The sequence below is a fragment of the Lepus europaeus genome, chromosome 20, assembly GCF_033115175.1.
Source record: "Lepus europaeus isolate LE1 chromosome 20, mLepTim1.pri, whole genome shotgun sequence".
Classification (NCBI taxonomy): domain Eukaryota; kingdom Metazoa; phylum Chordata; class Mammalia; order Lagomorpha; family Leporidae; genus Lepus; species Lepus europaeus.
The window spans coordinates 66,837,279-67,122,200 of NC_084846.1; the positions used below are offsets into that span (position 1 = coordinate 66,837,279).

At 57.9% G+C, this 284,922-nt stretch overlaps 1 protein-coding gene and 1 non-coding gene across 3 annotated transcripts; one reads left to right on the plus strand and one right to left on the minus strand.

Moving 5' to 3' along the window:
* Positions 1 to 15,286: 15,286 nt before the first annotated feature.
* COBL (cordon-bleu WH2 repeat protein) lies at positions 15,287 to 218,556 on the minus strand. 2 transcript variants are annotated; one of them, XM_062178958.1, is made up of 15 exons: positions 218,347 to 218,556; positions 150,707 to 150,907; positions 142,009 to 142,219; positions 137,772 to 137,997; positions 130,946 to 131,043; positions 123,088 to 123,162; positions 107,895 to 108,068; positions 68,078 to 68,222; positions 65,894 to 66,064; positions 40,432 to 40,732; positions 31,958 to 32,058; positions 29,195 to 31,083; positions 27,622 to 27,741; positions 26,599 to 26,862; positions 15,287 to 16,459 (listed from the first exon to the last, which is right to left on the minus strand). In XM_062178958.1, the coding sequence occupies exons 1-15, from the start codon at positions 218,385 to 218,387 to the stop codon at positions 16,442 to 16,444; spliced, it is 4,035 nt and encodes a 1,344-aa protein (XP_062034942.1). In that variant the 5' UTR covers positions 218,388 to 218,556; the 3' UTR covers positions 15,287 to 16,441. The 2 variants fall into 2 exon arrangements, with proteins under 2 accessions (XP_062034942.1, XP_062034941.1); XM_062178957.1 differs by lacking the exons at positions 15,287 to 16,459; positions 26,599 to 26,862; positions 27,622 to 27,741; ... (3 more) ...; positions 65,894 to 66,064; positions 123,088 to 123,162 and adding an exon at positions 59,349 to 59,810.
* On the plus strand, positions 39,177 to 39,297 carry LOC133750132 (small nucleolar RNA ACA64). Its single transcript, XR_009864652.1, has one exon. It is a non-coding gene; the product is annotated as a small nucleolar RNA ACA64 (small nucleolar RNA).
* Positions 218,557 to 284,922: the final 66,366 nt, after the last annotated feature.

Below are 284,922 nucleotides of genomic sequence, written 5' to 3' on the forward strand. Positions count from 1 at the left end.
GATTCGGGGTATTGACCACCTGTACTTAGTGTCACCAATGTTCCTTGTGCAACCCACTCTTTGTCAGAGCTAACACCAGGTACAGGCAATAATGACCCAGGCACCTGGGATCAAACCCTGTGTTGTTCCTGGGAATCTGGCTTGGCTGTTGTCACACTGACCTTTGGTTGACATTACACACAGACTGCTAGCCTGAGTGTCATCTATACACCTCACTATCCCACTGGAGCCCTAAAAGTCTAGCAGGAGGTGCTACTGCTATATTTAGCCATTGTTCATTGGTTCAATTACCAAGGAAAGCATTTTGCTCGGACAGACTGGACTGTAAAATAGTATGTAAGGTTTCCTAATTTCCTTTTTTCGCTTAATATTTTAATATCATAATGTCTACAATTCACCAGCACCACTTGTAATGGTTACAGGGTTGTGTTTTGTGTAGCCAAACCATACTTTATTGTGCCAATTCTATTGTTGGACATTTTCTTGCACACACATGCCAATGTCTGTATCTCTTCACTCATACTGAATCCTGAGGGTAGGAAGTACTGAATTAAGGACACACCCATGTTAAGGTGTTGTCAGGGTGTCTGATGGGAGCATTTTCCACATGTCATGTCCCTTATCCAAAATGCCTGGGACTGGAAATGTTTCAGAGTCAGATTTTTTTTTATCTTAGAATGTTTGTACATACATAATGAGATACCTTGGGGATGGAATCCAAGTCTAAGCATAAAATTCATTTACATTTCATACCCACATATACATACTGTGCAGGTGATTTCTACAGTATTTTTGTGCACTTGATTGTCACTGACACCTGTCCCCTGAGAATAGGTGTGGAAGCTTCCACTTATGGAGTTGTGTTGGCACTGAGGACGTTTCAGATTGGGGAAACTTTCGGGTTTTGGCTTCCTGGAATAGACCGTCAGCCTATGGTAGTGGATGTGTGACTAGCAGTTCATCTCCCCACATTCTCAATTTGTTTGCCTTGGGTCATTTTAAAGGGACACTATTGCCTCACTGATGTTTTAATTCATGCTTTCCATGAACTGTCGAGAACCCATTATTGTCTACTAAAACCTGCAGTACTGGGCCAAGATCCAGCAGGCTTTGGCCTGCTTCCTGCAGCTGTGGCTGTCCTGTGCTCCTGTGCTGCCCGGCTCCCCAGGTGGCCTTGATGGAATGGTGGTACACCACCACTGACCCGAGCTTGCAGATGTGTGCTTCCTGCAGCTTCTCTCATGAACTCTCCACAATCCTGATGCAGAGTCCCAGCTCAGAGAGCATTGCTGCATCTCATCACAGCTGCAGCATCCAAGCACGGCCTGAGAACCATCTTTATCCTCTGCCTGATGGACAGTGTTACTTCACAGTGAACAACAGCTCCCCATCACTCTGCAGATTCTGGGAGATTCAATCCTAATATGGCCAGACTTGAGCATCACTGTTCCCCGTTCTCCCTCAGGCATCTGAGCATGGCCTGGACCTTGCGTTTCTCACGACTTGTATGAGTCCAGGTACCTCTTAGGGGGTTGGGCTCCAGAGCCTGACACGGGTTCTGCCTCCACCACTTGCAGCTGCATCACTGGTCTCCTCTCTGCCTCAAGTTCCTCATCTGTAGGGGGCAGGCAATGACATCACTGCTCTGGGATCTGTGAGTGTCAAACACTGGCACTGTGTGTCAACGCCCTGTTGGCTCCCATGTGTAACAGCAGATATGGGAGGGGTCGTCTGCTGCATGCTTTGCCTCCCATTATCACGGCCAAAGGCTCTATGAACAGAGTAGGGGATGGACTGAAGTCTGAACAGACCATTCCCCGGCTCATTCCCCAAAGCTGACACTGTACAGGACCCCCTGCTCATTCCCCAAAGCTGACACTGGCACCAGCACTCCTTCCAGTGGTCATGGGCTCCTTTGGGACACATACAGGAGCACCAAGGTGTGACCACCTTACAGAGTCCACAGGTACAGTGGAAGACTGTGCCACCTCAGCCCAGGGCAGAGGACCCTGTCTTCCCACAGTCCCGCCCACTGCAGCTGCACCTGGCTCTGTGCAGCCTACATTCCACCACAGGGGTGCCAGCAGGGAGGGGGGAGGCCTGCCAGTGTCTCTGCCCCCTGCTGCTGGGTAACAAAGGCCCTGTCTATTGAGCAAGGGGTTAGCATAGGTGTCGGCCTGACTGGGCCACTGGCCAGATGTTCTCTTCCAGGGTACTGGCCAGGATGAACCCGGACACCAGTGTATGGATTCGTCAACTGGATAAAGTGGCCCCTGTGTGGTGTGAGTGACCCCATCTTACCACTGCAGCTCTGGACAGAATACAATGCTGAGGAGGGCAGCACTTATCTTCCAGCTGGGGCTTAAGTATTCTGCCTGTGGGTGCAGACACAAGCTGCTGTGCCACTGGGTCTGTACTTCTCAGCATCAGTCACCCCTCAAGCCATTTCCTTAGCACGACTCTGCTTGTGTCTGCACAGACTCCTTTGCCAGTGTGTGTACAGACACCAGCATGTCTCTGCTTACAGCAGCTTGTGTCCAGGAAGGAGAAAATATTCATTCAAAGTTGAAGATGCACCTAACATGAGTCCACCTACCCTCCCGGACATCTCAGCTTAGCCTTGCCTGCAGCTTGGCAAAGTCATCTCACACCAAGCCTATTTTATAACAGAGCTGCTTGTCTCATGCAACCTACTGACTACCCATGGATAGTGAAAGCAGACTGGCTCATTGTATGATCTCTGTCCAGCCTGTGAGTTAGGAGCCCTATGTTGAGCCATCACACTGCCCATACCCATGTCCTGTTGGCTCTAGGAGCCTTGAGAAAGGAGGATTTCCTGAGCAATAGAAACTCTAGGGGACTCCGAGAGAGGCTCTCATGAAGTCTGCTCCTTGGTTCAAGGTGGGGTCACTTCCATGTTAAGGTCCACTTGCTGCTTTGTGTTGTGTTCCTGGAGAGAGCCCAACACCCATGGCCCCAAGGGAGGTCTCTGCCCAGCACATCGGTCACCCAGTGCCTTTCCCACAGGGAATCCACGCCCCTGCCAGGCTGACCCAGGCCAGCTGCAGCTCAATGGTGGGTCCTTGCACCTTCGTGGTCCACCCCTCTTGTTATCAGCCTGGTACTGCTCAAAGTGCTACCCTCACACAGGCCCAGCAGCACCGCCTGTGCACCTGCAGGAAGCATACAGGTCCCGGTCCACTGAGCCGCAGTCCTCGGCAAGGAGCCAGGGAATCTGCATTTTCAACATGCTCCCTGGGTGATTCTAATGCAATTAAAGTTTGAGAGCCTCTGTGCCCTGCTGAGACCCTCACTCCACAGACGTCATGAAGCCTCTTCACTAGACTTTTTGCCAAGAATTAACAAAGTCTTAATTACCTGAGAACACTGATTGGCAATCAGAAGCTTGAGACAGTTGGGTTTTTATTCAACACAGAGTCAAGGTCTGCATCTCAATGATGATGGCATCGCCAGGTGACACCACAGGCCCCAGTGAGAAGATGCAGGCAGGCTGGACGACACTGGCAGAGCCACGATGCTGTCCAAGTCAGCGAAGTGGGCTGGGTGGTGGCGACCCTGCCCACCTCTGCCACCTCCCAGACAGGCGCTTGTGAAGCTGGCCCTGAAATGCTGCTTGTTTGGGTCCTCAAATCAGGATCCAAGAATCCCGTTATCATCTAAGGTTCCTGTTCGCAGGCCAGTCTGAGGACGTCAGCCATGACCACTGCCCCCCACCCCAAACCCCAGCAAGTGGGTTTGCTGAACCCACCGTTCACGCAGCCCACACCCGCCTGGCTAACTGCTGTCTCATTTCCTGGTGTCTGGGAAGGAGACTCGAGGGCAGTCGAGGCTGAGATCCTGGGCTTGTGGTTCTGATGCAGGGCCAGCAGCACTTCCTGCCTCCCCTTAATCTCCGTGCTTGTCAAGGATCTGCCCCTCTTTTCTGCGGTCTGTGAGGCCTGGCTGGGCATGGGCAGGAGGCTGGGCTCCTTGGGTCTTGCTCTAAAATGCTTCCTGCAGAGGAGATCACCTGTGGACTCACATGTCCAGCCAGCCCCCAAGACTGTCCCTCCACAATGTCCTGCTGTGGGCTGTGGCAGTGTCCTGGGGCCATGAGCTCTCGGGCAGAAGCACCTGCCACATATGCCTCAGTCCATCCTTTCTGCTGAGCGAATTCATGGCCATGCAAGCCACAGGGGAGATGAGAGCTAGGGAGAGTGAGGCATGGTTGCTGGCAGGCACGGGCTGTGAAACAGATGGGAGCAGAGAGCAAGCACAAGGACAGGCACGGCGCAAGCTGACTCAGGCTCCCCTGACAGCTGCCTCTGTTCTTGCAGCTTCTCCCCATTCTCCCTCTCAGGAGAGTTGACCATTGCGCACAACTAAAGCCAGGAAGGATCCAGTGCTGCTGATGGGGCCAGGCGCGTGCTCAGCCTTGGGCTAGGGAGTTTCTCACTCTGGCTTCAGGTACTTTCCTCCAGTGTGTGCCCTGACTGGCGCTCAGCGGAACAGACTTTCTACCAAACACAGATGGAACTGTCTTGTTTTAAAACACACGGGCAATCTGCAGTAGCTCCAAAAAGTGCAATATTTATGGCGATAGCATGATAAAATAAATAGCATGTTTTCAAAAATATTTACTTCTTTTCATCCACTTGAAAGGCAGAATGGTGGACAGAGAAAGCTTCCTTCAGTTACTCCATTGCCCCAATGCCTACAACAAGCAGGGCTTGGCCAGGCCAAAGCCAGGACCCAGGAATTCCATGGGTCTCCTACGTGGATAGCAGAAGCGCAAGCACTTGAGCCATCATCTGTTGTCTCCCAGGATGCATTAGTAGGAAGCTGGTCAGAAGCAGAGCAGCCAGGACTCCAACCAGCCCTCTGATAGAGGATGTGGGTGTCCCACGCAGCAGCTTAACCTGCTGTGTCTCAACACTTCCTAAGACCAACTTTTAAAGGCTCCCCAACAGTTTAGAAACAAGCTCAAATTCCTGCAGAGCAATAAGCCAGGGCCACTATGAGAATTGCCTCATTTACCTTCTTTTTGCGAGGAATCATTTCATTTAATTTTTTTTTATTTTATTATTTTTTGACAGGCAGAGTGGACAGTGAGAGAGAGACACAGAGAGAAAGGTCTTCCTTTTGCCATTGGTTCACCCTCCAATGGCCGCTGTGGCCGGCGCACCGCGCTGATCTGAAGCCCGGAGCCAGGTGCTTTTTCCTGGTCTCCATGTGGATGCAGGGCCCAAGCACCTGGGCCATCTTCCACTGCACTCCCGGGCCACAGCAGAGAGCTGGCCTGGAAGAGGGGCAACCAGAACAGAATCTGGCGCCCCGACCAGGACTAGAACCCGGTGTGCCGGTGCCGCAGGTGAAAGATTAGCCTATTGAGCCATAGCACCGGCTGAGAGGAATCATTTCATTAAGCAACTACTGGCAATGGAGTAACTCTTGGCTCTGAGGCGCAATACAAAACCAAATTTCAGAATATCTCAGAAACAGCAACCACAGAAACACATCAGAATCTAAAATTCAGGGCAGCAAACACTCACTAAGATAAACATAAAAACACATTAATTATTGACATGCAAGAAGCAGGGGGAAATGACCAAGGAAGCAAACAGGGAAAAAAAACCAATAACAATAAAAAGAGATTAAAGATTTAGGGAGAGACCCCAGAGCATAATTAATGAGAAAACATAAAGCTTGTTCTCTGAGAACAACAGCGAGAATGCTGGCCAGCCCTTGGCCAATGTCATCAGGTCGTGAAAGGGAAGTGCAAGTCTGAGGAATGAGATGATGGCAGGAGGACATCCAGGGCCAGACAAGGCCAGGGGAAGTCACCCATCTAGATAGCGCTCTGCAGTGAACTCTGACAACTTAAACAGAATGGCTCACTTCTTGGAAAAGCACAGTTCAGCAAAGCTAACCCCAAGAGACACGGACATTTCATCAGAACCAATCCCGACAGAGAAAGTTGTGAGAAGGCTTCTTTACAAACCAGCACCATGACTGTGTGGTTTCCTAGGACAATTCTACCAGTTAAAACCCAGCTATCTGTAGTGCTATCTAAAATTCTCCAGAGATGTCGAAACAAAGGACATGCAGTGAGCATGATACTAAAACTTGACAAATGGAATACGAAAAAGTAAATGTAGACCAATCTCACATATTAATCTCAATGCAAAAATGTTAAAATAATGGTAAACAGGAACCAATATCTTATTTAAATATTAATGTACTGTGAACCAATAGTACTTATTCCAAAAATGAAAAGGAGATTCAATACTAGAGATTCTATTAATAAAATTATGCATATTAAAAGTCTATGGAGGGCCGGCACAGCGGTTCACTAGGCTAATCCTCCGCCTGCGGTGCCGGCACACAGGGTTCTAGTCCTGGTCGGGGCGCCGGATTCTGTCCCGTTGCCCCTCTTCCAGGCCAGCTCTCTGCTGTGGCCCGGGAGTGCAGTGGAGGATGGCCCAAGTGCTTGGGCCCTGCACCTGCGTGGGAGACCAGGAGAAGCACCTGGCTCCTGCCATCGGATCAGCGTGGTGCTCCTGCCGCAGCGCGCTAGCCATAGCGGCCATTGGAGGGTGAACCCACGGCAAAGGAAGACTTTTCTCTCTGTCTCTCTCACTGTCCACTCCGCCTGTCAAAAAAATTTTTTAAAAAATATTTAAAAAAAAGTCTACGGAGAAAAATCCTACTATCTTGATAGATGTCAAAAAAAAAAACATTTAACAAGATTCAATGCTCATTCATGACTTTAAAAATGTAATGACAGAGAATGGACAGAGTCTGTAAAAACTGTATAAATCATATCAGGAAAGCAAGCAAAACCAAGAAGGCGAGGGTGTCTCTGATCCCCTCCGTTTAACTCGGCATTAGCGCACAGGCGTCGAGGCAGAAGGGAACCACCTTTATTTACAAGCGACATCAGTTTATCTTCAAAACCCGAGTCCGTGGGAAACACGGAATACTACTACCAACAGCAGAACAGTAATCCCCATTTAGACAAGCACCACTGTAGCAGGTGTAACGGGCTAGCAGACAAGCCTAACAGCAAGACGAGCGCCCCCAAACCCGCAGGAAGTCTCGGCGCCACCCCAGACTCCGCAGAGGGACGCCCGAGAGCTCCCACGCGTCAGCACGGACGTACCTCACGCCACTGTCCCCGGTGTGCTCTGCGTCAGTGCCAACACCGCGCCTCGGAGCAGAGCAAGCCGGTCATCACAACGACGCCCCGGCCCAGGCAGGAAGTCCTGCAACGGCAGGTCGGAGGGGCAGCGTTTCCGGCGCTGAGAGATGACGTAGTCAGTGCGCCAGGCCCCGCGGCGCTCGGTTGTCACGTGAGGACGCACGCAGCCTCTGGAGCGCCCCCACGAGGGGCCGAGGTGTTAACACATGTCTATGTGAGGAACTGGTGGTAGTCGCACGCACACAGGAAGCTCAGCTGAGGCGGAAGGCGGGAGACAGGAACATGGGGACGCGTGGGGCGTGGTCAGCAGAGCAGCAGAAATGGACAGCATGCAGCTTGGCCTCTGTGACGCAAAGTGGCGCATGTGGGCGGCCGTGTGGCTGCGGTGGAGGGGAAGGCTGCTCGGGTGCTGTCCGCGCCTGTTCTTAGTTGTCTTTGGAATATCGGGGTGCAGAGCAGCTCTCTTTCGTGCCTACAACAGACTTTGCTCAGCGAGAGCACAGGGTGATCCGTAATGGGGCTACCTGTGCTGACTGCATGTAGACTACGGGGATCGTGTGCAGCTTGTTGTATTATAGTCCCTCATCTGTGGTCCCTGGCGCTGCGCTCCTTTCCTGCTCACGGGTGGGCCATCTCTGTGAACTTGTGTCTGTCTTCAGCCTCGAACCCTGTCCAGCACTCCATTGCCCGAGCCAGAACATCCTCGTACCAGCACCCCAAGCTGCCCACCCTGCCGCTCCCTTCTCTTGCTTGGGTGGCCGGCGACCACTTCCCTGGGGTTTGACTGGGCCTGCTGGTCTCCAGTTCAATGGCCACTCCCCAGCCAGGGTCAGGTTTCTGAATCACTCTTGTTATTCCTCCTTCCTGGCCTCGGGGTGGAGTCCAGTCTGTGGCTGAGGATGCTCGGGAGCCTCCGGTTGCCCCTGCCGGGGGCTCCTTATGTTCACATCTGTACCTTGCTGGGCTCAGTCTGTACGGACAGGCCAGCCCCTCCTCGCTCAGCGGTCGTCGGCTCAGCTGTCACTCCTGCAGGGACTTTCTGGGCACCCACATTCTGCACTGTGTGCCCTCGCCCCAGCGTCCACCTTCACTCATCTGCCCTCTGCAGCTCCTCACGAGGAGAGTCTGTGGCTCACTTATCAAGTATTAGGAACACGGCTCGGGCCTGGCCCACACAAGTCTTCAGCGTTGGATGACTTTAAGAAGGAGAAAAAGTGCAGCCCTATTTATATATCATCATAGTCTGGCTTTGCTAAAAACCTGTGTTCCTCTCCTGTCATCATCAACATCTAAGAGTGCCAAAGCTGGTGGGCCGCATGGCCATGCACTTGTGGACTGCAGTTCTTGATGCCTAATTCACACACTGGCGTCTTCCAGGTGGTTCTGCTCTGGCCCCTGGAATGTCCGCATTCCCAGTGTACCGCTTTAGTTGGCAATGGATTCGTTCTGATTTGATTTTTAAACATTTCGTTTTTCCCTGGAGTGGGGGCTTTTCAAGCTTAGGAGACAAGACTGAAGTAGCTTGCTGAACAGTCATTGAAATATGCAGCTGTATCTCTCCGTCTTCACATTCACGTCCCTGCTGCAAAGGGAAGCTGGAGCAGCTTTGGACTTCTTGGGAAGGGAAACGAGTGGATACTCAACTTGAGCTCTCGGTAGATGGGAAGTGGGCACACTTCTTCTCCTGTGGTGATGAGAGAGGAGGAAGTGGACATGATTTCTCTCTGGTGAATTTCTAAGATGATAACCAGGCACATTTCCCGTCCTGTGGTGATGTCACAAGGAGGAGCCGGCGTGTTTCCCATCCTGTTGGTGATGTCACAGGAAGGGGTGGGCGTGTTTCCTGTCCTGTGGTGATGTCACAGGGAGGAGTGGGCGTGTTTCCTGTCCTGTGGTGATGTCACAGGAAGGGGTGGGCGTGTTTCCTGTCCTGTGGTGATGTCACAGGGAGGAGTGGGCGTGTTTCCTGTCCTGTGGTGATGTCACAGGAAGGGGTGGGCGTGTTTCCTGTCCTGTGGTGTTGTGACAGTTGGAGCGGGCTTGTTTCCCATCCTGTGGTGACGTTAGAGTGAGGAGCAGGTGTGTCACCCGTCCTGTGGTGATGTCACAGGAAGGGGTGGGCGTGTTTCCCGTCCTGTGGTGATGTCACAGGAAGGGGTGGGCGTGTTTCCTGTCCTGTGGTGATGTCACAGGAAGGGGTGGGCGTGTTTCCTGTCCTGTGGTGTTTTGACAGTTGGAGCGGGCTTGTTTCCCATCCTGTGGTGACGTTAGAGTGAGGAGCAGGCGTGTCACCCGTCCTGTGGTGATGTCACAGGAAGGGGTGGGCGTGTTTCCCGTCCTGTGGTGATGTCACAGGAAGGGGTGGGCGTGTTTCCCGTCCTGTGGTGATGTCACAGGAAGGGGTGGGCGTGTTTCCTGTCCTGTGGTGATGTCACAGGAAGGGGTGGGCGTGTTTCCTGTCCTGTGGTGTTTTGACAGTTGGAGCGGGCTTGTTTCCCATCCTGTGTTGACGTTAGAGTGAGGAGCAGGCAGGTTACCCGTCCTGTGGTGATGTCACAGGGAGGAGTGGGCGTGTTTCCTGTCCTGTGGTGATGTCACAGGGAGGAGTGGGCGTGTTTCCTGTCCTGTGGTGATGTCACAGGAAGGGGTGGGCGTGTTTCCCGTCCTGTGGTGATGTCACAGGGAGGAGTGGGCGTGTTTCCCATCCTGTGGTGATGTCACAGGAAGGGTAGGTGTGTTTCCCATCCTGTGGTGATGTCACAGGAAGGGTAGGTGTGTTTCCCGTCCTGTGGTGATGTCCCAGGGAGGAGTGGGTGTGTTTCCCATCCTGTGGTGATGTCACAGGAAGGGTAGGTGTGTTTCCCGTCCTGTGGTGATGTCCCAGGGAGGAGTGGGTGTGTTTCCCATCCTGTGGTGATGTCACAGGGAGGAGTGGGCGTGTTTCCCGTCCTGTGGTGATGTCACAGGAAGGGGTGGGCGTGTTTCCCGTCCTGTGGTGATGTCACAGGGAGGAGTGGGCATGTTTCCCATCCTTTGGTGATGTCACAGGGAGGGGCGGGCATGTTTCCTGTCCTGTGGTGTTGTGACAGTTGGAGGGGGCTTGTTTCCCATCCTGTGGTGATGTCACAGGGAGGAGTGGGCGTGTTTCCCGTCCTGTGGTGATGTCACAGGGAGAAGCGGGCATGTTTCCTGTCGGAGTTCATGGCTTTTCCCGGTGAGGCTTCCTGTGTGGACCTCCGGCACCAGCTGTAGGCTGGAATTTGTGTCAGAGCAGGTGGCTGCTCACCGGGAGACTGCTGTCTTGACTGTCTCTCTAACCTGTGTGGTTCATGGCCCCAAAGCTACCAGAACGACACCATTTCCTCTGAGCCCAGAGGTCCTCACTGGGGCCCATGTGGTCTCCAGAGGCCTCCGGATGTGGGCTGCAGCTGTGCCTCAAGCTCCTCGTGGTGTCTGCTTCCATCTGGAACTCCAGCAGCAGAGACTCTGCCCCCCCCCCATACCTGCCATCGACACGCAGCCCTGTGCCACACCCAGAAAGACAGAGCCCGATGCCTTCCTGACTGCAGGAGAAGAAGGCAGACAGGAAGCCGGCAGGTGCTGCCCTTCCACCACAGCCGAGAACTGCCCGCGCCTCCTTCTCCTGAGCACAATGGCCCGAGTGCCAGACTTGGGGTACTGTTGATGGAAGGCTGGACCCAGCTGAGTGACTGCAGACAAATCAGTGGATGTCTCTGGGCCTCTGCTGCTGTGCCGTGAAGTGGGAGAGCAGGTGTCACGGGTCTTGGATTTGATCCCCAGGTGCAGCACGCTGGCCTCTGGGAGGCACTCGGCAGTGCTGTGAGCTCCATTTAGCTGAATCCACTCCCAGGAATCCCTGAGCCACATGACCTGATGAGATCAGCTGCTCATGTGGCTCTGGCCACATGGGGAAGAGAACGTGACAAAGCTAATGAGGGTCCTTGGGAAAGACGGCCCTGCCAGCTGCCCGTTTGAGCTTGTATGGACAAGGGGCCCCATGGGCATGGCAGATCCCCAGGGCAGCAGAGGCCCTGGAAACCCCGCCTCCTGGGAGCAGCCACTCTGCTTCCAACACTGCTTGGCCCCAAGGTCCACAGCCTCCCCCACTCTGGGCAGATTTTGGAGAGTGATGACATCACCCAGTGCAGGGACAGCTCTGTGAGCAGCTGCCTGTGCTATGGGCGCACGCTCTGGGTGGACACTTCCATCTGACTTCCAGGCCAGAGCCTTCGCTGTGGCTGACCCAGCATGCCGTGTGTTCCCAGAGGTCCCGGCGGGAGAGGTGCACAGGAACAGCAGCCTCAGCCTCGCCGAGCAGACCTACCCTGGGCTGCCTGTCCACCCCTCTTTCCTGCTCCCACCCCTCTTCCCCCAAGCCTGGGCTTGGCCCTGATCTGGCACCCTGGGTGGGAATCCTGCCAATAATCCTGTCCTCCTCCCTGCCCCCTCCTCCCATGATGCCACTTGGAGTCTGACCAGGAACTCTGAGCTGCCTTGCAGGGAAGCCCTGGGCATCTGCTGTGAGCCACGAGCGTAGCAGGTCCTCTTGGAGCTGCCACTCAGGGCGAACAAAGTATGGCTGGGCAGACTCCAAGCTCACCATGGACTTTGGTCAGACGGCTGAGCTGTGTCCAGGGCACAGGGTACACCCTGGGGTACCCCACAGAGGCCCCGGCCCAGCCTGTGCTGGTCGGCACCTTTCAGTGCAGATGTCTCTGCCCTCCAGGTGGGGTGGGGATGGGAAGGATGCCTGGGGCAGTAGTGGGGGATGGTAAGGATGCCTTCGGCAGTAGGAAGATTTTGTTCTTCGTTGAGTGTTGGTTCCCAGTGTGATCAGAAGACCAGAAGCTCATTTACCTGTACACTGAGGGCATTTCTTGATCTGTAGACTGTACTTCAATAGAATGTTAAAGACAAACACACTTGGGACACAGCTGCCCCTTCCTGGGCGGTGGGGCCTGCTGCAGGATTAGGAAAGAGGCCATGGTTAGGGTCAGTCATGGCTGCAGCGTCAGGTAAGAGGCCGGAGGCAGACCCTGGGACCCTTCACACAGCTCCTCCTGCAACCCTCCTTGTCCTGCTGTCCCCTGCCCTAGGTTCTGCCAGGCTCCCACAGCCCAGAGTTGTCTTCTCTGCCTCACCTCCCTCCCCAGGCCTGGTGTCACAAACCCACCTTCCCCTCAGCCCTTTCCAGTAGCCCCCTTGGCCTGGGCCCGTCTGTACCCTCTCTCAGGATTGGCTGTCAGTCATGTTGGGGCAGACGTACTCCCAGCTGACAGTGCACCTGTTGCACTGGGCTGCATCCCCAGGCCTGAAGCTCCTACATGGCAAGATGTGGCCTGTGGAGTTCCCTGCCACAGGACCCAGCAGATGCCAGTGGAAAGTGGCCAATGCAACAGGAGGAGACATGTCCCATAGGGCAGGGGTGGCTGGGTTTTGCAGGATGACATGAAAGAGTGAGCCTGTGTGGAGTATCAGGGAAAGCACAGGCGGTTCCCATTTTTGGAGTAGCTGGCATGGTGGGCTCCGGAGCCGAGCAGCAGCAGTGGCCTCAACATTGTAGGCTTTGGGGTGGAAGGCAGCAGCCAGAGCCAGTGATGTGTGCCTCAGTCAGGCCTCTGGCCTCTCCGAGGTGGTCTTTGCACAGGGCTGGTTCCACCACAGTCTCCCCAGATGTCAGGGGAGATCCCAGGAGGCCTGGCCCTGCTCTTGCAGGACCTGGGTGGGAGGGCGAGGTGTCTCTGTCAGCCTCGGAACCTCATGTTTCCACCTCGCCTCAGGCTCCTCAAAGGGAATGGGAGTTGAGTCCAGCAGCAAAAGCACATTTTGTCCACTTGGAGAAAGTGGGCCCTGTCGGCCCCAGGGAGCCCTTGGCATCAGCTCCGCCCCACTCATCGGGGACCCTGGTTGGGCTCATGGCCAAGTCAGTATGAGCAGGTGATGGGGCCATGGCTTCTGGACCTGTCAGTTTTGACACCTGTGTGCTCCCCATGAAACACGTAGACCCCTGGTCAGTCTACATTTCAGTCCTGGGCCTGTTGCCAGGGTGGAAAGCACCATGTAGGATCTTTACCCTGGGTCTCCCAGGGCACATCTGGAGGGACCCCGCGGAGGTCCCAGGTGCTGTTCCTCGCCTGGTCCATCCACTAAGCACAGCTTCCCTCTGTGCACAGCTAGCTGGCTCCCCCAGCCCCTCCTCTGGGAAGGTTCACAGACTGTCCCAGGACCACATCCACTATGAATGGTCACGTCCACGTGGCCCCTCCACTCAGCTTACTGGAAGGCAAGGGTTTTATTTCATTCTAACTTCCCTGTCGTACCCACCATGGGTTCTGGCTTGAAGAAGCAATCACAGTGGGGAGGGAGGAGAAGGGGAGGGGACAGGGAGGGGGCCTTGGGTGCATTCCAAGAGGAGGGGCTGCTGCAGCACTGAGTTCTCACCCATCTCGGTGGGTCCTTCCATGGGGACACACCCAGCAGGCACCTGGATCCTGCCCCTACCCCTGGTGCTGGGCTCCAGAGAAGGGGGTGGTCCCACCGTCAGACCTGGTGTCCTTCCCATGCACAGAGCGCTCCATGGCACCTGCCAGGAGAGGGGACTTGACTGTGCTCGAGCCTCACCCTTGGGTGCTGTTCCAACAACTGTCACTCATAGCACATGGGAACCCAGATGTCTCTGGGCAGCTAGACTTGGCCACACCCTGGCGCAGCCGGAGGCACAGTCTGGTGCCTTGGGTGCTGGCCATCTCCTTCCCTGCCTCTCTTCACAATAGAGTAGACACCAGGTCCCGCCAACCTCGCTCATCTCCCTCATTGCTGCTGCTGCCCCATGCTGCCTGCCATCCCTCCCTGCTAAGAAACATCAAACTGTGGGATGCGGGCACCGTGCACTTCCTGCCTCACCCATGGGTCCAAGAGCAGAGGAGCGAGCCTCTGACCCGGGAGCACGGGGGAGGCAGCCCTGTTGCGCACTGGGTTTGCTGCTGGTCTCAGTCCCTTTCCTTCCTGTTTTGTTTCTGTGATGGATTTCATAGTCGCACACCATTTTCATCTTCCTTAACTTTCAACGCACATCCCTGTGGCCTCCCCACAGAGCAGGCAGGGTTGCCCTCCCTGTTATCAGCCACCTCTGGGACCAGCATCGGGGGTGTCACAAAGTGAGAGCTAAATGTTGGGGAAGCCGGTGGTCACAACTCCAGCGCCTGAAAGCCACAGCAGGCGAAAAGACGACTTGGAGCTGTTTGATAGTCTCCAGGAAGGAAGCACTAAGCAGGTGGGCTGCCCAGCACGTGTGCCCAGCAGGTCCGGGGAGCAGGGAGGGGGCAGGCAGCGGCCGCTGGGCCAGGGTCACACAGGAACACAGGGAGAGGCTCTGTAAGACACTCAAATCTCAGGTCAGGAGCAGCGGTGAGAGGCCACCGGGGGCCCAGTTGGGAATTTCAAAAAGGTTCATGGAAAAACAGAATTGAAAGGTGAAAGTTCACTGTGGTGTGAAAACTTTGCAGTCCACACAGAGGTTTCTGGTAACACACATTTTCCGTGAAACTTTTTGAAGACCTTGTGCATGCACAGATTTCATATTTTTTGCACCCAAGTAAAGGCAGTTCCACCATCAGTGAGCTTTTTGCAGTGCAGTGGAATCTGGGGCCACCAGCACCCAGGAGGCAACAGATGGCATCAGGCAGGTGGCCGCGGCCCCCACTCCCCAGGCCAAGGCATGAGCTGAGAACCAGCTCCTGTTTCCTGGCCATTGGCGGGTCCACAAGCTGCATTTACCTGGAAACAGCCCCCGCCCCCCCCCCCCCCCCCGGGGCTATGCTCCAAACCCCACCTTTCTTCCTGCATCACAAAGGGGACCCGGTTCCTGCACAGGGAGCCTTGGGGACTGAACCACATCCAAACTGCTGCAGGCAAGGGCTGTTTTGTCCGTGGGATGCCAGAGACCCAGGGAGCGGGCAGCCACACATGCTTGTTGATCCAATAAGTGAACTCCTCCTCCCCATGCTGGAGGTGGGGCACCCAAGCAGACTGAGGCAGGAGAATCACACACAGCTCTGATTTGATTTCATTTATTTGTGGCACTAAAGGCAAACCCTAGACAGCTGTGACTTGGAGCAACTGGATGGCAGCTCTTGGCTCACAGAGAAAGTCCAGCCACGATGTAAAGCTCCCAGGCCCCGATGCCTGCATCCCAGTGGCAAGACCACCGCTTCACCCGTGCTTTCCTGTTAATGGTGAGCTCTTCTATTTCATGAACGCCCCACGATCTCTACGACTCTCCCAAAGAGATTTTTTCCAATATAATAAAACACTTGAGAGAGATGGATGAGAACTGGCAGGAGTGAAACGTTCCCGTAAACACCGGTGGCATTAGCACCGTGCGCCATGACAAGATCACCAGGGAGCACCAGGGAGCCACCCAGCCGTGGGAAAGGTGCCCAGACAGGCACGGGTTTTGCTGCATTCCTTGCGACCCTCAGCACCCAGCGCCCTGCTCCTTGGCAGGGTTTCCGAGGCTCCGTGCACAGCCCCCGCCCTGGGGGAGGCCTCTGCACCTCACAGCCTGCCGGGCAAGAGCTGGGGGCTCAGGAATGCCCTGTGCACACGATCGTGTGTGACTGTGGCTCTGGGCACTGACAGTCGATTTTCAGCTTTGTTGGCCAAATCACGACCCCCCGTGAGGCGTGTTACCCTGATGTTGGAGGAAAAGAACCCAACAGCTCTGCCACCCAGTGCAGTCACCTTGGAAAAAGCCTCACAGCTCCCTGACACGTGGGCAGACCACCCAGAGAGAAAGATTATTCAGCAGAGGCTGAATAACCGGGCTGCCCTTGTGTCTTACCCGCAGGTGCCCTTGCGGTGGTGGACGGTGGTGAAGCTTCGACGGCCCCAGTCGGCATCTCACCACCGCCACTGTAGCCAAGTGCAAGGGCTGGGCTGGCGGCTACATCCCCTGCAGCCTGCCAACAAGGATCGTTGTTGGCAACTGTAAATATTCAGAGGCAAAACACATTTCCTTGGCACACAGCTGCAGTGCGAGGCAGCCTTTCCCCTCCCTTGGAATCTATGCAAGAATAGACTGAGAATCAACTGCCCGCGTTTGGCCTGAGGACAAGGAAGCAGTGCCAGGTCTGGATGCTCCTGCCACGAGGAATCCTCTGGTGATGACGGGGGTGTCTGGCGGGCGGGTTCTGCGGTGTCCTGACCTCCAGCAGTGACTCACACAAGCAAGGGCACCTGCGGGTAAGACACAAGGGCAGCCTGGTTATTCAGCCTCTGCTGAGGCAGAGCCGGCCTCAAGGGTGGGGATTCCTGACACCGGTGTCTGTCCTCCTCACAGCCACGAGAAAGTCGCACTGACATACGATGGCCTTCTGAGCTTCCGTGGCTCGCTCCATTCAGGAGAAAAGCACGTGCCCACTCGAGAGTGGACGGACAGGGCGGCAGGTCCCGTCGCTGCCCTGCTGCCCCTGCCTGCCACGGTGTACCATGCTTGGCTCTCACTGCCGCAAGGGACTCTGGGGGTGGCAATTGTGACTCCCCACCGCACCCCAGCACACAGAACTTCCTGTGTGCCAAGCAAGCATGTGGGGTGCAAATGAAAGAAGTGACATCTGTGCCCAGAGGGAACTCACAAAGTTCATGGGAACTGTGAACCATGACACAGCCAGGTGCCGACTTCAAACAGTGGTCTGCACTAAGATAAACTGAGGTGTTCACTCCATTTTCCACGGACTCTTTGGAGAATTCTCATATATACCTGTGTGTGTGCAGGCATACAGACACATCTATCCTGATAGCCGGACATTCCACATAACTCTTTGTTGTTTGTTCCATTCTTCCCCTAATAAAATCCAAAACAAAGCTCAAGCCACCAGGGTGAGGACAGGGAATGCGGGTCCTCAGGACAACTGTGTTTTGTTGCATGCCCGTTTTATATCAGGAACAGCCATAAAAATCCTGAGCTCCAACAGCGTGTCCTAAATGACTAAGGAGTTAGATGTTCTGATGTTTGCAGGGTGCCTGCCTCACTTGCTTCTAGAGTAAAACTCCACGTGGTGGGTGGACCTGAGTGCAAACACATGCAGCCGCTGCACAACTCTTCCAACTTCTCAATGCCTGACAGTTGTCACGGCAAAACCGTGGGGAAAAACCCATTATAAAGTCATCACAGACAACTGGATGCATGGCTGAAGCGGAGACATCAAAAGTCAGGAAGAGGTCGCTGTGAGGCCCAGGTGGGCTTCACAGCAAACCCTTTTACAAAAGAGAAACAAACCACATCCGGATGTAAAGCAGGTACACACGTGTGCGAAAAAGTCAGGAGCACAGTCTACATGCTGCTGTGTGCACACCGGGAACTGGCGCTCCCTTCCTCACGACCTCCTTGGGTAAATCCGAAGGTTGCTGCCCACAGCAGGGTGCCCAGGGGGCTCAGCACATCACTCAGTGAGCCTGGCCTGCACCAGGGCTGAGGGTGGGGGCAGCGTTCTAAGGTGCAAGGGCATCACCGGCACCCCTAAAACCCAGCCTCTCTCAGGGAGGCCGTGCACCCTGCCAAGGCAAATCTCTTGGCATCCACGGAGAAGTGGGCACAAGAGCCAGCGAACGAAGCTACAGAGAAAACCTGGGGGGGAGGAGGGGCCGTAGCTCTGCTCTCTCAGGGAGGGCCTGGCACAGATCTGGAGGCTGGCTGCCCACCGGCAGCAGCCAGACGAGAGCTCGAGAGATCCAAGAACCCTCCGCAAGTTAAGAACTTGGTTAGGAGGGGAGAAAACACCCTGGGCATGAAGACAAAAAGTACAGGTGGGCAGCCGTGAAGAGACCTGTGTTGGCACAGTGAGCTGACCACGGGGCAGCAACCTACACCTTCACCCTGGCTTAGCCCGTGCCAGGAACCGCTCTGCCGTCTGGCCCTCAGCCACCAGGGGACCAGCACTGGGGCTGTGTCACCAGTGAGCGCCTGTGAGGACAGCAGCAGGTGCTGCTGGTGGGTGGGAGGCACAGCCTGGCAGCGCCCATCGGGGGGTCTAGGATCTTCCTCCACAATTCTCTTTATCTTGATCGGACCAGAAGGAAATCACTGATGGGACAAGGCTGGCAGAAAGCTACAGAACAATCCCAACCTCACACGCTTTGCTGCCTGGCAGGGGGAATGGCCTTCACGTGATGACAGGGAGCGAGGGGACCAGAGGGCAGCCTCAGGCTCCTGTCTCCAGTCAGACGGGCTCCCTGCAGCCAGCGACACAGCTGCTGCCCAGCACCGGGGGTGGGGAACAGGCCTGGGGTGAGAGCCTGGGGCTCACAAAGCCCCAGGGAAGGAGAAGGTGGGTGCCTCTGGCATGACGTGGGTTCCGGGCAGATTCTGTGATGACCGTGAAACACAGCGGGACGAGCACATAGACCCACCGCTGCACTCAGAGGGCAGGAAGTGGTGCGCACGGAGTGGGCTCCCTCACTCCCCCCAGGCTGGGCACTGCTCGACCCCACACTGCGCCGGGACCCAGGCCAGATGCCGGCTGTCGAAGGCAGGACTGGCAGAGGGCTCCTGTGTGGAAGCGATTTGTAAACGAAGGCAGCAGGTTACAGAGGGGGGCCTTGAGGACTGCGATGGAGACGTGGAGCTCAGGGGAAAGAACTGGGAGTGCAGGGAACAGCTTCGAGGGTGGAACAGTGGCTGTGCAGGCCCTGAGGCTGGACACTGCTTTGGCTGCCTCATGACGACGCCCACACAGTGCCTGCAGAGTGGACAGGACTCAGTGCAGCCAAGAATGACCACCAGCAGCAAACACAGGACAGGCCCTGCTCCTCGGAGCTCTCCCCAGCTAACTGACATGCAGGGCTTACAGCAAGAGCCAGCAGAACCCTTGCCAGCCTCCCGGGTCTGCCGTAAGCTGGGAGCATGGAGCACAGGGGAATAGCTGGGGGCGGGGGGGTGGGGGGAGCGCGGTCGCTGACTTCCGACTCCGGGGCCAAGACCTCCCAAAGTGCCACGTGTTCAGTCGTTTCCCACAGGGTCCACAGTCAAGGCCGCTGGCCACGACTCCCATGCACCTGCAGCAGAAAAGCGGGCACCCGAGGGCCTGGCCACGAGGCCACGGCGCTGTGCGGCTCAGCAGGCGGCAGCTGACAAGGCACCCGGGCTGACAGCAGTGCTGGCCCAGGGAGGGCCAGGGCCAACCACCACTGGCTTCTGTGTGGCACCTGCCCATCGGCAAGCAGCAGCCGCGGCCTGAGTGCCAGGCAGGCTCTGAGTCGGCGCTGGCCCTGCTGCTCTCCCGAGGCAGGCGGGGCACCGAGGGAAGCTGTGTGAGCAGCGACACGTCCCTGACAAACACCACCCCCTCCCACACGGCCTCCGTGAGGGCTCTGGGGAGACAGACGGTGCCTCGTGCCAGCCCTGCCTGCCGGCTCCTCCAGCTGTGCTTGCAGAGTGAAGACCTGGGCACCGGAGCCCCCATGAGCATTTTGGGCCCTCTGAAAGCAGGCGCCGAAGCGAGGCTGACAAGGCAGCCGGGGGCCCGCAGCTCACCCGCAACAAGGATGCAGGGCTGGGCGGTTGTGGGCGCAGAGCCTTGCCTTCAGGGAGGACAGCGCCCCCTGCAGGAGCGGCAGGGGAGCAGCAAGGATGCCAGGGCTCCTGCATGGAGCCCAGTGAAAACCACAGAGAACCGGAAACTCCTCTGACAGCTGCACACACAGTGGCAGAGGCACAGCCTGGTGCCGACCGTGGAAGGGAATGTGGCCGAGTCGCTGTCCAGGTGACAATGCCTCTCCCTCCCACCTGCCCTCTGTTGGTCCTCACAGCCCGCACGGCTGCCTGCCTCACCTGGGCCCCGCCCACCATTTGGCTGTGAGGTACCTGCAGGCTTTGGGTCTGGCTCAAGCGTCCCCACCAGGGCCACGTGCTGCAGGCTGTCCCCACGGTGGGGCCTGGCGACTGCTCCCTGAGGGCGTGAGTGGCATGCAGGGCCGGCTCCTGTTACACAGCCTGAGCTCTTCTGCCTCCCAGCAGGCTGTGGATTCCGAGCCTCCAAATCTTTCCTTCATCAGGGAGCTTCTCTACAGCCTGAACACTGACCAACACGGGCGCCCTGGGGACAGAGGGGAAGGCCGTGCTGCTCCGGGCACGGTCCCACCACACACTGCAGCCACCGGCCCCAGGAGACCTGGCCATCCTGCAGCCCCCACAGCACGGCCCAGAGAGGACAAGGTCCCCGTCTGAGCACAGCCCAGGCCATACTGGTCCCCGAGCTCCGGGAGTTACTGCACCACCTAGAGATGAGCACAGAGCGGAAAGGAGCTAAACACATGAGGCCAAGTCCAAACATAGGGGACAACACACAGGGGTATACACACATAGGGGTATAACACACACCAGGTATAGTACAGGCCAGGTATAGCACACACCAGGTATAGTACAGGCCAGGGTATAACACACGCCAGGTACAGTACACGCTGGGTATAGTACACACCAGGGTATAACACACACCAGGTATAGCACACACTGGGGTATAACACACGCCAGGTATAGCACATGCCAGGTATAGTACATGCCGGGTATAGCACACGCTAGGTATAGTACACACCAGGTATAGCACACACTGGGGTATAACACACGCCAGGTATAGCACACACTGGGGTATAACACATGCCAGGTATAACACACGCCGGGTATAGTACATGCCAGGTATAGTACACACCAGGTATAGCACACACTGGGGTATAACACATGCCAGGTATAACACACGCCGGGTATAGTACATGCCAGGTATAGTACACGCCGGGGTACAGTACACACCAGGTATAGTACACGCCGGGGTACAGTACACACCAGGTATAGCACACACTGGGGTATAACACACACCAGGTATAGCACATGCCAGGTATAGTACATGCCGGGTATAGCACACGCTAGGTATAGTACACACCAGGTATAGTACACTCTGGGTATAGTACACGCTGGGGTATAACACACACCAGGTATAGTACATGCCGGGTATAGCACACGCTAGGTATAGTACACACCAGGTATAGTACACGCTGGGTATAGCACACACCGGGGTATAACACATGCCAGGTATAGTACACGCCAGGGTATAACACATGCCAGGTATAGTACACGCCGGGGTACAGTACACACCAGGTATAGTACACGCCGGGGTACAGTACACACCAGGTATAGCACACACTGGGGTATAACACACACCAGGTATAGCACACACTGGGGTATAACACACGCCAGGTATAGCACACACCGGGGTATAACACATGCCAGGTATAGTACATGCCAGGTATAGTACACACCAGGTATAGTACACGCCGGGGTATAACACACCCCAGGGTATAGCACACAGCAGGGTATAGCACACAGCAGGGTATAGCACACACCAGGGTACAGCACACCCAAGGGTACATCACGCCCCATGGTATAGCACATGCCAGGGTACAGCACACAGCAGGGTACAGCACACAGCAGGGTATAGCACATGCCAGGGTGACCTGCCACACACAAACCTCTGGGTGCGTGCCAGGCAGACAGCTGCCCTTGTCTGGAGAGTTAGGGTTCACGGCCAGGAATGCAGACATGCCTGGGGACCCTGCTGCACCTGAGTGGCAGGGAAGCTGCCAGAGATGGAGGCAGGGGACCCCCGCCCAGCGAATCCACCACGGGTTCCTGGAGAGGTCGGTTCAGTCCTGACAGCAGTGGTGGCCAGTGGCCCACCTGCCTCTGACCCGTGAGCCACATCTTCAGCAGGAGTAGGTTCCCTCACTGGGGTGACAGAGAGACTGACAGCCTGATTTCCAGGGCAGACTCCTCACCACCCAGAGACCCAGCTTCAGCCGAGTGTCATGTCACCTCCTTGGGGCACTGCACACTCCCTGTCACCTGCTCAGGGCACCCTGGTCTCTGAAGTGCCTTGTCAGTATTTATGGTCTGGAACTCTGGGGTGGACAGAGCAAGTCACAGTACTGAGATAAATCAAAGAGAAACCAAACTTGGGCTTGTGGGTGTAGCAGGCAAAAAGCACCCAGGGCTTCTGGGGTCAGCGAGCTCTAAGCTGAGCAGGCACAGGGCCTGGACCACCAGCCTCATCCTCATCCCAAAAGTCCACTTGGCTGGTCTGGCCCTTCCACCCATGTCCGTCCAACCCTCTCATGTTCCTGTCACAGCAGAACTTCCCCAGCTTTGAGATCACTGCTAAACATACTTGCTGACTTTTCTGAAAGACAGAGGAAGTGATTCTCAGAGAGAAAGAGCCCCGAGGCGGAAGCTGGTGGCCCTGCCCTTTCCCACTGCTTGACCTGAGGCTTCAGCCTACGCCGGCCTCAGCTGCTCGTGACACCTGCAAGGTGGACACAGCAGTGCCTGTTCTGAGAAGACCCCCAGATCAGCCAATGAGACGAGAAGTCCCCTCAGTGCTGGCCTGATCCTGGCCACACACAGCACAGCACCGTGACAGCGCAGGAGGTGCTGGGCACACAGTGCGGCCTGTGGTGGTGGCACAGTGATGAGCCTGCCCAAAGCACATCTCAGAGAACGAGTTTCCACTGTCACGCACGACAGGACTGCATGTCAAGGGTCAAATGAGACAAGGATGGCAGCCATTAATGCAGTTACAAGGTGAACATTCAACTGCACAGCACACGGCCGAGTCCGCCTCAGAGGGAGCTGTCCCCACTGCCCAGTGCTGAACCCCTCTTCCCCGTGGTGATTGGCCTGGACTTTGGCCCCTTCTCTGCTGCACCTGCAGAGCTAGCGTCACCCGACTTTGGTGTCTGGTTCTGTGATGCTTACTTAGCTGTGTACTCCTGATTCTTCACTTCCTCTCACTTGGAAGTATATATTTGTCACTAAGTAAATGCCACAGAAACAGAATGAAGGCCACCAAGAGGCCACGGAGAATTCTCAACGTCCTCTCCTGGAGAGGTGGTGCTGCGTTCACACATGTTCTCCCCAGGTGTGGTGGTGGTGCTGCCATCCTTACTTGGTCCCTTCTGGGACCTACATGCACCGGCTGCCTGGCTGGCCGTGCCAGAGGGGCTGACCCCAGAGCAGGGAGAAATGGTCTCTGGGCTCCAAAAAAGTCAGAGTCGGTGTGTTCTGGTGGCTCTTATGGGCAACCGAGCCGAGGATGTCTGGGGCCCACAGCCTGGGAAATTCCCTCCATTCCCCACAACACCACCAGGCTCCCTCGGGGGCAGCAGGGGAAGCTGCCTGCCTTTTCCATAGTGCCAGCATCTTCACCCGAGAGCAGCCAGCCACCACTTCATGAGGCACCTGCTCTCCACAGAGCACACAGCTTGTTAATGTGAGAGGGCTTTCTGGACCCAGACTGATCCCTGTAGGAATCCAGTCCCCGTGGGACCAAGGCCAAGTGACCCAACTTCTTTGAGCCTCATTCACTTTACACACAACCTGAGAATAACCTTTAGTACTGACTCCTCAGGTGCACGTGAAAACACAGCCTCAGATTTCAGAAAAGAAAACTTCCCCCAATTCTCTACTACCAGGTAATTTCAAAAACCCACCAGGGACAGGGTTACTCCATGCCCAGGGTCCCTGTGGACGTGAAACAAATCTCAGGAGCCACTGGGCCCAAGTGTTCCTGTGACTTGGAAATCCTGTTGCACAGTCACTATTTCCACGGTCTTTACAGAACAGGTGGTGACAGATATGCGGGCTAGCATCAGACCTTACGGAAAGAGAAACTGGGAGAACAGCAGAGTGCATGCTCCACCAAGGGACTTCAACTCCAGGAACAGTAAAATAATGCTGGCAAATAGAGTGGGTGGATGGGTGGATAGACAGATGGACTGAGGGATGGGTGGGCGGATGGATGGAAGGATGGATACACATGAACTGGATGTATAGATGGATGGGTGGATAGACAGATGGACTGAGGGATGGGTGGGCGGATGGATGGAAGGATGGATACACATGAACTGGATGTATAGATGGATGGGTGGATAGACAGATGGACTGAGGGATGGGTGGGCGGATGGATGGAAGGATGGATACACATGAACTGGATGTATAGATGGATGGGTGGATAGACAGATGGACTGAGGGATGGGTGGGCGGATGGATGGAAGGATGGATACACATGAACTGGATGTGTAGATGGATGGGTGGATGGATGGATACATGCATGAACTGGATGTATAAATGGATGTACAGATGGATAGATGGATAGAACGATGGATACACACACGAACTGGATGTATTGATGGGTGGATGGATGGGTGGATAGATGGATGGAAGGATGGATACACATGAACTGGATGTATAGATGGATGGGTGGATGGATGGGTGGATAGACAGATGGGCTGAGGGATGGACAGACAGATGGGTGGATGGGTGGATGGATGGAAGGATGGATACACACACGAACTGGATGTGTAGATGGATGGGTGGATGGATGGATACATGCATGAACTGGATGTATAAATGGGTGCACAGATGGATAGATGGATAGAAGGATGGATACACACACGAACTGGATGTATTGATGGGTGGATGGATGGGTGGATGGATGGATACATGCATGAACTGGATGTATGGATGGGTGGATGGATGGATGGATGGGTGGAAGGATGGATACACACACGAACTGGATGTGTAGATGGATGTACAGATGGATAGATGGATAGAACGATGGATACACACACGAACTGGATGTATTGATGGGTGGATGGATGGGTGGATAGATGGATGGAAGGATGGATACACATGAACTGGATGTATAGATGGATGGGTGGATAGACAGATGGGCTGAGGGATGGACAGACGGATGGGTGGATGGGTGGATGGATGGAAGGATGGATACACACACGAACTGGATGTGTAGATGGATGGGTGGATGGATGGATACATGCATGAACTGGATGTATAAATGGGTGCACAGATGGATAGATGGATAGAAGGATGGATACACACACGAACTGGATGTATTGATGGGTGGATGGATGGGTGGATGGATGGATACATGCATGAACTGGATGTATGGATGGGTGGATGGGTGGATGGATGAGTGGAAGGATGGATACACACACGAACTGGATGTGTAGATGGATGTACAGATGGATAGATGGATAGAACGATGGATACACACACGAACTGGATGTATTGATGGGTGGATGGATGGGTGGATAGATGGATGGAAGGATGGATACACATGAACTGGATGTATAGATGGATGGGTGGATGGATGGGTGGATAGACAGATGGGCTGAGGGATGGACAGACGGATGGGTGGATGGGTGGATGGATGGAAGGATGGATACACACACGAACTGGATGTGTAGATGGATGGGTGGATGGATGGATACATGCATGAACTGGATGTATAAATGGGTGCACAGATGGATAGATGGATAGAAGGATGGATACACACACGAACTGGATGTATTGATGGGTGGATGGATGGGTGGATGGATGGATACATGCATGAACTGGATGTATGGATGGGTGGATGGGTGGATGGATGAGTGGAAGGATGGATACACATGAACTGGATGTATAGATGGATGGGTGGATGGATGGGTGGATAGACAGATGGGCTGAGGGATGGACAGACGGATGGGTGGATGGGTGGATGGATGGAAGGATGGATACACACACGAACTGGATGTGTAGATGGATGTACAGATGGATAGATGGATAGAAGGATGGATACATGCATGAACTGGATGTATGGATGGGTGGATGGATGGGTGGAAGGATAGATACACATGAACTGGATGTATAGCTGGATGGATGGGTGGATACGTGGATGGCTGGAAAGATGGCTGGCTGGCTGGATAGATGAGTCGATGATGGATGGATAGACAGAGGGACAGATGGGTGGCTGGATAGAGGGATACATGGATGAATGGATGGTGAATGGATGGGTGAAAGGAAAAGCTAGAGTAGATGGAACCACACACAGACAAATGAACAGGCAGGTAACAGGTGGAAGGAAGGGAGGGGAGGGAGGGAGAGACGGAGGGAGGCAGCAGTCTCACTGTAGGCTGGTAACTATGGGTTTGTGTCCTGAGCACTAAGGGACTCACCCTGGATTATCCTCAGCCTGTCCAGGACCAGTCCCAAGAATGGGTTAGAGCAGGAGCACACGGGGGATAGGAGTGCAATTTGGTACCCACCTCTGTCTGAGGAGGACTGTGGCAGGCATCTGGTGTGCAGGAGGCGGGCTTTCTCCCAGTCTCCCCTGTGCATGGAAGCCTGCACCTACCTCTCTCACCCTCAGGTGTGAGGGACGCACGACCTCAGCGCTCTCCTGCCCTACCTGTGACTACCCTGCGGCTCCTCCCACAGACAGGTGTGTTCCAATCGAGGGCACCTCTGCTTCTCTCATCCCCCCACACATGCTCACCTTTTTCAACCTCGCAGCCCCTGTGCCGGAGCGGATGGCGTCCATCAGGGCCTGCCTGGCGTCCACCGGGTTGTCGAGAGTGCCTGTGCTGGACCTGGAGGCTGCCCCTGATGCAGAGAGAGCTCGGGAGGCTGGCAGGGCAGGGGGTGGCAGGGCTGGTGGGGGTGGAGGGGCCGGGTCTTCCTGCCAAGGGTCCCCTGGGCCTGCTGCAGAGCGCGCGGCATCTCGGAAGATCTGGAGTTCCTCAGAGGCCGAGGATGACACCTGGTAGGGAGAAGTCGAATGACTGCCCCTAGATTCCTAAGAGTGACAGGCTCACAGCTGGCATAAGTGCAAGTGTGAGAGACCCCAGGTTGCCCCCCAGTGCTTTCCACCACACTTGGATGCCTAGGGAGAAAGTGGCCCTCACCAGACGCTGCACCTGCCAGCACCGTGCTCTTGGCTCCAGGCTGTGCTGTTCCATCTGTCACAGCTGGGATGGGCTGGGTCAGTGGCACCCGCCCCAAGGTCCTTCCTCAGAGGGCAGCGCAGTCAGCCCAGTCTTGGTTCTGGAAGAACTCACCTGCGGCAGGCCCAGGATGTTCAGTCTGCCCGATGGCTGAGCTGCGGCCAGGCCCCAGGTCACAGAGGCCAGGATTTGGCAGTCATGCCTGAGAACCCCGACCTCACAGAGCAGAAGCTGCGCACACACATCTGGCGCCTTGTTGAGGCAGCAGCCTGAGACCCAGCCTTAGCGTCCAGTCGCCCTGCTCTGAAAATTGGTGCCTGGAAGCCGCCCCTAACTCAGTCTGCATGGACTCCCGAGGTCATGAAAAACCTGGGGCTCCAGGCAGACAGCGGCCGTCCTGCATGTGCACCCAGCGCCTCGGTGTTGAAGGGACTGGGAAAGTGCTGGTTCTCCACAGACAGTGTGCAAGTGTGCAGGAGCCCTATCTCCTGCAGTGGGCGCCCATCCCGATGCCGGCGTCTCCCTGGACAGGGCCAGAGGGTGGGTTACTCGTGACGGCAGAGCCCCGTCCTTACCTTCCTCAGGCTTCGGGAGCCGCTGTGCCCTCGGATGGCCGCGAGCAGCGCTGACCGCTCACTCTCTGCCTCTGTGTAGGATGGCTTCTTGGGCCCTCGCTCCACGTTGAGCTCTGCGGTCTGAAGCAGTCACAGCGTCAGCACACGGTAGTCAGGACATGCGGGGACGGGACTGAGGGCGGCGCCAAGGGAAGCAATGTGTGGCCGTTATCACCAGGACGGGCACACAGATGGCCCCTGGCTTCCCATGGTTCGACTGGGCCACTGTGCTAGCTTTCACCTTCAGTGCAGGGTCGATAAGCTTTAGGGGCTCATGAACGTCTCTTTGGAAGCAGGTGTTCCATGTGACAGTCTGCCCCTCCACAGGCTGCTCTCAGGGTTTTGGGCACATTTAAGGCAGGCTGGGCTCAGCCTTGGTAGGGTAGGAGCAGTCAGTCTTTGTTTGACTGACATTTCCCACATAGGAGTAGGTTCCTGGGACACGGCTGGAGCATAAGTCATGGGGCATCTGAGTCGGAATCAAACGCTGCGTACTTGGGTTTGCACCAAATCACGGCCTCTGAGCATCCCATCACCCCTGTCACTAGACCCAGCCTCCCACGGCTGAGCAGCGCACACAGCCCCGGGTGGGAGCCCCGGGCCCAGCCAGGCTGGGGCCTCGGCCAGGTCCCTTGGCTGCACCCCGGCTCCTCACTTGCCAGACTGAGGAAATGGCTCCTGGTGAGGGGGTTGGCTCCGTGCCAGAATGCCAGCGCATCTGTGATGCACCGAGTGCCCAGGCCTGGGGGGCAGGTCCTGACAGCTCCTGCTGCTTCTGAATGACACTCCAGCTGAGCCCGGGGGTGGGCACGTGCGCCTGTGGGCCTGGCACACTCCAGCTACCGCCCAGGTCGCTCACGCTCTCCGTGCCACCCTCCCCCTGCAGCGTGGGGCATGGTGCCTGTGTTCTCGACTGCTTGCTTCTCCAGGCTCATCTTACAGTGCCTGTTCTGCTTAGAGAAAACCCAGCTTCCCCTCCCATGGTCACCGTGGCTCTGGACTGCCTAGCGTGGCCACGCTGTACCACATCAGCGACTGATCCTACCCAGGCCAGGCAGGCACAGCCTCGGAGGCTCACCGGAGAAACAAGCCCCAGAACACAGCCCCCTGTGGCCGCTTGGGAAGCCGACCCTGCGTTTCTCGCTCACTTGCTCCCAGGGACGCTGGGCCCCAGGGACTCAGAGATTCAGGAACACTCGGCCCAGGGACTCTGAGACACAAGGACACTTGGCCCAGAGACTCAAAAATGCTCAGTCCCCCCCCCGCCCCAACGCCTCCCTGCCATCCTCGGACTCCTTGGCCCAGCCTGCACCGCAACTGACACATCTTTGTCTCAAGGCCTCGGGGGGCCCGGAGAGGATGTGGGTGCAGTAAAACCCCTGATTCCAGCCTCTCGAGGGTCTACTCAATCATGCTGGAGGGAGGGAGCTGGGCAGGAATTCTGGGTGAAATGAGACCCATGCCTTAAACCCCAAGGCTATCTGTCCCGTCCGAGTCCCCACCCTGCGCACCCCTGGGCCAGCCTGAGCATCACCTTGCGCAGCGTGTGTGTCCCCCCGGCAGAGACGATGGCCTGCATCAGGGCGCTGTGCAGGGACGTGTCCTCCGGAACCGGCCTCTGGACCACAGGTCTGAACTTCTTCTTCGGCCCAAAGATGCTGAGGGGCGGGGCCCCGTCTGTGTCGTGCACATTGCTGGGTAAGGGCTGCGGTGTGTCCTTGCTTCCTGGGCTCACACACTGACCCACTGAGAGCTGACTGACAGCCCTTCCATGCTCAGTGCCGGAGCCCGAGGGCGGGCCTGGAAGCCCACGGCTGCCTAGAGCCCAGGCGGAGCCGTTCAGCAGCACCGTGCCCGAGGGGGCCTGGGTGTCTGCCACCTGCTGGGTCAGAGGGCGTGCCCCGTTCCGTGGGCACACGGGGTCGGACGCTGTGCCAGGCTTCTGGTTCCTGGTGCTTTGCTTCCCAGTGAAACCACAAGCCTGCTCCACAGAAACATGATCCCTCCGGGAAGATCCGCCTCGCGGGAAGCCGGACCCTATGGGGACGCTGGGGAGACTGTCCCCAGGAGACGACGGCTTTCCTTGCGGGCTGCAGATGTCCCCTCGAGGGTGGGCTCCCGCGGCTGATCCCACCACACAGGTCTGCTCAGCACTGCCTTTGTGTCCCTGCGTCTCTGAGGACAGGCAGGGGGCAAGCAGAGGCTGTGCAGCCGGCGCTGGTGCTCGGCCTGCGTGGCTCTTCTCAGAACTGCCGTGCTGCTGGGCCTTCGGGGGCCCTATCCGCCTGGCTATGGCGGAGGCCACATACTGGCTGGACGTTCTCCTCTGGGGCCTGGGGAACATAACCTCCGTGCTGCCAGTGGCTGGCACCTGCGTGTGACAAGTGACCACGGAGAGCGATAGCGGCCGGCTCCTCCCCTCCTCCAGGTGCGTGCCAGCTTCCTGGGCAGCAGACTGTGGCCGCGGTGCTGTGGGCGTGTTCACTGCTCTCGGCCGGCCGTCGGGGTGCAGCGGCTGGGCCAGCACGACAGAGGCCGAGGTGGGGGCGGAGGTGCAGGTGGAGGGGGGGACGGAGGTGGAGGCAGGGAGGGGTCTCTTGGTCGGGCCCGAGGGCTTGTCCATGGAGTTGCACCTCCAGAACTCTCTGACCTTTTCGACGGGCTGAGGGTCTGCGTCTGGAGGGGATGGGGCCGAGGAGATGGTCCTGGTGTTTGTGTGGGGACTCACCAGGTCCCCGAGCTCGTCGATCATGATGGCACCCAAGGACAGGGACCCTGCTCTGTTGTAGCGCCTCGTCTCCGACTTGGCTGGGACGATTTTGTAGGTGGTGAGGCCGTGGCGGAGGCCATAGCTTCCCCCGGGGGTTTGGCCTTGTTGGTACCAGGCCAGCGGGGCTGAGATGGCACTGCTGGCCCTGCTGTCCTTCCCGGTCAGGGCCGGGGGCCTCGTGTTCTCTGTGGCCTGCGTCTTCTCACCACAGGCAGGGCCACGTGCCGGGTCTTTCTCCATGTTGCGCTCATCAGCATGAAGCCTGGAAGCAAAAGCTGTCCCCAGGGGCCCCGCTGCAGCTGAGTGCCCGTTTCTGTGGGTGGCAGATGTGGCTGATGCGTCGCGGGAAGGAGCCTGTGGGTCAGGCCCCGCTGTGCTCACCCTGGCATGGGGCTGGCTGTGCCCAGCCTGGAACGGGGACAGGTGTGCCCTCCTGCTGGCGGCATCCTCTGTGTCGAAGGAGCCGGCATTGTTGTTTCTGTTGCAAAACACGCCCAGGTCCAAGGGATCGTCAGGAACCTCCCCTATGAAGGTCACCGGGATTGCATCCGCGTCACCATCAGAGGCCGGGGCCTCCCGCGCACTGTGGTGGGATTCGCCAGTGCTGGAGCTGGTCAGCGAGTTGCTGTCTGTCCCGTAGCTCTCCTCCATGTCTGCCAGGAAGGACAAGTGCAGGTCACTGCCAGCAACGCATGTAGTCCCCAGCCCAGTCCCATCACGGCTGCAGCTACCCATGGCCCTCTGAGGCTACTTCTCAGCCCGAAAACCTGCTGCAGACGCAGGGGTTTCAAGCTCAGGGACACGGCTGTGACACAGGTCAACTTAGGGACCAGCTTGTGCACTGCGATCCCTGGAGAAACTGCCAGCACACAGGGAAGGAGAGAGGGTTCTGGGTTGGCCCCGTCTTGCTCGGGTCCCCAGGACACACACTTCTGAGTGAGCCAGGTGGCCAGGCCTCTGGGCCTCCTCCAGCTGAGCCTGAGCCTGCAAACTCACAGCAGCCAGGGGGTGGGGCTGGGACTCAGCGCGACAACCCCATCCCCAGGGCAGTTTTCTACTTCCCTTCCTTCCTTTGGGTTGGTTTGGAGCCTTGGCCAAGACATGATTTCTCATTCCCTTGGAGAGAAGGGTGTGGCTCATCTGGGAGAGCCTGGAGCTGTCCAGGGAGACAGCATGCACCTGCTGCGGCCTCACAGGTCTGTGTCCCATGGAGGCACCCACGGACAGTGTGCTACGAGAGGCCCAGACAGGCAGAAGTCTCTGCTCTGTGCCACTCTGCATCTCGCTAACTCATCTCGTGTTCTAGACCTTTCTGTCCAAACACAGAACATGCAAAGCACACCACCTGCAGGGAGGTCCACGAGGCTGCCCAGGGCCCAGAACAGCCGTCCATCAGGAACCCACGCCCACTCCAGGGCTGTCCCCTGCAGCTGTCAGCTGGGGTTCTTCTGATGACTTCCGCCCACCCTGCCGTGGGCTCCACCAGGGCAGCTGTCCCCTCTGTGCTCCAAGGCTGCTGGTTCTCACCTTCCGTGTCTCCCTCAAACTCCACCAGTGCTCTCTGGAACTGGCCCACAAGGAGGAAGTCGCTGTCGCCGTCGCCTGTGGCGGTGGCCACTCTTCCTGCTCTAGGGAGACAGAAAGGCAGGGAGCTCAGTGCTCTGAGGGTGGATGCAACGTGCTCCTCTCCGGAAAGATCTGAGCACAGGCCCATGCCCACTGCACCCCGGACACGCTGTGCATGTGTACGTTCTGTGCGGTGTGCCGGTGTGATGTGTGTACATGCACGTATGTACATAATGCATTGTAGATGTTGTGAGTACAAGAGGGACGTGACATACACGGCATGGTGTGTGGTGTCTGTGTGCTGTGTGGTGTATGCATGTGCACAGTGCATGTGCTGTGTGTGTGCTGTGTGGTGTGTATGTACACCCATGCTCAATTAGCTGTGTGTTATGTGAGGTGTACCTGTGTGCATATGTGTTTGATGGGGTCCACGTATGTGTGCTGTTTGAACATGCATGCTGGTGATTATGTGTGATGTGTGGTCTGTGACATATGTGGGCACACATGTGCTGCACATGTGTGATATGCAGTATGTGTGTGTACACCAATGTTGGATGTGGTTTGTGTGGTTGTGGTGTGTGTGTGTGCATGGGTGTGTGTGATGCATAGTGTGCAGTGTATGGCTGTGCATATACCTGTGCTGTGTGTGTGTGTGTGCTCTGTGGTGTATGTACATGCACTCTGGTTGTGATGTGTGGTCTGTGACGTATGTGGGCACACATGTGCTGCACATTTGTGATATGAAGTATGTGTACACCCATGTTGGACGTGGTCTGTGTGATTGTGGTGTGTGTGTGCGTGGGTGTGTGTGGCATAGTGTGCAGTGTATGGCTGTGCATACACCTGTGCTGTGTGTGTTGTGTGTGTGTGTGCTCTGTGGTGTATGTACATGCACTCTGGTTGTGATGTGTGTGATGTGTGGTCTGTGATGTATGTGGGCACACATGTGCTGCACATGTGTGATATGCAGTATGTGTGTGTACACCAATGTTGGATGTGGTTTGTGTGGTTGTGGTATGTGTGTGCATGGGTGTGTGTGATGCATAGTGTGCAGTGTATGGCTGTGCATACACCTGTGCTGTGTGTGTGTGTGTGCTCTGTGGTGTATGTACATGCACTCTGGTTGTGATGTGTGGTCTGTGACGTATGTGGGCACACATGTGCTGCACGTGTGTGATATGCAGTATATGTGTGTACACCCTGTTGGATGTGGTCTGTGTGATGTGTAGCACATGTGTGTACAAGTGTGCTGGATGAGGTGTGTGTGTGCATGTGTGAGATGCGTAGAGTGTGGTGCTCCAGTGAGGTAGATCACCCACCCCCCAGGCCCACTCCCTCTGAAGTCTGTTTGAGTTGACTGCCCAAAGACCAGGCCCTGTGCCGCGAGGGCAGGTTTGCACACCTGTGCTGCACGAGCACGGGCAGGAAAGAGGCCGCGGCTGCTGAGCTTGCACACTCAGGTGGTGGCCAGGGGCTGGTCCACGTCCCACTTCGCCCCAGAGCACTCCTGTTTTTCCTGGTGTCCTGAGGCCCTGGTCAAAGGCAGCAGCGGGGGGTGCTTGCTGTCAGGAGGCCCCGGGAGAGGCAGGCAGGTGCCCGGAGCCCCTGCCAGCACTACGAACTCGTGCCCCTCCTCCACAGCAGAGCCTGGGGCAGGTGGTGGAGGGGACAGGTGTGGGGCGCTGACCGAGCCACCCGCAGAGCTGAGCTGCATGGGCTCCTTCAAGGGGGACACAAGGTCCATGACGACGGTGACAGCTTCTACTCTTTTCCTGCAGCCCTTTGCAGAGGCTTCCTGGGAAGGTCCTGGTGGCCCAGCCTGGCCCGTGTGCCTTCACCAAAGTGTGCAGCCACCACGTGCCAGGCCTGAACGCGGCTCCTCTCTGCGAATCATCTTATTACAACCCCCAGGAGCAATGCGTCGGGCAACGAGTGCAGTTGTCACCATCGTGCGGGCAGGAAGCTGCCCCGGTCGCCCTGGCATCCACCCCAGGTGTGCCTGTTCCAGAGCCTGGTGGTGGCCCAGCCACGTCTGGGGAGCTGGGGCTCCCCACAGCACAGGGTGTCCGGGCGATGGCCGCCCGCCTGCCCAGCCGCCAGGTCTGGCCCGATGTGCGTCACAGGGACAGGGGCATCGGCGAGACACTGCTGCCGGAACAATTGGAGAGCTGTCCTCGCAGGGCTCCTGCTGCCCTCCTCCCATTGTGCGTGGACACAGAGCTCATCTGCGATTGTGCACCCGCGGCGGAAGCGGAGGACTCTGCCGCCGACTGTTAACACGAGGGCCCACTTCCGTCGCTGCTCATCAGGCCCAGATAATGAAGCCGGAACAGCTCCGCACAGCCCTCGCTTCCGCAGCACGGGTCTCGTTCCGATCAACAAGTCTTTCTTACTCGGTGACGAGGTCCATTCGGGAGCCAAGACGTGGCTTCCAGATCCGCCTCGGCTAATGGCCTGTGACAGGCTGGACAAAGGGGCCGGCTGGAGCTGTGTGCCTGCAGACCAATTAGCAGGGGCCACGGAGGTGCGTGTCGGCCCCTCCAACTGCCTGTCCTTGGCCTTTAATTACCAAGTGCATTTTGCTCAAGTCATGTTTTTCGCTTTCATGGCGTGTGAGGGCTTCAAAAATCCACATCAGAGTATTTGCATTTAAAAATGTAACGAACTGTACGGTAAAGGAAGAAAGGGGGATTGCTATATAAAGCAGCTTTGGAAGTGGAAAAAAGGCACTTTTAGCTGAGGGCTCTGTCCATTGTCTCTTGATAGCTCCCTGTAAGGACGTGATCCCATAGAAGGCAAAATCTGCACACAGCCAAGTTCATGGCATCCACGTGGCGAGCTCTAACACGTGCAGCCTGCACGAGGACCATGGAGTCTACGCAGAAATGCAGAGCAAGGCTTGGGGGCACCACACAGCAAGGAATCCAGACATGCAAATATCGCAGGCTGAGGGTGAAGCCAGCAGCACAGCACTGGTCTGTGGGCAGGGGAGGCAGCCACCTGGGCACAAACCCACCCAGCAGCAGGACTCACGGCAAAGCGTGAAGTACAGCGAGGAGCAAGCCTTTCCCTGGAGTTGTACTCGCTTCAGTGCAGAGCAGCTGGAGTGGCGGGCCAGCTTGTTGGCGAGCAGAGGGTAATCACAGTTCTAAAAGGCTCCTTGCATCCCCCAATGCTCAGTAGTTCCTTTCTACAAAGGAACTTAGGTATTTCTTCCATCACAAGTGGGTGTGTGACGCTCTCTGTGGTGCTGCTGAGAGCCTGGGGACCCCAGCTGTGGGGATCAGCCTGGCAGCCACCGGGGGTCCCTGCAGCCAGGCCTGAGCCCAGCTTCCTCCCGCCCAGCTCAGCTCGGGCTCCGCTGCCCTGTAAGAGGCCTGGGCAGGCCGGTGTCCTGCTGGTTTCCCACTCAGACTCCCGAGGCTTGGCGACCTGGTGCTCGGTCAGATGCCCAGTGCCTGTGCTCCTCTTTCCTGCCTCGCCCCTCCCCTGCGTCTGCCTCCTCTGACCCCTACAGGCTGCCCCGATGCCTTTGCTCCGTGCCAGGCTCTCCTGGCCACGTCCCTTCCCCTTCGCAGTCTGGCCTTGCGCCCTGGTACTGCCACGTGGGTCTGGGCTCTGGGGCCCTGCTTGCCAGACAGAGAGAGGGCACATGGGAGGAGCTGCCAGCTGCAGTGCACTGTGGTCCCTGGTTGGTGTCTCCTGAGCCTGCCACGCCCCCACACCGGAGGGAGGAAGCAGTGGGCCTGTCAACCCTCTGCAGCTTCTCCTGGAGCCACGTGGCCCGGGGACTGCTGCCTGGGTGGCTCCTGTGGCAAAGCTGAAGACCCATGGCAATGCCTCTACCTCGCTTTCCTTTCAGATTTCAGGATACCACCTTTTCCTCCTCGCTCACACCATTTACTCCCTGCCAAGGGCTACAAAGGGGCAGCCCCTCCTCCTGCTTCCATAAGGCACAGGATGTGTGCCTGCCATCACCGGGCTTGGAGAGCGCTTCCCGGGCGTGCACTCCGGAGTCCCTGCGGCAGGAAGCAGTGCCTGGGTGCAGGCAGCAAGTGTGCACAGGTGTTTCTCTCCCGGGCTTCCTTCCCCTCCTCCCGCCCCAACTCCCAAACAGCCAAGCTTCAGACAACGCTTCTCAACTGACAGTCTGTTGTAGGAAAACAAAGAGCAAACATAGCACAGACTCTTTACCATCAGGCTGAATGTGCGGAATAAGCTCTATCCCACGGTGCCAGCTGCTGTGGAGGACGCGGAGATGCGGGGGCCACTGCTGCATGAAACAGGACAGACGGGGACAGCACTGGGCACTTTCCTGCTGCACAGAGCCCAGGGGGTGGGCACCTCTGTGGGTCCAGCTCAGAGGGTGCTGCCCCCACCAAGGTGGGCACGCACGGCCCCTTAGCATGGGCTCACCCCACTCCCAGCCAGACAGGAAGTGGGAGCAGCCATACCCAACCAGCGTCAGGGAAGCAGAGGCTTGGGGAGTTTCTTGGTTTTCATTTGTGAAGAGCGAGACGCAGAGAACAGCCTGAGTGGGAAGCACCTGAGCCACGAGACGAGCGCACAGCCTGCCCAGAGCCCCTGTCTGACGTGGCTGAGCTTCCTCTAGGGGATCTGCACAGGGCAGCTCAATAAAAAAAATCCGAGCAGAGAGAGATGTCGCTCCCAGGTAGCAACTTCACCTGCGGAGGGTTTTGAATGGAGCCTTGGACAGCGCACAATGGGTGCAGCCACACAGGTTAGCTCCCCACATGCCTGCTTCCTGTGTCCACAAAGCCTCAGGGCGCTGGAGCAACAGTGTCTAACTCAATGCACTCACACATGAGTGCGATGCAAAATCCTGCACTTACATTTAAAGAACAAAGAAATAGATGGAACTCATATGATTATCGAATTAGTTCCAAATGTAAGAAATTAATGTTTAAGGATTTATGTATTTAATTATTCAAAAGCATGACAAGGGAGGAGGAGATAGTGCGAGAGCGAGCAGGTGTGCACAGACATCCACTGGTTGACTCTGCAGACGGTGCAGCACTGATGTTCGGGCCAGGCCAAAGCCAGGGGCCAGGGACTCCATCCTGGTCTCCCATATGGATAGAGGGCCGGGGCCCAGGCACTGTAGCCATCTTCCTCTGACTTCCCAGGTGCACTAGCAGAACTGGAAGCAGAGTAGCTGGGACTCAAGTACTCTGATACAGGAGGCTGGTGTCACAAGAGGCAGTTTAACCAACGAAAGGGCTGCTTTTCGTTCTAGACGTGGTACACATCTCATACTTCAAACACATCTCAATTCAGACCCAGAACTTGCCAAGGGCTCAGCAGACAGACCTTGCAAGTGGCCACAGTAGTGGGCAGTGCAAGTTCTTGCATGTGTCTTAAACAGTCCCAAAGTTCAAAGGCACCGGACAGGGTCTATAATGTATAAAATGTTTCTAAAATTTCCCACAGTCTCAGAGTTCCAGACCTAGAATATGCCAACTGTGTCTAAGTGAGTTGCAGGAAGCACAGAACCCAGAGAGTAATGAGGCTTCACGGTCTAGAACACAAAAACTATGTCGAAAGTGACCAAGTCTCAGGACGCAGAGGTTGGTGGGATTTGCTAGGACGCCAGGGCCTGGTTCCCTTCTGAACCCCTCCACGAGAGCTCAGTCCCTAAGGCCCTGCAGGCAGCAGCACAGGGTCCCACAGACACTGTTATCACCACCGTGCCCACCATATACGGACAGGCAGGGGCTGAGAAGGGACTTTAAGGCTGCCAGGAAGAGGGTGGGGGCCTCACAGGGGCTCCCTGCACCTGCAGACGCTACACTCTGTCTTTGGGAGCGCTGTGGTTTCATTTTGGCTCCACTGTCCAAGGAAATGCCTCCATCCCACTTAGTCACTCGCTCCTTTTACCCCAAAAGGAAGGTCAGAACTCAGTACCACAACATCTACTCTCAGCTGGATAGACGGCCTCATGCAGCAAGGCTGGCTTTGGGTTTCGGGCTTGGAAACCGTGCCAGTTCCACTGTGACCTCGCCTGGGGGAGGGGGATGCGGTATCTTGCCTGTCTGTCCGTCCATCCTACCTCCACCATCCATCGACCATCTCTCTCTCCTCCATCTCTCCATCTGTCATCCGTCTATCCTCTGGGTATTTTTCCAGCGAAAGTGTTCTACGTAAAGGGGAAGGTGACCTGGGTCAGACACAGGACACAAGACCCCCGCAAGTCAGCTGTGAACAGTGTCGCACAGTGAAAGGTCGGCTGCGCTGGTGAGGCCCCGCAACCTGCTGGGCGCTGGTCTCACGGGGCAGTGCTGCGTAGCTCAGCTTCCCCCCGAGGAAGCTGAGCCGAGGGGAGTCGCTGGCCCAAAGGCACACCGTGGACACCCGGGGGCAGGTCTGACCCGGGGCAGCCCCACGAGCCACATCTTCACCCTCGTGCCGCTGCTCTCCAGGTGTCAGGGGCACTGGTCTGGGTCCCCCTGAAGGCAGCTGCGTCTGGGGCGAGCTGTGCACAGCCTCTCTGCCTGTCACCCCCAGGGCCTCCATCGGGACGGCAACAGCCCTTGCACACCTCTTGGTCCAGGTCTGGCTCAGGCTGCGTGCTTCCTCGAGCAGAATCTCCGTACTGACGACTGCGCCAAGTCTCCCCTGCTCCAAGGCTGCCCAAGCAGCCTCTTCCACTCGGGCAGGCACACATGAGGGCAGGTGACACGTCCTGCTCCTGCTGGGATGATCCAGAGACTCAGGGAGCATCCTGCCTGTGGCCCCACAGAACACCTCTCTCATATCTGGGTAGAAATCAGCAAGATTCCCTGACCATGGACAGCGTCAGCCGAGCCAATGCCAACTCCCGCAGTGGGTCCCCAGGGGCCACAGACAGGAGCGCAGACCTGGAGGTCACTGAGCAAAGCCATGTTTCTGCACGACAAGTGACTAAAGGGAGTGTCACCGTGTTCTCTGCTGCCACAGACATAGGCAGCGTGGGGTCATCCTGACCACATGCAGCCCGTGGGAGCCGGAGGGAGGCCGGGGCCAGCAGCTGTGGCCTGATGTCCTTTGTGAGGACATACAAACTCAGCCTTAGGGTCATGCTCCAGATGCAAGGGCGAGGCTGCCCATGCGGGGTGTGTAAAACACGAGACAAAAGTCAACACAAACAAAATGCGACCTTGGTGTTGGCTGAAAATCACCCAGGTTTTGACCATGGCCATGGCTGTGGCCGTGGCTGTGGCCAAGATTCCGTGCCTAGAACCACCAGGCACTCACCTCCCATTGCTCTGGTTTGGGAAGGTGAAACCCAGGCCCTGACAGGTGGACAAGAAGAAATAAATAAAACAAAAGGTGACTGACAACACAATTGATGAGTGGTTTATAAGGAAACAGTTGCAACAAAATGTGCAAAATACGGAAGCCTTTGCTCATTTTCATGATTGACTTACAAACTTTCTTTAGAACCCAGCTTACCTTCTATTTATGTTTGCACAGCAGTCTTTATTTGACCAGTTCTTAAAGTTATGTAAAAGGTGCAAAAATTGAAGGCTGAAGAGGATCAGCATGGAAGCAGGGCCATGCGCTGTGGGTGCAGAGCTGGACAAAGGCACGGGAGTGATGGAAGGGGCTGGAGATGGGGCGAGGCACACGGATCCCCAGGAAAAGGGGTGCAGGGGCGGGGCGTGGAGACAAGAGGGCTCCCCAGGCTGTCTCTCAATCATGCAAACACCATGGAGGTTTGGGAGGAAAATGACGCATTCCGTGCCATTCATGTTAAAGGTAATTACTGAACAGCAAGGTAGAATGAGAGTCAGGTCAGGCTGCAGGCACGGAGTCAGTCCACGCGCAGTAACCAATGAAACAAGGCGGGGACAAGCTCTGCTGGCCAAGCTTTCCACAAGGGCAAAGGCTGCAGAAAGGCTAAACGCTCACAGCCATAGGACAGCCAGGGTGTCACGTGACACCCTGCATGCCCGCAAGGCCCGGGAAGCTAGACAATCATACCCTGGTGTGGGCTGGACTGACAGCCGCCAGTGCGTCACAGGCCCAGGAGGGCAGTGCTGGGCAGCGGTGTGGGGAGCAGTGCGTCACGTTCCCTAAAGTGAAGACGAATCTTTCTGATGGTCTAATAATTTCTCTTCTAGAATATTCTGTATGTATACACAGAAATCCTACAGTCTGGGAAAGAGAATGACATGCTGGCTACCAGGACAGTGGATAAGGAAATGAATGAGGGATGCCCGGCTCATCGTGGGTGACGCCTAGACACAGGGTGCTTGTGGGAGGGTGGTGGGTGCTCGGTGTTACATGTGACGGCAACACCCACGCCACAAACAGCGGAAGCCCCCGCTGAGGGGGACAGCCCCTACCCTTCCCAGGAGGGTCACCATGACAACTGGGTGTGGCCCGCTCCTCCCAGGATCACCATGGCGACATCCCCACATCTCGTCACTCACCTTGGGTTCGTGCTCCCTGGGCTGTTCCTGTCCCACGGAGGGCTCTTTGGGGGACCTAGCTCCGGGGTCCCAGCAAAGTCTTGGTCGCTGCTGTCCTCTTGGTCAGTGGCCCACTTGTCTTTGGACTTCACGCTGTCGTGCTGCGAGTCCAGGGAGACGATGTCGGAGGGGGAGCTCATCACCCCCGAGTCCTCGGTCGTGTCCTCCGAGGCGAAGCAGCTGCCCACCGACGCCGTCTCCTCCGCCTCCACGGGCACCGGCGCAACTCCGTCCACACCGGTTGGCCCTAGGGGCAGGCTCACTGGGCAAGAAACACAAGGCAAGGTCAGCAAGGCCACACCAGGCCCATGGAGCCATGCAGAGGGGCACCCACGGCCTGGCCCCTCTGGGATCAGGGACTGGGGTGCTCGAATTGGGGGGCAAAGCCTCTTTCAAACATCATGGCTTCCTCACAAAGCATCTAAGTCAGGAGGAACCACGTGTGGCTGAGGCAAAAGTCTCCCTCAAAAAAAATCAGCGTTTGCTGAGTCTGCCCTTTCGACCTGGGTTCTCCGTGCAAATACTGCAAAGCCATTCAGAAACTCAAGAGATGTGGCCGATGCAACTGTGTCCAGGCCACCCTGGGTTTGACCCAACTGTGCTGAAGTCGGTTCTTTCTAATGACATCAGGAACCACCGGACCACCTGGACCTCTAGGCAAACCAGGGAACTGTGGGACCATCTGAGAGAATGTCACAGCTCCACTCGAGGCTCGGCCTGAAAGTCCAGCGGTGCCCTCCCTGGCATCACGGCCGTGCTTAGTGCACACGGGTGGGACAGCACATTTCTGCTTAAGTCCGAGGTGATCTTGGGAGACAGCTTCCAGGAGCACTTCAGAGGCAGAACAAAGCATCCTTGGCCTAGGCTCGCCGGCCCCTGGGAACTGACACGATGAGATGCTCGGGTGGCGTTGTCAGAGCCGAGCGCCGTCCAACACGGTCTGTCCTCTGCAGACACATTACGTGCACGTGGTGTGAGTTGCCACGTTTCCCTTACTGGGCCAGGTTCTCTCAGCTCCCCAAAGCTGCAGGCCCGGAGCTGGAGCCCGACGGGCAGGCACGCATGTCTCTGGCCCAGCTGCAGGCCAGGGTGCTACTGTCGGCGCAGAGAGAGATTTTAAACAGCAAGACAGTTCCAGACATGCTGGCTATGCACTGTTTATGACAGTCAGAGAACAAGGCGTAGTGCCAGTGCCTTTTGTGTGAACATCATCCCTCCCGTGAACACTGGATGCTTGGACACGAGAGCGTGTGGCGACAGCAGGTGACGTCACACACAGCATCACCCACATTTAACCAGACAGCAGCGCAACAACATGCAACAGACACAACCAAACAAAACCCCTCCAGCTTTTCCCACCCCAAACAGTGAACTTGAGAACAAGACTTGGAGAGCAAACACGTTTCACGGAAGAGTCGGAAGGAAGGAACGGAGAGGGAAGCAGGAGCCGTGAGGGCGTCAGTCACACAGGGCACCGTCAGCTGAATGCAGTGCATGGCTCGGGCACAGCCGCTCTCTCCCAGCATCCCCAGCCCTTGTCACAAGAAACACTGCCTGTGCTGACCACACCCCTGGGGCCTGCCGCTGCTGCTCAGCCTTCACCCTGCAGCCTGCTGCCCGCGCTGGCCGTGAGCACCGAGGTGCCGCCACAGGGCAAACCATGCAAAAACCTGCTCCGTGCAGCCGTCGGAGGTGGACGGGACTGCGTTTCCTGCTCTCCCTCCCTGGCCTTTGCCACCGTCACTGGACAACGGGGTTCACTGGAACCAGCACCTTTTCTCCCGTCTCTGCTGTACATGGACCACACAGCTGGTAGGTCACAGAGACCCAGCTTCGGACCCCAGCAGAGCCGGTTACGGCCGGGAGCTAAGGGGGCTGGAGGAGGGTGACGATGCCGGGGACTGAGCGTCACGGGCAGCTCTTTACTGCCAAGGGCCTCACAGGAAGGGCCTGCGACTGCATCTGGGGACAGGGACTTCCAACCCAGGGGTGTGTGCGCCTCACACGCCAGGGATGGCTGCCGGCTCCAGGCATGTGTCCAGGGCTGGGGGGCCCAGTGGGCAACCCCCAAATGCTGGGGCTAGCCCCCTCCCTTCCCAGTAGTCAGCACACGAGTGTGAAGCCATCCGAGGAAGCTGCCGCCATAGCCACCTTCTCAGCCGGCCCCTGGGCCGGGGAGGCCTTTCTCCCCCAACTCCCATCCATCTTGTCCAGCTCACCCCTTCTTTGCAGGGGGAAGGCCGTGAACGCTGGGCGGGGCTTGTTTCAGACACCTCAGGAGCTCTGAGGCCAAAATGAGGAGGGACAAGACCCAGTGGCATGAAGCGAGCTGACCGCAGACCCTCAGTGGACGCGGCGAGAGCTGTGGCCGAGCCACCTGACACCGAGCCTCATGCCCAAGCGCCACGGGTTTGCCTGGCTCAGCAACAAGGCCTCAAGAGGTGGCTGAGGGGGGTCTGGGGGCCAAGCACATGTGCTCCCCGCCTCTGCCACAGGCTACTGCCTCGAGCCAGAAGCTAGCACCAGAGGAAACGTTTGTCTGCAATGTCTCCAGCCCATGGCACCGTGCTACCAGCAACAGAAAATGGTCAGTGGTTGTCCATTTCCCACGTCGCCTTCCCTCAGGGCCCATGGCCCAGCCACAGTCACATCATGAACTGGGGCCTGCCCTGGGGCTGGGCAGACAGTGCTGAGCCCACCCGGCAGGGAGCTCCTGCTCATGGGGTCCATGTGCGTCGTGAGGGGGGAGTCCCACATCCATGAGGGGGCAGTCACCTGAGGGCCTGAGGAGAGGGCCTGTGGGCACCAGGCCCCTACAGCAGGGCCCGGGACCCACCTGAGGAGGATGGGGACGGACTTCTGGGCAGGGAGTGAGATCCCACAGAGCGCAGAATCCGGTGGGGGTGCTGCAGCTGGTAGAGCTGCACGTGCGGGCCGTGCAGGCGTGGGGCCATGTGAGCCGCTGTCGGCGCTGGGTCTGGGCACCTCTGGCAGCAGCCCTGACTCACACAGGAGACCGTGTCCCACATGGCGCTAGTCTGCACCTGGGTGGGCGTCAGTCTCCAGGGGTTCCTGACCACGAGTTGGCAGCAGCACCCGGGAGGACCTTTGCTTGGGACCAGATGTGCCCAGACCCCCATGCTGCGCCCACCCCCATGCTCTTTGCCTGACTGACCCTGTGAACTTCACACGTTCTGACAATTTCCAAATGAGATAAGGGCTCAGGAGACTTCTTCCTTCATCGGTCCTAACTGGAAACCCGGAACATAACAGGAGAACAGGAGCTGCTTAGGCTGCGACAAGGCAGGGGCTCATCCATTGTGGCCTGTTTCCCACCCTCACCACAGGCCCAAGGTGGCCAATGAGCCCAAGGGGCCAGGACCCCAGCACGAAATCAGGGGCCCAGCAGGGAGCGCAGGTCTGAGGGAGGCCCTGAACCCCACATTCTATACTGAGTTGCAGACAACCCTTTCCCCTTTCTATAAAAGAAGCAAGTTCTTCCAGAAACAATCAAAATCCCTTCTAGATCTAGAATGTTCTATCATGGAACGCACAGAACAGAATGTCGGAGGCAGCACTCTTGCTACAACTGGCTGGTGGCCAAGCAGAAGTCTGAGAAGGAGTCAACATCGCCATCACCTTCCTGCCACCGTCAGGCGGCCCTGAGGGGCCAGGTCTTCCAGGTGATCAACGGCAAATCTGCTCTTTCCTTTGTGGACTAGAACGTTATCATTGCAGGTTTTTTTTCTTTTTTTTTTTTGTTTTTTGTTTTTTGTTTTTTGTTTTTGACAGGCAGAGTGGACAGTGAGAGAGAGAGAGACAGAGAGAAAGGTCTTCCTTTTTCCGTTGGTTCACACCCCAATGGCCGCTGCGGCCAGTGCACTGCGGCTGGCGCACCGCGCTGATCCGAAGGCAGGAGCCAGGTGCTTATCCTGGTTTCCCATGGGGTGCAGGGCCCAAGCACTTGGGCCATCCTCCACTGCACTCCCTGGCCACAGCAGAGAGCTGGCCTGGAAGAGGGGCAACTGGGACAGAATCTGGCGCCCCAACTGGGACTAGAACCCGGTGTACCAGCGCCGCAGGCAGAGGATTAGCCTAGTGAGCCGCGGCGCCAGCCCATTGCAGGGTTTTACAAATGTGAGTAAATGCATTTACTTCATCTTCAGTGGAAACCTAATATAAATTCATCATTAGATTCTTCTTTCCAATGAATAGCCACAGAGCCTATGTAGAAATATAACTCCACCCCTGTCCACCCAAACGATGCAACCCCATGCTTCAGGGGCCATTGTAACTACAGACGGCCACAGAGCCTATGTAGAAATATAACTCCACCCCTGCCCACCCAAACGATGCAACCCCGTGCTTCAGGGGCCATTGTAACTACAGATGGCCACAGAGCCTATGTAGAAATATAACTCCACCCCTGTCCACCCAAATGATGCAACCCCATGCTTCAGGGGCCATTGTAACTACAGACGGCCACAGAGCCTATGTAGAAATGTAACTCCACCCCTGTCCACCCAAACGATGCAACCCCGTGCTTCAGGTGCCATTGTAACTACAGACGGCTACAGAGCCTATGTAGAAATGTAACTCCACCCCCTATCCACCCAAACGATGCAACCCCATGCTTCAGGTGCCATTGTAACTACAGACGGCTTGACAGATTCTCCAGCTCAGGTGTGAAGAATAATTTCAACATGATCGAAAATTTTTAAATTTAATTAAATTTTTAAATTGAATTTAAAAATTTTATTTTTTCCTCTTACCATAGGTTGTAGCATTAAATTACTTTGATGTATACTTAACTGTCATTGTAGTAATTAGCAGCTAACAAAAACCACATAAATATTCTAGAAATTTAGACAGTGGCTAAACGAAGTAAAATGTCATAGGAAATGTATTCTATAATGAGCTAATTGTTTTTTTTTCCCCAACTAGTCCCTTCCAAATGACTAGATTACTTGTTATTGCTAGGATGAGGCGGGCTTGGCACAAACCCAATTCATACTGTTCACTTTGAGAAGATACAAGCATGGGAAAAACACCAGTGAGCAGAGGGGCAAGAGGGGCTCTGTCACGGCTGCACCCTCAGGTTTTCAAATTCACCCTCTGCTCCACGCCAACAGCAACTTCGTGGGTCCGCCCCCAAGTTGTGGTTACTGATCTGTAACCTGACAAGGTCTTTTGTCCATTTGGTGAAAGAAAACCTGGAAAACCCACCTGAGGCTCCGCAGGATTTGCCGCTCTGACACCAGGGCTGTTTACCCTCCCACCTCAGGCCAGTGTCCCCATTTGTCCTTGGTGCTGTGTGCCTCAGGGAAGTGCGCCCAAGGCTTTCCTGCTGGGGAGGTGCCTGGGACCAAGCTGGCCACAGGAGGTTTGCAAGCACTTCTGTTAGAGGAGAGGCAGACCACTGGAAACTCCTGGTGTTCTCCTGGGGCGTGCACACCCTGGCTGGACCCCGCCAACATACGCAGAGCATCTCAGTCCATCTAAGAGCTGGGTGGTGGGTTCCGCCCAGCCTGTGCCAGGGATACCTGGTGGGGCTGTTCGTTCTAAGCAGGGGAGACAGGCAGGTGACCACGGAGCTGGATCTTGCAACAGACATGGCTTTGGCAGGTGGCAGGATATTGGGTCAAAGGCTGGCGATGACAGGCACACGAGGCAGCGCAGGAACTAGGGACAGCTGCAGACAAGGTGCTGGCGCCTGATCTGGTGCACGCGAGTGCGTGCACACACACGTGCAAAGGTGCAGGAGGAAAGGCATGGAGGGCAGTGTGGGTTTAGGGTGAGCCTTTGAGAGATGCGGCCAGCAGCATGGCAACCCCAGGCTTTGCTACCACTCCCTCTAAATGAGCCCTCGTGCACGGCTTCCTCAATGCGGGGTCACTTGCGCAATCCTTCGGAGCAGCCTCTTGTGCTTGCAGAGCACTGGTTAGCTTTCATGTGAACATGCGCCCCCAACCCCTGGACTTAGGCCCCTCATTGCACAGTGGAGCCAACAGGGCAACCAGCTGGTGACCCAGCACTGCCACGCTCTGGGGCTGGAGATGAAGGCTGGCCGGCTTCCTGGGCCTGAACACAGAGCTGGGTTCCCTAAGTACTCCTGGTGCCTCTGCATCTGCACTGTAACTCTAGGCCTGAATCTTTATGCCTGGACAGGAAACTCTGCTACCCCATTGGCCCTGGGTCATCAATTTCTCCTATCTGGGTGAGCCACAGGGGATGTGCTCCAGATGGAGCAAAGCCTTGTCAATCTGAATGTATTTACATGGTGATTGGTCCAATGACGGGCAGGAATCCTAGGCTGGGCCAATCAACATCTTCTCCATACTTCTCCTCCACAGCTATGGGGAAGATGGTCTCATTGGCTGGAATAAGTTTGAATAATGGCAGCTGTTTGTACCGGCACAGCATCACAGCTCATGGCTCCAGTCATGCCCATAACAGAGATTCACGTCTTGGAATTCCCAATTGCAAGGGTATTTCAAAAAATCAGTGGAAAGACAGAATTAAAAGGACCTTATGCAAGTGAGCTAAAGACACCACAGAAACTCATCTCGCTTGATTAATTTAAGGCATCTTTTGATTTCTTAGGACTAAAGAGTCCTGTCTAATCAATTTCCCTCATTTTTCACATTTATTTTTCTCTGTGGTGTTTCTGTTGTAGGAAGCATGGTTTGAAAACTATGAGGAGGTCTATAAAAATCAGTGGAAAATGTTTATTATGAAAATAGGCATGGATTTAAAAAATGTTTCCATCAAAATAAACTTGTATTTAAAAGTAATTAGTTAATTAATTAATTTGAGAGGCAGAGAGATAGAGGCAAACAGAGAGCTTCCATCTGCTGGTTCACTCCCCAAATGCCCACAGTGGTCAGGGCTGGGCAGGGGCTGAAGCCACGAGCCAGCAAAGCCATCCAGGTCCCCCAGATGGGTGGCAGGGACCCAACAATATAAGCCATCATCTCTGCCTACCAGAAAGTGCATCAGCAGGCCGCAGAGTCAGGAGCCAGAGCTGGGAAAGGAACCAGCTCCCACGTGGGGTGAGGCGTCTACACGGCCAGTTACACCTGCAACCCTGAATTCACCTTTTGGTTCCATCTTCCATAGCCCTCAGAGTAAAGGGGACCCTGCTGGATGCACTGCCTTGGCCTGTGCAGTTGCACATGTTGTAACCTTGGGACAGTCTCAGTCCTCCCAGCTGAAGGCTGGCTCCACTTCCTCCTCCTCCTCCTCCTCGGCCACGGGTGGGGACAAATCCAAGTCAGATTCTGATGGGGATGCTTCTGCCTCAGCACTGTTCTCAGCTGCTCACAGGGAAGAATCCGAATGCCATTGTGCTTTGTTTTCCTACCACAGCGTGCACTGTGCACCATTTCAGCTGGTAACAGAGCAGGTGCACGAGGGCTCCGTGAGAATGGTGGGGAGGTGAAAAGACTTACAGTGCAGCGCCGTCATAGCCTTCGCAAAGCACAGAGCGATGCAGCACACATGTGTGTGCGTGACTCCCGTGTGGAAGCACAGAGCGATGCAGCACGCATGTGTGGGCGTGACTCCGGTGTGGAAGCACAGAGCAATGCAGCACGCATGTGTGTGCGTGACTCTGGTGTGGGCAGACCTGCCAGCTGCCTGTCATATGAACGAACAGCACCTGTCATTAGGCACACTGGTATTCCTGGCCAAGATGCTCAGCCACCGAGGTGCCGGATGAGGTGTTTGCTGTACCCCAGGGGATGCTTCCTAGGCTCTCCAGCGCCCACACACTTGGCTTCCTGCATCTCCAGGCACCACAGGCTGCGATGAGTGACCGGTCCTCTCCGCCCACCTTGTGTGTGTGGCTCCAGGGTGTCTGTGTGGTGACTGAAGGAGCCGTTTCTCAGATGTACCCCAACAGTAAGGGTGGGGCGAGGGTGTCGCTTATCCCTAGGACCAGTGAGACCTCCCCCCCACCTGTGGATATCAGAACTTCTACCAAAACGTGTCTCCACGTGTGTGTTCCTAAGCACGAGTGTTGCCTCTGAGAGTGTTCTGATGTCGATTTCCTTCTCAACAGTGGCCGTTCTTGCTTTATGCGCTTCTCCACCAAAACTGTCCGAGGCACAGACTACCAGCGCTCACTTCACGGTGGGGATCGAGATCCTAACCCCACCTCGGTAGAGCTAACCCCTCCAACGGGCACGTGTCCTCTCCCACGTGCTGGCACACTGCCCGCTGGTTTGCGTGTCAGCAGGGGTGGCCTTCTCGGGCTCACCTGAGTGTTACCCTTCAGGGAACAGCATCCCTGGGGGAGCCCACAGGCCCACGCACAGACAGCGAGTCCGTGGGGGCAGGGACAGGACCCATTTGGACCCAGTGGTCAGTTTTCCTCATAGCCACAACAGCAACTCGGGTGGATGGTGCACTTAGCCTCTCAGAACTGAGGCTACACTTTGTTTCCAGGGCATCTAAAATTCCTCCTCAGCACCAACCATGTGGCCCCGCCTCCGCTGACCTCATAGCTCCTCCTCTGTGCTGATGTCATAGCCCCGCCTCCACTGACCTCACAGCTCCTATGTGATGTCATAGCCCCGCCTCCACTGTCCTCACAGCTCCTCCTCTGTGCTGATGTCATAGCCCCGCCTCTGCTGGCCTCACAGCTCCTCTGTGCTGACATCACAGCCCCGCCTCCGCTGACCTCACAGCTCCTATGTGATGTCATAGCCCCGCCTCTGCTGGCCTCACAGCTCCTCTGTGCTGACGTCATAGCCCCGCCTCTGCTGTCCTCACAGCTCCTCTGCGCAGTCATAGCCCCGCCTCTGCTGTCCTCACAGCTCCTCCTCTGTGCTGACATAGCCCCGCCTCTGTTGTCTTCACAGCTCCTCCTCTGTGATGTCATAGCCCTGCCTCCGCTGACCTCACAGCTCCTCTGTGATGTCATAGCCCTGTCACTGATGACCTCACAGCTCCTCCGTGCTGACATAGCCCCGCCTCTGCTGTCCTCACAGCTCCTCTGTGATGTCATAGCCCCGCCTCCGCTGACCTCACAGCTCCTCCTCTGCGCTGACGTCATGGGGTCAAGTGAGACTTGAGACTGCGGGCCAGCTCAGCTCAGCACTGACTCGTGCAAGCTACAGCATGGAAGCCGAATCTGGACAGCGGCAGTGGCTGCTCAGAAGGGCAGCACCGGCCTTCCTCATCTGGTCCACGTGCCCCTGGAGGCGTGTGCGTGGTTCTTCCTACTTGGCAAAGTACAAAAGCATCGCAGCCAGTGAATCATTTCACCTACGCCTGAGGCTACATGGCATAGAAACGAACCGCCGGGTTCATGGAAGAGGCAAGCCCATTCAGAATCACAAAAGCCCCGTCAGCCGAGATCACCAGGAAAATGTTCCATGACCCGGACTAGAACACCTGCATTTAAGTCTGCCTCCGTGTCCCGCGGCTCCACTCGTCCAAGGATCTCGATCCACGTGGAGCCGTCCTTCAAGGAGAGGCACCGGGCCTCTGCTATTCCAGGGGCTTCACTTCTTGGTGGGAACAGACAAGGGGGCGGCGGACGGCAGCCCTCCTGGCCAGATGGAGGCCACTGCCGCTGTTTCTCTCCCCAGCGCATTAAAGCTCATGGATTTCATTTAGCCCAGGACTTGGATGGCAACTGGATGTTCTGGGACATGCCCAGTCGCCAAGGGATGTGACCTGGTTGGCACTGACTCAGGTCTGCCACGAGCAAAGGTGTCCTGGGCCACTGAGGGCGGCCGACTAAGGGACGCTGCCCCTTTCCTGGGCTGTTTCCTTCGGATTCTCCCTTTTTATCATTAGCACCTTGAGGACAGGCACGTGGCCCACGCACACTGGGCTTCCGTGTGCAGCTCCTCATTTCAGTCTGACAGAACCTGAGCAGACGGAGGACTGCTGTGTCTCCGTAGAGCCTGTCGGGTGACAGCTGTCTGCCGCACTTCTCGGTGTCTCTCTATAAAAGGTCCCCTTTCATTCGGGCACTCTTTACCCCACCTTCCTACCCAGGGTCCTCCCTGACCCCTCCCTGCATGCTGGGCAGGTCCACTGGGGTCAGCATTTCTGCTTCCCCAAACTCCCCCCCCCACCACCATACGGATTTCCCAGCCCACCTCGTGTTTGTTTTCAGCCCTTTTAGGAACTTGAGTTTTTAAAATACCACTAGCATTTCCAAGCATTTAAAATAAAAGTTGGTGCAAGTTTTCTAGCTGTGAATAATTTAAATTGCATTCAACACGCTGCCTAAAACCCTCTCTGAAATCACTGGGCAGGGGGTACTTCCTGTCTCCTAAGCAGCAGCTCCCACTTCCCATCCAGCTCCCCACCTTTCCTGGGAACTGGCTTCCAGAGCCTTCCACAGGCTCCAGACACGAGGGACTACGTTAGAGTCCTCTGAGTGGGAAAGTGACACCTAAGAACACGCCAACCAGGTCCCCAGCCCGCGAAATACGCCCAAAACAAGAAGTCAGCTGGGACAAACCCGCGACGAGACCTGTGTGTGCAGGGGACCCCGGCCGCTGCTCCGTGGCTCACAGACCTGTGTGTACTCAGCAGACCCAGTCATGACCCCCACCCTGCGGCCTTCGTTTCCACGCAAAGGACCACGGGTCACTGACCATGTGCTCTGCTCCTTCCCAGAGCAGGTGTGCTCCGCACAGTGCGGGCGTGGGCAGCGCCAGGGTGGGGGTGCGGGCAGTGCGGGCTTGGGTAGCATGGTGCGCCAGAGGTGCGGGTCAGGCGCTGGGGGCGCGGGCGGGGAGGGCCGTGACCAGGCCTGGCGAGGCACTGGAGTAGGCGGAAGGGTGGCGTTGACTTCTGCCTCTGCCCTAGCTCTGCCCCGGCCTCTTCCCTGGCCCTGCGGGCAGTGGCGCCCCATCCGGAAGCGCTTGGGAGGCGCCGCAGTCCGGAGTGGTCTGGGGCTGTCCCCGCTCTGCCTCCCAGTGCCCAAACGGCCAGGCCTCGCCTCACTAACTGCACGGGATGGGACCAGGCATCTGGGGCAGCCGCTGAAGCCTCACCATGGGGTGGGCTCTGTGACGCCCCCGCCCCTGCCTCAAGCTGGCGTTGCTCTCAGTGGCCTCAGCGAACATGGGCCCTCGTCCTGTGCAGAAAGCCACACCTCCCAGGCCCTGGCGCATGGGGCCACCCCCAGGCCGCGGAGCACATGAGCACCTGGGCAGCCCACGTGTCTGCAGCCAGCCCAGTGCCTCCGCGGAGCACACCTGCAGAGCATCTCCGTGTGAGGGCGGCACTTCTGGGGAAGGTGAGGTCCCCACAGGTGGAGCGGGCCACCCTCGATGCCTGCAAGGGTCGGTAAACCCCACAGGCTGTTTGGGCAGGGGCGGCGGCGCACTCACCTCCCTCCTCTTCACCATTTCCTGTCTCTCCCTCTCATCTCCTTTGCACCTGAGCGGTGGAAGTGAGCTGGGTGTGCCAACTCTCCAAACCCTCCGGACCTGGGCCTCACTTGGACCCCGACTTCTGGGCGAGCGTGGAGGCTTCTCCAGCCCCTTGGTGTGCCCTGAGCTGAGACCGGGGAGCACTCGCCATTGGTGCTGGTGGCTTCTCTGCAGTGGCCAACACGGCTCGATGGCTCACACATGACACTGTGGAATATTTACCTTTGTGCTGGCACAGGGAAGCATGGGCATTCGCTGCTCAGTGGGGCTGGGGGGAGAGGGGACCACAGGGGCACAGTTCAGCACATGCAAGACGTAGCCCTGGGCCCCCAGCCTCCACCATCACACCAGACGGGCACTGGGTCCCCATCTGGGCCATGGCACCTGGCATCATGGCAGCCCTGGACGGTTCCAGGGTGCAGATGGTCAGCAAAGTGGCCTCGGGACTGCCTGACTTGCCCCATGGAGGGACCACAGCTCAGAGGCCACTGAGATGGGGGGAGGTGCAGGGCACTCCACTCAGGAGACCTCAAAGGCACCAGGCTGTTCTTCAATGCCCTGAGAAATGGAACTGTGAACGGAGATCCTCACGGGCTCAAACACAGGCACCGGGATGGGGAGCAAACACACAGCCCATCAGGAACAGGCTCCAGAGTCTGGCAGGCCAGAGGAGCTGAGCGGGTGTGTGGGTGTGCACAAGTATGCGTAAGTGTGCACACGTGCTCACAGATGCTCAGATCCAAGCCAGGTGGAGAGGTATGCAGGAAATGAGGGGGCAGAGAAACGTGTGCATGAGTTCAGGATGGTGCCGAAAGCTGCAGCCCACACTCGTCCCCAGTGGACGTGGGGGCCATGGGTTGTCAGCCAGGCCCTGCCTGGGAGGGGGCGCTCAGGGATAAGTGCAGGGGTCAGAGCAGAGCGGCAGCTCCTGTGTGAACTGGGCAAGGGTGGAATTCAGGGTTCTGGCAGACAGAGGATGCACACTGGCAAGAGGGCCACACACACCTGGGGCAAGGCCACCATGGCTGTGGCCGCTGGCTACAGAGCTGGGGGCTCAGGCATGAAGTCAGAGCCTGGCTGTGCTCTGTGCCTCTGCTTGGCACAGCAGGAACCACCCCATCTCGGCTGTCGCATCAGCCAGGTGCAGCCAGGGAGACCCCGGTTGTCACACACAGGGCTGTTTCCTGACACTGGCGTGTGAGTCCAAACCTACGGCAAGTCAGAGGGAGAAGCCAGCGTCCAGGACAGCCTGGCAAGGGTGGAGCCTGGCTGAAGTGTTGACCTCCTTTGTCCTAAGACGAGTTTCCTATCATCTGTGCTGCACAGAGACCTTATTTGTAACACAAGGCCAGAGACAACACCGACCTACAGCTGTGGTAAAGACGAAAGGGTTAATCCATGGCTTGGGGGAATTTTAGCCATTGTCATCGCCTGCTTTCGCTCTCTCCACACCAAGGGGAGCCATGCAGACCGAGGACCTGCCCCTCTGGCAGGAGACTTTGTGCGACCCCACCGTGCAGCTGGTGTGCAGCCAAGCCTGGCCACCTCTGCACAGGTCGTTTCTGGCCTGAAGGGTGGGCAGCAGGCTTACGTTCAAGGACAAGTACTGGTGATGGGACTGGAGCTCACCAGGACAGTGGAGGCGCATCTCTGCCCTTCCAGACAGGGAGGACAACTGCTTCCATGGTAAATCCCTTTCCAGTGGCACATTAGTAACTAACCTCATGTCTGCACGCAGCAGCAAATCAATGCAATGACAGCGTGTACCCATGCATGTTTGCAATGTGCACATACATGTTGGCAGGTTGCATGTGTGCACACATGTGTATACGTGTGTGTGGTGGAACTTCTACATGTGAAAGTGTACATACACGTGTGTGCCATGGGAGTATGAGCATTTCTGCACCACAGGCACACACATGCATATGCGTTTGTACGTGTGCACATGAGTGCGGCAGTGGAGCTAACATATGTATCTACTCCTCCCCTTGCACCTACCAGTCATGTCTGTACACACATGTGCTGGTGTGAGTGCGCACACATATCCCGTTTTAGGCCCATTGTTCACACCAACGGCAAGGGGTGGGATGCCTGCCGGTTGGGGCACAGCCCCCTCCCTGTAACGTCAGGCAAATCCCTCCATGCTTCCGACCTCCCTTTCCCGTCTGTAAGCAGTGGACCCAGCCCTGGGGGTGCAGGCACTGGAGGCTGCTCTTTCTCTGTGGCCGTCATGGGGGAATGCAGGCATACACACACAGCCCAAGGCTCACTTCTCCCATCCATGTTTCCACGCTCCACAGCCGCTCTATCGGCCAGGTCGCCAGGGCTCCCCCTGCTGGTTGACAGTGGAGAGGAAAGATTGGCGCCTGTGATCTGCGGCAGGGATGCTCACAGGTGCGCACACAGGCGCTGAGCCATCACGCCACACCCCGTGGATACCTGCAGTGACTGTGAGTGAGGCGGGCTGCCTGCTGCTGCAGAGGCCCCACTTCCTTAAAGAAGCCATCCCTTTAGCCACCTGCTGGCCTGGGAGTCTCCAGCCTGCTGCTTGCGCCTGCCACTCCCGACGTGGGCAGCTGGAGCCAGGCCAGGGCAGCAGGGGAGGGGTGGGCCTGCTCTCCCCTACTTAGAGCCGGCCAAGCCTGTGCCCGCTCATCGGGGGAAACTGACGCAGCCTTCAGGGGCACCTGCGTGTTCAGCCCCAAACAAGTCTCTGTGGCCGGGCCTCCCCCCCACCAGTGCACTCTCTGCTTCACCAGGGCATGGATTTAAGCATGTAACGCTCTTGCTTTCAAAAATCTTCTGATTAGCTTTTTGAACTCTTACTTCTCGTTCTGTTAGAATTGTTCTTAAACCCAGTTTGGAATTTTCCCCACTAGACTTGCAGTGTTGGGGCTGGCGCTGTGGTGCAGCAGGTTAAGCTGCCGCCTGTGACTCTGACATCCCATATGGGCACTGGTTCCAGTCCCTGCTGCTCCACTTCTGATCCAGCTCCCTGCTAATGGACTGGGAAAGCAGAAGATGGCCCTAGTGATTGGGTCCCTGCACCCAGGTGGGAGACCCAGAAGAAGCTCCTGGCTTCAGCCATCTTGGGAGTGACCAGTGGATGGAAGATCTCTCTTTCTCTTTCTGCTTCTCTAATAAACAAGTCAAACTAAAATGAAAGAGTAACAGTGCTGTCACAAGGTCACACACAGTTGTGGGTGTGAGGTCTTGTGTGCACACACATGGAGATGAAGGTGATGGCACGGGGTCGGGAGTGACAGGAGTGGTCATCGTCTTGCCGTAGGTGCTGGCATCATCAGTATTTGCAATGTCAAAACTTATCACGTGGGCCAGACCGCAGCTCACTAGGCTGATCCTCCACCTGCGGCACCAGCACACCAGGCTCTAGTCCCAGTCGGGGCGCCGGATTCTGTCCCGGTTGCCCCTCTTCCAGTCCAGCTCTCTGCTGTGGCCCGGGAAGGCAGTGGAGGATGGCTCAGGTCCTTGGGCCCTGCACCCGCACGGGAGACCAGGAGGAAGCACCTGGCTCCTGGCTGCAGATCGGCGCAGCACGCCGGCTGCAATGCACCAGCCGTAGCGGCCACTTGGGGGTGAACCAAGGGAAAAAGGAAGACCTTTCTCCCTGTCTCTCTCTCTCTCACTGTCTAAACTCTGCCTGTCAAAAAAAATAATAATAATAAATAAAAATAAAAATAAAGTATCAAGTTCGGGGACTTCTCTGTGCACGTGAAGTTTTTTGGCGTGTAACACATTCTTTTGTAAAGCTGTTAAAGTTGACAAACAGAATCTACAACGTGGTAATCCCATCAATGTTCCCCCTACACTGCAGCTTGCAATATTAAATGGAGACTTATTCTGCAATTAGGGACAAAAAGTTCAGTTTAAGATTAGTCACCGGGCGAGGATCCGGCCTAGCAGCTGAGGTGCTGGCTGGGAAGCCCACGTCCTGCAGGTCAAGCGTGGCTGTGCACCTTGGGAGGCAGCAGGGCAAGGCCGCAGTAGCTGAGTCCCTGCCACCCACTGGGAGACTGGATCGGGCACCTGCCTTCCAGCTTCAACCTGGCCCAGCCCTGCTTGTTGTAGGCATCTGGGGAGTGAACCAGCAAAGGGCGCTCACTTTCTCTCCAAGTTATTATTTTTAAAAATTCACTATTGTTTTACATTCCCTGAACCTGAGTCTTCGTACTTCATATTTCTGTCATTGAACCCAAAGACTCCCCCTATAGGCCATTTGTGAAGACAGTACCAGTTCAGGCTTCTTGAACTTGACCCTCAACCTTACCAGTGCTCTGTGCTGTTCCAGGGTCTTGCAGCCGCCTGTCCAGCTCTGCCTTTTTGAGTGAGGCCTGAGTGGCAGAATACAGGGGCTGCCAATCAAGCTGCAGGGCTTAGGCAGAGCCCACCAGCAGTGAGAGAGGAGGCCAGAGGGGCGGGACAACCCACGGGTGCACAGAGCTGCGTCCCCGCTTGTTGAACCCGCAGCCCTCCAGGTGTGCACTCGTTTGGGCATCTACCCAGAGCCATAACTATCTCCCTGCAGTTCCCTTCCCAGACACACAGTGGCTCCAGGAAAATGGGCTCTGGGCCTGCGTGCAGGGAGCGGGCCGCCCAGTACAAGCTTGGAGGGAGGGGAGCCAGCACCTGTTCAGGGAGGCACCTGAGTGTCAGGTGTGGCCTAACTTCCAACGCTGGCAGTGGCCTGGTGGAGGGGCTGTGTCTGTGGGCATGGAGGCCGAGCCAGCAGCTGCAGTCTCTCCTGGGTTCAGGACTCGGAAGTCTGTGTTCCGATTCTCAGCAGCTCTGTGGTTCACACTCAAGAGCTGGGGCAGAATCACTGTCGACCCCGCTCCTGTTCACACGCAGCAGGAGAGCGCAGCGTCCTGGCCAGTTCACCGGGCGGGGCCGAGCATCTCGGGCACTCGCCCCTCACACCCTAGCCGACTCCCCCACCCCGGGCATGGCTCCCCATCCCAATATGCTCGGCGGCTCTCATGCACTTTTCTGCTTCTCCACAGAAGAGCACGGGCAGGTGCAGCCCCTAACTCCCACAGCCTCACTGCTGGTGACGAGAAGGCGCTCTTACTAAGAAGAGGGGAGAAGGAGAGCTTCCACGCACGTAGGGGTGAAAACACAAGGCCATAACAAGCAGCTGGGATCGCACAAGTTCCAGCGCAGAGTCGCTGGGGGGGGAGGGTGGGGGAGTGTCGCAGTTATGTGCTGCCGTTCGTGACAAACGAGACACAAAACTGGAAAACACAGAGAACGCTGAGCCTCCTTTCACAGAGGCCGGAACCCTGTCTGCAGGTGGCCTGTCGCTGTGACAGCAAGGGGCGGGGGAGGAGGGGACCGGTTCTGAGTTTTTCTTCTGCTTCACATTCCGTGACAGCACACAAACTATGGGAGTCGTGAACAAACAGTCCCGCGTTCCGGGGCCTCATTAACGCGAAAACACGGATGTGGTGTGGCTACCACAAGCTAAAGCGATCACCAGGGAGCAGACAGTCCTAAGAAAGTTCCCGAGTGTCTCAGGTCTAGAACCAGGAGCACTTCCTTACAGGTAAGCGGCTTCAGACTCTTCCTAGGGAAAAGCCCAAAGTGCTGGTGGAGTGAGAAGGCGAAGATGACCACGCGCACCTGGCTGCAGTGTGGTCCAGCCTGGTCCACTGTCCGTGGCCGGCACAGTAACCAGGGTGAAAGGAACTTCAGCCAAGCAGGGCTTGCTCTTCTACCTGAGTGTTTAATATAAAACCTGGACCCCCAAGGAGGCCCCTTGTTCTGTGACCTTGTGTAGGGACAGGCCTGTCCCAGGCCTGCCTGATTGGTGCCCATCTTTTGTGGGCAGCCTGGGCGACAGCACGGGGTAACGGAACAGAGTTGGCTCCTAACGAGATGCAGCCGGCTCGGCAGCAAGGGCCGGGGTCCGAGTTGAGCCAGAAATGAGAACCTAAAAGCGCTTTGGGAAAAAATGTCTCATCTCATGACTGCATGTTATTCTTAGAAGGTTCTAGGGCTGGTGAGCCCAGGGCCATAGCATACACACGTCTGCAGAAATCTACATCGACCAATGGGGTGACCCCACACAGAGATCAGAAAGGTGCTGCCGTGTGTCCTGGGAACACGGGCAGGGAGACCGGAGACCCTGAAGACTGCGTTTCCCGTGTAGGCTGAGCCAGCTCTGTCGAGTGTGGGTTTTCCCTACTTCCATAGCTACGCCCTCCATTGTGTCTTGGCGGCGCACTTGCTGGCTCTCTGATCACGAAGTGGAGGTGCAGCATCACTTCCTGTGCGGAGCTTTGCCCAGGAGTGAGGCTGCAGCTCCCGCAGAGTGCTGACCGCTGTAGTCACACACGGGCCTTCCCGACGTCCAGGTAAACATTCCCTTTTCTCGTCCAGACTTCTCCACTGAACGATTCGAGGTCAAATGGCTGCTACTTATTAGGCAAAAGCTCTTTATTGCAACGCAAAAGAGGCGCTTTCTAACCGGTTCTGTTTCCTTGTGAGTAGTTTCTGTAACTGTGTTCTCACGGACACGTGGCCCTAAGTGGGTTCTGTAAGGCTCTGGCTTGCATTTCTTTATGATTAGCACCTACATCAGCTGAGACAGTTGCCATATTAGGCACAGCTAATGTTTTCATGGAGATTAATGAGACAGCAGTCTTATTAGTAAGGCATATTTTTCTTTCTTTGAGCAATAATATTTAAAAAAAAAAATCTTTCAGTGAGAACCCTGATGGGCCTTGATGGGTCACACGTATCTCGGCACAAGGAGAGAGAGAAGAGCTACCTTTCTCCCCTCGACCCTCTCGCCGTGATTAGGGGCTGCTGGGCTCTCATTCACTGGGTCGCTTTCCTTGAGACCAGAGGGTCCTGTGCTCAAGGAAGGCTGGCCATGTACACGGACGTGGCTATCACTCACCATTGGCAGCCTTACCACAGCACGCACCCATCACAAGCCAGGGTCCTCGGGATGGAACTGCACACACCCAGCACGAGCCGGGCCCTCTAGACAGAACTGCGTGCACCCAGCACGAGCCAGCCCTCGAGACAGAACTGTGCACACCCATCACAAGCCAGGGCCCTCGGGACAGAACTGCGCACACCCATCACGAGCCAGGCCCTCGGGATGGAACTGCACACACCCATCACGAGCCAGGGCCCTCGGGACGGAACTGCACACACCCAGCACGAGCCAGGGCCCTCGGGACGGAACTGCGTGCACCCAGCACGAGCCGGGCCCTCAGGATGGAACTGTGTGCACCATCATGAGCCGGGCCCTCGGGACGGAACCACGCACTGCAGGCAGCGGGGCTGCGGGAGGGGTTCGGGGACACACAGTTCCAGGCATGGAGTCAGGACTCGGTGGCTGCTGAGACACCTCCCGGCTCCCTGCCTTCCGTCCTGTGAACTGGTGGAGGACACAGTCACAGGAGGACCAGAGAAGCACGGACACACAGGGTCGCACCCACCCCGACTGCACGGTCTCTCCCGGGTGGCGACTCCCCACAGTGGCCCTGCACTTAGCTTCACCAGGTGGATGGAACATTTCAGTTCTGTGCAAAATGGCCACACAGTCAACGTGTAGAAGGAAAGTGGGGAACAGAACAGGATATGAAGAAGAAAGCGACTTCCCGGTGGGCTAACAGGAAGCAGGACTCCCCACAGAGCCAGGGCATCAGTGCAGGTGGGCGGAGACTGAAACCCAGCTTAGCCCCGAATCTTCACCTCCCGCACGCAAACAGGAACCTCAGCCAAGGGTCTCCGGTCACTTATGCATTTATATGTAAATTCCGAGGAAAGTGAACCGCAGGTGTACAGGGGCCCCTCTGCCCCAAAAGGTGGAAGGAAGACAGCAGAGACACCGGGCAGGTCGGAGGTCGGAGGTCATCCGTCAGACGCGCTTGGCATGAGTGGGGAATGATGCACAGCAATACACTGTGGGGAAAAGATGGCACAGTGTGAACGCGGCCCCGTGTGGCCGCCTGTCTGCCCCAGCCTCCTTCACCCCTGGAGATGTAAGGCTGCACGCAGAGCCACGTTCTGGCCAAACGGCAGGATTTCTGCCTTGTTTCCTTTTACTCTCTGCCTGTGTCTGCTGTTTCAGGGGTCTGCTGACCCAGCATGCTGAATTCTGACTCCCACGAGCGTCACGTCACTCACTGCCGGCCTGTCGTCTGGGTTTGCTGTGAACGCTGAGGTGCGGCAGGCTGAAGCCATCTCCTGCCCCTTGCAGAGACGTCCCAGGCACTCGCAGAATTCCAGGAAAAGCACAGCCCTGTCCCGGGGTGCCCTCAGCGTCACCTGGGTGGGCCTGGGAGGCCACCACTGCAGCTGGGTGCTGTCGAGCCCCCGGGACCCGCTGTCTTACCCAGCGACAGACCGAGCCGGGTGTACAGGGCCACCACAGGGCAGTGGCTGAATGTTCCAGAAGGCCTTGGGGGACAGCAGTGAGAACAGGAGGGCTGGTGGGGGTCTGCACCGTCATACACCAGCCTCTAAGACGCAGTTCAGAGGAATACCCTAACCTCTAGTCTATCTTAGCTGGAGGGGCCGGCGCTGTGGTGTAGTAGGTTAAGCTTCTGCCTGCAGTGCCAGCATCCCATATGGGCACTGGTTCTAGTCCTGGCTGCTCCACTGCCAATCCAGCTCTCTGCTATGGCCTGGGAATGCAGTAGAAGATGGCCCAAGTCCTTGGGCCCCTGCATCCATGTGGGAGACCCTGAGGAGGCTCCTGGCTCCTAGCTTCATCTCCAGCTGTTGTGGCCAACTGGGGAGTGAACCACTGGATGGAAGACCTCTCTCTCTCTCTCTCTCTGCCTCTCTTCTCTCTGTGTAACTCTGACTTTCAAATAAATAAATAAATCTTTTTTTAAAAAAAGTAACTTTACCCTCCGTTTCCTGAACTAAACAATTTGACTCTTTCTTGGCACTGCCGCTAATACTCACAGTGCTCTGCTGGTAACGGGGAATGCCCAGCCCTGTGGGACCCGAAGGCATACACAGACACAGATCTGCGGTCAGCCTACCATGCGGTTGACAAGTATGTGTCGCTTGCATGTCACTGTCGCGTGACAGGAGTAAAACGGGGATGAGCGTGAGACCAGGAGGCCGCGCGCTGGAACTCACCCATCCATCACAGGAATGGCTCCACAGAGACGGTGCTTTGCTCTGTCACTTACGCTGGACTGGCTACAGAGGGGCTACACTTCCACGTGCACCTGACTTCCCAGTCATCCTCGCCCGTCTGGCCGCCTGACAACGTGGTGCAAGCCCACACCTGTGCCTCTGCCTGCTGCCCTGGTGTATGTGCCCTCTCCCATCCCATATTCAGATTTTGTAAAAGGGGTTTAAAATGAGACACTTGTGTGCACACTGAAAATCCGTCTGCTGGGAGATGGCTGTCACTGGTGCCGAGGCAGGAGAAAATGACCTCTCCTTCCTTCCTGGGTGGCTTCCCAGAGCTTCGCCAACTGCCTGGGGGAATGCGTAGGAAAATGACCTTCACCGGGTCATTTAAATAACTCAAAGCCAATTAAGGAGTTGTAATTTGAGCTCCACGTGCATTGATCTTTAAATCTCCAGGGTCTTCTAATTTTAGTAATTAATTGATAACTTGTTAATAGTATAATTATAGTCAGTAGGGCAAACCTTGCAAACACACACTTCAAGGCATAACGGGACAGGCTGCGTTACTGTACTCACAAGGAAGGCCCGTGTCAGCACAGAGCAAGCTCATTAGAAAGTCACAGGGCGGAACTTGGAGGCACCCACGTCTTCTGGTTTAGACATGCACACGAACACCCACGTACATGTTAGACATCCAAAGGCCAATGCAAAGCTTAATATGCAGAAATAAGAGGATTAAAGAACAAGGACCAAAACGCATCACTCCATCGTCCTAGCAGTTATGGGAGGAAATCCCACAGCACCAAGTCCCCGAGACGGTGACCTTGGTGCCTCCCCGACACACACCCAGTCTGCCACCTCACACTCCACACGTCACCCTGAACAGGTCACCAGGAAAGCAGGCAGCACGGTGACAGCCGGGAGCAGGTGCTTGCTCCTCACGACACAGACCCACACGCCTGCCCCACCGTGCCCTTACAAGTTGACTGTCTACCGTCAATGCACCTCGGGAGAGACGAGACGACGCTTTTATAGCAGGAAGAACTTCCAGATGAGATCGGGATTCACGGGACTGCCTTATCCTCTTACTACTGGGATTCTGTGGACACCAAGAGGGCATACAGCGGCACCCGTGCTGGGGGACAGACTCCGGGTCCCCCAGTGGATTCCAGACCACGCCCTCGATGTGCTATGCTGTGCTACTGCTCCAGGCCCTCACAGCTGCAGCTTACGCTCTTTTTCTTTCCGTGTTAACTAGAACTTTTTCACCACTTCACGTAAAGGAAGAATATCCACATTTCCAGCATCACCACTCTTGCCGTGAGGGCCATCGTTATGTAAAATAAAGGTTCTTGAAGACGGCCGGTGAGACGTGAGAGTCGATGTGACCAGAGACAGCTGGTAAGCGACAAAAGGCAGGTGGCTACCCAGCGCAGGGACACGGCACAAAGCGATGCTGCACCTCTTGGGTGGTATGAGACGAGCTCGGTAAACACATTCCCTAAAGCCAGTCCCTGCGTAAGGGAGAGGGACGCGCCTGGGGCTGGGAGGGGAGATGGGGTCGTGGGGAGCCACGGCACAGGAGCCCCACACCACTGCAGGTGTCCCCCAATGGGCCACACCGGGAAGGCTCTATGGAAGGAAGAAAGGCTGGAACGTGACTCCCGCTGAGATTTTCCCATCTCCTCGGGCATGGGTGAGGCCGCTCGCTGGTGTGGTGCCAGCTCCAGCCGGGCACGCTGTGCACAGACCTCAAATGCCTTGTAGATTGCACAGAGCTGAGTGGAACAGCACACACTACCGCACTTCAACCTCACGCAGAGACACAGCCTGCCCTTGTCCTTTATTGGGTCTGTGCTGCATCGGTGCCCATCTGCAGGGTGAATACAAATACATAGAAAACTTCTAATGCTGCCACATAGCTTAAACTAGTGGGGCAGGCCCAGGACAGGGGCACACAACACAGTTTAGACCGTCAAGGGCGAAAGCCTGGGGCACTGTGGGAGAGAATGCACACTGGACAGGGGAGGCTTGTGAGAGATGAGCTCCCGGGCCCAGTGATGGAACAGCTGGGTGGACACAGCGCATCAGTCTGCACCCAGGCTGGGGGCCCTCTGGGGGCGGGAGACCTCATAGAGCCACACTGCCTCCACCGGGACTCCTGACTGCACGCCGTGCACGTGGCCAGACACCTGCGGCACTGAACGTGGAACACCTGGCCCTGGTTCAGGTAGGTATGTTTTTCGTGACCATGCATCCGCGCTGACAACAGCGAAAGCATTAACATGGGAGTGAGTGGCTTGTCCTTGGACTCGGCTCCCAGGCCCCTGGCCAATGGCCAGCCTGGGAAGAAGAGAAAGGTGGCAGCACTGAAGGCGACTCCCATCTGCCGTGAAGGCTGCCAGGAAGAGGCAAGGGAGCAGTTGGACCAGAAAGATCCAGGGAGCAGCTCAGAGGACCCAGACGCGTGTGCGGCCCCTCTCCAGTGGCCCCCACCCTCCGTGGACAGATGGGCTGCCTAAGAGCACTTGAGTCTTTCTAGTCTTTCTGTCTCAGGTTAGCTGTGCCTACTCGTTCTGAGTGGGACTGACCCCATGTTGTACAAATCCCCATGGACACGTGGACCTGGGGTGGGGGCGAGAGAACAGAGCAAGGACGGAGGGTCCCAGGTCCCAGGTCCCCGGGGAAGTCCGCTGGCTGCCTCTGGGGTTTCGGCGGATGCCAGGGCCAACCCCTGAGCAGTGTGTGGGGCCCTTGGCCCTTGGAGGCCAGGGTCCACTCCCAGCAGGAGCAGCGCGGTTCCTTGGCAGGGAGCACGGTTCTGAAGCTGGCCTCAGCAGGAGATGTGCAAGAACTTGCCGCTGGCACACAGCCGTGTCTCCCGAGTGTGAGGCAGGTGCGGGCGAGCAGCGCGTGCCCTCCGGCTGGCCGGCACCCCTGTGCCAGCTGCCAGCCATCAGCAGCACCTCCCTCGGGTGGGGGGAGGAGCGCCTGATGCCAGTATTATGCAGGCAGAGCAAGTGACAATAAAGGGCCTGGCCCGTCTCCCTGAGCCCTCCCCCTCCCCCATCGGGGCAGGCAAGCTGTGTGCTCCCTGCTGGCAAAGGGGAACCAGGTTTTTAAGGTAGTTGGCAGCCGGCAGTCGGCTTCTGCTAAGGAGGAACTCCAATCCCCAGCGGGATGCGCAAGTTTCCAGTGCACACGTGGCCAGGAGAGGGGCACAGTAGAACGGCGGTGGGTGGTGGTGAAGTGAGACAGATCCCCTCCCTTGACCTCCCAGGGAGGAGAAGGGCAACGTGACAGGGACCTGGGGAGGTGCTGGCAGTGGGCACAGGAGGGGAAGCAGGGCCACAGAGGCCGGGAAAGAGGGCGGCTGGCTGCTCCCTCCGAGCCCCTTCACCAGCTCTGCACTCGGAGCTCCTAGGAGGCGTCAGGCCCAGGAGCAAACCTCTTCACCACCCCTGAGAGAAGCAGAGGGAAACTCTGCCTCCCTGTGCCTGGTGCTGCCTCCACAGGGACCCTCCCCAGGGCTGTCTGCAGCCCCTCCCACACTGCGCCTGGGCCAGGAGGAAGCCAGGGTGGGTCCGGCTCTCTCTCCTGCTCTGCACGCGGCTGCCGAGCTCGGCATCTCGTGGCCGCCTCCACTGGCAATGGGGCTGCGCAGCTTCGTTTCTGTGCACTGTTCTGTCACTTGTTCCCAGGGCATCAGGCCGAGTGTGCAGCGCAGGAGTGGCATCGACTGTGCGGTGCTGTGGGGCGTGGGTCCCCGGAACCACCTACACCGCAGCTGCCTCACTCCTTCACGTCTGAGTCCCTGGAACAACCGCTTCACACTCGGACCACGGCTGGTGCCACGATGGCCCCGGGTACAGAGGGGTGCACAGGAAGTATTGGGGGAGAAAGAAACGGGCTGGGACTGCTTCCCCGACAGAAGGCTAGCAGTCCTGTTCCCATCTTCTCAACCTGGAAGCATGCAGGTGGCTCTCACAGAGGTGACGGGGCCCGTGGTGCAGCGCCAGTCCCCAGGGGAGGGCGTGCCACGCTGTGGGCACTGCTGGGTGCCATGGTGACGTCACGCGGAGAGGGACAGGGACACGCAGCTCGGGAGGTGCTGCTTTACACAGCTGACATGCCCATGTGCCCGTGAGACCATCCGAACCCGCTCTGCCAGGCGTGTACAAGGATTACCGTCTGGAGGCAGCAATGCCGCATCCCAGGCAGGTCAGGAAGTTTGTGGGAAAGTGAACTAAAACATAAATTCATTTTGCTGCAAGATTTTTTTTGAAATTCATACACAGTGTTTTTATAGCACACACTTTCCACATTGGGCGTTTACTGGAATCTGAAGGGAAGCCCAGGGAACCGGGGAAAGGTCCATCTCGGACAGGGCAGGCTGAGAAACAGGCAAAAGCAGGCCGTAATTCCGCGGCTGCCGGATCCCAACCCTAGCCCAAAGCTGTCTCCCTCGCTGCTCTCTCAGCACCAAGGCTTGGCCACTGGCCACGCAGCGCAGACACTGACTGACAGGTGGAGAGCTCCAGGCTCGTGAGCACAGCCCGCACAGGCCTGTGTGAGCGAGCCTGCCTGGAGATCACAGCGCAGCGGGGCCGAGCAGCTGCCGCTCTCCGGACACACCGAGGGCGAGACTGATGGGAGGAGGAGCCCCCTCTCCACAGGGTCCCCACCTCCACCCCTCGTATGGTGCACCTGCGGCTGAGGCCTGACAGCCCACCAGCGGCATCATTCAGATGCCTGCTCTGTGCCCAGGCACTGCATTGAGCATCGAGAGAGCAGCACAGAAGGAAGGCACAGACATAGGAGAGAACAGAAAAGTGTGGAAACCCGGCTCACGGCAGAGAGACGGCCAACACACAGCTGGGACAGACACGTACGTTTGGGTCTCAGGTCCGAGGCCTCGGAACCAGCGCCTTCCCCAGGAAAGCCGAGAGGCTCTGCCGCATCTGTGTCGGGAGGCGGGTAGGGTGGGGGTGGGGGCAGCACTAACTGGGGTGGGCCTCGAGCAGTGCCTCTGGGAGGCTTTTGTGGCACCTGCCGTCCGACACCTACGTGGAATCAACAGGAAGTGGTTTCAGAAGTCAAGCCACAAGATTCCAAGATTCCCTATGCTGCAACGCACAGAGTACAGTGTCACTCACCTCGCAGCAGGTGCAACCACGTCCAGCACCAAATCCAGCAGCATCCAACACGAACTTCAACCTCACTCCCCAGGAAACCCCCGCGCTGCATGCCCTGCCCAGCCTCAGTCTGCACCCAGCCCCACCGCATCCAACACGAAGTCCAACGGGAGCCAGCACCTGGCCCAAGCACACTGGGGCTTCCACTCTCACATCCACTGTGTCCAGTCTGGGAACCCTGCCTGGTGGCCATTTGCTTCTGCAGGCACAGCCACACGAAGGCTCACGGCTCCCTCCGCAGCTCCGCCCAGTTAACACAAAAGGAGCTCCTGCTGCCCACACTGGTCGTCCCAGGCTCACGGGGCTGCTCTTAGCCTCCGCCTTCTGCCTTCCCTAACGCACTGACAGCTGCGGACAGGGGAACCAGCCAGGAAGCCTCTCTCTCCCCAGCCCATTCGCTCCGTGCACCTCCCTCACTGCCCCGGGCAAGTTTTCAGAGGGACCGGAGCTGGGTTCCGGGCCGCTGAGTACCTGCCTGGAGCAGCCCCCGCCCCTCTGTGCCGTCCCTGGAAACACGCTGCCGTTGTAGTTGCGAAGGGCTTTCTGGTGCTGACGAGATCTTGGAAAGGCAGTGGCTCAGTGTAACTAGTGACAGGGATTACCAGGGCCGCACGCTACGCTGACTGAGCTATTTCTTTTAAAAAACCCTGTCTTCGGGCTTTGCAGCATAGAAACTTCTGGTAGCTAACAGGGCCCATGCTCCATGTCCTTTACCAGGTTATTAATAAAGATAAAAGACCAGAATCTCTTCCTCAGCAGCTGTAGCCATGTATCCCTTCTCTTGGCGACGGCTCTCTGTACGTGGGAACACGCTGACTTCCCCAGACGAGAGCATCCTGTCCTCCCTTGGAGCGCAGACGAGGTAGGATGCGCCCAGAGGTACTGCTGGCGAGCCTGGGCGAGCGCCATCACATGGCAGAGACTCTCCGTGGACAGGAGGAGCGCGCCCTGGGACAACTGAAGCCTTAGGTGCGGACGATGCACCCACTTGCCCTGGCACTATTCCCTTCTGGGGTTGCAGACATTAAGTCAAAGGGCAAACTCGGGCGCCTGAGTGCACGAAAGGGCCTGGCGGGAAGGAGCTCCGTGTGCACTCGGAACCAGGAGCCTGCGGCTGCCAGGCTGCCCCACCCCAGCCCCTCCCCTGCAGACGTGTTTGCTCCCACGTAAGTGAAATAATAAAGGTGAATGACTGAAACATAACTAAACACCCTGCTCCTGAGCCCGGGGCCTCTTTCCCTTTTCTCAGAATGTCGGGATCCTGGCCACACAGATGGAGGCGTCTGAACCAAGGGTGTGGGGCGGTGCAACACCCAGCTCATGCCGGCTTCTTTGCAGGCTGAGTGTCCCTTAGCCAAAATGCTTAGGACCACAAGTGTCTTAGATTTCAGATTTTTTCCTGGATTTTGGAATATCTGCATATACACAATGAGCCAAATCTCAATACAGCTTTCATTTTCGTTTCTTGAGCACTTATATACATAGCCTGAAGGCGATTTTACACAACAGTTTACATAAATTTCTGCACGAATCCAAGCTCGGTGGTGTGGAATTGTCTACTTGGGAGTTTGGAGTTTGGGGCGCTTCTGATTGGAGGTTTGGGGCTGCGTGTGCTCCACGCGCATCAGCCCCATGGGGGCCGCGCGCTCTCAGGACCGTGGGCACCACCTCCAGCTGCGCCTTCTCACACCCAAACGTCTGCGCTTTCCTCGCCCTCCCCGCTCCAGGAGCAGACACATCACCCACCAACAGCTGAGTATTTGCAGCCTCTCTCTCTCCCCGGGTTAGTGTCGTTAGGAAGGTTAAGAGCAGGTGCACCCCTGGCATTGCAAGCACAAACTGCAGGTGCGCGCTCTCCCTGCGCATGCGCGCCCCACTCACCCACTGCGCTCTTCCTTTTCTCCTCCGAGTCCTCGGTGCGCGAAGGGACCAGGGGGCTGGGCGGCGGCGGCGGTGGCTGGGGCGGAGGGGGAGCTGGCGCCCGCCGCTTCTTCTTCTGCAAGTCCATCTGCGACCCCAGAGACACCTACGAAGCAAGGAGAAACAGGAGGCAGCGCCTTGAGCGTGGTTCAGGGAGGGGTGCCGGCTCCCCGGGGGTGCACCTGGCGGGATAGAGGGGTCTCCAGTTCCAGGGGCGCCCTGGGCAGGCCGGCCTCTGACGGGGCTGGCTTCCCGGGGGCTGTGGTCAGCTTCCTGGAGCACACTCGTGAGGAATCCCCTCACTTTTAAGGAAAGGGGACATGGAAATTCCTCCTGGAACTCCAAGAGGGGCACCGAGGAGAAGGGATTGGGAGGCCCGGGCGTGGCCAGCGTACATGGCCCTGGGAAGGCGGCCTTCCAGCCAGAGGTCTGCCACCCTGCTCGGGGTCCACGGCAGAGGAGATCCCCAGCCCCGAGGGCCAGCGGCTGGGCGAAATGGGGGGCCCAGGCACCCTCTCCCTGCCTCAGGTCAGCCAGAGTTCTCGGCCGTTGGATGGCTCTGGTTAAGGCTCAGCCAGGCGTCATTGTCCCTGCTGGTTCAAGTCACTGAAAGCACCTCACCTGGTGCAGGCACCGACCGGCGCCGACAGGTGGCCAGCAGCCTTGCACCCCAGGACCAGGGTTCCCTGGTGCAGGCACTGACTGGCGCCGACAGGTGGCCAGCAGCCTTGCACTCCAGGACCAGGGTTCCCTGACCTTTCCAGGCCCAGCCTGCAGGGGAGGACGACCAACACCGCCCACCTCCATTCTGATCCAGGTGCTCTTTGGTTACTGACACTGGCTGCGCCAGGCCTGGACAAAACCTCATGATCCCAGGAGGAAAACATCCCTTCCTGGGCAGGGCCTGGGACTTGATGCGTGCATGCAGGCGCGTGTGGGTGCTTCAGTAATGCGCTCGACGCAGAAACCGCAACGCTAACCACACTAATAGCTGTTCATGCTTTTCTCTCCTTCTGCTGAAGCATATGATAATTGTGCCCCGCGTGTTTAAAGTTCCATAGCATTGTACATTCAACATACACAGAAAACGGCCAGCTGCCCCCACAGAGCCTGGAGTCAGAACAGAGCTGGCCCAGCACCTGCACTGCAGCAGCGACCACTTCCAACCCTCATTTCTTTTAGCATCGACTCGGTTTTTCTAAATCATAAGCTTATTGTGCTATTTGATTTTTCCATGTTAGATGCTGGGTTTCTACTCCAGGAGATGGGGATCTAATCTCAGTCTCTCTCTCTCTCTCTCTCTCTCTCTCTCTCCCTCTCCCTCTCTCTCTCTCTCTCTCACACACACACACATACACACACACAGTTACTCTTCATTTTCCCCAAAACCACAGCACAGAGTTAGTTGCATTCGTATTAACTCACTGTTCAGGTCTTCGGAAGTTCACCCCTTCCCAGTGCTCTTGCTTTCTACCGTTTCAGTAGCCTGTGGTCATTGTGATCCAAAAATACGAGGTGGGAAGTTCCGTAAACGATTCACACAGGTGGTAAACTGTGTTCCATTCCTTGTAGTGTGATGGAATCCCACACCGTCCTGGGACAGCAGTCACCCCTTGTCCTGCCCCCTCCCGCTGGTCACTCCGATCAGCTCCCTGTCAGCTTCCCAGAGCTGTGCTCAAGCCCTTACTTTATTGATGACGGCCGCCAAGTTCAACTGCAAGCAGTGACGCTGGCTATCTGTCAGTACGTCGTTATAACGGCACTATTCTCAGTTATCAGTAACTTCTTGTTTATCATAGATGGTTTGTATTGGACAGCATAGGTTATGCCAGCTCCCCTGGGGGGCTTGGAACGGACTCCCCAGGACAAAGGCTACAGCAGACACTGCAGTGCGTCAGACGGAAGCGTTCTTCAAGAATTCCACTGCTCAGCTGAACGCCGAGTGTGCGTACGCGTGGTCTCCAGCTGATCTGTCTTCCCTGAGCCCTTTCTCCTGATCCTCCCGTGTTTCCAGGGCCGTCCACCTTTCCTCCGTTTGCAAAGTCTGACTCATTCCAGCAGCTTTCTGGTGCAGGCTGTGACCGGGAGGACTTCTGAGGACCTGAGAACCTGAGTGTCTATCCTGTCGCAGGCGCAGCCAGTCAGGCTCCTCTGGTTCCCTGCTTCTGGGCTGGGCGCCTGGCCCCTGACTGCTGGGCAGGGTGCCGCTGAAGGCCCCCTGGTGGGCACGTTCCTGGGCCTTGAGGGGTTTTGCTGCCTCCTGCTGGCCTCTCCCACAGCAGTCAGGTGTCAGGGACTTCTCTCTTGGGGCTTCCAAGGTGTCTACTGGCAATCGCCATTGCTGTGTCTCCCCTCCTCTTCCTCACGGTGGATTAATATAAACGCCTTACTCGTTTTCATGGCACGCTGGAAGGGGAGATTTTTTAGGTATTTCCTTTCATATTTTTTTCTGCTTCACTGAGGTATAATTGGCAAACACCAGGGTATCATTAATTCACACACACACACACACACACATTGTAGAGATGTGGCTGTACAACCTGACAATGTGATGTATTGTGCACTGGGAAGTCGTCACCACCAGCAAACTATTTACACACCTATACATCAAGCTGCCGTTCGCTTTTCTTATTTTTGGTAAGAACACATAATACCTACTCTCTTAGCAAAATGTAAACTTTCTTAAATATTTATTTATTTATTTGAAAGGCAGTTACAGAGTGAGAGAAGGACACAGATGGAGAGGGAGGGAGAGGGGGTGAGGGAGGGAGAGAGAGAGAGAGTTTTTTAAATATCTGCCTGTTGTTCCATCAGAGTGATGAGCCATGATTAGCTAAATTAATCCCTCTGCCTTCAGACGAGTACAAAGGTTGGTTCTGGCTATTTAAAAATTAAACTTCTTAAAACACTCTTGTAATTTTCTTTTTCATGCATTTTTTTTCTCATCCTTTGAGTTTTTAATACATTTACTGTAATTTCTGAAGAGCGCGTTAAATTCAGAGCAAGACGCTGGATTCTAAAATTGCTATCCTGATTTTAAGAATCCTTGCACAAGAGGAGTGAGCAAGACGGGAACAGAGGGACCCCAGACGCACTCCCCAGAGACCCTGAGCTAGCAACAATTCACAATGCAGAACGCGTCTATGAGAACCCTAGAAACCAGTGAGGCCACAGCACCCCAGGCAGGCTCGGAGCCAAGAACAGGCACAATGAGAGGTAAGGGAAGCCACTTCACCTCGCCCGTGAAAGTGATGCCCCTGCACCACCTCAGCTCAGCCAATGGGAAGAGCCCCAGCCCAGCCTTCTCTCTTGGGAGGGAGACAAGAGCAAGGAGCAAGGAGCTACTGGGCCCGCACTGCATGGGTAGGACCTCAGGGGATCCAGCGAGGAAGACCGTCACTTACCTCCTCTGTCCACAGTCCAGCAGAGGACAGAGAATCCACAGCACTTACCCAATCTACAAGTCAGTGTCCTGGGGCCTGTCTGGGGACTTTGTGTTTCCGGGGGCACCAGCAGTGCCCTGGGCTCACTGGGGTGCACGATGTACCAATGCAATGGGTTCAACTGTGCACGTCTGCACCACAACCCAGGGCTCACAACTGTGCACGTCTGAACCACAGCCCGGGGCTCACTCCTGTGCACGTCTGTACCACAGCCCAGGGCTCACAACTGTGCACGTCTGCACCACAGCCCAGGGCTCAAAACTGTGCACGTCTGCACCACAGCCCGGGGCTCACAACTGTGCACGTCTGTACCACAGCCCAGGGCTCACTCCTGTGCACGTCTGTACACAGCCCGGGGCTCACTCCTGTGCACGTCTGTACCACAGCCCAGGGCTCACAACTGCGCACTTCTGTACCACATCCCGGGGCTCACTCCTGCACACGTCTGCACCACAGCCCGGGGCTCACTCCTGTGCACGTCTTTACCACAGCCCAGGGCTCACAACTGTATACGTCTGCACCACAGCCTGGGGCTCACAACTGTGCACGTCTGCACCACAGCCCAGGGCTCACAAGTGTGCACGTCTGTACCACATCCCGGGGCTCACAACTGTGAATGTCTGTACCACAGCTCGGGGCTCACTCCTGTGCACGTCTGAACCACAGCCCGGGGCTCACAACTGTACACGTCTGTACCACAGCCCGCGGCTCACTCCTGTGCACGTCTGCACCACACCCCGGGGCTCACTCCTGTGCACGTCTGTACCACAGCCCGGGGCTCACTCCTGTGCACGTCTGTACCACAGCCCGGGGCTCACAACTGTGCACGTCTGCACCACACCCCGGGGCTCACAACTGTGCACGTCTGTACCACAGCCCGGGGCTCACTCCTGTGCACGTCTGTACCACAGCCCGGGGCTCACTCCTGTGCACATCTGTACCACAGCCCGGGGCTCACTCCTGTACACGTCTGTACCACAGCCCGGGGCTCACAACTGTACACGTCTGTACACAGCCCGGGGCTCACTCCTGTGCACGTCTGCACCACAGCCCAGGGCTCACAACTGTACACGACTGCACCACAGCCCGGGGCTCACTCCTGTGCATGTCTGAACCACAGCCCGGGGCTCACAACCGTGCACGTCTGCACCACAGCCCAGGCTCACTCCTGTGCACATCTGAACCACAGCCCAGGCTCACTCCTGTGCACGTCTGAACCACAGCCCAGGGCTCACAACTGTGCACGTCTGTACCACAGCCCGGGGCTCACTCCTGTGCACGTCTGTACCACACCCCTGGGCTCACAACTGCATGTCTGCACCACAGCCCGGGGCTCACAACTGTACACGTCTATACCACAGCCCAGGGCTCACAACTGTGCACGTCTGTACCACAGCCCGGGGCTCACAACTGTGCACGTCTGTACCACAGCCCGGGGCTCACAACTGTGCACGTCTGTACCACAGCCCGGGGCTCACAACTGTACACGTCTGTACCACAGCCCGGGGCTCACAACTGTGCACGTCTGTACCACAGCCCGGGGCTCACAACTGTGCACGTCTGTACCACAGCCCGGGGCTCACTCCTGTGCACGTCTGCACCACAGCCCAGGGCTCACAACTGTACACGACTGCACCACAGCCCGGGGCTCACTCCTGTGCATGTCTGAACCACAGCCCGGGGCTCACTCTTGTGCACGTCTGTACCACACCCCTGGGCTCACTCCTGTGCACGTCTGAACCACAGCCCGGGGCTCACAACTGTGCACGTCTGTACCACAGCCCGGGGCTCACAACTGTACACGTCTGTACCACAGCCCGGGGCTCACAACTGTGCACGTCTGTACCACAGCCCAGGGCTCACAACTGTGCACGTCTGTACCACAGCCCGGGGCTCACTCCTGTGCACGTCTGCACCACAGCCCAGGGCTCACAACTGTACACGACTGCACCACAGCCCGGGGCTCACTCCTGTGCATGTCTGAACCACAGCCCGGGGCTCACTCTTGTGCACGTCTGTACCACACCCCTGGGCTCACTCCTGTGCACGTCTGAACCACAGCCCGGGGCTCACAACTGTGCACGTCTGTACCACAGCCCGGGGCTCACTCCTGTGCACGTCTGAACCACAGCCCGGGGCTCACAACCGTGCACGTCTGCACCACAGCCCGGGGCTCACTCCTGTGCACGTCTGCACCACAGCCCGGGGCTCACAACTGTGCACGTCTGTACCACAGCCCGGGGCTCACTCCTGTGCACGTCTGCACCACACCCCAGGGCTCACAACTGTGCACGTCTGTACACAGCCCGGGGCTCACAACTGCGCACGTCTGTACCACAGCCCGGGGCTCACTCCTGCACACGTCTCTATCACGGCCCTGGGCTCACCCCTCTGCACTTCTGTACCACAGCAGTGCCATTCAGAATTCTGGCATGCTTCTAAGTAAAGTCAGAGATAATTAGAGGAGGGCATAGGAGAATGTTTGTTTCACCTGGTTTGGAAAAGCTGTTTTGCTCACTGAAAGGCAGCTTGGCTCGCTCCCTGGTACAAGATCTGCAGAAGCATGGAAGTCTGGGAGACATTGCCAGGACGGCCCCACCTGGCCACCCTACCACGTTTAACAAACACCACTCAGCTCTCAGCCACGGCTCCACCTCCAGTCGGTTAATTAAGACGACAGGCTTCACAGGGGCTTGGCTGGGTCTGTCTGAGACCACACAGCACAGACGAGGTCCAGCAGGAGGAGCGTGGTTAGGAAGCTCGTTACTCTCCGGCTCTGAAGCACAAAGGTTCCCGCATATGGATTTGCAGACTCCGAGAGAGCATCGTGAAGACCGAGAGTGCAAAGACTGAAACCTGGGCCGAGGAGCCGCCGGTCTCGCAGCTGCCCCCAAGAGGCGACTTCAGTCTCTTATCTGCCAAGAGACTGAGGCACGGAAGACACCCTCTCGGGCCATATGGCCAGGCAGCGGCAGAAACCGCTGACCCGGTCAGGTGCCTGACCTCCCGCTGCGGCTGGCTCCGAGTCCGGGCCTTTCAACGCCACGCAGGCCGAAGGAGGAGCAGCTCTGCAGTTCCCAGCGGAAGCGTCTACGGAATCGTCTACGGAATCGTCAGCGACCAAAGCCCCGACCAAAGCCCCCAGCAAAGCCCCTGAGGGCCCAGCGCAAACCACTGTGTGCCGGAAGCGGCGCTGGGAAAACGGCTCTAGCTGAGGCCGGCCATGCGTGAACTGCTCGGGGAGCACTGAACACCGGTCTTGTGGGCTCCCACATCTGCTTCTGTCCCCTCTGCCTCCCAGAACCAGGAAACACAGTGACATCCGTTGGAAAGTGAGGCCTTGGGAGGTGATGAGGGCACGAGGGAAGCACCCCAATAAAGGCCACCCCAAGCCACCCCCCAGCTTCCTCTCTGCCCTGTGAGGACGCAGCCTGCACACGGAGATCCATTGCCAGACCAAGGCTGCCGACTCCTCGGTCCTGGACGTCCCAGCCCCAGAACGGCGCGACGCAGGTGCGTGTTGTTGAAGCAGCCAGGCTGTTCAGCTCCCGGGGACCACGGAGCCCCTTCCTGCTGGTCACTGCTGATCTCCCCAGGTTAGATCTCCTGGTCTTCTGAGACAGCACCTGTGCCCGTGTGCTCATCCTGCCAGCCACACACAGGCCAGCACGGAGGTCTGGAAGTGTGGCAGTGGGAGGGGCTGCCCAGCCGGGCAAGGAGCCAGCCGCAGCGGGAGCTCAGGCACCTGCCCTCTTGATGCGGGGTGGGGGGTGCACATGGCAGTAGCAGGCAGGGATTCCCCTCCTGCTTTGTCCACACAGGACGCAATGCTGGAGTGGGGTTTGCTTTGCGCAAGGGGACCTCGGAGGCCACCCGCTGCCATGGAGCAGGACTGACGGAGAGGAGGCTGGCAGGAAGCAGGGTTGGGACCTGGGGCGGCCGCAGTCCTGTGGGTCAGTGAGGCTGTGACCCAGCAGCTCACCTGGCCATGGGGCACGGCCACACATCAGGGCTGCCATGCTCTGGTCCTCCGGGCACAGGCAGAGCTGATGCAAGACCTGGACCGACGGCAATGACGCAGACCAGAGTGCAGATGGCAGGGACAGGAGAGGTGGGGAGCTAAGGGGAGGAGCCAAGTGCATGGTTCTGAGCTGGGCAGAAGGAAAACCCCAAGGCCAGCACGCTGCTGTTTGTGCATTGCTCCCGAGGCCACATGGAGACCAAGGTTTTCTGGGGATGGATGCCGTCCCCAGCGGCTGCCCGCCCAGCCTGGGGAGTCACGGCTCAGGTATTAACATGGATCCCTGGGTTGAAGGCGGGGGTGGCATCTCACCCTAATTCTGGCTGTTGTAATTGGGGAGCACCCAGCACCTTGCAGGGGTCCCCGAGTTACCCACACAGGATCTATCAGCCATGGCCCAGGGAAATACAGAGAGTGGGGTCTCAGCCCCCGTGCCCTCTGTAGTCTATCTCAACCGTGAGTCTTGCTCTCAGAGGGTCTCCTGCCGTATCGTTCTGGTCACACGGGACACGAGCAGGCCCTGTGACCGTCGTCTGGGCCGATGGACGGGATGCCTGCTGACTTCACTGATCACAGCCATTTCAGGCCTAAGCAAACCAATCGACAGACCCACTTCTTTCCGTGTGTAGCAGAGGCCTCCCAGGAACTGCACATGCTGACGCCCACGGCAGAGTCCTTCTACCAGTGTGCTCCCTTCAGGTCCTTATCAAACCCCATTTTCTGTCCTGCAAGTTCCAGAACCCATGGGACATCTGGGATTCTGCTTGGCCATCAGGCTCCTGAGGAAGGGGGAAGGATGCTGGCCACCTGCCTGGCCCCACGCAGCTGACCCCACTCAGAAAAAAGCACCACAGAAAAACATCCTTCTTTTAAATTTCACACTGAAACATGTTAAAAAAAAGTTACCCATCACTGGTGTCAAAGCCCTACAGGCAAAGCCCTCATCCTGGATACTGACGGGCAAGGGATCCAGGGGTGCTGGCATGGGCAGGAGGCCAGCAACCACCACACATAGAACGTAACCGAGCAAAAGCAGCCACAGCGACACTGGACACAGAACCAGCAGGTGGGGTTACAAGGAGAATCCTGTGCACAAGGCACAGAGTGGGGGTGAGTGTGGGTGTGGTTAGGAGGTGAGTGCTGTGTGGGGTTAGGTGGTAAGTGGTGGGTGTGGGGTTAGGAGGTGAGTGTGGGTTCTGGGAGGGGTTAGGAGGTGAGTGTGGGTGTGGGGTTAGGTGGTAAGTGGTGGGTGTGGGGTTAGGAGGTGAGTGTGGGTGTGGGGTGAGGAGGTGAGTGTGGGTGTGGTTAGGAGGTGAGTGTGGGCGTGGTTAGGAGGTGAGTGTGGGTGTGGGGTTAGGTGGTAAGTGGTGGGTGTGGTTAGGAGGTGAGTGTGGGTGTGGGGTTAGGTGGTAAGTGGTGGGTGTGGGGTTAGGAGGGGAGTGTGGGTGTGGGGTTAGGAGGTGAGTGCTGTGTGGGGTTAGGTGGTAAGTGGTGGGTGTGGGGTTAGGAGGGGAGTGTGGGTGTGGGGTTAGGAGGTGAGTGGTGGGTGTGGGGTTAGGAGGTGAGTGCTGTGTGGGGTTAGGAGGGGAGTGTGGGTGTGGGGTTAGGAGGGGAGTGTGGGTGTGGGGTTAGGAGGTGAGTGGTGGGTGTGGGGTTAGGAGGGGAGTGTGGGTGTGGGGTTAGGAGGTGAGTGTGGGTATGGTTAGGAGGTGAGTGTGGGTGTGGTTAGGAGGTGAGTGCTGTGTGGGGTTAGGTGGTAAGTGGTGGGTGTGGGGTGAGGAGGTGAGTGTGGGCATGGTTAGGAGGTGAGTGTGGGTGTGGGGTTAGGAGGTGAGTGTGGGTATGGTTAGGAGGTGAGTGTGGGCGTGGTTAGGAGGTGAGTGCTGTGTGGGGTTAGGTGGTAAGTGGTGGGTGTGGGGTTAGGAGGTGAGTGTGGGTGCTGGGAGGGGTTAGGAGGTGAGTGCTGCACACGGCACTCTTGCCTCCATTTCTCGGCTTGGGACCTGCGTGGTTTCCTGACGTTCGGTGATCTGTTTCGTTCTTTCTCAACTTTACGGAGAAGCTGGAAGCAGGGAGGACCTCTCAGTGCGCCTCATTTACACCCACGGTTCATGCCCCAGTGGCACCTGGGAACTGCGCGGTGAGAGGACACCACGCGCCGGCCGCAGAGGCAGGCCAGTGCCCTCCCTGCTCAGCGAACACCGTTCCGCCCTGAACTCCCCTCTTCCTGGGTTTCCTGGGGACCTGTGCGCCAGCAGGCACACAGCCCTCGCAGGGGGTTGGTCCCTGCTGCTGCCTGAGCCGCTGGGCCGGAGGAGGATGGGGGCCCCTCCCGCACCGGGGCCTGGACAGGGACCGCCTTGCTGCGTGCCTCTGGGGTCCTCTCACTCAGGTCCCTGACTGTGCAGCTCAGCCGCGGAGCCCTTGCCTAAGACGGTCAGTGCCCAGGCCCGGGAAGGCCACGGCCGTCAGGGCCCACGCAGGCTGCCCTTAGCGAGTTCTGTTCCAAACACAGACACAGCATGCGTGTTCTGGATGCCAGTGGATTCTGCCACTCCTTAGCCCTCTGCCACAACCACCATCAACACAGGAAAGCGAGATGTGGGAGACCCTGGCACCCTCACCGTCTGGCTGGGGTCAGGACCCCCCACAGGTGCAGTGTGTGAGGGCCACGCAGGGTCCTTCCGGGGGTGCACTGTTCCCCCACCTGGAGGGTCCACCCCCCCAAGTTCTCCTGTAAGAGCTGGATTCCGGCAGAAGAGACAAGCAGGTGCGTGAAGACAGGTCAGCAGAGGAGGGAAGCAAAGGCGAGGCCGCAGGCCGCGCAGACTGGCTGCGCTCTGAAGCTCCCCGTGTTGTAACCACGCAAAGCAAAGCAGAGCCCCAGGAGCCAGCACCGCTGCCGTTGATACAGCTCCTGTTAGGACAGCAGGCCGTTAACATCATCTAGTCTCCAACACTCCGTCCCCTCTCGCACAACATTCTCTGCCGGGAGCTTCCTTAGTGACTGGAGCTCTCAACGTCACCTGAGTCCAAGGAGTAAAATCGCCCAAGTGGCTCCTTGACCATGGGGCTCCTTGGCCAACACAGGTGGCGTGAGGGAAAAGCACAAAGGATGCTGGGATTCCATCAAACAGTGGATTTTGAAAAACGCGGTTTTGATGGCTGGCAGAGTCCTTTATAAGGAAATCAGCCCTTTTCGATATTATCCGAAGCCACTTCTGCACCGGCCCTTAAAGGTTTGGTTTACGAGAAGTGCAAAACAAAGCTGAACCAGAGAGAATGTTACAGCCACTAATATAACCAATACTTATCTACAGCAATGCAGCCCGAGACGGGGCCGGGGCACCTCCGTCTGACCTAAGTGTAGCTCAGCGGCTCGCAGCCCTCCTCGGCTGCAGCCCAGGTGAGACATCAGGGCAGCTCTGGCAGGCATGCGAGTCTTCCACGGTCACTCCCTCTGGTGCCCAAGCACGGCCTGTCACGGTGGCCAACAACGACCGGCCAGGAAGACCTGAAACCCAGACCCTGGGTCTGCAGTCTGCATGAGACGGACACCTCTCTGTCCATGGGGAGGAGCTGGAAGGAGGTCCGGCAGGCCCTGTATTTGCTCTGAGGCTGGGTCGGGAGCACCTGTCAGACAAGGCCAGGAGAGGGCAGGGCCCTCCCTTCCCTCAGCTCCACCCCCCAAAGCTGGGCGGGTGCTCTGCTCCCTGTCTGCACAGCTAACATCTGAGGGCTGCAGCTTGAGGATTTCAGATCCAGAAGAAACACACATTATGCGTTCAGTTGTGCATTTAACATCTTCCAAAACAACAACTTCAAATAACCAAAGACATCTCAGCCAGAAAACCCACACTCACACGGCCCCTACATCCCTGGGGCACTCGGCTCCTATGTCCCCGGGGTACTCAGCTCCTACATCCCCGGGGCACACAGCCCCCTATATCCCCAGGGCACTCAGCTCCTACATCCCTGGAGCACTCCTACACCCCCGGGGCACGCGGCTCCTACACCCCCGGGGCACGCGGCTCCTACACCCCCGAGGCACACGGCTCCTACACCCCCGGGGCGTCTTACACTACTATCCACTGAGGAATGAAAGAGATCCACATCCCACTGCATTAATGTGGTGCCAGCTGTTCACAGGTTTTGCTGCAGGGGCCGAGAGGGCCACAGCAAGGCTCTGGTTCGGCGAGACCCTGAGTTTTCCTATGTGAAGAAATGATCAGGACGGGATTCCAGGGACGGCTCGAGCCACCCGCAGAGCCACCGTCTCCAGGCCCAGTCTGCGTCGGGAGCAGGACGTCACTGCAGACGGCAGACGGGTGCACAGGTGCACTGGTCCTCGCGCCACAGAAGGACGTCCATGGCGTCTGCCTTCTGAGAGATGGGGAGGACAGAACACCAACAGGACACTGCACTCCTGTTGTCCATCTAACACGGGACAAAAGGATCAGGCTAAGAAGAAACCCAACCTGGAGTCTCTCTCAAATGATTATCCCCAGCCTCTGTCCCTGAAAACCCATTTTTCCTGACTCCAGGCTTCAGAGGTGGCAACTGTGTGCTTGGCATGGGCGTCCCCCGGCTGCCACACGGCCAGTTCTTCTGATGGCATCAGACATTTGCCACCTTGTTTGTCACTCTCCGTCATGTGCTAAGTGTATTTTCCTCGTTGTACTTACGTCTATCTGAAAATACTTCACACCTTTGTATACATACAGGTTGCCTCTTGAAACCCAGCAGCAGAGCCACTGCAGCATTTCAACTGCCTTTGTAGACACAGCAGGCTCTCGAAATGCTCACCGGAACAAACGTCTACACCACGGGCACCGCCCACTGCATCTCCATCACCACAACCCCAGTGTCTGTCTACACCATGGGCACCACCCACTGCATCTCCATCACCACAACCCCAGTGTCTGAGTGTCTACATCATGGCCACCACCCACTGCATCTCCATCACCACAACCCCAGTGTCTGTCTACACCATGGGCACCGCCCACTGCATCTCCATCACCACAACCCCAGTGTCTGTCTACATCATGGCCACCACCCACTGCTGTTTCCAACACCAACAACCCCAGTGTCTGAGTGTCTACATCATGGCCACCACCCACTGCATCTCCATCACCACAACCCCAGTGTCTGTCTACACCACGGCCACCGCCCACTGCATCTCCATCACCACAACCCCAGTGTCTCTCTACACCATGGCCACCACCCACTGCTGTTTCCAACACCACAACCCCAGTGTCTGAGTGTCTACATCATGGCCACCACCCACTGCATCTCCATCACCACAACCCCAGTGTCTGTCTACACCATGGGCACCGCCCACTGCATCTCCATCACCACAACCCCAGTGTCTGTCTACACCATGGGCACCGCCCACTGCATCTCCATCACCACAACCCCAGTGTCTGTCTACACCATGGGCACCGCCCACTGCATCTCCATCACCACAACCCCAGTGTCTGTCTACATCATGGCCACCACCCACTGCTATTTCCAACGCCACAACCCCAGTGTCTGAGTGTCTACACCATGGGCACCGCCCACTGCATCTCCATCACCACAACCCCAGTGTCTGTCTACACCACGGCCACCGCCCACTGCATCTCCATCACCACAACCCCAGTGTCTGTCTACATCATGGCCACCACCCACTGCTGTTTCCAACGCCACAACCCCAGTGTCTGAGTTTCTACACCATGGCCACCACCCACTGCATCTCCATCACCACAACCCCAGTGTCTGTCTACATCATGGCCACCACCCACTGCTGTTTCCAACACCACAACCCCAGTATCTGAGTGTCTACATCATGGCCACCACCCACTGCATCTCCATCACCACAACCCCAGTGTCTGTCTACACCATGGCCACCACCCACTGCATCTCCATCACCACAACCCCAGTGTCTGTCTACACCATGGGCACCGCCCACTGCATCTCCATCACCACAACCCCAGTGTCTGTCTACATCATGGCCACCACCCACTGCTGTTTCCAACACCACAACCCCAGTGTCTGAGTGTCTACATCATGGCCACCACCCACTGCATCTCCATCACCACAACCCCAGTGTCTGTCTACATCATGGCCACCACCCACTGCTGTTTCCAACGCCACAACCCCAGTGTCTGAGTGTCTACACCATGGGCACCGCCCACTGCATCTCCATCACCACAACCCCAGTGTCTGAGTGTCTACACCATGGCCACCACCCACTGCTGTTTCCAACGCCACAACCCCAGTGTCTGAGTGTCTACACCATGGCCACCACCCACTGGAGTCTCCTCTACAACGCTCAGCGTGGTTCTGAGCTGTTTAAGCCTGTGTCAGTACTGGTAAGTTGTCTTTTTAAGGGATGTGTCCATTTTAGCTAAGCATTCAAGTCTGTATAACATGCACATTTCCTTAATGTCTATGCAATCCTATTCGCAAGCCTTCTCTCATTCCCAACGCTGGAATCGAGGTCTCTCTTTCCCAGTCTGGTTTCAGAGAAGCGCTTTGACGTTCTCACTGAGCCTGCACTTCTGTTTTTGGTTTCTTCATTCCAGTTCTTATCGTTATTGTAGCTCTCCTTGTTTGGGTTTGTTCTGTTATTTTACTAGTAGCTGTTTCTCTGATGACACATTTTAACTTTCTCTGGAAGCACTGGTGTAGCTGCATCCCCAAATCTTGTTCTATTTTGATTTTCATTCAGTTTTTTTTCTTTTAATTTGACAGGCAGAGTTAGACAATGAGAGAGAGAGAGAGAGAGAGACAAAGAGAAAGGTCTTCCTTCCGTTGGTTCACCCCCCAAATGGCTGCTACAGCCGGCACTGCGCCGATCCGAAGCCAGGAGCCAAGTGCTTCTCCTGGTCTCCCATGCGGGTGCAGGGCCTAAGCACCTGGGCCATCCTCCACTGCCTTCCCAGGACACAGCAGAGAGCTGGCCTGGAAGAGGAGCAGCCAGCAGAACCTGGCACCCATATGGGATACCAGCACTGCAGGCAGAGGATTAACCAAGTGAGCCACGGCGCCAGCCCCTTCATTCAGTTTCAAACAGCTTCTAATTTCCTTTGTAATTCCAACTTTAGTTACTTAGAAATATGCTATTTACTAAATGTTTGAGGTTTCTCTAAACACATAATTGTTCTCTAATTTAATGCTGCACGTGATATGAATCCTATCAAACGTTCGAAGACTGGCGAATTCGCCGCGCTGTACTAGAAGAGTGCTGTGTGCGCTCTGTGGATGCACACTGCAGGCTGGCGGTGCTGCTCAGCTCCTCTTCCATTTGTATTTTCTGCCTCGTTGTCCTGAGGGACGTTTCCATCCTGACTCTGACTCTCGCCAGCATGGCTGCTGGCTTGCCTGCTTCTTTCTCTAATGTTGCCAATTTTTTCTTCCTAGGCATACAGGATTGCTACACTGACTGCTTGGTGGTTGTGAGACACCAGTCCATTTCTCTGGAGTAGGAGCCGCTGGCGCTGCACTGTCATTCTGTAGGATCAGGAGCACAGACACCAGACCCCCCACCGTGCAATGCACACCGGGCAGGCTCTGGCCCCTGCAGGAGCAGCCCCAGCTGGTGACGCCCCAGCCATCCTCACTGCCCTCACATTTGCTTTTACTTTGTGGGGCGTGTAAGCAAGAGGGGCAGGTTGCCATCACACATTTTTCTGTAGATGCCGCGGAGACAGGCTCCTCAAGCGGGAGAATGACAGCTGGTGGGACCCAAGAACGTGGTCTGCACCTGCCAATCACACCGTCTGCCAGCGCTTCCTAAGCCCTGGCTTCAGGAAGTAACATCCCAAGCCCCAGCTGAACGATACCCTGATGGCTTCTCCTACGGCCTGGAACAGATGCTCTCTCTCAGCCTGCATGGTGAAGATGTGCTAGAGTTGCAGAAGCTGGGGACACGGCAGAGAGGGGCTGCCCCGTGGGCTATGCGTGCTGGAGCTGGGCCTCCTTTCCTTTCAACAAGCCCTGGCTGTGCGTCCTTGCCTCTGGCAGAGCAGGAAACATTTGGAAGTCTCTGGGAGTCAGCAGAGCTCACGCACCACAAGCAGCTTTCCGGAAGTGCAGGGGACCACCCTCCCTCGCTGAGACTCAGAAGTGTCTCCTATTCAGTGTCCGCACAGTTTCACGGGCCAGCCCGGTCCTGCGGGGGCCGTGTCAGGTGCACCTATAAGCCAGGAGCAAGTCAAGTGTCCGAAGGTCGGCAGCACTGCATGGCGGATGGAGCCTGTGCCCCTCCTGGCCCAGGCACGTGCACTTGTCACACTGCAACTCTCTTAGGATCTCGTGTGTCAGCCTCAAACCCAGGGGAGCATTCGGGAAGAGCTGCTTCGCTGCTTGCCTCTGAAAAACGCAGGATTTCGCGAGTCGCCAGGGCTGGGCTTCGGGGTGGAACTGGCGCTGCCGGGGCCTTGTCCGTCCTCACCCGGGAACCTCGTCCTCCCCTGTTTCTCTTGCCATCTCGTCGCCTTGCAGCCTCCTGCGGTTCATCTGGTGTCTTCCCCGGTCGTTCACTGCTGACTCAACGTCCTTTTGGTTTAAAACAGGTTTCCTAAAAGAGCCTTTTACTGATTCTGATGGTCCCAACGACTCCAGCGATAAATGCGGTGACGGGACGCGTGACAGTTTACAGCAGAAAGGTGGACGGGAACATGGCCTCCTTCCGCCCACAGCTGTGACGGCGTCATTCGAAGAAAGCCAGGTTCGTTCGTTAGCAGCGGCTCCCTCGTGGCTGGGGCGTGCAGGCAAGTCCCCCGCCCAGGCTCGCACTCACGAAGGAGAGGCCTGAGGTGCTCCAAGCAGGAAAGGTCTTCTTACACCTGGTGCGGGCTGCCCACGACAGCGTGGAACCTACAAAGCAGTCAAGTTTCTACAGGAAAAGGAAGGTTTGGTGTCACAACTGCGGCCTGGGGTGGGCTGAGCTCCGGTCTTCAGGCAATGGTGACCCTCGGCCGTGACTCAGTGTGTATGCACTCACTCCCAGGGTAAGACCGCTCACTTACAAACAACTCCTCTCCACGTGCTCTCAGCGCTTGGGAAGCCTTGCTGGCTTTGTAAGCGCTGCTTCCAGCTGTGTGCGCACAACAGCGCCTCGCAACAGCCCTGGCTAAGTGGGCACAGGCGTGTGGGCTCAGTCCGGGGAGAGCAGAACTCAGAAAAGCTGACGGGCACGTCCTTTGGGGTGGCTTGCCCGGGACTGTACAGATCAGAGGAGGAGAAAGGCCACATCGACGTGTCATGCACTGCGGTCCTGGGTCACATGATGAGTCTGACCAACAGTAGTGTGCCACACGACTAAACGGAACTGAAAAACCCGCTGCACCTGTGCCGTCAAAGCCACCACGACACCACAGAGAAATGCACTATTCAGGCGCTGGTGGTGACGCTGGTGTGCACACACCTGTCCTGCTGCTGGTCGCACCGATTTCAGCACACACAGTTACATACACTACACAAACTCGATCCTGATCCCAAATGACAGTTACTGGTTTATGGATTCAACTGCACTAAAGGTTTTACCATTGTTCTAAAGTGCACTGCTTCCACTAACGATAAAAGGACGTCTACTGTGACACAGCCGGCCACGCTGCCCCGGCATGGGCCCCACACCTGGCACGTTTACCACGTGTCTCGACTGAGCTGCACCATCTAGCATTCCGTAAGTACACCCTGCGATGTGTGCACAATGTAAAACCTCTGACAGCTTTCTCAGAGCGCGTCCTGGGCACTGAGCAACACGTGACCGCGGAGAGCAGGACCGCACGAAGTTTCCTACAAGTCCTGGCTCCAGCAGTCCAGACCTGCTCGGTGCTTTCAAAGCTGCTGAACTCCCGTGCCAGGGGCTTTTCCGTACAAGGGATGAACAACTCGGACCACAGCAAGCAGCTGCAGCCCCTCAGGAGCCCAGAGGGGCTGAAAACGCATGGGGTAAAGGATCTAAAATGTGTTATTTGCTGTCAGACAAATCTACCCATTAAAAATGTGTCAAGTAACAGTGAATCTTCTTAGGTTCGCTGAAAACATGCTACCTAAAAACAGTACACAGAGGCTGGCACCGTGGTGTAGCGGGCTAAGCCTCCGCCTGTGGTGCCCGCATCCCATATGAGCGCTGGTTCACGTCCCAGCTGCTCCTCTTCCGATCCAGCTCTCTGCTGTGGCCTGGGAAAGCAGGGGAAGATGGCCTAAGTGCTTGGGCCCCTGCACCCACGTGGGAGACCCAGAAAAGCTCCTGGTTCCTAATCGGCTCAGCTCCTGCTGCTGCAGCCATTTGGGGAGTGAACCAGTGGATGAAGACCTTCCTCTCTGTCTTTCCTCTGTCTGTAGCTCTACCTCTTGAATAAAGTCTTTAAAAAACACTACACACAAGGCATCTGGGGAGAGCATGTGCCATATCCAAGTAAAAGCTTTTACTGAAGAGTGTACCCTGTGACAGAAATGTGGAATGACTTACTTTGTATCTAACTGCTGGTTGTGGTTAACCTAACCTTTCTCCATGCACAGTGCCGGAGCACTCACGCTGTGGCAACACCGCTCCCCACGGCTCTCCTCTCACAAGCCTGAGGCTCCGAGCCCATTGAACAGCTCCCCTCCCTCCCTCCCTCCCTCCCTCGCCCCTGGCCACCACCACCCCACTCTCTGTCCTGAGTATCTGACCACTCCAGGGCCTGATGAAGGGGACTCATGCGGCTTTCGTCTTCGTGACGGGCTTGCGGCAGCTGGCACTGATGTCCTCAAGGCTTGCCCTTCCGCGGCTGTCAGAGCCAACTTCCTCTGCACCTGCTGTGCGACATGCGCTTCCCTCTCCAGTGTCTTCCAGCGATGGACACTGGGGCTGCCCAGCTGCTGTGCATAACGCTGTCGACATAAATGTCTCCGGATCTCTCAGCCCCCGCTTTTGGTTCTTTTACTTCCAGAAGTGGGATTTCTGAGTCAGGTGACGATTAAATCTCTAGCTCTCTGTTCAGCTGCCGTAGTGTTTGCCAGAGACTGCAGCATTCTGCATCCATCAGCAGTCGCAGGGCTCCGCCCGCTCTCCAGCCTTGCCGAGGTCTCTGTTCCCACTGTGGCGACCTCACCAGTGTCTCACCAGCACGGCCCTGACCACCGGCGACGGCGAGCATCCTTCCTGCTGGCCCTTCATGTGTCTGCTCTGGAGAAGGTCTATTCTAGTCCTTTCCTCCTGTTTTTTGGTTTGTTTGTTTTTGTTTTTTTTTTTATTGTTGCTGAGTTGTAGAAGTTCTCCATATATCCTCTGTATTAATCCCTTATCAGATATATTATTTGCACTACTTTCTCTACTTCTATAGGTTGCTTCTTTTACCTAATTGTGTGGGTTTTCTTTAAAGATTCATTTATTTACTCAAAAGGCAGAGTTAGAGAGAGAGGAGAGACAGAAAGAGAGGGAAAGGGATCTTCCATCTGCTGATTCACTCCCCAAATGACTGTAAAAGCTGGGCCAGGCCAGGCAAAAGCCCAGGAGCCTGGAACTCCACCCAGGTCTCCGACATGGGCGGCAGGGGCGCAAGCACGTGGGCCATCTTCCTCTGCTTTCCCAGCTTATTAGCAGGGAGCCGCGTTGGAAGTGGAGCAGCCAGGACGTGAGCCAGCATTCCTACGGGATACAGGCATCACAGGCAGAGGTTTAACCTGCACTACAACGTAGGCCCCTATTTGTGTTTCTGACGCAGAGGTAAAGGCCTCACAGAGATGAGAGTCATGTGATGGTGGTGGTGGAACTGAACAACCGTCACTAAACACGGAGGTCAAAGAACCAGACGGAACAGAACCCACAAAGCTCAGTCCACGGTGCACGCGCTGCCCTCGGCCTCAGCTTCCAAGGCTGACCTGTGCCCCTAAGGAACAGGTGGGGAACTTTTACAACCTAAGCTCGAAAAGCCGATTCCGCTCCTACCTGCTGCTCATCAGGCTGACTGCAAAGACTGAAGATGCTCACACAGGAAGGTGCAACACGCAGAGCTAAGAGGAGCGGGCAGGTCACAAACCTGTCACTTCTGTGCATGATGGGAAACGTGCGGACAGCAGGCAGGGGGGACAGGGACAGGCACAGCCACAGCGAGGAAGCGGCAGCACAGGCGCGAGTGGTGACTGAAACAGCGGTCGCTCTGGCTGGGCTGCTAGACGTCAGCATGCAGGGCAGCAGCGAGGCCCTCTGCACTCAGTTTTTTTTTTTTTTTTTTGACAGGCGGAATGGACAGTGAGAGAGAGAGACAGAGAGAAAGGTCTTCCATTGCCATTGGTTCACCCTCCAATGGCTGCCGTGGCACGTGCGCTGTGGCCAGCGTATCACGCTGATCCGAAGCCAGGAGCCAGGTGCTTCTCCTGGTCTCCCATGCGGGTGCAGGGCCCAAGGACCTGGGCCATCCTCCACTGCACTCCCGGGCCACAGCAGAGAGCTGGCCTAGAAGAGGGGCAACCAGGACAGAATCCGGCACCCCGACGGGACTAGAACCCGGTGTAACAGCACCGCAGGCGAAGGATTAGCCCATTGAGCCGCGGCGCCGGCCTCCACTCAGATTTGACCCAGCAGCCTCCCGAGCTGCCGCACTGTCACTGCAGCTGTCACGCACCAGGCTCTGATCCCCTCAGATGCTTGTGAAGGACCCTTATGGGGGAGAGGGACAAGAAACTAGGCCTGGGCAAATATCAGGGGCTTCTTAAGAGGTTAGATGTTCCCCAGAGTCCAGCGGGCAGGACGTTCTCTGGGAAGGAAAAGTCAATCCCCTTCAGAGAACCTCTAGGCGCCCAGAGCAGAACTGCCCCTCCCCTCCGGGAAACCTCTGGGCGCGCCCAGAGCAGAGCTGCCCCTCCCCTCCGGGAAACCTCTGGGCGCGCCCAGATCAGAGCTGCCCCTCCCCTTCGGAGAGTCTCTAGGCGCACACTTATGATGTCACTGCGACCAGCCAATCCTGTAACACCTCAGCACTCTCCCTCAGCACTCTCCCTCAGCATTCTCCGGTATGCTAATTGTCCCTCCGAACCAGCCAATCCCGTGCCACCTCTGCATTTTACACAAGCACTCTCCACCAGCATTCTTCGCCAGCATTCTCCCATATGCTAATGGTCCCTCTGAACTGACCAATCCTATGCATGCATTAGGAATATGCTAATTCGTTGCCTATATAACCTGTGTGAAACTGCCGCTCAGGGCTCCTCACTGCCTGAGGTGGGGGCCCGTTTGCGCAAACGTTCAATAAAAACCTCGTGCTTTTTGCATCAACTGGTCTGGAGTCTGGATCTTTGGGCATCCTCCCGAGCAAGTGGGCATCTCTGCAACTGAGAGGTCCAATATTTTGGTGGCCCGTACGGGGATATTAGGTCGCCCTCAGACCCATTCCCTGTGGACCAGTTGGAGGTAACGATTAAGTGTTTTCTGTTTGTTGTTCTTCGTCTTGAGTGTTCTGACTGGCCAGTACCTGACTCTGTGAGACCAGTGGGGGAGGCAGGCGTGCCCAGCAACCCCTGGTCCGTTCCCCGGAGGACGCTCCGGTCTGTGAGACCAGTGGGGGAGGCAGGCGTGCCCAGCAACCCCTGGTCCGTTCCCCGGAGGACGCTCCGGTTTGTGAGACCAGTAGGGGAAACCCTCGGTCCGTTCCCCCGGAAGACGCTCCCGGGGTGGTCTGGAGGTGGGTCGGAGACCAAGTCTCCCTCCTTCCTGGGGAGGGCTGGTCAGGCAGCCGCTCCCAAAAATAGTGCAATAGCGTTCGATTTGTCCTAGATCTTGTGCCATGTGGTTTGTCTTGTTTACTGTATGTGTCTGTGCATTGGCTGTTCTTTTTGTTTGGGCTGAAATCCTTGCACCCATGGGTCAACAAATAACCACCCCTTTAAGTCTCACTCTAGATCACTGGAAGGACGTTCGAGAACGCACGCGCCACCTCTCAGTGGAGGTTAAAAGGAAATGATGGGCAAAATTCTGTTCCTCAGAGTGGCCGGCCTTCGAGGTCGGCTGGCCAAGGAACGGCACTTTTAGCCTCGATATTATTTTACAGATTAAGGCGCGAGTCTTTCAGCCAGGATCCAGTGGACACCCTGATCAGGTGCCCTACATTACCACATGGGAGGATCTTTCACGTAACCCCCCTCCCTGGATAAAACCCTTCTCCTTTCCGACGGAGCCCATACGGACCCTGTTACCCCTTCCTCGGCCATCCTCAACTCCTTTAATACCTTCCCCCTTGGGACCTTCCTCCCCGATACCCCCTCCTCCCATCCCGGTTGCGCCAACCTCCTCCCTATACCCTCTGAAGGAGATTCGAGATCCAAAACCTGACAAGCCACCGGTTCTTCCGGCTGATCAGGACCTTCTGCTCTTTGACTCTCCCCCACCCTATCTTCCCGGCCAGCCTGCTCCCCCGCAGGAACCCCCACAACAACCAGAGCGGGATGTGCAACCTTCTGCACCATCCCCTGATTCCACGAGGGCAGGGGAAGAAGTCTCAGCGCCTTCCCCGCCCTCCAGCCGCCTACGCCTCCGTCGGGGGCAGGCAGGGGGCTCGGGAAGCATCTGGACTTCACAGACCTTTCCTCTTCGTTCGGTGGCTGGCCAGATGCAGTACTGGCCATTTTCTGCTTCCGATCTTTACAATTGGAAAACCCATAACCCCTCTTTCTCTCAGGACCCCCAGGCTCTGACTGGGCTGATTGAGTCAGTTTTATTGACTCATCAGCCCACCTGGGATGATTGTCAGCAGCTTCTGCAGACCCTCCTCACTACTGAGGAAAAGCAGCGTGTCTACCTTGAGGCACAGAAAAACGTCCCTGGAGCAGATGGCCGACCGACCCTACTGCCAAACGAAATCGAAGAGGCGTTTCCCTTAACCCGTCCTGATTGGGACTACACCACCGTTGCTGGTAGGGAGCGACTTCGTCTTTACCGCCAGATTCTCCTTGTGGGTCTCAGAGGGGCTGGAAAGCGCCCCACCAATTTGGCCAAGGTACGTGCAGTAGTACAGGGGGCTGAGGAAACGCCGGCAGGCTTCCTAGAAAGATTAATGGAAGCCTACCGTATGTACACCCCGTTTGACCCCCTGGCAGAGGACCGGCAGGGAGATGTAATCATGTCCTTTATAGGACAGTCAGCGTCGGACATCCGCAATAAATTGCAGCGGCTAGAGGGGCTTCAGGGGTATACTATACAAGATTTAATGAAGGAGGCAGAAAAGATTTACAACAAAAGGGAGACCCGAGAGGAGAAGGAGGAAAGGATCCGCAAGGAGCAGGAGGAAAGGGAAGACAAAAGAGACAAAAGACATAATCGAGAGCTTATTAGAATTTTGGCCACCGTAGTGCAGGATACAGAAAGGAGTAGACCAGGACAGAATAGGGACTTGGGAGACAAGCGAAAGCCTCGGGTGGAAAGAGATCAATGTGCCTATTGTAAAGAAAGAGGACACTGGGTCAAAGACTGCCCGAAGAAACCACAGGGACCAAAGAAGAGACCAGTTCCAATCCTGTCCCTGGAAGAAGACGATTAGGTGAGTCAGGGCCAGGACCCCCCCCTGAGCCCAGGATAACCCTTGAAGTGGGGGGCAGACCGGTAACCTTCCTGATTGACACGGGAGCCCAGCACTCGGTACTGACTTCAGAAAAAGGGCCTTTAAGCTCCAAGACTTCCTGGGTTCAGGGGGCAACTGGAGGGAAGTTATATCGCTGGACAACCAATCGAGAGGTCCAGTTGAGTACAGGACTTGTGACACACTCGTTCTTAGTAGTGCCAGTCTGCCCCTACCCCCTCCTGGGCAGGGACCTACTCTCGAAGGTAGGAGCCCAAATTCACTTCCATGAGAAAGGAGCTACCATCACAGACTCAGGGGGGCGGCCCCTCCAGGTATTAACACTACGCTTGGAGGACGAACACCGATTATTCGAGAGGCCCTCGTCCACCATGGCTCCCCTGGACCCCAAGTGGCTCGCAGATTTTCCTCAGGCCTGGGCAGAGACTGCGGGAATAGGGCTGGCCGTCAACCGGCCTCCCTTGATCATAGATCTGAAGCCCTCGGCCATTCCCGTGTCAGTTCGTCAATATCCGATGGGCAAGGAAGCTAAGGAAGGTATCCGGCCACATATCCAGACTGTTACACCTAGGCATTTTAAAACCTTGTCGTTCACCTTGGAACACCCCCCTACTACCAGTAAAGAAGCCCAGTACGGGTGATTACCGCCCAGTACAGGACTTGCGGGAGGTTAACAGGAGAACGGAGGATATGCATCCCACAGTGCCCAACCCCTACAATCTGCTAAGTACCTTGCCTCCGACCCACGTATGGTACACTGTGTTAGATCTAAAAGATGCATTCTTTTGTTTAAGACTGAGCCCTCAGAGCCAATCCATCTTTGCTTTTGAGTGGAAAGACCCAGAGACCGGGTTTTCAGGACAACTCACCTGGACAAGGTTGCCCCAAGGATTTAAAAACTCACCTACCTTGTTTGACGAAGCTCTGCACCTAGATTTGGCTGACTTCCGAGTCAACCATCCGGACCTGGTCCTCCTGCAATATGTGGACGACCTCCTCCTTGCCGCTGAAACTGAGCAGGACTGCCTAAAAGGTACCGGGGCCCTGCTACAGAGACTGGGGGAATTGGGCTATCGAGCCTCCGCGAAAAAGGCCCAAATATGTCAGAAACAGGTGGCCTACCTAGGCTACCTCCTAGAAGGAGGGCAACGGTGGCTGATGGAGAGCCAAAAAAGGGTGGTTGCTCTAATTCCACCCCCCAGCGATGCCAGAAAGATGCGGGAATTCCTCGGGAGTGCGGGATTCTGCCGCCTTTGGATTCCTGGGTTTGCGGAGCTGGCAGCCCCATTGTACCCCCTCACGAAGTCCAATGCTCCCTTTCAATGGAGAGAAGAGCAACAGCGGGCGTTTGACAACATAAAAAAGGCCCTATTGTCAGCCCCAGCCCTGAGCCTCCCTGATATGACCAAGCCCTTCACATTATACGTGGATGAGAACAAGGGAGTGGCGAAGGGAGTGCTAACACAAATGCTTGGACCCTGGAAAAAGCCGGTGGCATACTTTCCAAAAAAGCTAGACAATGTAGCGGCCGGCTGGCCTCCATGCCTCCGCATGATAGCGGCGTGGCAGTTCTGGTGAAAGACTCGGACAAATTGACTCTAGGCCAACCTCTCACCGTAGTGGCACCTCATGCTGTGGAGACAGTTATCCGACAGCCACCAGATCGGTGGCTCTCAAATGCTCGGATAACTCATTACCAGACTATGTTATTAAGCTCAGAGCGGGTCTGGTTTGGGACTGCCACCTCTTTAAACCCGGCCACCCTGCTCCCGGAACTGGGGCCCCAGGCCCAGGTAATCCATAACTGTCACCAAATCCTGGCTGAGGCCCACGGCACCCGAAAAGACCTAACCGACCAGCCTCTGCCGGATGCCGAAATGACCTGGTTCACGGATGGGAGCAGCTTTCTACAGAACGGTGAGCGGAGGGCTGGGGCAGCAGTGGTGGATGGAAAAACCGTCATCTGGTCAAGTGCCTTAAAGCCTGGAACTTCTGCTCAAAAAGCCGAGCTCATAGCCTTAACTCAAGCTTTAAAACTGGCATAAGACAAAAAGGTCAACATTTACACAGACAGTCGGTATGCTTTCGCCACTGCCCATGTACATGGGGAGATATACCGGCTAAGGGGCCTCTTAACCTCGGCAGGCAAGGACATTAAAAATAAGCAGGAAATCCTAGATCTTCTACAGGCCCTGTTCCTGCCCAAAAGGTTGAGTATAATCCATTGCCCCGGGCACCAACGAGGAGACGACCCCATAGCAAGGGGAAACAGGATGGCAGACGAGGCCGCTAGGGCGGCAGCCCTGAGCCAACAGGTGCTCCCGTTAAAGACAACTGAGCCCACCCAAGTATCGAGGGAACCACCTTTCCTCTATTCGGACCAAGACTTAGATACGATCCAGCGGCTCGGTGCGGAGTATGACGAACAAATAAGGGTTTGGAGGCTCGGAGAGAAAATAGTCCTGCCACACCAATTGGCTAAAGAAATAATTACCAACCTCCATCAATGGACTCATTTGGGACACAAAAAGCTAAAAGCAGCCTTACAGGAAGATAGGCAGTCTTATTACATCCCCGGACTTGACTCTTTAGTCCAGCAGGTGACTGAATCCTGTGTTCCACGTGCCAAGGTAAATGCCAGACACCTCAAGCTCCCCGAGGGAGCTAGGGTAAGAGGAGACCGACCAGGAATCAACTGGGAGGTCGATTTCACTGAGATAAGGCCGGGCAGTTATGGGAATAAGTATCTTCTAGTTTTTGTAGACACCTTCTCCGGATGGACTGAGGCATTCCCCACAAAACGGGAAACCGCCCGGGTGGTCATCGAGAAGATCATAGAGGAGATCTTCCCCCGGTTCGGCTTGCCTAAGGTAATCGGGTCCGACAACGGCCCAGCGTTTGTCTCCCAGGTAAGTCAGTTGGTGGCCAAAGCATTAGGCATAAATTGGAAATTGCACTGTGCCTATAGACCCCAAAGTTCAGGACAGGTAGAAAGAATGAACAGAACAATTAAAGAGACCTTGACCAAATTAGCGTTGGAGACTGGCGTTAAAGACTGGGTCCAACTCCTCCCTATGGTGTTGTTCCGGGTCCGAAACACGCCCTCTCATTGCAGGCTGACGCCATACGAAATCCTTTATGGAGGGCCCCCACCAGTAGCAGGCTTGCTTGACCTTGCCAGTGACTCCGTTGCCGATGCCCCTAAATTACAGGCCTGGTTGAGAGCGCTCCAGATCATCCAGAACCAGGTCTGGAAACCTCTTGCAGCAGCCTACCAACCCAAGACGACAACCATCCCACATCCTTTCCAAATCGGAGACGCTGTGTATGTCCGAAGGCACCAATCTAAGACTAGAGCCCCGGTGGAAAGGCCCCTTCACTGTGCTGTTGACAACTCCCACCGCTCTCAAGGTCGACGGAATCGCTGCTTGGGTCCACGCCTCACACGTGAAGCGAGCACCACCCCCCCAGGGCCCCGAGGATCCGGATAGACCAGCCAAATGGAAGCTCCAGCGCACTCAGAACCCACTCAAGCTAAGACTTTCAAAAACTGTTTAATATTTGTGATGTTCCTGGCCTTTCCCCATTGTTTTTCCAATCCCCATGCTCCACAATTGTTAACGTGGGAAGTAATTTCCTCCACAGGACGGGTGGCCTGGTCTGTTAGTGGGTTACATACCCCCGGGGCGTGGTGGCCCACCTTATACCCGGACGTATGTCAACTGGTTACTGGGTTAGATACCTGGGATGTACCTGACCAGGATAATTTGACAAAAATCCCTGGAAACAGTCTTAACTATTGGGGCGTGTATGGCTCCCATTTCAATGTCGGATGCCGGAACGCCATAAGGAGATGTTTCTTTCCTCCGTCAGACGGAATTTTATGTGTGCCCCAAGGATGACAGGAACAACCAACAAAAGTGGCAGTGTGGTGGACCCGAGTCCCTATATTGTAAAGCCTGGGGGTGTGAGACCACGGATCCGCCTGGTGGAAGCCATCCTCTAGTCGGGATTGGGTTACAGTACTCCAAAACTTTACCCCCGAAGGGAAAAACTGCCGCTATGCCCTGGGGCCCTGTGATGAAACCCATTACTGCATCCCGCTGAAGATTTCCTTCACTACTAGAGGGAGGGATAGTTCTGATGTTTCTACACTCTCCAGCTGGATAAAAGGAAGAACATGGGGATTAAGATATTATGTCGCAGGGTATGATTTTGGGTTTTGGTTCACCGTAAGGTTAAAGGTTCAGGCTCCCAGTCCCCAGTCAGTGGGACCCAACCCAGTCCAGCAAGAACAGAGTTCCCTCCCTCCAGTGAGGCAGGCTCTCCCCAGGCCACCCCTCCCGCCAGCCACCCTTTCGCCTAGCTTGGCAAGTTTAACTCCAAACGCTTCAAGCCCCCGTACAACCGGACAGCGGCTGTTTAACCTTTTGACAGGGGCCTTTCTGGCCCTCAACCAGACCAATCCGGAGCTGACCGAGTCCTGCTGGCTATGCCTAGCCCCAGGTCCACCTTATTACGAGGGCCTCGCAGTCCCCAGGACCTGGAATGGCACTACAGAAGCAAATAATTGCCTCTTGCCCCTTCGGCCGCGTCTCACTCTTACAGAGGTGTCGGGACAAGGTACTTGTGTAGGAAATCCTCCCTTGTCCCACCGACACTTGTGCAATGTCACCCACAATGTTACTATACGAGACGGCCCATGTGTTCTTAACAGGTTGCTCCAGTTTATCCGCGAGAGGCTTTTCCTTGTCCAAACCCTGGTGCTGACCCAACAGTACCAGTGTCAAGCTTCAAAGACCTCCGAGGTCCAATAGATTTTAGGATTAAAAACTGTGCAAAAAAGAAAAGGAGGGAATGAAGGACCCTTATGGGGGAGAGGGACAAGAAACTAGGCCTGGGCAAATATCAGGGGCTTCTTAAGAGGTTAGATGTTCCCCAGAGTCCAGCGGGCAGGACGTTCTCTGGGAAGGAAAAGTCAATCCCCTTCAGAGAACCTCTAGGCATGCCCAGAGCAGAACTGCCCCTCCCCTCCGGGAAACCTCTGGGCGCGCCCAGAGCAGAGCTGCCCCTCCCCTCCGGGAAACCTCTGGGCGCGCCCAGAGCAGAGCTGCCCCTCCCCTTCGGAGAGTCTCTAGACGCACGCTTATGATGTCACTGTGACCGGCCAATCCTGTAACACCTCAGCACTCTCCCTCAGCACTCTCCGGTATGCTAATTGTCCCTCTGAACCAGCCAATCCCGTGCCACCTCTGCATTTTACACAAGCACTCTCCACCAGCATTCTTCGCCAGCATTCTCCCATATGCTAATGGTCCCTCTGAACTGACCAATCCTACGCATGCGCATTAGGAATATGCTAATTCGTTGCCTATATAACCTGTGTGAAACTGCCGCTCAGGGCTCCTCACTACCTGAGGTGGGGGCCCGTTTGCGCAAACGTTCAATAAAAACCTCGTGCTTTTTGCATCAACTGGTCTGGAGTCTGGATCTTTGGGCATCCTCCCGAGCAAGTGGGCACCTCTGCAACTGAGAGGTCCAACACTTGCTGCCTTAGCCGCAGGTGTCAGAGGGAAGTGCCGAGGGCTGTGCCTCCTGTCCCTGCACACGGAATGCGAGCTGCCCAGTTTCCACCATGGAAGGCCCTTAGCAGCCACACTGCTTGCAAAGGCTCTGCAGGGTCAGGCACCGCCGGTGCTGGCCGATGCCTGTGCCAAACAGGAACCCGCTTCCCCAAGCACCACGCCCTCCTGCTCCCATCCCTGCTCGGCCAGAAGGAAATAGCCTGCTTGCTGGTGACCTCAGCAACCCCATCTCCAGTGTTTCACAAAGAATGTTCCAGAATGTCATAAAGGCTGTTTGTGTTTCCACATTCTAGGTGATAAACAAAACCAATAACTGTCTGTTACAAAAAGAATGAGTACAACTCCAGTTACACTGTTTTACACTAGTTTTTAAATGCTACATACTTAATAAAAATAGAAATATTTTCTATCTGGAACGTTTAAAATAAGATAGTTTTATTTTTTATACACTGTAGACTCAAAGGTCACTGAGCTAGGCTCAGAAGAACCTGACTTGCTTTCTTCTTCATTTCTGCCACGGCTTCTGGGGTCACCTAAGATACTGCAGGAGCACACAAGTGGGTTTCTGAAAATCAGGTGCAGTCAATAAAGAAAGACGCTCTCCCAGGAAATGGGCAGAAATCCACACCTGAGCTACAGATGCACTGCAGTGAGTGGACAAACGCCGCACCTGAGCTGCAGGTGCACTGGGATGGTGAACAGACGTCCACATCCAAGCTGCAGGAGCACTTCAGTGACGAGCAGACATCCACTCCAGAACTACAAGTGGCAGGGTAGCAAATGGGCAGATACCACACCTGAGCTGCAGAGGGCAGGACAGTGAATGAGAAGGCAGCCCTCCTGAGCTGCAGGTGCACTGTGCTACATGGGCACCGCCCACCTGAGCTTGCAGGTGCACTGCGCTACATGGGCACCGCCCACCTGAGCTGCAGGTGCACTGCCACGCATCTGACTCTGCCTACAGTGATGGCTTACTGTCCCATGCCTTTTAGTAGGAGTTTAATGCAGGTTTCAAAGTCCCAAGTTTATACCCTGCAGGGAGCAAGGCAGACAAGGTGAGCCCCATTTACTGAGAAGTTCCACCAACATAACAGTGTTATCCTAAGAGCCTAGCACCCCTCATCACCATGTCAGCAGTGCTGTTTTACAAAAGGGTACTTTGGAGGTGAGCCACTCTTCGCGGATGCTGCCCATGTTCCACTGTGGTGTTGTTTCCAAGGAGCCAGCAGGCTGAGAGAGCGCCCCCTGGTGGTCTGGCTGAGGAACCTCTGTACTGAGAAAGCTGGGGACGCTGCACAAGGCAGAGCGTGGCTGCGTTCTTCCCAGCTTCATCTTCGCTCCCCGGGCAGCAAATACATGACTTCCCCGTCCCTGGTAAGTAAGCAAGTGAGCTTGCAGACTTCAGACACTCGCTCTGTTCCAGGATCACCACGTCCAACAAGATCCCGGGAGAAGTCACCGTGATGCCAGCTCTGGCCACCCCCCTGCCCCTGCGCAATCTCCACCCTGCCTGCCAACGGCATCAGGGCCTGCAATGTGTGAAGTCCCCACACAGGAATGGCGAGGTGAGCCCGTGCTGTCCCTGGGAGCTCCCTTCACCTGCGCCACCCTCGGGGCACTTGCTGTTAACACGAAGATAAAAATGGTCTAGTCTAGTTTACATGGAGACTGCAGATTAACCTACACAAGGGATGTGCACAAAGGCCTGTGAGGAGTGCCTGGAACACAGCAAGCACCGAGCTGTCGTCAGGTTGCTGTAACTGTGCTGATGGGACCTCGGGGCTACTTGCCGTGACTGGGTGGCGGGGCCTGCTCTGCCCGGCAGCCTGGAATGGTCCACCAGCCATTGGTCTGGCACAACGGCCCCTCCCTGATCCAGCTCCTGACGGATGTCCTAACCACACCAGCCAGATGCACAGGCCGCCTGCTGGGACTCTCCACTCTCCATGTTGCCTGCTGGGAGAGACTTGGGAAGTGTCACCTTCCCCCAGGGCAGTCCCTGGCCCCTAGGTGAAGATGGACTCTGACTTTGACCACTTCCCTGGGGTGGCGATGAGGTAGAATCTGAAGCACCAGTGCCGCAGGTGGGATTGGCAGTTGCTGGGGGACCAGACGTACAGGTGGGATTGGCAGCTGCCATGGGACCAGACATGAAGGTGGGATTGGCCACTGCTGCGGGACCAGGTGTACAGGTGGGATTGGCAGCTGCCACGGGACCAGGCGTACAGGTGGGATTGGCAGCTGCCGCGGGACCAGGCGTACAGGTGGGATTGGCAGCTGCCGCGGGACCAGATGTATAGGTGGGATTGGCCACTCTACGGAACCAGACATACAGGTGGGATTGGCCACTGCTGTGGGACCAGGCGTACAGGTGGGATTGCCCACTCTACGGGACCAGGCATACAGGTGGGATTGGCAGCTGCTGTAGGACCAGATGTACAAGCCCACCTCCCCCGGGAGGGGCCCTCTCTGCATGTTGCTCCAACATGACACCAGCAGCTTTGAAGGGGCTAAATCTTCTACCCCTTGGGGTCCTTACACCCTAGACGGTGGCTCTGTATGTAGGCGGGCACCCAATTCCCCCTCTCCTGGCCTGAATCCTATCCCCTGAGTATGTGGAAATCCCAACCTCCAGTGTGGCTGGGCTCCGGGACACGACCTTTAGTGTAACTGAATTTGAATGGCTCATTAAGGCTCCAATCCACTAGACTGGCAACCTCATAAAAAGGGACCCTGTGGGGCTGCGTCGTGGCAGAGCAGGTCAAGCTGCTGCCTGCGATGCTGGAATCACACATGGAGCTGTGATTCGAGTCCCGGCTGCTCCACTTCCGATCCAGCTGCCTGCTAGTGGCCTGAGAACATCAGCGGAAGATGGCCCAGGTGTCGAGGCTGCTGTCACCCACATGGAGACCTGGATGAAGCTCCGGGCTTTGGCCTGGCCCAGTCCTGGCTGTTGCAGCCATCTGGGGAGTGAACCAGTGGGTGGAGGACCTCTCTGTCTCCACGTCTCTCCCTCTCTCTATGTAACTCTTTCAAATAAACAAGCAATGTTTCTAATAAAACCAAAACTACAAAGGAACCCAAGGATGTGCATGCATAGAAAAAGCCAGGACTCAAAGCTCAGAAGAGGCTGCAGGGAAACCAAGCTGCCCACTCCCTGACCTTGGACTTCTGGCCTCCAGAACTGGGGGACACCATGGCTGCTGCAGTCGTCCAGTCTGGGGTCAGGGCAGCACCCAGGGCTAGGCACGGCACCGCCTGCACTGCCGTTGCCTCCCCAGCACAGCCGGCACTCGGTGTGGCTGGGAGTCAGGCTGTGACCCGTCCATAGGGGCTTCCTGAAGACTGTGCCTTGGCCTCGCCCTCTGGGGCAGGCAGAGTGGGCGGGACAGGACGCTGGCCTGGGTGCTCACTGAGCTATGTCTGCCCCACAAAGCAGAGGCCAGCTGTGTCTCAGGAGAGGATTCTGTCGTCTTAAAGGAGACTAGATTCTCTCTGTCTCTCTCTCTAACTGTCCACTCTGCCTGTCAAAAAAAAAAAAAAAAAAGGGAGACTAGAACCACAGCGAACCCATCAGGGAGATGCTGCATTCACACGGCCACGCTCGGCCAGAGGCCGGGCCACTGCACTCACATGGCCACGCTCCGCCAAAGGCCAGGCCGCAGCCAGGCCGCTGCACTCACACGGCCACGCTCCGCTAAAGGCCGGGCCGCAGCACTCACACGGCCACGCTCCGCCAGAGGCCGGGCCGCTGCACTCACACGGCCACGCTCCGCCAGAGGCCGGGCCGCTGCACTCACACGGCTCTCGCTGCACTCTCGGGACACAGAGTCCCTTGCTGAGTTTTGTTTCAGACAAAAGGACAGGGGTGGGGAGGGGAGGGCACTGCCATGGGGAACAGTGCTTGATGTGGCTTCTGTCCGAGGCAGACTTCTGAATTCTCCATAAAGAGAAACATCACAACAGCCGCCCCAAATTACAAAACAAACACAAAAGCAGCCGAAGGTCTGCCAGGCAAGACTCCAGGGGAGTCCCCCTTCCTGTCCGGGGCGCATGCAGGGGTGGGGATGTGTCAGGTGCCTCGGTGGGACCGCGGGCATGAAGGCATGGCCAGGTTCCCTTCCAGGGAACCATGAGCTGCCGAGTTACCCAGCCCTGCAAAGCACAGGTGGCCAATGCACATGACGCCCCTGACCTTCGCAGGGACGAACCCTGCGAAAGAGGAGGAAACACAGCGCTGCCAGGCTTCCCAGAACACACCGTGTGCCATGCAGGTGATGCACAGGGGACCCCGTGGCAGCAGCCGCGCGTGCGATGTGAGCGGATTCAAGCCCTGGACAGCCGTGTGGACACAGAAGCCAGCCTGAGTCCCGCCTGCAGCTCCTTGGCAGGGCCAGACCAAGCGACTTCACAGGCCTTGTACGTCCTGTAGGCTGGACGTCCTCACCCTGGGAGGCCTCAGCAGGTGGAGGGGGGCAGGTCCTGGGTCCTGGAGATCAGGCCCCTGTGGTGAGAGCTGCAGGCCACAGCCTAATCTGCTCACACTCAGCCCCTCACAGTCAAAGCCAGAGGCAAGGCCATGATCAGCAAACCTGCTGACGGTGCGAGGGCCAAGCCAAATGATTTACGAGAAGCATTTCACAGGCGGCAAATAAGCGGGACACACACACACATACACACACGCACATATGTGTATGTGGAGCACACACTCACCCATGCATGTACATGTATGAGGAACACACACATTCACCCACCTACATATGCATATGCATGTTACGTAGAAGAAACATGGTGAGGAGGCCTTGGGAGACCAAACTGAGGGAGGAGCATCAACAGGATACTCAGATGGGGCCGGGGGGACCCTGGCTGCAGGAAAGCATGGAACGGACAGAGAGGAGGAGAAGCAGTGGGGAGGGCCAGGCAGCACGAAGCCCTGACCTCTGAGGGCACCTGTGCCCCCTCGCTGTAACTGTGCCCAGCTCAAGACGAGAGAGCAGAAGCACGGCTGATCCCCGAGCGAAGTGACAGCATCCAGCCAGCCCCAAGCAGCTGCGCTGTCGGACTGCGCCTGGCCATCAGGACCCTGTGCCCTCATGGAGGGGAGAGAGGCCCCTTCTCTGCTCGCCTTCCTGAGCAGACCTGGAGAAGGGACGTTCAGGACCGGGCTACTCCTGCAGCCGCATCCCCAGGGTGGCAGCCGTGGTCTCCACGCAGCATCATGTGCAGGCCCTGCACACGATCCCAAGTGGCTTGGCCTGGCCTCTGGCATCCCTGCCTGCCCGGGACTACCCCTCCTGTGGTCCCTTTACAGCTCTCCTCCTCAGTGAGGAGCAAGTGCCCAAGTGCTGGCCAGCATGGCCTCCATCTACTGCTTACATGTGAAGTTGGCTGCCTGAGCAAAGCCACCCTCAGCTACTTGTACACAAATTCTGAAATCTGTGTCCTCCCCCCGCACTGTCTGGGCTTGCCCAGGCCACTCTAACAAAGACTACGCCCTGGGGGCCGGCACTGTGGCTCACTAGGTTAATCCTCTGCCTGCAGTGCCAGCAACCCATATGGCACCGGTTCTGGTCCCGGCTGCTCCTCTTCCAGTCCAGCTCTCTGTTGTGGCCTGGGAAAGCAGTGGAAGATGGCCCAAGTGCTTGGGAACCCTGCACCCATGTGGGAGACCAGAAGCTCCTGGCTCCCGGCTTCGGACTGGTGCAGCCCCTGCTGTTTCAGCCATTTAGGAAGTGAAAGAGCAGACAGAAGACCTTTCTCTCTGTCTCTAACTCTACCTCTCAAATAAATAAAATCTTAAAAAATAAAAAAGACCACACCCTGGAGATTTAAGAATAGCAAGGATGGTTTCTCATGGGCCACGGGAAGCAGGTGCCAGTTCCAGTCCCAGCTACTCCACTTCCAGTCCAGCTCTCTGCTATGGCCTGGGAAAGCAGTGGAAGATGGCCCAAGTGCTTGGGAACCCTGCACCCATGTGGGAGACCTGGAGGAGGCTCCTGGCTCCTGGCTTCAGATCGGCACAGCTCTGGCTGTTGCAGCCAATTGGGGAGTGAACCAGTGGATGGAAAACCTTTCTCTTTCTCTCTCTCTCTCTCTCTCTCTCTCTCTCTGCCTTTCCTTATCACTATGTAACTCTGACTTTCAAAAAATCTTTAAAAAAAGATCCCTGTGACATCACCCTGGCAATGATCACAACACAAACCTCCATCCTCCCTCATCTGACGTCAGCGTCTGTCACGGCAGCCCCAGGATATCACCCTGAGGTCACGGAGGCCACAGCAGTCAGGTCAGAATTGTAGGTACTGAACACGCTAAGGCACATTTCAAATACTCTAGTCCAAAAGAAAGCCTAAATAACCTTACAATGTTTCTTAATTACTTTTAAGTTGGAATAGCCATGGACCTGTGATTGGTATGGGCACAAAAGTGGGTGCATCGAAGCCCTAGCACACAGCTGAATTACAGTAAAAGATACATTTGTGGACAACGACAACCACGTTAGACGCCACACTGCGCTGTAACTTGTCTCTAATTAGCTGGGAGACGAGGAGCCGACAAGCTGCCCTGACACGTGCGGGGGTTGTACCACTCAGGTGTCGGCAGCCTGGTGTCGGGCGTCGCTCGGTATTTCCAGGTGACCTGAGACCCAGGTGGCCCCCCCCTCCTCCGTGTTCCCTCAATTCTCTGCGGTGTGCTCACCATTTGTGGATGAGAACAGAGAATGCCACTGAGGGAGGCACGGGTGCAGCACTGCTGAGCAGAAGGAGCCTGTTCCAGGGCTTGTGGACGTAGAGACCTTGATCTCTAAGCACTCGCTCCCTCGTGGTTAGGGCAGGACCCTGGCCAGGCCTGGAGTCTCCCCTCCCACTGCTCAGTCCTCATGGCCCCAGGCAAGCGGGCTGCCCTGGCCCCTGAAGGAAGGTGGCCCGCCCTCACCATGCCCCTTTGTGCAGACTGACACCTGCGGAAGACATGAGACACAGCTGGGATCTGAACCCAGGCGAGCTGAGCCAGAGCCCACGCTCCGTGCAGGCCCACAAGGACCTGTGCATGCAGGTTTGCTCTCCTCATCCTACGGGAAAGGAGCCGGAGAGCCAGCGGGTGAGTGGAGAGAAGCTCACCAAGGCATCCGCGTGCACAGCCCCTTCTCGCACTATTTTTTTTTTCAGAGAGAGAGGGAACAAAAGAGAGACCTTCCATCTGCTAGTTCAGTGCCAGGGCTGAGCCAGACCAAAGCCAAGAGCTACGAGCTTCTTCCAGGTCTCCCACAGTAGTAGCAAGGGTCCAAGTGCTTGGGCCATCTTCCGCTGCTTTCCCAGACCACTCGCAGAGAGCGGGATCGGAAGTGAAGCAGCTGGGACATGAACCAGCACCCATATGAGATGCCGGCAGGCCAGGCAGTGGCTTTACCAGCTACACCACGATGCTGGCCCCTCTACTCATACTCTCAACAACGTCCACATGTAGCCCAAGTGCAGCCCACGTGGTTAAACCATGAGCAAACAGGGAGAGAAAGTTGCCATGGCAATGGGTTGCTTGGACACAGAACGAGCTCCAGCTTGAACACAGGCAACAGGCAGCAGGGGTTCCACTGCTGCTCAGGGCCAAGGGCCGGGGGACAGGTCATCATGAGGAGAGCAAGGCGGGGAGAGCACACTGGGGCCCTCAGATGAAAACAGAAAGCAAGCCCAGCCCTGGACACACCATTCCCTTGCCTCCGCTCCTCCTCCGTGCCCAGGTGAGCACCGCCTGCCTCCCAGTGGGAAGAGGGCTGCTGGTGTCTTCACAGAGCCCCAGGTCAGCTTGCTCTACAGGACCCCGTCCAGCTGTCCCCCAGCCTTCAGGGGGCAGTGGTTCCAGGACCTCCAGTGATGCCCAAACCAGGGATACTCAAGTCCTCACACAAAACGGGCGTAGCATCTGCACGGAGCCCACCACAGCCTTCTGTGCACGTGACACATCATCTCCTGAGGACACACAGGGGCCAATGCCACGTGAACACCACGTAAGTGGTAGCTGGGCCGCACTGTGCAGGGGCAACGAGAGGAGGATGTGTGCGCGTTTATGAGAATCCTCCCCCTGCCTGGCTGGAGGAACGTGGGGCCCACAGCAGGGCTGCCTGTGTGCAGTCGCCGTGGCCAGGCGCTGCAGCATCCACTCACTCACCCTGAAGCGGTGCTCCAGACCTGCTACGTCTGATCTGTGCAGCTGCTGAGTGGGCAGCCTGGTGGGGAGGGGAGCGTCCTGGGGAATGATGGCTCTCAAAGTGGGGTTCTGCAGAGCACGGGCCGGGGCACCTGCTGGGGACTGGCTGAGGCAGGAGACCACATGAGAGGGAGGAGCCCAGTGAGCCTTGAGCTGAGGGCCCCCCAGGGTGGGGGGAGGGTGGGGGGCATCTGATGGCTGCTCCAGTGAGAAATGTGGACTCAGCAAGGGCACCATCTCGCAGGTGATGCGTCACCCCCGTCTGCTGCTCCATGCAACAGAACCGCACCCAGGAGCTCCAGCTCCCAGGGCAGTGCCCACCCCTCCACTGCCGCCAGGCTTGCCCAGGGCACCTCCACATGCCACCGCTCCATCACCTCTGGGGAAACCTCCTGGAAAGATGCCTGCAAAAGAGCAAAGCCACACTAGCAATCGATTAGAGCACACAACAGGGCGCCAACGCTGGCAGAGGGATTCAGAAGCTCTGGGCCATGGCTCTAACTGTTGCACCTTTCAGATCTGGGTAAGTAAATGCTGGGTTCTGAAAAGCAACTGTAAGGAAAATCCTTTACAATCTGAAAGCCTCCAGACTCACTGTCCTAGGCGGTCAGTCCCCGCCCTGCTGGGGCCCCTGGGGGTGGTAACCGCGTGGGTAAACATCTCCCAGAGCCCTTGATCTCCAGCCAACGGGGAACTCACGCACTTCCCCAGCAACCATGGCGACAATGCATTGGGTTCCTTTCCCAGAAATTGGTAAACAACAAAACACCTTCCATTAAAAAGATAAAAAGCAGGTTTACAGCAAACGCTAAAGTCCAACCCACAGCCACAGCACGCTTGGACAGGGCGCCGAGTCCCCCGAGCCAGCGTCCGCTTGTTCTGTGCCAAACACAGACTTTAGTGAAAAGCACCCTCTGCCCCAGAGAGCTCCGTCCACGACACAGGGTGTGCAGAATTATTTATTTTTATCAGGATTCCCAATTCTCTATCTGTACCTTTTCCCACTCAAGCCAGCCTTACCCACATTAGCTAAACACATTAAAAACAAAAAATACACTTCTCTGGACGGAAGAAACCTAAAAAATGCTGACAAAGTTGAGCATTTACATTCTGCTGCGTTGAGAAAATGCAGTTTTTACTTGGAATAAACGATCCCACAGTTCATGCTCTTCCCTGCCAAAGAAACATCCCTTCCAGCCAAAAGCCAAAACAAACCCTCGTGTTGTGCAGGTGAAAATGGCTAATGGTGCCGGGCAGTCGTGTGGTGGGGCAGTGTTCAGGACCTGGACCCGAGCAGATCACAGAGCTGTACACAGAGCTGGGTGTTCTTTATGTATCACCAAAGCACACAGGTGCACAAGATGTGCCAGCGAAACACAGATAAAGCATCACGCAGAACTCCCAGCGAGTGGCATTACAAAACTTTGCAAAATATTTTCTTCCACAACGTGCTGCCCCATGGGTCTTGCAGGCTGATTTCCAGGGACAGGAGTGCAAAGGCCCATAGATGGGACCAGGTGATGCCCAGGAGCCCCCTGGAGGGACAGAGGGAGAGGTATGGACAGACACACACACAGACGGCCTGGCTCATCAGGAGAGGAAGGGCGATGGCCTGAGCCTGCCCTGGTGATCTGCTGCTGCAACTCCCAGCCAGGTCCAGGGGCCTGGCCCGGGAACCAGGAGCCACAGACTCCTTCCCAGTGCACTTCAAGGAGCGACCCCTGAGCGCCGGAAGCTATGGAGCCGCAGGGATGCGATGCTCTCAGGCGACAGGAAGCAGGGATGCCGCAGGAGACACAGGGTGGCAGGTGGGAGACGCAGCCTTCAGAGGGAGCAAGCAGGCGTGGATGGGCCTTCCAGGACACGTGGGTGCTCACGGGTGGGGTCTCCCCAGGGGTTCATGGAGATGGAGGCGCCCTCATCCTGACAGCAGCGGCAACAGAGCTGCTGGGCACAGCCTGACTGCCTGGGCGACACAGCTCCTCTGAGAGCCCAAGGCCAGAGCCCACCCGCGCCCCCGGGTGCATTCCTGCCAGACTGCACCCAGTGAGACTGGGACTGGAAAAACCACAGGTGCCAAGCCGGGCAATGAGGACTGCCAGCGCCTCCTCCCTCATCTACAAGGGACAACGGCCGCATCTGAACTCAGCACAGACAGCTTTTCCTGTGCACGCCCGCCCACCATAGCCTCCGGCCTTTTCACTTAAAGGAAACACACCCTGGCTTCTCTTGGGTATCTCTGAACTGCCGGCATCATTGTCCCTGGGTCACCAGCCCCGAGACCCCGCGACAGAGACGGCAAAGACGCTGCCAGCGGCTTTCATCCCACCCTCGGCAGGCCGTGCAATGTAAACCTCGAGAATTCTCCATTTCTGGGACTTTCCATGGAAGATGTTCGGCCCAGGCAGCTCAATCTGCAGACAGAGGAACCCTGGAGTGGGGTTGGGGGTGTCCTGTGTGCTGAAGAGGGGCTGCATTTCAAATGAAGCCTCCAGCTTCCAGCCACCGGCGGAGCCGAGGGAGACAGAGGCCTTTCCCAGTCCCCAGGCAGGGACTCCGTCACTGTCCAAGGCTTTGGGACTGCCCTGCAGAGAAGTGTAAACCAAGGGGCTTCTCACACGCCCAAGTCAAAGGTTCCCCATGGAAGGCGAGCGAGCACTCCCGCGTATCTGAGCTGTGCGGGCGCCTGCGTCACACCTGGCACCACCCTGTGCCAGACAGCTCCCTGAGGGGGCCTCGACCCAGACACGCATATCACTGAGTGATCACAGTCACAATCGAAACTGCGCTAATAAAACAAGCGTGGAGTGTAGGGCTCCAAGTGGCAGCTGCCCCCAAACTGCACCCTGCCTTCAGTAACCACAGGAAAACAGCAGCGCCTTTACTGCTAAAGGAACCCCAGCTACTCATCCCGGCGCGTGGGCCGCCAGCACCACGGGTGTGCGGGTTTATGCTTCCACGAGAGCACGGCTCCCTTACCTTCTCCGACACCTTGTCCTGCACGGGTGGTCCTGCACTCGGAGGGGGAGGGGCCCGGCGCTTCTTCATCTCCGACCTCAAGGACACCCCCGAGACGTTGCCCAGCGAGAGGGATGGACCCAGCGTCAGGGATCGGGAGGGCATGGATGGCGAGTTGGGCGTTGTGGAGCAGCCCTGTGGGGAGAGAACAACGGGAGAGGCCGTCAGTGGGAGATGCCTTCCGTGTGGCCCCCCGGCACGGGAGCACAGAGCCAGGCACCTGCCCGGGCCACGGCGGCGCCCACTGCGGCTGGCAGCTCGGAGGGCTCCGAAAGGCTCACAGAGGAAGGTGTCTGCTTAACCAGGAAGAGAACGACTGAGCGTTTCCGCTGCCAAGGAGAGCACTGGCGGCTGGGCTGATTCCATGCCCCGTCCGGCCTGCAGGTCGGGCCAGCCTCCCTGGCCACACGCTGGTCAGACACGAGGCACAGATCAGGAGCACCAGGGGTTTGTCGTCATCAGGGGACTCTACAGCTGCTCAAGGGGCTCAGGGTTCCAGTGCCCGGAAGTTACGGAACCATGGTGGAGCGGCATGAAGAGCAGGCCGGGGGGACCTGAGTGTGGGCACGGCCGCCTCAGCAGCTGGGAGCAGGCTGGGGGACCCCGAGAGTGGGCATGGCCACCTCAGCAGCTGGGAGCAGGCTGGGGGACCCCGAGAGTGGGCACAGGCAGCTGGGAGCAGAATGGGGGGACACCAAGCGTGGGCAAGGCCACCTCAGCAGCTGGGAGCAGGCCGGGGGGACCTGAGTGTGGGCACGGCCACCTCAGCAGCTGGGAGCAGACTGGGGGGACACCAAGCATGGGCGCAGCCACCTCAGCAGCTGGGAGAAGAATGGGGGACACCAAGCGTGGGCAAGGCCGCCTCAGCAGCTGGGAGCAGAATGGGGGGACACCAAGCGTGGGCAAGGCCACCTCAGCAGCTGGGAGCAGAATGGGGGGACACCAAGCGTGGGCGCAGCCACCTCAGCAGCTGGGAGCAGAATGGGGGGACCCGAGAGTGGGCACAGGCAGCTGGGAGCAGAATGGGGGGACCCCAAGCGTGGGCAAGGCCACCTCAGCAGCTGGGAGCAGGCTGGGGGACCCCGAGCATGGGCACAGGCAGCTGGGAGCAGAATGGGGGGACACCAAGCGTGGGCAAGGCCAGCTCAGCAGCTGGGAGCAGAATGGGGGGACCCGAGAGTGGGCACAGGCAGCTGGGAGCAGAATGGGGGGACCCCAAGCGTGGGCAAGGCCACCTCAGCAGCTGGGAGCAGGCTGGGGGACCCCGAGCGTGGGCACAGGCAGCTGGGAGCAGAATGGGGGGACACCAAGCGTGGGCAAGGCCAGCTCAGCAGCTGGGAGCCTAGCCACCTAGCACCCCAGGCAGTGGCTCCACACCGGGGTGGGGAGGGGGCGCCAATGGCCGCACGAGCATCTCTGAGCTTCTGTGCTGCGGGCTCTGCCAACAGAAAACCACGTCAATGGGAAAGCACGTCTAGAGAACAAGTGCTGAGGACTTGAAATTAAAAACACGACGGCGCCTGCTGCCTGCCTTGGAGACCCTCGGGACCAGGCATGGCCCCTATGCATGTGTAGCTTTGGGGGAGGTCACGCAGGACGGGTGCAGAGGTGGCCTGAGCCCACACACCTTGGAGACCCGGCTAGGCTGACCCCGGGCTTTGCTGCTTACAAGTCGCATGACCTCGGCAAGCTCTGCAGCTTCTGCCTGCCTCAGTTTATTGGGGGAACAAATGGGCGCACGTGAGTGCCCACGTCACGCAGTGAGTGCCTTCCCAGCCCACGCTGGTGCCTGTCTTCCTCCCACATTCGACTGTGAGCTCCCTAGGGCAGGGTCGTCACTCATTGTCACCCGCTGCTCCTGGAACACAGAGGACCCCTGAGGACGAGTCCCTGAGTCTGTGGGCAGGAATGGGTGCAGCCAGGAGCCTCAGGCCGGCTCTGGAGTTTGGGTTTTACACAATGAACTTTGGGCCAGAGTTACTTCCACAGCTGGATTTCCAGACTTCAAACAAACAGGACACCCGTGCTAGTTGCATCATCCCAGGATTACTCATGCCCACAGCAAATGCTGGGATGTGCCCCCAGTTATTGTATCAGTCGTTCTGAGAAAACCCTGAGACCCGGGATTTCCTGTGCTTAAGCGTGGAGGCGAGGATCGCGGAACGAGAACCTGCCGTCAGAGCGGAGCGGCCTGGCCGCGCTCTCGAGGGCACGCTCTGCACCAAGCCTCGCGGACACTCAGGGCGTCTAAGAGAAGCGCGCAGCCTGGTGCTGTGGACGCCACTGTGTGCACACGTCCTCGTGGCGTCTGTCAGTGACATCCAAGGCCAGCGCCAACACACACGCGGGCCTGACACCCAGCAAACTCGCCCACACCTGCTGAGGCTTCCACGGGCAGAGCCGCCACGCCCGCTCCTGGAGCTTGGTAGCACGGCACTCCACCGGGCATCTAACCCTGCCCTGTGTCAGCCCCGCTGGACCGGCCGGACTCAAGAGACAGATCAGTTACTCAGCAATGTCGAGCCAGGTGACTGAAGGAGGCACAAGCAGCAAACCGGCTGGAGCCGAGCCAGCACTGGCTGGAGCCGAGGCGTCTCACTGGGCGGCGGTTTCACTCAAGGAGCCCCACCCCGGGGGAACACAAATCCCAGCTCAGGGTCAGCAAGTCCATGGCTGGACACAGAGACGCTGAGGCTGTCCATATTGCTCAACTTCCTAATCCCCAGTGCCTGCCGACAGTGAGTGTACACACCCACACACACGTACAAATGCTCCCCCACACATGCACAAGCTAACACACACGCTCACTCATATGCAAACGCACACACACATATGCTCTCATACACGCACAGACACTAACACACATGCACACACATCCATATACACATGCTCACACTGATGCTCTCATACACACAGACACACACATGCACACACACGCTCACATCCATATACACATGCTCACATCCATATACACATGCTCACACACATATGCTCTCATACACAGACACTAACACTCACACTAGATCACGTGTAATCTATGACGGCACCCAGCACGCTGATCAGCACACTAGATCACATGTGATCTATGACAGCATCAGGAAAGCAGTCAGCACACCAGATCACGTATAACCTATGATGGCATCAGGAAGCTGATCAGCACAGACCCCTGCTCACTAGTTCACGAGTCCAGGCTGCCTGGTGTCCAGAGGCCCCAGGGGAATGACATTCAGGAGGGCGCAGCCCCCAGTGACCAAATCAAAGTTGAAATTCACTGCAGGACTGGGCGTCAGCTGCCATCTCCTTACATCACGCTGCCTCCTTCTGAAGGTCTTTAATATTATTCTTTTTTAAAAAAGATTTATTCATTTACTTATTTAAATGGCAAAATGAGAGAGAGAGAGGGAGAGATCTTCCATCTGCTGGTTTACTTCCCAAAATGTCTACCACAGACAGGGCTGGGCCAAGCCGAAGCCAGGAGCCAGGAACTCCATCCAGGTCTCCCATGTGGGTGGCAGGGGCTCAAGTACTTCAACCATCACCTGCTGCTTTCCCAGGGGCATTAGCGGGAAGCTGGATTAGAGGCCGAACAGCTGGGATCTGAACCTGCGCTCTGAGCCGGGACAATGGGTGTCACAGTGGTTGTTTGATCAGCTCTGCCACAACACCTGCCCCAGCCCACGACTTCACTTGTGTGGGTCACACGCAGGACGCCGGCTCCATGAGCAGTGAATGCACAAAACCTTTGCCTTCACCCTCCACCTCCCAACAGAACAGCAGAGCTCGCGTGAGCTGCGGTGTTTCTCCTGCACCCATGGTACCTTCCAGCTGTTTTAAATAAATGCTCATGCACTTGGGCATTTACTACTAATTCACAAGTTACTAGTGGACTCCCTCAGGCCCTCCGGGGCTTCCCCACCACCTCTGGAGGCAACTGCAGGGCACAAGCTGATCCAGTGCAGGTCCCCAGCTGCAGGGAGCAGCTGCCATTTGGGGCGTGTCAAGGTCGCCCACTAAGGTCACCCTCCGAGCTCCTGCCAGGCTCCTTCAGGGAGCCCTGGAGTTCCTGTCTTCTAGCCCCAGCCCTTTCCAGCTCCCTGGCCTGCCCTCTGGGGCTCGGATCTTGTAGCTGCCCTGACACTCACCACACACGCTCCCACTAAGACAGGATCTCACGCTGGAAGTGCAAAGAGGGGCAGAGAGCACGGTGCCCGCAGTGGAGCTGCAGTGCCAGTGCAAAGGAGGTGGCGACTGCCCTGAGCCTGGCGGGCCCAGGGACAGTGAAGGAAGAGGCCCAGGCCCGCGCGCCTTCCCTGAAGGGAGGGAAGAAGGCAAGGGGACAAGTGGAATTCCACTAAATCTCACCGGGCCACTGGCAGCAGCAGAGGAACCAAAAGGCCCCGAGGGCACGCAGAGCCCGCGACAGCCCTCACGAGACTGCGGAGAATGGTGAACACATCCAGCGGGGCAGCACTCAGCCACAGAACAGGTGAAATTCTGACATCGGCAGCCACGCAGGCCGACGTGGAGGCCGCCGTGCTGAGAGGCAGGGGCCAGGCAGCAGACACAGCAAGCATGCAGCGTCCACACCGGCTCGCCAAAGCCACCCGGACACACCCGTCCACGGTCTGCTCAGCCAGCAGGGAGGCAGACAGCCATGGCGACCCCGGAGCCCCATGTTGCCAAAGCCTCTGCCTCGGAAGCGCTAGGAGAGGAACCGGAGCTTCTGACCCACACATGTCTGCACCTCGGGTCTGAGCCCTGCCTTGCAACGCGGTGGCCAGGAGCAGGAGCTGGGCACATGGACGTCAGCTAGCAGAGAAGGGTGACGTCGGAGGCCCGTGACTGTGGTTTTAGCTACAGCTCTAGTGGACGGTGGGAGGCCGGGTGCAGGGCCCGGCGAGAGGATGCCGATGGTGTGTTACAAACCCACGCTGGAGACGACCGCCTGGGCAGCCTTGAGGGGGCGTGAAGGGGCTGGCGAGCCTCAGGGAAAGAAGCCACAGGAGAGGCGTCACTCTGGGCTCCATGGAGAGGACGGCGTCGTGGAGGAGGCTGGAGATGGTTGCACGCGGAGAAGACAATCGCTATGTCTGTGACTCGACAAAGCTTCTCCAGGCGATGCAGCTCCTTGGCAGGAGGCGGGGCTGACACCACGGCGGTCACTAGCATCAGCATCACCATACGAGGGCCAGCAGCCCAGCGCAGCCCAGCTGTGTCTCTACAGATCGCAACCCCCTCACCCCAGCGGAAGGAAGATGCAGGAGGCAGGTGCCGAGGGTCGGCGAGGCAGCTGGAGCCGCGTCGACATCAGCGAGCACTGATACAAAAGGCACAGCGCTCAGCTCTCCGGAACTGACCGCTCTTCTCTAAAGGTCCCCGCGGGATGGCGGACAGGGAGGCGGGCGGGCACTGGAGCTCAGGAAAGCAGCCACACCCACCCTGCCCGTCAAGGGAGACACGGAAGGTGCCCGGATCGACCGCGGCTGGGTTCTGTCTGGTGTCTTAGGCCACTCGGCCACTTGGACACTGTGGCTGTGCTCTGTGAGCCACTGCATTTGCAAGGGGACAAACAACCTTCGCGGTCCCCTGCGCCTGCAACTTGTGGGCGTTTTCTGTAATGAAGCCGGAAGTCACCCGAGGACACAGGAGGGAACTCCGCTGTGCTCAGTGAGCACCAAAGACCACGCAGGCAGGAAACATCACTAAAGGGGAACCTGCATTTCACCCAGAACACTGGCCGAGCGCGCACACACGTGTGTATGAGATTCCTGTATGCTCCCATGAATGGCCTGTTGTGTCAGCTACACACAGGTTTGCTCCCAAGCGTGAAGGCATCGTTTTCTAGTCAGGGAGGCACAACCGTTCCTGCTGCCTCTCACAACGTCCAGGCCACTCACTGCTGGACTTCATCAAGTTACCTCTGCACGAGGCTCAGAGCCGGCGCTTCCCAAAATCCCTCCCGGCTTCTCCTCTGCAAGGAGGCAGGGGGTCCCCCGGCACCTGGCAGGAAGCAGCACACAGGGTGCCCGGCTTCCCTGGAGGCTGTCCTTCAGAGGGGTTCTGCTCGCCGGGCAACCACAGGGGCATGCCACACGGTGGGGCAGCAGACAACCTTGGCCAGGCCAATACCGGGCCATCCAACCCTGAGACGGAAATGACCTCTGACCTGTGTCCCCCACTCATGCCCGAGGGGCATGCAGTGGGAAGACGTAAGAGGTACACTGAGTCTGTCTGGGGATCAACACGCTTCTAATGCAGTCACTGAAAACGGCCCCCTTGCACACATGCACACATACACACACACGCATCCAGGGCAGCAGGGTACACCTCCACAACACCCCACAGGCTGCTGAAACATGCCCACACACGCATGCATACGCACACACACATGTATCAACACGTGCACACGCAGGCACCACGGACAAGAATCCAGGGCAGCAGGGTACACCTCTGAGACACCACACAGGCTGCTGAAGTCTTGAGATGTTCACTTCTTCACCTCCCACCTTCCTCCCCCCGTAATCCGTCTCGCACGTAATGAGGAGCTCAGGTGCCCTAACACCGCAGCCCCCTCTCCGAGACAACCCGTTTGGAGTCGAGTCCAGCACAGCCTGACCTTCCCTGTGCTCCTGTCCTCATCTCCACACACAGGGCACTGCCCACTCCTCCACTGCACCCAGGCTTTGCCTCTCAGTGGCTTCCTCGAGCCAGAGCTTCCAAGAGGCCTGGCGGATGCCTGTGTTTGGAGAACCTGAGCCCCACCTGCGAGAGACTCCCGAGGGCCGGCACTGGGCTGGCCACGGCCTCCCGCGGGTTAGGCTCCACGTGTCCACACGTGGCACTGGGCTGGCCACGGCCTCCCACGGGTTAGGCTCCACGTGTCCACACGTGGCACTGGGCGTGGATGGGGTGGTGGCTCCCTAGGTTGTTTTAGACACACTCTGTCCTCCTTTTTTCTTTCCTTTTCAGTTTTTCCTTGTCTATTTATTCAACATAAATTTCTTCTTCAGGAGCCACAATTCAGACGTGAAGATACCATTGTGACTCCAGTGAACGGCACAGGCTGCTGCCCACACTCAGGGCTCACTGATAACCCGCCTCCGGATCAAGCAGCTCCATCCCGCCACTGTGCAGACACCACGATGGACGTGCGCAGGAAGACAGAGTGACCGAGATGGCTGTGTGAAAGCGCCGTCTGTGTCGAGACTGCCTCTCACTCTCCCCCAGACTTCACCAACCAAAGGCGTCTCAGTGGAGAGAGCCACAGGTATTTACTCTCTCCGTGCAGACAGACAGAAGGTGCGGACTCCAGAGCCCAGGTCTCCACTTCAGGAGACGGGGTCATCGCACGCCGCTCGGCGTGAGCATCTGTCAGGTCGCCACGGGCAGGGAGCAGGCACCGGGCAGAGCAGGTCAGCACCCAGAGGTGTCCACGCCCATCCTGAAGCGCCTGGGCTTGAGTCTGGCTCTGCTCCCCAGGCCAGCTTCTTGTAATGCGCACCCTGGGGAGGGAGCCGAGGCGGGGGGCGGGGGTGGCGGTTAGCAGGTGGTGGGTTCCTGGCAGCCACTTAGGAGATGCACAGACCCCAGGGAGGGTTTTTCTAAACGACTCCTGGAGGTCCCTCAGGCCAGGCCCGGGGTCGCCCGGGGAAGCCGCTGGCTTTCGTGTGCTGTCTCGGCGGTCAGAACGCCGTGTGGTGTGGCGACGCGGCGTGAGAGGACCTGAAACCCTCTGATTTGCTGACACCTCTGCAGGTCTCATCAGGACAACTTCCACGGCCCTCGTGTTTACAAACCAGAGAGAGACGCAGCGCGCAACAGGGCCGAGACGCCCTCCCAGCTCCTCCTGGCCTAAGAACCCCCAGGAGAGGTGAGGCTCCAAGGGGCCAGCTGGAGGTGCTGGGGCCAGAATCCAGATCAAACAAACGCCACGCTTTGCCCCCCTGTGGAAGACCAGAGCCTGAAAAACCACCACGGGGGCAGGCACCTGTGCCGTTGGGGATGCCCACATCCTACAGTGGCCGCCTGGGTCTGAGTCCCAGTCCTGCGTCCGGCTCCAGCTTCCAGCTAACGCACTCCCTGGAAACAGCAGGTGATGGCTCAAGAGCGTGGGCCCTGCCACCCACAGGGGTGACCTGGATGGAGCCCCCAGCCCCTGGCTCCAGCCTGGCCCAGCCCTGGCAGCTGCAGACATCTGAGGAGTGAACCAGCAGATGGAGGATCTCTCTCTGTGCTCCAAATAAATAACGTGATTTTTAAAAGATCAATGACCAGGGGCTGGTGCTGTGCCACAGTGGAGGAAGTCGCTGCTGGCGATGCTGCATCCCGTACTGGAGTGCAGGCTCACGTCCTGGCTGCTCCACTTCTGATCCACCTCCCTGCCAATGACGGCCCAAGAGCTAGAGGCCCCATCACTCACGTGGGAGACCTGATGGAGCTCCGCCCAGCCCGGGCTTCTGGGGGCATCTGGGGAGTGAACAGTGGATACAAGATCTCTCCCCTTCACTATGGCAGCTCTGCCTTTCAAATAAGTAAATCTTTTTAAAAGATCAGTGAAGAGATGAGGTTGACACTCAACAGAAAAAAAGCACAAGTCAACATCCCGGGGGTAAATGTTGCAACAGAAAAACAGAAATAAAAGATACATCTATTCTGGGACAAAACATTCTTGAAACCTAGGCACACGGTTTTCATGTGTGTTTTCCATGAACTCCCATAAGCAGCCTCCCAGGTCGTGGCTGGCCAGGTGCACATGCTGAGAAGGGTTCGAGAGAACCACAGCGACCCGGACCCGTGACAGGCTGCAGGCACTCAACACGAGTCCCTCTCCCCCCTTACAGCTTTCTGTAGCCGTTTCTTCTATAACCCTAAGTACGCAACGCTCTCTGAGGGTACGAGCTGCACTTCTGCAGTTACCTCTGATTTGTAAGGGTGTAGCTCTGCATCACAGCACCCTGGGGACCTCTTTCCAGTTCCCACCATGTGAACCTTCCAAAACCACAGCGGATCTGAGCTTTCCCAAACCAGAACAAGCCAGTGCCACTAGATCTGAGGTGCTTGCGCCAACACTGCCACCCTGTGGCGGCCCTGGGGAGCGCTCTGCAACTCTGAGACCCAGGCAGCAGGGTCATGTTCTGGCACCGGGGCACAGGAGATGGAATTTCCCTCACGGTGTGATTTTCAGTAACTTTTCCCAAAAGCATTGCTGTACTGATGGGCATCCTTGGAACTTTCAGGCCTTCAACACGCCCGGCCCCCCGGGAGCCAGGGTCCCTGCCCTGGGGAGCGGTCCCACGGAGAGCCCAGGAGCTTCAGCAGAGCTGTTGCTATGGCAACTGCTCCCAACACAGCCAGGGGCTTGCAGGAGAAGCAAAGGAGGTCCCCCCGTCACCACGGGAACAGGCCCGTCAACAAGATGGCTCCCGTTCATCTCTGTATCCACAGTGCTTTTGTTGCTTAAGAGCCTGCATGCAAAGACTCCGGTGTTAAGGCGGCCGACCCTGCTGTGGTCTGATGCGGTGTGTGCTGGCAAACTCCAGATGGCTCATGTTCACGTCAACGGCTGCTCCTTCTTATCACCACGGGACGGGGCTGCCAGAGGCCAGGGACTTATGGCAGGCACTCTGCAGAGACAGCCTGCTGCAGCTTGCCAGCGCCCACATGGACACGGGACCCTGCGTGGGTGCAGGGGGGGGGCATTTCTCAGAAAAGGCGAAGTTCCTGGGATGTCACAGATGTCCTGGGAGCTGAGGGACGTCCCCGGGGACCCTGGCCCGGGCGTAGCATGGGGTAAACTTGCTTCAGTGAGATCACCTCTATCAGCGACCTGTGGGCACTGTGGCCGCTGACGCAGGATGTACCGGGGCGTCCATCAGATAACTGTCTGCATTTTCTCAGGAGATGAAAGAGAACAACTTGCACACTGTCGAATGCAGCAGGCATCGGGCCAGCTCTCCAGGCAGAATCCTCCCCGCGGGGCGGGACGGGGGTGCCCCCTCACTGACCCTGCCCCAGCTCCTGCAGTCCAGGCAGGGTGCAGGTGAGGAGGGAAGACACAGGCACCTGTTCCCCTGGCACAGCTCGCCCGCCCTGCCATGGATGCTGTGGGCACAGAGCTGCATGCCGAGCAGCTGCCAGCAGGGGGAGCAGTGAACAGTCATCACCTTCACCGCTTCCAGCCAAAGGCACCAGGGCTGCAGGAGAGCCAAGGGACCAAGAAAGGTGCGAGGGGTGGAGCTGGTTCCATTTGATCACAGGATGTGCTCCAGAGGAAGCCCCCAGCCCATGCAGCGCCAGCTGCTGAAGCCTCACCACTGGGCGTTCCTGGGGCCTATGGACCCCCAGCTCCCACCTCCCCAGAACACCAAGGATGCTCCGGCATCAAAGTCTGCAGATGTCAACAGCTGGGGGCAAGCTAGCAAAATAGCAAGGGGAGGGTAAGAAACAGGATGCCACGCTTGCTGGGAGGGTTGCGTCCAGCCTGAGAGAGGATGCCAGCTGCCGGGGTGCTCACTAGACCTCCACACATGTGCATGTGCGGACGTGAGTGGCACCAGGCCCAGCACAGAGCGGGGGCCTCACACCCAGCACTCTGCTGCTCCTGGGCCAGTCATTCACCTAGGCCATCACCGCTCCAGGGGCTGACTGTGACTTAACAGTAGCAGTCTCGCTAAAGCAGAAAAGCTCACGTAGAAGGTTCTGGCAAGCAGGTAAGGGTGCTGGTCCCTCCCCTCCAGAGTCCAGTCGCAGCCTCCCCGGCCACACCCACAACGGGCGTGCAGCTGCCTCCACGTGCTGCTCTCGCAGAGAACGCTGCCATGAACAGCCCTGTACATGAGCTGTCTAGATTTCCACACGCTGGACTTCTGGCCCAGAGAGTGAGTGGATGCAGGACTTCAAAATGTACGCATTGCCACGTACCCACCACAAAGGCCACAGCACCTTGCATGGACTCGGCAGCTACCTCAGGGCTGATGGCTGCCAAGAACGGACAGTAACAGATGCTGGGGTCCGCCGGGATAAATGGGCGGTCACCGTAGGTGTCAATCACACTTCCCATCAGGACCAAGTCTGCATCTTCTCTTGTTTTTGTGCCGTTTGCACATCTCGTCTCCAGCACCCCTCGTTCACGCCTGTCGGGGGCAGGTCTTCCCTCCTCTGAGCCCCGGGTTCTCTGACTTTTACTTTGCCTGTCACATCCCTCCATCTCCTCCTCCCTCCCTCCTGATCCGAGAGGGTCCCACTTGTTTTCCCTGAGGTCCGATCTACCTGCTCCGGTCTCACACTGGATTCTGAGTCATGGGAAACCAGCGCCCTTGCTCCCGGCTGACGGGGAGTCGCCAGGTTTTCCATTGGTGCTCATGTGGCTTCCACTGGTGCACCTGGGCTTCGGGTCCACTCAGCTTTTCCCAGTGCACACGGTCACAATCAGCACGATTCAGTCTCCCCTGAGGGATACCCAAGGGCCCCGGCTCCTCTTACTCATGCTTATCTCCTTCCGGACTGCAGGCGCTGACAACGTGCAATTGGCCCTGGATTCCCTATTCTGCTTAATGTCAAGTGCAAAGGCTTCGAAACCCATTTCATAAACCAGCAGGCTTATCCCCTTCTCGTGTGTTTCAGGATTTCCTGGCTTTTCTTATCTGTTTATTTTTCTAAGTAAACTTTATCTTAACTCTAGAACATAACGTGATGCAAACAACGGCGTTGAGTCTTCTTATCTAGGAATGTGGTGTCTTTCTGTTTGTGCAATTCTACTTCCGTGTGTATCTACAGAATTTCCTCATTTCCCTCATAAATGCTTTGGGTGCTTCCTATGAAGGCTTTTTGTTGCCTAAGATCTGTTTTTCTATCATCCATGAATTTATGACGTGAATGTGTTCTGTTACATCAGCAGGGAAAAGCAATCTCCCACAAGTTAGCATTGCTCCCAGCAAAATTTATACTACCATTTGCGGCTGTAGAGAAAGCTATAATACCCAGTTGTACATTGTAATAGCCAAAAAGGTACCGGCTGTCAACATGTAATTAAACAGACCCCCTGCTCAAACACTAGTGTAGCCTGTCGAGTACAAGAAACACAGAGCCACTTCCCGGGGCCTGGGCCAGAGAAGGCTGACGACAAACTTCACAGAGGAAAGGGTCAGTGGACACTCCGGTCACCCTCGGGGGGTCCAGTCTGCTTCTCGCCAGAAAACAGGGCTGCTCGTGTGACTAGGGCAGGCACTTGGACTTTATTCAGGCTGCTCTGTGTACAGGACGGGCTCAGCACACGGGCACAGGGCACCCCAGTCCCGCTCGCGCCTCAAATCCTTCAACTCAGAAACGTTCTTATTTTCCTCCAAGATTTGAGTGTGACGGAGGCTGGGATCTGATTATCACAGAGCTTTAAAACATGGGCACCAACGGGGGAAATGCATTAAGTCGGAGGCACCAAGTTCACGTTCTCAAAGTGCTGGAGCTGGCGACGGCTCAGGGGTTCCTGCTTGGCTCGAGAGCCCGGCCATTGCCATGGGCACGCAGTATTGATTTAAACTGAAACAAACAACTAGGCTGTCTTGAAACCAAAGTAAGTTTGATTTGAATTTCTTAGTCAAACAACAGGGCTCATTCTGCCCATGGTTTATGTGTCAGATACTTTTCCATAAATGGAATGAGCTCAATCTCATTAACCCAAGCTCTTAACACGAAGTCACAAGATGCTATCGAAAACAGATTTAAAGTTTGGGGTAAGATGAAAACAGCTGGGGTAAACAACTGCACCACGTGGCAGGAGGTTGGCACAGGAGCCGGGCCCACATCCCACACCCACCTTCCTGCGTGGGAGCTCCCTGGGAGGCAGCAGGCCATGGCTCACGTACTTGAGTCCCTGACAAAGCCCGGGGGCATGGATGGAGTTCCAGGCTCCTGGCTTGGGCCTGGTCCAGCAGTGACTGCCGTGGGCATTCGAGGAGTGAACCAGCAGATGGAACATCTCTGTCTGCCTCTATTTCTTTCACTGCCTCTTCCTTTCAAATAAATAGAAAATAAACAAAAATTTAAAGAAACTATTGGCAAAAGTTAGTGAAAACTAACAATATCACAATTCCCTGGAGCTTTAAGGATGATACATAAGGATTTTAAAGTGGCAGTGACCAAAAGAGCAGTGGGTATGACAACCATGATGGAACATCCCAGAAGGCTTCCGAACCCTGCTGCAGGAAGGGATAAAGCAAACGTGGTACCCGTAGGCAATGGAGCATCCCTCAGCCATAAACAGACGGAATCTCTCCATCTGCAACAACACGACGGAACTGGCAGTCACCGTGTTCAGAGAGAGACAAACAACACATGAGCTCACTCACAGGAGGACTCAAAGAAACAGGTGATCTCACAGAAGCCGAAAATGCAATGCTGGCTACCAGAGCGGAGAGGGGAGTGTGGGGTGGGGCAAGGTTGACTGGCAGGTGCTAGGTTGCAGCCCAGTACGCTGGTAGGAAGCTCTGGGGTTGCATTGCACAGAGGGTAGCTGCAGATAATGTTACTGTACTGTGCACTGCTCTATTCTGAAAACCTGGAAGACAGAACACTGGATGCTTTCAGTATAGAGAAATGCTAAATGCTTGAAAGGATAAACATGTTTACCCTAAGTGAACATTATAGAATGCATACAAGTAACAAAACATCATATGGTACCCAGAAATACGCATAATTTTACATCTTATTTTTAAATAAAAAATTAGAAATTCAAAAAATCTTACTAGTGACAAATCTGAAAAATAACCTAATCACTCACAGATAAAAGATCACTCAAGATAACTGGTTGAATCACAGGTCACTGGGATTTTTGGTTTGTCATCTGGACGGACGTCAATCAGCTGAAACCTCTCCGTGCTCACAAGCCACTTCCGTCAGGATGCCCCTGGCGCTTACAGGAGTAAAAATGGCCAGAGCACAGAGCTAGGGCTGAACTTGCTCTGGTTTTATCAGCCAATTATGGTGATCAATGGATACAAGGAATAAACAAAAAATAAGCGACTTTCATTTTATCAAGAAATGTCTTTTCGGGGCTGGTGCCGTGACACAGCAGGTGAAGCTATTGCTCGCAATGCTGGCATCCCTACTGGAGCACCAATTCCAGTCCCGGCTGCTTTCTTCTGATCCAGCTCCCTGCTCATGGGCGGGGAAAGCAGTGGGGGATGGCTCAAGCGCTTGGGCTCCTGCTGCCCATGTGGGAGACCTGGATAAAGTTCCAGGTTCCTGGTTTCAGCCTGGCCCAGCCCTGGCTGTCAGAGCCATTTAGGAGTGAATCAAAAGGTGGAAGATTCATTCTCTCTCTCTCTCTCTCTCAAACACACAAACCTTTTATTTTATTTTTTTAAAGAAAATGTCTTTTCGAGGAAAAAGTAACTTCTCTCTGTTTAACAAAGAATATACTAACACTGTCTATATTTACAGTCTTCCTTTATATTGTAATTGCAATGAGAACATAGCCTAGAATATTTTCCTTCTGACAGCTTTGGGATCACATTAAATTTAAAAAATCTAACTCAGAAAGATTTTGTAATTTTATACCACATTTCAAGACTTCATGAAAGACTCTCGGGCTGAGTAGAAATAAACTGTTCCCGGGGGCTGGTGTGGAAACGTGCAACAAGGAAGGAGATAACTAAGTAACGCGAAGTTCCTTCTGCTGTGAAAGGCTCTGTGCAGGCGACCCCGGGGCCCGACTTCCACAAGACTCGCTTCAGACGCCACTGCTAACAAGGCGCCGGCTACAACGCCCTCTCCAGGATTGAAGGCCACGTGAGGGCCAGGGCTGTCTCACAGCATCCTCTTGGAGTTCCCCAAGCAAAGCGCAGTCACACAGCTCAGCGCCTGGGGGCCCAGGGCTGGACACCAGGGCTGTGCGGCGCCAACCACCAGGCCCCCCTGCACCCTGCGGCAGAAACTGCAGGAGTGCAAATCCAAGCAACCCAGCGAGGAGTCCCCGGCCCCTCACACCGAGTGGCACGGAGAGGAGAGAAAACGAAGCATTCCGCACCGTCAAGGTGGCCTGGCCACGGAAACGCACGGCCGAAAGCAGCTCGGCGTCCCGACCCCTGTGTGGACGGCGGCGCAAGACGGTGAGAAGCCCGCTTGTTAGCAGAAGCGGCCACAGGCTGTTAGTACTCACATTCAAGCCCCTTCCTGGCGCTGGTTTCAAGGTGTCCTCCTCACTGTCCACACCTGACAGCCCGGGCTGCTCGGCCTGGAACACAAGCACACACCCGCTCGTCAACCCCACTGAAAATGACTTCCCGGGAGAATGCCACCCAGGCACCAGTCCAGGCTGAGCAGGCCAGGGGGGCCCCCAGTACAGGCCCTGGCTCAGAGGTGCTGCCCGGCCGCTCCAGGCGGAGGATCTGGCTCAGCAGTGCACCAAGGCCCCTCCAGGCAGAGGACCTGGCTCAGGGGTGCACCCAGGCCCCTCCAGGCGGAGGACCTGGCTCAGCGGTGCACCCAGGCCCCTCCAGGCAGCAGGGCCTGGCTCAAGGGTGCACCCAGGCCCATCCAGGCGGAGGACCTGGCTCAGGGGATTAGCCTGGCCCCTCCAGGCAGCAGGGCCTGGCTCAGGGGTGCACCCAGGCCCCTCCAGGCAGCAGGGCCTGGCTCAGGGGTGCACCCAGGCCCCTCCAGGCGGAGGACCTGGCTCAGGGGTGCAGCCCGGCCCCTCCAGGCAGCAGGGCCTGGCTCAGAGGTGCACCCAGGCCCCTCCAGGCAGCAGGGCCTGGCTCAGGGGATTAGCCTGGCCCCTCCAGGTGGAGGACCTGGCTCAGGGGTGCACCCAGGCCCCTCCAGGCGGAGGACCTGGCTCAGGGGTGCACCCAGGCCCCTCCAGGCGGAGGACCTGGCTCAGGGAATTAGCCTGGCCCCTCCAGGCAGCAGGGCCTGGCTCAGGGGTACACCCAGGCCCCTCCAGGCAGCAGGGCCTGGCTCAGGGGTGCACCCAGGCCCCTCCAGGCGGAGGACCTGGCTCAGGGGTGCAGCCCGGCCCCTCCAGGCAGCAGGGCCTGGCTCAGAGGTGCACCCAGGCCCCTCCAGGCAGCAGGGCCTGGCTCAGGGGATTAGCCTGGCCCCTCCAGGTGGAGGACCTGGCTCAGTGGTGCACCCAGGCCCCTCCAGGCAGCAGGGCCTGGCTCAGGGGTGCACCCAGGCCCCTCCAGGCGGAGGACCTGGCTCAGGGGTGCACCCAGGCCCCTCCAGGCAGCAGGGCCTGGCTCAGGGGTACACCCAGGCCCCTCCAGGCAGCAGGGCCTGGCTCAGGGGTGCACCCAGGCCCCTCCAGGCGGAGGACCTGGCTCAGGGGTGCAGCCCGGCCCCTCCAGGCAGCAGGGCCTGGCTCAGAGGTGCACCCAGGCCCCTCCAGGCAGCAGGGCCTGGCTCAGGGGATTAGCCTGGCCCCTCCAGGTGGAGGACCTGGCTCAGTGGTGCACCCAGGCCCCTCCAGGCAGCAGGGCCTGGCTCAGGGGTGCACCCAGGCCCCTCCAGGCGGAGGACCTGGCTCAGGGGTGCAGCCCGGCCCCTCCAGGCAGCAGGGCCTGGCTCAGAGGTGCACCCAGGCCCCTCCAGGCAGCAGGGCCTGGCTCAGGGGATTAGCCTGGCCCCTCCAGGTGGAGGACCTGGCTCAGTGGTGCACCCAGGCCCCTCCAGGCAGCAGGGCCTGGCTCAGGGGTGCACCCAGGCCCCTCCAGGCGGAGGACCTGGCTCAGGGGTGCAGCCCGGCCCCTCCAGACAGCAGGGCCTGGCTCAGAGGTGCACCCAGGCCCCTCCAGGCAGCAGGGCCTGGCTCAGGGGTGCACCCAGGCCCCTCCAGGCAGAGGACCTGGCTCAGGGGTGCACCCAGGCCCCTCCAGGCAGAGGACCTGGCTCAGGGGTGCACCCAGGCCCCTCCAGGCAGAGGACCTGGCTCAGAGGTGCACCCAGGCCCCTCCAGGCAGAGGACCTGGCTCAGGGGTGCAGCCCGGCCCCTCCAGACAGCAGGGCCTGGCTCAGAGGTGCACCCAGGCCCCTCCAGGCAGCAGGGCCTGGCTCAGGGGTGCACCCAGGCCCCTCCAGGCAGAGGACCTGGCTCAGGGGTGCACCCAGGCCCCTCCAGGCAGAGGACCTGGCTCAGGGGATTAGCCTGGCCCCTCCAGGTGGAGGACCTGGCTCAGGGGTGCACCCAGGCCCCTCCAGGCGGAGGACCTGGCTCAGGGGATTAGCCTGGCCCCTCCAGGCAGCAGGGCCTGGCTCAGGGGTACACCCAGGCCCCTCCAGGCAGCAGGGCCTGGCTCAGGGGTGCACCCAGGCCCCTCCAGGCGGAGGACCTGGCTCAGGGGTGCACCCAGGCCCCTCCAGGCAGCAGGGCCTGGCTCAGAGGTGCACCCAGGCCCCTCCAGGCAGCAGGGCCTGGCTCAGGGGATTAGCCTGGCCCCTCCAGGTGGAGGACCTGGCTCAGGGGTGCACCCAGGCCCCTCCAGGCAGCAGGGCCTGGCTCAGGGGTGCACCCAGGCCCCTCCAGGCGGAGGACCTGGCTCAGGGGTGCAGCCCGGCCCCTCCAGGCGGAGGACCTGGCTCAGGGGATTAGCCCGGCCCCTCCAGGCGGAGGACCTGGCTCAGGGGTGCACCCAGGCCCCTCCAGGCGGAGGACCTGGCTCAGGGGTGCAGCCCGGCCCCTCCAGGCGGAGGAACTGGCTCAGGGGTGCAGCCCGGCCCCTCCAGGCGGAGGACCTGGCTCAGGGGTGCAGCCCGGCCCCTCCAGGCGGAGGACCTGGCTCAGGGGTGCAGCCCGGCCCCTCCAGGCGGAGGACCTGGCTCAGGGGTGCAGCCCGGCCCCTCCAGGCAGCAGGGCCTGGCTCAGGGGTGCACCCAGGCCCCTCCAGGCGGAGGACCTGGCTCAGGGGTGCACCCAGGCCCCTCCAGGCAGCAGGGCCTGGCTCAGGGGATTAGCCTGGCCCCTCCAGGCGGAGGACCTGGCTCAGGGGTGCAGCCCGGCCCCTCCAGGCAGCAGGGCCTGGCTCAGGGGTGCACCCAGGCCCCTCCAGGCAGCAGGACCTGGCTCAGGGGTGCACCCAGGCCCCTCCAGGCAGCAGGGCCTGGCTCAGGGGTGCACCCAGGCCCCTCCAGGCGGAGGACCTGGCTCAGCGGTGCACCCAGGCCCCTCCAGGCGGAGGACCTGGCTCAGGGGTGCAGCCCGGCCCCTCCAGGCGGAGGACCTGGCTCAGGGGTGCAGCCCGGCCCCTCCAGGCGGAGGACCTGGCTCAGGGGTGCACCCAGGCCCCTCCAGGCGGAGGACCTGGCTCAGGGGTGCACCCAGGCCCCTCCAGGCGGAGGACCTGGCTCAGGGGTGCACCCAGGCCCCTCCAGGCGGAGGACCTGGCTCAGGGGTGCACCCAGGCCCCTCCAGGCGGAGGACCTGGCTCAGGAGTGCACCCAGGCCCCTCCAGGCGGAGGACCTGGCTCAGAGGTGCACCCAGGCCCCTCCAGGCAGCAGGGCCTGGCTCAGTGGTGCACCCAGGCCCCTCCAGGCAGCAGGGCCTGGCTCAGGGGTGCACCCAGGCCCCTCCAGGCAGCAGGGCCTGGCTCAGGGGTGCACCCAGGCCCCTCCAGGCAGCAGGGCCTGGCTCAGGGGTGCACCCAGGCCCCTCCAGGCGGAGGACCTGGCTCAGGGGTGCAGCCCGGCCCCTCCAGGCGGAGGACCTGGCTCAGGGGTGCAGCCCGGCCCCTCCAGGCGGAGGACCTGGCTCAGGGGTGCAGCCCGGCCCCTCCAGGTGGAGGACCTGGCTCAGGGGTGCACCCAGGCCCCTCCAGGCGGAGGACCTGGCTCAGGGGTGCACCCAGGTCCCTCCAGGCGGAGGACCTGGCTCAGGGGTGCACCCAGGCCCTTCCAGGTGGAGGACCTGGCTCAGGGGTGCACCCAGGCCCCTCCAGGCGGAGGACCTGGCTCAGGGGTGCACCCAGGCCCCTCCAGGCGGAGGACCTGGCTCAGGGGTGCACCCAGGCCCCTCCAGGCAGCAGGGCCTGGCTCAGGGGTGCACCCAGGCCCCTCCAGGCAGCAGGGCCTGGCTCAGGGGTGCACCCAGGCCCCTCCAGGCGGAGGACCTGGCTCAGGGGTGCACCCAGGCCCCTCCAGGCGGAGGACCTGGCTCAGGGGTGCACCCAGGCCCCTCCAGGCGGAGGACCTGGCTCAGCGGTGCACCCAGGCCCCTCCAGTGCTCTCCGATTTGAAGAGTCCTGTTGAAATCCACACTCATGGAAAGGAGTTTTCTTTCTTCTGCTCAAAAGCAGCTCCTCAGCTTAGAACGCACCCGACTGTCACAGTCATGGGCCTTAGCTCGGCAAACCAGTTAACAGGTTGTAAAGATTTCCATGGCTTCACCTCGGCACAGCTGCAGGACTGGGCTACACAGAAATGACTCACCCACCATCTCACACCAGATCCCAAAACTGAAAACGGTAATACACCAACAACTGGAGAATGACCTGGTGCGACTCGGGGTCAATTCCCAGGCCCCAGCCTAGCCCCAGAGATGAGAATCACGGAGGACCCAGGAGTCTGGCAGCAAACACAGACACATGCCTGCACACACTCGCTCACACACACACATGCACACAGGCTCACATACATGCACAGGCTCCCACCCTCACACATGCATGCACACTCTCACAGACACATGCATACTCACACGCCCAAACACACGCACACACACACACACAGCTTTTTCTTCTGTGGCAATGCAGTAGAGCCGTGCTGCTTCAAGACACCACGAGAATTCTCCATGCGCACTCTGTTCACGGGCCTCTGTGGGTGCCAGCACTCCAGGATTTTAGAAATCACCTGAAGAACCCTCTACTCCAAAGTCCTTTGTTCAGGAAGAGACTGAAGCTCACACTTGCCAGACACTGTGCCGTGTAAATGAGTGACTGACAGCAGGGACTTGGGAGAGCCTGGCCTGGCTGGGGACCTGGCGTCTCCCAGCACAGAAGTTGGCAAGGAGCTGCCACGCTGGCCCTGGGACACGAGCCGGGAGCACCACCCCCACCAGGTCTCAGTAGCCGCCAAGGCGCCTGACACTGCCGTGGCAGGGAGAGAGGTATGGAGCCAGTGCCGGACAGCTACCGAGAACCAGCGGGGATGGGATGGGGCAGGGCGCCCAGAGCAGAGTAAGATACACCAACAGGGGAGTTACAGGCAGCTAGCTCTGCGAGCTCCAGACAGGGAAAGGACAGGCAAGGACAGGCGGGCAGGCCACACCTCGCAGGCGGGAAGTCAGGCGGAGCAGCCCTCCCTGCCATGCTATCCCACATGCCCGGGGTGCACCTGTGTCTCATCTGGGGCAGGGAGGAGGAGACACCATGATGAACACACAGAGGAGCCATGGAACTGCCTGGAAACCTGATGCAAGGTTCTCTGACCCAGCACCACCTGGCTCACACGTGTGGCCGGGCCCCAGCACCACCTGGCTCACATGTGCGGCTGGGCCCCAGCCCCACCTATGAGGGGGACTGCGCACACAGGGGCTGCTTTTGTCCTGCGGCCTTCGCTCTCTGGCCTCCTCCCACACTCTGTCCCCTCGCAGAACCTATTCTCTCTCTCTCAATCCTGCTCCCCTCCCTACTTGTGCCTGTCAGGAAAGAAGAGACCGAGCATGCAGCTGCAGCCAGGCCAGGTCTACTCAGAAGGGTGAAGCCTGGGAGGGGCTCATCCCAGGTGCAGGTGCAGCAGAGAGCGAGCCCCTCCCTCACAGACTAACGGTTCTTATAGTACTACGTGGTGGGAAGGGGCCTGGGGGTTTGAGCTAAAGCTGGGCTGCCGAGATGGAGGGGGAGCTTGGGCTGGATTGCAAGGTCTTGGGAGGTCACAGGGTGAGCTGGGAGGGGCTGGGCTGGGGCTGGACGCTGGGGCTGGACCCTGGGGCCGAGCTGCTGAACTGGGAAGGGGGAGAGAGCTTGGGAGGAGCTGACGGCTGGACTCCTCCGCCAGTGGCGTGTCCAGAAGTGCAGGCAGGGGGGGCTGTGTTAGCAGGCGGAGAAACGGGGGCCTGCTTGCTGGGTGCAGGGGAGAAGTCAGTGTGGACCTAAAGTTTTGTCCTTGCTCCATCAGGGCCTCTGCTTTGAATTCTCATCTCTGTGGGGGCAAGAACTCGGAAGGTGAAAACCCCGGAAACACATTCCCGTAACGAGGTGTTCCCACCAACTGGGCGGCTGATGTCCCCCGACCCGGGCCCCTGCACCAGTGCAGCCAAGACCCAGAGCCTTCACATTCCGGCCCTTGAGGCCACCTTAATTTGTTTAAAATGCAGGCACGAGTCGGTCTGCGACAGCTCTGCTGACTGCACCCTCTGTGCCACAAGCCGGCGTGAGCTGCGAGGACGGAGCTCACCGTGCCTGTGCCGGGTGGGGAGGCCGGCAGGAGCGCAGCTCCAGTGGAGTCTGCTCAGAAAGCCCAGCGACAGCAAGGACCCTTCACCGAGAGGAAGAGCCGGACACAGTTCTGGTCCCACCATTCCTCCTGGCAGGAGGGGGAGGGGGTGGGCAGGGGGCAGAGGGGGCGGCACCGACTCAGAAGCCAGCGCCGAGAGGCCCGCGTCCCTCCCAAGCACACAGAGTAAGTGCAGAGGCGGGGAGATCACAGCCCATCCCCAAAGCTCCGGAGCAGTGGACGAGAAACAAGCTGAGGTTTGTGCCGATCTCCCAAGGCAGGGAGCCTCTGCTGGCCCCGCTCAAGCCGCACTGGACCCCAGGGCACCAGCATCCCGGGGGCCCTGGTACTGATCCCAGAACGCCAGGCAAGTGACTCATTTCTCTGAGTGCCAGTGTGTCCATCTGCAAGCCTGGGCTGACTCCAGGTCCAGGAAATAAGATCACAACAGGTGCCCATGTGAGCCGGGAGCCTCAAGCCTTGAGACCACGCCCACAACCATGTGAGCCAGGAGCCTCAAGCCTTGAGACCACGCCCACAACCATGTGAGCCAGGGGCCTCAAGCCTGACATCGTGGGACGGCTTTGTCACTTTGGGTCTCGTTTACCAAGAAGGAAAAAATACTAATTACAACAGAATCCACCTGCTCACCAGGCTCGGAGGGGAGAGGCACTGTCTGGTCTTGGTGGTTAGAAGGTGCTTACAGTTCTGAGGGTCTCATGTCTAAGTACTAAGATATTCATTCCTACTCTTTGTACTAAACTTTAAGTTACTGCAGTGCATCCAAAACAAGCGTTTAAAGAATTATTTCATAAAGACTAAGAAGATCAATCAACTCAAGACAGTCCGATCCTGGATGCCATTGGGGCAACAAAGCATCTGAAGGGCAGTGGCGAGGGGCTGGGTCCTCGCTGGCCGCGCGTCTCCCTGGGCTCTGGCCGTGAAACACACTCTGACGCTGCCGTGTGTGTCCCGGGCACTGGCCCCTGCACTGCAACTCAAGTGCGACACATACTGGGTCGCCATCACCCTTGGGTTTGCACCCCTGGCCAGGCCTGGGCATGTCCCTGGCAGAAGGCGGCCCTGGATCTTGGTTTGCAGGCTGCCGCAGGCTCTGTGCCCCACTGATGAGACAGCTCTGTCCCCGGCCTGGGGACATGGCAGTGGCCATGTGTGGAAGCCACCATCAGTCTCCCTCACCGCAGGGGACACTGCCAAGACCACCAGGGGATGCCTGGAACAGCGGACACCACCACAGCAAGCCCTACACACCAACACCTCCGATGGGACTTACTCTACAGTTAGGTACAGTCACACAAACCACAGCAACGAAACAGGGCCACTGTGACAGCAGCCAGGGAGATGTGACCGCGGCCTCTGTCTCTCAGACGTCTCCCTGCAGTGCACCTGCCCTCCCTGTGGACGCCGCCTCCCTGAAACCTCAGGACAGAGGCCATGGACAAGGGGACTGCTGCAGTGGCCCACTCCCTCGCACCAGGGGAGCCGGGACCCCGGACCCTCGTCATCCAGAAACATCCGAGACAGGTGCGGCACGGGCATCACACGAGGCAGGGTGTATTCAATCCATTACCTTGCTGCTGCTGCTTTTGCTAGCCTTGAAAAATCCCAGAAACGTTTTCTTCTCTTTATTAGCCTCTTCATTGCCAAGTGATGATTTCCTAAAAGTTTCTGGGGGAAAAAAGAAGGACAGAGTTATTCCCCCGCACTGGAGACCAGATGAAATGCTGCACGTAGAAAACCTCCGTGAATGGCCGGCGCCGCGGCTCACTAGGCTAATCCTCCGCCTTGCGGCGCCGGCACACCGGGTTCTAGTCCCGGTCGGGGCACCGATCCTGTCCCGGTTGCCCCTCTTCCAGGCCAGCTCTCTGCTGTGGCTAGGGAGTGCAGTGGAGGATGGCCCAAGTCCTTGGGTCCTGCACCCCATGGGAGACCAGGAGAAGCACCTGGCTCCTGCCATCGGAACAGTGCGGTGCGCTGGCCGCAGCGCGCTACCGCGGCGGCCATTGGAGGGTGAACCAACGGCAAAAGGAAGACCTTTCTCTCTCTCTCTCTCTCTCACTGTCCACTCTGCCTGTCAAAAAAAAAAAAAAAAAAAAAAAGAAAACCTCCGTGAATGAAAGAGGTGTCTGCAGTGGCCCTTCCAGGGCTTTCTGGGTCCTCTCAAAGCCTCCAGCTCGCTTAGGGCATCGCTGAAAGGTCGGACGGCCCCTCAGGGGTCACGCAGTGCTTCCCCTACATGGTCTGTGACTGACCAAGCCAATGGACCAGAGGCAGCCCGGGGACAACGCTCTCTAACAGAGACCAGCGTGGCGCACACACGCAGCTCCGCACCCTCCTGTAGGAGAAACAGCCAGGCACCACGTCCTAATCAAACGTCGCTCTTCCGGTGCAGTGGCCGAATCCTCGTCCCTGGCTCTGATCCCTGTGAAAGTTACTGACGAGGACACTGCCATTCACTGTGGGGCTGAGGCTTCAAGGTCCAGGCCGCACCTCCGGCTGCCAGCACGGCTCCGCCAGGACTGGACTCAGGACAGGCCGGCAGCCACGTGCGGCCCTGGGGCCAGATCAGACAGCACAGCTGTGAGGACAGCGACAGCAGGTAAGACGTCTGCCTTCAGACTCCCGAGTGAGGTAAAAACGCCCAGCGGTGGCCCAAATCCACAGCCTCCCGCTCCCATTCAGCACAGCGGGGCACCACCCAGGTGGGAGCTGGGACGGCCCCTGGGTCTCCCTGGCCCTCAGGGTCTCCCCGGGCCCTCAGGGTCTCAGCTCCGCCTGTCCTCCCCCTGCCTGACCTCGGCCTGAAAGCTTTCCCTTTGACTACAATCCCTCCTGGGCCAGTTGCTTTCCTTCTCTCCCTCCCAAGTGGGGTCACCAACCTCCCCTCTGGGTGCTCCGGTCACCAGGATTTCAGACGAGGGAAGGCCCTCTTGTGCGCCAGACTTACATGCAGCCGAGGGCCACGGCACCTATGGAAGAGTGGGACCAGGGGCTGTGGTGTCACCAGGAACCCACCATCCTCAGCTTGCCCCCATCCCGGGGAGTGGCCAGCGTGAGCGGCACAGCAAACCCGGGGAAGTCTGGCTCAGGTCCAGGGAGCACACCCGAGAAAACATGGGGCCTGCCTGGGACGCGCGTGGGCAGACTGCCGGCCTCGGCCTGCTGCCCTGCAGACTGCGGTGCAGGTGCTAACTGCGGCAGGCGGCCCCGGCACACGCAGCTCTGGCGTCACCACTGTCGTCCACGGATTTGCTCACAGAAGCCACCCTAGGTTCCTGGCACTGACTCATTCAATCCTTCTCTGCCGGGGCGCCCAGGGACGACAGGAGGGGCAGATTTCAGCATCACTGGCTTCGCCACAGGCATGTGACCTGCTGGAGAGCCAGGGCAGCAGGCCATCTGTGGAAAACCCACGACCCAGGGCGTGGCACACTCAGCTGTGGCAGGGGACTCAACACAGACAAGCCAAGCATGGCTGACCTCTTCACCTGCTACTACGCCTCTTTGGAGTTAGAGAACACACACAGGTCAGCGCGTTAGCATCATGGCCTGGACACTACGGCCAGGAGCAAGCTCGCACGACCTCAAACCATTCCGCCGGGAGCAAAGGCGCGCACTGCTGGCAAACACGAGCAAGGGCTCCGTGGCACACGGCATCTCAGACTAGAAGATGGCTCGGCGTGCCACAGGCCTGGAGACACGTGTGCACACACATCTCCCGTCAGCTTCTAGGTGCAGGGCTACACGGTGACACAGTGACATGGCCTGCATCGGAGCAAACCTGGCCCTCGGGCATCAACACGCCGACTTCTAGGCCACAGTGTTCATGGAAACGAGTGCTGGTGCCTGGACACGTGAAGTCACGGATGTGCCAAGGTGGCGGACATGAGAGTGCCCTATGGATGAACAAGGCAGAGAACATGCCATCCACACATGGGTGACGTCACAGCAGCCCGAAGGGGACTGACGGGACCAGAACGCTGCAGCAGACCCACGTCTGTCGTCTCTCTAGCCAAGCGGGGACAGGGACATGGCTGCCCGCGCACCACACAGGTCTGCCTCAGCCCAGCGTGGGCGGCGCAGAGGTGGCCTGGGCGCCAGTGTGCAGCTGTGTGGAGGCGGCAGGGCCCCAGGCTCACCGCCCTGGGCTGGGGCCTGGGGCAGACAGGCTGTTTTTAGAAGCGAGGCTTGGCTGATGGTCCATCAGGGCCTCCTGGCAGACCCTGCAGAAGGCTTGGTTGGAGAGCAGAGTAAGGGGACTCCGCGCTGGCGTCAGCCAGAACCTCCAGGTGCCAGCTGTGCCATCACAGTGCTGGGACAGGGACGCAGAGCTGGGCAGGAGGGCGGGCCAAGTGCCAAAGGCACAGCTGTTTGAATGTAGTCTGACTGACAAGTCCCTTGCAGTGCCCAGCCGTGTGATTTCCAACTGCACCACCAGGGGGCAGAGCAGCAGCGAGAAACCACAGGAGGCCGCCTGGGTCTCCCACACCTGTCACTCACAGCCCCAGGCTCCAGAACTTCATTAAATGGTTTTTCCCTAGAAAGAGTATCTACTGTGAAATACTTCAACAGACATGCACAGAGCTTTCTGCAAAATCAAAGAGTCACGGCGACTTCAATGAGTCGTTTGGGGTGTGTGTGTGTGTGTGTGTGTACTCCAAGAAGTTAAAATCCCAGTATACACAGAACACGCGTGCATGTCAGCACCTGTGTGGACGTGCACGTCTCTGCACACACGCTCTCTCTCCTGGTACACATCTCCACCCATACATGGAGAAAACCGGCAAACTGATCAGACTAGAGGCCACGCCTGGACTAACCATTCGCATGCTTGGCTGTGAAAAGCTTAAATTCCAAAATCAAAGACTGCAGCATGCAAGATGGGCCCCACGGCCGGTGAGCCCGGGCCAGCAAGGCAAGCCCAGGTACGGAGAGCCTGGCGCCTCTGCCCCGTCAACGGCCTGTTTGCGGCCAGTTCCCCCCGACTGGAGCTGCACGGCAAATTCTCACGCATGGGGACTTTCTCCTCTGAACCCAGCACACCAGCAAACCGCAGCAGCACCTCGGTTCCACACCACGGTTCCACTCCTGCAGGCCCGGTGCTCCAGCCTCCCCGCCATGCACCCTCCCGGCCCAGAGCCAGCACTCGGGCTCACGGTACCTCGGGAGCTCAGGGAAGGCTCAGACTGCGTTTTGGTCAGAAGAACTGGAAGAGGCGGCAGGTACGGAGAACGTGAGGACCCAGCTTTGAGATCCACGGCAGCCCCACCCAAGGCCCTGGCCTCTCTTCACGCCACAGGCATGTATGTGGCCGTGAGGAGGTCACGTGCAGCGTGCCCCCGCCTCGGGCCTGACCTCCCAGAGCCCCTGGAGCTGCTCCACGCGGGGGCTGGTGGCAGCCAAGCCATGGGCTTTTTGGAGCGGCCCCGGCCCTCTGTCAGTGGCGCCTCTTCCTCTCCTGATTCTCCTGAGCTGCCCCCCAGCTCTCGGATCTCCTACAGCTGCAGGGCTGCAGAGGGGACGGCTGTCCACCCCCAGGGGTCACTTGGAAGGTCAAAGGAGAAGCTGCTGGAGCTGGCCGCAGACAAGAAGGGCCCCAGGGACACCTTCCAGAGGCTTCTCTGCCTGTCCAGGTGCTGCTGGGTGGTGGGCTAGCTGAGGCCTCTGGCAGGGACGGGGGTCAAGTGCATCCCGCTGGCCCGCCATGGCTGTGGTCCGGATGCGGGAGGAGGCTGAGGAAATCAGGAGAAGCTGTGTACACCCACGGTGTGGAGGGGCTGCTTCCGCCCCAGGCAGCAGTGCTGCACACTCTGGCAGGCGTCCTGGCCGCACCAGGGGGCTGCGAAGCTCTGCTCCCCGTGACAGCGGACGGCAGGCTTCACGTGACTCCCCCCCCCCCCCCGGGGCAGGCTCAACCCTGCCTTTCCAGAAACGTCCAGTGCTGCCATACCCCAGAAATGCCTTTCCCTTCTGCCTGCTAAGGGTGGGACGGTGCTCTCCCGCTTTGCGTCTGACTCAGCAAACGAATGCTCTGTTTCCAAAGTGTGACCTGAGCCTGACTCGGCCAGAGCCGACGGGAGCAGACGGAAGCATCTGGACAGCCGAGCCAGAGCTGCGGACGCCCGGGCTGCACTCTGCCCTGGACACGAGGCCGGTGCAGGACTCGCCCAGGCCGTCACACTGCCCCCTGGAGGAGCAGAGTCCACACAGCTCACAGTGCCCTGAGCTGCAGCTCTTCTCCAAGTCATGGGAGGCGCCGGACCCAGAGTCCCAGGAGCAGGGGGCTCCCTGGGGGTGGCCAGGGATTGCTCTATGGCCACTGATTGCACAGGAAATTTAGCAATACAAAAGATATATATTTTAACTGGGAGAAATCAGAAAAAAAAGTTTAAAAATTTGCATACTTTAGAACTGAACCTATTCAATATTTGTAGAAAATGCAACACGAGGTGCATTATTCTGGAAACTTCTAAGGGCAGGGAACACAACATTTCTCGTCTGGCCCTGTGGATTTATCTGCACGGTCAGCCCCAGAGTGGCCTGCTCGTGCTGTGCCAAGCAGCCATGGCTCTGAGCACCAAACCCCCAAGGCGGTGCCAGGACCCCAGCAAGGGCGGCGAGGGAGCCTCAGGACACAGGGACGCTGTCTCGAGGAACTGCCTGGGTGGACAGGAATTCGGTGAGTGCGAGAGGTCAGCTGCAGGCATTTCTGCTGGGCCCCCAGGGGCAGACGTGGGGAGAGAGAAGGCAAATCAGGAGACAGGCGTGGGGCTGGCTGTTAACAGTCATGTTCGAGCACGGGCGCTGGTTGTTTCCCTCTGACTTAGCAAAGCTCAGAGGAGGACAGGGGTGGAGGGGAGAGGCGTGCCTGGGACTGCGGAGGAGGTCTCTTGCAGTGGGGGTGCTGAGCACAGCCAGTCGGCTGCTCCTGGCCTCCACACGGCTATGGTCCCACCTCTCCCCTGTGCTACAGAGCTATGAGGAATTGTGGTGTGTGTGTGTGTGTGTGTTTCAGATCTGGGGGCCAGGCAGGGCGTGGGGCACAGGGGCCTCACCTCCCCTGCTGTCCCCATCTGTGTGGCTGGGTAGGGCATGGGGGGCACCTCACTTCCCCTACTATCCCCATCCGTGTGGCCGGGCAGGGTGTGGGGATGGGTGTCTCACCTCCTCTGCTGTCCCCATCTCTGTGACTGGGGAGGGTGTGGGAACAAGGACCTCAGCTCCCCTGCTGTCCCTGTGTGGCCAGCCTGTGTGGCCAGCCTGTGTGGCCAGCTGGGCAGGGCATGGGGCACAGGGGCCTCACCTCCCCTGCTATCCCCATCTGTGTGGCCGGGTAGGGCGTGGTGGATGGGGATCTCACCCCTCATGCTGTCCCCATCTGTGTGGCTGGGTAGGGCATGGGGGACAGGGGCCTCACTTCCCCTGCTATCCCCATCCGTGTGGCCGGGCAGGGCGTGTGGCCAGGCAGGGCTCGGAGATGGGGGTCTCACCCTCCCTGCTGTCCCTGTCTCTGTGGCCAGGCAGGACGTGGAGGATGGGGTCTCACCCCCCACACTGTCCCCACCTGTGTGGCAGGGCATGGGGGGCACCTCACTTCCCCTGCTATCCCCATCCGTGTGGCTGGGTAGGGCATGGGGGACAGGGGCCTCACTTCCCCTGCTATCCCCATCCGTGTGGCCGGGCAGGGCGTGGGGATGGGTGTCTCACCTCCTCTGCTGTCCCCATCTCTGTGGCTGGGGAGGGTGTGGGAACAAGGACCTCAGCTCCCCTGCTGTCCCTGTGTGGCCAGCCTGTGTGGCCAGCTGGGCAGGGCGTGGGGACGGGGCCTCACCTCCTCTGCTGTCCCCATCCGTGTGGCTGGGTAGGGCATGGGGGACAGGGGCCTCACTTCCCCTGCTATCCCCATCCGTGTGGCCGAGCAGGGCGTGGGGATGGGTGTCTCACCTCCTCTGCTGTCCCCATCTCTGTGGCTGGGAAGGGTGTGGGAACAAGGACCTCACCTCCCCTGCTGTCCCTGTGTGGCCAGCCTGTGTGGCCAGCTGACAGGGCATGGGGCACAGGGGCCTCACCTCCCCTGCTATCCCCATCCGTGTGGCCGGGCAGGGCGTGGGGATGGGTGTCTCACCTCCTCTGCTGTCCCCGTCTCTGTGGCTGGGGAGGGTGTGGGAACGAGGACCTCACCTCCCCTGCTGTCCCTGTCTGTGTGGCCAGCCTGTGTGGCCAGCCGGGCAGGGCGTGGGGATGGGGCCTCACCTCCTCTGCTGTCCCTGTCTGTGTGGCCAGCCTGTGTGGCCAGCTGGGCAGGGCGTGGGGGTGGGGCCTCACCTCCTCTGTGTCCCTGTCTGTGTGGCCAGCCTGTGTGGCCAGCCAGGCAGGGCATGGGGACGGGGCCTCACCTCCTCTGTTGTCCCAGGCGTACAGCTCCTTCACGCCCAGCTCCCGCAAGGACTTGGACAGCTCCAGCTCCTCACCGCCGATGTCCCTGAGCAGAACCACGTGGTCCGGGCTCACGTCACACTTTGCACAGATGATGGGCAGAATGTTCTGGAGCGGGACCTCGGGGCTCACGCGCACGACGGCCTTCTGTGTCCGCAGGTAATTCACCACCAGACGCACAGATGTCTGGAAGAGCAGAGCAGACGCCAGGGGCTCGGTGAGCGCAGCCTCCCAGCAGCCCCAGGCTCCGTGCAGGTGCACAGCTCCTGGGAGGGTGGCGGCGCTTGTCCCCTGGTGTCATTCTCCCCCAGGTGCAGCGGGGCGCGGGGGAAAGCGGCTTAAGGAGCAGGGAAGATAAACGCCCAGGAAAGTAAATCCGCCTCCGAGCCTCTCTAACGACCCAGCTGCTGACCACAAGGAGAACGGACAGGAGGGCGGCCGCGGAGATCCCGACTCTCCAGGGTCCCGGCCAGCCGGGCGCGCGGGCTGTTGTCCTCCTTTTCTGAGCAATGGGCTTGGAAGCCTTGGGAGTAACGTAATTTAAACCCAAATGCTCACAGAACAAGATGTCACATTTCTGCTTAGAATCAAAATATCCAGCCAGCCACATGAGTGTTCACACACACGTGTGTATCATGTATCTATATATACACACAGTGTGAGTATCCAGACAGCCACATGGGTATTCACACACGTGTGTATCATGTATCTATATATACACACAGTGTGAGTATCCAGACAGCCACATGGGTGTTCACACACACGCATGTATATGTATCTATACATACATAAAGTGTGAGTATCCAGACAGCCACATGGGTGTTCACACACGTGTGTATCATGTATCTATATATACACACAGTGTGAGTATCCAGACAGCCACATGGGTGCTCACACACACGTGTATCCATGTAGCTACACATACACACAGTGTGAGTATCCAGACAGCCACATGGGTGCTCACACACACGTGTGTATCATGTATCTATATATACACACAGTGTGAGTATCCAGACAGCCACATTGGTGCTCACACACACGTGTATCCATGTAGCTACACATACACACAGTGTGAGTATCCAGACAGCCACATGGGTGTTCACACACACGCGTGTATCATGTATCTATACATACATACAGTGTGAGTATCCAGACAGCCACATGGGTGCTCACACACACGTGTGTATCCATGCAGCTACACATACATACAGTGTGAGTATCCAGACAGCCACATGGGTGCTCACACACATGTGTGTATCCATGCAGCTACACATACACACAGTGTGAGTATCCAGACAGCCACATGGGTGTTCACACACGTGTGTATCCATGTAGCTACACATACACACAGTGTGAGTATCCAGACAGCCACATGGGTGTTCACACACGTGTGTATCCATGTAGCTACACATACATAGTGTGAGTATCCAGACAGCCACATGGGTGCTCACACACACGTGTGTATCCATGCAGCTACACATACACACAGTGTGAGTATCCAGCCACATGAGTGTTCACACACGTGTGTATCATGTATCTACACATACATACAGTGTGAGCACACAGACGTGTTTCAAGCTGGAAGCAGATAACTTTCAACAGCCGAGGCACAGCAGATGAGAAGAAACGTGATTCGATGAAGGCCGATTCTACAGCCACTGCCGGGTGCCCAACGCTCAGGCGGCTTCAGCTCAGCTCGGCCGCTGCCCCAGAGGTGCCGAGACACATAGACAGGGAGGCGGGGACACCAGTTGCTCCCTTCTGACCCCAGTGCTGGGCCCCTGTGGCTGCAGCAATGGTGGCGTGCAGGAGGGCAGTGGGACCCGCTACTCCCTGACCACACCTCGCCCCGTGGAGTCAACCGCGCACCCTGGGGCGCACCCTGGGGATCAGGACGGGGCGGCACCGGAGGCAGAGATCCTTGTCCTTAAACCTCGACTTTACTTGCAGAAGGGGAGAAAATCCTCTGTGCATCGTGCACGAGAGCTTTAACCACGGGGACCTGGAAATTCACAGGAGAGGGACTCGGGGCCAGTCCACTACGGTCCACTCCTCTACTGACTGAAAGGCAGAGCGACAGAGACGGAGGAGGGAGACAGAGTTTCCCATCTGCTGGTTCACTTCCAGAATGGCTGCACCACTCAAGGCCGGACCTCCATCCAGCTCCCCACTTGAGCAGCAGGGACTCACACACTTGAGCCATCACCTGCTGCCTCCCGGGTGTGTCAGCAAAGGGCTGGATGGGAAGAGGAGTAGCTGGGACTCCTCTGAACAGGTGCTTGGACGTGGGATGTGGGTGTCCCAAGTAGCAGCTGAACCCACTGTGCTGTGACGCCTGCCTGCAAATGACCACCTTAAAAAGCAGAGATTTAGTCAATGCTCCTGGAGTCTCAAAACATGAAGTAGCACTGCTTCCAGCTGGGGCTCAGGCTCCCTAAGAAAGCCTCGTGAAAGCGCACAACCAGCGGCTCGAATCACCCGTAATCAAAATGAGAGGCTTGGAAGAGAGCTGTGCGTGTGAAGAGGCGCCTGACGGCAGTGAGCACACATCAGTGTAGCAGAGCTACAGAGAGACAGAGGCACAGAGAAAGAGAGAGGTTGGTCTTCCATCCACTGGTTGACTCCCCAAATGGCTGCGACGGCTGGAGCTGGGCCGATCTGAAGCCAGGACTTTCTTTGGGGTCTCCCACGTGGGTGCAGGAGCCCAAGGATGTAGGCCATTTTCTGCTGCTTTCCCAGGCCACAGAGCTGCTTCAGAAGGGGAGCAGCCGGGACTTCAATCGGTGCCTATATGGGATGCCGGCACCACAGGCGGCAGCTTTACCAGCTACACCCCAACGCCAGCCTCTGCCACCAGCCTTTGGAAAGGAGAAGACCCACTCCCCTAACTCCGGGAAGATGTGCAGATCTTCCACAGCTCCTGGCTGCTTCCTGGGGCGGGGGGGAGGGGGCTCTGCAGCTGCACAATCCCACTAGGCAGCCGCTGGCTAACTCGTCGGAATGGAAACCTCGGTCTGCGGGTCGCACCAGCTACGTTTCCAGGGCACGGAGCTACGTGTGACCAGTGACTACCACACCGGACAAGTCACAGTGACAGGCCACATCCATCTTTGAAGAAGTTTCTAATACACAAAGGAGCAATGTCACAGTGATATACACACATAGTTCTGTCAATTCTGCCTCCTAAGAAACCCAGGTCAGCGCCAGCCCTGTCCACTATGAGAGCAGCACCCTCAGCACCTCTGTGTCCCCGCACCTGCGTCCCCGCACCCCCTCATCCCTGCACCTGTGTCCCTGCACCTCTGCATCCCCGCACCCCTGCGTCCCCACACCCCTGCGTCCCCACACCCCTGCGTCCCCACACCTGTGTCCCCGCACCACCTCATCCCTGCACCTGTGTCCCTGCACCTCTGCATCCCCGCACCCCTGTGTCCCCACACCTGTGTCCCCGCACCTGTGTCCCCACACCCCCTCATCCCTGCACCTGTGTCCCCGCACCCCCTCATCCCTGCACCTGTGTCCCTGCACCTCTGCATCCCCGCACCCCTGTGTCCCCACACCTGTGTCCCTGCACCTGTGTCCCCACACCCCCTCATCCCTGCACCTGTGTCCCCGCACCCCCTCATCCCTGCACCTGTGTCCCTGCACCTCTGCATCCCCGCACCCCTGCGTCCCCACACCTGTGTCCCCGCACCCCCTCATCCCTGCACCTGTGTCCCTGCACCTCTGCATCCCCGCACCCCTGCGTCCCCACACCCCTGCGTCCCCGCACCCCTACGTCCCCGGACCTGTGTCCCCGCACCACCTCATCCCTGTACCTGTGTCCCTGCACCTCTGAGTCCCCACACCTCTGTGTCCCTGCACCTGTGTCCCCACACCCTCTCATCCCTGCACCTGTGTCCCCGCACCCCCTCATCCCTGCACCTGTGTCCCTGCACCTCTGCACCCCTGCATCCCCAGACCTCTGCGTCCCCTAACCCCTGTGTCCCCGCACCCCTGAGTCCCCGCACCCACCTGAATCCCCGCAACCACTCATCCCTGTACCTGTGTCCCTGCACCCCATCAGCCCTGTACCTGCATCCCTGCACCTCTGAGTCCCCGCACCCTTGCATCCCTGAGGTCCTCAGGCAAGGACAGTGCGGCCCCGCCATGCCGCCCACGCAGCCACACACTGCGGCCCTGCAGGCACCCACTGACCTCAGGCGCCTTGGGTGGGCCAGGCTTGGCCTTCTCCTCGGGGACCTTCTCCTTCAGGAACACGGTGTGCACGTCCAGAGTCCCGACCGGAGTGTTTGGCTTGAAGCTGAGCGGCTGCCGCGTCTCGGAAGCCTGGACCTCCAGGGCGTGGTGAGACGGGTTCAGGTGGTTCTGCAGGCACAGCTCCACCAGCAGGTCCATCATGGCCTGGCTGCAACAGAAACGGTGACCCTTAGGGGGCGTCTCACCATCCTCGCCCTGGGAACGAGGGCGTGGCGGGGGACAGGGCTGAGTGAGCCAAGGGGACGCCTCTAAGGAAACACCGAGATGCCAGGAAACACTGCGGCTCGCTGACCCCTGCCGCGCGACTGCTGCACAGAGCGTGGATGCCTCTAATCCTGCAAACCCCAGCACAGACAGAGCAGAAACAGCAGCTGGGAGAGTGCTGTCCTCCCCAGTGAAATCACGTGTGCGCCGAGTGCAATCACCCAAGGTCTTAGCACAAACGCTACTACCATGGGTACGAGACGCTGTCTTCAGCTCCTCGTGGGGATGCCGTATCACACAAACCGAGTGTAAGTGAAGAGGGTGAAGGCACTTTTATGAACAACAGCAAACCCCTAGACACATACAACAACCAACACTGAACCAAAGAGAGGCAGAAGCCCTGAACACCCACCGCAAATGAGGAGGCTCAACCAGTGATGAAAGCCGCATCTCGAAAAAACCCCAGGGCCACACGGATTCAACGGCAAAGTCTATCCAACATCAGGGCTTCTAGGACTCTCCCGAGACACGGAAGAAGGGGGAACACTTCCCAGAGTCATCTTATGAGGTCTGCATCACCCGAATGACAGCCAGACACAGACTCCAGCCAAGGAAACTGCAACAGGGCACTCTCTGGTGGACTGAGGTGCGGAAACCCTCAGAAGGGACCGGGAAGCACAACTCAGCAGCACCTGAGAAATACGCCACACCATGACCGAGCGGGACCCATCACTGGATGCAAAGGTGACTCAGCATGTGCAAATCCATCAGTGGAGTTGACCACAACAACAGAATGGGCCTCGAAACCCACACAGTCAGGGCCGGTAACACTGCCATCTGCGATGCCGGCATCCCAGGTGGGCGCCAGTTCCTGTCCTGGCATCCTGGCTGCTCTACTTCCAATCCAGCTCCCTGCTAACGGCCTGGGGAAAGCAGAGGAAGATGGCCCCCAAGTGTCTGGGTCCCTGCCACCCACATGGGAGACCTCAGCCTGGTCCAGCACTGGCTGATGCGGCCATCTGGGCAGTGAAGCAGCAGATGGAAGATCTCTCTCCCCCTCCGCCTCTCCATCCCTCTGTAACTCTTTAAAAAATAAATACATACATTTTTTTAAAAATCACATAATTATCTCAATGATACTGAAAAAGCATCTAACAATACTCAACACCCATTTATGATAAAAACTCTCAGCAAGCTAGGTATAGAAGGAAAGTAACAAAATAAAAATCATATATGAAAAGGCCACAGCTGACACCATCCTCGAAGCTCTTTTTTAAGATCCACGCACGACGGGGATGCCCACTCTGCCCACTTCCACTCAACAGAGCACTGGCAGCCCTTGCCAGAGGCACTGCACAAGAAAAACGGATCAAAGCCACTCAAATCAGGAGAGGTGAAACGGTCCCCCCCTGCAGTCGGGGTGATCCTATCTACAGAAAGCCCTGGTGACTCACCAACAGGAACCCTCACGAGTCGGACACAGTTCAGCAACCTTGCTGGACACGAATGCAAGGAGCTCTCGGAAGGAGAAGGTAAGAAAACAACCCCATTGACAACGGCAACAGAAATAATGAAAATGAGCTTAGACGTGAGCTTAGCCAAAGAGGCGGGAGACTTTTACACTGAATATACTACAGTGGTGAGAGAAGTGAAGGGAGACGCACGTGGGTAGAGAGACACCCCGTGTTCATGGGTTTAAAGAATTAACAGTGTTGAAATGCTCACGTCACACGTAGAAATCTACACAGTGAACGTAACCCCCATCAAACCCTTAATGGGACTCTTTACATAAACAGAAAGCCCATCCTGAGGCAGACACGAACAACAGTTCTTGAGTAGCCAAGGCAACCCTGAGAAAAAGAACAAAGTTTGAGGCATGGCACGTCCTGACCTTAAAACATCTTACAAAGCTACCTGATCACAAACCAGACACAGAGCGACTCAACAGAGCAGGGAGCCTGGAAGGAAACCGCCGTGCGCCGACAGCCACCGATCCTCCACCGAGGGCGCCAGGAACACGCAACAAGGAAGGGACGGTCTCTCAGTCACGGTGTTGGGAAAGCTGGGCAGAAAGACAAAACGGACCTTCATCTCACAGCATGCGCGAAAATCATCTCAAAATGGACGCAGGACTTAAACCTGAAACCACAAACCTACAAGAAGCAAACCCGCGAAACACTTCTTGACGTGAGCCTTGGCGATGACTTTTTTGGACAAGGTACCAGCACAGGCAGCAAAAGCGAACCAGACAAACAGGATTCCTGGGTCAGACAGAAAGCTTCGGCACAGCGAGGAACAACCAGCAGGGTGGAAAGGCAGCCCGAGAAGAGGGGGTATTTCCAACCACGTATGTGGCGAGAGGCCAATGTCGAAGACAGATAAGGAACTCGGGCAACTCGACAGGACATGATCCGATTTTTAAAATGGGCTGAGGAGCTGGATGGACATTTCTCAAAGTAAGACACAGGAGTACAAACGGCAAACAGGTTTTTAACATCACAGTACCATTCATACCTTTTGGAAGGGCAACTACCAAAAAGGCAAAAGATAACAAGCGTCAGGGAGGACTGGGAGAAAAAGGAACTGCTGTGAACTCCATCATGAAAGACAGCATGAAGGTTTAAGAGCAACTCAGATGTGGAACCACCACATGGTCCAGCAATCCCACCCCCAGGTATGCACCCAAAGAAAGGGAAATCAGAACCTCAAAAGAGAACCACTCTCCTGCGGCACTGTTCAGAGTAGCAAGAATACGGAAACGACCAGACTGTCCATCAGTGGCTGATGGATACAAAATACGGGACGGGACATGCAACAAAATAGTACCCTGCCACGCATGACAGCCACACAGGACAGCACGAGAGAACCCGGGGGTCCTCACGCCCAGTGAAAGACACCACCGCTGATCTCCGTTACTCGTGGGCTCTAAGGATGTGGGAGCTGTGGAAGCAGAGGGCAGGGTGGTTGCCCAGGGCTGGAAGGGGACGTGGAACAATCTGGTCAAAGACACCGTCTCCATCATGTGTGGCGAAAAGTTCTGAGACCTGGCTACTGCAGGTGCCAACGGCAACACCACTGCATCACACCCTTGAGAGAGCAAGTGGATCTTACGTGTGCTCCTTGCAGGCATACACAAAGACACACACAGACACAGAGACAGAGACAGACACACAGACACACGGAGACAGACACAGACACACAGACACACACAGAGACACACAGAGACAGACACAGACACACAGACATACACAGAGACACACACAGACACACAGAGACAGACACACACACACAGACATACACAGAGACACACACAGACACAGAGACACACAGAGACACACACAGACACAGAGACACACACAGACACACATAGACACAGAGACAGACACACAGAGACACACAGACACACACAGACACACAGAGACAGACACAGACACACAGACACACACACAGAGACAGACACACACAGAGACACACACAGACACACAGAGACAAACACAGACACACAGACATACACAGAGACAGAGACAGACACACACACACAGACATACACAGAGACACACAGACACAGAGACACACAGACACACATAGACACAGAGACAGACACAGACACACAGAGACACACAGAGACACACACAGAGACAGACATAGACACACAGACAGACACACACAGAGACACACACAGATACTCATAGACACACATAGATACAAACACAGACAAGAGACACAAAGACAGATACACAGAGAGACACACAGGGACACACACGGGAAAGGTGAGGCAGGTGAGGCGATGGACCTGGTAACCGCACCGTGCTGCTCGTTTCACCAGCATTCGCACAGCAGCACAGCATCGTTATCAGTAAATGATGTAATTACTGGTTGCCAGTTGCACTCCAATACAACTGGAAAGGAAAACAAGGGAATCGCTTTCCTGCTAGGCACTTGGTACCCAGGATACTTAGCTGCCGGTGAAGGAAAAGGAAGAAACTGACATACACACACACCTTTAATTCCACAAGTAATCAGAGGCCTCACACTGGGTGCCGTGTCCTCGTTTGCAAAGCTCTGGAATAAAACCTGGCCTCTGGACTCCAAACAATGCCACAGGTGCCAGCCCTGCCCTTGCTTCCTCTTCTCTGACTGAACTTGGGGTGCCTAGGCACTGAATGGTGAACTCACAGAGAACCCCGTCCAGAAGGAACCCCCGAGTGCCCTGGTTTGCATTCCACTGCCACAGCGATGGGCCCCAGTACCGCTCTGACTGATCCAACACAGGGCCAACACCCCCAGCCCCTGGAAGACACACAGTCCACTCAACACCCTCCACGTGGAACGCACGCCACACGAACACCGGGTTACCGGGTACCACTTGTGGTCCATCTACAGCAGGCCAGGGCCACACTGGGCCCGGCACCTCCTCCCTACCTCAGGGAGTTGCAGACTGGGTCTTTCTCCTGTTGTCCTCCAGGAGGGAGAGCTGGGCCCCCTCCTGTCTCTGTCACCCGGCATCGTCACATGTCTGAAGCACGCCACACAGGTGCATTCTGAAAGGCCCGGGACTTGTGTCTGTCACACAGAAGCTGCCTGCTCACCACGGCAGAAGCCTGTGTTTGCAACTCGTTGGCCAGACGGACACCTGAGTGCCTGCTCTATGCCCGTGTCGCCGCACCTGCAGCCCGGCCTCTGCTCTCAGGTGCTCGGTCCTTGGCTGAGGACACAGCACTCCCCAGTGGCGGCCGCAGAGGTCTCCCTGCCCAAACTTCCTCCTTACTGCGGGACAGGCCACGGAGGACAATAAGAAAACGCGGCTGGGACGTCGAGAACAGGGCCATGCGACAGATGCAGGTGCCTGCACCCCGGCACCTGCAGAGCACGGCACTGGCCCCACCTGCACAGAGGGGCTCCCCACCCGTGATGCTCTGTGGAAGAGCCGACCAGGCAGCTCTGAGCACCGAGGTACACACAGGCCCCACATGGGAGGACCCGGGTGGAGGAATGAGCCCTCCGACACCCTCCCCCCTGCAGAGTTGGGTGCTCTGCAGGACCCCTCCTGGGCTTATCGCACACACGACCTGACAGACAGCCCACCCTCTTCGGGTAGAGTGAGCAGGAGGCATTTCCAGTGGCCATTGACACCTGAATATCTGCAAAGCCAGACAGACCCGGAAGGTGCTGGAGAAATCCCCCCCTCCCCAGGGGGGCCTTGGCACAGCTGCGGCACCCACAACGGGGAGAAGCTCTGGTCGCTGCCAGCCCTCTTGGTCTCTTTTCTGGTCACCAGGTCCCAGCCTGCCTCCCACTGCCTGCAAACAGGACGAATGGCTCCAATCAGGAGCTGTGTCTCTCCACGGGGTCTCAGCAGGCCCTGGGCCGTGGGGAAGGGCCTACGGAGGCTGGAGGAGGTGGCTTGAGCCCCACTGCCCTCCCCCCAGCTGGGACCAGGGACTGGTGTCTGTGTGAGTGCAGGCAGAGGACAGCTGGGGGTCCTGGGACCACCGCCCACAGCCGCGCTGACCTGGGTGACTGGCAGAGCTGCTCTGGCCTCAGGTTTCTCTCAGTGGGGGCACAGACAGTGCCCCTTCACAAGGTCCACACAGTCTTCCACACGCGTGGAAGGCACACTAAGCAAAGGGTCGACTGGTTCCGCTGCATCTATTTGGATGCAGCCAGGAAAGGAGCTCCATCTGTGCCACCCAGCTCTCAGCAAGCACCCCGACAGCGATCCGTGGAGAGTGGTGTCCTCGAGGCTCTGCGGAACAGCCCCCCTTTACAAGGAACGGCAGTAAGGGGGCCCGGTGTCTACAGGAGCTGGTCAGGGCCGGCGGCACCGGTCTCGGCACAATCCCATAGGCGCACCATTCCCGGAGATCTGGGGGACTTCAGGGAATCCTCCCCCACCTTCCTCTCCCTCTCTCCCCATCTCTCTCCCTCCCTCTCCCTCTCTCCCTCCCCCTACCCCCCCACCAGCTATCCATATGTGGGTTAGATGCCAGGGTCAGTGGTAATGGGGAGTGGTGTCCCAAGCCAGGAGAGCAGGGCGGGGCTGGAGAACAGGTCCCCCAGGCGTCCCCGCCCCCTCCTCCTCAACACCCTCTTCTTTCTGTGCTCTCTCTACTTCCGTTTCTCACCTGGCTTCAGGCTCAGGACGCAGGGCTGAGACTTACTTGTGGCATTTGCTGTGGTCACTGTTTTTAAATTTAAAAAGCGAGCGGAATTTATACACTCCTTTCTTTACAAGCTATCCCTTCCCAAACAAGCTTTTGCCCAAGTCAATGGCTTCAATTAGAAGCAAAGTGGGGCTGGCATTGTGGCATAGCGGGTAAAGCCGCCAGCTGTGACACTGGCGTCCCACGTGGGTGCTGGTTCATGTTCCGGCTGCTCTACTTCCTATCCAGCTCCCTGCTGATGGCCTGGGGAAAGCAGCGGAGGACGGCCCAAGTGCTTGGGCCCCTGCACTCATGTGGAGACCTGGAAGAAGCTTCTGTCTCCTGGCTTAGGCCTGGCCCAGCCCTGGACACTGTGCCATTTGGGGAGTGAACCAGTGGATGGAAGTCAGTCAGTCTCCCTTTCTCTCTGTTGGCAGCTTCTACTTTACAAGGAAGAAAAACAAGCTAAGCATAGAATGGGAAGATGTGCTCCATGTGAAGACGTTTCCAGAAGGTGTTTATAAAACTGGATCTGTGAATTACAGCACAATGCCATCTTCTGAAAAACATATATATTATGTACTTGTGTACATATATACTATATATACATTTTTTTGAAAGTATATACGTATATATAACGAGACATTGGGCCAACACATAAAAACAGGGAATAAACCATAATACATTCACTGATAAAATTTCACACGTTTCCTAAAATTGTTTTGAAACCCGCAGTAATCCAACACATTCAGAAATTATAAAGTTCCATGGAAACGTGGGCTTAGAATGAGGCCCCTTCTGAAAAACGCAGACACACAGTGCAGGAAGTGGGACGCTGAGGCTCTGAGCCTGGGCAGCCCCGCCCAGGGCCAGTGGAGTCCCCCTCAGCCCCACCCCACACCGAGCCCTGCTGCTGTGACAGCTCCCCCTCCACGGCACAGCGAGCCCTGCTTGGAGCTGGCGGCCCAGGGAAGGCGTCTGGCCTCACCGCATGCAGCCGAGGCTGCCGTGTCCAGTGACGCAACAGTGCCAGCCCCAGGTGCACCCCAAGGCCGGGCCCAACGTCCCGCATGTCTCCCATGCCACATTCGTGTCCCTCTGCCCATTAAAAGGTCATCTAGAATTTTCCTCCTACATTAGTTGATCAACTTAATAAGCTCAAGCAGTTGAAAGGATTAAAAGATTTCAGGAATAATCACAGCCAGAGACGCCAGCACCTGCCATTCGTTCCCCAGCTCTGGCGCCGACGCTTTCCCGGAGCCAGATGCCTCACGTGGGCTTTGCTCACCGACAAGGCCACTTCCGCTCACACCTGCCCCAGAATCCCCGACACCTGCGGCTTCCAGCATTCCCTGACGGACGGATCCTTCTGTCGTTCTCCAAAAGAAAACCGTGCTGGAAGACCCACCACTGATGCCTTTGCGCTCAGTCAGCACCGCCAGCGACAGAAGCAGCACAAGACCAGCACCGCGGCTGGGATGTGCTGTGCTCAGCATCCAACACAGACTTGGGATTCTACTGACTGGAGGCGGCTGACGGGACTTGAGCTGCGCTCTCTGTGCGTGCAGCTGCTGGTGACACCCAGCCACAGGTGGCCACGGCCGTTCGGCCAAGATGGTGTGTGTGGGCACCGAAGGCCTGGAAATGATTCCCTTACACTTGAAGTCCAGGGAGCGAGCTGTATTCCTTCATCTAAACTTGGGAAAGGTGACCGCCCACCGTGTGCTGGCCCAGCGGTCAGCTGGTCAGTGGGCATCCGCACAGTCACTCAGGAGGCCGCCCTCCTGACCGTGTGATGCAGAGCCGGCGATGCTGGCAGCCCTGGGGGTGGCAGTCACGCTCTTGGAACCGCTTAGGGGCCTCCATGCCTGGCCTCCACCCTGAGCCTGCTCCTTGCCGTAGGGAGCCATGAAGTCCTGGCTCTCTTATGGATGAAGGGCACTGATTCCAGGTGAGAGGGCGTGGGCTGCTCCCCCAGGTGAGATGGTGTGGGTGGTCCTGCACTGCTTCCCCAGGTGAGATGGGGTGGGCGGTCCTGGGCTTCTCCCCCAGGTGAGATGGGGTGGGCTTCTCCCCCAGGTAAGATGGGAGGGCTTCTCCCCCAGGTGAGACACGGCAGCCCTGGGCTGCTGCCCTAGGTGAGATGGGGTGGGCAGCCCTGGGCTTCTCCCCCAGGTGAGACAGGATGGGTGGCCCTGGGCTGCTCCCCAGGCCTGGACTCATACTCACGGGGCCCCGGGCAGACCCGACCCCGCAGGATCCAGCACCCTGGCCATGGGAGCCCTTACCTCCCGCTGACCACGCTCTGCTTCTCCAGCCCACTGGGCAGAACCACGGTGATGTCGAGAGGGCCATCCCGCTGTGCCTCCTTCACGGGGACCAGGTTCCGCTGCAGGCTGAGGGCTGAGCCGGGAGGCCGCTGCTGGCCGAGCGCGTCCAGTGGGGCGGGCTTTCCCGGGGGCGGGGGTGCACGGGCCTTCATCTTCTTCCTTGGAAAGACGAGAAAGAAGCATGGCACTGAGTGGCAGTTTCCCCACTCTCCACACAGTCCATCCCTGGGGCACGTGGGAACGCCTTCCAGGCAGTCCGATCTTTCGTAAAGTTGATTTATTTACTTCGAGACACACAGAGGGAGAGACAGAGAGCTGCCACCTACTGGTTCACTCCCCATGAGAGGCTGGGCCAGGGCCAGAGTCTGGGCAGGGAACTCCACCCAGGTCTCCAACACGGGGCACAGGGGGCAGGGCAGGAACCCCAACACGGGAGCCACCACCGCTGCCTCCCGGGGTCTCCATTAGCAGGAAGCTGGAGCAAAGATACAGAGCTGGGACTCAAACCCCGGTTTCTGATGGCAAACGGAAGACTGTGTAACCAGACACACAACTGCTCCAACCGTCCATCAACAAACCAGGGTTCTACACACTTTCACCGTATGTAACTAGATGTGCAAAAATGCTCAATACAGATTTTTTTAAAAAAACAGATAAGTTTCAAAACATGATTTTTCAGGAAAATTTCCATTTTTAAAATTAATTTATTTAGTTTCATTTTATTTGAAAAGCAGAGAGGGGGCTCTCGTTTGCAGGCTCACTTCCCAAATGCTGCAGGAGCAGGCAGGACTGGAGCAGGCTGAAGCCGGAAGCTGGGGATGGACTCTGTGTCCCTCCTGTGGGCGGCAGGGACCCAGGACTGGAGCTGTCGCCTGCTGCTCCCAGGGTGCACGTCAGCAGGAAGAAGGGCCAGCAGTGTAGGAGCCTGGACGTGAACCCAGGCTCTCCAATGGACAATGCAGGAGCCCCCAGCAGTGTCTTAACCATTAAGCCACACACACCCCAGAAAGTTCCATCCTGAAAGAAGAGGTCTGTTACAGCAATAGGTCATGAGCTTTCTGCCATCGTGGCCTGGGGTGACAGGTGGCGGGACAAGCACGAGTGTTTGGCTAGCTCCACTTCTACACCTTTCCCAACACGACAGAGCAGCAGCAGCCATGGACGCAGAGGCCGTGGACTCACTGCTGCCCGCACTACTGCCCAACACAGACCTGGGCCTCGACCCCGCACACACGGAGTCTGCTCTGTCTTGTCAAAAGCTTTCATGGATATAACACCCGCAATCCACGCTGTATCCTTCCCCACCATCTACTTCCTTTCAAAGCAGAGACAAGAAGGCACTGGCCTGTGAATGCTCACTCCTCATTCCTCCCTGGGCCACGCTGAGGCCTGCTAGTCGTTCTGTCCAGCAGGAAAGGGACACAGGCACAGTGTTCCAGAGCTAACACAGAGTCTGGACACCTTGTGCCAGGGCCTGGAACCCAGCCCCCCACAGGAAGGAGAGATGGCGCCCAGCAGAGACGGAAACGGCTGAGGAGTAAAGGTTCATCGGCCAAGCCTGGGGCCAGGGCTCCCCTCAGTGCTTTCAGAGAAAAATCGGGTCTGCTGTACCCCTTCAGGACAAGAACACATCTTCTGAGACAGCTGGCTTTAACTCCACAACACAGGCAGGCGGGCGGGAAGCAGCCACGGATGAAGCTGTGCGCCCCGCCCGCTGCAACCAAGCCCGGGCAGGGGCAGGAAGGAGAGGTTTTACCTGCCCTGCTCACCCACATAAACGGTCTGTCCCCAGCCACCCAGAGTCACCCTGACAGGATCTCAGCCGCCCTCCCCCTGCCCGCAGTCCCGGCCCACTCGGCCCACCCACACCTCAGTGCCGAGGGCTGCAGGAGTGCAGAGCTGTGGCACCGAGCTGTCCCGCCCCAGCCGGGCACCCTCCACGCAGTGCCAGGGCCCCTCACCCACAGCACCGGCCGTGTGCAGCCCTCGAGGGCCACTCGTCTCGTGCCGCCCTGCTGCACCCCTGCAGTGCCCACCGGCTGTGGCCCAAACTACAGCCCGTGAGGCTTGTATGTGTGTGTGCTGGGGTGGGGATGCACACCTTGGAGCAAGCCAACATTTTAAAAATCAGGATATTTCATGCTCACAAAATGATGTTTTGGCTCAGTTGGAAACAACGCACAAGGCCCTTTTCTCCCGCACAGCAGAACAGGCAGGGAAGCGGCCTCAGGCTCAGGCTCTGCCCTGGCGCAGGGCCGGGCCCGTCCAGGCACCGAGTCTGAAGATCTGCACAGCAGCCTGTGTGAGCCGCTCCTCAACCCCACCTGCTGGCTGGCGGAACACCCAGCCACCCCCGCCTGCCTCGGCCTCCCTGTCCCCGCCTTCCTGTGTGGCTCCCTGCAAGGCGGTGTCTCCTGGAATCCCAGCTGCACACAGTGACGGAGACCGGCGACGGCTAAGTCACCTGGACGCCGGCTGGAAGCACCAGGGCCTCAGAGATGCCTCCGAGGCTGTGGCAGCCGAACACCCGAGTTGGTTTACACCCGAGGAGCACACTATCTCCAGAGAAGGAGGCCCCTTCCAAACGCAAGGTGGCCCGTAACTGGAGTTGCAATGTTTGCATCGCTTCACGAAAGCAACTGGTGTGCGAGGCGAGTCCATACTTAGCGTATATCGATAGACACGTGTGCTTGTGTTCTCAGAGAATAAGAGCTGCATGCCAGGAGGCCCACAGAAACATCAACGGTGCACGTGGGTTCAAGGACGCCCTTGACGGCTCTGTGCCTGCGATGTGGCGACTTCAGGCTGAGAAACACTGCTGAGCCCACATCCTGGGCCTGGACACGACCACTGCATGTACTGAATTGGATATCTTGGGGCTGGGACCCAAGTCGCAACAGAAAGTTCATTTGTGGTTCACATAAACATCACATCTCCTGGGGGCGAAGCCACACTGTGTCTGCAGTAACTGTGTGTAGAGCGTCGGGGGTGAGGCCACACTGTGTCTGCAGTACCTGTGTGTGCACAGAGTGTCAGGGGTGAGGCCACACCGTGTCTGCAGTAACTGTGTGTAGAGCATCGGGGGTGAGGCCACACCGTGTCTGCAGTAACTGTGTGTAGAGTGTCAGGAGTGAGGCCACACCGTGTCTGCAGTAACTGTGTGTGCACAGAGTGTCGGGGGTGAGGCCACACCGTGTCTGCAGTAACTGTGTGTGCACAGAGTGTCGGGGGTGAGGCCACACCGTGTCTGCAGTAACTGTGTGTAGAGTGTCAGGAGTGAGGCCACACCGTGTCTGCAGTAACTGTGTGTGCATAGAGTGTCGGGGGTGAGGCCACACCGTGTCTGCAGTAACTGTGTGTGCACAGAGTGTCGGGGGTGAGGCCACACCGTGTCTGCAGTAACTGTGTGTGCACAGAGTGTCAGGGGTGAGGCCACACCGTGTCTGCAGTAACTGTGTGTGCATAGAGCATCGGGGGTGAGGCCACACTGTGTCTGCAGTAACTGTGTGTGAACAGAGTGTCGGGGGTGAGGCCACACCGTGTCTGCAGTACCTCTGTGTGAACAGAGTGTCGGGCTGAGGCCACACCATGTCTGCAGTAACTGTGTGTGCACAGAGTGTCAGGGGTGAGGCCACACCGTGTCTGCAGTACCTCTGTGTGCACAGTGTCGGGAGTGAGGCCACACCGTGTCTGCAGTAACTGTGTGTGCACAGAGTGTCGGGGGTGAGGCCACACCGTGTCTGCAGTATCTCTGTGTGCACAGTGTCGGGAGTGAGGCCACACCGTGTCTGCAGTAACTGTGTGTGCACAGAGTGTCGGGGGTGAGGCCACACCGTGCCTGCAGTAACTGTGTGTGCACAGAGTGTCGGGGGTGAGGCCACACCGTGTCTGCAGCAACTCTGTGTAGAGCATCGGGGGTGAGGCCACACCGTGTCTGCAGTAACTGTGTGTAGAGTGTCGGGGGTGAGGGCACACTGTGTCTGCAGTAACTGTGTGTGCATAGAGTGTTGGGGGTGAGGCCACACCGTGTCTGCAGTAACTGTGTGTAGAGCGTCGGGGGTGAGGCCACACCGTGTCTGCAGTAACTGCGTGTGCACAGAGTGTCAGGGGTTAGGCCACACCGTGTCTGCAGTAACTGTGTGTGCATAGAGCGTCGGGGGTGAGGCCACACCGTGTCTGCAGTACCTGTGTGTGCACAGAGTGTCAGGGGTGAGGCCACACCGTGTCTGCAGTAACTGTGTGTGCATAGAGCGTCGGGGGTGAGGCCACACCGTGTCTGCAGTAACTGTGTGTGCACAGAGTGTCGGGGGTGAGGCCACACCGTGTCTGCAGTAACTGTGTGTGCACAGAGTGTCGGGGGTGAGGCCACACCGTGTCTGCAGTAACTGTGTGTGCACAGAGCGTCGGGGATGAGGCCACACCGTGTCTGCAGTAACTGTGTGTAGAGTGTCAGGGGTGAGGCCACACCATGTCTGCAGTACCTCTGTGTGCACAGTGTCGGGGGTGAGGCCACACCATGTCTGCAGTAACTGTGTGTGAACAGAGTGTCGGGCTGAGGCCACACCGTGTCTGCAGTAACTGTGTGTAGAGTGTCGGGGGTGAGGCCACACCATGTCTGCAGTAACTGTGTGTGCATAGAGCGTCAGGGCTGAGGCCACACCGTGTCTGCAGCAACTGTGTGTAGAGCATCGGGGGTGAGGCCACACCGTGTCTGCAGTACCTCTGTGTGCACAGTGTCAGGGGTGAGGCCACACCGTGTCTGCAGTACCTCTGTGTGCACAGAGTGTCGGGGGTGAGTCCACACTGTGTCTGCAGTAACTGTGTGTAGAGTGTCAGGAGTGAGGCCACACCGTGTCTGCAGTAATTGTGTGTGCATAGAGCGTCGGGGGTGAGGCCACACCGTGTCTGCAGTAACTGTGTGTACATAGAGCGTCGGGGGTGAGGCCACACCATGTCTGCAGTAACTGTGTGTAGAGTGTCGGGGGTGAGGCCACACCGTGTGCAGAGCGTGTTGTGTGGAACTTCCACTGTGACATCAGGTCAGTGCTCAGATCTCTTCAGATTTTAGCGCAGATTTCAGGTTAGGACTTCTCAAGCTGTCATCAACGTCGTTCAGCGGTGCTGTAGGCAAAGCTCAAGACTGCACACAGCTCCCACCTCCGGGAATAAGCAGCACTTCACGGCCGCAAGGCGTCCCGAGACAGACATGCCTGCGTGGACACAGGGGGAGGTGCCCACCATAGCATCTGCTTCCTCTCCCTGGGGGGGCTCAGCCTGGGAAGAACGAGCGAGCCTGCCTGCATGGGGCCTGAGGTGTTTGTTACTGCAGGCACGGTGCGGTCTCACGCCCGACGCTCTGTGCACACACAGTTACTGCAGACACGGTGTGGCCTCACACCCGATGCTCTACACACAGTTACTGCAGACACGGTATGGCCTCACCCCCGACACTCTGTGCACACAGAGGTACTGCAGGCACAGTGTGGCCTCGCCCCCGACACTCTGTGCACACACAGTTACTGCAGACACGGTGTGGCCTCACACCCGATGCTCTACACACAGTTACTGCAGACACGGTGTGGCCTCACCCCCGACGCTCTACACACAGTTACTGCAGACACAGTGTGGCCTCACCCCCGACACTCTGTGCATACACAGTTACTGCAGACACGGTGTGGCCTCACCCCCGACACTCTGTGCACACACAGTTACTGCAGACACGGTGTGGCCTCACCCCCGACGCTCTATGCACACACAGTTACTGCAGACACGGTGTGGCCTCACCCCTGACACTCTGTGCACACACAGGTACTGCAGACACGGTGTGGCCTCACCCCCGACGCTCTATGCACACACAGTTACTGCAGACACGGTGTGGCCTCACCCCTGACACTCTGTGCACACACAGTTACTGCAGACACGGTGTGGCCTCACACCCGATGCTCTACACACAGTTACTGCAGACACGGTGTGGCCTCACCCCTGACACTCTGTGCACACACAGGTACTGCAGACACGGTGTGGCCTCACCCCCGATGCTCTACACACAGTTACTGCAGACACGGTGTGGCCTCACCCCCGACGCTCTACACACAGTTACTGCAGACACGGTGTGGCCTCGCCCCCAGGAGATGTGATGTTTATGTGAACCACAAATGAACTTTCTGTTGCGACTTGGGTCCCAGCCCCAAGATATCCAATTCAGTACACGCAGATACTCTGGAGTCCGAAACTCGAAACACTTCTAACCCTGAGCATTTGGGATGAGGGAGACTCAGCCCATACCTGGAGATATGAAAAGGGCCATCGAGAACCATCACACACTCACGAAGCTTCCAACTCACACGCATTCCCACATCAGCTGGGCGGCCGCCAGCTGGGCCTGCGCATCTCCTGAGAGCGCTCCAGCACAAACGCTCAGAATCTGCCTCCTGAGAGTCCGAGGACCCGGGATGCTGTGAACGGACGGGCCCGGTGAAGGCGGCGAACACAAGCCGAGGAGGGCAGGCAAGGGTACCGACTGAGCAGAGAGAATTCACGCCTTCCTGTGTGCCCACAAAGCAGAGAGGGTCCTACCCGCAGCCACGTCGCCCTTCTGGGCACACAAAAGCAGCGACTGTGAGGGGCTTCCCACAAGCTCTCCTGTGCCCTCCACCCTGGTCCTGTTCTGTGCTCTGTAACAGAAGACTTGGGTCAGCCGGGCCAAGACACTGCAGGCCGCGTGTGCCCCAGCCGGTGAGGTGCCCTGGACAAGCTTCTGCCGAGCGAACGCCTCGGCTTCCCCAAGAGCGGCAGAACACAGTGCAGTGACTCTCAGGAAGAGTGTGCGTGAGGATTAAGTGAAACGACCCTGAAAGTCTCCAGTGTGGCCCGGTCAGGGCAGCACTCATGGCTGGTGGCTCCTTACAACTACTGTGGCTGCCCTGACAACGCCTATCACTGCCGTGACCACACCTGTCCCTGCTGTAACAACACCTGTCCCTGCTGTGACAACACCTGTCCCTGCTATAACAACACCTGTCCCTGCTGTGACACCTGTCCCTGCTGTGACAACACCTGTCCCTGCTGTGACAACACCTGTCCCTGCTGTGACAACACCTGTCCCTGCTGTGACACCTGTCCCTGCTGTAACAACACCTGTCCCTGCTGTAACAACACCTGTCCCTGCGGTGACAACACCTGTCCCTGCGGTGACAACACCTGTCCCTGCTGTGACAACACCTGTCCCTGCTGTGACACCTGTCCCTGCTGTGACACCTGTCCCTGCTATAACAACACCTGTCCCTGCTGTGACAACACCTGTCCCTGCGGTGACAACACCTGTCCCTGCTATAACAACACCTGTCCCTGCTGTAACAACACCTGTCCCTGCTGTGACACCTGTCCCTGCTGTAATACCTGTCCCTGCTGTAACAACACCTGTCCCTGCTTTGACACCTGTCCCTGCTGTAACAACACCTGTCCCTGCTGTGACAACACCTGTCCCTGCTGTAACAACACCTGTCCCTGCTGTGACACCTGTCCCTGCTGTAACAACACCTGTCCCTGCTGTAACAACACCTGTCCCTGCTATAACAACACCTGTCCCTGCTGTGACACCTGTCCCTGCTGTGACAACACCTGTCCCTGCTGTGACAACACCTGTCCCTGCTGTGACACCTGTCCCTGCTGTAACACCCGTCCCTGCTATTACAACTACTGTAACTACTAAAAGTACTGTCACTCATTACAACTACTGTTAGTATTACAACTATTGCTACAAGTATTATTATTACTATTAGGTTCACTCTGGACTGAAGAAAAGCAAGCCTCCAGTCACCATATGGAGAGGGTAGAAGCAAGCGCTCAACACAACCAAGAAAAGCTCATTTATGGGACCAGTGCATTCAACACCAAGGGAGTCTACGCACACTGGAATTTCAGTTGTGGCCTGGGGCGGGGGAAGCTTTCAGTAATCCAACACAAGAAGATCAGCCTTCCAGATAGGATTCTCCAAGACACAATGACGAGAGCTATCCGTGACTCACCAAGCTAGAAACGGAGGGCCCTTCCGCATGGGAACGTGGCTATCTCCATGCACATCAGGTAAACGCGCAAAGAGGAACAGCTGAGAGCTGAGTCCCACCGCTATTACCCAACACCAGTAAGGTAAGAAAGAGGTGCAGGTGCAGACTGCTTGGCTATCGGCAGGTACTCCCTGCCTGGTTGCACACAGCAACTCCTGCACCAAGCACCAGACAAAAACAAAGTTTCTGCATTGTCAGACACTACACAGCACACCCACCCCTCCCATGGTCCGTGCATCCTCAGACACGGACCCCAAGCACATCCACCCCTCCCCCAGATCAGACACGGACCCCAAGCATGTCCACCCCTCCCATGGTCCGTGCATCCTCAGACACGGACCCCGAGCACGTCCACGCCTCCCCCAGATCAGACACAGACCCCGAGCAAGGCCGCCCCCTTCCACAGATCTGACACGGACCCCAAGCACGTCCACCCCTCCCCCAGATCAGACATGGACCCAGAGCAAGGCCGCCCCCTTCCACAGATCTGACACGGACCCAGAGCACGTCCACGCCTCCCCCAGATCAGACATGGACCCTGAGCAAGGCCGCCCCCTTCCACAGATCTGACATGGACCCCAAGTACGTCCACCCCTCCCCCAGATCAGACACGGACCCAGAGCACGTCCACGCCTCCCCCAGATCAGACACGGACCCCAAGTACATCCACCCCTCCCCCAGATCAGACATGGACCCAGAGCAAGGCCGCCCCCTTCCACAGATCTGACATGGACCCCAAGTACGTCCACCCCTCCCCCAGATCAGACATGGACCCTGAGCAAGGCCGCCCCCTTCCACAGATCTGACACGGACCCCAAGTACGTCCACCCCTCCCCCAGATCAGACATGGACCCAGAGCAAGGCCGCCCCCTTCCACAGATCTGACATGGACCCAGAGCACGTCCACGCCTCCCCCAGATCAGACATGGACCCCGAGCAAGGCCGCCCCCTTCCACAGATCTGACACGGACCCCAAGCACGTCCACCCCTCCCCCAGATCAGACATGGACCCAGAGCAAGGCCGCCCCCTTCCACAGATGAGACACGGACCCCGAGCACGTCCACCCCTCCCCCAGATCAGACACGGACCCCGAGCACGTCCACCCCTCCCACAGATCAGACACGGACCCCGAGCGAGGCCGCCCCTCCCACAGATCAGACACGGACCCCGAGCGAGGCCGCCCCTCCCACAGATCAGACACGGACCCCGAGCGAGGCCGCCCCTCCCACAGATCAGACACAGACCCCGAGCGAGGCCGCCCCTCCCACAGTCACTGCACTGTCAGCCACCGCGGAGCAACGCCTCCCTCCCCCGACTCGCAACAACTCCCAAAAGTTAGGCAGTGGTTATTTACGGAGGGTGGAATGTTCTTGACGAACCAAACAGAACACATCAGAGGAGAAAGCTTACTGCTTCCGCAGCCTCCAGGCCATGTTTGCACATGTCGCATGCTGTCCCTGCTCCCCTGCGCCCTTGTCCAGAGCACTGGCTTTGCCTCCGGAGAGGACAGGGGCTCCCCAGGTGCTCAGCAGTGGCGGGGAAGGCGGCGGGGCCTCTCGGACGTGTCCCAGCTAGTGACTTATTCATGCAGGTGCCACCTGATGCAGCAGCCCCAGCCCACACACAAGGGCCTCTGTGCCCCACACTCCCACAGCAAGACTGCAAGCGGCCTTGCTGGAAGACAGCAGGGAATCGCTTGGTCCCCTCGTTCAAAGTCAGACCCCCAAAACCCAGGAAATAAAAAGGAGAATACAAGAGTGACATGGGAGGATGCACAGGGTCCTCAGGATGGAGGGAGGCGCCAGGGCAGGTAGCGCACACACCCTTGGGAGAGAGCCTCATTTTTCCCACGGGGACCAGTCTGTTCCCTGGCACTGCTGACCAGCCTCTGCCGGCAGCACCTGTTGGATCTGTGCAAAGCCATCCCCACCACCTCCCAGGCGTGAGCTGCACCCTCTCACCCCAGACCTGTGCCGCCTGAAGCCCCTTGTTCCCTGCCACCAGCGTCCGCACAGCAGTGCAGCTTCGACTGAGAGCGCTCTCTGGGACTCCAAAGGGTGCTGCCTCACAGATGCACGTCACTGAGTCCTGGGGGCGCTGTCCTCGGAAGTGACTGTGGCCGTCCTGGCCAGGCTCTGAGTTAGTTCTCGCCAGAGGGCTGCAAGCAAGGCCGGCCATGCCCACTCTCTGCCCCACCCCCGAGTCCCCACCCCCATCTCTCCAAGGCTTTCTCTCCTGGGCAGGTGCTCCAGCCACGCTATGATACAGGCAGAGGAGCTGTGAACAGAGCTAGCCCATGCTGTCTGGATTTTCCACCTCCAAAGCTGTGAGAGCCACAAGTCCCTCTTCTAACCAAGTGTCCAACCTGACATTTCATGAGAGAAATGCAAAAGCACCAACATGGTTGGGGGGTGGGGGCGGGGGGGAGGTGGGGGCAGCATACATGGGGCTGCTGAATTCCAGGTCAGTGTTGCGCAGGAGCCTGGTGTCTGGGTCCCTGGGTGGGGAGGGGTGGGACGGCACTCAAAGCCGGTTTCCCATCCATGAGGTACTGCAGTATGGCTGGCCGGGGCTGCTCGGGGCTGTCCGGGTCAGCATGTGACAACCTGAGGCAGGGGGCTCTGCAGGACCCCAGGGGCTCTGCAGGACCTGTGTGGGGGGTGAGACCACTTGGAAGAGGCAGTGGGTGCACACAGCAGGGCACAGGCAAGCCTCCCGGGGTGGCAGGTGTGGGGAAGGCATGCTGACCAGCAGTGAGAGAACCAGAGGCCATCATCCAAGGTCACGTCTGCCCCATGCCCCCAGTGAGGCCGCGAGGACAGCACCCTGAGGAGGGGGCCCGCAGAGCCGACAGAGCAGCAGAATTCCTGGGCTCCGGCCACTGTCGGGCCCCAGTGGGGGCTGGGTGGGAGGTGATGTGCAGCGGAGGTGGGCTTGAAGCTGTAACAGACACAGGCCTGAGTTCAGGCACTGGAACCTTGGTCCCGAGAGACCTGTGTTGATGGTGGAAGGGGTGGGAACCTCATGCCACTGTGGTGTTGGGACTGGGCTGGGCCGCTATGCCGGGCCCCTGCGATGGATTCCTGCTGAGGAACGTGGACACGGCGTTGCCTGGGGACTGTGTTGGCAGCAACGCCTTCGTCAGGAAGCCTCCAAAGCCAGGAGCCAGGTGCTTCTTCCTGGTCTCCCATGGGGGTGCAGGGGCCCAAGCACTTGGGCCATCCTCCACTGCCCTCCTAGGTCATAGCAGAGAGCTGGACGGGAAGAGGAGCAACCAGGACTAGAACCCAGCACTCATATGCCAGTGCTGCAGGCGGAAGATTAACCAAGTGAGCCAAGGCGCCGGCCCCAATAAATCAATTTAAAAAAATAAGAAAAGCCAACAGTGAGCAGATCTGTGGCTGACCTTCTCCTGAACACTCGTTTTCCCCTGGGCTGCGTGGCCCTCAGTGGCCACACCCCACTGAACACCGGGGAGCTGTCTGTGGCTCACTGCAAAGGCACTCCGTGACAGAGGACCACGGCAATGATGGACGCTTTGCCAGGAGCTTGAGGAGGAAACAGGTACTTGCGGAAGCCAGAGTGGATTTCTACAAATGCTAACAGAGAAGAAGCCGAGCTGTCAGCAGGCATCCAGTTACTTTCAGGGATGGAAAACCCTCCGGTTCTCAGGGGCATGTGCAGCGACGCGCTGGCCGGAGCAGCACAGATTTCAACCGAGAAACCTCGGGCAAATCCCCGCCTCCCATGGGCTCCCCCAACACTACTGGCAAAGGGGCAAGCAAGGCCCCCACGTCCCCGGGGAGGAGAAACGCCGCACACAGGTGAGATTTGCTTTCCTCAGCTCACAGAGCGGGATCCTCCTCTGGTGGGAAACAGAGAACCAGGCGGGACTGTGAAGAAAACAGAGCCAGAGCCGGCGGGAGTCCGAGACGAAGCCGCAGCGCCGGCAGCCAGACGGGCCAGCGTCCGCCGTGAAATGGATCAGGCCGCCGGCTGATAAGGCGCCCTGCTCCTACTGGCTTTTGTGAACAACTGAAAAGCAGTGAAACCCGACGAGCCTGCTCCCTACCCTGCCAGGAACCCGCGGGGACACAGCAGAGATGGGAGAACTTTCCAGGAAGACGATGCCGACTCCCGGGCCTGGGGCTGAGGACGCACCGGGGGCAGCGTGGGGCCTAGACACAGGCCCTCAATCCACACCCCACCGCCATCCTCTGGGCCTGCAATTTGACGGTTTGGTCCCAGTCCTGTGAACAAACCTTTGCTAAGAAAACTGCTCCAGTTGAATCCCCTCGCCTCGCTTCACCCTCTGTAGGTGCACGGAACGTCCACTGCCTGGGGCAAACCGGACAGCCTGCTTTCAGGATGACACGGTGTGCAACCCAGGAGGCCCGAAGGGAAGAGGTGGCGGGGGAAATGCCAGGCATGGATGCCTGGACCCGGCCTGTCTCCATGTGGACTTCTGAGCTGAAGGCGAAGTGCCTGTGCCTTTAATTCTCGGGTGAAAATATGACACTTGATCACCTTTCCCCAGCTGCTTCTCAAAATAGGGACTGGGCCTCACCACGGATGCCTGGACCATGAAACGTGAGCCAGGCGGCTCCAGGGGGCAGCTGCTGTGGCCTCTCCCAGCCCCTCCTGTCTACCCTCGGCCCCGTCGTCATCACCCCGGGGTGCAGAACCGCCCAGCAAGGCCAGGCCAGGCACCAAGAGCAAGGGCTCTGAATGGGCCTCCACGGGGGGGGGCAGAGGCTGCACTGCGCGTCTGCTTCCCCTGAACGCGCCGTCTGCTTCCCTTGAACACGCCATCTGCTTCCCCTGAATGCGCCGTCGCTTCTGCAATTGCGACTCTGGTGGTCCAGAGGGCAGTCTGCAGACTTCTAACGTTCCAAGACACCTCAAACCCCCGCCAGGCACGTTCCGTTCCATGGAGCTGCACTTCCCGTCTCCACCAGGCTCCTAATTAGCCCAGTCCGCTGTGACCACGAGGAAACACCACCCTCTTCTGAGTCCTGGCCCGAAGGGCTCCACGTCCATCCCTCTGGGCCCTGACCAAGGGTCCAGCCCTCCTCGCCGGTGCAGGCTGTTCCAGATCTAATAGAGGCTCCAGCGTGCCCTGGGTCCACCCTTCTGTGGCAGGCAACAGGGCAGGGATCCGCAGAGCACCTCGGCACCGCCCACAGGGCCAGACCTGGGAGCTCCGGGTGCAGCACTGGCGCGCCCAGAGCCCGCACGGCAGGTCTGCAACTTCCGGAGAGCCACCACGACGCCACCCACTGCCGGGCTCCTCCCTGCTGCTGGAAGCCCCTCTCCCACCTCCGGAGAAGCCCCTGGCTTTTGAGGGTCGGGAGTCCACTCAGCGTGGGGGTCTCTGAGGGAAGGCGTAGCTGCACTGGACACACAGGGGAAGTGGCACCAGGGTGTGGTGGGACACAGCAGCACTCCCCCCTCCTGGCAGGCCACCTCCCCTCCCCCCCTCCCTCCTGAGCAACCCTGGCTTCCTGTCCCACCATGCACTGCCCAAGGGCACGGCAACCCAGCAGGCCGGGACGTTTCCCTCCACACGACAGACTGAGTCTCCACACAAGAACCTCCCCTCACAGGAAGCAGGGGCCTGGGCTCCGTTTCCCTCCACACGACAGACTGAGTCTCCACACAAGAACCTCCCCTCACAGGAAGCAGGGGCCTGGGCTCGCTCGAGAGGAGAGGACATGAATGCCACAGAACCCAGAGGCACACACGCCAGGCCCGTGCCGCCAGCCCAGCCAGGCCCGCGGCCCCTCTGAGGCACACACGCCAGGCCCGCGGCCCCTCTGAGGCACACACGCCTGGCCCGTGGCCCCTCTGAGGCACACACGCCAGGCCCGTGGCCCCTCTGAGGCACACACGCCAGGCCCGTGGCCCCTCTGAGGCACACACGCCAAGCCCACGGCCTCTCTGAGGCACACACGCCAGGCCCGTGGCCCCTCTGAGGCACACCCGCCAAGCCCACGGCCTCTCTGAGGCACACACGCCTGGCCCGTGGCCCCTCTGAGGCACACCCGCCAAGCCCACAGCCTCTCTGAGGCACACACGCCAGGCCCGTGGCCCCTCTGAGGCACACACGCCTGGCCCATGGCCCCTCTGAGGCACACACGCCAGGCCCATGCCGCCAGCCCAGCCAGGAACTGTAGTCCCATTTAAGCGATGAGGGGACTGAGGCCCTGAGGCCTCACCAAAGTATGAGACCCAAATACAAAAGCTCCGTTTCAGTCCACAAACAACTTAGAGCTGGGGCTCACACAAGTAGAAGTCACAGCGCAATGGCAGACCACGGAAGGAGACTGGAACCGCTGTGTCCAGGCCTGCCCCCGCCCACGTGGCCGAGTTCACCTGCCATGTTGGGGGCCGTCCCCCGCTTACAGGGCCGAGTTCCCCTGCTGTGTCCAGGGCTGCCCCCTGCCCATGTGGCCAAGTCTCCCTGCTGTGAACGTGGCTGCCCCCGCCCACGTGGCCGAGTCTCCTGCTGTGACCATGGCCATGGGGAACAGGTCACTGCCCCGGCACCAGCAGAGGCCGCTCTGTTCTCCTCAGCCCCTCACACTGGTGGCTGTGGTCAGGGCCTTGGGAACCTCGCAGGACAAGGAACTTCCCCGTCCACCCCACCTGCACCTCAGGTACCCCGGAGCAGCCAGCAGTGTCAGGAGAGGCTCAGGACAGGGGCCATCCCTCCTCTCCTCCCAGTCTCCTTCCACCCCGCAGTGGGAACTCACCCAAGGGTCGGCCTCCACCCATTGCCCTGACTCCCTCACAACCTCCAAATCCCAGGGGCCTTTCCTGCAGGCTCTGCCTTCCTGCCTGGCCTCCCAGAGGCCGCACCCCTCCTCTTCCCACACCCTCCCACAGCCCCAGGCTGCAGGCACCTCTGCCTGTGCGTGCCTGGAAGGCCTCCAGGGTCCTACAGCAACACCCGTTCCTCCTAACGCCCAGGCCCACTCTGCAGCCATCACCTCCTCAGCCAGAACTAGAGGTGACTGCCGCACCGCCTTCTGTGCCCGAATGCTTGCTCCACGGGACAGCAGCCTCTGCCCCGTCCCCCTCTCCGGCCACACATGCACCCGAGACACGGCTGCTCAGGCAGCCAGGGACCCCACCCGCCACGCAGCGACAGCACCGGGAATCGCATGTGTGCCACGGTGCCGGAACGCGTTTCTTGCCAGTGTGGCAGGTGACATAGATAGGCTGCAGACGACCCCAGGTTCACGGAGGACGCGCACAGGCTGTGTGTAAGCGGCAGCCCAGTGTGCAAGCGGCAGCCCACTCTGTCTCGGGGCCTCGGCAACGTCAGGATCTGCGGATGTCCTGGGTAAGACTCACCTTTCACTCTTTACAAGGGGTGGGGATCCTTGCTCTGCCAGGGGCCAGGCGGGCGCGCACAGCGTCATTCGCGGACGTCCACCATTATCAGCTTACCAGCCTGCTGCAGATCTGGTCGATTTCAAGTCTCCTTGGCAGGGCCAGACCAAATGATTCCGTGAGCCTTATCTGGCCCATGGGTGCTCCCCAGCCCTGCTCACACTCAAAGGAAACATGGATGAAATGAGGTGAGGCTCGCGGCGGGGCCTCTACAAGGCCCAGTCACGGTGCCACGGTGGCTGCCCTCATCCCGTTAACATGGACAGCACTAAATCACACCAGACAGCAGCTGGCGCTGTGCAGCAGTGGGTGAAGCCAGCATGCGCAGTGCAGCATCCCACATGGGCGCTGGTTCAAGTCCCGGCTGCTCCACTTCCAATCCAGCTCCCTGCTAATGTACCTGGGAAAGCAGCGGAGGACAGCTCAACTGCTTAGGTCTCTGCACCCACGTGGGAGACCTGGAAGAAGCTCCTGGCTCCTGGCTTCAGCCTGGCCCAGCCCAGCCATTGCAGCCATTTGGGCAGTGACCCAGCAGATAGAAGATCTCTCTGTCACTCCTCTAACTCTGCCATTCAAATAAATAAATCAATCTTCAAAGATTATACCAGACAAAGTGAGGAAAGAGTCAGACCCTGCCTGCAGAGTAACTGACAGTTCTGCAAGATTTAGCAAAAACAGCACAGCACCCAACGACTTGATTTTCAATATGGCAAAGAACCCTGCAAATGCAAAATAAGATGTCGGCGGATTATGCCGCGTGGTGTGTGTGACTCATTACTTTTGTGGAGAAAGACTAAAAATATCTAGTGGCATTTAGAAAATATGTCACCCTTCTTTTTATCACTCCATGAATTTAAAACTAAAAAAAAAAAAAAAAAAAAAAAAAAAAAAAAAAAAAAAAAAACAAGTACCCCGCCCAGAGAGCAGAGAGGCATCTGAACGTCCTACTTGCAATGAAAGGACCACACTAAGAAGGTGTCATTTTACAGTAAAACTCAGACCAGGGAATCGAGTGGCCGGCACCAAGTGCCTCCAGAAGCAGGGTGCCTCCCTGTGTCCCAGGGTGCTCAGGGTGCTGGCCGCCAAGAGGACACGGCTGCTGAGTCTCCTGCTGCCCTGGCCTTTCAGCTCCAGGCATGGCCTCTCCCCAGAGTTCCACGAGTGAGCCACGCCCTGGCCCAGAGTCCGGCCCAGCACCCCAGCTGCCACACTGTCACCCACGGGGTGGGGGAGAGGGATGTCTGTAGGTGGCACAGGGTGTGGCGTTGACCCTGGCCATGGGCCTTCTCTGTGACCCTCGTCAAACACATTCCAGTTGACTGACACAGAGGCAAAGGCTGTGGTGGCCGCGACTCCAGCACGGGCTTGGCTCTCACCAACGTGTGCTGCACCTGCACACTCTGGAAGCTGACGATAACTAGGTCTCTGTGTGCAGGTGGCTGAGACACACCTGTGACGACTTCGAAGCTAGCTGGGAAGTAAACGGCTGTATTCGTGAACCGTGAGAACAAAATCCTGATGTGTTCCCACGGCAGCAGACACCTGGCGTCCCAAGGCAGCGAGCACTGCCCCCACCGTGCGCCATGGCCAGCGCAGGCCCTGTGTCCCGCAGACACCTGGAGTCTCAGGGACAGGTGCCCTCCTTCCTCATACTCTATCCCACACCACCTCACAGGCCCATTCCTTAAAGACCGGAGGCTGCTGACAGAGCGGAGTCTGAGTGACCGCCAGGCAGGGCTGGCGCAGGAGCCCGGGGTCTCCTCCCGCAGGGCCGATCTGCCCCCCTGCTGCAGCCGCCTCCCTCTGAGCCGTGGGAAGCCACCTGGGAAGGAGTCTCCCCGGGTTCCTGCTTGCAAGCACTAAGGATGGGTGAGTCCAGCTCCCCAGGAGAGGAAACAGAAACGGATTTCTGCAGCTTTAAACCTTGAGAGACAATGAGGTGGGTGGATTTGCTGCTGGAGGCCAAGGGCACCAGAGTGGACATGGGACAGGCCCGGGAAGCACCAGGTGCTTCGTCTCAGTGATCGGCTTGCTCCCCTGCTGCCACAGTCACAGCACTCCAGGGTTTTGTTGCTGACCTGCAACGCTCAGAGCAAATGCCACTGCACCCCCCTCCCCGTGATGGTTCTAAAGCAGGCCAGTGAGATACTGGGGGAACTTCACTTCAGCTATTTATTTATTTCCATTTTTATGTGAAAGGGAGAGAGAGAGGGAAAGAGAGCAAGCACTGTAGACACAGGCAGGCAGAGCTCTCAGCTTCTCGCTCACTGCCCAGATGCCTGCCAAGGCTGGGCCAGGCTGAAGCCAGGAGCCGGGAACCCAACCCAAGTCTCCTGCAGGGGTGGCAGGGACACACGTGCTTGAGCCGGAGCATCGGCAGGAAGCTGGGATGGGAAGCAGAGCCAGGCCCTCAGATACGGGCCACGGGTGTCCAGGGCCTCAGCTGCTGCGCCAAGGCCTACCCCAAGTTTTCCGTCCTTTTGAAGAGCTCTGCACACAGAACTGTAACCGAGAATCTACCCTGAAGCACACAGGGAGTTCAGCACAGAGAAATTATACGGCTCCTACGCACCCCTGCGTATGAAGCAGATCCAGTGTCAAAAGCACACACACAGAGCAACAGTGCTCTGTCCCCGGTTCAGAATATGAGCCAGGAATGCAATCCCACACAGGAAACTCCACTTAGCTGGAAAGGAAGAGGAGGAACGCGGCTCCAGGGAGCACCAGCTAGCTCAGGGAGACCTGGGAGACCCAGCTAGCACAGGGAGACCTGGGGAGACCCAGCTAGCACAGGGAGATCTGGGGAGACCCAGCTAGCACAGGGAGATCTGGGGAGACCCAGCTAGCACAGGGAGACCTGGGGAGACCCAGCTAGCACAGGGAGACCTGGGGAGACCCAGCTAGCTCAGGGAGACCTGGGGAGATCTGGGGAGACCCAGCAAGCATAGAGAGACCTAGGGAGACCCAGCTAGCTCAGGGAGACCTGGGGAGACCCAGCTAGCACAGGGAGACCTGGGGAGACCCAGCTAGCACAGGGAGACCTGGGGAGACCCAGCTAGCACAGGGAGACCTGGGGAGACCCAGTTAGCTCAGGGAGACCTGGGGAGACCTGGGGAGACCTGGGGAGACCCAGCTAGCACAGGGAGACCTGGGGAGACCCAGCTAGCTCAGGGAGACCTGGGGAGACCCAGCTAGCACAGGGAGACCTAGGGAGACCCAGCTAGCACAGGGAGACCTAGGGAGACCCAGCTAGCTCAGGGAGACCTAGGGAGACCCAGCTAGCACAGGGAGACCTAGGGAGACCCAGCTAGCACAGGGAGACCTGGGAGACCCAGCTAGCACAGGGAGACCTGGGGAGACCCAGCTAGCACAGGGAGACCTAGGGAGACCCAGCTAGCACAGGGAGACCTGGGGAGACCCAGCTAGCACAGGGAGACCTGGGGAGATCTGGGGAGACCCAGCAAGCATAGAGAGACCTAGGGAGACCCAGCTAGCTCAGGGAGACCTAGGGAGACCTGGGGAGACCCAGTTAGCTCAGGGAGACCTGGGAAGACCCAGCTAGCACAGGGAGACCTAGGGAGACCCAGCTAGCACAGGGAGACCTGGGGAGACCCAGCTAGCTCAGGGAGACCTGGGGAGACCCAGCTAGCTCAGGGAGACCTGGGGAGACCCAGCTAGCACAGGGAGACCTGGGGAGACCCAGCTAGCTCAGGGAGACCTGGGGAGACCCAGCTAGCACAGGGAGACCTGGGGAGACCCAGCTAGCACAGGGAGACCTGGGGAGACCTGGGGAGACCCAGCTAGCACAGGGAGACCTGGGGAGACCCAGTTAGCTCAGGGAGACCTGGGGAGACCTGGGGAGACCTGGGGAGACCCAGCTAGCACAGGGAGACCTGGGGAGACCCAGCTAGCACAGGGAGACCTGGGGAGACCCAGCTAGCACAGGGAGACCTAGGGAGACCCAGCTAGCACAGGGAGACCTAGGGAGACCCAGCTAGCTCAGGGAGACCTAGGGAGACCCAGCTAGCACAGGGAGACCTAGGGAGACCCAGCTAGCACAGGGAGACCTGGGAGACCCAGCTAGCACAGGGAGACCTGGGGAGACCCAGCTAGCACAGGGAGACCTGGGGAGACCCAGCTAGCACAGGGAGACCTGGGGAGACCCAGCTAGCACAGGGAGACCTGGGGAGATCTGGGGAGACCCAGCAAGCATAGAGAGACCTAGGGAGACCCAGCTAGCTCAGGGAGACCTGGGGAGACCCAGTTAGCTCAGGGAGACCTGGGAAGACCCAGCTAGCACAGGGAGACCTGGGGAGACCCAGCTAGCACAGGGAGACCTGGGGAGACCCAGCTAGCTCAGGGAGACCTGGGGAGACCCAGTTAGCTCAGGGAGACCTGGGGAGACCCAGCTAGCACAGGGAGACCTGGGGAGACCCAGCTAGCTCAGGGAGACCTGGGGAGACCCAGCTAGCACAGGGAGACCTGGGGAGACCCAGCTAGCACAGGGAGACCTGGGGAGACCCAGCTAGCACAGGGAGACCTGGGGAGACCCAGTTAGCTCAGGGAGACCTGGGGAGACCCAGCTAGCACAGGGAGACCTGGGGAGACCTGGGGAGACCCAGCAAGCATAGAGAGACCTAGGGAGACCCAGCTAGCTCAGGGAGACCTGGGGAGACCCAGTTAGCTCAGGGAGACCTGGGAAGACCCAGCTAGCACAGGGAGACCTGGGGAGACCCAGCTAGCACAGGGAGACCTGGGGAGACCCAGCAAGCACAGGGAGACCTGGGGAGACCTGGGGAGACCCAGCAAGCATAGAGAGACCTAGGGAGACCCAGCTAGCTCAGGGAGACCTGGGGAGACCCAGTTAGCTCAGGGAGACCTGGGAAGACCCAGCTAGCACAGGGAGACCTAGGGAGACCCAGCTAGCACAGGGAGACCTGGGGAGACCCAGCTAGCTCAGGGAGACCTGGGGAGACCCAGTTAGCTCAGGGAGACCTGGGGAGACCCAGCTAGCACAGGGAGACCTAGGGAGACCTGGGGAGACCCAGCTAGCACAGGGAGACCTAGGGAGACCTGGGGAGACCCAGTTAGCTCAGGGAGACCTGGGGAGACCCAGCTAGCTCAGGGAGACCTGGGGAGACCCAGCTAGCACAGGGAGACCTGGGGAGACCCAGCTAGCACAGGGAGACCTAGGGAGACCCAGCTAGCTCAGGGAGACCTGGGGAGACCCAGTTAGCTCAGGGAGACCTGGGGAGACCCAGCTAGCTCAAGGAGACCTGGGGAGACCCAACGCTCCCCAAACTTCGTCCCAGGCCCCAGGCACTGTGTGTCCATCCTCACGCTCAGCTGGACCCACGGGAGGGAGCACGAAAATTAAAAGGAAAACCAGGAGGAAGACGCGCTCAGAGCAGTCAGCCAGGGACAAGAGGAAGCAGGCGTCCTCAGGACTCCAGCAGAGCCTGGAGCCTGGGTCACTTCCACCCTTCACCCTAGGGCACCCGGCGTGCCCTGAACTGGCCAGCTATGGGGGCTCAGGGTGCACGAGCGCTCTGGGACTCTTCCTTGACGGACGTCGCTGGCGTGCTAGTACGTTCTACGTTCTGCCAAGCAGCCCCTACTTTCCCTGCTGCCTCGGAGCCCGCATCTCCTGAACCACAATTCCTGAGAGCCCCAAAAAGCCCCCGGGCCCTGCAGCTCTGGCAGGGGGGAGGGACGCGCAGGCTCCAGCACTGTGTATCCAAACACGCGGCCGCTGCTCTGTACTTAAAACTTGAAGGAAAAGTACGCTTTCAAGACGGTGCGACACGGAACATCTCCACGCGCGGTCCTGTCAGTGCTAACTCCTTACCTTGCTCAGATTCTGAGCATATATAGAGATGAGGAGCTTAGAAGAAAACAAGATTTTTAACTGCAAAACATCTGTAGAAGTTAAAAAGGAACAGTGGCCATGGATGCCCAGTGATTCAGTTGGATTTTTATGGAGAAAATTATTGAGTTCCTCCCCAAAGCTACTGAAGTATCTCAGATACAATTTAGTCAGGGGAATCTTACAACCCTATCTCCTGGAAAATCATTTTTTCCCAAGCTGACTTTGTCCTCCAGTGCCCTACGACGTGCAGGATGTCTTGGAGTGAGCTGGGTTGAGATGCGTTCCGAGCAAGCCCTTGTCCGACCGACAGAAGTCACTGGGCAGGCTGGGCGCGTCGCGTTTCATCCACTGACCCACGGAAAGATGCAGCTCCGAGTTTGCATGCACATCTCACTGCTCACACGGCTCCGTCTCTGACCCAGGCGCGGACAGGGCCAGGCCTTCCACAAAACGTGCCAAGTGAGGGCTGGGCGCGAGGAGCGGGAGGCCGCGGCACAGGCAACCCGGACACCGAACTCCGCAGAGAACACACGCAGGGAGTCCACCGCTCACCCTGGAGCAGGGGCCGCTCCTGGAGCCCTTCCCCCTCCTCCTCCCACAGGAGAGGCCTGGAAGGCTGACAGGAATCCACCCTCACACAAGGATCACGCCTTTCAAGAATCCAGAAACAGATCCTCTCGGCTGGTAGGACTGACTTCTTGGCTCTGAGCAGGACCGACTTTCATCTCCTCCACCTCCTTCCCTGCTTACTCCCTTACTTTTATTCTTTCAGCGAAAGCTTTGTTTCCTGCTCATCCTCACAGCAATGGGATTCTGGGAGGATGGTGCCAGGAGCCCCCTGACCTGACCCTGGAGCCCTCTCCATCAGGGACCAAAACCCCCTTGACCAACCTCCACCAGCCAGCCGGATGGACCACAGCCCGCTCTGGGGAGCAGCGCTCAAGCCCCAGGCCTCGGAGAGCTTCTCTCACCACGAGGCTCTCAGCATTCCCCAAACTTAGATGTTCTGCTTGCAAATTTATCACTGACAACTGCCAATCTCATTGCAATTATATAATTTAATTCAAAATCATGGGAACTGATGAGATTTACGTTTGGCCGCAGAAATAGCTAATATTCCATAAAAACTTTGTAAAACACTCTGGACAAATTTAATAAAGCTTAATTTTTTAAAAATTCTCCAGTTAGATGTAGACAAGAAATAAAAGAGTGGGAAAGAGTGGAAGGACTGTAAAAATGCAGCAGCACATACTATGGGGATTTTTGGGCAGGCAGCTTTTGCTGTCCCTGGACTTTAAAGAAATCGAAACTGAAATTTCTGACTCCTGCATCACAGAGGTGGCCCTGAACCGTCAACCAGCGGCACAGGTTGGGAGGCCACACTTCCTCGGTGTGAGCCGGACAAAGCCGGCTGTCCTGCATGACCACAAAGTCCCACTGTGCGGCTGAGTGCCGGAGACAGGCAGGATCTCAGACCCTCACCGCTGAGGCCAGGCACCCTTGGGCTGGGAGCCACAGCGGACTGACACAGCAGCCATGCCCATGCTGTCCCCTCCAAACCCCATGTTGGAGTCTGGTCCCCAAGGCAAGAGTGTTGGGAGGGGAGACTTCAAGATTCATGCAGCTTTCCCAGGATGGGATGAGCTCCCGTGAGAGCAGGCTGGTGCCAAGTGGCCTTCTATGTGCCCTGGACAGATCTTGAACTTCAGCCCCCAGAACCGTGCGCTACGAGGCCTCTGTCTTCACAAACCTCCCGGTCTCAGATGTTGCTACAGTACAGAAGACAAACTGAGCCAGCCCCGCTTCGAAGAACTGGAGAACTAACGCGCTTCTGTGAATGCTTAGAAGAATTCAGGTATGTCTACCCACATTTCACGATTTCTTCCTTTGAATGACTTTTTAAAGTGATGGGCCAATTACCAGTCCTACTTGTGATAAGACAGTTTTCATTGGGCTATGAAATCTACCTAGCGAGAGTCCTAATTTTACAGCAGACTGTGGTTCACCTGCAGCTTTCAATGATCAATCCTGTTCTGAGCAGCAGTCACCTGCCAGAGGCCCAGGGTCACAGCTGTGAATCAGGACACGTGAGCTCTACGGAGGACAGGACGCAGGAGACCACGCAGGGTGTGTCAGGTGCAAGTGCTCCTGGCACTCACAGTCCCTCACCCTAGGAGCTACAAGCACCAGACACACCCAGCCCCTACCCAGCGCACAACGCCTGGGGTAAAGGTCAAAGATCAACAACTTGGTGTCACCGGAGACCACTGGGCAACCCTGTGCCTGTGTTTCTGGAAGGCCCTGGCGACCTGAGCCTCGGCAGCTCAGCGACCCAAGCACCACCAGTCTCCAACGACTGGCACCACAACACCCAAGCAAAGTGCCACGGCCTTGAAGCAGCTTCTTCAAGACTTAGATCTTCCTCTGGTAAGGGAGGGGCCATCACCAAGTACTGCACACACGGGTAATCACAGACCGTACCTCCTCCCTGCATACCCAGGGCAATGCCAGGCACACAGTCGTGACTCAGTAGGATACAGAAACAGTAACGTGAAGCAGCTGGAAATCTCCAACCTTCAAAAGCCAGAGAAACAGATTTACAGCGAGCTGCCCTCAACGTCTCTCTGCACTCACACGCACGCACACTCCCATCTCCTGAAAGTGAGCTGCTGACAAGATGCCGCCCCGGAGTGAGCACAGGTGTCTTCACCCCTTAGGACTCTCAGAATCTCAACACCTGAAAACATACATTTTAAAGATGTGCTTATTTGAAAGGCAGAGCTATAGAGGCAAAGCGAGATAGATGTCTTCCATCCACTGGTTCTGTCTCCACAAGGCCACAATGGCGGGAGCTGGGCCGATCCGAAGCCAGGAGCTTCTTCTCACAACGTGTTCCATGTACGATGCACGGCGAGGAAACTGCAGAGAGCCATCCGAATGACGCCTGCGTCCTGGGTGGTTGTGGAATCCACTTGATTCGTAGGTTCACTTGTTTCTGGTTTTCAGGTTCACCATTTCCCTCTTTCTCTTGTTCCATTCTACCTTATTTTCTGAATATGTAAAACTCTATCTGGCTCAAAATCAAAACTAAACAAACAACCCCCAAGGCAGTCTCACCCCTCCACTGGTCAGTCAGACGCCTCCTGCCTGCATGCCCCACCTTCCTGATTTTTGTGAAGGCCCACGTGTGTCTCCCCTTCCTTCCTGCACGGATGGCACTACCAGACACAGTGTCCGTGTGACAGCGGCTCCTGGAGTTGGCGCCTGGCAGCTCCGAACACCTTTCCTGCTCCTTCCTCTGCCCGACACGAGGTCGTGTGCAGACGCTGGCGGCTGTGGGTGACCTCTCGGTACAGGCCAGCCTCTCATGCTCTCAGCACCGTCCCCCTGTGTGGAGCTGGGCGCTGCTTGTGCTGAATTCACAACAAGGGTAAAACCGCAAGGGAAAACACACTCTTCACTTGCTCCAAAAGGTATCTTCGACCACCAGTCTGGAACTTGAGCTGACTCAAACCAGAACAAGCCAGCTGGCCGTGCCTCCAGCTAACCCCACAGAGCACCCCACGGGGCTCGGCCCCCATCAGTCATGCTCTGCTTCGGTCTCCTTCGAGGACACCAGTGGCTCCCCGCTTTCCAGCACTCTTCTAGAGCCAACCCTGGTGACCCTGACCACCGAGAGCTCTCTGGGAAGCGGCCACAGAACCCCTGTGCATCCGCCAGCCAGGACGGAGTGACCTTGGTGGCCCTGGGCCCCAGACGGCAGCCACTATCCGACCTGGCCAAGGGGACTGCTAAGGTGGAACCCAGCCCTCAGGAGCCGGGCTTGCTCTGTGTCTCGTACTCCCATGGCCCAAGGTGAGCGTGGTGGATTTATGGGGGCCTCGGTCCTCGGCTAACGTTTCAAAGCTCTAACTGTATTTAAAAGGCTACGTCCTACGACGTATTTCACTCTCTCTGCAGCCCTTCCCGTTAAATTTAAAAGGACTCTGTGGATAGTTCAAGCCGTTAGCCAAACACTGAGAAGCCAAACCCCAGACCCACGCGAAGCCTGAATCCATCTGAATATTTTATTCTATTTCTGACCCTGATATTTAGACTATGCCAGATCCCTTTGCCTAAAAATAAATGTTTAAAACGCAGGGTGTAATTAAAAGAAGGATAATCCTAGCAACCTCACACAGCTGCCGTGAAGACAAACCAGAAGACATGGATACAATTGTCCAGGACACAATTCCGCGACACTAGGCCGCTTCGTGCGGACTTTTCCACACTGTCCTCAGGGGAAAGAGCCAACAGCCACACTGCAGCCTTCCCCAAGTCCCCTTGTCACCAAGAGGCGCCACGCAGTAGCACCCCCGGGCCTCTCACCTGCACGGCCCCGTCCCCCTAAGCCTCAGGGTGCGTCCTCTACGGGGGGCAGAACAGCACGGGCAGGAATCTGGCCAGGTCGGGGTGTGTGCAGTGAGAGCAGACAGGAAGGCCGAGTGGACTCCAGGAGTGACCAATGGCTTGGCCATGGACAATCCTCCACTATGACCCGCGCCCAATAAGCAAAGGCCAGGGGTTCCTCAGATCTCACGGTGGACAGAAGGGGCTCGCAGTCAGGGCCAGTGGTGAGCCAGCCCCTCGGTGTCTGTTATCTCATAACAGCCAGGTGAGCACACAGCAAGGTGGGCAGAGCTAGCCCTGCGTCAGTATAGGGACACGCAGCCCAGTGGTCACCCCAGCCCTGTACCCTGGACCCTGCAGAGTGAGAAGCCAGAGGACATGGCCGCTCCTTACAGCAGGGGTCTGGAGAGCAGGGCCAGCAGGCGGGGGCGATGTCCCCTCCAGGAGCCTGTGGCTGTCTCCTGTCCTGGCTCCCACGTGTCCCCGCCTACGGTGACACGCGGCTCGGCAGACACCCCAGCTTGTGCTCTGCACTCATGGCTGCAGCACGGACGGACCCACACACAGGGCCGAGAGTCTTCCCAGCGCTCTGGGCTTGCCCCAGTGCCCTGGTGCCCCAAGTCCTTTATCCGAGGAAGAACAAATCAGCACTCTCAGCCCAAGTACACCAGAGCGCACTCAGCAACAGGTGGCAGCCCAGGCACCAGGATCTGTCCAGCTATTCTCTTCCCAGAGCTTCCAGAGGCCCAGTCTCTGGGCATCAGGAGGCCCTGCAGTCCCCGGGAGCAGGCAAGGTGCGGCCCAACTTCAGAACAGGACGAGAAACAACGGCCACAGCAACACGGGGCCGCGTGTCCACTCACAGGTTAGACTGCCTCGTTAAAGTGACCACAGACACTGGCTGCCACAGGACGCAGCTGGGACACAGCCACACCTGACAATGCCACGACGCAGCCTGCGCACACTCCCTCCAGCACACGGATGGTGGGACACGGGGCTGTGTGTTCACTCAGAGGTTAGACTGCCTCGTTAAACTGACCACGGGGGCACCGGAGTCTGTCCCGGTTGCTCCTCTTCCAGTCTAGCTCTCTGCTGTGGCCCGGGAGTGCAGTGGAGGATGGCCCAGGTGCTTGGGCCCTGCACCCCATGGGAGACCAGGAGAAGCACCTGGCTCCTGGCTTCGGATTGGCGCAGCACTTCAGCCACAATGCGCCGGCCATCGCGGCCATTTGGGGGATGAACCAACAGAAGGAAGACCTTTCTCTCTGTCTGTCTCTCTCTCTCACTGTCTCTGTCAAAAAAATAAACAAAAATAAAAAATAAAGTGACCACAGATGCTGGCTGCCACAGGACGCAGCTGGGACACAGCCACACCCGACAATGCCATAATACAGCCTTCGCACACTCCCTCCAGCACACGGATGGTGGGCCAGTGGCTCTGCTCACCAGGATTCCACAGGGAGTGGGGCCGGCCTCAGCACCTGCACCCACCAGGGAGGGAGTGGAAGCTCAACCAGAGAAGCCGTGAGACAGAGTAACAGCCACAGCTCATGGGATGACGACAGGTGATCCAGTGAGGGGTCTTGGCTCACGGTACCGTTCGACACAGAAACACTGGTCCTGTCTGAGCCCTGCTTCCCTGAGTCGCTGCTCCCTGGGAGGGATCACCACTCTGCCCAGACTCAGGGCTTCCATAGGCAGCAGGACCGAGCCGAGCACTCCTTGCCCTATGCACGAACACAGAGACAGTAAGAGGCAGGGAGGAAGCCCAGAAAAGCAGAAACCAAGCACACCCAGGGTTAGTGTGGCATCACATGCCACACACCCTCGGCCACCCGGAGCAGCGAGCATCCTTGTGGGCAGTGAAGACAGGAAGTGTAGCCCAGATGCAAGGCTCACAGGGCCCCAGAGGACCATATTTCTGCGGCGTTCAGTGAAGCCACACTGTGAAATCGTGAATTACATCCCACACAAAGTAAGACCAAAGCAGCTTTCTGGTTGCCCGGACACACGGTGCTGCCTCACTGAGCCCAGCTCCATGAAAGCTACATGCAGAGCCCAAAGGACACAGCCAACTACTCCCCTCCCTTCCAGCTGAGTGTGACTGGGGGTGAGGGAGAGAAGATCTGGGGCACACAGAGGAACACAGCATGGTGGACGCACACCCTGAGCCAGGACGCACAGCCTGGGCTCACATGCACACCCTGAGCCAGGACGCACAGGATTGAGTTCACACACCCTGAGCCAGGACCACAGCCTGGGGTCACACGCACACCCTGAGCCAGGACCACAGCCTGGGGTCACACGCACACCCTGAGCCAGGACACACAGCCTGGGCTTACACGTACACCCTGAGCCAGGACCACAGCCTGGGGTCACACGTACACCCTGAGCCAGGACCACAGCCTGGGGTCACACGCACACCCTGAGCCAGGACCACAGCCTGGGCTCACACGCATACCCTGAGCCAGGACACACAGCCTGAGCTTACACGTACACCCTGAGCCAGGACGCACAGCCTGGGGTCACACGCACACCCTGAGCCAGGACGCACAGCCTGGGGTCACACGCACACCCTGAGCCAGGACTCACAGCCTGGGGTCACACGCACACCCTGAGCTGGGACCACAGCCTGGGGTCACACGCACACCCTGAGCCAGGACGCACAGCCTGGGGTCACACGCACACCCTGAGCCAGGACCACAGCCTGGGGTCACACGCACACCCTGAGCCAGGACGCACAGCCTGGGCTCACATGCACACCCTGAGCCAGGACGCACAGGATTGAGTTCACACACCCTGAGCCAGGACCACAGCCTGGGGTCACACGCACACCCTGAGCCAGGACCACAGCCTGGGGTCACACGCACACCCTGAGCCAGGACACACAGCCTGGGCTTACACGTACACCCTGAGCCAGGACCACAGCCTGGGGTCACACGTACACCCTGAGCCAGGACCACAGCCTGGGGTCACACGCACACCCTGAGCCAGGACCACAGCCTGGGCTCACACGCATACCCTGAGCCAGGACGCACAGCCTGGGCTCACACGTACACCCTGAGCCAGGACGCACAGCCTGGGGTCACACGTACACCCTGAGCCAGGACGCACAGCCTGGGGTCACACGCACACCCTGAGCCAGGACTCACAGCCTGGGGTCACACGCACACCCTGAGCTGGGACCACAGCCTGGGGTCACACGCACACCCTGAGCCAGGACGCACAGCCTGGGGTCACACGCACACCCTGAGCCAGGACCACAGCCTGGGGTCACACGCACATCCTGAGCCAGGACGCACAGCCTGGGCTCACACGCACACCCTGAGCCAGGACCACAGCCTGGGGTCACACGCACACCCTGAGCCAGGACGCACAGCCTGGGCTCACACGCACACCCTGAGCCAGGACCACAGCCTGGGCTCACACGCACACCCTGAGCCGGGACACACAGCCTGTGCTTACACATACACCCTGAGCCAGGACCACAGCCTGGGGTCACACGCACACCCTGAGCCAGGACTCACGCCCTGGGCTCACGGGCACACCTCGGGCCCTGCAGGTACCACAAGCATCCAGACCTACGGATTCGCCGGGCGTATCCAGAGAGCTGTGAAGTCTGCTCCTTACAAGGAAGGCGAGCCTACAAACCTAGCACTGAGGCTGCGAAAGCTTCTGTTGGAAAACAAGCTACTTATTCTGGGGTTACTATAAATACTACATACACTTTTATAACCGGAAGCAACATTTAATTAATGAAGACCAGCCTGACCAAACTTAAGGGACAAGGTGTTATAGGAGGGAGTACGTTGAAGAACTAAGTCAAGAGCATGTGAGCACTTGTAAACAACTACGACACAGGAAATGGGTTCTGCACATCTCACTGCAGACCTGCAGAGCGTCTAAAGCTACCGCCCCACGGCTTTGGCTCACTCACCTGGCTGAGGCTCCCCCGTTTCCCCTCCGGGGACCGTCTCGGAGTGGACAGTGAGCACTCATCAGGGAGATCCCTCCTTGGTGCTGGTCCAGCACCAGGGGACACAGCGTGATGGACGCCCCTGGACAGCACGACTTGTGCTGCGAATGCTTGCAGAGCAGAAGAGCCCGAGGAAGGCGGTGGTGGCCTGTGGGGACACCCCAGGTGCCATGGAGCTGTGCTGAGCACCCTGTTCCCTGAGACACAGTCGCCATCTGGGCTGCACGGGGCGGGGGCTCCAAGGCCCCTCCAAACCAGCCACAGACTCTCACCTGCTGCAGGCCCTAGGGTCCCTGCAGGACTCACCCCCATGGGGCAGGAGCTCCAGTGGGCTATGCAGGCTCGCTGTGTGGAGGCTGAAGTACTCAGGGAGTCAGAGTCGGGCGAGCACAGGATGCCCGTGGCGGCCTCCAGGCGAGCTGCTCTGAACGTCCTCCCGTGGAGAGAGGAGGGCCCCAGGCCTCCGTGCTCTCCCTGAGACTTCACTCCCTGCAAGCAGCAAGAGCCCCCAAGTGTCAGCTCCAGGCCCAGGCAGAACCGGCCGGACTGGTTCTGTGGCATTCTGGTGTCACAGCCCTACCCCTCACTGGGCAAGCCCAGGTAAGGCTTCCTACACAGGCAGCAGGGAACCAGGACTGGTGGGAGGCCAGCGACACGCCTGGCACACGCAGTTTTTCCTTCGGTTTTCCTGACAGCCAATGGGGAGGTGCTATTATCCCGCTGTCGGGATCAGTGACTGTCAGACAGACGGGGCCGGGACCCCAATCCAGGCCTGTCTGCTGGAGCTGCCAAGACACACTGCCCGGGGCCCAGCCCGCAGATTCAGATCCACTGGGCCAAACCCAGGGGAGGACGGACTCAATGAGGCCACGCGTGGCGGAGCCGCCGTCACAGCGGCCGAGCAGGGACTGCCGCATGTCCCGTGTTCAGCAGCTGGGCTGAAGCTGTGTCCGCACGGCGGACGGAGAGGCAGCGCAGCCCCCTGGAGAGCAACCGCAAAACGGCATCTGACGAGAAGGCAGCCCGGTTCCCGGTGAGGAACCGAGAGCTTTCACCTGCCAGCGGCTTTGCACCTGCAGCGTGGAGGCCTCTGTGGGGGCATGAGCGGGACGTGCCCAGGGCCTGACCAGCAGTGCCCCTCAGGACAATCCACACTCACCCTTCCCGTATCCCCCGCCCTTGCAACCGCAGGATGGCCTGGCTCAGCCTCAGCCACTCCCCAAGGCTGGGGCAGCATTTGGTCCCCACCTGCCCTCAAGGTCCCAGGGATGAGGGGCAGGGAGGACCCCAAGCCACTGACCTGAGCACCAGAGGACACGGCAGCAGGCCCCGCAGGCGGTGGCTGGCTGGGGCAGGTCTCCGGGTCACAGCAGGAGGGGAAGCGGGGGCTTACAGCCCTCACAGCAGCAGGACCTCAGTCCAAAGATCCAAGTACACGGGCGTGGGGGAGAGCACAGGGGCAGATAACCCAGCAGAGGCGCCGAGAGGCTACTGAGCCCTGGCGTGGCCGCGATGGCTGGGCCTCTCTCTGCAGGGCAGTGGCAGCGTCTGGCCCCCATGCTCGGGGTCTCTAGGATGACCTCAAAGTCCACCGCAAGTCCCTGTGTCATTCAGGGTGCTGTCGCTGCCCATACCTGAGGAAGGGGCTTTTCCTCATCCTTCCAGGAAGGCAAATGAGGGCGGTCACTTGGGACAGGGGCTCCAGAGCCTGGCTGGAAGGGATCCACACGACACGTGCAGGGGTCCACAGTACAGTGCTGGGCGCACCCAGCGCGCAGAGAACACTCCCCTGCCAGCCTGGACTCTGAGCCGACAGCGCCTTCCGCCCTTTGCCGTCTGCAGGAGTCTCGGGTAGCAGGTGTGCACAGGCCTCGCGTCTCCTCACGGGCGCTCCCCACCTGCCTCCATGGAAGGGGGAGAAGTGCTGACCGCAGAAGCTCCACCTTGCTTGTGGTCTCTCTGCACCAGGTGGGACAAAACACGTGCAAACTATTTGATCTTCATGACCACACACAGCAGGCCATCCCAACTCCCTTCTGCAGGTGAGAGCAGAGTGCTGAAATCGGGTTCCCCAGAAAACAGGGTGAGTGGATGTGCCCACCTGCAGCAGGGCAGCAGGAGCAGTGGCAGAGAGAGGCCGGGCCCTGGGCTGGCTGCAGCTGCTGAGTTTCCAGGGACCCACACTTGGGACTTGCAGGCTACGCTGCATCCGACAGAGACCAGGGGACGGCTCAGAAAGCTGGCCTGCCTCTTCCGGCCTGAACGCCGCATGCTGCAGTCGGGGTAGTGCACAGGGGCACTGGCCACACGTGCGGGGCATCCCCTGCTCTGCTCAAGGCTTCTCCCATAAACGGAGGGGGCGGCCTCAGCTTCAGGGGCTAGGGCTCCGCCGTCTCGCGGGATCACCCGTGGTTTGGGCAGGGCAGAGTCGGCAGAGGAAGCTGCTTTCCATCCTTTCTTCACAGACCTCTGCTGCGCGTGCGTTCCGGGGTTCAGGCAGAAAACGGCGCTCTGGGCTGCGCCCACGCTCCCGGCGCGGCAGCCCTGCCCACGAGATGGCGAGCGAAGGCCTGGCCGGGACAAGGCAGGAAAACCCACTGCGCCTCCCCTGTGGCTGAACTTCGTCACATCGGCAAATTCGGAAAATGTGGAGGCGGCAGAAAGTCCCCAAAGGACACGCGTCCTCCTGAAGCCCACGTACGGGCCCTCCAGGCGGGACCCGGGCACCAAGCCCAGGGCTGGCTGTCCCACAGCCGACCGCGGCACCTGTCGGGCCTGGCTCCAGCAAAACAAACTCCCCTAGTCACAGGGGAGGGGGAGACGGCCACTCTGGAAAGGTTCTTTGTGCTGCCCCAGCTTAGCTGACTGGGGCGGGGGCAGGTCTGGGACGGGGCACACAGCAGCCAGGCGAGGGGGTGGTGGGGGTTTCCCCCAGGCCGCAGGCTTCCCCCCCCCCCCCCCCCCGCCTCCCCTGCGTGCCTCCTGCCGCCAGCCGGGTGCAGTCTCCAGGGGTCTCAAGGGGAAGCGGGTGGGGGCGCCGGGGGAACTGGGGCCCAAGGGAGAACCTGCTGACACTTGAACCTTCCAAGAGGCCGGTGCTTCTCACGGAGCACAGTGACACTGCGGATGTGACCATCCTGGGGAAGGCAGCACACCTTCACCCACTGAGTGACAGCTGTCAGGTCTGATCTGAGGACCACAGTTCCACAGGAGAGCACGTCCAGAGGACACAAGGGTGCCACAGGGGAAAGGCGACAGACAGGGACGCCACACAGAGGGAAGTCGGAGCACCAACGCCTCCATGCCACGGACGGCAAGGTACAGCTGCTCACTGTGGAAGACTGTATCAACTTATAACACGCACACACTGGCAGACTGCCACTCGGCGCCGTGGTTAGGATGCCACTAGCGACAGCAATGCCACACTGGGGAGTGCCTGGGTTCAAGTCCTGGCTCTGCTTGCTGCCAACATGCACGCTGGGAGGCAGCAGATGGCTCCAGCGCTCGGGTCCAGGCGCTCACGTGAGTTCCAGGCGCTGATCCAGCATTTACAGGGTGAAACGGCAGAAGAGAATCTCTCTGTCCCTCTCTCTCTTTCCCTGTCTCTGCCTTTCAAATAAATAGAATTTTTTAAAAAATAAAAAATATCGTATTTTAAGCAATTCACGAGTCTCCACATTTGTTTCTAACACAAGGCACTGAAATCTAATTATTTTTGTTACATTTAATGGTGTTCATAGAGCCCGAGGCCATGTTTCCCGCTCAGAGTCCTCAGGGTCGGCCCAGCTCCTGCCACGCCCAGGCAGGCATGGTGGACGAGTCGCAGCTCAGTGTCCCTGCGCCGGTCACAAGCTCTGGTGCTTCCTGTCTTGCACCTGGAAGTTTCTCACAAGTGCAGATTCCCTAGGAGATTCTGATCTGAGCCCCTGGGAAGCACCTGGGCAAGGCTGGGCACACAGAGAGCCGCTGCTCCCGGGCAGCGGGCAGCAGGAGCCAGGCCCACGACGGGGAGCTCTGCCGAGTCCACCGCAGCCCACGCCGTGTCCTGCCTGACCCAGGCATCTGCAGGACTGGGGTGGAAGACACGAAGTGGCCAGCAACCATCACTGACCAGCAGGAAGACCCCACTCCAGCCCCACCAGGAGGGCTGGGGTCAAAACCACAGATGTGCCGAGCGTCACTAGGGGGTAGAGAAGCCGGAAGTGGGGCGGCAGAATGGCACAGCCACCACGAAAGTTCCTCAGAAAAAAACAAGCCACCGTACGACCCAGCAAGTGCGCTCCTGCATGTTGATCCAAAAGAACCCGACTCAGGACCCCAAAGCGCTCTTCTGCGGTTACTTCCATCGCTTCGTGGTGGCACCACTCCCAGGAGCCACACTGTGGGAACAACTTCTACGCCATGGACAGAGCGCAGGAACAAGGGGCAGTGTCTGCACACACAGGATCACTCAGCGGCACAGAGGGGCGAAGTCCTGTCCATGCAGCTGAGGACACCACGCCCAGCGCATGCCGCCTGCCACAGAAGGACTCGTGCTGGGACCTGAAGGAGTGACCCTCAGGCCACTCGGCGGAATGTGCTGCTGGGCTCAGGGAGGGGCCGAGGGGGCCGCCACACCCTAGGTATGAGGTTTCAGTTACGCAAGATGGCTGAGTGACACAGCCCGGCTGCACGACTCTGCGCCTGCCATTCACAACCCAGCGCTGGACACTCCGAGCCTGGAGTCCTCCACAGCGAGGCAGGCAGGGAATGCACTCAGGTGACAACACGGAGGAGCACACGTGTCAAAACCGGCACACGACATGGACCTGCTCTAGAAGGAGGAGGCACAGCCCCACCGAGTCGTCCAAGACACGAGAGGAAAAGGACCACGAGGGAAAGACTCCAGGGCACACGAGAGAATTCAGAGCTTGGAGGAAGCCGGCCACAACCACTCACTGGCACAGTCCACGCTGCTCTGTGCCCACGCCCAGAAAGATGCTGGCCACGGGCAGGGAGCGTTTGCTGTCTGGCCTCATGGCAGGGATGTGCAGACTCCTGGCCCATGGTGCACGCAAGTTCACCAGACGTGGCTGCTCGGCTTCCTCTGGGTGCCCTCTCCATTGTTCTTGGCAAGCAGGGGGGCTGCTCCCCTCCCCACGAGGAGGCTGCTATGCTGTCCCCAGTCTGGCTTTAACTGTACTGTGTAAATAACACGTGGCAGAAGACGTGGGGCGTGAAGAGAAAGAGCAGCCGCATTTTCATGGAAATAAGTCAAACATTTACAGAAAGCAAAGGGGAGTTGCTGACCACAGCGAAGAGGTGAAGGTTTACTTCTGCACTGAGAGGCCATCAACATCCTCGTCAATTCTTAATGGACTCGGAGGACGAAAAGCCCTAGGCCATGGATCCCGGGCATGGCCTACACTGGAAGGACTGAACCCTTTAAACGAACTCATTGAGTTCCTCGAGTGATCACTCACCCCGATCAGGCCGGATCAATGCTTTCTCCTCTTCTGAGGGGCCCTGGCATCCCTGCTGTCCCTTGTGGAGCCCAGTACCACGGTGGAAGCACGCCGGGTGTGAGGAACTGGTGCCAGGTTCCCCAGCTCGAAGCCCGTGGCCTCATCCACACCCTCACCACTCCGTCACTCACTGCAGAGGAGCCAGAGCCACAGAGATGCCGAGGCCACAGTGCACCTGCCCGTTCAGCTCTCCACCACGGACCCCAGGAGGGCAGTCATCTAAACTGGGAGCAGACTACTGAGAACACTCACACGCTCAGGACAGAGTCCAGTGCAGAGTCCCCAGATATATCCCAGACAATAACAAAATGCCGGTGGACTGTGGTCCGCGATCCAAACCTCAAATGGGCAGGATGCACAGTCTGGCGTCCTCACCCCAAATCCTGCACCGTGCAGGGCAGCCGGTGGCCGGGTCCCGGTTCTGCCCAGGTCTACGGAGCAGAGGAGGACCCCACAGGGCATGATGCACGGTCACCCCCCGGGTGCCTTCTCCCAGGACGCGCACGACCCAACAACAGCCCAAACGCCAAATGACGCGCACCTGGAAAGCGCCCTCAGACCACCATGCTGCACGCTGTGTGCTTTCTTAGTTTGTCCCAGCTTGTCACAGACACATCACCAACCCCTGTTCACCAAACAGCGTCCCGACACCACTGACAGGGCCTGTGGCCGCCTTACCTCCTGCACCTGCCCTGCTCTTAGGCCGCAAAGGGCCTGGTGGTGACCAGGCCACCCCATCTGCAGCGTATTTATACCGGCTGCACACAGCTGGCAGGAAAATCCCGATTCTAAAAACAAGCCCTAAGTTTTGCCCAATATATCAACTAATTTTACCTGCTTGAAAATAGTTAAGTTGCCCAAATAGCTCAGGGTCAGATACAAGTCCCAAAATACGCCCTTCAGTGGCTCTGCAATGCCCACACCTCAGGGCACCCAGTTTAGGTGTTTATGTTTAAGTGTGTCGCCCCAGCTCCTGCACCTGACACTCTGGCCTCTGGAGACGCCGACTGCACCAGCCGCGGGGCCTCCACTGCCAGAGAGGTGCAAGCCCCCTCATTACTGACCCTTCACCATCACCTGTCACACGATGTGATGTCATGGCCTCTGGTGCCACGCCCTCTCTGACACCTGTCCATGCCTCTTCTCCCTGGCAGGACCTCCATCCACCTGTCACTCACTGCACCCCAACACACACACACACACACACACACGGACTTGAAGCTCACGCCCCTACGTCCCCATTCCTGCCACTCTGCCCTGCTCTCGCTGACTCCCAGGCAGTGTTCACGGTCCATTCTTGCCCCCAAGTCCGAGAGTCGGCCCAGGCCTGCTGACGGCACCACATAAGAACCCCCACCACCCCTGCCTGGCCTGGCTGCTCTTCGCACCGCTCCACTCGCACAACAGGTCTCAGGTGCGCTCGGGGCATTTCTGTCTCCTGCTGGCAAACAAATCAGCTGAGTCAGGACCATGAGTCGCCGGGGAGGAGGGAAACGCACCGCACGTGGTGAAAGCTGGAGCAGGGGCTTCAAGATGGTGCGATGAACATGGACGTTAACTCTAACTGAAAAAACGCAAGAAGTCCTTGCAGATTCTTCATAACACGCACTTCTAGGGAACTTTTCCAAGATCCTCAGTGTGCACGGGTTTCATTCTTTTTCTTTTTGTGTCAAATTAAACTCACTTAATGTGATGTGCACAGACTTTCGGAAGAGCGTTCCCAGACGTGGTGACTTCACCCTGGAAAGCTCGGCCCAGGAGCTCGGGGGTGACACAGTGGTCAGCACAGCCCTGTGCACGGCCTCAGAGCCCCTCCCACAGCCGCCTGGCAGGGACTCTGAGTGTGGGGTGCCATGCCCCACACCACGGACTCACAGCCGTGTCACCCCCGCAGTCCGTGGCTGCAGGATCAGGGTGAGGTGGGCCTAGGGGAGGTCCTGGGGCCACTGGGTGTTCTCGCAGAGGCTTGGTTCCCTGAGGCAGGGCTCAGCCCCACCTCTCCCTCCTTCCTGGCTCGCCTCCTGCCACTCCAGATGCCAGAGCAGCGGGGCCGCCTGTCTCAGACTGAGCCCCGCCGGAGCTGTGCGTCCAGGCAGACCCCCTCCCGCCTCAGGAACCCCTCTCACTGTCCGTCACGGCGACGGACAGCTGGCCGACACCAGGAGCCCGGGCCCTGCCTGGGCTGTACCACAGTCACGGTTTAAAACACAAATGGGAGCCCAGTTCTCAGGGGTTCCTCGGGTGCTTGCAGTGAAAGCTGGGGTTAGGGTATGAGCACCCACGCTGGTGGTTAGGTCAGCCTTCTGACGTGCCTGGTTTTGTGTGAAGTGGGAGACACCAACGTTTACAAACTAAACCGAAGCCAGCGGACTAGGCCCACCACAGAGAAGAGGGCTGATGGGGGCACCCCAGATGGGGGACAGCCACAGGAGAGCCAGCGGCCGAGGCCCAGTCCCGGCCTCATCTGCCTGCAGAACAGGCTCTGTGGGACTTCAGGGAGCTGCAAGATCAGGGCTCAGTCCGTGTCCCACGTGCGGCACGGAGACCCTCGACACTGCCTTTCCCTGCTCTCCGCAGCCACGCGGTGTCTGCCTCTCCCCTTGGCACAGCAGATCTGCAGAGAGGAAGAAGCAGGGGCAGGACTCGAGGGCGTGAGGCTGCCCAAGATGAGGGAAGCGCAGTGCTTCACACAGGAGGCACCCACAGAGGGCAGGTGCCCCCCGGCTGGGAGACGCCCCTCACACACAGCTGTCCCTGGCCCTCAGCCCCTCCAGTCGCCCCAGAAGCCTCCGAGACACAGATGCCCGGGGCCACTTGGACCCCTGCAGTGTGGACAGCCCAGGGCTCCCTGGACAGGCCCCTGCCTGACATCAGCAACAATGGGCTCCCTAGGAGCCTTCCCTCGGCTTCCCGCCTGGCCAAGCTCTACCCCACAAAGTGAAAGCACAGAAGCGTCCGGAAGGCTGGCGATTCCGGCTCTGACCCCGCCACGGGAAAGAAAAGGCAGGGCCCCAACTCCACTCACGAGCACATTTCCAAGGTCTGAACGTGGGAGCCTCTCTGACCCAGCTCCTTCCTCTGCCAGGCTCAGCAAGGCAGAAACCCAAATCTTCTCTGTTCACCTTCAGCCCCAACCAGCCCGTCCCCCTCCCTGTCAAAGCCCTCTGGCTTCTCTAAATGGAAGCCACTGCGACCAACACGGAGGGAAGGCGTCGGAGCCAGGCGCTCCCTCTGCCTACCGTGAAACCGGAATCCAAGGCTCGCACTCTGGTTCCTTAGCGCCACGCGGTAGCAGGGCACAAGGGCTGGGCAAGCCTTGCTCCAGGAAGGGGCGGCAGCACCTGAGCTGGTGCAGGCTCGGCAAGTCCCAGACAACACCGGAGCCGGGCCGCTGACTGGCTGTGGCTCCCCGACGTCACTCACGGGGGCTGCTGGGGGTAAGCATAGGTGCCCAGGGACACAGGGACCCACCTTGCCTAGGGCCTGTCCACTCGGGATCTCCCTGCCTTAGGGGCTTTCCTTATCTGTGGTTCGTGCTGGCCCCTCTCTGGCACTGAGACCCAGGGGACTGGCTGGCACCTGAGCCCGACGGAGAGATCCCCAGGCCCCGGCAAGAGCCTCGCCTTTACCACACAAGGGAGGGGACCCTGAGTTTCATAGACACAGAGGAGCACTTGGCCAGGTAAGAACTGCAAAACGTAGCAGAGGACACCAAAGCCCAGGAATCTAAGTAGAAGCAGTGACCAGCGCTGGGCGGGAGGGGGCGGGGCACGGGCCTCCTGGTCTTGTCCCATCTTCAGCCTCTGCCATGGCAGCCTGGGGGCGGGGACGCTGGGCTCCGTGTGTGTGCGTGTGTGCACGTGCACGTGTTAGCTGGGGTTTCTGGGTGAAGAATACATGGGAATTCTTTGTATTCATCATGTTATTTGTCCACAGATGTGACATGACTACAAAACAATTAGACTTCTAGGTAAACGATTTACTGATTCCTTCTGACGCTGCAGCCCACCTGCAGCCTGTGATGCAGATCCCCTCATCCCAGCCCAGGCACTGGGGTAATTCCTGGACCCCCATCACATTCCAGTGCCAACCTGGGGAGCACAAGAAGTGAGGGGCCCACGGGGGAGGTCCAGGCCATGTATGATCTCACTGTGCGCCCAAGAGGCGCTGTGGACACCCCCACCCAGGGCTGGGCCTGGGGACTCCAGTGACAGTTGTGTCTCTGGACTAAAACACCGATACTGGAGCATAAACACCCGTCTCAAGTGGGGAGTAAATTTAGAAGCTTCACGCGCACAGAGACTCACACACACACGCACGCACACACGCACGCACACGCACACAGCGGTGAATCTGATCCGGAGATTAGCCAGTCCAGGCGCAGGCCCGCCCCAGGGAGGGTGCACTCTGGGGGCACGGCCACCAGCGGGCAGAGCACACCATGTACGGTCACTCGGCTCCCTCTTCCACCCACACGGACAGCCGCTATATTTAGACGGGTGGTGTCGGGAGCTGCCACAGCCTGGGAGCTGCAGATCTGCCTCCTCCCGGGCCAAACCCAACGATAACAACTGCAGGAACACGGGACCAGCGACAGCCCCGGGCACAGGGAAACACCTCTTCCTGCGCGCCCTGGGGATTTCATTGTGGCCCCCGACTGAGCATGCCGACAGGAGGCCTCCAGGCTGCACCCGTGACTTCTCACAGCCCCCACAGCAGGCGGCGGCCGGAACACGCTGCTCCCCCCTGGGGACCCTGTGTGGACCCACACAGCTGCCGTCCTCTCCAGTTTCCCTGGGCCCTGCCCTGTGTGCCAGCCCAGCCCTGCAAAGTGATCACCGTACCGGGGTTCACAGAGGCACCTCCTGACAGCCTCTGTGGAAGTCTGTGCACACACTTTAAGTTGGACATGGAGCTTCGGCGTCCTTGATGTCACGGATGAATCCTGACACCTGTAATAGGGGCCAAGGCCCAGAGAGCCCAGGGGAGCAGCAGTGTGGCCGCGCCCCGCCTCCCGCCCCTGCGTTTGCCACAGGCGCTTGCAAAGGGCTCCACGCTTTCTGTGATGCTTTTCCCGGCTGTGTCTTTCACAAAGGTACCTGGAATTCTGAGCTAGCTTACAGAGTCCTCTGATTAACTTAGTAGGAAGTGGGTTGGTTTTTTTTTTTTTTTTTTTTTTTTTGTATATGCAATTTTCAAAAACAGACTTTTTAAAGTAGTTTTAGGTTCACAGCAAAATTGAGAGGGGGACACAGAGAGTTTGGGGCACACCCTACCCCCACACGCACACCTACCCCATGGTCTGCACCTCAGACAGTGTGGAACCAGTGTGACATACAGGAGCAGTCGCTGTAGGTCACTCCCCTGTCACTCTTGGCGCTGCACCGTCCGCGGGTGCAAACACGCAGCCACTGTACCTGCCGCAACCAGGACCCCACAGTTTTCTCACGGCCGCCCCTCCCTCTCCGCTAACCCCTGGCAACCACTGACCACTGCACACCTCTGCGGTCTGCAGAAGGTCACAGCTGGAGTCGCTCGGTGTCATGTAGAACCTTTCTGCCTGTCTTCTTTCACTCAGCGATACAAACTCCAGGCTTCCCCCTCTCCTGTCTTTAGGTGAAGACATAACTCACTGCTTTGTAGTGCCAAGTAGAATTCCATCTTCTCGACACACAGGGCGCCTCTGTTCTACAAGACAACGAGGGGTAGACGTTGTGATGCAGCACGTTAAGCCAATGTCTACAATGCCCCAGGATCCCATATGGGTGCCAGTTCAAGCCCCAGCTTCTCTGCTTCTGATCCAGCCCCCTGCTAAGGTACCTGGGAAAGCAGCAGAGGATGGCTCAAGTTCTTGGGCCTCTGCCACCCATGCAGGAGACCAGATGGACTTCTGGGCTCTTGCCTTCAGCTTGGCCCAGCCCTTCAAGTTTGGTGCCAGTTAGGGAGAAAGATCTCTCTAATTCTGCCTTTCAAATAATTAAATGTATCTTTTTAAAAAAAATAATAAGAGGGGCCGGCGCTGTGGCTCACTTGGCTAATCCTCCGCCTGTGGCACCGGCATCCCATATGGGTTCTGGGTTCTACTCCTGGTTGCTCTTCTTCCAGTCCAGCTTTCTGCTGTGGCCCGGGAGGGCAGTGGAGGATGGCCCAGGTACTTGGGTCCTGCACCCGCATGGGAGACCAGGAAGAAGCACCTGGCTCCTGGCTTCAGATTGGTGCAGCACCGGCCATCATGGCCATTTGGGGGGTGAACCAACGGAAGGAAGACCTCTCTGTCTCTCTCTCGCTCTCTCTCACTATCTATAACTCTGTCAAATAAATTAAAAAAAATTTTTTTTTTAAATAATAATAAGAAAACAAAAAACACTTTGTAAAAAACAAACAACGCAGCCACACTGCCTCATTTCCCACACAGCACACGGGGAACCTGACCAGGATGTGTGTGGCAGCCATGTGAGGTCTGAACAGTCACCGGAGTGGGGCAGACGGGGTGAAGACCAAACCCAAAGTCCACCAACCTAGCACTCAGCTGTCCTGCGCTCCATGCAGCCCAAACCCTGACAGTGGCAATGGCTCAGCCAGACAGAAGGTCAGCAGAAACCCGCTCAGCTGGCTCAGAGGAGGATGGGGCGCCGATGCTTGGTGGAGGGGGGCATTCTCCATTCTGCTCATCCCTCTGCTCGGGAGAGCCTGGTCCCCAAGCAGTGCTGTGCCGACAGTGGACAACAGATCTGTGGCAGCACAGGGACCCACAGCAGCTTCAAACTCCGAGGGAGGGAAGTGCTGTTCTCCTATCAGTGGAGCCCTGGTTCCAAGAAGGAAGTCACAGGGACTGCACAGAGATGCAGGGCAGGGAGTCCCAGTGTCCCAGCGGCAGCACAGGGGAGCTCCAGGGACAGGACGCAGCCGAGAGGCTGAGCATGGGGGCGGAGGAGGGAGCAGCCCGCTGGAGTCGTCAGTGGACTCCAGGGCGTGGCCTGCACTGTGGTGTGTCCCTGGGCCTTGCAGCTTATCTTAGCTTTGAGAACCACACTGTGAGACAGCCGGCAGCCCCGCCCCAGGATGACCCTGGTCACACGCACGTGGGAGAAACGTGAACAGCATCACAAAGGTCTTTCAAGTAGTCACCCTGAGTCAGAGTCACCAAGGCTGGGCAGAAACACACATGAACCAACACACATCAGAAAGGACAGCCCTCAGGCGGCAGAAACACGTGTGCACCAACTCACGTCAGAGAGGACAGCCCATGGGCACGGAAACATGCAGGAACCAACTCATGTCAGAACGGACAGCCCATGGGCACGGAAACACGCAGGAACCAACTCATGTCAGAACGGACAGCCCACGGGCGCGGAAACACGCAGGAACCAACTCATGTCAGAACGGACAGCCCACGGGCGCGGAAACACGCAGGAACCAACTCATGTCAGAACGGACAGCCCACGGGCGCGGAAACACGCAGGAACCAACTCATGTCAGAACGGACAGCCCACGGGCGCGGAAACACGCAGGAACCAACTCATGTCAGAACGGACAGCCCACGGGCGCGGAAACACGCAGGAACCAACTCATGTCAGAACGGACAGCCCACGGGTGCGGAAACACGCAGGAACCAACTCATGTCAGAACGGACAGCCCACGGGTGCGGAAACACGCAAGAACCAACTCACATCAGAAAGGACCGCCCACGGGTGGCAGGACGAGGTGACCGCGTGCTGGAACAGTCTGACCCAGACGTGAGCACGGCTGCTATAAACACTCTCAGAAGCAGGAGCAAACACACGTGCAGTGGAAACACAGGGACTCGGCAAAGAAAGAGAAAACTTCATGAAGAACTTCCTGGAAAGTACAGAGCTGAAAATACGGTAACTGAAGTGAACTCTCAGGGCGGGGTTCCATAGCAGCCCCCGGCCTGGGACACCTGTCAGGAGCTGGTCTCAAATCTGAACAGCCTAAGACAGACAGGAAGCAGCAGGCAAAGGCCTCCAGGAAACACCAAGAGGGTCCGCTCAGGGCAGTGGGGTGCTAGGAGGACAGAAAGAATGCAGGACATGAAAAGCCATTCAGGAATTACTGGCAGGAAACTCCCCAGCTTAGCAAAATGGCATCAACCTGCAGATTTCAGACGTTCAGCAAACCCTGTGCAGGATGCAAACATCACAGTCCAAGGGCCTAAACCTAAGGCAAGGACGAAATCCTGAGAACACGCAGAGGAGGAGCTCACTTCGCGCATGGAAACGAGGTGAAGACTCCAGAAAGCGCAGTGAGCAGAGGGCAGATTCTGCAGCTGCTCAAGACCAGAGTGCCCGCCCAGACTCCCAGCCCAGGGCCGCTGCCCTCAGCCGTGCGGGCAGACGCAGGCCCTCCGCGGTCAGCAGAACTATTCGCAAAGAATTTCCAATGTCAGTTCTTCAGGGAGAACTGAAACTACGTGCAAAGGAAGCACACGGAGAGACAGCAATGGAAAATACCCAGGCCAACGCTCTTCCCCTGGCCTCTTCTTTATTTATTTATTTAAAAAAAAAATTTTAAAGATCTATTTATTTATTTGAAAGTCAGAGTTACATAGAGAGAGAAGGAGAGGCAGAGAGAGAGGTCTTCCACACGCTGGTTCACTCCCCAATTGGCCGCAATGGCCAGAGCTGTGCCGATTGGAAGCCAGGAGCCAGGAGCTTTCTCTGGGTCTCCCAACACAGTGCAGGGGCCCAAGCACTTGAGCCATCTTCCACTGCTTTCACAGACCATAGCAGAGAGCTGGATCAGAAGTGGAGCAGCCGGGGCTTGAAAGGGCCCATATGGGATGCCAGCACTGCAGGTGGCGGCTTTACCTGCTACACCACAGTGCCAGCCCCGGCCTCTTCTTTAAAATGTAGATGTGACACATAACCATGGGCACACATCCACATGTAGCCTATATTCCACATGAATTACAAAACAGTGATTCGAAGAAGACTGCGAAACGCTTACCTAAGTTAATCCAAAAAACCATAAACAAAGGTCTGAGAATAACGTAAAAGATAAACTGAAATGGAATACTAAAAACAATTCAAATGACTCAAAAGAAGACAAGAAAGGGAAACCAGGCACTGTAGACATTTAAGTGGCTCATGTAAATCCAAAACTATCAATAGAGACATAGACCAAACTCCTTCATTTATGTAAATGGTTTACTGCAATATAATGGTTTAATACAAACGACCTAATCACTGACTAAAAGATTATTTACCTAAGTCCTATGCTTTAGAAACTCACTTTGAATGTGATAATGTAGGCAGTTAAAAGTAACATGATGGGGCAATATAGCAAGCAACTGTTAGCCAAAAGAAAGTAGAATGGCTGCATTAACATCAGACAAAGCAGAAACATCAGACAAAGGAAAGAAAGATACCAGGGATCAATAAGTGATTACATAAAGATAAAAGGGTCAGTTCATGGAGAAGACACAACAATCCCAACATCAGTGCATCCAACACTGAAGCTTTGAAAGAAATGAAACAAATTGATAAATGGGATCAGAGAAACAGACAAACCCACAACCAGCCTTTGAGGGAAGCAACACCCCTCTGCTGGGGACCAACACAACCACACACAGCAACTCAGCCAGGGCCTCACAGGCACACAGGCCACACAAGGTCCCCTGGAAGCTGCATGTGGGGATCAAATTTGAAGACCTGTAGCAGTCTGATGTTTAGGCTGATGGTTTTGCATGGCTGTGAATGGTGTTATAAACACCCAAATGGCTCCCAGCAGAATATAAGTTCCCCACCCAGGTCTCGAGGGCTGAACAGTCCCCAACCAACTGTCATTTCTTGAACTCTATCCAGTTCAGAAATGCATTGTTTTCTAGCACACACAGAAAGTTCACCAAGAGAGACAATCTCCTGGGTCATGAAGTCTAGAAAGAACTGAAGGCACACAGAGTACGTTCTCCAAGCTGCCAGAACCAACAGCGCGGCACGGCTGCTTAGTGACCCAAGGCAGGCAGGGAACCCACAACCAGCAGACGACCGGGGAGCAGTGCTTAGAAGGAGATGCATGGCGTCGAATGCTTCCATTGGGAAAGAAAGGCCTCCAGCCAATAAAGTAAGCATCCCCCAACTCAAATTTGAAAATCAAACTGTTTTAAATTATTATTATTATTTTATTTTTATATATAATATTATATTATTATATTATTATTTCTATTACTTATATAGTAATGAGTAGAAATTAATGACACAAGAAACAAAAAGCAATAGAGAAAACAATAAATAAAAGCTGTTTTTCTTGTAAAGCCAAAAAATATTCTTAAACCTATAGCAAAAATGGGAAGAAATAGGAGAGAATACGTCGATCACTAACACAAAGAATCAAAAAGAAGGGACCACAGAATCCCAGGCATTGAAAGAATGTGAGGGAATGAGACAAATGTATCTCCACACATAAATCCCACAACTTAGACGAAATGGACCAATTTCTCAGAAATCACAAACTGCTGAAACTTACTGAAGATGAAACACACAACTCGAACGAACCTATCTGAAAATTTCGTTTGAAGCTGAGGGCATGAAATTTGAATTTTTGTAATTAAGAACATTACGATGGAGCTGGCACTGAGGCACGGTGGATTAAGCCACCACCTGCACCGGCATCCCCTGTGAGCGCTGATTTGAGTCCCAGCTGCTCTGCTTCAAGTCCAGCTCCCTGCTAATGTGCCTGGGAAAGCCGTGGAACATGTCCAAGAACTGGGCTCCTGCACCCCCGATGTGGGATTGCTGGATGAAGCTCCTGGCTTTGGCTTGGCCCAGTCCCGGCTCATGCAGACATCTGGGGAGTGAATCAGCGGATGGAATCTCTCTGTCTCCCCTTCTCTATCTCTGTCTCAGTCTCTATCTTTCCCTCCCCCTTATCTGCCTTTTAAATAAATAAATAAAAAGTGCATCTTCATAAACAAGAACATTAAGAAAAAATAATTTTCAGGCCCATGTGGTTTCACTAGCAAATTCAATGAAACATTTAAGACTTAAAAAAAAGAAAAAAAGCATTAATTCTATAAACCTCTTCTGAAAAATAGAAAAGGAGGGGATATTTCCAAGTGATGACATGAGGCCGACAGAGCTCGAGGTCAAAAGAAGACAGGAGCATCAGAAGGAAAGTGCGGATCAAGGTTCCTCATGCACACAAGGACCCTCGGAACCCATCAGCACACAAAACGAACAACACACTCCAGCCAGGGGAGTCTAACTGCAGGAGTTCAAGGCTGGTCCAGTATTCAACACTTGAATAACCTAACCCCCCATACTCATCTACACTCACCATCTGCACTCACCGCATGTGACAGACCCAATAGCACCAGCTCTCAGGGAATCAGGAACAGAAGGGAACTCCCTCAGCCTGCTAAAAGGCATCTCCCCAAATCCTGCAGCCACTGGCACACATAACCGTGGAAGACTGAGCCTCTCCCTCAGGACCGGGAACAAGGTGAAGGCTCCACTGCACCTGGCCAGCCTCCCGCTGAGAGGACACGGCAGGAAAGTTTGGACAGAGAAGATAAAACCATAACTATTTTCCAGAAATACATAGAAATCCCCACAGAATTTTCAAACAAAACAAACCTCATAGAATTAATAAATGAGTTTAGCAATGGCATTGGCTATAAGGTCAAAAATCAACTCCAGTTCTATACTAACAATCAACAATAAAAAACAAAATTTTAGACCACCACTTAAAAATGGGCCCCCCAAAAGTAAATTGTTTAAATATAAATCTAATCAACATGGATAGGACTTTTATGCTGAAAACAAAACACTGGTAAAAGAAATCAAAGAAAATCTAGAAAAACAAAAAGACATGCATTCATGAATTGGAAGACTCAATTGATTTAATAAAAGTTGAGATTCCAGCCTGGCGCTTTTGTAGATACGGACAGACTGCAAAGTCATCTGGAAAGGGAGAGCAATGGAACTAACCAACACAATTTTGAAAAACAATATTAGAGGAATTACACTACACACTTTGAAGACGGACTATAAATTACTGTACTCAAGATACTACGGAACTCATGAAAGAACTATTATGAATGAATTAATAAAAATAGACAATGGAGAAACAGAGCCACATAAAACAGACAAGTGGTTTGAAAGGAAGACACAAAGACGACCAAATGGACAGATGATTGCCTTTTCAACAACACTGCTGGGACAGCTGGACACTCTATGCCCAAGGCAGGGAGAAGGAAGAGGCGGAGAACTTGGACTGAAATCTCCAGCTCAGAATGGACCACCCACGTACATGGAGAACTAAAGCTATGAAACCCGTAGTAGGAAACACAGGAGGCAACCTTGACGGCCTGGGGTAGGCAGAGTTCTCAGATGTGGCCCGCAAAGCTCATTGAGGACAAGAAGTCAGGGGGGAAAATTAACTTACAGTTAAAAAGTCTAATCTTTTTTTTTTTTTATTTTTTAATTTTTACAGGCAGAGTGGATAGTGAGAGAAAGAGAGACAGAGAGAAATGTCTTCCTTTTTGCCATTGGTTCACCCTCCAATGGCCGCTGCAGCCGGCGAATCGCATTGATCCGAAGCCAGGAGCCAGGTGCTTCTCCTGCTCTCCCATGGGGTGCAGGGCCCAAGCACTTGGGCCATCCTCCACTGCCTTCCCGGGCCATAGCAGAGAGCTGGCCTGGAAGAGGGGCAACCGGGATAGAATCCGGAGCCCCAACCGGGACTAGAACCCGGTGTGCCGGCGCCGCAAGGAGGAGGATTAGCCTGTTAAGCCACTAATGTTCTAAGACACTGCTAACCAACGATTACCCAAGCAATAGGCTGGGAGAAAATGTAGCAAATAGTATACAGAGACTAGGAGTTGTATCCACATTATATGAAGACACTCAGATGCTCCGCCGGCACCTGTGTCCACATAATGTGGCTCCACTCAAGGCCCCTCCGCTCCTCTCACCAGACGCCACACGGCAGGTGCATGGCAGATGCCTGTGGACTATAACTGAACCTTTCCCGTGAGGCTCAGAATGTACCTAGCAGTGGCGACCAGAACAAGTGGCAGGTGCCGGGAAAGACGCTTCCTCCAGAGGACTGCAAGGACCCTGCCCGACTTTCAGTAATGGGGGCCATGGCAATGCCCATTTCCCTTTTGCCCAGCTTGTCACAAGCACAGATTTGGCTCCGTGAGTAAAATGTCCCTCTGCCTGCTGCATCTGCTTGGTCTGGTCTCGGTTGCTACTTTCATTAGCTCTCCTGCTTATGTGCCCTGTGGCAAGGCCTTGGGAAACAGCAGCAGGGGAAGACAGAGGGAGGGAGCCCTGAGGAAGGGTGGGGGCAGGAAGCCCTCAGCTGCACTCGCGTGCACACAATCAACAGCAGGCACCCGTCAGGGCAGCGCACGGCAGCCAGCTGCCAGGGGACTGTCACCGCTGGCAGCACGTGGACTTCCCTTGACATTCAAACCTGACTGCTGACGGTAGGAGCCTGGGCTGTGAAGGGAAAGGCGGCCAGAAGGCCAGGCAGGGCAAGCGCAGCGACTCTGGGAAATCCACCACGTCACAGCTCGGGCAGTGGCGTGGGGCCGTGTGCACAGCCTGCCTGCCTGTCTTCTCAGACACAAATCCGGCAATCTGCCCTCGCCCAATGAGCCCAGATACAAAGGCAGAGGGCGCGTGAAGCACACGTGTCACCTTTGCTGGAGCTTAAAGCTGAGCCCATCACTGCCCCGCGCGAGCCCCGCTGGAACCCCCAGGCCCGTCCTCACAGCCTCTGCCTCCTCCCCTGTAAGTTTGGGGAGGTTCGGATGCCGAAACACGGACGTCAAGCACTCACGCACCGGCTGGCACTTCCTGCAGCTGTCCGGCGGCTGCTCCCTGCACTCACACGGGACTTCGGACACAAAGGGCTGCAGCCAGGGGCAGAGGCCCCCTTGGGCTATGAGCCCGCCCTGCGGTAATATCACACCCCAGCGCCATCAGAGCCCAGGTCCCTGTCTTCCCAGCCAGGTCTCCCTGGGGTCTCCAGCACCCAGCCCACGTGGAATTCATCTCATGCCCAGGCTCAGTGACAGCTGGGCATGAGTGAGGGAAGAACAGCCAGCTGCAAGGCTTGCCGTGGAAGGAGACAGGAACCCAGGCATTTGAGCCACGAGAGAAGCAGGGGCCAGCACTGGAGTGCAGCAGACTGGGCAGCAGCACATGGTGCAAACAGCTCAGACAAGCACCAGTTCAAGTCCTGGCTGCTCCACTTCTGATGCAGCTCCCTGTAAATGCACTTGGGAAAGCAGCAGAAAACGTGATGAGTGCTTGGGCCCCTGTACCGGTGGGAGAGACTGGGATAGGGTCTGGGCTCCTGGCTTCCCTCACCTGTGCCTGTCCCTTACCACTTCCACTGCCTAGGATTAAATGGATCCTCAAATCAGCCACTGCTTTTCCTGGATTGGGGGAAGTCCCTGAAAACCAAAATCATTTATTTTAAAACTCTGATCATTTGGAATGCGTCCTGCTGAATTATGAGTGACAGTAATGCAAAACAAAAAGCTGAACCAGCAACCAGAAAAACAGGACTTGGACGCGTGCGTTGCTCACACGGCCAGCTGACCTCCTGAGCCCGGTGTTTCCGAGCAGCCAGCAGAGTCCCTGCACCTCTGCAAATCCTCCTCTCCCCCAGCCTCACCCTGCGAGTGTGTGCGGCACACGGGCAGCCCGGAGTGAGCAGAGCAGGGTGAGGGTCCTCGGTCTGTCCTCCCCTCCCCCAGGCAGCTCTCCATACCTCCTGCAGACCTTAAGGGAGGCGGACTGGAAGCAGAGACATCATCCTCCATGGTCTGACTTGCACACAGCCCATGCCCTGCCCAGCAAGGCACATAGGATGTCCTGGAGACCCTGTGGTGCAGGACAGGCTCGTGCCTGACTGTCGCGTGCCCCCTGCAGGTCCACACAGACGAGGTGTCCGGGAACAGCCCCGAATCCCAGGACCCTGTGCTGCGGCCCCACCATCTGGACATCCCTGCCGCCCGCCCTGGGCGCTCTCGGGGGTCCACACTTCCCCAGACCTTCCTCCCTCCTTCGGGATCGTGAAGAAAACTCCCCCCTGGACGAGGCTCTGAGTGTCCGGGTACAGAGCTGAGACCACTGCCCAGGAGGGCCTCTCACAAAACACGTGGGGGTCCCTGGCCGCACCCCACACAGACAACCAACCCTCCTGCTCCGCAGGGCGTCCTGGAAGCATTCCGTAGCTGCCTGTCCACTGCCCTTGCCTTAATTACTTACTGGAGATCTGCCCTTGCTTCCGTCTCGTGGGCTCTGTCAGGGCAGGGACCCCAGCACCCTGAGTATTCACTGAGGCTTATTTTTGGAGAAAAAAAATCATAAGTCAATTAAATGAATGACAAGACAGCCCTGTGCCAGAGGAAGCAGATCATTCTAAAGCCCCCGTGACTGCAGGGAAATATGGCAGAAACTTGACAGACTCAGACATGACAGGGGCTTCCCTGGGCGCCTGCACATTCGCACTAGCAGTTACTGCCTCTCGTCCAGCCACTTCCGGAAGCCCTCTTGCTCCTGAGACGGAAGACGTCTGATTAACTGAGGGAAATCAAAAATAAAAAGTTAGGCTGGGCTTTACTCTGTCTTTGCCTTTATTTTACTTGGTTTGAGTTATTATTTTTTCTTTTTTTAACCAAAGCATTATTCTCCACAAGGTAAATTAATATTTCATGTCTCTTTGGTCAACAACTTAAGGAAACTTCTTTTTCAGACAATCCTGTACAAACAAACTAGATACACAAACCTCAAATATTTTCCAGAGCAGGTTTTGTTTGGCGACCTCGCACAGCCAGGCACCAAGGACAGCACAAAGTGGCTCCGAACTGGGCTTCCTTTGGCTTTTTAAAGCAGTGTGGTCCGACCAGGAGAAGCGTGTCCTGAGGAGGACATTCTGTAACGCGGGACAGCTATGCTCACGACTCCCGAGCAGGCCTCCGGGAGAGCTGGCACGGGGCACCGTGGCGGCGGTGCTACCATGGGCACACACTGAGGGAACCACGGGGTGGGTGAACCCGTCTGAGTCACGGGGCGTTCCAGGGAACACCAGGCTGAATCCTGCCCCACCAGGGCTGGGTCGGGATGTCCAGGGAGGAGCCAAGGTGTGTCTGTATCCACAAGGTGTCTGGGGACTGTGACACACACGGGACAGAATGTGCCCCATCTCCACCCCAGGACAGACTGGAGCCTGCACAGTGATGGGGTGGACACGGTAGCAAGGCTGAACCACAGCGGCATTTACAGCCCAGACCGGGGAACCTGCTGTGCAAAGAGGCACCGGCAGGAACCACGCCAGGGCCACGGCGGGCATGGGACTGCCCCACACGCCGCGCGTGCTCGCTTCTCAGAACGTGTGGCTTTGTTTTCAACAGCAGGCTAAGTTTTCATAGCTTTGAGACTCTTCGTATAAACAATAGCACACACCTGTGGGCAGAGCCGGCCACGTGTGGCTGCCGGTATGAGGAAAAGCAACCACCAGAGAGGCCTGCAGCACTGTGGGGGGAGGGGGGGGGCGCGTGTGTGGCTGTGACCGTGTCTCCTGGCCACAGCCCCTCGGGGCACTTCTTAACAGGGGTGAACCGAGGACCTGGAAGCAGAAGCCCAGCCCAGCCAGCTCTGAGAGTCCCAAGTAGGACCAGCATCCCACACTCATGTCTTCCAAGGGTGCGGCCTGGCCCTCCCCAGAGAGGACAGGTGCAGTGGCTGCACCTGACAAATCCAACATGAAGCCAGCGACCCTGCATGGCAGCTACGTCCAGGCCATCATCGGCCTCACAGCTTGGTCCTCGTGCTGCCTCTGGAGTTACGTGCTCTACAGGTGGCGGGCACCCGCACCACGGGGACACCAGGCAGACAGGAGGGGTCTCCACAAAGCGCTGAGGCGTCCTGACAAAAGTCCACAGAACGGAGCCATGCCCCAGCCACTGCGCAAGGCTTGAAGCGCAGCTGCGACCTCTTGGGAGAGCCTGGGTCAGAACCGGCCAGCAGAGCGCTCCCCAAGGGCTGCCAAGTTCTAGGGTAATGGTGGGTACCTTCAGACCAGGCCCCCCTTTCCCGAGGCAGTGGTAGTCTGTCACCGCTCACCAGGGCTGGGCCGGGCAGCGCCAGCCCCGAGGTGCCGAGGCAGCCAGAACCGAGGCCGAGGGCACAAGCCATGCAGGCCACTTCCTCGCTCTTCATGGCACCCGGCCCCTTCCCCACCTGGCAAGCAGGAAGAACGGCCTGCCCATGAGACGCACAGACGCTGGGATCCGCAAGCTGCAGAACAGTGTGCATTTCTGTCACGGAGACCCCAGCCCGTCACACACTGGAGCCACAGCCTCTTCAGTAGAGGGCAGCGAGGACCACGCCATTCCCCATGGCAGGTAGAGCTGGCCAAGGCTGCGAGCGAGCAGGGAGGCCTCGCAGGACAGGAGGCCACGCCAGGGCTCTCTGAGCACAGAGGACACCCAGGACTGGGGTCCGATCTCAGCACTCACTCCCGCCTCCCGCTTCCTTTCTCCTCTGCAGCTGGCCTCCCTGACCACAGCCAAGGTTCCTGCAGCAGGAGGCCGAGCGGGATCGTGCTCCTCACACTGCAGAAGGCGTGGTCAGGGAGCAGGCAGCATCGTCCGCCCTCCTGATGTCAGCACACACCCCCTCCCAAAGATGAGCCCACACAGCCCTCCGTAGTCTGCACACACACATACACTCCACCCCCGTGGACCTGGGCATCCTGGGGACACCGAGGAGGGTGGCAAGGCTGTAGGCAGCTGCCCCACGCAGCCACATGCCACTGCCGGGCTGCCCGGGAGGTGGGCAGCCGGCTGTTCAGAGTTCTATATTGCAAAGAACTTTTGCAAATCCTCTGTTCCAACGATGCTGTGAAACAGAAAAGGAGATAATCAGGGGGCATGTGCGATCCCAGATCACCTGATCTTCTCCTGTCTCTCCCTTCCTAACATCACAAGCTGTAAGTGGCCTACAGGGCTAATAACCCATGGCAAACTGGCCCGGTGCCCTGCCTCGCCCATCTCAGTCCCACCCAGAGCCAGCAAGGGGGACCCTGAGCCCAGCAGGTGGCTGGCAGTCCTTCGTGGCACCATGGCGGGCTACTACTCGTCCTCCTGGTTACAGGCGTGGGCTGTGTAACCCGAGCAAGCCGCCTGCCCTCTCTGGACTCAGCCCCAAGAGTGACCAGGCCCCTGAGGGCTGAGTGACAGTTTGTGGATACTAGCAGCATCACAGGCAGCTTACGGCGGCGAGTCCACAAGACCAAGTCAGCTCAACAAGGCCCCCGCACTGACCGAGCGTGGGGGTGTCAGGATAAGGTCCCACTGCTACAAATCTGGAGGCTTGCTGTCAGTCACGGGGCCACCTCCTTGCAGACAGTCCATGGAACACACCTGAGTAGAGGGGACTCCAGGGCCACCACGCACCTGTGAGGCCCAGAATGGTTCAGGAGCCTTGTTCTCTCTCGCTTCACAGTCAGGGTGACGTGCAGCCTTAGATTCTAGGCTCAAACTGCAGTATCAGAGCGTCGAGGGCTCTCACCCCCAGACAGGGTCCCTGAAACCTGTCACAGGGCACGTCACACCAGTGCACCCACAGGCCTGGGTCTGGGTGCCTCCCCATGTGACACTGGAGCACTGGGGGAGGCTCACTGTCCTCGGGCACCCACCCTGGGAGCCCCGCCCACACAGCCAATCCTCCCCTTCTCTAGACACACCTGCTCCTGCTGTGGGAACGCCCAGGAAGCCCCAAGGCCTCCCGGTGTCCTGATCCAGGGGACCCGAGCCCCACCTGGCAAGATGAGGACTGCACCGGGCTGCGGGGCCTCTGCATCCAGACCCAGCGTCACCCGTGCCCATGAGCTGTCCTGGTCACGGCGCCCAGCCTCTCTGTCCCCCATTTCTTGTGTCTACTGCGGGAGGAATCCTGGTCTCCACTCTGTGGGTGCCGTGAACAGCAGGTTACGGAAGACACAGCAGGACGCACACTGCTGCTGGCTCTGTCGGCACCCACGTCTGCCGCGCTGATCCCATCGCTGCTAGCCCGCCTCTCCTCTTCGAGATGGTGCCTCATCTGTGGACTCACGGAGACGGGGCTGCCATGGGCTCTGACTGACCTGCAGCACCCTGGCCACTGTCCTCGTGTCCTCCCCCCACAGGCAGAGACTGAGGGCCGCCCATCTCTGCAGCCTCAGCTGGGGCACGCACTAAGAAACCACACAGGCTGGCTGGCTGGCAGAGCCCAGATCCGGCCTCACTGCAGCACGGGCAGCTTGGAGGGGCAGCTGACTACAGCAGCCACACCAGCACTTGCTAGCGGTTCCGTGATGAGAAATGCTCCCTTGAGACAGCTCCCTCGGGGCATTTTCTGCCGCCATAACTGAACACCACAGACAGGCCCATCCACAAACAGGACTAATGTCTGCAGCCCAAGTTTTGGGGCGGCAAGTCCAAGAGCACGGCGCTGGCCCCTGCCCCAAGTGGGCAGAGCTAGCCTGCAGCATGATAGGGGAGACAGAGAGGCCGGCAGAGTGGGCTCCTCTTCCCCTCCACAAAGCAAGGGTCCCATCATGAGGAGCCCACCCTCATGCCTCCTGCCATCCTCCTGACCTCTCAAAAGCCCACCCCCACACAGCCCCTCCCATCCTAATGACCCCCCAAAGCCCCATCCCCATACAGCCCCTCCCATTATAACCACCCCCAAACCCCACTCCCAAACAGCCCCTCCCATCCCCAAAACCTTACCCCAAACAGCCCCTCCCATTGTAACCACCCCCAAATCCCCACCTCTAGACAGCGCCTCCCATCCTAAGGACCCCTCCAAAGCTTCACCGGCAAGCACCACATTGGGGCTCCCAGCACATGGGTTTTGGGGAGACACTCAAGCCACACCAGCATTCTCTGTTCACCTCACCTGACGAGCCACAGATTTTTTTAATCCTAAAGAGTCACATTTGGGGCCAGCATTGTGGTGCAATGGGTTAAACTGCCACCTTTGATGCCGGCATCCCACAGGAACACTGGTTCAAGTCCCGGCTGCTCCATTTCCAATTCAGTCCCTGATAATGAGCCTGGGAAAGCAGCAGAAGATGACCCAAGTACTTGGCCCCTACACCTACATGGGAGACCTGGATGGAGTTCTAGGCTCCCGGCTTCGGCCTGGCCTAGTCCCAGCCATTGTGGCCACCTGGGGAGTGAGTCAGGGGTTGGAAGATCTGTTTTTCTCCTTCTCTCCATCTCTCTTTCTGTAACTCTGCCTTTCAAATCAATCAATCTTAAAAAAAAAAAAATCACAATTCTAGTGATAATTTTGCCTTCAAAGCACAGGAACTTAAGCTGAGCTCACCTTCACTCCCTGACAATGAACTCCTCCTGTTTCATAGACCATGCCACCCAGGGCACCAGGCCGAGAGCCCCTCCCCCAACACAGACCAGGTGACTCATCTGATGGCATGTGCAAGATCCCTGGCTCCATTCCCCAGTGTGACGCTGAAACCATGACAACAAAACACCAGGCACAGGGCCGGGTTCTGAGAGCTGAGCTGCCGCTTCCGCCCCTGCAATCGAAACCGGTCCCTCGCAGGCTAGAATGAAACCAGCCATGAATACAGCCATGAAGTGGCTGCCCCAGCCTCGCGCTAAAGCTGGCACTCAGACCACAGTCAGGCTCACGCCCTTACCTAGACTAGCAGGGCCTGGGTCGATGTTTGACACCCTCCTGTGAGATCTGGGGACACACACGGAAACCCAGTGGGCAGGCCTGACCCTGTGGAGGGTCGCAGGACACGGTGGCGCCCCCACCCCAGCGGGAACACAGGCAGGGGGCCTCCTGCTTGGCACTTCCTCCAGCAGAAACAGCCCAGAGCAGGAGGCCACAGCCACTGGACGTGCTGAGTGGGGACTTTACGGAGCCCTTAGTGTCCCGTGTGTCACACATGACACACAGCCCGCCCCCTCCCACCAGGAGGGCACACACACACTCTGCGCTTCCCGCGTGGGTCCATTCCCCACACCTCCCCAGTGGACAACAGGCCTGCTCAGTCGTCCGTAATAAGTGCTGACATGAAGCAATGCTGCTCAGTTGTGGGCCCCCTGTGCCACTTCAGTCCCCACAGGGGTGCAGCACGGAAGGACCAGACCAGGGAACCGGCACATCCATCATCTAAGATAGGGATCGTGGCGGTGGGAGCACTCGGAATCCTGCCAGGGGCTATCCTGAAGTCCTCCTTCATCAGCGTGGGCCAGAGTTAGCTCCTGTGCTACAGAACCCCCAGGTCACTCCTCCCTTAAACGTCAGGCAACTGAAGGGTGCCGCCTCCCAGGCACCTGCGCTTGCCATCAAAGCCGGCGGTTCACTCCCGGTGAGCTCTGCAGCCGCCGTCTGGTCCCGGACAGGGGAGCACCGAGCACTTTATGCACCCAGGAACAGAAAGTCAGCATCAGGGGGCAGCACTGTGGGGCGGAAGGCTACGCTGCCGCATGCGACACTGGCTCCCAGCGCCAGCTTGAGTCCCGGCTGCTCCCCTTCTCATCCAGCTCCCCGAGAATGTGTTGAGAGGCAGCAGAAGATGGCCCAAGTGCTTGGGTCCCTGGGTACCTGTCACCAAGTTGACAGACTACGAGGGAGTTCTTGGCTCCTGGCTTAGGCCTGGCCCAGACCCAGCTGTTGTGGCCATTTGGGAAGTCAACCAGCAGAGGAAAGTCTCTCTCTCTCTCTCTCTCTCTCTGTCTGTGTCTCTCTCCGTCTCCCTCTCTCTCTGTCTCTGTGTCTCTCTCTCTCTCTCTGTGTCTCTGTCTCCCTCCCTCTCTCTCTGTGTGTGTGTCTCTGTCTTCCTCCCTCTCTCTCTCTCTCTGTCTCTCTCTGTCTGTGTCTCTCTCTGTCTCTCTCTCTCTATGTGTCTCTCTCTGTCTCCCTCCCTCCCTCTCTCTCTCTCTCTCTGTCTGTGTCTCTCTGTCTCCCTCCCTCTCTCTCTCTCTGTCTCCCTCTCTCTCTCTCTCTATGTGCATGTGTGCCTGTGTGCTTATATGTATGTGACTCTGCCTTTCAAATAAATACATTAAAAAATGTTTATGAGTCAACATTAAGAAAACATCTCGAACACAGATCTTTCCTCGAGGCTGCTATTCAAATGCAACCAGACCAACAGTTAGGCAAAAGGCAACAGGCTGACAAGAGGTCTGTGGAAAAAGCAAAACTAAGATAGTGTTATTTTGTTCAAGAAGTTTTGAAATCCACACATGTGAGGATTTTCCAAAAGTTAGAAGACATGCATTATGAAAAGACTATGACTGGGATTCACATTGTTTTGCACCAAAATAATGTTAGCTTTTAATTCTACTTTTCAAAGACTTTTTAAAGTACCCTCGAATTCTTCCAACTCTGCCTATGTCACTTACTAACTGGTTACAGGAGACAAGACAGACGATTCCACACAGGGAAGCAAAACCTCATGAAGAGTGATACACTGGATTTCTGACAATGATGCAAAGCCAGTCTGAAAGAAACAGAAAACAGATGGCAGGAGGTTCCACTTGCATGGGCCTGGGACAGCTAAGGACGCACACAGGACACACACCGTCCAACAGCCCGGATGGGAGGCCGGGCACCAGGAACACTGTCCCTGGTGGAGGAGGCCAGCTGTGGCTCCCCAGCTCGGGGTCCCTAGGCAGGAAGTAGAAGAGGCGCATGGACCCCAGGAAGCACACACAGGGCCAGGTACAGTGACCCCCACACAGGCCCCTCCTCGACCCACTGCAGCACAGCAACCTGGGGGCTCCACGGTGCCTCCACGCCCCGTGCCCCACAGGGCAGAGGCAGGTAAAGCAACACCCGCTCCTTAGCAGGACTCAGAGTGTGCATCCCGGGGCGAGCAGCTCCGTGCTTCCATGAAGTGCAGTGAGCTGAGCCACATCCCGGATACAAGAGGAGCCTTGGAGACGTTTATTAATTCATCAGCCGGGATCAAGGCAGAGCATCTGCTGGCGGGGGCCGGGGGAAGAGTCTGGATCCTATTCCTCCAATTAATTCAGAAACCCTTTCGCCGGTCTCACCATAGCGGGGGGGGGGGGGGTGGGGGGTGGGGGGGGGGAATCCCCTTCTAACACACGCCGCAGGTTTCCCTCAGAACACAATCCCACCGAGCAGGCCGGGGCACAGCAGCACAGCCCCCGCACAGGGGTCCCACAGCAAAGCGCTGCCGAGGGGCACCACGGGCAGCCCCTCCACCCAGGGATGGGCCAAGGGGACCCGGGCATGGTCTCTGCTGGTGCAGTGGGCTGACCACAGGAGAAGCAGCCGGACCTGGCCTCAAGTCAATGACAGCCTCGTCCACACCACGGCGAGGACAGGCCCCAGCCTGCCCAGGGCCCCGGTGTATGCCGAGTGTGCTGTGACCACCTCCAGCAGCCAGAAATCTCACGGCTGCACGTGACTGTAGTGCCAAGTCAGGTGCACTCCTCTGCAGAACACGTTTGTTTCCTGTCTTAGAAGCACTTACAACCAAAAAGCTGTGGCACCAGAAATGTGACACATTATGTGACGTAAAAAGGAACTGACGAACAACACAGAGGCATTCCAAAGCGAAATCCCTTTTCAGAGTAAAGTGGTCCGTTCCAGAACTCGTTTTCTGAGCGCTGTGAAGCTCACAGGCGAACCTCACTCAGTCAGGGCACGTTCCTGACCACAGGTGCCGGGAGCTGGGAGCGGGCTGTGCGCGAGGGCTCGTCCCAGTGCGAGTACCAGACGTGCACGTGCAACATCACAGGAGGGACTGGCAGGGGCCAGAGGAGACCTGCAGCCCCTCCCCCTGCACACGTGCCGCCATGGCTGTGCTGTGTGCTGTGGCTGGGGTCGGCATAGACTGGAGGGAGGATGTCTTTGGTTCCCCCCCACCCCATGACGACACACATGAGACAGACGTGCGGGCGGCATCTCAGAGCCCTGTGAATGGCAATGTCTGGTTGCTGGCCCCAGTCAGCCACTCTCCCTGCAAGCTAATGGTTTGTTTATTGAACATTAGTGGGTTTGCTCATAATTAGTAGGGTTCTGGCCAACCAAACTGTATTTAGGGACTGAAAAATTAGCCGCACGAACAGAATCACACACAGCAGCTGTATACTCACTCCCACCCAAGCCTATTTTTAAAACCAACTCCAAACCATTAAGTTGGGGGAGCGGGGGGGGGGGGGGGGCTGCCAGACATGGAAAACTGCTGCTTTACCATGTGCTGGGGTCAGTTTTAACTTCATGCCCACTCCAACACACCTACTTACACGCATGCACACCACACGTAAACACATACACATGCATGCACGTACATTGTGCATAATGTATACCGTATACACACACACAAAGTCATACACACACACACAACACAAGCCCTGCTATGGTCTGAACAAGATGCAGCTCCTAAACTCAGGCAGACATTTAATGCATGAAGTCCAACTGTGCCACTGACCAACGCCACACTGTCCTGGAGACATCCCTGCCTGCCCAGAGCTCAGAATTCCACGGGTGAAAGACCAGTGAGTGGAAAACTCTAACAAAAGAAGAGAGCTTCTAACAGGCAAGTGGGAAGTGCAGAAGCAAACACCACAGAGCCAAGGCAGGCAGACCCTGGAGAGGAGTCCCAGAGAGCTCAGGCGGGAAGCCCACTGCACTGGCAGATAGACAAGGACACCGGGAAAGGAGGAGGAAAGTGCCCAGGGCAGGGAGGCTGGAAAAAGAGGCAGCAATGAGCTCTGGGCAGGGGACAGCAGCACAAGCCGAGGCACAGCCCCACTGGCCACCACGGAGCCACTGTCCCAAGCCCACGGATCAAAACCAAACCAGGTGAGCCCCTGTGAGCCTCAGGTACGTTCTCTGCCCCCCCCCCGGGTCTCCCTCACCTCCGCTCCCCCCAGGTCTCCCTCACCTCCGCTCCCCCCGGGTCTCCCTCACCTCCGCTCCCCCCGGGTCTCCCTCTCCTCCGCTCCCCCAGGGTCTCCCTCACCTCCACTCCCCCCGGGTCTCCCTCACCTCCGCTCCCCCAAGGTCTCCCTCACCTCCGCTCCCCCCAGGTCTCCCTCACCTCCACTCCCCCAGGTCTCCCTCACCTCTGCTCCCCCGGGTCTCCCTCACCTCCGCTCCCCCCGGGTCTCCCTCACCTCCGCTCCCCCCGGGTCTCCCTCAACTCCGCTCCCCCCGGGTCTCCCTCACCTCCGCTCCCCCCGGGTCTCCCTCACCTCCGCTCCCCCAGGGTCTCCCTCACCTCCGCTCCCCCAGGGTCTCCCTCACCTCCGCTCCCCCCAAGTCTCCCCCCAGGTCTCCCTCACCTCCGCTCCCCCCAAGTCTCCCCCCAGGTCTCCCTCACCTCCGCTCCCCCAAGGTCTCCCTCTCTTCCGCTCCCCCCAGGTCTTCCTCACCTCCGCTCCCCCCGGGTCTCCCTCACCTCCGCTCCCCCCAAGTCTCCCCCCAGGTCTCCCTCACCTCCGCTCCCCCAAGGTCTCCCTCTCTTCCGCTCCCCCCAGGTCTTCCTCACCTCCGCTCCCCCCGGGTCTCCCTCACCTCCGCTCCCCCCGGGTCTCCCTCACCTCCGCTCCCCCCAAGTCTCCCCCCAGGTCTCCCTCACCTCCGCTCCCCCAAGGTCTCCCTCTCTTCCGCTCCCCCCAGGTCTTCCTCACCTCCGCTCCCCCGGGTCTCCCTCACCTCCGCTCCCCCCGGGTCTCCCTCACCTCCGCTCCCCCCGGGTCTCCCTCACCTCCGCTCCCCCCGGGTCTCCCTCACCTCCGCTCCCCGCAGGTCTCCTGCACCTTTGGCCTCACTACATTCGGCACTTGGGGAGGACACCAGGCAGCAAAGCTCTGTGGACACCTGGGCCAGGCTTCCACCAGGAGCTGTGTCCAGAGAGGCCTGTGACCCAGGCGGAGGGGAAACGCCACCTTGTGTGACCGGCACCAGGCCTACATCGCATTCCTGAGCCAGTGTTCTTTCTATTCACCCTCCTGTATGCCTCTGATAGGAGAAAGTCAAACAGGATTAGCAAACCAGGAGGCATTTATCAAAGTAGACACCCTGCCTGGTCCACAGAGCCACGGACCCTGCAGGGGGCTCGGTGGTGTGAGCACATCCAGGTGTCCACTGAGAAGCCACAGCAGGTGCCCTTGCCACCCCTGTCTGGAAGGCAGTGGCAGTGTCCCTATGGTGACAGCCCCTCACCTGGCCAGCAGTGGAGACAAGGGCAGGAGGGGGAAGATACTGGTAACAAAAGGGGGAGAGAGGGGGCGGGTGCTGTGGCATAGCGGGTAAAGCCACCACCTGCAGTGCTGGAATCTCATACAGGTGCTGGCTCGAGTCCCAGCTGCTCCACTTCTGATCCAGCTCTCTGCTACGGCCTGGGAAGGCAGTAGAAGATGGCCCAAATCCTTGGGCCCCTGCACCTGCATGGGAGACCCAGAGGAAGCTCCTGGCTCCTGGCTTCGGATCAGCACAGCTCCAGCCATTGCAGCCAACTGGGGAGTGAACCAGTGGATGGAAGACCTTTTACTCTCTCCCTGCCTTTGCCTCTCTGTAACTCTGCCTTTCAAATAAAATAAATTAAAAAAAGAAAAGAAGGAAGAAGAGTGGGGAGACAGACAGCCAGGACCCTGGTTTGTCTTTGGGAACTTGTGTCCATTCTAAGGGTGTCCAGGGCTTCTGGAGACCGATCCGCGTGCCCCCACAAGGCATGGCTGTGCTCGCTGGAGGTGGGAGTCATCTGCAAACGGATCTGTGCCAGAGCAGTTGCGGTCTAGGCATCCATCTCATCAAATGTAGCTAAGCAAAATCCATCCTGACAGTTGCTTCAAAGGCCTTTTCTCTCCTCTTCCTTTTTATTAACAGGAAGGTTTCTGGCAGGGCAGCCTGTTCTAATTGGACTTGGCCCGTGGAAGCCAGGGTCCTGGCCAGCCGCGGCTCAGCACCTGCTGAGGGAGACCAGTGGAGAGTAGGAACCCTGGGGACCACACAGCTCCCTCGCGGGCGCCCCCAGCCAGATGACCAGAGACTCCTGCTGCTGGAGACTCAGGGCCACCTCGGCACCCAAAGTGCTCGACAGGACACAGAATCCCAGCCCTGGGCCTTGAACGCGGTCATCGCCAGTAGCTTTGTGAAATGCAACTGAAACCAATAAAGATCGCCCGAAAAAGACAGTCTGGGTGAAAAAATAAAGAATTGTAGGAACATCAAGGAAACGTAGCATACACTGCCTATCAGTGCAGGTGTTGAAAACCACCAGTGAACCGAGCAACAGAGACACACTGAGTGACAGGGAGGAGGGAGAAGGCAACCATTTAAGAACTGGGGGGGGACACAACTTGCACTTTACTCAAATTAAAATATTACAAAGAGTAAAAAAGCTTACTTTCAAAATGCCAATACATAGCTATAATATAAATCAGTATTAAATATTTTAAGTAAAGAAAAAGTCCAAAGATGAAAATATGTAAAAGCTTTCAATGAGTCATGAAATATTAAATCTACACTCTGCTACAGCATAACTTCAATGGAAAAAAACACAACACTAAAATCAACTGACACTTAAAATCCACAGACTCATAAGCACACATGCACAGGAAGAGAAGGAGTGGTAGAGAGGAGACAGCATACCAAGTGCCGGCCCACCCGTGTTCCCGCTCAGCTCAGCCTAAGTGACCAAACGCCACCCTCCTCTATGTGCACATCCCCAACCTAACACTGCTTTGCCATCACGTATTTCGAGTCTTTCTTCTAAAACTTTTCATCTATTGCAAAATTAAATTCAATCATAAATCAAAGCACACACCACAAAAGGCTTAGAAACCTAAACTACAGAGATAAACCTTCTAATCATTGTTGTCCTAATACTTATGGACGCACTCCTGGGTGCACACAGATCATGACGTCATCTGCCAGGTCCCAAATTAAAAGAGCACAGAGCTGAGGCTGCCTGTATGTGGAGCAGTCACCCGGCCGGGCCACGGCCCTACCCGGTGACAATCCCCTCAACGTGGGCGCTGGAGAGGGTCACAATTGGAAAAGGCTGGAGCTCTGGAGACAGGAGGAGCTCACCGTCTTACAAACACCTTGACACCAGGCTGTAGTCATGCTTCAACGCCATCGCCCTCACACAACCACTGAGACACAACTCTCCTCATTTATTCACAGAATCACAATCAGAAAAGAACCAGGTCCCAAGGGTTTTCTCCACTTCAGCGCGAGCCAGGCCCAACCTTCCCGTTCTTAAATGAACTGCCGAAAACAAAGCAGCTCAGAACACGTGTTAAAAATTCAGCTCAGTGGGAAGCCAAGACACTGGCAAAAAAGGAAATACACGAAAGATCTCTGTGAGTGAGATCCGGCGGAAAGAAGGGGCCATCAAAGAAGGAGGTACCTTTCTCTGAAGGGAGGAGAGAACTTCCACTTTGACTATGGCCTCGTCTAAATAAGATCAGAGTTTGTGGACTCAAGAGGCTTCCTTAGCCTTGGCAGCTCATGACAGAGCCTCGGGTGATTACTGACGTCATAAATAAGAATGTCAGTTGCTAAATCAATAGGAGTCACTGTGCACTTACTCCCCATGTAGGATCTCTGTCCTTAAGGTGTTGTACTATGAGAATTAACGGTACAACTACTACTCAAACAGGACTCTATACTTTGTGTGTCTGTGTGGGTGCAAACTGCTGAAATCTTTACTCAGTATAGAGTTGATCTTCTGCATATAAAGATAATTGAAAATGAATCTTAATGAAGAATGGGATGGGACAGGGAGTAGGAGGAGGGCCAATTTGGGGGTGAGAGGGCAGGTATAGAGGGAAGAACCGCTATCATCCAAAAGTTTACTTATGAAATTTAGACTACATAAAAGCTTTCTAAAAAAATGCAGCTCAGAGTAGACGTGCACGACTGAATGCTGCCGACAGCCAGTACACAAACTTGGACTTGGAAGTAACACATTCTCAGACTCGTGAGCCAAGGGACAGCCCCAGCTCTCTACGGCGTCTCGCTGTCCCATTTCCTTCACATCTGGGTGCCCACTGCGGCGTACCGGTGGACGTCAGCGTGGCTGGCCGGGCAGGAGCAAGAGCAGCAGGCCTTCCACGCTCGCCCTGGGCAGGCTCAGAAGCTCCAGTGCCTTCCATTTCCACCTGGTTTTGGTCTGATACCTTGGTTAAACAAACACAGATTTCCACAGGGAAGTGAGTATCAGCCACATCTCCAGGCAGCTCACACTCTGGTGGAACTGGTGAGCAAACCGGCTATTTGCCGGAAGCCAACTGCCTGAACGCAGACGCACAGCTGCTCTGCCATTCCTGCGTCTGCAGACTGTTCCGCAGAAGCACGTCGTTCCGCCACAGGGGGAAAAGCAAAAATCTGCAAACCTTCTGTGGGACCCAGAGGGAAAGACCCACATCAGGGAAGGACCCACCACACCCAGGCAGCCACACGGGAGGTAAACCGGCAAGCTCCAGGTGCGGCTTCAATATATTTTAAAACTTCATCCAAAGGCTACTGTCTTGGTGTTCTAGAATATTCTATGAATTACGACGCTTCAGTTGGGCTCTAAGACTCCCTAAAAGTGAAATCAAGTCTGACACATTGGCTTCTGCACACGCAGCCTCCTCCCTAAGCCAGTCACAGTCACTGTTTTAAGGACATTACTGACACAAACCTAAGAAAATTTGCATTTGTGTCCTGAACAAAGACAGCGTTTTAATCAGAGCCACAGCCAGGGAACGCACATGCACCGCCCCTCTGTGCCTCCAGGAATCCCCAGGCTGAGCTCTGCTCTGTGGAATCTCCTTAATTCATGCTATGCAGGCCGGCCCCTGTCAGCAAGGCCACAGCACCTGCACCCCAGCAGGGCACAATGACAACTTGCTGAGTGCGACACTGTACCACTGCCCTGGTGCCAGGAACCAGACTGCCCAAGCCTGGACAGACCCTGCCTCATTCTCCCCACACTGCAGAGCCCATCCAGAGAGACTGCCCCCACCTCATTCTCCCCACACTGCAGGGCCCATCCAGAGAGACTGCCCCCACCTCATTCTCCCCACACTGCAGAGCCCATCCAGAGAGACTGCCCCCACCTCATTCTCCCCACACTGCAGAGCCCATCCAGAGAGACTGCCCCCACCTCATTCTCCCCACACTGCAGGGCCCATCCAGGGAGACTGCCCCCACCTCATTCTCCCCACACTGCAGGGCCCATCCAGGGAGACTGCCCCCACCTCATTCTCCCCACACTGCAGGGCCCATCCAGAGAGACTGCCCCCACCTCATTCTCCCCACACTTCAGAGCCAATCCAGAGAGACTGCCCCCACCTCATTCTCCCCACACTGCAGGGCCCATCCAGGGAGACTGCCCCCACCTCATTCTCCCCACACTGCAGGGCCCATCCAGAGAGACTGCCCCCACCTCATTCTCCCCACACTTCAGAGCCCATCCAGAGAGACTGCCCCCACCTCATTCTCCCCACACTGCAGGGCCCATCCAGAGAGACTGCCCCCACCTCATTCTCCCCACACTGCAGGGCCCATCCAGAGAGACTGCCCCCACCTCATTCTCCCCACACTGCAGGGCCCATCCAGAGAGACTGCCCCCACCTCATTCTCCCCACACTGCAGGGCCCATCCAGAGAGACTGCCCCCACCTCATTCTCCCCACACTGCAGAGCCCATCCAGAGAGACTGCCCCCACCTCATTCTCCCCACACTGCAGGGCCCATCCAGAGAGACTGCCCCCACCTCATTCTCCCCACACTGCAGAGCCAATCCACAGAGGGGAAACAGAAACCCCAGGACCCGCTGGCAAGATCCCACGGCCACCAATAAGGGGCTGCGGCCAGGAACCTCACAGCCACACCCGTGCTTTATGGCAGGCGACAAACGTTATATAAAACATTCAAGAACCATTTCCTTCTCAGGCTTTGAACAAAGTCATGTATTATGAAACTCACACTTGTCTGAAAAACATGAGCGTGGACTTTCTTTTTAAACGTTCGTCATTTTCTATATTCTCGTGCTCTTTCACTGGAAGTACTGACAAGTGAGTGGAGGGAGGAGGCTGAAGGTTCCGGTGCTAACAAGGGCCTTGTTTTTCCCATGGGACTCCCAGGGGCAGGCCCCAGGGCAGCCCTGGGGCTCCCCTCTCCCTCCTGCCATAGGGCTGGCAAGAGCCAGGGTCAGGATTTTACCCATACTCCTTGGATACGAGGTTGCCAGCCTCTTACATATTCTCCTCATATTTATTTATAAGGGGGTAGTGACAAACAATCCAGTCTCCTGAAACAGGCGCACTTCATCTAGGAAAGCCACGGATTCAAAGGTGACTCCGTGTCGAATTTCACCCACATTTGGAGATGCCCATTAGCATGAAAAAGGATTTCCTGTATTTATGTTCTTTGTGGGGATTTGTTAGTTCAAAGAGAATTACATAACAACCACTAAGTGCAATGCAAAAAAAAAAAAAAAGTTCAGCATTCCAGGGTCAGGATTATTTGATTTGTTAACCTGGCTCACTTTTTCCTGGCATTAAAGGGAGAATTTTACAAAAAGAGCCAGTTCCCAAACTCTGCACACTTGTGCGGCTCGGGGACAGCGTGAGTCAGAGGGGCACAACTGTTAAAGAAAGGTCTGTTGTCCCGGAAGCTGCGCCCTTCAAGGCCAGTTGCTCCGGCGGGGCCGGACCCACCCCAACCCCTCATTCCATCGCCAGGACTCCCAGGGCGCGGGGCCGAAGTCTGCGCGCCGCGGACACCCAAGGGCGCCGGGGCTGCGCGGGCCCGCGGCCTGGGCGCCAGGCGCACGGCTCCACACGGCTGCGGATCGGTTAAAGGGCCCGTTTGTGCGTCCTGCAGTGGGAAAGTTCCTCCTTCTGCGGGGGGAAACCTGCCCAAGGCGCGGGATCCCTTCACGCCACGGCTGAAGGCCGCAAACCTACCCCGGAATCGCGGAGGCGGGGACCGAGCGGGCTCCGCACCTGAGGCCGTCCCGGGGCACGGAGGCCGGGGCGCGGGGCAGGTATCACGGAAAACCCGCAGACCCGCCGGCAGAGGCGCCTACACGGCGACCCCGAGTGCGCGGGGCCGAGGCGGCCCTCGAGGTCCCGGGACCCTCCCCTTCGCCGCGCGGGGACGAGCGGCCCGTGGGCAGCTTCTGTGGCCCGGCAGGAGCGGCCGGAGCCAGGGGCCGCTGTCCCGCAGCCTCCCAGCCGCTCGGCGCAGACTCTCGGCGGGGTGAGGGCTGCACGAGCCGGCGGGGGCCCCGCGCGCACCCAGCCCTGCGGAGAGCGCGCCCCGGCCGGGCCTGGCACGGTTACCTGGGCGACGACCCGGGCCCAAAGTACACAAACGCCCCCCGCACCAGCTCCCCCGAAGCCCGCGGCTTACCCGGTGGGGGGCTTGGCCGCCGAGGCGCTCTGCGCGTCCATGGTGCGGGCCGGCCGGGGCGCGGGCGAGCTCGGGCCGGGCCGAGTCAGGCGCTGGCCGCCGCCGCCGCCGCCCTCATTCACTTGTTCCGCGCTGACCCATCGTCCACCCACGCGAGGCCTGCGGAGGACAGCGGCCGGCAGGGAGCTCGGCAGGGGCTGGGAGCGTCCCAGGCGGGCGGGGAGGGGCCGGCGGCGGCGGCGGCGGCGCGGGGCGGGAGCGCCGGGAGCCAGGTGCGCCGAGCGCGCCCCCGCCCCGCCCGCCCCCAGGAGCGCCGCCCCCGCCCCGCCCGCGCCCGCGCCCGCGCCGCGCGCCTGCCCTCCCCGCACGCGACCCGGCGGGGGTCTGCAGGCGCCAGGGCCCCGCGGCCGCCGCGGAGGTCCTGCCCCGTCTCGGGACCAGGCAGGGGGTTCTGGGGTGGCCCGGCCCAGGCTGGGTGGGGCCAGGAGAGGGGAACCACCTGGCGTCCGGGGAGGTCCCGCGGGGCGAGCCGAGCAGCCGCAGGTGGGGGTTCGAGGATGGGGCGCGGGGCAGGGGCGCCCAGGGCCGCGCTGTTTATCCGCGCATCAGGTGAGTAAGTAGAGTGGCGCCCAGAGGCGTCAGCGCGCCTGGGAGTTTGTTGGAAATGCAGCCAGGAGCCCTGGCCCGAGCACGGCCTGACTGCCGGCGGGAGCACGGCGGGGATGTGCGCCCAAGGTTCCCGGGCACGCTGTCGGCAGTTACGAAGCAGCAGCCCGCGGGCCCTGCCTCACCCGCGCACTCCTGCTGGTTCGGCCGCAGCAAGGAGGCTCTGATCAAAGGATACAAAGGATAGTTTCTATCCCAGGGGTCGGTGGCAGGCGTAGAAGGCTCGGCAGGTATCCTGTGATTGGCCCAGATATCCAGGGCCGGCCTGGGCCTTGGTGGCTCTGATCCCGGCTTTCACAGGAGGACGGAGACCAGCCCAGACCCACAGTGTACATCTTGCCAGGGCTGCAAAGCCTGGGGTGCACCGGCTGGCTCCCAGCCAGCACTGGTGCCCTACCCCTCCCACCCCTGCAGGCCCAGCCCCCAGGGTTTCACCTCTGCTCCTCGCCTCCATGCCAGCCTCTGCCAGCCCCTCAGCTTCTGTCCCCACCCCTGTCACCACCCAGGTCCCCTAGCACTTACATGCATGTGTGTATGGTCCCTTGTGTGTGTTACAGTGCTTACGTTTATAAAGAAAAAGTCATGAGTACCTGTGTAAATAGGTAATATGGGTGTGTCCGTATGGGTGTGTGAATGGAGCACAGCACAGAAACCCAGAGAGGCTGCCTTCACCACACACAGCGTCCACCGCTTCGCCCTTGCTCTGCCGCCCTGACCGTGGTCTCCGAGAACCTTGGACTCGGGTCTGCTTTGTGGATCACAGTCAGCCTTTGGTCAGTGCCGGGGTGGAGTTCGGGCTCTGTAAATGAGGACACCTGATGGGTGAGTCTGGCCCCTCCTCCTCCGCTGTGGGTGGCTGAGAGGCCCTCCCAGCCCTGGGGCCCTCCTTGCTGTAGACACCACTGTGAGAAGGGGCATCCTGGGAGGGGCCAGACAGGGCCCGCTGAGGTCCTCTCCAGGAGTCCTTGCAGGCAGCACGGCTGGGGGCCAGCCTGTGGGGCCCTGGGCCTAGGGAACTGGGAGCTTCCCACGGACAGCAGGGAGGGCCATCGGCTGCAGGCCCAAGTTCAATGTCTTCTGCTAGGAAGGAGGCCCAGGCAGCCTCAGGCCTGGCCAACCCCTGCTTCCAGGAAAGCCAGCAAATGTCTCAGAGCCAGAAACCGCGAGGCCTAGAACCCCAGTGGGTCTCTGCCTGTTCCGAGGGGCCTGGGACCCAGCTTCTCTGTACCAAAGCCCAAGTTTCCCTGTCTGGCACGGGCCCCAGGGGATCTACCGATGTAGGGGCATTGCCCAAAGGTGTGCATGGCGATGGGCGTTTCCCTCTAGATCAGGCAAGGCCTGGGCCCCAGGATCCTGGGAAACACCAAAACCCAGGGACACACAGGTCGCTCCCTGAAACGGCAGTGTTTGCATGTCGCCACGCACAACCCCCCGCGTGCACACAAGTCACCCCTAGATGACTGCTGTCCCCAGTGCGGCAGAAATGCTCGGTTAACAGTTGTGCTGTTGGGGAAGGCATCTGTGCACGCTCAGCCCCCACGTGGTGCTTTGCTCGCAGTTTGTGACCATGGATGGGTGAGGCATGCAGGTGGACCCCGTGGTGCCCAGGGCGACCGTGTGGCAGGAGGGTGTGTGTGTGTGTGGCTCCCAGCAGGGCGAGATGGGGAAAGCAGAGATGCCAGGAAGGGAGCTTAGCTCTCCCAGACAGAGGCTGAAGCGCAGGAACAGGTGTCAGGTGGGATACGTGGCCCAAGGGGGCGGGGCAGAGCATGGGCCACCAAGACTGGCCTGACCCCTGACCGTGGGGCCCAGGTTGGACTGTCTCCCGGGGGTGCTTCCTGACCTCTCAGCTTGGTCTACTTCGTGTTGCTGTAACAGAACGCCACAGGCAGGCTCATCTAATTCTGGAAACTGGAAGTCTAAGAATGTGGTGCAGGCTCTGGTGAGGGCCCTCCCACAGTGGCGACACGCTGAAGCCCAGCTGTGCCGAGACAGCAGTGGCGCCAGCTCAGGCACTTCCACTCCTCAAGAGCCACTGATGGCATCGAGAGCCCCACCTTCCCGGCCTCATTGAACCCCAGTTTGGGGCCGGAGGCCCCGACTGAGAGGCCGGTACAGGGTCTTCTGGGGGACACATTGCCACCACAGCACCTTCATTCGGGCAAGCGGTTGATTCAAGGGGGACGGGTTCTCTGCTCATTGGTCCCTACACACACTTACACATCCTTCCAGAGCCTAGCAGCTTGCAGATGCTGGCCGCTTGGTGATGCTTTATGGAATTGCGAACACCCAGAGCTGTCCTGAGACATGCTTTAGAGCCCTCATTTGTAAAGTCTGCCAGTCTGCATCGCCTAGATGCCCACTGTGGCCACTTCCGAGTGTCACGGCGTCGCTGAGGGCCTGGCCTGGCTCCAGCTCTCCAAGACCCCTCCCCGGACCCTGCACGGAGCTGGAGCTCTGCCCCCTTCATCCAAAGAGCTCAGCACCTGCTCCAGGTCGCGGACCTCGTGCTGTGTCCTGGGGCCAGCTCTGCCCTGAGGACCAGAGCGTGAGGCCATGCCAGGGGCACGCCTTGCTTGCTTGGTCCCTTCCCTCTGCCTCTTCCTCTCCTTCCAGACCCCCCATGCCCTTGCAGGCCCACGTGCCAGCTCCTGCCGGCACCCACAGCCCCAGGACAGCCAGGCACACGCCCAGGAGGGCCCAGACTCACTGCAGCTGCCCTTACTGGAGGGGAGGGGAAGGAGGGAGGCACACGGAACACCAGACAGAGGTGGAGGCAGCCTGGTTCAGACTCTGAGCCCACAGGCCAAGACGCTTCCCGGGCTTCTGTTAGAAACAGGTTCTGGCCCGAGAAGGCTGGCAGGCCTGGCAGTCTGCACTCCTCACAAGCTCCACGTACGAGGGCTGCAGGCCCAGGGGCAGCCCCCGAGTGCCCAGGGACTAGGGTCCGGCTCACCAGCTCTGGGCTGGATCTGAGGGTCGGTTGCCTGTCTCTGGGCATCTGTTTCCCGATAATCGGGATGCCTCCAGGTTCTGGAAGCCCACACCTCCAAGGCCTCTGTCCCCAGTGCTTGCAGGATGGCCTTGGCTCTGAAAACCGGCCTCTGCTTTGGAAGCCCCCAGGGAAGTACGGATTCTCCAGCTGCTGACCAGGGCACGGCTGGGGTCTGTCGTGAGCAGTCGTGGAGCTTGGACCTCAAGGGGCCCCTTGAGAGACAGCTTGGGGAAGCCTGTGTCCCACGTTCCACTCCCCCGCCCCGTTAAGTTTCCCAGATTTGTTACAAGGCATGGATTAAGTAACTGCATTTGTACTGAGATGGGATGCACAGCCCACCAGATCGACCTCTTCCCGTTGTGTAACTCTGGTTTTTAAGAAATCCGTGGAACTGTGCAACCGTCACACCATGCAAATTTGGACATTTTCCTCACCTCCAAAATAGACGGGGTGTCTGGTGGCTTTGCTCCCCCTCCACAGTGCCCCCTGGAGACCACCGCTGCATGTGCTCTGACCCCATGGACCCGTCCAGTGTGGACATGTCCTGTAAGCAGAATCGCACAGCTGTGACTGCCTTCTTTGGCTTGGTGTTTCCCGGGATCACCCATGTGGTGGCGTGCCCCAAATGTTTTCCTTTTCATAGCCACATAATATTCTACCGCACAGACAGACCCCCCACCCCCACCCCCCCACCCTCGCCCTCGCCCGGCTTATCCACTCGTCAGCTGGGGAACTTTGGATGGTTTCCATCCGTTGGTATCCTGAGTGTTCATACAACAGAAGCCACCCCCAGAACCTGTCTCTGCTTCTCTTAATAGTTGCAGTAATCAACTCCACAAGCCTTGTTGTTATGATGTGATCGGGATTTTTCCCGAGTTTCTCCAAACTCGTGCAGATGCTAAAACTCCAAAGTCGTAGGTGTTGGTTAAAGGACGATGCTGCTGGCTGACGACGCTAAGCCTGGGCACCCGGTGCAGTTATGGTATTTGGGAGATGGGCCTCATGCGAGGCACTTAGGCAGGAGGAGGGGTGGTTAGGGGAGCCGAGCTTCCGGCCTGTCCATGTGGCCGTCCTCGTCACCCTCCTCACCCTCGCCAGCCTCTCCCCCAGACTCCAGTCTTGGCCTGTGAACCCCCAAGCTGGGCCAAGATCGGCCTTCCCCCTCTCGGTATCCTAGTGGGAGTAGCAGAGCTGACTGATCCACTCACAGACCACAAACGCTGGCTGGAGTGACGACTCCAGCACCAGGCAACGTGCAAGGGCAGCTCCTGGGGGAAGGACTCAGTGACCCAAAAAGCAGGTGGTCTTGGCCCCATGTCACAGAGGAGACACATGGAGAGTCGGGGAGGTCAGCCCGTCAGCCCAGGCTGCTGTACAGAGCAGGGTTTGTGTGCACACAGCCGCACCGTCCAGTAGACACAGTTCCTTTAGTTTGGGCCCGTGGCCCATTCTCTGGGTCAGTGCAGGGCCTGTGTCGTGAGTGCTCTGCTCTGTGCCCAGCAGTCCATGCGGTGAGCGTGTGCGTTCCCTGAAGCCCCCAGAGGGCTCATAGGAGCCCTGCTTTCCCCGCACCCCAGGGGGTACTCTTCTTTCTCTCTGCCCCTACTCATGGTCCTCACCCTCAGGCAAGGTTTGTGGGATTCCTTGAAGCGTTTTCTGGAAATACAAACCACTCAGGGGCACACATGCAGGTAGCTTTGACTGCCTCTGGCCCATGTGTGCTATATCTCCAGCAAGGGTTTTTTTTTTTTTTTTTTTTTTTTTTTTTGACAGGCAGAGTGGACAGTGAGAGAGAGAGAGACAGAGAGAAAGGTCTTCCTTTGCCGTTGGTTCACCCTCCAATGGCCGCCGCGGTTGGTGCGCTGCGGCTGGCGCATCGCGCCGATCCGAAGCTGGGAGCCAGGTGCTTCTCCTGGTCTCCCATGAGGGTGCAGGGCCCAAGCACTTGGGCCATCCTCCACTGCACTTCCGGGCCATAGCAGAGAGCTGGCCTGGAAGAGGGGCAACCAGGACAGAACCCAGTGCCCCAACCGGGACCAGAACCCGGTGTGCAGGTGCCACAGGCAGAGGATTAGCCTAGTGAGCCGCGGCGCCGGCCTCCAGCAAGGGTTTTGCTTTAGAGAAGTCTTCCATCCACTGGTTCACTCCCCAAATGGCTGCAATGGCCGGAGCTGCACTGATCCAAAGCCAGCAGCCAGGAACTTCTTCTGGGCCTCCTTCACAGGCACAGAGCCCCAAGCACTTGGACCATCTTCCACTGCTTTCCCAGGCCATAGCAGAGAGCAGGATAGGAAGTAGAGCAGCCGGGACTTGAACTGGCACCCACACGTGATGCCGGCACTGCAGGCGGTGGCTTTACCCACTACACCACAGCACTGGCACCGAGAACCTCCTGGTTCTAAGCCAGCTGGAGGTCAAGGGCACAGCAGGCCACAGACAGGACTACGTCCTTCGGCTTTGTTCTGTCCCATCCACGCTGATGTCACTGCCGCAGTCCGCAGCTGGCATCAGCAGAGCTGAAGCCGTCTGTCACAACTCCCCCACCGCGAACTCGCTCACGGAACGTGGTCCTGCCACCGTAGCTGTGCATCTCAGTTTGGGATTATGGCTGTCAGTGCGGGTGGCTTTCTGTGCCCACCACGGCCTCCTCTAAGTGTTAACGTGGTCTTCCCAGTGAGTCCATAGCTGTATTTGCCCAGGAGAAGCCTGAGGAGGAAGTGGGCTCTGCATTCCCAGATATGTGGTTGGGGGTGGGGGCTCCCAGCTGACCTGAAGCTGTGCTGAGATCATCAGGCCAGGCCAGGTGTGGCAGGTGCACAGAGGAGAGCTGTCCACTGCCAGGATTGGCCTCTCTCAGGAGCCATGGAGTCACCTAGAAGGAGCTGAGGGTGCAGGTGCTGGGAACCAGCGGGCCTCCCAGCAGCAGGGCTGGGGTCACACTGGGTGTGACCTGCTCCAGATCTCCAGAAGCTTCTGTGGCTCCAGGAGGTCCGCATCCCCCTGTGGTCCAGCCTGAAGGAAGGCGGGCTGCAGCAGAGGGGCCGCGGTGCCACGAGCCCTGACCTGCACAGCACAGATGGGGCAGTCCCGGGCTGCTGGGGGCTCTGGGTGCCTTAGGGGTGATGGGGTGGAGCAGGAACAATCTCACTCACTTTTCAACAGGCAGCTGTGGCCTGGCAAACCTCAGGTACCTGACAAGTGCCTTCCCAGGATTCCTGACTGTGGGGGTGGCCGTCCAGGCTCCTGGCTCTCCCCAGAGCAAATTTCCAGAGAGGCCTCTGCTGTCCCTGCCTGTCTTCACGGCACAAGCTCGCTGCTGGATTGGCAAATCTCCAGGCGCAAACCACAGACACCAGAGCAGCTGGTGCTGCCTGCTGAGTCAGAGCCTCCGCGCTGGCCAGCGCTGTGCCTGCCCGGCCCAGGCGTCCCCAGGTGCACCTCTCACCTGTGCACTCATGGAACTCACACCCTCCCTTCCCTCTCCACAGGAACTTCCTGTTTTTTTTTCCTGAATGCAGAATGGGAGATCAGACCTGGGGAGGCCACAGGGCTGCTGAGTTGAATTTTCTGATTCCATTCTTTGTCTCTGGGATGGAGAGGGTGCTGAGCCTTGCGGGAAGGGCTCCCCACACCCCCAGGCTGAAAAGCCCAGGAGCAGAGCCCCCTGGGGCTCCTGGGACCCTTCCTCCTCTACACGCAGGGCTTGTGAGTTGCCATTCCGCAGCTGGAGGCCCCCAGCCCAGCTGCGATGTCTGAGGATTCCCTGGGGGAGCGTGGCTGGGGGGTCAGGTGCCGCATTCAGTGGGGGTGGAGCCACCAAACTGAGCCTGATCCCAGCTAGCTGGTGAAGGGCCTGCCGGGGCCATGGGTGCCAAGGCACTGGGGATGACACCTGGGTTTGGGCGCAGTTGCTGGTGACCTGCAGGGCCTGTCCCCAGAGCCCACACCGTCCCTGGGCGCCTGAGCCAGGGAGGGGCACACAGCGGGCTCTGGAGCAGGGAGGCCCAATCTCGCGGGTCCCCAGTGACCAACCTCGCGGGTCCCAGTGACCAATCTCGCGGGTCCCCAGTGACCAATCTCGCGGGTCCCCAGTGACCAACCTCATGGGTCCCCAGTGACCAACCTCGCAGGTCCCCAGTGACCAATCTCACGGGTCCCCAGTGACGCCAGGAACTCAGCAGCTCTGAGGCTGAGCCCTGCCCTGCATTTGCATCACCAAGGGCAGCAGCAGGGGGCTGTGAGAGCTGGAGGTCAAGTCAGGCTCTTGGTGGCTCTGGGCCTTGGGCTGGGCCTTGCTGTGGCCCAGCCCCTCCCGAAGGCAGAGAGAACCGCAGCCCCGCCTCTGGGCAGAGGCTGGCCCACAGCCTGCGGGAGGCACTGAGCTCTCCTTGGGCTCCGTCAGGGCCTGTCCAGCTGCAGCGGAATGATGCAGGGGCCCGGCCACCGGGCCTGAACCCGGGAAGGTCAGGCCGCGGCCCGAGGCTTGGTCCTGCCCACCCGAGCAGCAGCTCCATCCCAGTGCCCTCCTGGGCGTCCTCCCTGGGCTCCAGCTGCCCTGCTGTGGAGAGGCCTGCGCCACACTTCCCGAGAGGGGCCCAGCACAAGCGGAGACGCAGGGCCCTTTGCCAGAAAGTCAGGGAAGACCCCAAGGCACAAAACTGTTTCCTCTGGGGCTGGCACCATGGCATAGCGGGTAAAACCACAGCCTGCAATGCGGGCACCCCATATGGGCACCAGTTCAAGTCCCAGCTGCTGCACTTCCGATCCAGCTCTCTGCTATGGCCTGGGAAAGCAGTAGAAGATGGCCCAAGCCCTTGGGCCCCTGCACCCGCATGGGAGACCCAGAAGCTCCTTGCCCCTGCCTGGCTCTGGATCAGCTCAGTTCCTGCCGTTGCAGCCATCTGGGGAGTGAACCAGCGGATAGAAGACCTCTCTCTCTGCCTCTGCCTCTCTGTAACTCTGCCTTTCAAATAAAAAGTTAAAATTAAAAAAAAAAAACTGTTTCCTTTATTCATGGTCTTTCCCCCAGCTGGGGGAAATGTTTATTTATTTATTTAAAAGACAGAGTTACAGAGAGAGAGGGAGGGAAAAATGGAGGGTGGAGGAGAGAGAGAAAGAGATTTTCCATCTCATCCACGGTTCACTCCCCAAATGGCTGCAATGACCAGGGCTGGGCCAGGCTGAATCTAGGAGCCAGGAACTCCATCTGGGTCTCTCACAAATGTGGCAAGGATCCAAGCTCTTTGGCCGCCTTCTGCTGTTTTCCTAGGAGCATTGGATCGTGATGAGCAATTCCCAATACTTTCCCAGGAGCAGCTGGGACTTGAACTGGCGCTCAGATGAGATGCTGGTGTTGCAGGCGGTGGGCAGCTCCACCTGCTGCGCCACAGTGCTGCCCCACCATGGTGTTTGCTTTTGCCCTGTCCATGGTCATTCTGAATAAAGAACATCTTTAAACTTTCAGTCTTGGCATGAGGTTAGCATTCATCTTTTTACCGTGCGCTGCCAGGCTTAGATGCAACTGTATGAAAATTTCATTTCTATGTGGGATTACCCAAATGACACAATTTGTACTTTATACAGAACCACAGAAGCACTGCAGAGAACTAACCTGGTCACTCCTGTTCACTTGCTGGCACAGGTGTGCTCTGCCGACAGATCAGCCAGCAAGACCGTGATGCAACAGGACCTGTAGGCATTTTCCTTCCATGCCATCCTTCCCAGGCTTATGCGGCCACCACCTGTCCCAGCAAACGTCAATCAGCAGATACCTCAGCAAAGAACCGAAACCCATGGTCTCTTCACTCGGTGGTGGGAGGTTGAGTCTTGAGGGTCAGTCGAGTACTGCGTTGGGGAGGGGTTTGAGTGTGTGCATGTGTGCACACGCATGTGTGTGTGTGTGTATGTGCTTGCCCCCATCCGAGTACAGAGTTGGAACAGGAGGAGTGATCTGAGTGGGTGCTGGTTAAAGCCACTTTGCCACAAAATGCACACTGCACAGGCCTGCTGGCCAGGGACGCGGCTGTATGTGACAGGGCTGCAGCTGGCGAGACCCGCCTGGCACCTCAGCGTCGCCCCTGCTGTGTGTGCGCAAGTGTGTGGGGTGCAGCTGAGCACAGAGTGGCAGGGGGGCTCCGCGGTTCTGGGAGGCTGTGGGCACGCTTGCCAGGCAGTGTCCTGGGAGAGGAGTGGGAGCTCTCTCAGCAGGTGGGGCACAGGTGAGGAGTCCCATTATGTCCCTGGCAGAGGACAAAACACAGCATCTGTGGGTTCCAGAGGCTACGGTGGCTGTGAGACGGCTGGCCAGAACCGCCGCCAATCCACACAGAAACCGGGCCCAATGTTTATCATCTCACACTCATTGCAAAAACCCCGAGAAGTGACCTGGCAGATCTCACTGTGGTTATTACACAGGAAAAAGAGGGAAGAAACCCAGCTGCAAATCAGCCCTGGGCGCCTCTCCTGCTGGGCTCCTGTGTGGCCGGCTCCGGGTTCGGGGCCTCAGTCCCTTCTTCTGCACATTGTTCTGCTCCGTGCAGCTCCAGCTGACGAGCATACACAGAAGGGTGACGCTCGGAACACCGAGCCGCTTTGGGCTGAGTTAGAGTGAGGACACAGCACCCGCTCTGCGGGCTGGATGCCTTCAGAGTAGCTCTGAGGGGGCACCCAGCCTGGAGCCCTGTGCCAGGAGGGAAGCAGAGGCCAGGCCAATGACCTCGGTCTCCCCTCGAGGGACTGGAAAGAGCAAAGGCAAATGAAGCCCAAGCTAAACAGATGAAAGCATGGAGAGCAGGGCAGAAATAAATGAAGTAAAAACAGAGGACTACGGAAACCATCAGCAAACTCAACACTGGTTCTTAGAGACAACCAGCGAGGTGGCCAACTGCTGAGCGGACTGATCAGAGAAAAAAGAGACAGATGATTCGGATTGTTGATGAACACTAAGAATGAGAGTGATGACACAACTACAGATTCTACAGATTTTATCAAAATTTTAAAAATCCTCTCCACTGAAAACCCTGGAAGATGAAGAGAGCGTCCACAGACGGAGAAGACATTGGCAATGGGCACATCTGATAGATGATTTGCATAACATTTATTATATAATACAATATGCATATTTATATGATACTTCTCTGTATACATGTAACACATTTCTCAAATCTCAACCATACATGAAAAAGAAAACCACGGGAGAACGAGCAAAGGACTTGAGGAGATATTTCACAAAAGAGGGGGCATGGATTCATTCTGTGGCATGAGGGTGATGCGAGCTAAGGACACACAGAGGTGCCGTGCCTCTCGGGGCAGCGAAAATCAGCGAGCCCGGCGCACTGAGGGTTGGAAAGGGGATGGAGACCCAGGCACTGCACCCACCTGTCCTGGGACTACTCGGAGGACGGTTTGGAAGTCACTTACATGTGAAGAGTGTGCCTTCGTATGTTCCAGCCACTCCTCTCCCGGGTACTTGCCTAAGCAATGACAGCACCTGTCTCTACTAAGACGCCCAGACGGGAGCTCTCAGCAGTCTTATTTACAACAGACCCACGGTGGAAGCAACCCAAGAGTGCGATAGGTAAGTGGAGAAACTAATTAGAGGACATCCATGCAGTGGACTACTGCTTGTCAGTCCAAGAATTAACTCAGAGTATTGGGGAGGGAAGCCAGACCCTGCACGTGCTCACACTGGACGGTGTGGGGCTCTGGGAGGCGCGGGTTATCCGTGCTGGCAGAGCAGATGAGCAGTGGCCAGCCTGGAGGAGAGGCGCGGGTGGTTCTCTCGAGCCGTGGCAGGACTATGTGTGTCAGAATGCAGCAGTGCCCCCAGGGAACACAGCAGCTCGTTCCATGTCGACCCCGCTTCAGCAACACTGTTTAAGAGACACGGTGCACTGAGGCAAACATACCCGGAGCACAGACCCCGTGGCCAGCCTTCCATCCCTGAGCACGCAGAACCTGGGGGCGGGGGAACACCTGCCACTTCTGAGGCCGCGGTTCCTCCCACGGAGCCACGACACGGCCAGTGGGCGAGCTTGCAGGAGGCCCTGTCTAACCAGGCAGGCGCCTCCGTTCCTCCGGCTTCCCGTCGCGGCCCCGGAGTCAGGACCAAGGGGCCCCTGTGAGGGCCCGAGACTCTGGCTAACTGTAAGCATTAGGCGTAAACCACCTCGGAAACATCTACTGTTCACCGTGTGCTCACCGCCCTGGAGCTCAGCTTCCGTCCCTGGTCCCTGACCTGCGGCGGGCATTTGGGCCACACTTGATTCTTCTTGCACAAGACAACTCCAGAAAGTCCGTGGAAAATGGAAGTCAGAGATGACGTGCACCATCGTGAACTGTTTGAAAGTCTCCTGAGAATCCGCTGCCTCGTGTCTCCCAGGCTGCCTCGTGCTCCAACTGCAAACAGACGGCTCTGGGGTCTGATCCTGGCCCGGCGTCCTCGGGTGCAAGGTGTGCGAGAACAACACGGGGGTGGAGGGAGAGGGGGGTAAGCAGCAGGCTCCTCGCTGGTTCTCAAATCCTGATGGGTTTAAAAATAGGGAAAAAGAGGACAGGTTCACGCCTTAGTGAGGGGGACGACAGGGCTCTGCGCAGGGCTGCAGCCAAGTCCCCACTGTGCAGAGACGAGCGGAGGGACACTCACTCCCAGCAAGGCCAGGGCCCAGCGCCAGCCCTGCGCCTGGCACCAGGCACACGTGGGAGGGGCGGGGGTGGAAGGAGCTGCGCGTGCCCCCGGGGCTGCCCCTGCCCGTGGCTGTCCGAGTGGCCCGCCGGGCACACGTGCTGGCCTGGCTGCGGGTGGAGGCGGGGGGACCCACGGGGAGGCTGGCAGCCTGGGCTCACACACGCAGGGGCAGAACCTCCTGGGTGTGTAGCCCGGTGTTTGGGATGAAGCCGTTGTCAGGCCTCACAGTGGTGCATTAGCTGGAGACCGTCACAGGGGAAGGCCCCGGGAGCCCCCCACTGCTCTCCGCTTGCCCTAGATGCGGCCCTCCCTCATCGGGGAAGGCCGTGGCTGGGGTGAAGGAGGAGGGGCAGGGGAGCGGGCCTGTGGCAGATCTGCCCCGTCAGGCAGAATACACCGCAGGTGGCACACTGACCGTGGGTGGTGCCGGTGCAGACACTGTTCTTAGGCCCTAACTCTCCATGCAACCTGTGTTCGTGCATCTCTTTGCAGGTTCGGTTGGGGTGCTGACCTGCAAGGATGTCACTGACTCAGAAATGTTGGGGTCCAGGCCCCTATGGAAACTGACACGCAGCCGGGAAAGCTGCCACGGGACAAGCAGGAGGGGCCGTGCAGGCCCTCGGTGCGCGCGGCACCCACCCCGGAGGTTAATCATCGCGTGCGTGTCACGGGTTCCCCGGGAATGATCCTCAGAGCTTGCCAACAGGTGGAGGGTGAGGACCGTGCTACTCTGCCTGCTCTTGTCGGCAACATTCATTGCTGCATTTTCTCTCCCCTGTGAGGTACGTGAATCAATGCTCACGGTTCTCCTCTTTGACACAGTGAATGACTTGACATTCCGTTAAATATTGATGTGCGATTATTCCTGGAGTAACTCGGTTATGGAACCCTTGTGAACAAGCAGCTATTCCAGAGAGACACATGGAGTGGCCGGGGTCGGAGGCGTTGCGAGCCTGCAGCTCTGTAGCCACAGTGGCTATCACCCGATCAGTGATACGAGCAGCGAGGGAGCAGGTGTTCGCCCGGGCTTGGAGCTGGGCCCAGTATTGTTTCACAGCCTTATCAGTGACCCGGGCGAGACCAAATGGAGAGCAGGCCTGTGCGTTTGCAGCAGACAGAGAGCTCCGCGGGACAAACGTGCAGTTCAAACAGACCTTGGCGGAGGCGGCTGCGCAACCCCGCAGCGTGGGGCCACGGCACTCCACAGGTGGAGGACAGCCTTGCGGAGCAGAGGGGGACAAGGGAGTGGGGCTGCTTGCTCCTCTTCAGCAGTCTGCCAGCCGATGGGCACCAAGGCCAGCACAGCAGCCCCACGGGACAGTGACCAGTGTGTGCTCTGGACCGAGGCGAGTGGGCTGGGTGAGGAGTGGGTCTCCTGCAGGGGGAGCGGAGCGAGTCAGGGTGATCACCCAACAGAGTGGCCCCCACAAAAACCCGTGATTGTGTCAATACCGTGGCAATGAACGCCAGACGAAACGAAAATACACAAATCGGTTCCGTTGGTCACTTGAAGTGAGTGCCAGTGGAGGCAGAAAGCAGACCAGGAACCTGGGAAACGCTGAGCCGAGTCAGCACGGGCAGTGCAGAAAAGCAAGAGCGGCGAGGAGGCCGCGTGAGAGCCAGGCCTGCCACAGGAGGCTGCAGTCTCCGCTCGGCCGGCTTCCCCTTGGAGAGTGAGGGAAACAGCAAGGAAGCAGCACACACAGCTGCCCCTGAATGAGAGGGGCCTGGGGAGGCCGGGAGCCCCTCTGTGCTCCAAACCGGGACAGAGCTCCGGCGTCCTGGAGCTCATCCTTAGAAAGCCCCCAGCGCAGGTGGCGAGCAGCAGGAAAGGGCCCGGCACAGCCAGCAGATGAGCCGCGCTAGCTGGGAGAGCAGGCAGGCTTGGCTCCAGCCGGGGCAGCACTCGGCAGGGGAACAATGGGTCCGGTGACCACACAGTGGCTGCCGAGGGTGGGGACAATCCCCCCTGAGTGGACAGCATCCCTTTGCCAGCCGGCAGAGCACACACGTGGGCTCACAGGATGGCGAGCTCCTTCCTGGAGGTCGTGGGCATGGTGGGGCTTCCTTGGGTCAGCACTGCCAGGACAGCCGGTGGCCAGGGCAGGGGTAAAAATTCTCAGCTTCCGACTGGCGGCACGGCAGCAGCCACGTGCTGTTCTCCCTCCTCCAGTTCCCGCCAGCACGCGGCCGGAGGGAGTGCAGTAGTGCAGGCCTGGCCGGACAAGCAGAGGGATCCCGAGTGTCCCGCAGCCACGGCGCTGGGCCCAGCGCGCTGGTGACGATGCAGACGGAGAGCCAGGCCCTTTCACTGCGGGGTGACAGCGACCAAGCGGCCCCCTTCTCCCTTTCCTGTGGCGGGCAGCGGACGGGCGAGCGTCACAGATGGCGCCTGGGGACCCCTCCGCCTGGCAGCTGCTGAGGGCCCGGGGGCCCCTGGGAGCGGGGACACTTATCTTTCTTTCTGAAATGCTGTCCTTCCCCGGCGCATCTTCCAGGGAGCACGGGAAAGTGAGCAGGGCCCATGCTGGTGTCCGTCCTCCTTGTCGCAAGTTCGCCCGTTTGGCTGTGCGCGTGCCAGCCTTCCGCGTCTTGGAAAGTGCAGCTGCTGTCGAGGAGAGTCCGTAGAAAAGCACAACCTCACCTGGAGGGATTTTCTTTAAAGACAGGCATCCTGAAGCAGTGGCCCGGCTGGGGGTCCCTGGGGGCCTGCGGCAGGTGGGTGGGTGGGTGGGGGTGCTTCACAGACCCTCGGGGCTGCGAGTTGGCTGTAGGAGAAAGATGAATAAAATGTCAAGCTCAGGGCCAACACTGTGGCGCAGCAGGAAAAGCCGCCGCCTGCAACGTCGGCATCCCACACGGGTGCCGGCTTGAGTCCCGGCCGCTCCACTTCCCATCCAGCTCTCTGCTGTGGTCTGGGAAAAGCAGCAGCAGATGGCACAAGTGCTTGGGCACCTGCACCCACTTGGGAAACCTGGAGGAAGCTCCTGGCTCCGGATCAGCTCAGCTCCGGCCGTTGTGGCCATCTGGGGAGTGAACCAGCAGATGGAAAACCTCACTCTTCCTTTCTCTCCCTCTCTGTCTGTAACTCTGACTTTCAAATAAATAAATAAATCTTTAAAAAAAAATGCTGGCCTTGGCGCCACCCTCAGGATGGCACAGATTGCGCACACTGATGGTTGTGCTGGTAAGTAAGGAACAAGAAATAAAAACGCAGAACATATGGGGTGGCACTGGCACAGGGAGGAAGTCGCCACTCGGGATGCCTGAGTCTCCCTTCCAAGTGCCTGGCGCGAGTCCTGGCTCCTCGGCTTCCAAGCCAGCTCGCTGCTGAAAAGCACCCAGGTATCTGGGTTCCCGACACCCGCGTGGGAGACCTGGATGGAGTTCAGCTCCTGGGCTGGGTGTGGCCCAGCCCTGGTCTAGTGGGCATGGTGGAGGTGTTGAGAAGAGAAACGAGATTCTAACAGAACCTGAAACACGTGCTCTCTTTTTCCTCCTTTACACGAGTGTCTTGCTGGGAGAATAGACGGTAAAGACAGGCAGAGGCCGACAGACCAATGTGTCTGCCTCCATCCTGCTCCCCGGCCCCTCCCAGCAGGCAGGAAGCCCTGCCACCCCAGGCCTCACCCCTTCTGGAGCAGTTCTGTTAATGAGCAGTGGGCGATGGGCTTGCTGCTGGGGTGGGGGGTTTGCCAGCTTCTTGGGTGTGCAGGTGGAGCCCACCTACTGTTCACACCGCTCCATCGCTGAGTTTTAAACACAATTTTGCTTCCCCACATGCATTTGCGATTGGGTGGGGAGCTCTCTGCCTCCCTGTGGTTAGGGAACTAGGGAAAAAAGAGGCCTTGATCTCCGGCTGTCCGCCCACGGAAAGAGGAAGTAAGTGCCCTTCCTCTTCCTCCTGTGCAGTTTGGGTTCATTTCCAAAGAGAAGGGGACTGGGTCTGGCTGGCTGGCTGCAGTTTCAAGCTGGCCAGCGGTTTGCATGTCTGAAACATAAAGTGTTCCCGGCCGTGGCTTCCTGCTCACCCCCGCTGCTGGGCCGCAGTCCCTGGTCTCGACCGCCCTGTGGGATTGAAGCCGACCTGGGGGCGGGCGTCCGGCCTCATCCTCTAGCTCAGCGTTGGGTTCAGCTTCCGGCTCTGGGTCCTGGTTCCGGCTTCTTGCAGCTGCACAGCCTGGGAGGCCGCAGCTCAGGGCTCAGGGATTGGGTTCCTGCCAGCCATATGGGAGACGTGGACGGAGTTCCGGGCACCCAGCTGCTGCCCAGCCCAGCCCTGGCCCTTTCAGGAGTTGGGAAGTGAACCAGCAGAGGGGAGTCTCTCCATCTGCCTCTTTAAGTCTGTCTCTCAAATAATTGTTTCAAAATTAAGAATAAAATGAAGTGGCCTCAGGCTAGTGGTCTCCAAGCCAGAGATTCACAGAACCCGAGCCCCTGTGCTTGGCCCTGCGCTGCTGGGACACCCGGCGTGGTCTGTCCGCGGCAGGGCTGCCTATGTTTCCAGTCTGAGCCGTGGCAGAGCCGTGCAAATGAGAGGCCCAGGCGGCCTCGGGAGTTGAGTGCAGCCCTGGCAGGGGATTCGTACGGGATCCCGGGTGTCAGTTTGCTCTGGCGCCCTTCCCATATGGAAGCTTCGGCCACGCAGGGCCTTGGCAGCCATGCCTGGTTCCGTCAGCGACGCTCCCCAGCACGCAGCAGTCCACGGCAGGACCGCCGTGTCGGGGGACACTTGCCGTGTTTGGTGTCTTTGTGTTTAGGTCTTGCCTGATGCTGAGACACAGAGGAAAATGGAGATTGCAGGAGCAGGCCGGGCTGAAACCGCGAACAGAGCTAAGGGCACGCAGCAGGCAAACCCTGGGCTGGAGGTTAGAATTCCCCTGGGTGGACACAACCTGTAAGCACAGGGCGTGGGACCAAGGCCCCCCTTTGATGGGCCATTCAGCAGGGACGTGGGACCAAGGCCCCCCTTTGATGGGCCATTCAGCAGGGACGTGGGACCAAGGCCACCCTTTGATGGGCCATTCAGCAGGGACGTGGGACCAAGGCCACCCTTTGATGGGCCATTCAGCAGGGACGTGGGACCAAGGCCACCCTTTGATGGGCCATTCAGCAGGGACGAATTCTGGCGAATGCCTCCTGTACCTGTTAGGAAGTGGCACGGTGGGAGTGTATGCCCCCAGGAGAGAGCTGATGGACAGCTGAGGGAGGCGGAGCAGGAACCCCAGGGTGGTTCTCGGGAGAGCGTCCTGGTGCCGGGGAACCCTGTGCAGGGCTGAGCTCTCCTGGGTGTGAAGGCTCCGGTTTCAGGCTCATCTCTCATGGGTCCTGGGTGGAAGTCACCCGAGAAGGCGTCGTGTCTAATTCCTGTCCCACGTGCTACAGTTTTGAGGATTCCAGAGCTGTGGACCCCAAGGACACAGAGCTAGTGAGAGCTGGATTGAGCTGGAGATGGTGGGCAGTCACCAGGCGCTGGAGAGGCAAGGCGCTCCTGAGAACCGGACACATGAGCCGGGCGAGCCCAGGGTCAGCAGAGGTCATCCTTAAGGATGCACCCGTCTAAGTGTGCAAGTCTCAGGACTGCCAATGCCTGCACACAGGGGCCACAGAAGCGACCTGCAGGTCCTGAGAGCCCAGGACAAGGCCCGGACTGGGCAGGTTTCTCCACTGGGCAGAATCCTCACCAGCAGGTTCAAGGCCCCCAGCCAGATGCAGACCTCGGCTGTGCCCACTCCTCTGCATTTTTCTGTTGTGACTTATTTTCCAGCAGACATAAACATACTTCCTGTTCAGCCTGAGTGATGCCACTCCTTGATATTGGCACGTCTTGTCCCAACTTACGAAGCTGAAGTCTGGTTTCCTCGTGGCTCTCTAGTGAATTTGGTGATTTCTTACAGACATCAGCACTGGGCTCAGGCACACCAGAAAACCTCCCCCGAGAGGCAGGTGATGACCCTGAGATGTCCGACTGCCTGCCCACAGAGGTGGAAGACCTGGAGCGCTGGGCATGGCTGGCCGGCCCTGTCCTGCCCAGCCTGGCCGCCCTGTCCCGTCCAGCCTGGCACCCCGTCCCGTCCAGCCCCATTTGCACTACCGGGCAGTGCCAGAGGTGGCGCTCTGACTCTGCATCCTTCCTTCTGCAGGCAGCCCTCAGCAGTCCCAGGTGCTCTTCTACTGAGCCTGCGGTGGCCCACGTGGGGCGGCAGCCGCCATGGGATGAGCTTGTTCCCCTGAGAGTCCTCAGAGAAGAGAACTGTTGGCCGGCGCCACCTCCCTGCGGCATTGGACCCTGGTCCTCCCGAGCTGACCCGTAGGTGTGGTTGCTGGAGCTCGAGGGGCCTTTGCCCTGACAACGCAGAGCCCGCCGGGGGCGCTGTGCAGACAGAGCAGCACGTGTGGGGAAGCCGACGCTGGGTCGGTTCCAGCTGTGCCGTCCTGAATGACCGTTTTCTGTGCCAGGCTGCAGCTGGCCCCTGGCGAGGGCTTGCTGCCCAAGTTTCCACACCTCCCCGGCCGGGCAGGTTTCGCCCCTGAGGGGCTCGGACAAAGGCTGCCTTTATCCGTCACCTACGGCGGTTTCAGTTTACAGTTCATTTTGATCGTGCCATTTTTGGGCGAAAATCCAGGATTTCCTCATTGAATTAAGACTTGGTTTACAAGGTGTCCCAAGTGTATCAGATTTATAAAATTTGAAACAAGTTGTATCTGAACTACAAATATGAGCCTCCATTGCGCCACAAAGGATGTAGTCCTTAGAAAAATAGAGGGGCGCGGGGAGGGCTGGGAGCAGGAGAGCAGGTGCACTTTGTCCTTGGTCCCACTTGAGTCTACAGCAGCGTCTGCCCCTCGCCACGCTGCTCCCCGGGGTTATCCCAGACCAGCGTCCCCTTGTTAACTCCGTGTTACCCTCCTGGGCAGGCATCGAGCGCTCTGTGTTCCCGACGCTTTCGTCCTGGGAGGCGGGGCCCTGGCCTGGGAGCTTTCACCATTTGTTTGTCTCTGGGGTCTCTTTAACACTTACCTCCGCTCCCCACCAGGATCGGGGCTTCACACCAGAGGCTGCGCCGCCTAAGCAGCTCTTTCCTTTTCCTCTCACTTTGGTCGAGGGCACCGTTCTTGGAAATGGGCCGCCTCCGGCATGCTTGGAAATGTGTGTGCCGTGTTGTCCCCTGGGGCTCAGGGGACGGACACGGGGCGTCCTCCGTGCCCTGGAAGGCCCCGGCCCTGGGCTGTCTGCACCCGGGGCTGCTTCTGCTGGCTGCTGCCCAGAGGCCGCAGGTGGAGCCGCTCGTCCTCTGTATTGCTCCGCAGAAACCCGCTGGCAGGATTCGTTGGGATTCGTTCATGTCGGCGATTCTGGACTCACGTTGGGTTGACTCCAGTCTGGGCTGTTGTGAGTGGAGTTTCCACACCCATTCTAGTGCAGGTGAGCATTCGAGGCACAGTTGCTGCATCCCAGAGCAGGCCCGTGTTCAGCTTTAGAAGTGACCGACAGTTCCTGCGGGGGTGCCTATCTCCAGCTGGGCTGCTTGATCCAGCGTCTCGCCGACACTCGCGGTTGTCAGTTTTCCCAGTTTAGCCACTCCAGCGTGTTTGAGGGGAAGTGCCCCTCCCCAGTGCCTCCGGCTCAGCCTAACGGAATGAGGGACGTGGCGATGTCCGCATCTCGCAAGTTCAGTTCACGTGCATCATTGTCCTTGATCTGATCCGTGCTGGACTTACAGCACGCGCTGAGCTGAGACAGCGCTGTCACGGTAGGGCAGAGCCGCCAGGCCGCGCCAGGCCAGCACCTCCAGCCCAGGAAGGGAGCTTCCTTCCTCCGGTCGGCAGTCTTGACACGTGGTCTCTGGACACTGGCGTGTGTGTCTGTGTCTCCTCCTCTCCTCAAAGCCCACCAAAGTCCCCTCTGTTCTACTGAACTTCCTGATAGGAAACAAACCCGGGAATGCAGCGAGCTTGTGGGCTGTGTTTAAATTCCTGGTGACCTTCATCTCCCCCTGCCATCAGACTGGTGAGTTTGTGCGGCGCATGGCCTCCCTGGCCCACACTGACTCCGCTGGTGGGCGCAGCCTCGGGTTCCTCTTTCGCGGCAGGCTCCCAACTCTGAAACCTGCATGTGCAGCCCAGACCCAGGGGCGGCTCTGACCATGCATCTGGGGCACACAGTGCTTTTCCCCACAGCACTGATGTGGGTACAGCTGTCGCCACGTTGCTGCCGTTACCTGTGCTCAAGTGTTCTCTGAAAACACTCAGCGGGAAATCCCACGAATTGGCAAGGTGACCTTGAATACGGGGTAGCACAGCAAGTCCACTTTACTGGTGGTCATTGCGGCTAAACTTGGACTGTGCCTAACTTTCAACTCAAACTCCACCCCCGGTGTGCGGGCCTGGGACTCTCTGAGGTGGCAGGCGGCCCCTGGGGTCTCGGAAGGCGTCTCCCAGGGATAAGGGTGTCACTCGGGGCTTCCCGAGCTTGTGCCACGCTGGACAAAAGGACACTGGGTGCTTTCGTCAAAGCTGTGGCGTGGAATTGGGCCTGGACCTGGGGCAGCTGTGCAGTCCGAGAGACGCCAGTTGGGCCACGGAGGAGAGCAGGGGTGAGGGCTCCGGGCGCCCTCCGGGGGGGCTGTGGGACGAGGCTCCGCGGGCTTCTCAGTTCCCGTGATTCCTGCAGGGGGGTGCTTCCAAGGCTTCATGGATGAGGGGAGTGGAAACATTTATTCTGGTACAAAAATTGTGAAAGATTTTTTCCTAGGCTGTGTTTACTAGAACTCTGTGAAGTGCACCGTGGGCTCCTGGACCTGACCCTGCGCCGCGTGAAGAGCGGGGGATTTGCTGCACTCTGCACCTCTTGCTCCCTTTGACTTTCCTATTGATTGTTTGCGAAGCAGAGACAGACAGAGCCCTCAGCCACTGAGTCACCCCTGAATGCCCACAAAGGCTGCGAGCCTGGAACTCAACCCAGGTCTCCTATGTGGTGGCAGGGACCCTGTTAGAGGCAGCACCTATGTGCAGTAGCAGGAGATTGGACTTGGGAGACCACAACCGGTCCCAGGCACTGTGACGGGAGATGCAGGCATCGTAACTGCTCCGTCAGACCCCTGGGCCTGTACCTCTGCCTGGGCCCACACGTACAGGGCTCTGTGTGTATTTTCACGCACACATCGAAGACGTCTTTCCCAGGGCACAGGGCAGGTGCAGGTTTCTGATTCTTCCAGGAGAAGCTGACCGACAGCAGTTCTCTGTCTTCTGTGACACCCGGCACTCCCAGTTACCCCAGGAGCCCTGGAAGCCCTCGCGTGGGAAGCGAGTAGATCAATCCTTATCCCAGCCTTCGCACAGGGTCGTGAATTCCGCTAAGATGTTCTTGCCCTCCGCTGTTGTGGCTGTGTGCCCGCCGCCCGCGTGTGCCCAGCCAGGGACCCGCAGGCCCGAAGGAGCAGTCACCGTGCCGTCTCCCCCTGCTGTGGCGATGAGAGAGGGGCTGCGTCCCTGTCCCCTCATTCTGGAGGTAGGTGTAGGCGTGGGGGTCCTGAAGTGTCCCAGGGAGATGGCACATGGTGGGGCTCCGGGGTCTGCAGCAGAGGTGCTGTCTGCCCGGGACCCCCTGTCCTGGCAGACGCGCCCTGCCCTGCGTCTTGCACAGTCCCTTGTCTCGCACAGAAAGTCAGGCTGCAGTCGTGAGACTCCTCCCTCGGCCCCCCCTTTCCTCGCTGTGTCAAGCACCTGTCAGCTCACCCTCTCGTGGCCATGACCGCTGAGGCAGGAACTCCAAGGTCTCCTCGGCTCCTCTTGTCCTTCCCAGAGCACACAGGTGGCAGGGCCTTTGTCACGTCATGGCCTTGCTCTGCCTTCTCCCGAGGACACAGGCTGCCCTTGACCTTGTCCCCGTAGTACCTGCTGGTGTGCACGGCACCTCCTGCAGACGTGAGCGGGCACAGGGTGCCTGCCACGCGGGCAGTGAGTAAACAGAGGGCCTCACTCACGGAAGGGTGGCCTTCCCCACACCGTGCTCGTGCCAGCTTCCAGTTCCCCGTGTCCGCCGTGGCTGGACACAAGCATCACAGAATGAGACTGTAGGGGTGCCCATGGACCACGCCGCCCCGGGCTGCCAGGCTGGGATCCTCCGTGCGGTAACCTTCAGCTGTGTCGGGCTTGCTGTGAGTCCTCTTCTAACATGGCCGGACAGGAAAAAAACAACTTATATTCCCACCGGTGACGGTGGCTGCAAGCACGTACCCCCTGCAGCCTCTATGGGTCCCAAGCGGCGCTACTTATCCGAGGACGCAGACTGGTGGCAGGAACCCAGCGTGCCTGGGTCTCCCCTCTCAAGTGCTTTTATCCAAGTTCCTCGAGTCTCTGTGACCCAAACCAAGCTTCCCTGTCCCCCGCCCTGCGCTGCCCGTCAGGCCTGGCCTCTCCTCCCCCTGGTGGCCAAAGCTGAAACTCCTGCACTGCTGCCCGATGCTTGCGTGTGGGGCTCGGGCTCCCTGCTGCTGGCCGGGGACAGCGTCAGCTCTCCTGGCCTCTGGAGTTCCACCTCCAGCCCGGGCTGCTCCCCTGCCAGCTGCAAAGTGACCCCTCCAGCAGCCAGGCCGGTTGCGTCCCCTCCTCTGGGCTTCCCAGGACGTGTCCTGCACGGAGGATAAGAGCGCCCGCCTCACCCGGCTTCTCAGCCTGTGGAGTCTGGCCGGAGGCCGTCTCTGGCTTTCCTTTCCAGAACTCCAAGCCCTTCCTGTGCGCTGATGTGTGCAACTGTGGAACGACTGTCAGGGTGGCGGCGGGGCAAGGCGTCGCCAGTCCCTGTGAGACACACACGTCTGTTCCCCCCAACATCTGACCATCAGCAGACAGGCAGGCCTGGCTGCCCAGTGGCTCTGGCCTCTGCTCCCGCCACTCCTGCTGGGAGTGCCGCATCCCAGTGCCCCTTCTGGTCAGCCTGGGCTGTATCGCTGTCCTCTCTTCCAAGCACATCAAAGAGCTCCCAGACGGGACGTTTGTGTCTGCATTTCCTCGCCCTCCCTGCTTTGTTCCCCCTTGGGTCCACCACTGTGTGGACCAAGGGGCCCCCAGGCCCAGAGAGGAGTGGTTGCTGGAGCAACCAGGTCTCCCATGGCCATGGGCCATGTGCCCTCTGCTCGCCACAGATGGACATGCATTCTTCTTACATATTTATTGAAAAGGCAGACAGACAGACACACACACACACAGAGGTCTTCCATCCATTGGTCTATTCGCTGGATGGCTGCAATGGCCAGGGTTGGGCCAGGCTGCAGCCAGGAGCTAGGAACTCTATCTGGCTCTCCCACATAGGGCTGGGGTCCAAGCACTTGGGCCGTGGCTGCTGTTTTTGCAGGCACGCTAGCAGGGAGCTGGATGGACAGCGACACCTGACGCGGGCGCCCCCTGCTGTACCCAGCGCTTCCCCATCCCACCCATCTCCGCACCAGGGCAGCATTTTTGGGTGCGGATGGCATGGGGCAGAGTGTGGGGACTGGACCTCGAGGCTGCACCCCCCCAGCTCTGCCTCAGCTCTGCTGTACCTGAGCACTTGCGTGGTGGTCTGGGCTGCAGGGACACCTGCCCTCCCCACAGAGCTGAGGTGGGGAGAATGGGGGCCAGGCCAGGATGCGCAGTTTGGTCAAACCCTACGTCGAGGGGCACAAAGTCCGCCAGCCCAGGAGTGGAGTAGGGGGTGGCGTGGCAGCCAGGAGGGGAGGTGGGGCCCTGGCTGCAGGGGCGGATGGCGCTGGGGCCCACACCTGGCTGGCCGAGATGGCAGGGACTGGCTGGGCGGCAGAGGCTCTGCGGCATGACACCGAGACGGCTGTTGCTGGCTCAGGCGGCCTTGCCTTGGGGGTGCTCTGCCGGGCAGGGGTACCGAGCCCAAGGCCAGGGTTTCGGTGGCTGCAGAGGCCAGTGTGTGAGAGCCGCACTGTCCCACAGCAAGGCCTGGACACAGCATCCGGCTGGGACCGGTGCCCCTGCGTGGGGCTGCGAGGGGCAGGGGAGCCGGCAGCACAGCAGCGATCTTGTCAGAGCGTGGGCACCAGACACCAGGACCGGCACATTCCTCTGCCATAAGATGAGCAGTGCCTGGCAATGTGGCCACCGCCCAGGACTCCCCAGGGAACACAGTCTCCGGGGACCATGGGGAACCACCACCATCTAGTGGTCACTCCTGGGAACTGCAGGCTGCCCCCGCCTCGCCCAGGGAGCCTGGGTCCCCAGCAGCTGCCCCCAGCTTCCCAGATCAGCAGCCCCGGCCAGTGAGGAGAGATGCCCTTCCAGGCCCTGCCAAGATTGGGCTCCTTGCTGTGCCCTGGGCCAGGGAGAGGCTGGGCGAGCAGTGTTCCCCAGCCCCCACCCCCACCCCGTCATGGAGCCCCAGGAGTCTTAGGTGTGTAGACAGATAAGCCACACACACATAGGAAACCGAGTGGCTCGTGAGGAAGTCGAATCTGCGTAACCCGGCGACTGTGCTCACGTCTGCGTTCTGTGGCGACCGTGCCAACACAAATATCCTGAGTTTGGTCGGGGAGACATGCGCGCAGTTTTATTAATTAATGTGCTTACTTTGGTATTGGCAGGGGAAGGGTCAATGCAACCACGCCTGTTCGGGGAGTGTCCACGCCTGCCCCCACCCCAGCCCTGCCGTGCTCAGGGACGGCCACATAGCTGACAGTGGACCCCGGGCTGGTCCTGGCACTCTGGGTCTCTCCCACTTGTGGCCAGTGATGGTGTGAACCTCAGTAAGCTTCCCCCCTGCACAAACGTGGCTGTCTCAGGTGTTCTGTAGTGATGAGAAGCTGATCGACACTCACACTTTCTGGGGTGAGCCTGTTAGACACCCACTCCAAACAAGTTTTGTGTACCCGACGTGGTGCTATTGCCACGGTCGCTGTGCTGGATGGGAGGTCCCTGAGCCCTTCCTCCTGTCTCGCTGACTCTCGCTTCCTCTGCCCGAGGCTGTCCCAGGGCGCCCGTGCGCCTGTGCACCGACCCTGGCAGCCGCTGTTCTGTGGAGACGGGAAGGGTTTCTCCTCCTGTGCCCGGCTTACGTACCCTAGCACGGTGCACTCCAGATTCACTCCCCTGCCATTCTTTCAAAGCTGAGTGGCGCTTCGTTGTGGGTGTCTCACGCATTCTACTTGTCCACTTGTCTGCCCATGAGCATGGAGCTTGGTCCCGTATCTCTAACGCTGTAGTGAGCATGGTGCACGCGTCTCACTGAGATACGGGGTTCCTGTCCCTGGACGTCACCTGGCAGTGGCACTGCTGGGCGATGCGTACTCCTACTCCTAGCGCTTTACTTTCACTAGCGCTCGACCTCCTAGCCAGAGGGATCAGGCGAGAAAAGGAAGGGAAAGTCATCCAGAGGAAAGAGGTGCATTGTCTGTTCTCCGACCACACGGTTGTGTAGACAGAAAACCCTCAATGTGCCAACAGCCACTGCTGGGACGAACGAGTCAGGTGAAGCTGAAGGATACAGACTCAACACCCACACTCAGCAGCGTTTCTGTCCACTAATAATGAAGAGGCCAGGAAAGAAATCAAGGGAACCATCCCACGTGTGACAGCTACAAAAATAAATCAAATGCCTGGGAATAGACTTAAGAAAGAAGGTGAAACAATTATACACTGAAAACTGCAAAACACGGATGAAAGAGATTGATGCTGACATAAATAAATAAAACCTTACATTCCTGGATTGGGAAATGCGAAGTTGTCAAACTGTCTCAAGCCAAGGCAGTCTGCAGATTCAGTGCAATCTCTACCAAAACCTCAGCGACGTTGACATTTTCCCACCAAAATAAAATAAGAATCCTGAACTTCACATGGAACCATAAACGACTCTGAATAGATAAGCAATCTAGAGTGAAGAGAACAGAGCCGGCGGCATCTCACCGCCTGATTCCCAAACTTCCCGTGAAGCTACACTAACCAGAGCAGTGCCGTGCCGGCCTTCCAAAGACAGAGACCGACGGAACAGAAATGAACGCACACATTTCAGTCAACTGACTTCTGACAGATTCCAAGAAGGCACAGCGGGGAAAGTGTGTTTTCTTCAATAAATGGTGCTGGGAAAACTGGACACCCACGCGCATAAGAAGGAACTGGTGCCTCATCTCACAGCCCGCACAAAAGTCAGTTCAAGGGTGGGCGTTCGGCCTAGCAGTTAAGACGCCCATGTCCCACGTGGTCTCACTGGCTCCAGCTCCTGATTCCAGCTTCCTGCCAACAGGCACCCCGGCAGGCAGCAGGTGATGGCTGAAGTCATAGGCTCCTCTTATGCAGCAGAACACCTGGATTGCACTCCTAGGCCCTGGGGTTGGCCTTTGTGGGCATTTGGGGATAGAACCAGCTGATGGAAGTTCTCTCTCTTTGTTGTTCTCTCTGCCTCTCAAATAAATGAATTTTTATTAATCTACTCAAAATGGGTTAAATACTTACATAGAAGTGATTGTAAAACCACTTGAAGAGGGCCTGCACCGTGGCTCACTTGGTTACTCCTCTGCCTGCGGCACCGGCATCCCATATGGGCGCTGGGTTCTAGTCCTGGTTGCTCTTATTCCAGTCCAGCTCTCTGCTGTGGCCTGGGAGGGGAGAGGAGGATGGCCCAAGTGCTTGGGTCCCTGCACCCCATGGGAGACCAGGAGGAGGCACCTGGCTCCTGGCTTCGGATCAGCGTAGCTCCAGCCGTAGCGTCCATTTTGGGGGGTGAACCAACAGAAAGAAGACCTTTCTCTCTGTCGCTCTCTCTCTCACTGTCTATGACTTGACTTTATCTGTCCAAAACAAAAAACAAAAAACAAAACAAAACAAAACACAAAAAAACACTTGAAGAAAGCACTGGGAGAAAGCCCCTGACCAGTCCGAGAGAGGAGTTAAATAGACAGGTGGATTGCGTCCGTCTAAACCTGCATAGAAAGGGAGCAAGGGACGGTGTGAGGAGACCACATGGGAGAAGTTTCTGCAGACCCCGCACCTGGGAAGGGGCCAGTATACAAGAAACGCGACACATTAACAAGAAGACAATCCACTTAGAAATGGACAAAGGACCAGGCAAGGCGGTTCTCCAAAAAAGACATAGAAATCTCATTTAGAAATGAGCAAGAGCATTAAAGAAGGAGGTACCTCTCTCTGAAGGGAGGAGAGAACCTCCACTTTGATTATGGCCTTGTCTAAATAAGGTCGGAGTTTGTGAACTCAAAGGGCTTGGCAGCTCATGACAAGAGCCTCGGGTGATTACTGTTGTCATAAATTAGAGTGTCAGTTGTTAAATCAACAACAGGAGTCACTGTGCATTTACTCCCCATGTAGAATCTCTGTCCTTAATGTGTTATACCATGAGAATTAGTGGTACAACTAGCCTTCAAACAGGACTTTATACTTTGTGTGTCTGTGTGGGTGCAAACTGTTGAAATCTTTACTCAGTATAGAGTTGATCTTCTGTATATAAAGATAATTGAAAATGAGTCTTAATGAAGAATGGGTGTAGAGGGAGTAGGAGGTGGGATGGTTTGCAGGTGGGAAGGTGGTTATTGGGGGGAAGAACTGCTATAATCCAAAAGTTTACTTATGAAATTTATATTTATTAAACAAAAGTTTTCTATTAAAATAAATAAAAAATAAAAAACAGAAAGAAAACAGGCAAAGGACGAGGCAAGGCAGTTCTCCAGGGAAGACGTACAGGTGGCCGCCACATGGGTGAGAAGATTCGGCAGTCACCGTCGCCAGGGAGACGCCAAGGAAAACCACAGCGGGCCGCCACCTGGAGCCCGTGCGTGGAAGTGCGCCTGTTGGCAAGGCCGTGAGGTACTGCTGGCCTGGCGGGAACGGGAATTAGCAGGGCCGCCGTGGAAGGACCCGGCTTCCTCCAGACACCAGGACGCCTTTAAAGGTGGCCAAGCTCTCCCCCGGCGAGGAGTACGGATGGGCCCCTGCTGAAACCCGCCCCTCTCTCCTGGGTGAGCCGCGCCTCCGAGCACCAGGCCGAGATGTGATGGACACGAAGCCAGGGTGTTGCAGTGAGTCACCGCTGCTTCCAGAATTAGCTCTGAGCAACAACTGTGCAGTCCTGATTTCTAAGAACTTGGTGCCGTCTTATTTCCAAGAATGCACTATGAGCCAGGACGAAACACGAAGGGTATGCAGTGCTTCCCAGGGAACACGGCCTGCACACTCTGAACAGGACGCGGGGACATCAGGAACACGAGCCTCGGCCCAGCTCGGACGGGAACAGAACGTTCTGTAGAGTTTCTGCAAGCCGGACCAAAACAAGCCCCCGTGTGCTATTTCTGAAGGCTCCCCTCTCCCTTCTCTCTGGGGACCCTCCCTGCTGGGGCCATCCTGGCGTTTGCCGGCAGGCGTGGGCGTGCTGCGGGGGCACCTACGCTAACTGTTGCTACGCTTCCTGCTCTTAACTAATTCAATAAACAACGACATTACTATGGGGGAGGCTGTCATCACATGACGTTGACACCAGGGCCTCACACCCACCAGGAATCAGCTTTATCTCAGCGTCATTCGTCCAGGATTATGATCTGCCTGTAACCCAGGGTCCACAGGCTGGGGAGAGGGGACCACGCCCACCAAGCCAGGCCTTTCTCTGAGATCATCAAAGGCCTGGGACATTGGCGGCCTGTGCTGGTCCAGGGAGCTGCCTCAGCTGAGTAAGCTGGGCTCACCGCAGGGGTGGCTGGGAGGGAGGGAGCGAGCTGGGTTGCGTGGCCATGGGTGGGCCTGCGGAGCTGGGGGCCCGCAGAGGTGTGGGAGCAATGGGGGCTGCTTGCATTGCAGGAAACCCTCCCTCTGTGACTCAGAATCCTCCAGGTGGTTCTGCTTGGCTGTGGCTGTTAGCTGGCATCCATGACTCAAGATCGCACAGGCCTGCTGGGGTCTGCGTCCCCCCACGCTTAGCCCCAGATCCAGGTGTCGATGGTGTCTGGGAGTCACTGGGATGAGCTGCGGTCGTGACGCCGCTCACGGAGGAGCCTCCACAGCGTCAGGCAGTGCCCTCACCACGCGACGGCACAGCACGAGGCCATCCCCAGGTGCCGGCTCCTTGATCCCGACTTCTCGGCTTCCAGAGCACGAGTCAGACAAACACCTGTTCCGTACACACGAGCCACTTCAGGTGTTTTGTTTTAACAGAAAACAGGCTCAGACAAAGCTCCCAAGGGGCTCTGCAGCGTCGCAAGGCTTCTCCTTCGCCTGGGGAAGGTGGTGTCTGCATGGGAGGTGCAGGAGACTGCCGGGAGGAGACTGGCAAAGCAGACCTCACGGGCAGCTGGGATAGGCAGGGGCCACCAGGCGCAGGTGGCTGGGAGCCACAGTCAGGACGCCTCCGCGGACCGCCGGCAGCACCGACCCGGAAGTCCGCGTCCTTATCCCGCGACTGCACTCGCTGCTTCCCTAACCCCACCTTCCCTTTACGAACCCGGTAGCTGCTTGCTGGGAGGGCAGGAGCTCATCCTGGACCCAGAGGTTGCTCCTCCCCAAGGCTGCGGCTCCTGGAGTAGCCATTTCCCCTCCTGCGAGCTGTTCGTCCACCAGCGAGCAGCAGGGCCTGATGACTGCCCGCTAACGGTCTCTGAGAACCAGAACGGCTGCCAAGCGTTGCTGCTACTCAATGGCTGCCCCCGCAGCCCCGAACATCATCGCTTGTACACCCGAACCGCGGCGTGGGCGCAGGGCCCACGCTGTCGGCCACGTGAATCTCCCCTTCAGGTGGGTGTGACGGTCATGGGGAGGCTGCCAGGCCCCTCTCCGTCGCTGCTCACTGCCTTCGCTGCCTGCAGCTGCTCTGTGCTTCTGGTCCCCTCCTCTGCTGTCGGTGGGCTGCTGGTGTGGCCTTTTCTGGGCTCCCACGATGCGGCAAACTTCATAAAAAGAGAGAAGTGTCAGGAGCTGGCCCTCTGTGCCTTCCCCCAGTGTCTCCCCGCCTGCCGTGAGCCACTCTGCTGTGGTCTTGGGTGTGGAGCTCACGGCCCCCTCCGCAGCACAGACCCAGCTCTCCGTCCTCACATTCCGCTGGGGGTCCGGATCAGACCTGGAGGGGCAGGTGGAGGTGCGGGGAGCCAGCCGCCCTCTCCCCGGCAGGGCTCTCCCGTGGGCCCTGTTGCTACGGCCTGCGGACCCTGCCCTCAGACACAGGCTGTCCGGCCAGACTCAGAACAGGCGGCCTCAGGAGTCTCGGATTCATCATAGACGCCCTATCTAAATACAGGCGCTCGTGGGAACTTGGTGCTCCTCTGTAACCAAAGCTGCACTTTTATGAGCGTGGAAAACGCCGAACAAAGCTGGGCATCAGCGGCCAAGAGCAGTGCCTGCTGCCCCCTGGTGGTGGAACTCTGCACTGCTGACGCACAATGAGGACCGAGGTGACTATATTGTCTTCAGCCTTACAGAGGTGACCCTTCCTAGAAGCGCCAGAGCAACAGACAGCACACAACGCACAGATCTGGCCGTGTGCTTGTCGGTGAACACACGAGAGCCTCCTCGAGGTGCGAGCTCCAGCCGCGTGGTGCAACTTCTGGGTCCGGAGCAAAGCTAACCCAGGACCAAGCAGCTGCTGCTTGGGGTGGGGCAGGAATTTAGAGCAGGGATCAGGAGAGGAGGTTCTGGGTGATGACAGGGCCTTGGCTTACAGGCTGTGTTTCCTGGAACAGGATCCACGCTTCTCACTGTAAAAACAAACAGGGAGCCACCCCCAAGCGCTGGGCTCCTGCTAACGACGCATGCAAGCGAGCTGATGTTTGCGTCTCTGGGTTGCTGTGCCTCGGGGGGGTGGGGGGGTGGGGTGGGGGGGTGGGGCAGATGGAGCGAAAGCTTCACTACAGACGTACAGCCGCAGGTGTCTGCACATTCGCTGGGAAATGCTTTCAGCTCTCAAATGTCTGGAAAGTGTGGTGATGCGATGTCAGACGACAAATAGTCTGTGCTACACCTGGGCACCCCACACTTGCTTAGAACATTGGCTTTAGCAATGACTTTATAAAGTATTATAATTTTTAAGGATTTATTTATTTGAAAGTCAGAATGAAAGAGAGAGCATCTCAGGAAAGGGAGAGAGAGAGAGAGAGAGAGAGAGAGAGAGAATATCTTTCATCTGCTGGTTCACTGCCCAGATGGCCACAATGGCCAGTGCTGGGCGAGGCCAAAGCCAGGAGCAAGGAGTTTCATCTGGGTCTCCCATGTGGGTGGTGGGGCCCAAGCACTAGCAGGGAACTGGATCAGAAGTGGAGCAGCCAGGACTGGAACCGGCACCCACATGGGATGCCAGCGTCACAGGTGTGGCTTCACCTGCTACGCCACAACGCCGGCCCCAAGTCTCACAATTTTTAAAACAGGGTAGGAAACTGATTTCGGAATGTTTAGGAAGCTGAGTAAACCTAACAGCCCACGCACAGTGGGACGCACATTCACACCCATGGCGTCCAGCTCCAAGTTTAATTGCTTTTCCCGACAAGGCTCTGCCTTGTACCAACTGAAAAATAAAACATCAGCGAGCAGCGCTTCGCCTGGTGGTGAAGACGCCTGCATCCCTCATCGGAGCGCCGGGGTGAGATTCCGGCCCCAACACCTGACTCCAGCTTCCTGCCAGAGTAGATCCGGGGAGGCAGGGGTGCAGGCTCAAGCAACGTGGTTCCTGCCATGCACCTGGGAGACCTGGGTTGAGCTCCTGGCTCTGGGCTTTGGCCTGGCCTGACCTGCCTGTTGTGGGTATCTGGGAGCAGATATGGACTAGCTCTCTCTATGCCTTTGAATAAACAAAAATCAAACAAAACGTCCTTGGGTGCCCAGGGAGGTGAGGTGGGACCAACATGTCCCGCAGTGGAAAAGCGGCTCCAGGAGCCGGCGCTGGCTCAGGGGCAGGAGCTCCCTCTGGGAGAGCGGCTTTGTCCTGCAGCAGTGGGGGCCTGGTGGGAGTGCCAGAGCCTCTAGCCTCCCCTCCCTGCAGGCTCCACCTCGTGCCAGTGAATGGACCACTCACTGTGGCGCTTGATTTTACCTCCAACTCGTCCTGATGCACAGAGCTGCACGGATTCCCAGCGCTCAGGGTTTCCCTGCTGGCTTGAATCCCGCAGAGTTCACAAGTCTGTGCTTAGGTTCCCCGTGTCCTTCGCCACAGTCCCTCAGCGTGCCTGTTTCCACGCCACGGAGGACACTGCGGCCAGCAGGTGACCGACCGCGTTTCTGTGCCGCCGCCGCCTCGGTGCGTGTGCACGGTGAGGGATGCCCCGGAGCGTCCGAGCTTCGGGGAGCGTGACCGCCTGCCGCACCCTGCCTGCCCTCTGTTCACCGGCACCGCTCTCTGCAGGCCGGCCTCTGGTCTTGCTGGCATGGGGCTGGCGCCTCTCCCCTTGGTTACAACCACGTGATACCAGAAAATGCTTGTGCTTCCTGACGGCTCTGGTGTGCCCCCACTCTGGGTCCTCAGGACTTCGCCGCCCCGTCTCCTGGCCGTCCAGGCGGTCTGGGTCCAAGTGCCCTCGCTGGCACGGCCAGCGGCAGATGCTGCAGTGCAGGGCTCCGGCCGCTGGGAGGCGCTGCTGGACCACAGCCTGGGGAGGCGCCCTCACGGGAGGGAAGCCCGCAGGCTGCTTTTCCTCTGGTTTCCCTCGGACGCGAATCGTCCAGCAGCGACGCCTGAGGCCCTCGCTCCGGCCTCCACCGGAGGTGGCTGAGGGCGGCTCTACGGGAGCGGCCGGGCTCGTCCTGGGCGGCGGAGTGACCCCGGGAACCAGCGCCCGTTCCGCCTTGGTGGTCCTGCTGCGTCCACTAATTCCGGGGCCAGGAAGAGGGCGGGTGGGCTTGCGCACGGGCAGACGGACTGGCGGCACGCTGTCCACTGACGGCCGTGGAAGACCCAGCGCTCGGCGGGAGCGGGCGGCCCCGGGCCTGCTCTGAGTGGCCCGCAGCAGGGGAGGGCGGCACGGGGGTCTTGGGGAGAATCCACGAGCGAAGAGCACGCGGTGCGCGCCTCCGCGCCGAGCGCCGGGGCAGTGCCGCGCACCGCAGGCCAGCGCCACCCGCTTCCCTCTGCGGGCCACTTCCCAGGGGGGCGCGGGGAGACAGCCCCCACGCGCGGGAAGTCTCCCAGGGTGACGCGGGCAGACAGCCCCCACGCGCGGGAAGTCTCCCAGGGTGACGCGGGGAGACAGCCCCCACGCGCGGGAAGTCTCCCAGGGTGACGCGGGGAGACAGCCCCCACGCGCGGGAAGTTTTCCCAGGGTGACGTTGGGGAGACAGCCCCCACGCGCGGGAAGTCTCCCAGGGTGACGCGGGGAGAGACAGCCCCCACGCGCGGGAAGTTTCCCAGGGTGACGTGGGGAGACAGCCCCACGCGCGGGAAGTTTCCCAGGGTGACGCGGGCAGACAGCCCCCACGCGCGGGAAGTTTCCCAGGGGGACGCGGGCAGACAGCCCCCACGCGCGGGAAGTTTCCCAGGGTGATGCGGGGAGACAGCCCCCACGCGCGGGAAGTTTCCTAGGGTGACCTTCAGGGAGATAGCCCCCACGCGCGGGAAGTTTCCCAGGGTGACCGTCAGGGAGACAGCCCCCACGCGCGGGAAGTTTCCCAGGGTGACGCGGGGAGAGACAGCCCCCACGCGCGGGAAGTCACAGACGGCCCACGCCTGGGACAACGACGTCCTAGCACGCGCCGGAGCCGGCCCGGGAAGCACACGGGGCCTCTGCTTTCAGGTCAGGCCCTTCATTGTGTGGAAGGAGACGGAGAGGAGCAGGCGGAGAGAGCAAGGCCCGGATGAATCGCTGCAGGCCAGCACGCCTGCGAGGGACCCGGGACCCAGCAGGAGGCGTGGGCGCTGTGCACGCGACAGGGAAGTCTCCTGTCTCAGCGCCACGCGGTTTCCATCCCGCAGACCCGGGGCCCAGGAAGGGGTCGCTTCTCTCCTCACAAAGGCGAGGGCCTGGCTGTGCAGGAGGGGGCGAAGCACTCACGGACACGCCGCGACCCCCGGCCCCTGCCTCACCCCACTGCAGTCTGTGAGAGGCCAGAGCCACGCCATGACAGGCTTCTCACGAGACAAAAAAACTGGCTAGGCCCAGGATGCGCCTGGTGTGAGAAGATGAAACCTGACACCGGGCAGTCCTCGGTCCGGTCCGCAGGACCAGGTGGAGGCGACCAATAAGGTGGGCCGTCCTTGGTCCTGCAGGGCCAGGGGAAGGAAGGAATGGGGACGTAATACTGGTTTGCCTGGGAACTATAAAGACCCCGAGAACAAAGAGAAGGGGGTCTTGGTCTCCCAGCACTGCTGTGCGGGAGGCTGCGGCCCCAGCATGCTGGACCTACAAACAAAGTCCCTTTGTCCTTTGCATTACGGTGAGTCTCGCTGGTTCTTTCTATCTGGGCAATCCGGAACACAACACAGTCCTGCGTGCTGCTCCTGTTCATTAAGGAAACCGCTGGAGACGGAGCCACCGCGCGCGTCCAGACCTCGCCTCACTGCAGACGGGGCCAGCCACCACGGTGCGTGTCCGGGCCTCGCCTCACTGCAGATGGGGCCAGCCACCACGCGTGCGCGTCCAGGCCTTGCCTCACTGCTCTGCACCACGGCTGGGGGGCAGCGGGTTTCTCATGGGTTAGTGGCAGCCCTAGGGTGCCGAGGGGCTTTCTTCTGCAGGTGGTGGGTGAGGGGGCACTTGGGGCAGGGAGGACGGAACAGGGTGGGGACGTGCTCAGTGTGTGGCAGGGCCAGGCTGGCCTCTGACCAGGAGAGGCCGCTGCTCACCTGAACTGGGGCACACAAACAGCACAGCGGCCACTGTGTGAGAAGCAGGGCGTGTCCATGCTGGGGCAAGTGTGGTTGGTCACTTCCTCCGCCCTCCATCAGAGAGAAACGCCCGGGCGTCGTTGGAGGACGTGGCTGCATCCTGAGCAGCCCGCGGCCAGCTGGGGTGATGCTGTCTCCGGTCTATCTCCACGCAGCCCTAGGATTCGGCAGGTGCTGAGCGGTTGGGCCTTTGAACAGGATCCGCCAGCTGTGTGCTGGTGCACGGGGGCACAGAGCGGGTCCTCTGCCCCCAGGCTCTGGCCCTCACCACGGCCTTGGATGCTGCCTGGGACAAGACAGGAGCAGCGCTGAGCTGTGGGGTCCGGCTGACCAGGGGCTGGGGACCATCCGAGCTACGGGGACCAGTGATGAGAGAGCACGTGCAGAAGGCGGGCAGCAGGGTCTGTGTCTGCAGGTGGCCAGGACGCGGGGCGAGAAACAAAGCTGCGTTTGGTCAGGCACTGAGTGAGCTCTGAGGGTTCCAGAAGCCATTGCAAGGAAAGCCCAGGTACCCCAAAGGGGAGAGCAGCAGCCCCCAGTGGCTGCACCAAGGACTGCGTGGACACTAACCACTGAGCCAGCTCGGGGTGGGGCCTCTTCACGGCTGGCACAGAGGCCAGGCCCAGGATACGTGTGGGAGCCTCACAGCCGTGGGCGGTCCGTGGCAAGGGTGTGGCTGGACTGCTGCGTGGCAGGGCACTTGTCAGCAGGTGAGGGCACGCTGGGGCTCTGGATGGGAGCAGCAGGGCGGTCCCGCACACCTTCTCTCGGGCCGGAGGCTCCTGCTGTGGAACCCACGGGAACTGCAGTGCGGGAGCCTGCCGATGCAGGTGCTGCGCTCTGGTAACCAGAGGGTGGGTTCTGCAGAGGCCCACAGGAGTCCTGGCCTTGGCCTGCTGGCTCTGTGTGTCCCTGCTCAGGACACTTTCTGAGTGGACTCTGCGCTCCCACAGGGACACAGCCACAGGCGGCAGAGCCCGGTCCTCCTAAGAATGCTGAGGACTCCGGCTCTCGTGAGGACGCCGGGGCTTTTGCAGGTGAGCAGCTCCCTGTCGCCAGCTCTATCTTGCTGCCGGTCAATTGAAAGTCATTAGTGGGGCTGGTACTGTGGCGTAGCGGGTAAAGCCTATAGTACCAGCATCCCATATGGGCGCCGGTTCAAGTCCCAGCTGCTCCACTTCCGATCCAACACTCTGCTATGGCCTGGGAAAGCAGTGGAAGATGGCCCAAGTCCTTGGGCCCCTGCACCCATGTGGGAGACCCGGAAGAAGCTCCTGGCTCCTGGCTTTGGATCAGCTCAGCTCTGGCCATTGTGGCCAATTGGGGAGTGAACCAGTGGATGGATGACCTCTCTCTCTCTCTCTGCCTCTCCTCTCTCTGTGTAACTCTGACTTTCAAATAAATAAAATAAACCTTTAAAAATAAAAATTTAAAAAAAGTCATTAGTATCATGGTCACACTTCACCTTCTGGGGGTGAAACACACAGCCCAGTCACGGCTCACTGCTGTGTCCAGTCATCATTTCCATTTCTCTTTTTTAAATTTGCGAGGAGAGGAGAGAGATCTTCTATCCCCATTCCCAGAGTGTCCTGTATGCCCACAAGCACTGGGGCTGGGCCAGGCTGAGCCAGGAATCAGGAGCTTCATCCCTGTCTCCCATGTGAGTGGCAGGGACCCACATCTTGGACCACGTCCTTCCAGGGCTCCGCCATTTTTGATTCTAGAACGCACAGGTGCACACACCGACAGAAGTCTGACGGGCTGGCTCCCCGATGCCTGCTGGGGTGCAGCCCAGGTGCGGTGGGAGGGGCACCCCCATCTCACGGCTCTCCCTGCAGGGGCTTTTTTCCCTCCCGTTTACATATTGTTTCTGCAGTAGTGGACGCGGGCTTCCTCTGGGGTGAGTCAGACTCCAGCGTGCATCGCGAAAGTGAAGACAGCGAGGGGGCTGCCACCCAGGCCCATGAATTTAATCCAGGCCCTGTGAACGCAGTGAGCCGCACAGGTTTCCGGGGAAGGCCAGAGCCCTCGGCCAGCCCCTTGGGCCCACGGGAGGTGGGAGCGGGCGCCCGAGGGTGCGCGTGGAGCAGAGCGTGGGGCGGCTCACGCAGCTAACGCAGAGAGCTCCCGGGCCTGCCGGATCCGCCCTGGCTGCAGCCCCTCTGGGTCTCCGTGGAGGATTCTGCTGACTGGGGTCGGGGCCTGGCTACCGGGGGCCAGTGTCCACCAAGGGAGGCGGTCTTCCCTGGCAGCCGCCCGCGGGGGCAGTCTGTGCAGGTGGGCCGGACACGCAGGCTGGGGCCTCTGCTGCCCGAGAGGGAGGCGCCGGCTGCCGGCACTGAGCTTCTGAGGGCCCGGGCCGCCTGAGCGGCCGGGGAGGGCAGCACCGGCCCTCGTGCCCAGCAAGCCCCTTCAGCCTAGGGGCGAGGGCGCCACATCCGGAGGGCCCACCTGGCCAGCGCCCATGGGCGCCCTGGGCCCTGACCTCGGGGAGGGGAGGCCAGCCGGACCCTGAGTTCCGTCGCCAGAGGAGGTTCTTGCACCCACACAATCCACAACCTCCGGTCATGCGGCCCGGCGGACACCGGAACCAGGCTTCTGAGTGCTTCCGGGGCACGGCGGCCGCGCAGCCTCGGGAACACCGGAAAAGGGCTCGGAGCACTTCCGGGGCGCGGCGGCCGTGCAGCCTCAGGAACACCGGAACCAGGCTTCTGAGTGCTTCCGGGTCACGGCGGCCGCGCAGCCTCGGGAACACCGGAAAAGGGCTCGGGAGCGCTTCCGGGGCGCGGCGGGCGCGGGAGCCCGAGCTGGGCAGTGGCCTGGCGCGTTGGGGCGGCCGCGGTAAGGCCCGCGCCGGCCTGGCTTTTGTGAGCGTCGCGTCTGGCCGAAGTCGGGCGGGAGGCCAGGCTTGCCGTCGCCTTCCGAGGGGCTCGGGTCCACGTGCAGCTGACCCGGAACTGGGTCCGGAGCCGCGCACGGGTGTGGACGCCTGGGACGGCGCTCTCCGGGTCGGGATGCGAACCTGCGAAGGGCTCCCTTCCTCGCGCGTTTCTCCTCGCGTCTGCGGGGTTCCAGCTCCCCAGCGAGTTTCGCTGAAGAGAAATCAGGCTCCCAGGCTGAGGTGGCAGATTCCGGGGGTGACGGCCGAGCCTCGAGCAGGGGCGGCCCGCCGGCTTCTCCCCTGCCCAGGGACCGAGCTGGGGACGCGGGGCCCTGGCCCGCAGTCTGGCGGTGCGTGTGTGGCCTGCGAAGCCGGGCCGGGCAGCGAGGGCCGTTTCCTGGCCGGGTTGGAGCGTGTGTGGAGCGGCGGCCCCGTCTGAGTCTGGCCGGGATCTCGGCCCCCTGCCCCTCGGCGGTCATCGCTGTGGCCCTACCCCCGCAGCGGGTCCCGTCGCCTGGCCTCCTGCCCAGTAAGAGGCCTTTTAACTGGGGACCTGATTCCTTCAAACACATCACGCCCCGCTTTCCTCGGCTCAGGGACTTCGCTTGCTTATTTGAAAGGCAGAGTGACAGAGGGAGCGGAGAGGCAGATGTTTCTCTCCCACACGGCCCATCTGCTGGGGCTGCAGCTGGACCTCCATCCTGGCCTCCCGCACGGTGGCCGGAGCACAGGTGCCTTCCCAGCACCCTAGCTGGGACTCTGGGACTTGACCAGTGCGCCAGCGTGGGATGCTGGTTTGCCAAGGGCGACTTAGCCCACCGCGCCACCAGCTGGCCCCTGATGAACTCTTCACATGTGTGTGAGAACTGATGGATAAGGAGGTAGAATTCACTTATAAATAATTAGGAGAAGAGAGGAGTGTCTCGTGCAGGGTTGGTGACAGACTGGTTGCAAACCAGAGCTTCCTTTCGTGTCATTCTTGTTTTTCACTCGAAATCTGCCAGGCAGACCCGGAGGCCGGTTGGAGCTGAGGGGCTGTGCCCCCTTGCACATCCACTGTGCCTTTGCCACCTGCAAAGCAGACTCCACGATGCCCAGTGCTGCCTCGTCACCCTGTGAATTAGCTCACGAGCAGGCCTTTCATGCTCCTGGGAAGAGAGGCCGGGAGTGCGCTGGTGGTCTTGACGCCAGGACCTGGAACAGGAACCGGATATTGTTCACGCTGGATGCCCAGGGTCACCGATTCCTCGGCAGTGGGATGACCCTGCCAACCAAGCACTCCCGACCCGCCTGGCTTCCTGGCTGCCTTCCGCTCCCCCAGCCCAGACGCCTGCTTTGAAGCATGTGTGATGTCTGGCGTCTCTGCGCCCTGACCACTTTGAGGCCTTCCGCTCGGGGTCATAGTGGCATCCACAGGAGGCCTGATTTTCGTCTTCTGCTGCGAATGCTTGGAAAAGAAGGAAGAGTGCGGAGCGCAGGGGAGGGGCGGGCTGCCTGCCCTCTGCTGGGTTGGACGCGGGCTGCCCCCGCTGCTTCCTCTCTGCTTGCTCCACAGGCCACAGTGGAATCCACGCCGAATTTGTGTTCTCAGCCGTGGGTGTCAGTGACACTATCTTGACACTCTGTGTCCTCAGGTAAACATGCTTGTGCGATCACAGAGAGACAGGTGCCGCATCCCATCTCCTGCGCACGGCTCAGCAGGCCCAGTCCTGCCAGGCGGCCCTCCCAGTCCCCTGGCTGTCCGCACGCTCAGGAGACTGCTTCTTGTCCGTATCAGTGGGGCTTGTGCAGAGAGGCCGAACAGCACCGACGCATGTCCTGTCCCCACTGCGGGGGATTTATTAGGGGAACTGCTCGTGTGATTGTGCAGGCTGAGAGTCCCAGGACAGCAGGGTCTCTGCAGGCTGGACATCCTGGGATGCTGGCAGCGTGGCTCCGTCCCCGTCCCAAAGCCTCAGAACCGGGTGAGTTGATGGCGTGACTCTTGGTCCAAGGCTGCAGGAGGGGTTGGGCTAGAGCGAGTTCTGGGATCCAAAAGCAGGGAAGCCTGGGGTCCTGAGGTCCAAGAGCAAAGAAAAAGGGGTGTCTCAGCCGCAGAGGAGAGAGACAGAGAGAGAGAGAGAGAGAGAGAGGAAATCCTTTCTCCCTTTGTGCCCAGCTGAGTGGGAGGTGGCGTCCACAGGGATGGGACTTCCCCATGCAGTGTGTCACAGCCCCCTCCCCGGGAACACCACCTAGCCCTCCCTGAAGCAGCGCGTTACCTGTCCTAGGTGCTCCTCGGTCCCCCAGGCTGCCCCCGGGACTAGCCGATGCCCACCTCTTCCACCGTCTGGTGCCCTGCGCTGCCTCACGCCTGTTGGCTGGACAGGTCCACTTTGCTTCCGTTCACCGAGTGCTGCGCCCGACACTGAGCCCGGTGTCCTCATCCCAGAGGACTCAGCCTGGTAGTGCTCGGCTCGCTGAGTCGGCGTTGCCCTTGTTCAGGGGGCCCAGGGAGGCCGTGAACTTCCTCATCACGTCTGCCTCCCTTCAGCTTCTGTGGCTGCCAGAAAAGAGCATCCCCGTGTTTCCCTCCTAACGCTTGCTCCCTCTGGGACCCCTCCCACCCTGGCTTTGTGCCCATCCCTGCTAAGCCCGCCAGAGGGCCTGTCCCTGTCCCTGCCCCCTCCCCCCAGGCGCTGCCCCACTGCCCGCGGCCCACAGGGAGCGTGCATTTCGCTGCACTGGCTCCAGCTCCTCGGCTGGTTCCTGATGTGTCACTCGGTGCAGACCCAGAAAGCCTCTTGCCTTGGCGTTCATCTCAGAAACCTTGTTACTCGGAGTCACTCTGGTGTCCAACTCCCCCTTGGTCTCTCACACGTTTTGTCTCCAGGCTGACTCCCACACTGAACGCCAGTTCCTCGGTCTGCGTTTACCCCTGAATCCTAGGAGGTGATACAGCTCCTTGGCGTGGTGAAGAGCTTGGGCTGAAGGAACTTGAGGAGCTGGGAGCAGGAAGGTCATGTTGGCCACCTGTCTTCCCTCGGGAGCAGGTTGTGGAACCCAGGAGGAGTTCCTGGCTTCAAGGGGGACCTCCCTGCACCCTGAAGATGCAGGGCACAGAGAAGGGTCCAAGCGCACAGGCCGTGGGTCGCCCCCAGCGCACCACGGTTCCATCAGCTTTGTCCAGGGAGCCTGGCCTCTCCGTGCCGTCACAGCTGGCTTCTGGTTCTCTGAGTCTTCATGTCTGAAGGCTCCCCCGTCTCGTGAAACATCCACCAAGTAGCCTGAGTGCCTTTCTTTCTGCTGATTGACACACACTGACAGCGCACACTCGTGGGGTGCACGGTGCTGTCTGCGCTGTGTGATGACCAGATCAGGGTAGTTCCCATATCCGTTACCTTGGTCGGGCGTTTGTCCTCTTCATGGTGACACACTGCAAATCCTGTCCTGCTGCTTGGAACTGTGTAGTGCGTGACCGTTGAGTGTGGTCGCCCTGCTGTGCAGTAGACAGCTGAGCTCTGTCCTGACTGTGGCGTGCTACCCATGGGCTCTTCTCTGGCTCATGGGTTTTGTTACAGGGGCCTTGGCTCAGGCCTGGCTGCGTGAGGTTCTGTGGAAAGTCCTCTTGTGTGAAATCACTTGCAGAGTCGAGGCGCGAGCCATCAAGTCATGTGCTACAGAGGGGAGGGAATTTTGGACTCAGAAATCCTAATTCACATTTTGGCGCTAAGCTGCATTTATTGGGTGACAGTGAACTTGACCATCGGGCTGTTGTGAGCTCCAGTTTTCTGATCTGTAAAATGCAAATGATAATGCCTTCGTTTCTTCCATCTCGGAGTAGCATTTCTGGTGGTTTGTGTGGCAGTGGCCTGCTGGTTGCTGATGTGTATTGTGGAAAACAAGTCTGATCAAAGCCTGGGTTAGGCTGAGCTGAAGGGAGCTCTTAGCTCCTGCCCTGCTCTGGTTCCAAAACGGCTGTGGCCAGCTAATGTGCCGTTTGGGTTTCTGTGAGACTCTCGTATGTGCTGCTTCTCGCATTTTTCGTGGGATGGAGTTTGGAAAGTGCAGCTGTAGAGTAACGAAGCAGCACACTCACCCAGTGTGTTCTGCACACCTGTAAGTTGCCTCACACCTCGGGCGGCGTCTTGTGCGTCACGCTAACACCGTGGGGCATACGTGTCTGCTTGCTTCCAAAGGCAGCGCTACGTGGAGTAAAAAGATAAAAACCTTAATAAGCAGACGATGCAGAGAAGCACTGTTTCCTGCTTCCTGACCTGGCGTGCTTTCTTCAGAACTGACTTCCAAAGATGACGGCGCCTCCCAGAGCCGCAAAGCCAGGTGAGTAGTGAGGGACCAGGAGGCTCCTGCCTGCCGTTTCAGATGAGAAACCCTGTTGCTCGAGTTTGAAATAGAAGGCATTTTGCGTACTTTCAGAAGCTGGGGAGAGGACTCTGAGACCCAGTCGCTGTGCTTTTAGCAGTAGTGTAACATATGTGGTTGTGTTGGATTATTTTATCCCACATGGGAATGGCACTGGATCGATCCAGGACAGGCAGGTGGGGGGAGGGCCAGGCAGGATGCTGGTGTCGAAGGTGCTGCCTTCGACTGAAGGTCAGCTCTGGAACGTGGACACGGTAGGAAGCACTCACGTTCCATTCCTGTATCTGTAAAACAGGATGGCCTGCATGGCCTGCAGCAGGTCACTCATGTCCTCGCTCAGTGTACGCAAATCTTTTTTTTTTTTTTTTATCTTTATTTGACAGGTAGAGTTATAGACAGTGAGAGAGAGAAAGGTCTTCCTTCCATTGGTTCGCTCCCCAAATGGCCACCACGGCCAGCGCTGCACTGATCCGAAGCCAGGAGCCAGGTGCTTCTCCTGGTCTCCCATGCGGGTGCAGGGCCCAAGCACTTGGGCCATCCTCCACTGCACTCCTGGGCCGCAGCAGAGAGCTGGACTGGAAGAGGAGCAACCGGGACTAGAACCGGTGTCCATATGGGATGCTGGCGCCGCAGGCGGAGGATTAACCAAGTGAGCCACGGCGCTGGCCCCAGTTTACGTAAATCTTAAACTCAGGAGGAGAGCTATGAGAGGTCTCCAGAAAGTGATGGAAAATGCACATTATGAACAGCGATGCATGGGTTTCAGAAATGTTTTGCACCAAGATAAGCCCACCTTTCCCTTGTGTTTTCCCGTGAACTTTTGGAGGCATGTGCCTAAGTGCAAGGGCAGGGTGGGCCGTATCGACATTTTGGGGCCGAATACTTCATTGTGTGGACCATTCGTGTGCATCGTAGGAAGCTCACTCACCGCTACCTGCAGCCCCGGGCCTTGGCCATCCACCTCGGTGACCACCTTGCTCTCCCCATGGGGCTGCTGTATCAGATGAGCGGTCAGAGCCAGCTGCGGGCATGACCCACCGTGTGCTGTCTGCGTCTCAGCGGTCGCTCTGTGTGTTTGCCAGCCATCACAGACGTTCATCGCATCTGTCGATCATCACAAGAGCTCTCAGGGGACAGCTTGACTCCCGATTCTGCAAATGGGCTCATCACAGCTGACTGTCTCCCTCATTGTCCCATGATGGTCCTTTCACAATGGCTGGAATCGGCCCCAGGCTGGGAGTCCTCCCAGCACTTGCTGTGCTCCTTGGACCCCTTGTTTCCTGGGGACGAGCAGTGTGAGACCGGGGTCTGCTTAGACGCTGTTCGAGAGTTTCCTCAGTGGTGCTGTGTTCCCAGCCCACTGTGTTCTGAGCCCACTGGGAGGCACGGGGTCTGCTTGCCTGTCTTTCTGACAGTGACACAGGTAGGGGATTCAGGTGCTCAGTCTGATTCCAAACCCAACTCCCTCCTCCACAGCTTAGACCCCGGTGCCATGGTGGGGAGGGGCTTCAGAACGGCAGTCTCTCCAGCTCTAGGTGTCATCTGTGTGTGGTGTGCAGTTCTTCGGCAGTCATGGCAAGGGGGTGGCTGGACTTCCCTGTGTGACAGTGAACGGTGCTCTGGCACCTCCCGTCCAGAACAAGCGGTTTTTCTGCGTCTGCGTGTTTAACCTTTGACTGGGATTTTCATGTAGTGGGTGTGTCTCACTGCACTGAAGCGATTTTCCCTTAGAGCCTCCCATTGTCTCTTTTGAGACCCTCGAGAGGATTCCTCAGCTCTGAGGCTGTGACCCCCCCTTGCTTCCTGGCACAGCAAGACCCCTCAGGCTCCTTTTCTGCGTTTCCTGCGCCAGTCACTTCCCCAGGCCCTTGGTTTCTGTGGTGGGAAATGCATCTACAAATGGTGATCTGAGCAAGGGGGAGGGGCAGGGGTGTTGGCCGCCCGTGTTTCCAGGCCTTTCCACAGTCACAGCAGGAAATAGGCCGAGGGGCAGGAAAATTAGGACTTAACTCCGAATGTTTCCAGTTTAAACCTGGCATTGCAAGAATCTTACCTGGCTTCTTTGATCTTATACTTGGGTCTGTTTGCATTTGGAAATTAGTAAGTTAGTTTCTTTTAATATTTATTTATTTGAAAGTCTGAGTTACACAGAGCGAGAGAGAGAGAGAGAGAGAGGTCTTCCATCAGCTGGTTCACTCCCCAGTTGGCCACAATAGCTGGAGCTGCGCTGATCTGAAGATAGGAGCCAGGAGCTTCTTCCGGGTCTCCCACGCGGATGCAGGGGTTCAAGGACCTGGGCCATCTTCTACTGCTTTCTCAGGCCATAGCGGAGAGCTGGATTGGAAGTGGAGTAGCTGTGATTGGAACCAGCACCCATATGGGATACTGGCACTGCAGGCAGTGGCTTTTCCAGCTACGTCACAGCACCGGCTACACCATAGCACCGGCCCCACAAATTAGTTTCTACGGCAGTGGGTATAAATACTTATGTGCTTTGTCCTACTGTGCATATGCACTTATTAGACCATACACATGTACCCGTGACACCACTGATAGCAAGGCTGGTGAGCAGAGCTTAGGATTCCTGTTTGTTTATTTGAAAGGCAGAGAGAAAGACAAAGAGAATAAGACAGACATTTTTCATTTGCTGGTTCACTCCCCAGATAGTTTCAACAGTTGGGGCTGGGCCAGGCCAAAACCAGGAGCCCAGAAGTCCATTAGAGTCTCCCACCTGGGTGCAGGGACCCAGATGTTTGAGTCCTCACCTGCTGTCTCCCAGGTGCACATCATCAGGAAGCTGGGTGGCAAGCAGAGTGGGGACTTGAACTTGGATCCTCCAGTATGGATGCAGGTGTCCCAGGCGATGCTGTAACCCCTGTGCCACCACGCCCACTCCTGCCTTAAGATTATTGTTCTTATCCATATGCTATATTCTCACTGTTTTGGGAATGGGTCTTCAGATCACTTGTAATAATTCTGCTCAGTTACAGCCGTTCCACCAGCCTTGAGTTCAGTTCCATTTTCTGTTAGCTTTTTGCAGTACCCATGTGGATGTGCTTGTATCCAGACTGCCCGGTAAACAGCCTGAGGCCACGCCCACACTCAGCTGAAGCCCAGCGAGGCTCTAGGTCACGACAGCCTACCCTTGTAGAGACAGCTCTTCCTGCTCTCGGTTCTAGAGAATCACTGGATTTCAACGCTGGGGACAGAGGTGCGGCTTTGCTGAGACGCCTCTCCTATCCTGACCGCAGCCCCTTCAGCTCCAGTTCACAGGGAAGGGGGGATGAGGCAGTGGGCGTGGGCACACGGTGCCGGGAGGAGCCCGGGTCCTGAGCGAGGCTGCATGTGCACCTGGGCTGTTCTCTAGACTGCTTTTGAACAATTAGGGAAGATGGCCTCAGAAGCAGGTGCTAAATAAGCAACACAGGATACGGGGTGGGCACCTCTCTCAGGCAGGAGGAGACAGTGCTCTTCCACCGAGCCTCTCCTCCATGCCCTGGGCTTTGCTTGTAGTAGCTTGACAGGTGTTCGTGTCCATCCTGTGACCAGCACGAGCTGGGAACTGATGACCAGGGAGGAAGTGGATGCCCACGTCACTGAGCTGGAAGTGGTGCAGGCCGGCATCTGGCCAAGTGCTCGTGGGACTCTCGGTAGCAAGCCCTTCTGAGGGGTAGCAAGGCCAGATGCCAAGGACAGACTCACTGCCCAGGGGACTCACCGCATCATGGACACAACCACAGGAGGGGGCGCTCATAAAACATGGGGTTGCGGACACGTGTGGCCTGCCCTGTTGGTGGGAGGTATGGAAGGAGTGTGCTCAGTCCAAGTGGCAGCACTGGGGGTGGCTTCCCTCCTCTGGATGGAAGTGGTGCTAACTGCCAAGATAAGGTTGGCAGGAGTTTCCAGGGTCTTTCTTGAGATTTTTGCTCAATGTTGTGAACAAAGATTTTTGATTCCAGTGGGGACGTTTGTCCTAACAGGGAAACACAAACCTCTCTCCTCCCCACAACCCAGAAAGTGATGAGACCCTGTTTTAATCCTAGCTGAAGTCAGCGAGCTGTCCTTGCAGGTGGACGTAAGTCACAGCCCACAGGGGAAAGCACGTTTCCACGGTGAGCTCCCTTGATGGGAGACTGTGGCCCGGCCCCGGCCCCGGCCAGCTGCGGGATTCTGTGCAGAAGCAGCCAGCTTGGCCCTCACTTCCCGGTCTGAGCCTGGAAGCAGAGCCCTCAGCGTAATGTGAAATTTCCTCCCAACCGAAGGTGGAATGCATGTAACACGTGTGCTGACCCCTCACTGTAACTGAACATGGGACACATGCAACACACATGGCCTCCTCACTGTAACGGAACGTGGGACGCATGTACACACATGACCTCCTCACTGAAACTGGACGTGGAACTCATGCAACACACATGGCCTCCTCACTGTAACGGAACGTGGGACGCATGTACACACATGACCTCCTCACTGAAACTGGACGTGGAACTCATGCAACACACATGGCCTCCTCACTGTAACGGAACGTGGGACGCATGTACACACATGACCTCCTCACTGTAACTGAATGTGGAACTCATGCAACACACATGACCTCCTCACGGTAACAACATGAAACACGTGTAACACACATGACCTCCTCACTGTAACTGGATGTGGAACTCATGCAACACACATGACCTCACTGTAACTGAACATGGGACACATGCAACACACATGACCTCTTCACTGTAACAGAACGTGGGACGCATGTACACACATGACCTCCACTGTAACTGGACGTGGAACTCATGCAGCACACATGACCTCCTCACTGAAACTGAACATGGAACTCATGCAACACACATGACCTCCTCACTGTAACTGAACATGGGATATATGCAACACACATGACCATTTCACCACAACAATGAAACACGTGTAACACACATGACCTCCTCACTGTAACTGAACGTGAGGACACATGTAACACACGTAACACATGTGACAACATAGTGGGCATGCGTGCATCACCTTCCAGGAATTTCTCTGAGGTTTAAGGAATCTGTGTAACCTCCTAGGCAGCAAGCCCTGGACACCTGCACACCCTGGCTAGTTTTTGGTAGCAAGATCACCTTGGCTCCTTGACTTGGCCAAACCAAAGTAATCCTCTCTGCCTGCAGCCCTCATCACTCTCTGTTTCCACTGGCACATGTGCTGGATGAGAACCTTCAGCTTTTCTGCCCAGTTCCAATTGCTTTAGAGTCCCCGTGTGTCTGCCACGCAGGGAATGGTGGTCTCCTGTGTCCGCCAGATGCAAGTGGCGTTCACATCATATGCGAGCCCGGCTGCGGGAAGTGTCTGAGAGCCTCGGGCGCTGCAGGATCCTGTCCAGAGTCCCTCTCAGAGGTTGGTCGAAGGCAGTCGAGGAGAGTTCCTGTCTGTCTCGGCTGCAGGAAGCAGCGGGTGTTTTCACAGGGGCGGCCCTGCAGTGACTTTGCTTCGTACCAGCTAAGAGTTTGTGAGCAGCTCACGCTGTGCAGCAGGCAGGATGCAGGGGAAGCCTGCCTCTGTCTGCCTCGGGTGCCATTTGTTCCAACTGCGAGTTAATGCAGGCAAGAGTGGGCAAGTGCGCGCCTCCTGGCACACTGATTTTATGTGATGATGGGAAATTGTCTCCTGAACGGATGACCAGCTGTTTCAGATTATTCAGTGAATTACAGTAATTTCAGTAATTAGGAAGAAAATACTCTGGCAAAAATCTCTAAGCGGCTGATGCCCTCTGACCTTGCAGGAAAGCTGCTTCTCCCATCTGCAGATAACCCGGAGGGTGATTAACTCAGCCCAATTAGTGCAGTCACTTCTGAAACGGTTGCTAGGACAGCTCATTACTGAGACTGGAAGGACAGTCATTTCCCGTCCCGCTTTGCCATCAACGTCGAGAGCGAGTGTGGTGGAGGACGTGTTGTCCCTGGGGCTGCTGGGCTGGGTGGGATTGGCCCCAGCCCCAGACTCCAACCAGAGCTGTCTGGGGAGCTTCCCACACCAGCTCATGTGTGTGAGGGGTGAGACTGTTGAGTTCGACTTCACAGAGAGGCCCCTCAACACTTGCATCTTTTAATTTCACCGTGTGGCCTTGACCAGCTCTCGCTTCACGCAGCAGGAATCGTCGGTCATGGGCCTGCATTTCTGTGTCTCCTGCTTCTGTTGAAGAAGCCTTGCCAGGGACTCAGTTTGTCCTTTGTGCTCTACGCTGAGACACGTGGGCCTCTGCCGTTGGAAGCCGTGAGTCCACTGCGGCTGCTGGGTGCTCTCAACTCTGAACGCTCCAGCGCCAGAAGCAGGTGCAGTGGCCTGCAGTTCTGCCCTGTGTCGTCTGCCCGGTGTGTGAGGCCGCGGCTGCAGCTGTGGGCTTCTATGTTGAGATTCCTCCAGCTGGATGGAGGCTGATGGATGGGACACTCACAGCAACACCGCAATTTACACTCCGCCAGCACGGCTCTCATTTGTTTCTTTCCAATAGAAGGCTGCTTGGAGAGGCAGGAGGTACATGGACATGCTGCCTTGGAAGTAAAGCCACTTACTCAGGGGTTTCAGGTGGACCCACCTGTGACCACAATGGCTGCCCTTCCCCAGGTACCCAGGGCAAAGCCGTTCCAGTTCCTTTCCCCAGGGCTCTTTGTTTTCTGCTTTCATTTTTCCTGACCTGTTGAGGTCACGCCCGCCCTATAGAGTATTCATGGCACATGGGGGTGCCTGGCCACAGAAGCCACCTGCAGCCCAGCTCAGTCATCCTGCTGACTCTGGGTTGTGGCAGGTGCACAGTCGTCCTGCTGACTCTGGGTTGTGGCAGGTGCACAGTCGTCCTGCTGACTCTGGGTTGTGGCAGGTGCAGACTAACAGCGAGCCATCTGGTGGTGCGATTTCTGCAGAGGTCACCACGTAAGCGTTGAAGGTGCACGAAAGCCACTGCATTGCTCTTGAGAGGGCCTGATTGAGCGTTCTAAATAGATGTTTGTTACAAAGCCGTTTCATAAAGCGGTGCCCATGAGTGATTTCCCCAGATTGTTCTGCTAAGATCCCTGGCCCAGAATTACTACAATATATGATAGCTTTTACTGTAAGACCTCTGTAAAGTAGATGTTATTGTTCCCATTTTATCTGTAGGTATACTGAGGCTGGCATGAATTCAGGAAAATCCCCTGAACCAAAATTATTCCATTTATTAGGAGAGATTCAGATGAGGCTGCCTGACTTCAGAGCCAAATGCTGGTTCCAGACCTTCTCCCTCAGCTCTCAGGTAAGAGCTGAAGACAAATAGGAGGAGGAGTAATCCACTTTCTCACGCCCCAGCGCGCCAGAGTGTGCGTCCGTGAGCCTCGCAGGTGCTCTGTGGGAGCTAACGTCGTGTGCAGGTTGGTGCAGCGTGCTCCCTCCCACCCCAGACTCTCCTGTTGGACCCCTGGCTGTGCACTGATCTCTGGGGTGAGCCTGGGAGTGGGAAGTCTGAGGCTGCAAACAGGCCCTTGCTTGGACAGGGAATTGGCATGTCCTAGTAAGCTGAGCTGGTTCTCTCTGCTCCATGTGGCTCCTTGATGTTTTGTGACACATGGCACCTGCCTGTTGGTGAGTGTGGGGAACGCCTGCTGTATCTGGGCACCCCGCAAGGCTTCCTGTCAGGGCTCCAGGTTAGCCCAGGGCTCCAGGTTAGCCCAGGATGCACTGTCCTTACTGTGGGGGATTCTCAGGGGACATGCACTAAGGTGACAACATCCAGCACATTTTGCGACAGTGGCCATCTTAAATATCTGTCGTGAGCTCCTCAGAGCTTGATCACAAATGGAAATGGGAAATGCAGGCAGCGTTCGCAGAAGCAAACTAAAGGCGGCAGCTGACTCAAAGGCAGGACGCCGTCAGCAAGGGTTTTGGATGCCTTTGTCCCCTGAGAAGGGCACAGACCACATCGAACGTTTCCCAGTGCCTCCCCCACCCGACGGGAAGATGCAGGTCTCCAGCCTGGATGACTCCCAGCTCGGGATAAAAAGGACCCTTGCTCATTACCAAGATCAGAATCCATTTTTGAAGCAAACATTCTTTTCCTGAGGTCAAGTAGCCCTAAAGAGTGATTTTGTGAATGATTCTGTAAGAACTGCAAACAATTCAGTGTTTTACTGAGGATGAATGCCAATTGCATACGAAAATGTTAGTTTTGACTTTTGATTCTCTCACTCATCATGCTGGAGACAGTTTTTTTTTTTTTTTTAAGATTTATTTATTTGCAGGGCAGAGTGACAAGGAAGGACATATAGAGAATTTGAACTTCTGTCTGCTGGTTCACTCCCCAAATGAACACAGCCGCCTGGATGGGCCAGGCCCAAGCTAGGACCCAGAAACTCCATCTGGATCTCCCACGTGGTTGGTAGGGGCCCAAGTACTTGAGCCATCATTTGCTGTTTTCCCAGGATCACTAGCAGGGAGCTGGCTCAGAAGTGGATCAGCCAAGGATTGAAACGTGTTCTGACGTGGGATGCTGGCATCTCAGGTGGGTTAACCCTCTGCCACAACGCCAGCCCTAGGGAGAGTTTTAGAAGTTCAGTGTTTCTCTGAGTCAAAATTGGTATTTACTATACTCCAGTGGCTTCAGCAAAATGCACCCAGCAAGTGAGGCTTGGGGCTTGCTGATCCCGTTGGTGCTCTGAGCCACCACAGCCCCTTCTAGCCCAGTCCACTGGAGTCCTCCAGCCCCCCTGCTCCACAGGCAGTTTCCATGTCCCCTGCCGCCACCAGTCCTCAACAGGGTGGCAGGAATATCGGAGTAAAACTGAGATCAGATCCCATCTCCTCAGGGAGCGAGTTCTTAGGAAGGGCTGGGGCCCCTTGAAGGTAAGGGGCAGAGCTCACACACCTGTGCTTCCAGGGTCCCAGAGGCACTGTTTCTTCAGATCGCCAGCCCTTCCCTTGACCTTCCTCTGGCAGAAGGATGGTTGTTTGTGGCTGGTTTGGGCGCCATCCTTGTCAGTATCCTTGTGACCATGGCACTCCTGTAAGTGGAGTTTTATGTTGGTCTGTGCTTTCCATTAGCATCAGCCCCTGGCCGCAGCGTCACACTGAGCTTGCTGCCTGGCCTGTAGGGAGCCTGAGGGGTCAGAGGAAGCCTGGTCTGACCCTGCGGCCTCAGTCCTGCCCTCCGCACCCAAGCCCCTGCTGCAGGGCGGCCCTGCTCTCAGCAGGCGTCTGGGATGCTTCGTGTTCTTGAGTCGCCGTGAGGAGCCAGGCCTTTACAAGCTTCCTGTGACGCCCTCTGGGGTTGAATGGCAACAGTTCAGTGCAAAGAGTTCCCTGGCTTTGTTTGCCCTTCTAGAATGGGGCACCCATTCGTCCCTTAGAATGGAAGTCTGCCAGTGAGCCAGCAGTGTGGTTGGCTTTACAGACAGTGGAGGGCTGAGGAAAGCAGCAGCAAAATCAAGAAGCAGACTGCTCGCTTCAGCGTTACGTCCCGTCCAGGGCAGGGGGGGGGGGTGCAGAGCGAGGCCAGACTGCTCGCTTCAGCGTTACGTCCCGTCCAGGGCAGGGCTGGGGCGCAGAGCGAGGCCAGACTGCTCGCTTCAGCGTTACGTCCCGTCCAGGGCAGGGTGGGGGGCGCAGAGCGAGGCCAGACTGCTCGCTTCAGCGTTACGTCCCGTCCAGGGCAGGGCTGGGGCGCAGAGCGAGGCCAGACTGCTCGCTTCAGCGTTACTTCCCGTCCAGGGCAGGGCGGGGGTGCAGAGCGAGGCCCAGCTGGAGGGTGAGGACGCGTGTCTGCTCAGCACAAACGGGAAGGCTTCAGAAAGCGCAGACAGAAGGGCAGGATTTTCACACACACACACACACACACACACACGTCACCATCCTTGCTAATGCGCATGCAGTAACTCTCAAAGAACCAGGATAGAAATGGCCCCAGATTGGGGCTGGCGCTGTGGCACAGTGGGTTAAAGCCCCAGCCTGCGGTGCTGGCATCCCATATGGGTACCAGTTCGAGTCCTGGCTGCTCCTCTTCCTATCCAGCTCTCTGCTATGGCCTGGGAGAGCAGTAGAAGATGGCCCAAGTCCTTGGGCCCCTTCACCTGCACGGGAGACCAGGAAGAAGCTCCTGGCTTCAGATCGGTGCAGCTCTGGCCATTGTGGTTATTTTGGGAGTGAACCAGTGGAATGGAAGTCCTCTCTCTCTCTCTGGCTCTACCTCTCTCTCTAACTCTGTATTTCAATAAATAAAATGATTATTAATAAAAAGAAATGGGACCAGATTGATGAAGAGTAGCTTTGCAAACAGTGGAGGTAAGTACTGGGAGCAGTGAGAAACATTCTACAGGAAGATGCCTTCCCGTCAGAATCTGTGCCTCGTGGGACACCCTCCCCTGAATGGAGCAGACCCGTGTGCTCAGCATGCAGAGCCACGAGATGTTGTTCACCTCCTATCAAGAAGTCACCCGAGTCCCGCTGCGGTGCGTTCCGGGGGCGTGCAAGGCCTGGGCTCCTCCCCTGGGCTGCCACAGAGAGCTGCTGGGGACTGGTGGCTTACACAGCAGCTTCCTTTCTCAAGGTGTGGCTGCTGGGAGTCCAGAATGAGGCCAGCAGCGGCCCTTGGTGGCGAGGCTCTTTTCCTCATTTGATGGGCATTGAAAATGTTACTGCAACCATCTCCTTACCTGTCCTCTCCTTGTGATGTGTACACGCAAAAAAACAGTGAGCTCTCTGGGGGTTCTTTTTTTTTTTTTAATTTTCATTTTATTTGAAAGGCAGAGAGACAGACACAGAGACAGAGAGAGATTTCCCATCTTTTGTTTCACTCTTCAAATGCCTTCCACAGCTGGGGCTGCACTAGGCTGAAGCCAAGATCCGGAAACTCAATCTGGGTCTCACACAGGTGACAGGGACCCAAGTGCATGAAACCTCACCTGTTGCCTCGCAGTTGCACATCAGCAGAAAGCTAGAATCAAAGCAGAGCAGGGATTTGAACCTGGGCACTCTGATATGGATTGTGGGGTCCCAAGCAGTGTCTTAGCTACTATGCCAATTGCCACTCCAGGTGACTCATTAAAGAACACAAGTCGTATGGGATTGGAACCCCTCCTTAAGACCATATTTAATTACACCAAATGGACACACACTGGAGGTCACAGACTTAATGCATGAGCTGTGGCGACACATTCAGTCCATGACATACTGCCCTTAGGGCCTCCACCAGATCCATTTCTTCCGTTCCAACAGCATCAACCTAATGGCTAAGTCCAGAGTGTCACCTGGATTAAGTAGGATCGAGACTCAAGGTGCAGCCCATCCTGAGGCCAGATCCCTTCTTGCTGAATTGACCAGGCAGATTAGTGTTTCCAAAATACAGTGCTGTGACAGGCATAAGATGGACATACTCCAAAAAGGAGGGAGTGGAAAGAAGGAATGAGTGACAGGCTCCAGGGAAATATGAAACCTCGTGAGGCAAATCCATTAGCTCTTCAGACTCGTGGTCAGTCCTTGGTGGTGCATTGCTGGGCTGCCCGGGCCTCTGGCAGCATCGCTCCTGTGACCTCACAGGGAAGGCTGTCCTTGGGTCTGATGGGACTGAATCTTACACCTGTGGAAGGCAGTGTGTGTATATGCGTACATGCATGTGTATGCGCACATGTGTTGTATGTGTATGCACGTACGTGTGTGTGCATATGTGTTGTATGTGCATGTGTTGCATGTTCATGTGTGTGTGTTGAGGGGCAGTCTGGCGACTTCTTTGTGTAAGGACATGATGCTTTGGGATCAAGTCCCACCTTTATGAGTTCGTTTAACTTTAATTGCTTCCTTATTCCAAGTATAGCCAAACTGGGATTTGGGTCTATTGTATGCTCTTCAGGAGGGGACACATTGACCCCATGAAGGCATCCTGTGGAGGAGAGAGGTGAGCGAAAACCAGTGCATAGTGGTGAAGGAAGTCAAGGAGGGGAGGATTTGATGTGCTTGGACATACCAGCTGGGACTTGGGTGTGAGATTTTGGGGCTGCCTTCATGGGAGACCATGGCTAAGGAGCTTCACTTTCCACTAAGAGAGGAGAGAAACAGGCAGAGACTATGGTGGGAGCTGGCACTAATTACCGTATAGCAAACACAAAACTGAAAATAAAAATATTGCTGGTTAACTGTGACTAACGGGTTCATAGTGTGCATTTTCATGAACTTTTTTGTAGATCCCTGGTATGCATGGATTTAATACTTTTTGCATCTAAGCTTATCTTTCAATTCCATGTTCCATGAATTTTTGGAAGTCCTCTTGAATATATAGATTCATGAAGATATATGTATAGATGTATTTTTGTTAAAAATATAAGAATGAACAAATGGATAAACCAGAAGCCTGTATTTTGTGGCTGAAAGGCCAGTTCAGGAGCCCCACAGGTAGGTGACTCTGTTCCATTCTCCATTGCCTTTATTACTAACCACTTCCACAGCACTTCTGGTCTCCATTTCCCCATATGATGGTGGTGGAGGTGATGATGGTGGTAGTAGAGGTGGTGGTGGTGGTAGAGTGGAGGTGGTGGAGGTGGAGGTGGAGTGGGGGTGGAGGTGGAAGTGGTGGTGGAGGTGGAGCTGGAGCTGGAGGAGGTGGAGGTGGAGGTGGTGGAGGTGGAGGTGGAGTAGGGGTGGAGTGGGGTGGAGATGATAGAGGCAGAGGTGGTGGAGGTGGAGGTGGAGGTGGTGGAGGTGCAGTGGAGGTGGACATGGAAGTTGAAGTGGTGGAGGTGGAGATGGTGGAGGTGGACGTGGTGATGGAGGGGATGGAGGTGGAGGTGGTAGAAGTTGTGAAGGTGAGTGGGGGTGGGGGTTGAGGAGGTGGAGATGGTGGAGGTGGAGGAGGTGGAGGTGGAGGAGGTGGAATGGTGGTGATGGAGGTAGAAGTGGAGGTGGTAGTGATGGAATTCCAAGTGGAGGTGGTGGAGGAAGAGGTGGAGGTGGAGGTGGTAGAAGTAGTGGAGGAGGTGTAGGTAGAGGTGGTGGAGGTGGAGGAGGTGGAATTGGAGGTAGTGGAGGTGGATGAGATGGAGGTGTGGAGGTGGTCGAGGTGGAGGTAGAGGTGGATGTGGTCGAGGTGGAGGAGGTGGAGGTGGATGAGATGGATGTGGTGGAGGTGGACATGGTGGAGGTGGAGGAAGTGGAGTTGGTGATGGAGGTGGAGGAGGTGGAAGTGGTGGTGGTAGAGGTGGAGGAGGAGGGGGGGTGGAGGAGGTGGAGGTAGAGATGGAGGAGGAGGTGGAGGTGGAGGAGGTGGAGGAGGAGGAGGTGGAGGTGGACTTGATGATGGTGGAGGTAAAGGTGATGGAGGTCGTGGTGGTGATGGAGGTCGTGGAGGTGGTGGTATTCCAGGTGGTGATGATAATGGACGTGATGGTAGTGGAGGTAAAGGTGATGGAGGTTGTGGTGGTGGTGGAGGTGGTGGAGGTGCAGAGGTGGTGTGAGTCGAGATGGTATGGGTAGAGGTGGTGGTGGTGAAGGAGGTGGAGGTGGAGGTGGTGGAGGTGGAGGTGGTGGTGATGGTGATGGAGGTGGTGGTGGTGGTGGAGGAGGTAGAGGTGGTGGAGGTGGTGGTGATAGAGGAAGTGGTGGTGATGGAGGTGGTGGAGGTTGCTGTGGTGGTGAGGGAGTTTGTGGTGGTCGTGGAGGTGGTGGTACTCGAGGTGGTGGTGGTGGTAGTGGACGTGATGGGGGTGGTGGTGGTGATGGGGGTGGTGGTGGCTAACACTCAGCTTCATGCCACCCTGCCTGCTCATTTCCAGTCATTCCTCCTCCCCCAGCCCACCTCCAGTAACTGTTAGTTCCCATTGATTGGAATGGGATTTTGACAGCCAGCAGAAGTTGGCACAGAGGACAATATGTTGAGTCAGGGACACCTGTGCCTGGGGTTTCCAGGCCCCCCTCCTCACTGTCAAGATCCTCACATGAGGCCAGTGCTGTGGTGCAGCAGGTTAAAGCCCTACCTGCAGCGCCGGCATCCTATATGGGTGCAGGTTTGAGTCCTGGATCCTCTGCTTCCCATTCAGCTCTCTGCTATGGCCTGGGAAAGCAGTAGAAGATGGCCCAAGTCCTTGGACCCCTGCACCCACGTGGGAGACTAGGAAGAAGCTCCTGGCTCCTCGCTTTGGATTGGCCCAGCTCTGGCCATTGCAGCCATTTGGGGAGTGAACTCTGCCTCTGCCTCTGCCTCTCTCCAACTCTACCTTTCAAATAAATAAATAAGATCCAGGGTGTGCGTCATGCCGTTTTCCACCAGGCTCACAGCTCACTGTATGGAGTGTGCCCCCTCTGGATGTGTAGTGTGGACCCTGGAGGATGGCTGCGACTGCAATGGCAGATCATTAATGTGCATCCCTGACCTGTGTTTCTGAAACGGAGCTGCGGTTCATTTCCCACTGTGTCTGCTTTTTTGTTGTTCATTTAATTCTCTGTGGCTCAGGATGAGTCGTTGCCAAGGCGGAGTTTGATAAAGTTCCTCTCATTGGAGATTACCTGCAGGCTCCTGCCCTTTCCTGGGGCTCAGTAAATGGGAAGTTTCTGTCAAGCTCACGCGAAGGTTTGTCATCAGAATTTCAAGCCTGCCAGTGTATTTGTGTACCGGGTGAATTGTGAGCGCTTTAGAAACCTTCATTGTGGCTCTCATATTGTTTCCTGAGCAAGGGGCAAAGAGAAGAATGGGAGGAGAGGGGGAGGAGAGAGTGGAGGGTGGAGGTGTGGGGAATGTCAGGGAAGAGGAGAGAGGAAACAAGGGGGTGGGTCAGAAAGTGAGCGCAGGGAAAAACAACTCCAAAGAGGAGAAAAATCGTTTAAGTCTAGGGAGGTGGAGATAGAGGAAGAGCATTGTGGCTTTCAGGTCCGTGAAGTGCCGCTTTCTCCGTCGTAGCATCTCCAGTCCCTGAAGTCTGAGGCCTGCAGTGACCCGGCTCCCTGAACATCTGTGGGATCTGAAGGCTGCGTTTGCTCTGTGCTGCCGTGCGTTCTTGGTGTGCCCAGCTCCTCTGTACTTGGGCTAAGTCACTCATCACTATCTCTCCCACTGTCTTGGGCACTTACCCATTTGCTTACCGCCTGCCCGCAGATAGGTCCTTCTGTCCATATGCTGCCCTCTGACTGGGCTGAGCCACCCAAGTGTCAGGGACCAGGAGAGGAGCTGGGTAGCAGAACAGACTCTGCTGTGAACACCAGACTCTGCTGGCCACTGCACAGGTGTATCTGGTGCCCAGCCACTGTGGGGACAGGGGCTGCACTGGAGCTTCATTTCCAGCTTGCTAAGTGAATCTTAATCAGGAACAGACCTTCTGTTTTAGTATTTTATGCATCACTTGAAATGATCATAGATTTTTCTTTGTAGATACGGCGCATTATTAAGGTCTGTTTTTGAAGCTGAGTGTCTTTGTGTTCTTAGTAGCGGTCCTGGGTAGTCATTATGCATTTTGGCTTCCTGTGGGAGGTAACTTGTTGGTGTTTTTGTAAAGGAAATGTGTTTATTTGTCCCCAGGGACACTGGCTGTGAATGCTCCCTCTTCTAATTCCCGTATCAAGTGCATCACAACCCAATAATGAGTTGGGTGTTTTTCAGCCTTTTTTTTTTTTTTTTAAATCTCTTTTCAGTTTGCATATGAAAGCAGTTCTTTCTTGATTACTCATGTGTGCTTTGTGGGACATATATAGACTTCTGAACATTATTTCAGTTTTAAATCGTTAACTTATTTTGTGTGTCTTAATTCATGTTGTTATACAAATTGGCCATTACACCCAAGTTTTTGAGCTTGTTCACAGTCTGTGGTTTTCACGTATCCTCATAGAAATTCAATCCCTGCAGCGTCTGGTCTTCTGGTCTTGATCCCTTTCCCAAGTGCGAGGGGAGCCCCGAGGGCCTGGTCTTTTCCCAAGTGCGAGGGGAGCCCCGAGGGCCTGGTCTTCTGGTCTTGATCCCTTTCCCAAGTGCGAGGGGAGCCCCGAGGGGCTGGTCTTCTGGTCTTGATCCCTTTCCCAAGTGCGAGGGGAGCCCCGAGGGCCCCGCTGTCTCTGGGTGCTCCCTGCAGTGCCTGCTTGGCAGGAGGAGAAGGAGCAGCAGCAGGGCCGGGCTGACCACTGCAGGTCCTCGCGTGGGAGGACCTGAGAGGAAGCCTCAGTCCCACATCCGCTCCTCCTTGCTGGCTTCTCTTTCGGTTGGGGACCCCCTCCCTGTGTGCCTTCTCCTTTGTCGTGGTCCTCACGTTTGAACGCTGCCTCCTTCACCTCTCCATGAGCACTGTGTTGAACGTGCCTGGAGCTTGATAAAGGGCCTGGCTCGCTCGGGCTCCTGAGTCTGAAATGCATTCGTCCCTTTGCTCAGCACTGATGACGTCACCTCTGAGCCAAGGACACTGCAGAGGGGGCGCGGTGCTGTCTGAGGGGCACTGCTGTTGGATGCACTCCACCGAGCCCTGCAGTCCCGGCTTCCTCGAGTCTCCAGGCATTGATGAGACTCCATTTGCATTAATGGTGCTGTGAAAGCCAAATGTTTGGGCGAGTACCAGGGGTGCCTGCTGTGTATGAGACAGATTAAGGAAAGAAACGTTTAGTCTGGTCAGGCACATGGCCTACTGAGCTCTCCTAGACAGTGAAATTAGGAGGGAAGAATTGGTCTGGGCCGGATAAGCAGAAGCCCCCTGAGATGGGAAGCGAGGGTCTCGTGCAGGTCTTCGGCACCACCTGTGTTGGCCGCTGCTGCCCCTGAAGCCCTGACTGTGGTCTGTGTCCTCTGTACTGAGTGAAGATAACAAGCAGCCTCGAGTGCCCACTCGGCATTTTCCCATGTAACCTGATAGAGCTCAGGTGTGACCAGCTCTTTGTTTTAGTTGTTTATTTCAGTGTCCGTCTTCCCAACTAGAGTCTAAGTTCTGTGAGGCAGAAAGAGGGTCTTCCTGGCATTTTTCATGGACTGTTTTATTACCTTCTTATGTATTTGAGAGGAAGAGAGAGAGCGAGAGAGAAAGGGCTCCCATTTACTGGTTTACTCTACAAAGTACGAAACAGCTAGGGCTGGGCTGGAGCCAGAGCTGGAAGTTGGGACCCCAGTCCAGGTCTCCCGTGGGAGTGGCAGGGGCCTGATTACTTGAGCCATCACTCAAGTCCCAGTATCTGCACTGGTGGGGATAGAACCCAAGTGCTCCGGGGCCGGACGCCGGCCTTGTCCAAATGTGTGCCCTGTCGTGAGCTTTTGAAAACCCCTTTTGTGTTCATTTTCAACTTTTGTGGTGCCAAAGCTATCTTTTAAAAAAGATTTATTTATTTATTTATTTGAAAGGTAGAGTTACAGAGAGGCAGAGAGAGAGAGAGAGAGAGGGAGAGAGAGAGAGACGGAGAGAGACGTCTCCCATCTACTGGTTCACTCTTGAGGTGGCTAAAACAGCCAGAGCTGAGCCTATCCAAAGCCAGGAGCCAGGAGCTTCTTCTGGGCCTCCCACATGGGTGCAGGGGCCCAAGGACTTGGGCCATCTTCTACTGCCTTCCTAGGCTATAGCAGTTATCTGGATTGGAAGTGAAGCAGCCAGGACCTGAACTGGCACCCATATGGGATGCTGGCACTGCAGGCAATGGCTTTACCTGCTAGGCCACGGCACTGGCTCCCACTCTTATCTTTTAATTCAGTTTTTCGTGAACTCTTTGGGATACCCTTGGACAAGCCAACAAGAGAGCCTGGAACACATCGCTGCCCCCTGGCCTCAGAGGGAACCAGCTCTCTGGGCACCTGTGTCTCCAGTCTGTGTGCTCAGCTAGGGTCCAGGAAGCCAGCACAGGGAGGTGCAGCGGCCCTGTGCCCTCAGCCCTGTGGCAACCTCATAGATCCTCGCAGGCTCCCCGCCCCTCACTCATGTCTATTGCTTGCACTGGTGTAGGTGTCACCGCCTTGTTCCATGTGTTGGTCAGCCATCGCCTTGAAACAGATTACCCCGGACTGAGCAGAGACCGCCAGTGTGTGTCATCTCACAGTGTCTTAGGCGAGGTGCCTGGAGAGGCACGGCAGGGACTCGGGCTGGAACTGTAATAGGGGGATGCAGATGGCTTAACCCTTGTGCCACGCGACTGCCCCCTCAGCAGCTGTGTGTGGGAGGTCAGCAGCAGCAAAGCCTCCATGCCTCCAGGGACATGAAGTCAACAGATGTCAGCGACAGTGCGCGGTGGGCAAGCCAGGGCTGAACCTGACCCCCCACTCCACGGCTGTCTTGTTTTCACCACATGCGGTCCTTGCCTCCGGGAAAACCGAGGCACGCTGGGGCAGAGAAAGTCCCGGGGTTAGATGCACCCTTGCTCTTCCTCACCTCCTCTCTCCCCTGCAGCAGAGTCCTGCACGGAAAGAAGCACTACAGCCAAGTAGGGGCAGCGTGAGGGGAGGGCTGGTGTCCGCGAGGCCGAGGCGGAGCCAGCCCTGGGACGGGCAGGCCTCTGTGGTCTGAGCAGGAGCCTACCCCAGGCTGGTGTGCTCCCCACATAGGTGGCGTCAAGGTCAAGGTGCACGCTGGCTGTCCTCGGGGCAGGGCCTGGGAATCACTGAGATAACTTCGCTTCCAGTTATCCTCTCTGCTTGCGCTGCTTCATATTAACACTGGTGTGTGTTGAACTTTATCTCCTTCACATTTGGAAAAGTACATTTCATTTCCTACTTCATGTTCTAAAACCTTCCAGTGGCAAAACCTTACCCAGACGTTGGCACCGGTTTACAGGGAGGGCACTAATGTTTGTGCCGCTGCCCCGCTGATGGAGTTTCACCAAATGCCAAGCCTGGCTCAGGAGCCTGCTGTTTGTTATTTTAATTTAGAGGCTGAGCTCAGGCTGAGCACTTTGTAAAGTTAGCAGGAGGCACAAAACACCTTCATGCGTAGAATAAGACTGAACAAAGGTAGCAAGGGAAGGAAACAGACAATTGAGTCCCTTTAGTGGTGGGCACGGCCTGGACGCCTGCACGTAGGAGGCCTCTGTAGTCGTGGGGGACGGCGTGCACCTGGCCGGGCACCCAGCCCCCTTCAGCGGTGGGCATAGCCCGGACGTAGGACGCCTCTGTATCATGGGGGACGGCGTGCACCTGGCCGGGCACCCAGCCCCTTTCAGCGGTGGGCATGGCCCGGATGTAGGACGCCTCTGTATCATGTGAGACGGCATGCGCCTGGCCGGGCACCCAGCTCCTTTCAACAGTGGACATGGCCTGGACGTAGGAGGCCTCTGTAGTCATGGGGGACGGCGTGCACCTGGCCGGGCACCCAGCCCCCTTCAGCGGTGGGCATGGCCCGGACGTAGGACGCCTCTGTATCATGGGGGACAGCGTGTACCTGCCCGGGCACCCAGCCCCCTTCAGTGGTGGGCATGGCATGGATGTAGGACGCCTCTGTATCATGGGGGATGGCGTACACCTGGCCGGGCACCCAGCCCCCTTCAGTGGTGGGCATGGCCTGGATGTAGGACTCCTCTGTATCATGGGGGACGACGTGCACCTGGCCGGGCACCCAGCCCCTTTCAACAGTGGACATGGCCCGGACGTAGGAGGCCTCTGTAGTCGTGGGGGACAGCGTGTACCTGCCCGGGCACCCAGCCCCCTTCAGTGGTGGGCATGGCCTGGATGTAGGACGCCTCTGTATCATGGGGGACGGCGTGCACCTGGCCGGGCACCCAGCCCCCTTCAGCGGTGGGCATGGCCCGGACGTAGGAGGCCTCTGTAGTCATGGGGGACGGCGTGCACCTGGCCGGGCACCCAGCCCCCTTCAGCGGTGGGCATGGCCCGGACGTAGGACGCCTCTGTATCATGGGGGACAGCGTGTACCTGCCTGGGCACCCAGCCCCCTTCAGTGGTGGGCATGGCCTGGATGTAGGACTCCTCTGTATCATGGGGGACGGCATGCACCTGGCCGGGCACCCAGCCCCCTTCAGCGGTGGGCATGGCCCGGACGTAGGACGCCTCTGTATCATGGGGGACAGTGTGCACCTGGCCGGGCACCCAGCCCCCTTTAGCGGTGGGCATTGCCCGGACATAGGACGCCTCTGTATCATGGGGGGACGGCTCACATGCATGTGGCAACTTTGCCTTTAGCCATGCTCTGGGATGTCACACAGCCTCTGGAGTTGACTCCTGGTGCTGGAACCCCTGCGGCCCGGGGACCCCCGCACTGCGTCTGCACTGCCCGATGCCCCCAGCAGCCCTGGGAAGGCTGGGCACTTCCCCACTGGGCTTGCCAGGAGACCCAGAGTCAGAGAGACAAGAAAAAACACCAAATCATAGAAGAGCGGATTCTATGTTTGACAGAGAATCTTGTACTTTTTTCCTTTTTAAACATCTTTATTAGCATAAAAATAGATTTCATTGATACAGGTCTGAGGCCACAGCCACCCTTGCTTCCCTCCTCCTGCCTTGGCCCCCTCCTTTCCTTTTTTGCTTTAATTTGAGATGGATGCCCCCTGGCCACACCTCGCCACACTTCTCTCTGGTCAGTACTTTCTTGGTCAGCTCAGTGCGCATTGCCGTCATCGTATTGCCTACCCTTTATTACTGCAGTATGCATTTCGTGAGGACAGGGCATCTCGGGCATCACCACGAGTTACTGTTTACCCAGGTCACCATCCAGACTGCAGCCCAGGTCACCATCCAGACTGCAGCCCGTATTCTAGTCCCAGCCGTCCTGAAATGTCTCTGAGGCAGTTTAAGCTTGGTTCACAGCTTGTAGCTGTGTCTGTGATGTCACTGGTCTTTGTAAAATAATTGTTTTCATTGCATTTGAAAGGCAGAGGGAGGGAGGGGGTGGGGAAGGAAGGAAAGAGAGAGAGGGAGAGAGCGGGAGCGGGAGACGGAGACAGGGAGATGAGACAGAGACGGAGACGGAGACGGAGAATGTATCTTCCATCTGCTGTTTCAGTCCTCAAATGCCTGCAGCAGCCAGGGCTGGGCCAGGCTACAGCCAGAGTCAGGAGCTCCATCCGGGTCTCCCCTGTGGGTGGTCAGGACCTAAGTAAGCGAGCTGCCACCTGCTTCTTCCCAGGATGCACAGCAGCAGGAATCTGGATTGGAAGCCGAGGAGCCGGACTCCAGCTGGCCACTGCCACGTGGGAGGTGGTGTCCTGAGTGTTTGCACTGCTGCCGCCCGTGCCCGCCTGGCTGAAGGCCCCCATCAGCTGGGGCTTGTCTGCCGTCCACGTCATGCAGGCGTGGGCAGGAGCATCTCACGGTGCAGGAGGCCCTGTCTCTACAGTATTTATTGCTTTTAGTTAATAAAGGATTTGTTAGGCATGTTTGGAGATTAAATTAGCATTCTGCTGCTCATTGACCTTTTGTTTTGGTTGAAAATCCTTTGTTGCCATGACGATTAAAGCAGGTGGTTTTCTTTTCTCATTACCTGATCTGGTGTGACGATGTGTCTGCGCTTGCTGTGGATTTGCCGACTGGGCGTCGCCGTGTCCGCTTCGGCTGAGTGGCCTGCGACCCTCACTGCCTGGTGATTAGGCAGCCCCGCGTCTCCGACTCCTGCCGCACCTTTTCCTCAGTGGGGGCTGGTTGTGATTACTCACAAAGGCAGCGCTTGATCGCAGTCCTTGGATGTCGCCTTCTTTGTCCACTGACTTTGTCGCCAGATGGACCCTGCAAGTGTGGGGCTGGGAAGAGGGGCAGACGTCAGGCCCAGGAGCCCCTGAGGGAGCTGTGTGCCGAGGGCAGGAGGGGAGAAGGCTGGAAAGACGGGAGTCTGGAATTAATAAGCGGGGGGAGATTGGACCCCAGGGAAGAGGCCAGGGGGCCCCCCAGGCTCCCCACTTGGGTCCCAAGCAAGGCACTGGGCCTGGGGCTGTTGGTGGGCAGAGGGCAGTGGTGCCTTGGGGTTAGCTTGAGCAGGGTTGAAAAGGAACCGGGATAATCCTGAGGCTGAGAGCTGAGGACAAGGTTTGGTGGTTCGCGAGCGCGGCTGATAGGAACGATAGTTGCAGGAGGAGATGGACCAGAGCCCAGGGTGGGATTCCCAAGTTGGTCTTTGTGAGGGAGAGCCGGGGGCAGCCCGAGGCAGGCCCAGCTCAGTGGTGGCATGACCTCACCACTTCAAAATCGCGGGGGACCAAGGAAGTCCCAGATGTCTCCCTCGGGTGCTGCAGTGGCTGGGGTCAGGGTGGTACGGGGAGGGCAGAAGCGGAAGTCTTGCAGGTGAGTGTGCAGCTGTACGGGGGGGGGGGGGGGGAAGGGGCGGCAGAGAGCACCGGGGAGACGAGGGCAGGCGCTCCGGGCACAGCCCGTGTTCTTAGCCCCTGCAGATGCCTTGTGTTCTGAGGCCTTTTTGCCTTTGTAGAACTCACCCAGCCGGAGCACCAGGACAGAGGATTCAGCAAATAGTTCAGTGAGTGGGTACGGGTCAAGGCAGCGGGTCAGGTGTGGTTGCTAAGCTGGGGTAACAGGAAGTTGGGTCTGCGAGCAGCGCTCTTATCCATCGATGGTCAGAGTTTTTCTAGAAAGTCAAGCTGGGAAAAGGAGAGACGAGAGATGGGGGGAGAGAGTGGAAGGTGGGAGGGAGAGGGTCTGGGGAAGGAGTCAGCCCTGGCCACTGTGAACCCCAGGTCCAGCGGCAGAGGCTGCGGCTCCCACACGCTTCCTGCAGGCTGAGGAGGCCTGTGAGCTAGACTGTCCTGTGGCTGCTCTCACCTCCCGGTATGGCTGACCAATAACGGGTAAGAGGGGGCTGGCATCACCCTGCGCTCTTCTGGCCGCGCTGAGCAGGGCGAGGGCTGCCCTGCCACCAGGCTTAGGAGGCAGGGGGTTGTGGGCCATCCTGCCTGTGGCGTGGGGGCACTGTCCGCACCCACTCAGCTGATAGGACAGGAGGAGTCCAGAGCAAAGCCCTTCCTGTCTCCCTGCACCCTTTCAAGTGCAAACGCCAGGCTTGGGGAAGAGGCCCTACCTTTGATCAGAACTGTTCCAGTTAAGAGCCAGCTGGGCCGGCAGAATTCAGTCTAATGATCTCACTGCATGTCTCGGAAGGCCACAGGCTGGGCAAAGGGGGAGCCCGCCTAACACAGCCTTGACGTTTACTGAGTGACGGGCGTGTCCTGCTGAGTGGTGTTTGCTGACACCTGTCGGGATCCAGAGCCTGGGTGGGTGTGGTGGAGCAGGCCAAGGAGGGCCCCCTCTTCCCAGGCCTGCCTGAGTCGGACTTCCGAGGCTGAAGTAGGGGCTGCAAGGCCTCTTTCACGGAGTGTGAACGCTGGGTGTGAAACTCTCTGTTGGTTCATGTGGGAGCCAGCTCTGTGCAGGTGTGGTTCAGCTCCTGCAGTGGCCATGGGGGTGAAGCCCCACAGTAAAAGTATTCACAATAAACAAGGACGAACAGAGAGACCTCACGCAGGCGCAGCCCTGCGGTGCTGGTGAGCCGCCTCCTGCTGCTCTTGCTCGCCGTTGCCTCCCAGGACAACGGAGGGCTGTGAGGCCGGGTGCCCAGAGGTGGTGTGATGGGGGTGAGGCTTCAGCAAACCTGCCAGGGCTGCTGCCCAGTGAGTCGCCAACCCCAGAAGAGTCAGGGCTCCGAGGCTGGGATGTGCTTGGCGAAGTTTCCCCGCGGGACGCAGGCCTAGCACCAGCAGAGCAGCCAGATGAAGGCGGCCAGGGTGCAGAGCGTCTCTCAGTGCTGTTCCAGGCCGCGTGAACCCGTGCAGCAGACACGCAGTCCTGGTCTGGGAACGAGCCTCTTGCTTGGGGACCGTCTGCGCATCTTTGTGTCTCTTAAATGAAGTGCCTCCCCCAGATGGCCGTATAGCCTTCTGTCTGGCTTTGAAAGACACAGCGACACTCACAGCAGCGTGGTTTGCAGAGACCCAGTGTGCGAATAAGCAGAAAATGTCCCTGCTTTCCCTGCGAGAGGAAAGGCTTCCTGTGGGAGGTGGAGGAGCAGCTCTTGTTTCCTGAAGGCGGAATTCTGTGCTCACCCGAGGTGCAGAGGCGAGGCGGGGAGGGCAGGCCCTGCCTGGAGAGGGAGTTTTAACAGATGGAAATATTAGTGGGGATGTGGAGAAACCGGAACCCGCACACACCTGCAGTGGAGGTGTCACGTGGCACAGCCACGGAAATAGTCTGTTGGTGACGGGCACTGCCACTCAGGGCTTTGAGGAGATTCCCACACACCGTGTCCATGGCAGCATCGCTGGCAGCCACCAAGCCGTGGGAGCCGCCC

Coding starts and splice junctions, on each gene's coding strand:
- COBL (XM_062178958.1), bottom strand. CDS start 218,387: ATGGACGCGCAGAGCGCCTCGGCGGCCAAGCCCCCCACCGG. Junction 108,069..123,087: donor CGCCAGGAAGGGGCTTGAAT/GTGAGTACTAAC, acceptor CTCTCCCCACAG/GGCTGCTCCACAACGCCCAA. Junction 31,084..31,957: donor GTTTGAGGGAGACACGGAAG/GTGAGAACCAGC, acceptor CCTTCCTGGCAG/ACATGGAGGAGAGCTACGGG.